General features: G+C 55.5%; 6 protein-coding genes across 20 annotated transcripts; 4 read left to right on the forward strand and 2 right to left on the reverse strand.

The window, feature by feature from the left end:
• The first annotated feature begins 2,706 nt into the window (after window positions 1–2,706).
• ANO7 (anoctamin 7) lies at window positions 2,707–19,153 on the forward strand. Its single transcript, XM_070362584.1, is given in 34 exon segments — window positions 2,707–2,769; window positions 3,088–3,168; window positions 3,413–3,536; window positions 4,050–4,162; window positions 5,153–5,305; window positions 5,746–5,880; window positions 5,980–6,056; window positions 6,695–6,759; window positions 6,762–6,857; window positions 8,078–8,168; window positions 8,633–8,664; window positions 8,667–8,709; window positions 8,823–9,039; window positions 9,888–10,133; window positions 10,206–10,280; window positions 10,282–10,349; window positions 10,923–11,010; window positions 11,093–11,315; window positions 12,496–12,695; window positions 12,821–12,952; window positions 13,087–13,163; window positions 13,165–13,191; window positions 13,666–13,720; window positions 15,236–15,328; window positions 16,314–16,374; window positions 16,377–16,466; window positions 17,878–18,036; window positions 18,039–18,070; window positions 18,158–18,299; window positions 18,380–18,613; window positions 18,616–18,650; window positions 19,036–19,054; window positions 19,057–19,098; window positions 19,101–19,153. Coding segments are annotated over 34 exon segments (3,441 nt in total).
• Window positions 19,154–21,485: 2,332 nt separating this feature from the next.
• HDLBP (high density lipoprotein binding protein) lies at window positions 21,486–81,260 on the reverse strand. The gene is given in 29 exon segments (XM_070368659.1): window positions 21,486–23,271; window positions 23,361–23,489; window positions 23,591–23,707; window positions 23,996–24,181; window positions 24,746–24,889; window positions 25,780–25,914; window positions 26,083–26,187; window positions 26,860–27,014; window positions 27,934–28,072; window positions 28,379–28,420; window positions 28,422–28,598; window positions 28,681–28,902; window positions 30,799–31,017; window positions 33,011–33,142; window positions 33,301–33,387; window positions 34,112–34,225; window positions 34,347–34,451; window positions 35,097–35,236; window positions 36,515–36,593; window positions 36,868–36,972; window positions 37,667–37,774; window positions 37,897–38,103; window positions 38,520–38,735; window positions 38,981–39,187; window positions 43,963–44,178; window positions 44,909–45,066; window positions 46,897–47,009; window positions 48,069–48,130; window positions 81,110–81,260. Coding segments are annotated over 27 exon segments (3,807 nt in total). The 5' UTR covers window positions 46,973–47,009; window positions 48,069–48,130; window positions 81,110–81,260; the 3' UTR covers window positions 21,486–23,184.
• A 104-nt stretch (window positions 81,261–81,364) lies between these two features.
• Window positions 81,365–109,391, forward strand: SEPTIN2 (septin 2). 2 transcript variants are annotated; one of them, XM_070368661.1, is made up of 13 exons: window positions 81,365–81,490; window positions 88,233–88,262; window positions 89,542–89,662; window positions 97,458–97,544; window positions 98,705–98,828; window positions 99,739–99,873; window positions 100,008–100,125; window positions 102,147–102,248; window positions 102,803–102,948; window positions 103,424–103,507; window positions 104,330–104,387; window positions 105,180–105,282; window positions 107,599–109,391. In XM_070368661.1, the coding sequence occupies exons 2-12, from the start codon at window positions 88,254–88,256 to the stop codon at window positions 105,279–105,281; spliced, it is 1,086 nt and encodes a 361-aa protein (XP_070224762.1). In that variant the 5' UTR covers window positions 81,365–81,490; window positions 88,233–88,253; the 3' UTR covers window position 105,282; window positions 107,599–109,391. The 2 variants fall into 2 exon arrangements, with proteins under 2 accessions (XP_070224762.1, XP_070224761.1); XM_070368660.1 differs by lacking the exon at window positions 81,365–81,490 and adding an exon at window positions 82,547–82,568.
• A 1,357-nt stretch (window positions 109,392–110,748) lies between these two features.
• FARP2 (FERM, ARH/RhoGEF and pleckstrin domain protein 2) lies at window positions 110,749–209,380 on the forward strand. 9 transcript variants are annotated; one of them, XR_011463784.1, is made up of 29 exons: window positions 110,749–110,883; window positions 123,880–124,093; window positions 154,472–154,576; window positions 156,089–156,131; window positions 157,255–157,333; window positions 159,486–159,583; window positions 161,470–161,584; window positions 168,158–168,305; window positions 177,409–177,504; window positions 179,188–179,351; window positions 179,664–179,732; window positions 180,292–180,349; window positions 181,895–182,129; window positions 189,553–189,716; window positions 192,046–192,135; window positions 192,702–192,835; window positions 197,615–197,696; window positions 198,622–198,871; window positions 199,642–199,772; window positions 202,711–202,779; window positions 203,274–203,363; window positions 206,218–206,238; window positions 206,425–206,507; window positions 207,167–207,279; window positions 207,478–207,641; window positions 208,323–208,430; window positions 208,534–208,685; window positions 208,895–209,051; window positions 209,210–209,380. XR_011463784.1 is itself a non-coding variant. In XM_070368663.1 (28 exons), exons 2-28 carry the CDS (start codon window positions 123,905–123,907, stop codon window positions 208,962–208,964), a joined length of 3,120 nt encoding a protein of 1,039 aa, XP_070224764.1. In that variant the 5' UTR covers window positions 110,749–110,883; window positions 123,880–123,904; the 3' UTR covers window positions 208,965–209,380. The 9 variants fall into 9 exon arrangements, 7 of the variants coding, with proteins under 7 accessions (XP_070224764.1, XP_070224766.1, XP_070224767.1 ...); XM_070368663.1 differs by having other exon boundaries at window positions 208,895–209,380; XM_070368664.1 differs by lacking the exon at window positions 110,749–110,883 and adding an exon at window positions 111,080–111,099 and having other exon boundaries at window positions 208,895–209,380.
• A 106-nt stretch (window positions 209,381–209,486) lies between these two features.
• Window positions 209,487–219,304, reverse strand: STK25 (serine/threonine kinase 25). 6 transcript variants are annotated; one of them, XM_070368671.1, is made up of 12 exons: window positions 219,168–219,304; window positions 218,598–218,721; window positions 214,688–214,918; window positions 214,091–214,147; window positions 213,392–213,500; window positions 212,743–212,900; window positions 212,458–212,643; window positions 211,860–212,005; window positions 211,612–211,726; window positions 211,367–211,438; window positions 210,128–210,264; window positions 209,487–210,000 (listed from the first exon to the last, which is right to left on the reverse strand). In XM_070368671.1, the coding sequence occupies exons 2-12, from the start codon at window positions 218,625–218,627 to the stop codon at window positions 209,961–209,963; spliced, it is 1,281 nt and encodes a 426-aa protein (XP_070224772.1). In that variant the 5' UTR covers window positions 218,628–218,721; window positions 219,168–219,304; the 3' UTR covers window positions 209,487–209,960. The 6 variants fall into 6 exon arrangements, with proteins under 6 accessions (XP_070224772.1, XP_070224774.1, XP_070224771.1 ...); XM_070368673.1 differs by having other exon boundaries at window positions 219,185–219,295; XM_070368670.1 differs by having other exon boundaries at window positions 219,106–219,245.
• Window positions 219,305–244,144: 24,840 nt separating this feature from the next.
• Window positions 244,145–256,505, forward strand: BOK (BCL2 family apoptosis regulator BOK). The gene is made up of 5 exons (XM_070368683.1): window positions 244,145–244,412; window positions 244,921–245,172; window positions 247,701–247,829; window positions 254,917–255,080; window positions 255,819–256,505. The coding sequence occupies exons 2-5, from the start codon at window positions 244,950–244,952 to the stop codon at window positions 255,942–255,944; spliced, it is 642 nt and encodes a 213-aa protein (XP_070224784.1). The 5' UTR covers window positions 244,145–244,412; window positions 244,921–244,949; the 3' UTR covers window positions 255,945–256,505.
• The last annotated feature ends 6,609 nt before the right edge of the window (window positions 256,506–263,114 follow it).

Below are 263,114 nucleotides of genomic sequence, written 5' to 3' on the forward strand. Positions count from 1 at the left end.
TCCACCCTTCCGTCTTTGTGGTCTTTCAGCTCCACGGCTGGCGTGCTGTCACCGCGCTCTGCCAGCCCCACCGTGCGGCCCGTCTGAGTCCGTCACCTTTCCTACAGCGTTGAGTTTTCTTTGGGCAGGAGGTGCCCTGGATCTGCCCGAGCGCGGTGTCAGGCGTCAGCTCAGGCCCACTGCGGTTCTGCACTCCTCACCAAGGGGCGCTTCTCACCCTCGCCGTGAGGTCCTTACTCCCACGGTGTTGCCCAGCGGCCTCAGCTGGGAGGCCGGGAGGCCCACCGATCACCCCCTCCCTGGAGGAGCTGCCGCTCTGAGCTCCTCCTGAGGTTCTGTCAGCCCCGGGCCTCTGGCAGCTGCCTCTGGGCGTGACCAGCTCAGGAGGTCCGAGCACCCAGGGGTCCCCTCAAGCCCGAGGCCCCTCAGCAGCCCCGAAGTCTGACCTCCATTCCCCACCCAGCAAGCCCTCTGCTCCCTCGGGCTCTGCTGCCCTGCCCCGCAATTTGGAAAGTGCCCTTTGGGAGAGAGCAGAAGTGAACACAGGGCTCACTTCACAAGGGTCCCTCCTCTCGAAGGCCTGGGCTCCCCAGCCAGGGATTGAACCCAGGCCCCCAGAAGTGGACGAGCAGAGTGCTAACCATGGGACTGCTTTGTTCAGCCTTTCCAGTTTCCAGGGAGGGAGCTAAGGCTGGAATGTCTCACACACGGAGCGTTTGAGGGGCTGGCAGACTCCAGAAGGGCGGGGGCTACGCCTGCAGGGGTGGGAGCCACAGGGGCTGCTGAGAGCGACCCCAGCCCCTCCGCAGGCCTCCCTGTCCCCCTCGGCAGCTGCAGGGCTGTTCCAGAAGCTCCCCTCGAGCCCTCCTGCCCCGAGTGGAGGCTGAAAAGGAAACCGAGGAGGAGCCCAGCGCTCAGGAGCCAGGGAGGATTCCTCCCTGGGCTGGCGTCCCCCAGACGGCCCATCCCTGCCTCCGTACCTGTGGGTTCCAGCACACTCTGTCCTCATTTGGGAGGAGGACCTGAAGCAGGGTCGGCCGCTGGACGCCACCCACGACAAGACCGGCACACACGGGGCCTGGAGGGACAGACAGCTTCCTGGGCAGCCTTCGTGCAGCCGGACTACACGTGGTCCCAGTGCCAGGGGGGTGGCTGTGGAGCCCAGGCTCAGCCTTCATTCCGTGACCTCCGACCTCACCCCACAGGCCTGCGGGCACGGTGCCCAGAGCCACGGGTCAGATCAAGCCTCAGCGCCTCACTGGAGGCCCGGCCCTCAGTGAGCCCCGGTGGCTGCGGAACCACTGACCACAGGCAGGTGTAATCAACCCCTACCTGTTGCAGGAGGCCAAGTTCCTCGAGGAAGCCAGAGCCCGTGGTCCCTGGAAACTCAGGAGCCACCCTGCGTTCACCCACTCCACCTCCAGTGTTAAAGTTTTGGTGTAGACGCAACATGTCACCCTGACTCTCTCTGTTCACAGACACTCGTTCCCGTGCAGTCTGTCGGCTGTAACAGTCGGTGTCACTTGGATGCTCCAGCCGGGTGGAGGCAGCGCCCTCCCCTCACGTCCTCTGCCCCGACCCCCTGGGCCGCCCCCCGGTCCTCTGCCCTCCTTTCCGACCACCGGCCTCCGGTCCCTGGGGCAGGCTCTGCCGTCAGGGTCACTGGGCCTGAGGTCAGTCACATCCGTTTCTCGGGCGTCTCTGCACACATTTCACGCCACCAAACAACACAGCCAGCTTTGTCTGCTTGAGCCTGACGGAAGGACTTGGGGCCATGCCTCCTGACACGGTGGCCGCGAGGCCACGCGCGTCGCTGGAGTGGCTGCGCTCGCCCGCGGCCCTGGGTGAGGCGCCTCCGTCTCCCTCTGTCCTCGTGTGCGGGGACGTCCGACCTCCTCCCGGCGGGGCTGCTGTGAGTGCCCACGTGTGTGCAGGGCACGCTCCGCCGTCAACGGGAACCCCTGTGGACACTTGGTGGCCTCAGTCTCCACAGTCTGCCGAGGGAACGGAGGTGCGGTCCGTATCCGCGTCGCCCCGATTCCTAAAGACGCGCGATGTTTCTGCACACGCGCGGGCTCTGCGTGTCCCCAGGCGTGAACAGCCTTCTTGTCTCATCTGTACCTGTGCTGCTGGGCTATCCACCTTGTCCTCATCAACGCTGGATGCTGGTGTCCTGGGCGCTTCCGGCCTGGCCGTCCTGGGCACCAGCATCGCAGCGTCCTGGCTGATGGACCGCGTGGGTCCCCTCCGCCTCGGGTTCCATTTCCCGCCCTGTGGAACAGGAAGGGTGCGCCCACTGCCGCCGCCCCCTGCCCCCTGCCCCCGGCTGGCCGCGCTCCCTTCCAGAGCCACGTAGAAGCCAGCAGACACGCACGGGGGACTGGGGCCAGGACTCCCCCTGGTGATCGGGACCCTCTCGACAGTCCAATGAAGAGAGGGCATGAAAAGCCGCCCTGTGTCATGGAAACAGGTGGCGCACACTTTGCCGGACCTCCCTCCAGACCTGTCGCCCCAAGTGGGCGCGGGGCACCCCGCGGGGGCAGCACGAGTGGCTTCCGCCACCCACTGCCCAGCGCCCTCAGCCCTCAGAGCAGATGGGGCCTTGGCTCTCGGCACGCGTCTCAGCCAGCGGGCACGAGTGTGCCCACCTCCAGGCGCCTGGCCCGGGCGGGGCCTCAGCCTCAGCACACGTCTCAGCCAGCGGGGATGCGTGTGCCCACCTCTGGGCGCCTGGCCGGGCTGGGCCTCAGCCTCGACCTCGCGGGAGCTGTGAGGGCTGTGACGGGAGCTGCAGCTGAGACTCACTGAGGGGGCCGTGTGGGACAGCCGGGGTGCTCAGAAGGGATGTGGGGCCCTGGGGTGGAAGGTGCCCAGCTCAGGGCTCCAGGAGCGCCTGGGACCCCTCTGCGCGCGGCCATGGCCACACCCTCCCGTTCGCACACAGCCCATGTGCGCACTTCTGTTGCATGTGCGTGATGTCAACAGATGCCCCGTGGCTTGTCGAAGGCACAGCCGTGCGGTCATTACCCACGGAAGCTGTTCTTGCCCATGAGCTCAGGAGCACTACTGGCCCCGCTGGCCTTGCAGGGACCGTCACAGTTCCGCAGCTCCCAGAGGCAGGTCCACAGGTCCCGCTGCTATTTACCACGTACGTTTGAAACGGCGCTGGTGAGTTTCTACCTCAGCTGCAGAAATACCTCTTTGCTCAGTGTGAATGGATACACACATACGCCCATGCACACACACAGCGCACCCACACAACAGGCATGCACACGTGTGCACTCACACACGCAAAGACGCCCGCACGTGCCACAGGCACACACACCTGTGCACACACGTGTGCACCCCAGGCTCTCATGGAGCCCGTGGTCCGCGCCGCCTGACGTCCAGGACGAGGATTGCGTGCCCCCAGGCCGTGCTCTGCTACCATGCGGAGGACCTGCGTCGGAAGCTGCCCTTGCGGGTACGGGACGCCTGTGACTGTGCCCCACGCTGCTGTTCACAAGCCTGGGGGCTCCCGCTCCGTGTCCTTGAGAGTGCCTGTGACCCCCCCGCTCCACGGTGCTCCCAGAAGCCCTGCTGCCAAGTCGGGGGAGGGGCGGTCCCCCCCGAGGCAGGACTCGGGAGGGGTGGGCAGTATGTGCAGCAGCCAAGGCCACCTGGACCCCCGGACCGGAGCCCCCAGGCCTCCCGCTGAGGGCTGGCCCGGCCAGCGGGGCTCCGGGAGGGGCGCAGCTCCTGGCCAGCCTCGGGAGGGCAGGCCTGGGGCTGCTGTGCGGCCCAGGCTGTGGGCGGCCCTGGACCGTCGTGATGTGGGGGTGGACAAGGGGAGGCCACCGCTCTCTTGCCCCTTCCTGCCGAGATGGCTCTGGGCCTCAAAGGGACTGAAGAGCAGCCCTGGAGCCCAGGGCCCGGAGAGGGAGGGGCCTCACCTGGTCTACACAGGGTCCACAGCCGGGCCACGGCGGGCGGGAGCAAACCCACACACCCCCACAGCGCTGGCGTCCACGTCCCCTCAGGGTTGGGGGGCAAGTGACCATCCCTTCCAGGAGATGCCAACCGGGCCTCCAACCGGCTGGCTGGCCTGCTGCAGCGGCTGGGCATCCAACAGCCTGCTGAGGCCGTGCCCAACGTGCCCTGGAGTCACACTCCTGCCGGTTCAGTGAGCCAACTGTCCAGTAAGGGGGCTCCTCCGGCCCCCAACAGCCTCAGGCGGGCCCGGGGAAGGTGAGAGAATCACCAAGCAGGAGAACAAAACCTGCCGTTCTCCCTGAACTCTCCCCTCAGACCGGGGGCGAGTCTCGGGCGGGCGGGCTTCCGCCCATGTCATCTGCATCAGTCAAACAGGGAAACTGTGCTGGGGGCTCATCTCCGACCCCGGGGCCTGGATGTTAGGCCCACGCCCACCCAGCTCCATGATAGCGGTGGGTGGGCAGGTGCCCCGGGGCTCTCACACACAAAATGCAAGAAGCCAGTCCACACTGTTCCTGGAGTCCTTCCCTTGGCACGTGACTCCCCAAAGCCGGTCACAGCCTCACCCAGCATGCAGGTTACGGCGGCACCCAGGCCTGGGTTAGCACAGAGACCCCCGCGCTGAGGACACCTCCCTTCTGGGCTGGGGGGCAGAATCATGCCCCCTCCACAGGGCTTCTCGAGATTTTGGGTCCAGGGCAGGCCCTGCGGTCAGCCACTGGCCAGACACCGCCCAGAGAGAGGCCTTGGGTGCCGCGCTCAGAGCCCCCGGGCATGCAGACTGCCGTGGACTCATCTGCCCAAGCACTGCCACTACCCTGCCCTGGGGTTATCTGTGCCACCCAAGCACTTGCCGTGACCTCAGGAGAGGAAGAGCCCCACGTGGGAGCCGCCCGTGTCGCTGGGGGCAAGGCCGCCCTGCAGGCCTGACGGAGGCCCAGGGAGCTCTTCACACCTGCAGGTCCGTAGCGGGGACAGCCAGGCCCCCTTCTTCCCCAGCGCCACGGGCAACAGATGGTGAGTGGGGGTCCCAACCTGGCTCAGAGCCTGTGGCTCAGACCCAGGGCCCCCAGCGGGCAGCAGAGGCCTCTGTGGACACAGGAAGGCTGGCCTGTGCTGTCCAGAGCAGCGAGGCCCCGTGGCTGGGAACCTGTCTCCACCTCGTGCTTGGGGCCCGCAGGCCCGCAGGGCCCCAGTGGATGTCACTTTCAAGGACTGGCAGGACTTGCCAAGGCCATGGGGCCTGGGCAGGTATGGGTCCAGTGGGTCAGTGAGGACAGAGGCCAAGGCCCACGGCGGCAGCATCCCTGAGAACCGCAGGCAGGGCCGGCCGGTGTGGGGGGAGGGCTGGGACGGGTCTGCCCAGGAGAACTGGCCCCTGCAGACCAAAGAGCAGGGCCACGTGGACTTCCCAGCAGGGCCTGGGCCCCCCTCCCGACACAGGCCTCCTGTTGGGGGAACGGCTGCCCAGACCAAGGGGCCAGCACAGGGGCTGTGCTTGGCAGGGGTGTGAGGTCAAACCCAGGCCAAACGCCACGAGCCCAGCGTCCCAGCCAAGGCCAAGGCCTGCCAAGTGTGAGAACACCATCTCCGGGGCCGGTGCCCGGGGAGCAGGGCAGGAGTGGGGAGGCCGGTGCCCGGGGAGCCGGGTGGGGCTTGTCCTCACCGCTATCACCGGGCCCCAGGAGGCTGTCGTGGGCTCAGCCCGGAGGATCTGCGAGTCCCTGCTGCACGGTCACACGACCTGTGACAGGCCTCCCACTCCACTCCCAGCTGCTCGAGATCCTGGCCAAGGCCTCTCTGGGCCACAAGAGGAAAAGCCTGTTTGGGATCGACTGGCTGCCGGGGGCAGGGGTCTTCAGCGCAGCCTCCCCTGAACGATGTGAGTCCTGGGGGCTGGAGGCAGAAGTAGGGGGCAGGAGCTAGAGGGGGAGCTTCCAGGCGAGGAGGACCCCAGGTCCTGCCCTGGGGACATGGGGCAGCTGTGACACCCCTATGATGGGACAGTCTGGCTCCTTGGGCAGCTTCCCCTTCGGGAGGCTGCCCGCGCCCCTCACAAAGCCAGGTCACCGGGGCATTGCCGAGTAGGGGGCGCTCACCACACCAGCTGCCGCTGGACAAGACTCAACCACCTTATCACCAGCCCTGACAAAGAGTCCACTGCCTGGTCAGGAGGTGGGCGGGGGTCTGCCCCCCTCCGTGTGACCTGGGGGTCTGCCCCCCTCCGTGTGACCTGGGGGGGTCTGCCCCCCTGCTGTGTGACCTGGGGGTCTGTCCCCCTCCGTGTGACCTGGGGGCCTGCCACCTGCCGTGTGACCTGGGGGTCTGCCCACTGTGCTGGGGAGCACCTCTCCTGCTTCTGGCCGGTCTGCACACTTGGGCGGCAGGACCCCCGCCCAGAGACAGGGAGCCTGCTCAGATCGCAGTCACTGGCTCCCCGGGGCCGCCACTCCAGGTACCTCCTCCGCCCGTTACTGGACCCCGGCAGCCCCAGGACAGAGGCCCTCCTCAGAGAGGCCCTGCTGGACGGCTCACCCCAAAGGGCCTCCTGCCCTGGAGCAGCGATCCTGCTCCCTGCGGTGTCTGCCCTCTGTCCACCACGGCAGGGGGGCCTGTGGGGCTCACCCAGCCCTGAAGCCCCCGCACCTAGACCCCTGCCTGGTGCGGGGAGGGCGCCTCCACCTGCCTGCAGTCTCCCCACCTGACAGCTCCTCGTCCCCAGCGCCCTGGCGACGCCCCTGCAGGACCCGCAGGCCCGGGGCCTCAGCCAGCGGCAGGTTCTGCTCCGGACTGGGCCCGCCGGGGCAGGCGGGGCAAGCAGCAGCCCGTGGGCCGCGTGCGCAGGGCTTCTGGCGAGAAGGTGGCCTTCCACTTCGCCTGGCTCGGTGAGTCCCGTGCCCACGCCCTCAGGGCCTCCTGGGCCCGACTTGGCCTTCAGGGTGACATCTGCTAATCGGTGCCCCCAGGGACGAGCCATGCCTGGGGGTTCAGCCAGCAGCCAGGCTGACTCCTCCAAGGCCAGTGCGCCCTGGCCGAGCTCCGCCCTGCCCAGCCGCTTCCCTGCACCATAAACCGTGCATTGGTAAACCCTCACCATGGGTGTTCTGGGGGGCCCCCCTTTCGACTCCCAATGCCCCAGCCCACCAGGCATGTCTCGAGAAGCCTGGGGCCACCCCAGGAACTCCCGCCCCGGAGGAGGTCACCCCTGCCCGGGGCCCGGGGAGAGCAGCCCCCTTGCCTCCTGCAGACAGGCTGGCACCCTGGGGTTGGCTGTCTGCCCCGGGCACCCGGGCTCCTCCTTCTGCTTACGACTCTACCCTGCCCCGCACAGCCATGCTCCCACCGTCCCAGCTGCTGAAGCCCTTTCTTGCCTCAAGGACAGCAAGTGTGTGAGCCATGCTGGGGAGCTGTGCCTGCCTTGTACACTGACTGGGGGACACAGAGGAGAGGCCACCCACGGTCACAGTGGACCCGGGCAGGGGACAGGGCATTGGGCAGGTAGGGTCCCAGGAGGGCAAGGGCCCTGGGGCACAATGGGTAGGGCCTCCTCTGGGTTCTCAACAGACTTGCATCTCAGAGGTCACTCTGGCCAACGCAGGGAAGGCCAGACGCCAGGCCGGGGCGGGCCTGGGGGTGACCTGTGGGAGGCGGACGGGGTGCTCGTAAAGGACCTGGCTGCGGCGGGCTGGGTGCAGAGCCGGAGGCGTCAAGAACGACCCCAGCCTCCAGGACTGGAGTCTGCTCAGCAGGGTGCCTCTCCAGGAGGGGCCCCATCCCTGGTGTGTAGATGGGAAGTGACTGAGGCTCAGGAAAGGGGGTTCCAGGAGGCGCGGGAGCCTGGGGGTCAGCAGCCAAGGTCAACAGGGGGAAAGGTCCAGAGTCGGGGGGCGAGGGCACGGGGACGGAGCTGCCCAGAGCTGCCAGGAGAGCTGCCTGGGGGCCATCCCCTTGCGGCCTCCTCCCGGAAGGCCCTGCAACACCCCCACCCCACCCCTGCGGGGCTCCCTGCAGGTCGTGCAGCTGTGCAGACCTCTCCAGGGCTCAGCCCAGCCGTGGAGACCAGGCCCACCCAGACCACCCAGAGGCGACGCCAGTATCCCCTGAGGGTTCTACGCAGGTTGGCTCCTGCCAGCGGCGGTGGTGGGCACACGGATGTCCCTGGTGGGCTGCATCATGGTGTCCTCAGACACACCCACGTAAGCGTCCTCTGCCCTCCGCTCGCAGGCTGGCCCCGTGTCTCCTGAGGTGGGTGTGTGGTTGGAGGGGCTCCCAGGTGCCAGGCCCAGGGCAGAGCTGGGGGTAGAGGTGAGCATGGAGCCCCACCCCCCCAGCCCCCAGGGGTCACGGAGGGCCCCGGGACTGGGCTGGAAGACTGGCAGGTAGATATGTGTGCTCCCGGGCAGACACAAGTGGGCAGGTGTGTCCTTCCGTCAATTGTATTGGCACGTGCCCTCGTTTCTCACAATAGTGTCAACGTTTCTTATCGTGAGCAAGTGACAGAGGCTAGCTTTTATCTTAATATACAGTTGAAATGTCAAAAAGTTATCTCAAGAATTATCGTTGCATACACTTTTTAAAAGAAATGCTGGGCCTGGCAAAGACAGCAGGGAGACAGAGGGCAGGGCTGGGGTGAAGGCAGGCACGTGAGTGGTGGAGACAGCTTGGAGCTGTGCCCCCTCTGCCCGGTCTGCCCCTCTGGCTGCTCTCCCTCACCTGTGCCCTGGTCCAGAGAGGAGGGTGGGCAGGCGAGGGTGGAGGGCAGTCCCCTGCTCCCTGGTCCGGCCACACCCCTCTGGGGAGCCCCGCTCGGCACCATGCAAGGTTGAGCACCCTGTGCGTTACTCACCCAGGAGGCAGTGTCCCCACCGGCTGAGGCCGGCTGGCCCCCGGCCCGCAGTGCTCAGCGGAGCAGCTGGGCGGGAGACGCCGTGGGAGCTCCTCCTGTTCCTCCTGCTATTAGGAATGGCAGCCAGGAAGGTCAAGCGCAGGACCCCGAGCACACAGACCTTGCCGCCCTCAGGCACAGAGTCCTCAGGCTGCGGGTTCCTCAGCCTTTACACTTCCAGGGTGGGTCAGCTCTTCCCTGAGCGCAGCTGCGAGGCCCGCACCCACACTCCTTGGGCCGGAGCTTCGGAGCCCAGGATGGACCCACAGACAGACACGACTTCAGCACCCTGCTGGGAACCTGTCTCTGCCAGTGTCCTAGGTCTGCCCTAACAAATGACCACAAATGGGCGTTAAAACAACAAGCTGCAAAAAAAAAAAAAAAAACAAGCTGCTTTTCTCACGGTTCTGCAGGCAGGATCCAGTACTGCCGGTGTGGCAGCTGGTTCCTTCTGGAGAAGGTGCGGGGCGCCCGCCCCATGTCCAGTGGCTCTGGGGCTCTGACGCCGCTGGCTTGTGGCCGCGCCGCTCCCATCTCCCCCGTCTTCACGTGGCCTCTCCCTCTGTGCAGGCCACGTCTGTCTCTCCTCCTCCTACAAGGGCTTGTCGCTGGTGCTCTCATCGGGGGCTCCTTATCCTAATCACACATGCAAAGGCCTTTCTTCCAAGGAAGGCTGTATTCTGATGGCCTTCCCATCAGAACGTGTGTACAGGAGGATATGTCTTCTCAGGAGCACAGTTCAAGCCACTACAGTCCACCCTCTGGCCCCCATGAGCAAAACACAGTCACCCCCAACCCCGTGCCCCAAAGTGTCACCCACTGCAGCGTCAACCCGAGTCCCCCCAACCCAGTGCCGCAAAGTGTCACCCACTGCAGCGTCAACCCGAGTCCCCCCAACCCAGTGCCGCAAAGTGTCACCCACTGCAGCGTCAACCCAAGTCCCCAGGCTCATCTCATCCTGAGTCGGGGGTGGGGGAGGTTCTGCGGCAACACCGCTGCCTCCTGCGCACCAGACGGTCACCGCCTCCAGGGTACAACGGTGGGCAGGCGAGGGACGGGGCTGGGGGGCATTCCTCGAGGGCGCGGCAGGAGGGAGAAAAGGGCCCAGTCCCAAGCCCGGGGGGCCCCGCTGCCCCGTCGAGGCCGGCGGCTCCCTGGCCACGGAGGCGCGGTCTTCTTGAGTCTGTTCACGGCGCTGTGGGCCGTGCAGCTCCTGGAAGCGGATGAGCGCCCGCTGGCCTACAGCCGAGGCTGCTGGAACTCCGGGGACCTCGAGGTGGGCGGTGCCCCGACGAGGCCCCGCCCCCAGCACGCACCCCGCTGAGCACTCCCCCTCCCCCGCTGGGAGCGGCCGCGGCCCCAGTTTTCCGCCTCAGCTCCCACAATACTGAATCCCACCACCGCTGAGGACGAGCCCTACTTGCCCTGAGAGGAGCTGCCTGCGCCAGGTGCTGGCCAACTCCGTGGTGGTCCTGACAATGGTGAGGATCCCCGCTGCCGGGCGCTGCCCATCAGGCCGCTGTCCTCAGTGAGCAGTAGCCCCCACTCCCCGCTGTGGGGCAGGGCGTGATATTGTCTCTGGGACCCAGGAGGCCCTCGCTGTCCTCAGAAAGGCCACGGTGTTCCTGGGCTCCAGGGAGGGGCTGAGCTAGGAATCTGGGCCATAAGAGGCAGGTGCGTGTGGGGCAGGGGCCTGGGCCATCCTTCAAGCACAGGTCCCCTCACCCTGTCTTGCCCTCTAGTCAGAGGGACTTCCTAACTGACCCCCTTCGGAGATCTCAAGAATTCCCAGTTTCAGCTAGTGAGATGGGGGTTGGCTGACAACAAGACACAGAGGCCCCTGTGCTGCCCAGAGGTCGCTGAGTCGCCCACCTCTAACTCTAAGGAACTGCCCACCCCTCATCTCCCTGCCGGCCACCACTCGCTGCCCAGCAACCCGCCAGGAGAGGCCGGGCGCACAGCCTGGTCTGGGAGTGGGACAGCATGCGGCTGTGCCCTGAGGGTGCTGGGGTGTCAGGCTGCAGCCGCAAGGCTCATGCACCCGCTGCCCCGCATGTGGCCATGGTGCTCTGTGCCTGGTGCCCATCACTGTGTACCGGGCCCTCACGGCCATCCTGGTGTCCGGGCCAGACAACAGCATCCTCGCAGCCTGGGTGAGCTTCCATCCTTGCTCCTGCTGGCTGGCTGGGTGGTGGGCTCTGGTTCCCTCCTCCATCACCCTGCCGTCCCCCATAGGCTTCGCGCATCACCAGCCTCACGGGGTCCGTGGTGCACCTCGTCTTCATCCTCATGCTCTCCAAGATCTACGTGGCCCGGGCGCACGTCCTGACGAGACGGGGTGAGTGCCGAGAGCACTGGGCGCTGGCCAGTGAGGCGCCGCTGGGACGTGTCCCGTCCTCCCGCAAGCCCCTTAAACGGCAGTGGGGGGGTGCCGGGGTCCAGCCCCGGCTGATCCAGGGTATTCGAAGGAGAGACGACGTTGGCGACCTATTCATTTAAATATTTATCAAAGATATGAAGAGTAATAGAATGAGGATAGCTCAGTGAGGAAATTCAGTGGAGAAAAGAGGCTGAGTAGCTTGGTTTACGCGGGAGACCAATAAAACTTCAAGACAAGAAGTTTGCACCACTTACGTAGGCCGCAGGCGTCCTTCCGTTCTCCCGAAGGAGAGGAGACACTGAGGCCTCCTCAGTCGGATCTTAGAACATAATTAGTAAGCATGGCGGGTTCCGCACTCCAGATGGAGACTCAGCCAGAATTTGAGAGAGAGAGCGACATGGGGAGACCAAGTTTCAGTGAACAAGGCCCGCACTTTATTTTCCAAAGTAGTTTTTATACCTTAAGTTGTGCATAGAGGATAATGGGGGAAGGGATGGTGTCATGCAAGGACAGCAGTTCCTGATCCTAATCAAAGCCAGGCTTTCAAACTTATCACATGCAAGAGTTCAGGTGAATTACATCATCTTCTGGCCAGGAGGCCTGTTAACATTTTAAGAAACTTATTTTTCTCTAAAGGCGATTATTCTAAAGTCAGGCGCCAGCCTCCAAAAAGCATTGGACAAAGCTGCGTTCCTATAGGGCAAAGGTGAGGTGGGCTCAATCAAGAAAAGAATTAACTCAAGGGTCCAAGGTTACAAACATTGAGGCTTCTACTTACATTTCTATACACCCATTAAATCAATCAATACACTGCCAAGGACACAGTAGGTAAGGGGTATGGAGACTTAGCAGCAAACATTGGCCCAATAAGTGAAAAACCCTTCACCGATACAATTTCTAATCAATCTTTTAACTGCTCAAAGGACTCTGTATTTAGACAGTTTAGAACATCTCATACCTCTCACAGTCGGGAGGCTCTGAGCAATCACATGTGGCCGGAAAAACCTATTCAGGCAGGCTAGAGGATTTCCAAAGGAGTTTGTAGGTTGAAACACTATCACACGCAGGAACTTTATTAACTGGAGGTATAAGTTAACTCCTTTTTCAGAGAGAGGTAGTGGGGGACAGCCCCCCGTAAAGTCAGAGGTGTAGGTGAGAGCACAAAGCAGAAAGTAGGCAGACTCTGGTTTGGGGGGCAGATGCTCGAGAATTTCCAGGGGGACTCCTGAGGCTCGATCCCACCTTTGCGTATGCCCAGCCTCCTTCCTCATGACCTTTGCCAGGGGCGGAGCTCCTAATCCCGGCAGGCGGGGCCTCGGCGGGGGGCGGGGCGCCCCCTCTTCTGTGACCCACTTCCGTTTCCTAAGGACAAATACATCCGTCCACGAGCTGCACGAATTGCAGCCCTGGTCTCGGGACGGGACAGAGCCCAGCGCACACCGGGGAGACTGGGGCAGAGTGCGGGGCAGACAGCGTGCGGGAGGCCAGGGACAGAGCCCTGGGGAACCGCCCACAGTGTCCCTGCAACGGCGGGGCCTGGGAGTGTCCTCCAGCCGGCCTCTTGGGGCCCGCCTCCGTCTCAGCGCCTCCTTACCAGGCACCTCCGGCGCCCAGCGCCCCAGACCCGTGCCCAGCCCGCTTTCCGGAGCCACAACGTATTAATTCTTACCGGCACTTGCCTGGCTCCTCCTCTACCCGCGGAGCGCTTCCAGAAGGTCCTGAAGTCGGAGCTTCGGAAACGCGCCCTCCCTTCTTTCCTGAACGGATCTCTTTGAACGCCCGGGGGCAGGCCCTTTCCTCACTCCCTGCGCCGGGGAGGTGTCTGACGCAGGCACTCGCTGTGCCCTAGAGGGGCGCCCAGGTCGAGTCCGAGGGCGCTTTCACCCGCAGGGTGTCCATCTTACAGTTCCTCAGTTTCTACTCGCCGCTTCTACACCGCTTTCTGCAAGAGCCGGTTAGCGCCTGCGCCGGCCACACCTGCCCGCCCCGCCCATGCCCCGCCCATCCGGGCCCGCTACGCCCACGTCCCCTCCCAGGTCACGCCCACGCCAAGTTAGCCCCGCCCCTCAGCCCGCCACGCCCACTGGGGGCCGCCCTGGTCACGCCCCCGTTCCGCCTCAGCCCGCCCCACCCAAGCCCCGCCTACTCCCTACTGGCCCGCCCCTCCTCAGCCTGTCCCGGCCCCGCCCGCTCCCAAACTGGCCCCCGCCCCTCCTTAGCCCTGGCCCCGCCCTACCACGCGTGGCCCGGCCACGCCTCACACGGCGGTCACGCCCGCGCCCCGCCCCCTGTGGCCCTGACACCGCCCAGACGCTCGGGCGAGGTGGGCTGGCACAGGGGTCGCTCCCCGATGCCCGCCGTGCCCACCTTGTGGTTCCGCCAGCTGGGCGGCGGGCGGCCGGGGGAACGGAGGCTTGGCTCTCCCCAGGTTCGGCGGCTACCCCGGCAACTGCTACACCTTGCTCGGGGTCCGCAACGAGGAGGTGAGCGCGGAGAGCCGGCGGTGGCCCTCCCTGGGCCCGACTCAGACAGCTGTCCTCAGAAGCTCACAATCCGCCTGTCCCCGTTGGCACCCGATTCGCACCCGAACCCAGCCCCAGTCACTGGCATGGGCCGTGAGCCGCCGTCGCTGCCGCAAGCTCGGTCAGCAAGCTGGAGGTGCAGAGGCTGACGGCCCCCCACGGGGCTTCTCCCCAAGGCGCCCCCGCCCCCACGTCAGCACAAGCGGGCTCACCTGCAGCTTTGAGAGACAGGGAACTGTTTTCTGGATAGCGGATGCTGGTTTCCTGCAGGATGAAGCCTTGCTGTTGTGCGGGGTCCCCAAGAGCAGACCCCAAGGAAAGGCCCAGGATCAGTTCACGGGTGCGGATGTCACCCTGGGAAGCACACAGGGGACAAGGGCTGTGCAGAAGGAGGTGCTCCTAGGAGCACTCCAGAGGGGGTCACCACCTGTGAGCTTGTGGGCTTGTGGGCTTGTGAGCTCAACCCTGCCCCAACCCGCCTGAGACATTGTAGAAAAACCCTCAAGATGACCATCTGGTCCCTTCCTGGCTGAGGGCCAAGGAGGCACAGGTAGGGGTCCAGGAGTTGCCGTGGAACACCTCCCCTGAAAGCCCCTCTGCTCCCATTTGTTGGAGGAGGAGGGAGAACAGCAACTTTCCATGGGTCAGAGCTGCGACCCAGTCTGACAGTTCCCTGCGAAGGGGCTGTCCCTAAGGAGCCCTCTCCAGGCTCACATGTTGGGGAGACAGGGCAGATGGGCTGAGACTCAGGGCAGGACTGCGCATGGCACACTGCAGGCAAGCAGCCTGCAGTTACCAACAGGAAAAGTTCCCAACTCAAAATGGTTCCAGCAAAAAAATGCAGTTTCGTGGGCTCCTCTATTGAAAACACAGGAGGCTCTGTGAGCTCAGGGCTGACTGGAACCAGGTGTTTGAACAATTTTGCACTGCTTTCCCAGCACTGGCTGTGTTTTCAGGCAGATTCTTCAGGCAGATTCTCCTCTCCTGGTAGGGAAGACATCTTGCAGTGTGGGCTGACGTCCCAAGAGCCCAAGACAACATCCTCTAGCTTAATACCCAGCACAAGGCATGTTGTCCCACAGGTTCCCCCTAAGAGCCCCGGACCCGCCTCTCACTGGCGTCATCAGGTCCCCGCTTGGTGAGGCCTGCCTGCATCCTGGGTCTGCCTCGGATCCACAGGCTAGGGTCAACCCCATGTGACTCCACGTGGTTCCCCAAAGAGCCCAGGGTGCCACACGGCCATGCCTCTGATGTCCCATAACATCTGCCCGCTAGACCTGGGGAAGACTGCGGAGGCTTGAATGAGGTCAGGATGGGGAAGGAAGGGAAGGAGGGTCTCTGTAGGCCTCAAGGTGCCCCTGGCCTGTCTGAAAGGAACGTGAGGGCGTGGCAGGGGCCACCTTGGAGGCCCGGAAGTGTACAGGTGCCTTGAGGCTGGTCCCTCCCACAAGCTAACCTGAAGGGCGGGCGCCATAGTGTGCAGCTGGGGGCTGCCTTGCCGAGCTGGCCCAGGATCTCCTGGTCATCCTGGTGGACAAACAGGTCATCAACACCATCCATGAGATTCCTGTACCTCTGCTCCCCGGGGTGAGTCTCCCACCCCACCCCATCTGCCTGGAAATCATCCAGGGACCGTGGGACCCAGGAGTGGCTGGGGTAGCCAGCCCCGCTGGGAGAAGAGGTTGTGGGGAAGGCAAGTCCAGCCCACCTGGACCCCAGCGACTCGGGCACGTGCAGGGGAGGCTCCACCCAGCTACTGGCCCATAGGCTCTCCGATGCCCCGACCCTGTGTTGCTGCTGCAGGCTCTTACTGGGGTCTCTTGCCCCGGAACTGCCTCTGGAGGGCAGGAGGCCTGGGTTCCTGGGTGCTGCCCCAACCACTGGTCCATCCTGTGTGTAGCCCACTGGGGCTGGGCCAGGCATTCTTCGGGGAGGGAGGAGCAAGGGGAGGCCCCAGGATTCCGGTGCCCTAATGGGGACACTGGAGTCCCATCCCCCGGTTCCACCCACTGGCACTACTGTGGCCGCAATCAAGGCACCTGGGACCGCAGCCCTGCCCAGGCCAGAGCCCTTGCACTGACCGCCCAGGGATGCCTCACATCCGGCCCAAGGCTGGACCCAAGCTGGACCCTCACCATCCCCTGCACACCTCATCTCCCTGGAGACTCCTGGGCACCACAAACCACGCTGTCAGACCTTAGCCCAGCCACGTGCCCTCTGTGGTGTGGCCCTGACTCTCAGGGCAGGCGGTGCTGGGAAGCTGAATTCAAGATTACAGCAGACAGGGTGTAGCTGGACGAGTGCAAGTGTGGGCAGCGAAGTGCCCACACACTCACATCCTGGGGTCCTCCCTCATCCGCTCCCTCCTGACGTAGCTCCTGCCGCCTCCTCTGAGCAGCGCTGACTTGCCTCAGGGAGATTAGGGGGAGGCTGGCACGCTGCCCCACCAGGGGGACACGGGTGCCGAAGGCCTGCCCCTCGCTCTGCCCACCATGGGCCCCAGGGGTGGGCTCAGATGCTCTCAGGGCCGTCTTCCTGGTGTTTCTGTCTCCAGGAAGCCAAAGGCTGCTGGCAAGGGTTCCGGCTCTGCTCCCAGAAGAAGAAGGCAGGGGTTTCCCTGGAGGCCGGCAGGAGCCCTGGGAGGTGGACTACCAGATTTTGCCCTTCGAGGGCCTATTTGACAGGTACCTCGAGACGGACTTCCCTGGTGGCTCAGACGGTAAAGCGTCTGTCTACAATGCGGGAGACCTGGGTTCAATCCCTGGGTCAGGAAGATCCCCTGGAGAAGGAAATGGCAACCCACTCCAGTACTACTGCTTGGAAAATCCCATGGATGGAGGAGCCTGGTAGGCTACAGTCCATGGGGTCGAAAAGAGTCGGACCCTACTGAGCAACTTCACTTCACTTCTTCGAGATAGGCAGGGGCCACGGTAGGTGCCATGACCACCAGCGACATGGGGAAGGGTAACTGCACCACCAAAGGGCCTGCCAGCCTCAGCATTCCTGTCTGCAGCTGCCTTGAAACACAATGTAAGGATGGGTATGACAGGGGGGCCCTGATGGAGTCAGGCCTGGAGAGATCAGGAAACGAATGGTAGGGGCCATGGCGGGGAGCACTCAAGAAAGGCTGGCTGAGGGCAGGAGGGGCAGCGCCCCAGGTCCAGGGACTCAGAGAGGACCTGGGGCCCCCAATGGGGCTCACTTGGAGTGGCCTTCATCTCCTCCCGCCCCTGAACACCGGGGCCAGAGCCCTGCGCAGGGCGTGAGGAGAGCAGTGAGGGTGCTCTGGCCGGGGCGAGGTTGCACGGAGGCAGCACTGGGGAACTGGGCTTCTCTGGACAGCTTTTCGATGCCCACACTCTTTGCTGGACCCTCCAGTGCCCTTGCCAGGAGGGGGCCTGTGTTCGGGGTTTATCCCCCGCATGGATGGGGTGGCTGCACTTTTTGAGGCCAAGGTCTGTGTCTCACGCAGCCCTTCTGTTTGATGACAGAGGGGAGAACCGCTGCACAGTCAAAAGTGCTGCATCTGAGCAAGGCATTGCTCTGAGCCTCCGGCGGCCAGAGCAACAGCGGTGACGCCAGTGGCTTCGTTCTGCGGAGGAAGAGGGCAGAAGGCACACAGGGAGGGACGTGCTTCTTCATAACGTGAGCGGGCGACCACTGGACGGAAGGCCGCCGGGCCCCAGGCTCTCCTTAGGAATCTTACATAAGAGCAAGGAGCCCCTTTCAAGGAGCCCCTTCCTAGAATCTTGCCACGAGTCCACAGGGCGGGCACAGCCCGGGAAGGACAGTTAAAGTTCCAGACCACAGGCGGCAGGGGGAGGCCGGGGACCAGCCAGAAACACACCCAGCTCTGTGAGAGCATTCCGGGGAGGCTTCCGGGAGAAGGGGGCCATGCCTTGGAGCCTGTGGGGTGAGTAAAAGCAGGGACTGTGGGCACAGGCAGGGGTGGTCCCACGCCTCCCTGAAGGGCGTGGTGAAGGGTTTACGGTGGGCAGTGTCTGGCCACTGGTCTCAGGTGCGCGTGGTCCTTATCACCGGATGAAACCCGGCGGGCGGAAGTCAGGGTAGCGCGCCGTGGCCACCGGAGGGCCTGACGGTGACCCTTATCCCCGCAGTCCTGCAGTTCGGCTTCGTTACCACCTTCGGGGCCGCCTGCCTGCTCGCGCCGCTCTTCGCGCTGCTCAGCAATTGGGTGGAGATCCACCTGGACGCGCGCCAGTTCATCCGCCGGGTGGCCGAGCGCGCGCTGGACATGGGCATCTGGTTCCGCATGCTGGAGGCATCCCGCACCTGGCGGGCATCAGCAACGTGAGCTCGGGGCGCGGCGGGGGCGGTCACCCGGGAGAGCGGGCCGGCCGGGGCGCGCGGCCGCGCGCTCACTCGCCGGCGGCCCGGGCGTTCCTGCTGGCCTTCTCGGCCCCCTTCCTGCCGCGCGCCCACTACCAGTGGAGCCCGGCCAGCGACCTGCGCCGCTTCGCCGGCTTCACGCTGGCGCCACCCAGCCCGCCTTCAGCGTTGCAAGCAGCCGCCCTTGCCCGTGAGGGCGCCGGGGGCGGGGCTCCCACGGGAGGGGCGGGGCGGCATCGAGAGGGGCGGGGCGACAGCCGGAGGGGCCAGGCTGGGAGGGCCTGGCGCCCCTCACTCCCGCCTCCGGAGCTGCTCTGCGGGAGGGGATCAGCCGGGGCGGGGTCGGAGCTCCCGGCGCCCGCGGGCTGAGCCCGGCGACAGGGAGCGGGTGGCAGGCTGAGAAGGGCGTTCGCACCTCAGCCTGCCCCCCACCGCCGCGTGGCTCCCGCAGGTACCAGGCCTTCGGGGAGGATGATGGACATTATTCCCGGACCTACTGGACTCTAGGGCCGTCTGTTCGGCCTTCGTCACGGTGTTCGTGGTGCCGAGGGCCGCAGGATGCTGGGCCCCGCTGCTACCCCAGGGCTCCACCCAAGGTCAGCGCGTGGTCCGCGGGGTGGGCGCGGCGGAGGCCGCGGGGCCGGCGCCCCTGCTGTACGCCCGCGGGCAGACAGCGGCCCTCTGCGTCTTCGCCTCCCGGCCTGGCCTCTGTCCAGAGGGCCCTGGGCACTGCAGGGTCCGTGGAAGCTGGGGTGGTCTGCCTTGCGGCCTCTGCCTCTTCCTGGAGTTTCCTTTCCTGCACTGAAGCTTGCTGTCCAGCTCAGCCCACGCCTGCGGAGCCCTTTCCCACCTCTGGCCCCACCCTGGGACTTGTGCCAAGGGGTGGGGGTGTGTGGCCACCCCACAACACCGCTGCTCCCACCCAGCACGTGGTGTTCTCCACTGGCGGCTCCCCGATCTCATGGAAACCGACATCCCTGAATCTGTGGCGAGCAGGTGAAGCGGGAGAACTACAGTGCCAAGCAGACGCTGGCTGAGAGCTAGGTGAGCCCCCACCCCCATCCCCGCCCGCACTCTGCCGTGGTCAGAGCCTAATCACGATGCTCCTCCTCTGCCCTTTCCTGAAAACAGGCTCTTTTTGGAACAACTGGAGCAAAAGAGAACCAAGCCTTGGGCTCAGAGATGAGTCCGGGCCCAGAGCCTAGGTTGCCAGGAGCTGGAGTCACAGCTCGCCCCACAGGAGGGCGGCTTAGGGCCCTGGAGGAGGGGTGGAGGGTGATGCTGTCAAAGGCTTCCCACCTCAGAGGCCACCGCCCCCTCCGGGCCCCTCTGCCTCCCAGGCCCTGGCATGAGTTGGCCCCATGGCCCACTGTCTCCAGCCAGGGACCTGGAGGCGGGCACGTGGTGCTTAGGGGCAGCTTTCCCTGCCATCTCCCGCCCAGCCTCACCTCCCCCCTCACCCAGGCAGGATGGCTCCAAAGCTAAGGTGCTGCCCCCCTCACATCGTGCCCCCACCCTTCACTGGCCTCTCCCGCCTTCACCTGCCCCCCTCCCCCATCCCTGGCCTTGTAGGCACAGGAGGTGGCCTCCACCGGCTTCACACGTCTGCCCCCCTCAGCCCTGAATGGGGCTCATCTCCCCTCAAGCTGATGGACTTGGGGTCTTCCGTATGGCCCTCCCTGTATCTGCTGCCTCTCAAACGGTGGTGTCCCCTCTCCCGCCAGCCCGGCTGTCTGGCCTGCCCCTCACATACCCCAGCTGGCAGCCCCAACCCAGACTGTTCTGGGCCACAGCTGAGTCTGCTCACCCCGCCCCAGGGCCCCTGCAGTCCCCTCCTCTGACAAGGCCTGCAGTTCGGGTGCCTTTCCCTTCCAGCCTGTCCATAGCCTCTGAGCAGCCCTTCCAGCGCTTCCTGTGGCAGCACCGGGCTCCCGCCAGCCTGGGGCCAGCAGCAGCCTCACGGTGGCGAGTGCCTCGATGGGGAAGGTTTGGAGGGAGACTGAACTTTATTCCTTGAAGCAATGAGAGGAAAGGACATTCACTCCCGTGTTGGTAGATCTCCTTCTCCAAGTCTTCCCGTCTGTCTGCATGGGGTCGTCTTCAGGACGGGGAGCTTCACGGCACCTGCAGCTGGACTTCACCCACCGCCTGTCTTCGTGAGCGCCCTGCGTCTGCCTCCTCTGAGCGCCGATCACACAGCACCCCCAGCCTTGCCGGCTGCTCACTGTCCTCTGCTCTCTGGCTGCAAGCCCCGCGGCACAGACGCCAGGAGACAGTGCCCACTTGCGACTCCCTCGGGAGCGCTCCTCAGGGCGCACAGCACTGTGAAAATGGACACGTGGTTTTTAAACTGCTTGGACACACTGCAGTCCGCCGAGCTCCTCCCCAGAACTGCCAGTCGACGCCTTCATAAAACCCACAGGTCCGGGCCTCAGGCAGCACCAACTATTTCCTGAGCAGGGAGGGGGTTGAGACTAGGGGCAGCTGCTTGCTCACACAGGGTCCAGAAAGCCAGCCGGCCTTCTGTGTGTGGGCGGTGGGCTGCGCACGTGTCCTTGTTACAAGACCCACAGGCGTTTTCTCCCAGGTGGTGGTTTCTGCTGTTTCAGACTTTCAAAAGTAAACTTCTGGAGACGTCTACCTCCCCGGTGGCTCAGACGGTAAAGCGTCTACAATGCGGGAGACCTGGGTTCGATCCCTGGGTTGGAAAGATCCCCTGGAGAAGGCAATGGCAATCCACTCCAGTACTATTGCCTAGAAAATCCCATGGACAGAGGAGCCTGGTAGGCTGCAGTCCACGGGGTCGCAAAGAGTCGGACACGACTGAGCGACTTCACTTTCTTTCACTTACGGAGACGTAAGAAATCTTGGGCTTGCATGAAGTGAGCACACCAGCGTAACCAGCATTCATACAAAGATACAGCCCTGGTCACTGGGGTGTGGTGCCTGGCAGGGCCTGCCCCCACCGCCTTCCTTTCCCGCCTGAAGTGGTCACACCTTGGCCTCAGGGTCGGGACCCCTAGGTGTGACCTCTTCTGGGGGGCACACCACCATGAGCCTTCCTGACAGCACTCTGCTGTGTGATGCCCCCTGAATGAAGACCACTTAGCCATCCTACCTGGCTGCCATCAAACTCTCGTCCCCACCCCCTGGTGCCCTGGAAGGTGTCGGGTCACCGTCTGCCCCCAACTGTGACGCCTCCCAGCACCCTGGCTCCTGCGAGGCCGTTGGTTCAGGACTGAGGACCCTGTGCCAGCTGGGGGGCCGCACCAAGCATCTGTGGGTGCCTAGTGACCCTCCAGAGCATGCCAGACACACCTGGTTCCCTGAGACTGAGCTCGGCAGGGCGTGATAAGACGAGTCTCAGCACACTGTATCCAGTTTGGGTTTTATTTTAGGATTTATAAAATTCCAGTGTCATCCATATTCACGAGCCTTCACACACGTTTGCATATAATCTCCAGATTTCAAAGCTAAGGCCAAGGGATGGATGGTAGCTACGGACACATGTGACACGGAAGACATTCGAAGAGGAGCTGGACACACATCAGGTGCTCGCAGCCCCGGAGGCCGCAGGGCACAGGCCGGGTCAGTCACCATGTGACCTTTGACCACCATCAGCCCAGGCACAGTGAGGGCCGGGGCTTCGCAACAAACGCACACGCGCCAAGTCTCATGGGAAGGGAGCTGACCCGGGAGAGGCCCCGAGACCCTGCGGACAGAGGAGGGGCTCCCAGGGACAGGCACCCCTGGGGAGGCGGGAGGGCACCCTTCTGCCCTCCCCGGCCATCGGCTCCGCCTCGTCTGGGGCCGCACACAGGCCCCGTCGGCCCCACTTTACGGACGGGCATGTTCAAGGCCACGTGGGCCAGCGGGGACTTGCAGTGGGGAGACTACTCTTGGTCTGTTCAGGAATTGCAGTCAGGGTGACTGAGCCTGAGTTAATAAATGAGAGAAAAACCCCCCATGGGGTGGGGGTGGGGCAGAAGGTGGGCTAAGCAGTGGTGACCCTCCTGAGGACACAGTCAGCTTCTCCAGGAGGTCGGAGACCACGGAGGACAACTCAGAGTGGCCCGTCACCTCCGGGAGACAGATGGCCCAGGGCCCAGGGCCCCACCTTCCCCTTCACCAAGCAGCCTGCCCTGCGGAGACCTGGGGCCGCCGCCTGGACCAGCCCACCAGACTCCTGAGAAGGATCCGGTCCTCCGCTGGCTAGGACAGCCTCTGCACCCCAGGGCCAGCCGCTTACCTCTCGTACATGCGTCTGAGGACGTCTGGGGGGTGGCCTGCGCACTCCCCACTCTGGACTGCAGGGGTCAGGGAGGGCGAGGCCTGGAACCCAGTGGACTGGGGGGCCGGGGGCGGGGAGGGTGGTGCAGCCGGGGGCTGGTGGGCGCGGGGAGCTGAAGGTGGTGCAGAAGAGCAAACAGGCCTGCTGCAGGGAGGGGGGCCTCAGTGGAGGGGTGGGGGTCCCAGCTCCCTCACCCCCGCCTGCGTTCCTCAGAGCCCTGCCCTGCGGCCTCGGCTCTGCCTGCGGGGCTGGGCGGTCTGGGGTGGAGGCCCGACATGGAGGCCAGGCCGTCTGAGAGCCGCCCCACCGGCCTCCTGGTCCTCGGGCGGCCCCGGGCTCTCGCTTGGGCCAGTGACACCCAGTGTGCACACGGGGCCTCCCCTCGACCCCGGGGTCTGGGTCAGCGGGCTTTCCAGCAGCTGGAAGAGGCGGGTGGTCCTCGCGGAGGACGTCTGCGGCAGGCAGGGGAGAGAGAGGTGGGAAAGGACGAGGGCAAACGTTTGGCTTTTATAAAGTCAAGGAAATTTATTTCCTGAGGTCATGACAGGAAGCAGGTGCGGCCGCAGCTGCGGGCTCTCCCGGCGGGCGGGAGCTTGGCCGCTGAGCGGGGTGACTCCGAACCACGGCCTCCTTAGTGTTCACGAGGTGCCGAGCGCAGGGCCGGGCCGGGGCTGCTGGCTTCGCTGTGAGACCTCAGGGCGGGCGGGATCGACACATACGCAGGGTCCAGCCGCTGGGTCAGAGTAAGACGGACCCTCGCAGGGCAGGTGCTGCTCCTTGGTCATTATCGCTTGGGGCCCCAAGGCAGGGTCTTGGGGGCCACCTGAGCCCCGAAGCTGGGGAACTCCTCGGAGCTGCTCATGTCGGGAGCCTGTCGGGGAGCACACGGCTTCAGGGACAGCCGCCCCACAGCAGCGCCCGGGACAGCACAAGCGCGGGACGCCGGGGCCAAGGCCTCACCTTCTCGCTGCTGCTGGCGGTCCAGGGGGCGTCGCGAACGACAAAGCCCTTGGACGGCGCCTTGGACTCCTCGTGGGCTGGGGGCTTCAGGTACAGCTGCAGCGCCTCGCTGTCCACCACGTCGGCCAGCTGGGGGCACAGGCGGCGTCAGTTTGCGGCAGGGGAGCCCGTCCCGGCCCGGGGGCCCATCACCCCGGGCCGTCGGGGCCAGCCGCCCCCGCAAGACTCACGTATTCCTCCTCCAGGTTGAGGATATGGTCGATGGCTTCCTCCACGTTCTCTGGGAGCCCCGTCACGGTCACGCAGTTGGGGTCGGGCGCCCCACTCTGCGGGAAGCGGATGTCCACCTGGAAGGAGTGCACACAGCCAGGGTGGGCGAGGCCCCGCCGTGCGTGAGCGCACGGCCCCCTTCTAGTGGAGGGCCCCCCGCTCCGGGGGCGCCTGCCATTCAGAGTTCACGCTCCTCCGGACGCAGAGCCCGCTGCTCACTGCCCACAAGTGCCAGCTGTCCCCGCTGTGACCCCACAGCACCTCACCACCTGAGCCTTGGGTCTCCGACGGTTTGGGGGTGTGCGGCCCATCTCCCCGCCTGCTCTGAGGATGAGCCGCACTCCAGGCTCAGCTTAGGGACTCACCTTGAACTCATCCATGATTTTGCGGATGGCTTTGCCACGGGCACCGATGATGCGGGCGTGAACGCGGTGGTCTAGCGGGACGTCCTCAGAAACCATCTGTTCAAGCTCACCCACGATCTTCAGGATGGCGTCCCGGGCAGCCTCTGTGTTCTTCTCGTAGCCTGTGATGGTGATTTGGTCCTGGGGCTAAGAGAGGATCTGGTCAGAAGAGGGCACCCCAGGGACACCTGACCGCGAGCACCAGGGGCATGCACCACGAGGGTGCCACGAGGAGCAGGTGCTCACGGCGGGCTGCGCCTGAAGGGAAGACCGGCGGCCGGGCAGGGTGGCAGCACCCCGCCTCCCCCGACAAGGACAGTCGCCACCACAGGCTGAGGGCGCGGGCACAGACGAGCAGATGCCGGACGGCCAGGGTGTAGGGAAGGCCCTCCACTGGAGACTGAGGCCTGGAGAGTAGGTGCAGACGCTGCGGCTGGCACCCCACCCTCAGCCAACGTGCGACGCCAGACCCGAAAACACCAGCAGGGAAAGGGAGGACTCAAAGCAGAAAGGAGGAGACAAGAAACTCCAACTTGAGGCCATGCCCCTCAGAACAGGAAAAAATACTATGACCCGGAGAAGGACACGCCACAGTGCCAAGGACCCGAGCACGACGATGAACATCTGGGCGCTAGACAGGAGCAGGAACTGAGAGCTGCCCGGGAGAGAGATGCCACCAGGCCACAGCAGGGCAGGCCCCCGGCCCCCTACCTGGCTCCCATCGTCCTTATCAGGAAACTGGATGTTCACGTCATGCTCCAGGCGGATCTGGGTGATCACCGCCCCCTTCCTCCCGATGATCTTGGGGTGATATTTGGGGTCCACAGTGACACTCAGCTTAAAGCTCCGTAAAGCCTGCCGACGAGACAAAGCTCAGTGAGGCAGGAGCACTTCCACCCCGGCCCTCACCGTCGTCGCCCCTCCATCCTCTGCCCGCGGGCATCGCATCACTCTGCACCAAGAACAAGGCTTGGCTTTGCAGCTGAGCTCTGTGGCCCGCCCCCCAGCAACCGAACCAAAGGCCCGAGGACGCCGCTACCGCGAGCACAGGCCTTCAGGCGGACCGGGCACAGTGCCCACCCGGCTCCACCTCCTGAGTTTGAGACGCAGTGAGTGTGCAAGCTGGGCTTTCAGGGTGGTGGGACGCGAGCAGGCCCCAAATCCCCAAACCAAACAAGAAGAGCAGACCCACAGAAGGGAACTAAAGTGCACAAGGACGTCCACAGCCAGAAGTTCAGGCTGCGCTCTGGGCAGAGGGGACCCCAAGGCCGGCACCGCGTCCGAGGCCGACCTGAGGTGTGTGAGCTCCCGTCACCCGCACAGTATCCGCAAGGGGCTTCGGGCTGCACAGGACCCGCCTGGCATCACGCCAGCTCCAGAGGCACAGGGGCTTCTCGCGTCCCCGTCAGCAAGGAGACGGCACCCCGGGTGCTGGCAGGGCTGCCGGGACCACAGGCACACGCTGGGGCCTCTCCTGGCACCCGGGCCTCCCCAGTTGAACCCTTCCTGGAAGGCTGGCAAAGGTCTTCATATTTATTTAACACACAGCTAACGACACGAAGTCCAACTGCTGCTGTCTTCGTAAAAGAGGGCCAGGCCCCTGTCACCACCCTCAGTGGGAGCCCCCGGCCCGCAGGACCCTGGGCTGCGACGCAGGGTCAGCCGGCACTGTCTCGGCCGCCCAAAGCCTGGCTGAGGGCCGGCCTGGGTGCGAGGGGCTCGGCCCCGGGACGCCCGGCCCTCACCCGGTCCTCCTGCTCGGCCTGCAGCTCCTTGACCCGCTCCAGCAGCCCCGCCTTGGCCCGGTCCAGGTGCGCAGCCAGGCCCGTGATGGCGATGATGTCAGACTGCAGCTCAGGCGCCGGGACGTGAATGTTCACCTGCGTGGAGACGGGGGCAGGCCTGCTGCAGAGGGCGTCCCTGGGGACACAGCTCAGCCTCGGGATGGGGAGGGTGGGGGGAAGAGCTCAACTCGGGGAGCAGGCAGGAGCACGGCACCCCCTCCCAGCACCCGGCCTCCGGGGAGACAACCTGCATAGCGGCTTTACCTCAAACTCGTCCATCATCTTGCGTATCCCACTTCCCTTCTGGCCAATGATGTAGCGGTGAAGGTCAAAGGGCACCTCCACTTCAATGGTGACCGGAACCAGCGCCTGCAGGACAGGGCTGGGGTCAGGCCTGAGGGTGGGGGTGGGGAGCTCATGGGCTCAGCAGCAGGCCTCCCAGGGGCACAGGGGAAGAGCCCTGTGGGAATGAGATGCTCTCTAGAACCTTCCATGCTGCCCCAGCTGGGCAGAGCGCCACTCTCCATGTGAAGGGACACGGGAAAGGGTGGGGGGTGCAGCAGCCCCTAGGAGAAGCAGAGCTGTGCAAGCCCAGGGCCTCGGGGTCTGGGAGCCCACAGAGGGGCTGGGGCCACACAGAGGCGCACCCTGATCCTGGCCTCAGAGACCCTAGAGAAGGTCAGAGCGACGGGACTCCGCCCGGGACCACGGCCCCCTCCTGGTGCAGCGCTTAAGACCCCTGTCATCTCTGCAGCCTGCCCGCCCTGGGAACCCGTCTGTTTCCCGCTTGTCCTCGCATCACGACAGGACCCTCAATCCCGTCCACGGCGCTGGGGCTCACTGAGTGCTGCCCCTTGGGACCCTGCACACTGCGGGGAGGGGCCAGGGGAGGGGGCCGGGGGCAGGGCGGTGCCCGAGCCCCACCAGCTCTGCTTGTCTGTGGCCCCAGGCCAGCAGCTCCGCCCCAGGTGCTCAGGTCTCAGATCTGCGCCAGCTCCCTGCTGAGGGCCGGGGGCGGGGCTGAGTGGGGTCCAAGCCCACCTCCAGGGCTTCCTTGGCCGCCTCGCACTTCTCCTTCCGGCCGGAAATGACGATGATGTCGCACCTTCTGGGGGAGCCAGGCTCAGCCTCCTTGCCCTCTCTCCCCTCTGCGGCGTCCTCGCCGTTCTCGTGGACAGCAGGCTCCACGCTGTGCCCTAGGGACATGGAGGAGCAGCTCAGGCCGCGCGTGCCCAGGGCCCAGCACCCCCAAGGTGCCTCGGGAGGACGGGATGGGGTGGGGGGCCGGGCCTCCACACCTGCCTCAGGGGCTGCAGGGGGAGGCGGAGCAGGGCCCGCTGAGAAGGGAGGAGACCACCGCCGGGCGGAGGTGGCTTGAGAACAGGACCGAATGGGGACGCGGTAACGCCTGCCCCTCACGTCAGGAGGACAGCACGCACAGTGCAAGCACGCTGGGGCTGACAGCGGCTGGCGGGGTCCAGGGGTTCCACATGGGAACCAGACGTGACCAAAACAACCAAAGGACACTCGTGGAGCAAGACAGCGTCCAGGAGACAGGAACACAGACGCAGCCGCCCAAGGCAGCAGCGACCGGGCGGGCGGAGCCCGCGAGAGGACACAGGGGCACACGGCTCTGAGCGCACGGGTCGCACGAGCCAGGCTCCCCGACGCCCCTCGAGTCCTCGTCCTCGCGAGGAAGCCGCGTGGGTGAGGGGTGGGCCTGAAGCGGACACACAGACGACTCAGAAAGAAAAAGCGTGCCGTGTGTAAGCCAGGTGGTGAGTGCAGACTCATCTCTACACCTTCCTGTGCAGCTCTTCTTTAACGTGAGGTTGTTTCAAAATTAGTGAACATTCGAGTGGAAAACGTAAACACAACAAATATGGTTGAACTTGTAGCCCAAGCTCTTCTGAGGAAGACAGGAGATTCACCTCCTCCCGCGCGGGAGGCTCTCCCGGGCCAGGTCACTAGCCGCTGGGAACCCTGAGGACGTCCGAAGGGCCCTTCATCTCCCTGCAACCACAACACCGCCTGCTCCGACAGGCCAGAGCGACCCTGAGCCTCTGGAAGCCCCCGGACAGCCGACAGCCCCCGCCTCCCCCAGCCAGGACCCACCTGGGTTCTCTTCTCTGTCTGGGAATTTAATTTGAACGTTATAGTCCCGGGTGATCTGCTGGATCTTGGAACCTTTAGGGCCCATGACCGATCGATGGAATTTCTGGGGTATGGTGCATTCTATGGTCACCTGGGCTTCCTGGGAGGAGACAGAGCAAAAAAGAGAAGTAAAGCCAAGGTCAGTTGCTCAGGGCCAATTCACGGCCACACCACTTCTGCCTCCCTCCCCCAAGGCCACTGGTCGCAGTGGCCCGGGGTAGGGCCACAGGGAGGCCCCCGCCCCACCGCACAGCCAGGGGCCCTCAGAGGCTGGGCTCTGTCTGCCCTGCTGCGCCTTTTCCCTGGGTCTGACTCCCCACCCAGGAGGGGGCAGGCAGGGGCTGGGCCTGTGAGGGCAGGGAGCAACCGCCAGTCAGGGCCTGAACCCGCCACGCTGGGGGCCCACCAGGTCCTCGATGATCTCCTGGATGCGCTTCTTGGCCGCCTCCCACGCAGTCCTTGGCGCCCTTGAGGGTGACCTTGTCGCTCTGCGTGCCGGAGCGCGGGAAGCTGACCATCACCCCGCCGTACTCCTCGGCGATCTCCCGCAGCACCTGGCCTCTCCGGATGACGAAGTGGCGGTGGTGCTTGGGGTCCACCAGCATGCAGTCTTCAACCACGTTGTCCTGGGGCGTTGGGAAGGGTGCGGCATGAGCCCCCGCCCGCCCGCCGCCCGCCTCCCGGCCCAGCCTCGCCCGCCCAGCTCACCAGGTTCTGGATGAGCGCCTCCAGCTCCCGCTGGGCCTCCCTGACAGCATCCTCCTTCCCGATGATGGTGATCAGGTCCTGCTCGCGGTCCTCGGCCGCCGGGAAGACAATGCGCGCCCCGGTGCTGTCCCGCACCTTGCGGATCTTCCCGCCCCCTTTGCCGATGAGGAACTTGTGGTACTCGGGCTTGGCGCGGATGTCAACTGTGAAGCTTTTGGTTTGCTGCACAAACCAATCCAGCTTCGTTGGCCTGGTGCCGCCTATGCGGCCCCAGGGACAGCAGGGTGGGGGAGTTCTCCTCACACTGCCACCAACGACCTTCCAAACGGGGCTGCTCAGGTCTCACTGCGGACACCCAGACCAGGCATGTGCCTTCCCTTCCCTGCATGAATGAGAACCCCAGTCCTGCCCCCAACAGCAGCCTGCGCCTCTGAAAGCTGTTCCCACCTCCCTCTGCAAGGGGACGTTGCGGGGAGGGCTGCACCCGCATAGCAGGAAGCCCACAGCCTGCCCAGAACATCTCCAGGCCTGGGCAGCCCCACACCGCCTGACCCCAGCCGACAGTGCCTCGTCCAGTGCTCACTCCCAGGGCTCCAGGTGACCCATGCACCCAGCTCAGAGACAGCCAAGCCAACCAAGGCCATATCTGACCATGGAACCAGAGCCCAGGAGAAGTCCCGGACCAGTGACCTTGCTGAGCGATCCTCTGGCAGGGGGTCTGCAGAACTCAAGAGGACACTCCCCCAGGCAGACAAGCCCACAGTGGGCACTCTTTCCTTTTTCTTGTTGTGAAACCAGCCCCCAAGCTGAACAGCAAATAACTGAGTTGTTATCTGTAAGTGCTGGTTTCACAAAACACCAGTGAAAATCTTCAACTTTTCAGACACTTAAACAGCAGCATTTAAAAAAATCTAAGAGTCAGGGAGCCCATCCCTGCAACGTGATAAAAGGGTGCATCATCCCCAAGCAGGCCCACCCTAGAAACTCCAGGGTGGTCAGACACTAAACCAGCTTGTATTTATACCAGAGAAAAAGAAACCAGGCAAGCATCTCAACAGATCCCATACCTATTCCTGATAAAGACTCTCTGCAAACCAAGCACAGAAGGGACTTCCTCAGCTGGAAGAGCTGCCAAAGACCCTGCCCGCCTCACGGCGCGGCCAGCCAGCCAGGCTGTCTGCTCGCCACGCTGCCCAACAGCACACGGGCACAAGCGGCACCATCAAAGGAGACACGCAGGCGCGTATCAGCAAGGAAGGAGTGCAACTGCCATCCACAGATGGTGTGCTTCACAGAGAAAACTCGTCAGAATCCACAAGGAAAGGCGCTGGCACTAACAAGTGGGCTGCAGACCAGAAGCACGGCCCGAATGTAGAACTCCAGTCTACGCCTGTAAGCGCCACAAACGGAAACGGGTAAAACAGCACCATTTATAATTCCACTAAAAATCAAAAAAGACAAGCCAAACACAATGAACAAGATTTTCATGCTAAGAATGACACAGCACCAGTGAAAAATCAAGCAGTGTAAACCCTGGAGGACCCAAACTGTCGGGGTGGCAGTCCTCCGGGATCTGATCTTCAGACTCAACACAGCTCCAGTCGGGATCCAAGACAGACTTGCCCAAGACACTGACAGCCTGGTTCCAACGCACACGGGAAGGCAGAGAGCCCGGAGGAGCCGGGGCAGTTTCAACAAGCACAACGCTGAGGGCCCTGAGCTACCTTGCGGCAGTCACCCCCTGGCGCGCTGTTGAGACAGCGGAGGCCAGAAACAGCCGCAGGGGTGCTGAGACAGAGGGGCAGCGCGCCCGGGTCAGCGGAGGCCGGGAGGCGGTGCCTGGCGAAGGACATTTCTGAGTGGGGGTCCCACGAACGTGGGCCATTAACCCAGAACTACACGCGGAGACTTCCTGTACGCAAATCATACTCAGGAGGGAAAAGCCCCAAATAACGAGCCCAACAGCAAGTTTTCTCCACTGAACATGCAGGCCTACGGCCTGGAGAGGCCCTTCAGGAGACACGCGCGTGTGCACAGATGTGCTCCCACCTGCCGCAGAGACAGGCTGTGCAGGCCCCCCGCGGGACGCGAGGGCAGACCGCCGCGCTCGGCGCTCACCTTCTCCTCTGCCAGGTGCAGCAGCTGCTTCCGGGCCTTGTCCACGTCCGAGGACGGGCCCCTGATGACCACGGTGTCGCTGCCTGAGCCCTCCACGGGGAAGTGGATGTGGACCCCGCCGCACTCCTCCATGATGGAGCGGATGAGGCGGCCCTTGGTGCCGATGAGCGAGTTGTGCAGTCGTGCGGGGATGGACACCTCCACCTCGGCGATGTTGGCCTGGAATCACATGCAACACGAGGGAGCCTGTGAGGCCAGAAGGGCAGGCCCATCACAGAGCCCCAGGGCCGGCCTGCCCGAGCGCCCTGTAAGCCAGGACCCTGCCCCGAGTCAAGGCGGGACTGCGCTCTCCTCCTCCGGGCACATGGCGAGATGCTGGAGGCGGAGCCAGCAGCCCACACCTGGCCCTGCTCCCGGGCAAGTCCCACACCAAGGACGCAACGCCGACTGTCCAGGGGGCCCTGCAGGCTCACGGTGGGACGCGCAGGGGGTGGGCAGCCGGAGCACTGCAGGCTCACGGCGGGATGTGCAGGGAGCCTGGCTGCGCTGGGGAAGCCACTGGCTCTCGACTCGGCACTGTGACCCCACCTGACAAGTCTAAACACCAAGCCCAAAAGGAGCAAAGTGCTGTGAAATAACAAAGCCTGAAGACGCGTTACAGGAACGCAGAAAATACCTATTATACACCAAAGTAAACTTCGTAATATCTGGCATCCCATAAAAACAAACAGAAAAACTGGGCATGAAAAGAAATGAGAAAAAACGAGCCATCACGGGGATGAACAATGGAGAACAGCCCGAAATGAGACAGAGCCAGTGGCCCAGGACACTGAACAGCTATTTCCACAACACTGCACGTGGTCCAGAAGCCAAAGGCAAGGCTGATGGTGTCAGGCATAAAAACAAAGGGTCGAAGCTGAACTTGCAGAGGGGAGGACGACACATGCAAAGTGACATAAATACTACTGACTGTTGGTTTCTTTGGTCGGGTTTTCTTTCTTGGCCATCCTGCACGGCATGTGGGATCTTATCTACATGCCCCAACCAGGGACTGGCCCTGCTCCCTTTGTACTTGCAGTGCAGTCTTAGCACCACCAGGGAAGTCCCCAAATCTTTCCGGATTTCAGGACAACTCTAAACTCACATATCCAAGAAGTCTGAGAAACTCCAAGCAAAGAAACACGAATGAAATGACACTAAGACACATGAGAACTTGCTAGAGACTGGGATCATCGTCAGACAAGCCAGCAGAGCAGAAACGGCAGGGCGACACTAGCTGTCTTATGAGCCACACGGGAGACACGCAGGCACAGGACAGGACGCTGCCCCCGGCCTGAGGCGTGGAGGCTGCCGGGGACGCCAGGAGGTGCCGCCACCGCAGAAGGCGCTTCTTACAGAAACGCGCGCTGTCACACCACACAGCCATCCTATCACCAAGTGAGAGAGGTCAACTGGAAACGGCCACACGGCATCCCAACTGTGTGACGTTCTGGGAAGGCCGACCGTGGGGCCAGCGGAGGCTCAGGGGCCGCGTGGGCTCGAGAGGGAAGTGGTGGGCGGCTGGAGCCGGAGGTACGTCTACGTGCCAAGTACGTGCGCCCGGACGTTTCGTATTATTCGACCCTTCTAAAAGATAACTGGACATTTAAACACAAAACGTAAGGAAGCGTGTGGGCTTACAGCGTGCGGACAGCACAGCGGTGGCGTGCCCACCGTTCTCAGGCCCTCACCCTGCATTCCAAACAGCACTGAGTCAGCCGAAGACGCCCCAACCCCTGGAGCAACCACTGACATCACAAAGGAAAACAGACAGGCCCAAAGAGGGAAACAGAGCCACGAAACCCCAGCCACAGGCCCAAAGCGGGGGCTGGAGCCACAAAACACCAGTCGAAAGGGGGCCGAAGGAAATGACACAGACGGCACAGAGACGGCAGACAGCAGCAGCTCCCAGCACGTGGCAGGGCGTCGCCAAAAGAACGGGGCGCGGGGGCAGGGGTGTGTGCAGAAGGACAGTGCACGCACTGGACCCCCAAGGGTGCTGTGGCGGGGACCCCTAGAAGCAGACACACGGTAAAACTCAAACTGCACTCTCTACACCGGCCTTTTCTTGCCTCTCACTCCCTCAAAAAACCCCCAAAGAGAAAGAAAGTGTGGGCTTCCTGGTGCCGGGGACAGGCGGCAGGCTGCTGGCCCGCCCGCGCCTGCCCCTTACCAGGTCCTTCTGGATGGACAGGATGCGGCTGCGGGCGGCCTCACAGTTGGCCCGCTTGCCAGTGATGACGATGGTCTCCGAGTTGCTGTTCTCTGCTGGAAGGTCGATTTTGGTGTTGCTTTCTTCCCGAATCTGCAAGGAGAGAGGCCTGTGAGGAGCTGATGCCACCTCCCCCCTGGTCCCGCATTAAAACCTAGGCCAGCTCAGGGCAGGGCTCAGGGCAGGGCTCGGGGCAGGGCTCGGGGCAGGGCGGGCAGAGGTGAGGCGCGGGCAGATGCGCCGGCGGTCACCTTTTTAATGTTTGCGCCTCCCTTCCCGATGATGTTCTTGTGGAATTGCTTGAAGATCGGAACAGAAATCGAGTAGCTGTTTTCCACCTTAAAAACCAAGGATGGCACAATAGGTCGAGTGAAGCGACCCTCCCAGGCCCGAAGGCCAGAGGACGGGCTCCTGTGACGCGGACAGGCCAGGGCCCACTCCCCTCCCTGTCCGACCCCAAGGTCTGCCAGGAGGCAACTGAGCCCACAGCTGACTGACTAACCAGTGTGCCTGTCCGGCTGCTGCAGGGCCTGGTCAGAGGCCCCCACGCCCGGGGAAGGCGCCCTCACACCCACGGCTCACAGCCTGGACAGGCCCAGAGGCCACAACTCAAGCCCAGGTGTGAGCGCGGCACACACGAAGGAGGGTCGCGGGACTTCCCGCCACCCGGCAGCGCCTCCTGAGGGGGTCAAGCTGAGCCCCAGAAAACCGCCGGGAGCCCCCGGGCACTGGCCGCCCGCCCCCTCAGCACTTTCCAAACCACTTCCTCATGGTCCAAGTTTTCAGAAAAACGACCAATCAGTAAACGATGCCTCGTGCAACTAAGCAGACCCCTCTGCTTACCGGGTATCTGAGGACCCCCCAGGAAACAAAGTAATCTGCACGGCAAGGTGGTCCCCCACTGACCCCCACCGGACACGGAGGTCACAACCCTTTCTGCCCGTCTGAACGCTGAGGGCGGGCCGCCCCAGCACCCAAGCATGCTCCCTGAAGCGGGTGCGGGGACCCCGGCCCCACACCACCCGAGACGCTGTTCCGACAAAAGATGGAAGTGCCCCTTACCAGGTCTGCCACCATCTTCTGCATGTATTTTGTGCATTTCTCCACCTCGTTCTTGGGCCCTCTGAGTTGAACAATATCGCTTTTTTGTGCTGGGTCTGGAAAGTTGATGATAACCTAGAACAAATGATCGGGAGGTCAAGTTCGATAATCAGCAAGGACTGGACCCCACAATACGGAGCCCCTTTTCCAACTGCCGATTAGACGGCGGTGAAGGGCGCCGCTGGGGACACTTTACCTCCGGGAATTTGTCCCGAATTTCACGGATCCGTTCACCCTTCTGCCCGATGATTGTGCGATGAAATCTCTGCTCGATGATTAGGTCCTTGGTACGCTCGTTCTCCTAAACACACGAGAGAGCACACTGAGGGGCCCAGGTGCAGCCCCGGGTGTCGCTCCGGGCAGAGCGCCCCACAGGGCCCCCGTGGTCTCCACCAGCGGCTGCAGCGCACGCTCTTGCAGGAGCCAGGCACAGCACAAAGCTGAGCGGGGCCCTCTACCCAGCAGCGAGCCCGCAGCACTCAGCCAGCGCATCTGCCTGCGGTTGGGAGCCGGGCCTCCTGCAGAGAGTGGCTCAGACGTTCCCCTGCATGGACAAGCACGGGAGAGGCTGCAAGCCCCGCGGCCCACAGCCTCCTCTAGGGGCTGGCTCCCCCGTCAGGGGAAACACTGCACAGAGGAGCGAGCAGAGCTGGGACGTGGGGACACGCCACCAGCCAAGCAGCCCCTGTCCACAACACCGGGGTTCCGGATCAGACATGTAGAGCAGGGAGACACCTGTCTGCTCCTGCGTGGAGGCTGCAGCTTGGTCTGGGGGAGGGGAGAGACATTCCCCCCTGCCCGCTGTGCAGACAACGCAGGCCGTAAGCCTCAACAGCAGCTGCACGTGGGAACCAGTGGGGTGCCAGCACGCCCCTGCCGCTGGGCGCTGCATCAGGGAAGGCCACGGACCTGCCGCAGGGGCGCAGCGCGGGCTAGCCGGGCTTACCATGCGGGAGGCGAGCTCCAGCAGCTCCCGCTTGGCCTGCCGCACGCCCTGCGGGTCGCCCTCGATGCGGATCAGGCTGCTCTTCTCGCTGTCGGGAGGGATGCGCACGGACACCTTGCACTGGTCCTTGATCCTGTTTACTGGGGACACGGCAGACACCACTGGGCGCAGAGCCACCCTGCCCCGACCCAAGCCACTATCCACAGGCACAAGGGCAGGAGGCCTTCCCATGCCCCACGAGGAGCCCTGACTGGCCACCACCCAGAGGGACCACACGCTGCTGCCTCCCTGAGAGCGTTCCACGCCCAGGGCGAGGGCCGCCCAGCACCCAAGCATGCTGGGCTGGGCGTGGCTGGGGCGTCACTAACGTGGACAGAGACCACTGTGGCAGCTCATACTCCACAGCTTAGAAAAAATTACTCTCAAAAAGACACAGTAAAAAACAAGCCATGAAACCCAGAGGAGTCCACAGTACCTGAAGATAAGAGCACCCTCATTGATCCCCATGGAGCCACATGGGGGCCACGCTGTCTAGACAGACTTCAGCCCTCACTGTCTGCAAAACCAGTGGATTGTTCAGCCCTCCTGTCACCCCGTCAACAGAGGCCCAAGCTCGCCCACCAGGAAACGGGGTCAGCGTTCTGCACGCTGGATAGTCAAGGGAAACCAAGCTCCTCAAAGGGGCGCCAAGCAGGGGCTGTGCACACGCAGACACCCCCGGGAGCTGCCCGCTCGGGGCGGTCTCTGTGGGGCGGGGCTGCTCTAGGCTGGTCCTCGAAGGACAAGAACCAAGGACACAGCAGACAAGCAGCAGAGTTTACATGAAATAAAATCAAGGTGAGCAAGTGAACCAGGAGAAAGCAGGGCAGACACCGCAGTGGCCTGTCCTTCCGGGAAGAGAAACCAGGAGTCAGTGTCAGGACCTGCCCCCACCTTCTGTGAAGGTGAGCGCATGGGCCGGGCAGCAGCGACTCGCCCCTGCGGACTCTGAGCAAGCCAGGACCGTACAAGGCAGAGTTCAGGAGGGCAGGTTCACGGGGTGCCCCCTCTCCACCTGCAGCAGGGGTCACAGCCAGGGGCAGGCTGCTCAGGGCTGGAGAACACCGTGGGGCCGCGCAGTCACACTGAGGGGAGGCGTGGGTTTTGAACCGTGCCCAACACCCGTGGACGCGGGCAGACCGCTCTCTCGGCAGCTGCCCGCTGGCCCACTCAGGGCTCGGTCCTCAGCTGAGGCTGTCCGCCCAGCAGGTGTGTGGTCAAGTGGCGCCTGCGAGGGCCCTGGCGGGCAGAGCCCAGCCCTGCAGGTCTGGCTCAACGTGACGACACGGCCCCAGGCACCTTCAGCGCTAGCCTCGGGGGGCCCTGTCCAAGGCTCTGCACGGGACCCCCCAGGCAACCTGGAGCGCCCCCTCACTCACTGTTGGCTCCGCTCTTCCCAATGAGATGTCTGTGGAACTTGTGGTCAATGTTGATCTCCACGTAATCCATCCGGTTAATCTGCAGGGGGCACACAGAGCAAGGCTGTGGAGACTGAGTCCATGACACGCGCCCAGATCTCCCCACAGATAGGCAGGCCGCCATGACCGAAGTCTGGAGGCCAGCGGCTGCCACTGCCCTGCTCCCTCAACTGCAGGGCCCCCAACACATCCTCCTTCTGGGCGCGGGCCCTCTCCCTGGGCCGTCCTGAACTCCGGGCCCTCCCCGGCCCTCCGAGGCCTTGATGGCTGTGCCTGCTCGGCCGGCGCTCGGGGTGCGGCTGGGGACCCCTTACCAGGTCCTTGACCATGGCCTCGATCTGCTCCTGGGCCACGCTGACATCCTCCGTGGGGCCTTCCAGTGTGATCCTGTCCTCGCCCTCCGTGAACTCGATGTGGACCTGCCGCACCAACACGCGTCCAGCTGTGAGGACAGCACGGCGCAGAAGCCCCTCCGGAGCCCAGGCTGCCCTCGGGGTCCGTGGCCCACCCACAGGCTCCAGAACAGGTTGGGGGAGGGGGTGTGGGGACTACTGTGGCTTTGGCAGGAACCACCCTGTGCCAACAGCAAGGCCCCTGCGTGTCACCAGAACCACTGCAGAAGCACCCCAACACCACACTGCTCAAGCCACCCACCCACGCCCCCTGGCCCGTGGGGACCAGGACTCTGAGCAAGACAGGAGCGAGACGCCACGCACAGGGCCCCTGCCAGGGCCACTAGATCTACTGCAGCCCCCGGAGCACTGGGACTGGAGCACCGAGGGGCTTCCCTGGGCACTGGGAAAGGAGGGGCCTCCTCCGCCCCCTCCAAAGCCCAAGCACCCGCTCTGCGCCATAGGCTTCTCAGACGTAACTACTCACTATCACGACACTGTCACAGCTAAACGAGGTGCTTCTTGAGACACTCTCCCAAAGGAACATGGACATTTGAAAAAAAATGTGTTGTGCTCTCCCTGGTGACCGTGGGCCAGCTGACAATCACACAACAGCTCCTCTCTAAAACCCGCCAGTGGTCTTCAGAGGCACCCAGGACAAAGCGAGTGACAGAGAGGGGACGACCCCACCCACCTGGCACGGAAGAGACCGGCCCCTCACCTTTGGCATCTGCTGAGTGATTTTGGCCAGGTTCTGCCCTTTCTTGCCGATGATGAAACGGTGGAGCCAGGAGGGAGCAGAGACGGAGGAGACGGTGAAACTGTTGGCCTAGGGAACCAGGAAACAAAGCCATGAGTCTGCGGAGTCTGCTCCCATGCGCACCAGGCTGGGGGGCTTGCCAGGGTGAGCGCCCCCTTCTCGCCCTGGTCCTCTGACCCCCGAGAGGTCACCTTGGCGTAGACTTCAGTCAGTGCCTGCCCCAGCTTCTCGGGCTCGCCTCGCAGTATCACCGTCTCGGAGGCGCTGTCCGAGGGTGGGATCTCCACGGAGACCCCGGTTCTCTCCAGGATCTCCTGCAGGGAGTTGCCCTTTGGACCGATGACGTACTTGTGCTGGGACTTCTTCACCTCCACTGCGATGGTCGTGGTCTTCTTTTTCTGAGGAGGAGCAGTGTGCACAAGGGTGTCAGCGCAGTGGACAGGACACAGGGCCCCGAGTGCAGCGACTGAGCCCTGTGCGAGGGTGGCGCCAGCCCAGCCCCGGGAGCTGCTTGTCACTGCCCGGGTCCTCGCCTCGGCAAGGTGGCTGCAGAGTTTACATCAAGCTGACTAACCACAGCAACCAGGCAGAGACCAATAGGCCACGTCCTCTTTCCAAAGCAAGGAGCCAGTTTCAGACCCCAGAGCCCACCGTCCCAGGCTCCCTGCTCCCTCAGAGGCCCGGTCAGCTGGGGGCAGGGTGTCCGCCGCAGGCAGGGCAGGGGAGCACAGGCGGAGCTGACCCCTGGGAAGCGGGTCATCTCGAAAAGGCCATGGACAGGGCGGGGCTGGTCTCTCCCTGCCCGGCAGGCTACCTTCTCCTCGTAAATCTTCTTGACGCGAGCCACGGCCTGAGCCAGCTGCTCCTTCTCGCCCGTGAAGACGATCTCGGTGCGGCTGACGCTGGGCGGCGGGATGTTGATGCGTGTCCCCGTCTCCTGCATGATCTCGCTCACCAGCCGGTTGTAAGGCCCTGCGATGAAGGGGTGGAAGGCCTTCTCCACCTCGAGCCGCTCCACAGCACGCTTGTCCTGGGTGGGAGGGGCAGACATGAGGGCCCGCCTGGGAGTGGGGGGGGTGGGGTCTCTCTCTAACACGCACAGGCGGGAAGGGCAGGCGTGAACACCCAGCTAGGGGTCGCTGGGATCATGCCCACACCGTGATACACGCGCTGCTCACACACAGGTGGGAAGGGCAGGCGTGAGCGCCTGGCGAGGGCTCGCTGGGATCTCACCCACACTGATGCGCGCACAGCACACGAACAGGCCGGCCTCACCTGCTCTGCAGAGATGAGCAGCACCTCGTGGCGTGCCTTCTCGATGCCCTCCTTGGTGCCCGTGATCCTGATCTGATTGCTGGCGTCATCCGGGCGTGGGATCTGGATCTTGGTTGCAGTTTTTAGCTCCAAGTCTTGCAGTTTCTCTCCATTTTTGCCGATTACAAAGCGATGGTGCTCTTTGGGAATGGCAACGGTTGCTGAAGCCTACGGCAGGAAAAGGACCAAAGAAAAAAAACACTTGGAGGCTCCAGAAAAGCGGCTTTTCCACAGCACTCTCCCGTGTAGGGATGCCCGTCCCACCGCCTCCCGCCTCCCCGGCCTCAGGCCCTGCTTGAGAACAGGCTCAGCTGAAGTGTCACCTCTGGGCAGCGGGCCCCAGGGAGTGTGAACACAACCGGCCTCCCAGCTTCAGCTGTTGATTCTCTACCCGGCCCAGCCCCGAGCCTGTTTCCATCACGGTGGCGCCACACGCCAGGCAGGACGTGGCCAGAGAGCAGGGACATGCTGACTAACCAGGTTAGCTGCTGTTTCTGCAGCAGGACGCTCTTTCTGTCAGACATGAGCCCTGCATGTAGTTATACACTCTTCCTCCCTCTCTCTCACAACCGGTTAAAACAGACAACTCATGTGGGGAAAGAAAACAAAAATAATCGAAATCCTCAAACTGCCAGAAGTTCAGCAGCTTTCTGAGGTCAAGGGACACTCTGGGAGGAGACAGAGGTGGCCACCCTTTCCCTATCTATACCGAAAGCAGTCATCAATCAAGAGGACTGTGAAAAAGAAAGAAGGAAAAGCACAGTGTAGGGTTCCCGACACTGGAGCAGCAGGAAACCCCAGAGCAGCCAGCCTTCTGCTCCTCCAGGGACTGCATCTCAGAGCAGAGTGTGCAGCACTCGCAAAAGGAGCGTTGGACTCTATCACAGGCAATAACAAGATCCTCACTTCGAAAATGGCACAGAAGGTGGTGAGCAAATGAGGTTTATTCTAAAAATGGCTCAATATTAGGAAATCAGTTTATATAATTCATTGTGTTTCTAGATCTAAGAAGAGAAAAACCAATCAAGTCTATAAAATTTAAATCCTTCCGTGACAAAAATTTGCATAAAAACAGAAACCAAAGAATATCTATTTTTAACACAAAGCACACACGCACGCTCAACCCTGAAGCTGTGCTTGGGGGAGACGTGTGTGTCAAGGCCTGCATGCCCACCCCCTGCCCAGTGTTTCCCTCGAGAGGAGACATGAGAAAGCAGAGCAGATGCAGGCTGGACAGGAAGAGGCGCAAGACTGCGCACGAGGGAAGGCGGAAGGAACCACGACCTCACCTGACTGGCTGGGACAGGAAGAAAAATTAGCTCTAACTCACACTGACAACACGTGGTTAGAAGACGCGACAGGAAGACCACCCGTCTCAGCGGTCGGGCACAGAACAGAGGCGGCAGGATGTGTGCCCCCCAGGTCAGGGCACAGCCCTGGGGAGTCTACCACCGCTTGGAGCAGAGAGCCGATGAGCATGCTCGCAGGGCAGAACAGAAGGGGACAGAAAGGACAGGACATCCTGGAAGCACCCAGTAGCTGCCCCCAACGCTGCCGTCTACAACCACGGCCACTGATGTAAACACCACCAGTGCACGGAGAGACGGGCCAGCGCAAGATCCAGGGACAGGCCCAGGGCGGCACGGAAGCGCAGGGCGCAATGAGACCTGCCACTGTGGGAGAGCTGTTCATCCACACAAATTCCACACAGATCAGGAAGGGAAACATAGCAACGTCTTTATAGTCATCTAAAAAATAAGGATAAACTTCCTTACAACCCTCAAGTAAAAGGAAACCTCCCTGCTGCCGCTGCTGAGTCGCTTCAGTCGCGTCCGACTCTGTGCGACCCCACAGACGGCAGCCCACCAGGCTCCCCCGTCCCTGGGATTCTCCAGGCAAGAGCACTGGAGTGGGGTGCCATTTCCTTCTGCGATGCACGAAAGTGAAAAGTGAAAGTGAAGTCGCTCAGTCGTGTCCGACTCTTCGCGACCCCGTGGACTGCAGCCCACCAGGCTCCTCCATCCATGGGATTTTCCAGGCAAGAGTCCTGGAGTGGGTGCCACTGCCTTCTCCGGGAAACCTTCCTAGCAACAACTAAAAAAAAAAAAACTTAATGAATTTGACCACATAAGAATGAAACTCACACAGCAAAACATACCAAGATCAAAACACAGACGGCAAACAGGACACCGCTGGTAACATACATTTCTGATGAAGGGCTTCCGGAGCACGCCCGGCCAGACGGACAACTCGAACTTGACGGCAGGGGGAGGAGGACAGATCGAGCACAGAGAAAAGGGGAACTAAGAGCACTCGCAGCCTTCCTTCAGCGCCCGAAGCCAGAGCACCGGGCGGCCCCAGCAAGGCTGTGGGCAGGCCAACGGAGGACACGCACACAGCGCCGAGGAGAGGGGCGTCTGGCTGCTTCAGCAAAACTCCAGACGAAGGTACCCTCTGGGCCGGCCTCTCACTGCTGGGAAAGCTCCCCCGAGACACGGTGGGCAAAACAGCAAACCGCACGTGCACGCACTGCTTGACTGGGACCCAGCGCCACGCGCCCGCGCGCACCCCGGCACACCCGGGCCCACGCGCCCACGCGCACCCCGGCACGCCCGGGCCCACGTGCCCGCGTGTACCCCGGCATACCCAGGCCCGGCAGCGGTCTGGCGGCAGGAGCCACGGCCCGCCGCTGTGAGCGCCACGGGACCCGCTGCACCGGGAAGCAGCCTCCTGCCTCAGAGGAAGGACACACCCACAAAGACCCAGCATGGCCACCCAGCAGGGTGAACAGGGCCAGGGGGCCTTATACGGTGCTGACTTGGCAATCACAGGTTTAAGTACTTTAGAAAAAACTGAAAGCTTCCCAGGTGGCTCAATGGGTAAATAAAAAAACAATCTGCCCGCCAATGCAGAAGACCCAGGACGCGTGAATTCAATCCTTGGGTTGGGCAATCCCCTGGAGTAGCAAACAGCAGCCCACTCCAGTATTCTTGCCTGGAGAATCCCATGGACAGAGGAGCCTGGCTGGCTACAATCCATGAGGTCAGAGAGTCAGGCACAACTGAGCATACACGCTTAAAAAATGAAAATAAACTAAAAACAAATGAACCTAACTATGTATCCAGATAAAAGCACAACCTATGTATCAAGATGATAGCATAACCTTGATAGAGAATTACTCCAGTGATCTCAAGGCCCAAACATCTTCCATCTTAAATAGACACTTGAGTTTGAACTCCTGCAGCTTCCCACTGTGAAGCTCCAGGGCTCTGGGATATTCAGGCCTGTGGGAGCGGCAGTGAAGATCGGGTCACACATCTCTGGGTTAGAAATAAGGAAGTGGTTCAGATGAATGGATACGTCAGAAAGCGGCAGGGTGCCCACTGAAGGAGTTCCCACAGGTCAGAGACGAGGCAAGTCCTGCAGAAAACACAACTAATCAACACACCAGAAGTTCACCAAAAAGATGCACAGGCCAGAAGACACCAAAAAGATGCACAGGCCACCGGTGCAGACGCCGGAGCGCCACGGTGGTCTACTTTTAGCAAGGGAAGAGGACCAACGGCAGACCGTGCCTGCCCCACCTCAAAGGCCTGTCCCAGCGACGTGGGAGCCAAGGTCTCTGAGCCGCGTGAAGCTGGGTAGCAACGAGCAAGGCTGGCAGAACGACTAGACGAGAGGATGCCAGGCCATCTGAGGACTGGCAGGGGCACCACAGAGGCACCACCCATGTGCTTTCTCGCCGTACAGGGTGCACATGGAAGCAGCCAAGCCCCCAGATCTGCCCCCACTGCACAGGAAAAACGGGGGGCAGTGGAACAACATCTGTGCGGCCCCCAAAACAAACCAGCAGCACGAAGAAGAGGTGAGGAGGCCTGCTGAGGTATGAGCACGCGGGCAGCCTCAGCTGGACACGGAGGAAAAACCCAGCGGGGAAGGAGCATCTGAGATGAAGCGGGCAGCGCTCGCACCACCGGGGCTGACGTGGGGACATCAGGAAACTACCATCGACTTTTAGACGTGAGTTAATGACGTGTTATATTCAGTGAAACACAAGAAGAGAGGGAGCCCACACAGAAGTATTTGCAGGAGAATGTGTCTGGGATCTGCTGTAAAGTAAAAGTGGGGGGCAGGAGGGAGCAGGGCGGGAGGAACGCCTCAGATGCTCAATCAAAACCCACCTCAACACTCACCAGCCGGCAGAGCCGCCGGCACCAGCCACAACGTGCAGCAACGCAGACACATTTTCCACTCCCTACACCAAACAGGTGACAGACTCCCTGAAGGTGCCTTTCAGCTTTGAGTGTGAGAGCCCGGGGTTCCACAGCACAGCGCCCCCACTAAGCCCCCCATGCATCAGCCTCCCATCTCTGAACCCCTACACCGAGACCAGCTCCCCCAAAGCTCAAGAGACTTAGCAACAGGTAGGAAGAACCCTCATTTCTAACTGAGCCCACCCAAAGCTCCGCCATACACTGTAATACACATTCTCTGCATTCACCTCAGTTAAGGGAAAAACTCATCAATCGCTGATTTACTTCTTTATGACAATAGTTCTCCAATCAATTCCAAGTTCTGGTATCAGATGGCTGAGGACTACAGCACTGGTGATCTCCCAAGCCCGGGGTGGGGAGTGTGTGTTTAAGCAGCAGACACATTTGCTGGCCCTCAGAGCCAGAACTGGCTCAGCTGGCTCATCTACACATGCGTGTCCTCAGCCCACTGTCTGGGCCTTTAGCTGTTAGCTCCTGCACCTGCAGAGCAGAGCCGGTGGTGTCCTGGGCCCGAGTGGGCCACTGGGTTTCCACTAGCAGAGTCAGGAGGCTCCGAATGCTGCTGTCCTACCCCAGCCCCTCCAGCCCTGCCCAGCGGGGGAGAGTGCGATGGGCCGGAGCCGTACGCACAGGCCGGACGCCGTCCTGGGAGGCCTGCCGGGAGCGCACCTGAGTCTGCAGTCGGGCCACGATGTCCTTCCGGGCTTTCATGACGGCGTCCAGCTTCCCTGAGACCATGATGGACAGGCCCTGGTCTTTGGCGAGAGACAGCTCCAGGTGAGCGCCGGTTCTCTGCATGATCTCAAGGCAGATTTTTGCTTGTTCACCTTCTCCAAACTGGTTCATGTCCTTGTATTTCCTCTCCTCCAGTGGTACATGGAACACCTGCTCAGAAAAGGTCAAAGAGGGAAGGTTAAGAGGGGACAGAAAAAGTGTCTAGGAACCGAGTATACGGAGTAAAGAACACGGGTCTGTTTAGTCACTGTAACCCCTCCTTACTGCTCCAAGGTCTAGGAGGAAAGTCAAGAGACCAACAGGAAGTGCCCAAAGGCGGGGGGCTGCTGTCTCAGTGAAGTGGAAACCCCCCACCCCAAGTACAAATAAAGACAGGGGACATCACGAAGCAGGGGGCAAGGTCAGCGGAGGCAGTGAACTGGGAGGTGGGCAGGCTAGGAGCGTGGGCGACAGGGAGGGCCTGGCCGGCCACGTCGGGGGGCGCCAAATGGAGGAGGGGCGTGTGCAGTGGGGGAGCAGCGGGGACAGCGGGCGCGGGCCCCTGCCCACCCTGGGGTAGGACGAGAAGACGGCGCAGGCTCCACAGGAGGACGTGTTCTGACCCACGTCCTGGGCTGGGCGCAGGGTTGGGGGAGACTGACTGAACCCAGAGGCCCCTTTTCACACCCAAAGCAATCTCATTTGATGTTCAAGAACCCTCTTGGGATCTCTCTGGTGGTCCAGCGGTCAGGCTTCTCTGCTTTCACTGCCAAAAGGCCCGGGTTCAACCCTGGTCAGGGAATGAGGAAGCTGCAAGCCTCTTGGCCAAAACCAAAACCAACCAAACTGCTGCTACGGCTTCCTACTTGGAGCGGCAGGTGAAGTGGGATAGAGCATCTACCTGAGTGATGACGGAAGCCTTGATGGGCCGGATCTTGTTACTCCAGGCGCCAGCAGGCTCCTGGGCATTTTCCAGGCAGGCTGCTTTCTCGGGCAGTGGGGGGAAGGCATCCTTGTAGGTTGGAGGGTCGCTCTCCTCTTCGGAAGTTAAAGTGGCAACTGGACCAGCCAACACAGATCAAGAGTATTAGACGGAGAAAACACCAGGAGCGCTTTAATGCCAAAAAGAGACAGCACTAGCGGCTGACAACGACCCCTCACTCAGCCACAGGGCAGGCGCCCAAGGCTGGCAGGCTCAGCACCCTCAAGGTCAGCGTGTGCACTGGCCGGGCCACTCTGAACCTGAGGGCACCCCTGCCCCTGCACAGCCTCCCCGGGAGTCTCAGCTCAGACCCTGGGCCCCACAACTCCCTGTGGGGTGAGCTCCTGGAAGGCAGGCCTTGGCACAGATTTTTCATCCCTCAAGACTGTTCTAATCTTGTATTCTTAAAAACAAATCCCATCCCCCCCAACACCTGGCACATGGCCAGCTCTTAAACCTGCAGGAGAAAACAAGTCTGCGGCTCCGACTGCCCGCAAGGACCCCGAGGCAGACTCCAGCCAGCGCCCAGCGCCATAGGCGATGTTGGAAGGGCTCTCGCAGGAACAGCTATCTCTGCGCCCCCGCCATCCACAGGGAATACCCGGGGGCGGAATCAGGGCCCCTGCACCACCCGCTCCACCCACAGGCCCTCCCGTCCACATGCTGACCCACCAACACCTCCACGCCAGCGGGAATGTGCCTGTATGGGTGACGCCCGGAGGTCCCGGGCTGGGTGGTGTCTAGCAACGGCAGGGGCCAACAGCAGAGGGATGACCTCTGGGGTCAGGCAGGCCTGTGTCTGACTCTGAGGTCACCACTCCCAGCCATGTGGCCAGGCTGCCCTGGGGGCCAGGAAAGGCTCCATGTGAACAGCTGCTGGAGCCCGGCAGGGCCTGCTCCCTCCCCGGGCAGATTCGGACCCCACAGGGTCTTTGATCACACGGCAGACCCAGCCTGCAGGCACCGAGGACCAAGCAAGCGGCCGGTTCTGGCCTCCACTGCCTGGAGACGAGCGGCTCGAAATGCAGTTGCTGTGACTGACGAAATACATCTTTACTTTTATTAAACTTTAGAACTGATACTCAATCCCATTACTGGAAAACTTTTAAGGAGTGTTAGGAACAACAACGGAGAAGGCAATGGCACCCCACTCCAGGACTCTTGCCTGGAAAATCCCATGGACGGGGGAGCCTGGTGGGCTGCAGTCCATGGGGTCGCTAAGAGTCGGACACGACTGAGCGACTTCACTTTCACTTTTCACTTTCGTGCGTTGAAGAAGGAAAGGGCAACCCACTCCAGTGTTCTTGCCTGGAGAATCCCAGGGACGGGGGAGCCTGGTGGGCTGCCGTCTATGGGGTCGCACAGAGTCAGACACGACTGAAGCGACTTAGCAGCAGCAGCAGGAACAACAAAGAGTAGAACAAACTACTCTTTCAACTGAAAATTTTATAAAAACTAAGTCCAGATGAAGGGCTTTGAATGAACACGGAGCCCTCAAATCAAGTTGTCCTGCAGCCATAAATACGCATCAGATTCTGAAGGGACAGAAAAGACTGTCAGGCAGGCGTTTGCGCGGCTACACTAGAGACACTGAGACCCATGGCCCGTGTGTCCCGCCCGCATCTCCTGACAGCCTGGCGTCCATCTCTGCCGCCGCCCCGGGCCCAGCTCAACACGAGGGCGAGAAGAATGCTGAAAGAGCACGAAGGGCAGACCCCTGGCTGCCACACTGGCCACGTTTGGAATCTGCCGTCGATCGGTCCGCCACCCATGGCCATCTCACTCTGCAGACAAGGGCAGTGCAAACAGCCCACAGCACTGCTGGGCCCAGGCCTGCCCACAGCACAGGGCGCAAAACACCTCTGCAGAGGCCCCACGGTTACCAGCAGAGTGAGGAGGCGCCTCACCTTTGATTTGTTGCGGAACCAGTCCACTGCGGTGTTCAGCAAAGCTCTCCTGGGTCAGAACTGCAACGGAGCTCATGGTTGGTCTCAGGCCGCCACTTGATCCGGGTGAGCCACTGCGGGGGGAGGGGGGTCAGAGGCAGGCCTGGGGTGTCCACCCAGGGGCGTGCGCAGCCAAGGACAGCATCGCTTCACCGGCAGGGGACACCCAGCTTCCTGAGCCAGCAAGGCCAACCTGAGGGGCTCCCAGACTACGACCGGGGGACAGAATGGAGAACTGGCTCCCTGCCTAGAGCAGACGCAGGCTCTGGCTGACAGGTTCAGCACAGGCCCCCGTGGGCCGCAGAGACCCCGTCTGAACCCCTGCCCCACATGGCCCCCCCCTGGCCCCAGCCCCAGATCCACCCCAGGGGCTCTGGTAACAGCAGTCTCAGTTACTTGGTTAATCTGCTGTCGCCACACCTCCTGATGCTTATGAAATGCACGGTAGGACAGGAGCTACAAGGAGCCTCGAGAGCGCAGCCTGCCTGCTCTGGGGACAAGTGTGGCAGCGCGGACACCTCCCAGCGGTGGGGGGACTCAGGCGGCGGCGGAGAGGCCAGCCAAGAGCACACAGCTCTGCCGTCGGGCAGGAGCCCCGCAGTCGGCCTCCAGACCCCACCTGGAGCGGCCCCGGGACCTGGGCACACGGCTCTCAGAGCCACAGCGCCTGTGCAGAAAAGGGGCTCAGTGGCGTGGGGGAGCCCCTCCCCAACTCCACCTGCGCCCCCAACACTAATGCACAGAGAGGAGCACCCTTGCTCACAAATCGCGCCCCCAGGGTTTCTGCGCCACTGAGGCAAAACATGTAACAGGGTCAAGTCATTTTTAGTGAGTTTTTTCCCATCCTTTTTACAATTCAGTAAGACCCCTCCCCAAATTAAAAAAAAATTAAGCTCTGGAAGCAAGGTCCAAAATCAGATACTCTCAGCAAACCCAAAAGGAGAAAAGATTGAAAGTCGATGGAAACCAGATGGCCCATCCACCAGAAGGGCACAAGTGTACGCTCCGCTCTACACGGGGAGGTGAGCAACAGGGCTCCTCTCTGAAGAAGGCTGGAAGCTTCAGGACGATACACAGTGAAAGGGCACTCTCACAGCCCAGGGCCAGGAGGCCTGGAGGCCGGACACACTCACCAGCAAAACGGTCGGTAGCCAGGAGGTCCGTCCTGAGGTCGCCTCTGTCAGCCTGCCAGCTTCTGCCGGTGTGGGGCAGGAAGGGGGAGACGGCAAGGAGAAAACCAGAGGCAAGTTACTGATCTGCATCCGACAACCCAGATCCTTTCCTCTCAACCAGAATAGGTCGAGGTGTTATTTCTTTGCACTTTGGCTACTAACTAACACTAGGAAAATTTCTTGGGGCAAAAAAAAAAAAAAAAAACGAAGAAGCCCTTCCACTAGGCCATGCGCTTCAGACAGACACGGGCGTGAAGCCTGAGCTAGAGCTGCAGAGGTGACTTCCCAGGACCCAGAGAGTGATCCCTTTAGCACCTCAACTTTTACATGGAACCATTTCGAAGTAAAACTCTCAAAAAACTGCCGTTTGTTCCCCTGAGGGTGAACATTTTCTCCTGTCCTCCTCTTGCTCGGCTCCGCTGAGCCAGAAGGGAAAGGATCTGCAACACCGTCCTGACGGAGTGAGCTCGCCGGGCCGCAGCGCTCCACGGGGAGACCGAGGGCTACTATCTAAGGGCGCAGGTGTCTTTGGTGGTTACTTTGTTCTTGCTGTTACCCTGTAAAAGTCCTTGAGTCCCTTATAATCCACTGGGGATTTAGAAACCAGGCCATAAAACAGCAGGGCTAGAAAGAACCTTTAAAGGCCATCCTGGGAGGACCCAAAACTGCCCAGTGAGGAAGGAGGGTGTGGGTCACCTTGCCGCGGGGGACTTCAGGATGGCGAGGCTGCCAGGTAGGTGGCTGGCCGCTCTGCGCAGGCCGCATTCACTTTATGGCGTGGCCTTTATGGCGTGGGTGGGCACGGTCCAGAACGGGGGTGTTAACAGCAGTGACAAGAGTGCCTGCCGAGCTGGAGAGGAGCACCTCCAAACTCACTCATAACACAGGTGTGCTCAGGGGCTGGGAAGCCGGTGCACAGCCGCTGGGGTTGCGCCAGTGACTCTGGATTTAAAAGGTCTCAATGTCCCAGCTGGGGACACAGACCTGTGGTATTTCAGGATTTAAAAACTACAAAAACCAAAAATCCTTTAAACGTAAGGACTTGAGTCACATGGGGGAAGTTCTGTGAGCCAGAGGCCAGCCCCTCTCTGCAGGCCCAGTCCCATCAGACACACACGACACGTGGCCCTCAAGGGGGGAGGGTGGATACAAAATGACCGAGGCCATTTTATTTACAGACAAATTCTAACCGGCAGGTCTCAATGACTAAGGCAAGGAAGAAAGAAAACCTTTCCATTAAATCACACTGACAGAGACACTCACCTACACCGGCCTCTGGCAGAGGTGAAAGGTGAGCTGCCCTGGGCCCCCCGGCCCTGTCAGCCCACCCAGACCAGGACTCGGGTGCTCTGGGAAGCGCCACTGACACCGGGACCCGGGGCCCACCCACTCTCCAGGCAGCCCTGAGCTTCCTGACTTTCCACCTGAAGAGCCTCCCACACCCGGCGCCGACAGCGTCTCAAAACCCACTCACACCTGCCCTCTGAGAGGCGGGTTCGCCCTCGAGGCCGCCCCGATGCCAGGCCAGCCTCCTGGCCTGCCGCCGACCAGCCCCTGCCTTCCCGGACAGGGCAGGCTGCGCAGCGGGGTGGCCACCGCCACGTCCGCTCGAGCCACAGGGCAGCGCCAGCCCCACCCCACACCTGGAGTCACACACCAGGCCACTCCTGCGGCTCGCTGTGGAGGCCGCTCGTGCTCGTCCCAGCCAGCTGCCCTACTGACCCTCAGTCCACGAGGCTCAAGGAGGGACAGCCTATCAGAGCCCCTAATGGCCTCACATGTGCACAGGCCCTCGGGCAGTCAAGCGCACAGAGTGGACCCACAGAAAACTCCAAGCTGGTTTGACAGGATACACTGGTCTCTAGTCTGTGCATTTCCAGCGGTGGTTGTTACAGCTGGTGGTGAATGGACCACAGTGAGCCTCAGGTGAACATCAGGTCTGATCTCAACAAAGCAGGCTGTTGTTTTTCTTATAAACGTCTCAAGATCTCGTCTTTAAAGAATTCACCTTAGAGCTGACCTGACGAACCGTGTGCAGACCTCAGCCCTGAGGCGCTGGGCCATCACCAGCCCTCCTGCTATGCCCCCTCCCAAGAAACTGTCCCCTGCAAAACGATGCCCATCCCCGGAGGTCTTTCAACCCCCTCTGAGCCTTCCTGGCGGGTGACGCCTCTACCTGGGTGCCCTCACTGGCCATCCCAAGTCCCAGAAGACCTTAATGAGGCGCAGAAGCCAAACATAGCTGTTGCAGCTCCTCACTGGGCTGCATGCTGCCACTCCAATCAGGACTGAAAGGGACCCTCGTATCTGAGCAATGCTGGGGGCGGCTGGGCCGCTGTGCTCCCCTTGGAGCTGTCAGAACACTGCGTCTGCTTCTTCCCCCAGAGAACAGGCCCACCTTCCCCACCAGACTCCTTCAGGCACGGGAAGCCAGTTCATTCCCCAGCTATGACTCCATTCATCACTGGGGTGCTCTCAACGCCTCCAAAACGCCCCGTCCCTCCATCACTGTGGGTGCTCTCAATGAGTTTCCCCACGGGAAGCATTCAGGACCACCCAATGCAGATCTCAAACCACCCTTAGCCTGGACTTTAGTCTTGTTTCTCAGAGTATAAATACCCACAGCAAAAAGCCACATTTCAAAATGGAACTTTGTAAGAAGCAGAACTAGAGCCAAATAAAGAAGGCTAGACAGAAGCAGATTGCTCTCTCTGCTACCCCCTGCCCAGAGTGGGCTAGCACTCCCACAGGATGGATGGGCAGGCACCCACCTCCCCACGGGAAGTCATGGCATATGTGAAGATGTCACATAGGTTTGGTCCTAATGAAGGTACAACAGACAAATCTTTAAGAGAAAGAATTTTTTTGCTTGTAACCAATAAAATATAAGCTGATCCCCTTGTATATTTTCAATTACACATTCAAAAGAAAGTCTTCTGCAAAGGGAACTCAGGAGCGGTAGTCCAGAAAGAACTTTTTCTCAGCCAGCGAATGCGACCTCAGCGCTTCCTGTACCTCCTGGGCAGGACTGAGAGCGGAGGCACCAGGAAACCCGGGACACCCAGGACTTCGGTCCTCCTCCTGCAAAGTTACGATTCTTTGCTCTGATCCCCACAGCAAGCTTGTAAGGACGAGGCTTTTCAGAGCGCTTTCAGGAGACAGAGCAAACTTGAGAGGAAGCAGCCCGGCTCGCACGGCCGCGGGAGGGACTCGCAAATGCCACCTCAGCACGGCCCTCCCACCGGCCACGCGGGCCCGCGGGCGGGGACAGGCTTAAAGGGGCAGCGCGCCGGCCGCCCTGAATCCCGCCCGGGTTCGGTACTTTTCCGTGCGGTCCTTCTCGTCCGCGGGCCCCGGGGCGCGTCCGAGCGGCGCTCCGGCCGCCAGGGGAGCGGCGCGCCCGGCCGAGCAGGCCGGCGGCCGCAGGTGGAGGTGAGGCGGCGCGTCCCGGCCCCGGCCCGCCGCCCCCGCCGCCGCCGGGCTGGGGGAGGGGCGCGCCGGCGCGAGCGGCGGGGGAGGGGGCGGCGGGCCGCCCACGTCACCGGCCTGGCGCAGGTCGGGGCGCCCCGCGGCTCCCGGGCCGGGACGCAGGGACCAGACCCGACCACACGCGCGGGGGGTGGGCGGCGGGCGGGGGGCAGCGGGCTGGCGCCGCGGGACTCGGGAAACTTTCTTGCTCGGCCGGTGCCAGCGCCGCGGCCCATGCGCACTGGTGACACGTAGCCGCCCCTCCCCGGCCGGCAGGGGGGCGCCCCGCGGGGCCCGGGGCCGAGCCGGGCGTGGGGGGGGCGCCCACTGTGCGGCCGCTGCCAGGGTCCCCCGCCTCCCCCGCCCGGTGCTCCACGTCGGCACCCGGGCGTCCCAACGTCCCCGTGCAGCCCCGGCCCCACGCCCGGCCTGCTCACCCTGCGCGGCGCCTGCCCGTCCGTCCGTCCGTGCGTCCGTCTGCTCGCCTCGGGAGAGGCCGGGACCCCCGCTCGCTCGCCGCTCCCGCAGGCAGGCTCCTCCGGCCGGCGCCCGGGCCCCCACGGCTATATAGGGCGGCGGCTCCAATCCCGCCCGGACACGTCAGACCGCGGCCGCCCCGCCCGCCGCCGGCCAGCGCCGCCCCGCCCGCCGCGCTCCGCGCCCGCAGGCTGCCCTGCTCCGGAGGGGCGTCGGGGTCGGGCACGGCCGCCACCTGCGCAAAGCGCGGGCAGGGGCAGCCGCTTCTGGCAGCGGGGCGCCCAACACCGCCCCCACACCCAAGAAAGAAACAGGACACCTCGAGGGACAACACAAAGGGAATGAGCCGCCGGCCGCAGCCATTCACAACTTCCGAAGGTGGAGCGCGGGCGAGCCTGACCAACTCCCGAGAACAGCCCACTGCCCTGAAGTCTGGAGCCCAAACACTCTTCGTCTGTCCTGCACTTGTATAAAATATCCCTCCTCAGTTCCTTGGCTACTCATTTAATTCCCTACAGAAATGCAGACCATCTTTCCTTTAAGGACTCTACCCCCAGGTATCTCTGCCCGTCTCACAGGTAAGAAGGGGCCTGCCTGCGAGGCGCCCAGCCTTAAACAACAAACAGGAGAACAGAGTCCCTCCCTTCGGGGGCTTCCACTCAGGGGATGAGGGAGCAGCCAGGTCTGCACTCCTCTGTAATATGCCTCCACAACGGCTTCTTTTAGTCAAGGCTCTGGCTTCCCTTGTGGCTCAGATGGTAAAGAATCTGCCTGCAACGCAGAAGACCTGGGTTGGGAAGATCCCCTGGAGAAGGAGAGGCTACCCACTCCAGGATTTTGGCCTGGAGAATTCCATGGACTCTATAATCCATGGGGTCGCAAAGAGCTGGACAGGATCGAGCCACTTTCACTCCAGGCCTAGAGGGAGGGACATGCAAGGAGATCAAGCAAAATCCTCCTGGAGATGAGGGAAGGCACCACCAGCACCGGGGCAGGTCAGGGCCCTCCTCAGCAGGCAAGACACAGGTGCTGCTCAGGAAGAGGGAAGCCTGTGGCAGAGGAGGGGCAGGCAGGCCCAGAGGTACTTTTTCCCGTGGAACTCTGTCAGTATATACAGAATGGGCGGGGGGGGGGGTCCTCACAGCAGTTATTCATTCAGTCTAAAGGTGACTACGGCTTTCCATTATCACTGGCAATGGAGAATGCACTGAGCGGACAGATTCGGACAGTAGCACCAGAAATTCCCTATTAACTGGAAAAGGCCATCAACAGAAGTCAAGAAAGGCAGGGAGGCTCTTGGGTGCACTCACTGAGATGGAGAGCCTGAATGTCTACACTGGTAAGGGGAACTGTGATGCAAAAACTTGGATACAATGTCTGACATGCCCACTGGAGGGCCAAGTGGGGACCTAAGTAGGCAACTGCATATGCAAGGCGAAGGCCAGGGAGAAAGCCAGCACGGCTGACAGCACCCTTTGGCACTGCGGGACATCAGAGGGGAAGAGCCACAGAGCTGAGGGCATGGTCCCTGGAGCTGCACCCTGAGTCACCGGGATAGCACCTGGGCAGCGGGTAGAAGACTGCAAGTTAAAAAAAAAATCAAGAGATGGAACAAATCAAAGAGGTTAAGAACTTCAGATAAGAGGATGAGGAAGTCCAACACATGTCTAATACGCACTCCACAAGAGGAAAATACAAAGGACAAAGAAATATTGGAAAAATACTGGGAAAAAATCTAGAATGTAAAAGTATTATATTTCCCTTCCCTCCTTGAAAGAGAACAGGGGGCCAGCAGTGTTTTGGTATAGAACAGTGAAACCTCAAAAACGCCCAAGACAAGAGTAGATTTTAAAAGCAACCAGTGAGAAATATCAATAACCCCAGACACGCAGATGACACCACCCTTACGGCAGAGAGCGAAGAACTAAAGAGCCTCTTGATGAACGTGAAAGAGGAGAGTGAAAAACTTGGCTTAAAACTCAACATTCAAAAAACTCAGATCATGGCGTCCAGTCCCATCACTGCATGGCAAATAGATGGGGAAACAGTGAGAGACTTTATTTTTGGGGGGCTCCAAAATCACTGCAGATGGTGACTGCAGCCATGAAATTAAAAGATGCTTACCCCTTGGAAGAAAAGCTATGACCAACCTGCTGCTGCTGCTGCTAAGTCACTTCAGTCGTGTCCGACTCTGTGCGACCCCATGGACTGCAGCCTACCAGGCTTCTCCATCCATGGGATTCTCCAGGCAAGAAGACTGGAGTGGGTTGCCATTTCCTTCTCCAATGCATGAAAGTGGAAAGTGAAAGTGAAGTCGCTCAGTTGTGTCTGACTCTTAGTGACACCATGGACTGCAGCCTACCAGGCTCCTCCATCCATGGGATTTTCCGGGCAACAGTACTGGAGTGGGGTGCCATTGCCTTCTCCTAGATAGCATATTAAAAAGCAGAGACATTACTTTGCCAAAGGTCCATCTAGTCAAAGCTGTGGTTTTTCCAGTAGTCATGTATGGATATGAGAGTTGGACTATAAAGAAAGCTGCTGCTGCTGCTGCTAAGTAGCTTCAGTTGTGTCTGACTCTTTATGGCCCCATGGACTGTAGCCTGCCAGGCTCCTCTATCCATGGAATTCTTCTGGCAAGAGTACTGGCTGCTGGTGCTGCTGCTGCTGCTAAGTCGCTTCAGTCATGTCCGACTCTGTGCGACCCCGAAGACGGCAGCCCACCAGGCTCCCACGTCCCTGGGATTCTCCAGGCAAGAACACTGGAGTGGGTTGCCATTTCCTTCTCCAATGCATGGAGGGGTTGCAATTTCCTACACCAGGGAATCATCCCGACCCAAGGATTGAACCTGCATCTCCTGCATTGTAGGCAGATTCTTCACCATCTGAGGCACCAGGAAGTCATTGGCAATGTTCTAGAACTTGTATCAGACTGTAGGTTCAGAAATAGTCGTATGTTATTATTTACTGGTTGTTATTTTGTATTACTAATTACCAAGTAAAAGAGAAAAAACACAACACTGGGAAGCAAGAGAAGTAAAAAAAAGAAGCAATTTAAAAGCAAGATAAATAAAGCACAAAATACAGTGGAAGAAATGAATCCAGATGTGGAAATAATCTGATGTTAGTATATACTAACTACCCAGTTACAAAGTCCAGCTATATGCTATTTAAGAACCCCAAGCTACAAGGACACAGACACTTAACGTGAAAAGATGGAAGTGGAAGAAGTGCCCAGGCAACTACTGACACACTGAAGCTGGGCAACCTGTGTCGTCTTCAGATACAACAGACTGTAGGATGAGCAGTACTGACAACAAAGACGCTCAAGAATAAAGTCAGCTCTGATTCTGTATGTATCCAGTTGTAGCTACAAAGTATATTAAGTAAAAGCTGAAGCTTATTATAAATTGATACAGCCAAGATTATAAAGGAAGACTGACAACTCTTGGTAACAGATTATGGAGATTAAAAATGCACAGAAAGTTAAAACAATGCAGTTAAAACCTACTTTATTGGACTTATATAATCCTTTGCCCAATGATTAGAAAGCACATTCTTTCCAAGAATACATTTAACTTTTACAAAATTGACCAGGAGCTAAGGCCAACTTTTTTTTTTTTTTCAACAAATGGCCAAAAAATTAGATATTCTGTGACCACAACACAATTAATTAGAAGTTAAAATGTTTGAAAGCCTAGAAGTTTTAAAACTTGCTCCTAAATAACTCATGGATCCAAGAAGATCTGAAAATAGTATCTTAGCCATCATACTAGTGAAGAGGAAAATGTAAAAACTAGCTAGTTAACCTCTTCTAATATTAGAAAAACAATAAACCTAAAGGAAATAGAAATAAAGAAATCAATGAAGTTAAGGACACACAGCACAGAGAATAGACTGAGCTAAATGTAAAAGAACTCGTTGGATCTCCAGCAAAAACAATCAGTGAAAAAAACAGAATAGGCAAGAATAGGCGATACTAAGAATTCAAAGAATTCAGTTTGCTAGATTATTTTAGCAAATAAAAACGAAAGAGACTCTTGATGAAAGTGAAAGAGGAGAATGAAAAAGTTGGCTTAAAACTCAACATTCAGAAAACTCAGATCATGGTGTCTGGTCCCATCACTTCATGGCAAATAGATAGGCAAACAGTGGAAACGGTGAGAGACTGTTTTTTTGGGGTTCCAGAATCACTGCAGATGGTGATTGCAACCATGAAATTAAAAGACGTATGACCAACCTAGGCAGCATATTAAAAAGCAGAGATTACATTGCCAACAAAGGCCCATCTAGTCAAAGCTATGGTTTTTCCAGTATTCATGTATGGATGTGAAACTTGGACTATATAGAAAGCTGAGTGCCAAACAATTGATACTTTTGAACTGTGGTGTTGGAGAAGACTCGAGAGTTCCTTAGACTGCAAGCAGATCCAGGCAGTCCATCCTAAAGGAGATCAGTCCTGGGTGTTCATTGGAAGGACTGATGCTGAAGCTGAAACTCCAATACTTTGGCCACCTGATGCGAAGAGCTGACTTGCTGGAAAAGACCCTGGTGCTGGGAAAGATTGAGGGCAGGAAGAGAAGGGGACGACAGAAGATGAGATGGTTGGATGGCATCACCGACTCAATGGACTTGAGTCTGAGTAAATTCCGGGAGGTGGTGATGGACAGGGAGGCCTGGGGTGCTGCAGTCCATGGGGCCACAGAGTCAGACACCACTGAGCGACTGAGTGAACTGAAGTGACTGAAGAATTCAAAGTGAAGTCGCTCAGTCGTGTCCGACTCTTTGCGGCCCTATGGGCTGTAGCCTACCAGGCTTCTCTGTCCATGGGATTTTCCAGGCAAGAATACTGGAGTGGGTTGCCATTTCCTTCTCCAGGGGATTGTCCCAACTCAGGGACTGAACCTGGATCTCCCACATTGCAGGCAGACGCTTTACCATCTGAGCCACCAGGGAAGCTGGTGGAAGAATTCAAAGGGAGAGGGGGGTGGCAAAAGCTGCAACTACAATAGAGACTCTGAAATATCAAAAACTTACATTAAATGGGTAATTTTTAGGAAAATAAGTTACCCAAACTGAATCTGTAAGGAAAAGAAAGTTTAAATAACACGCTCCAATATTTGAAGAAACAAACATAAAAGTCACAACAAAAAGGCAGACCCAGGTGCTTCCGTAAGGAGGCCCCAAGAAATTGTCTTCCCAACTTACTCACGAAGCCAGGGGGCTTCAGTACCTCCCAGGTGAGGAGAGAGAATGTGTGAATTTCATTAGGTACTTAAAAACAAAAGCCTAAAATAATCTAGCCAACGGATTCAAAGATGTAAAAACAAATGTGTAATATATAATGATAAAGTCAAGTTTAATCCAATTATGTAAGGTGCTAAGTATCAGGAAAATAGATTAAAATAATTCACCACATTATTAGCACTGAAGCAGGAATGATTTGATCATCTCAAACCATTCAAATAAAGAATGTGGTTTACTTGAGGATAAAGAATAAAGAGACAGTCTGCCCGCTCCTGATACCAACTAGAAATGCAAGGACCCATTCCCCAACTCAGCGATGGGCACCTCAGCAGAGGCGCTCGTCCTGGGGTCACGAGGAGACAGGGACCCATTCCCCAATTCAGTGATGGGCACCTCAGCAGAGGTGCTCGTCCCGGGGTCACGAGGAGACAGGGACCCATTCCCTAACTCAGTGATGGGCACCTCAGCAGAGGCGCTCGTCTTGGGGTCACGAGGAAACAGGCTGTTGAGCTTTTTCTATTCAAGCCTGCAGAGGGAATCTAACCAGGGCAGTACGGCAGGAAGATAGCAGGCATGACTGGACATAAGGCTGCCAGTGCCAGACAGTACAGTTGTAAGTACAAGATCCAGGAAGGTCTGTATGAACACACTGTTAGAATTAAACCAGGAACTCAGTAAGTTTTCTGGAAACAAGATCAGCACACAAAATCAATCATGTTCTAAAATGTCACCAACAGACTGTTAGGAATAAATCTAGTAAGAAAGTAGGTTTTATGGAGAATACTGTAAAAACCTTTGTCAAAATACAGAAAAAAAACAAAATAAATGGAGAAATGACCTACTCATCTATACAGTAAAGCTAAATTAAACATACAAACTGCAATTCTCTAGTTAGGGAGAATAACTAGAAAAATAATTTCTTTTTTTTTGCATAGAAATTCAGTGCAAACACTACTTAAATCCCAAGCGGGCCATGTATGTGCATGTGTGTATAATTCTGTAATCAGAGTTTATATAATTTTCATTTATACAGTATTTCTATATATATGTACATAAATATTTTATAACTACCATAAAATATGTACATATATACAATTTTGCAAAGTCTAAAATACAGTTTTTGGAGGCAGTACAATAAACACAGTGTAAAACATCTTATCAATGACTTTATGTTGATCACATATGGAAATGGTAGTGTTTTGCATTAGGTTAAACAACACATTATCAAACTTAAATTTCACTTGCTTCTTTTTACATTTTTAGAGTGGGTACTAGAAAATTTTAAATTATGTCTGTAGCTCTTCCTCAACAGCAGTGCTGCACAGTGGGTTTTCCAAACCAAGCCAGAAAGAAACGTAACCTGACAAAGTATTCTTCTTATTAATAAACTTCATAACTTCATTTGTCTCAGTCACGAAAATCTCTCCTCTCCCACAAGCACCTGAGGGCAGAGGACATGGTCTCAAAGACCTTAGAGAGAAGTGACCACGTGGTGTACAGTCTTTCTTCCACTCTAATAAACCCATTAAAAAACAAAGGCAAGATACAAAGATCTTTCACAGACATGCAGGAAACATTTCATTTGTAATTTAAAAAAAGGTTTGAAGGTAGGATGAGAGTCTATATTTCACCTCTCAAATTGGCAAGGAAAAAAAAACCTTGAGGACAGCAATGGTGTGAGCGTGCTGCTGTGGCTGGGAGGAGGACTGAGTGGCCTCTCTGAGGACCAGTATGATTATACACTGTACTTTAGGTACAATTTCCCTTCTTCTTAGAGCTTCCATATATATACTCATTCAGTTCAGTTCAGTTGCTGAGTCGTGTCCGACTCTTTGCAACCCCATGAATTGCAGCACGCCAAGCCTCCGTGTTCATCACCAACTCCCGGAGTTCATCCAAACTCATGTCCATTGAGTCAGTGATGCCATCCAGCCATCTCATCCTCTGTCGTCCCCTTCTCCTTCTGCCCCCAATCCCTCCCAGCATCAGGGTCTCTTCTAATGAGTCAACTCTTTGCATGAGGTGGCCAAAGTACTGGAGTTTCAGCTTTAGCATCAATTCTTCCAAAGAACACCCAGGACTGATCTCCTTTAGAATGGACTGGTTGGATCTCCTTGCAGTCCAAGGGAGTCTCAAGAGTCTTTTCCAACACCACAGTTCAAAAGCATCAATTCTTCTGTGCTCAGCTTTCTTTAGAGTTCAACTCTCACATCCATACATGACTACTGGAAAAACCATAGCCTTGACTAGACGGGCCTTTGTTGGCAAAATAACGTCTCTGCTTTTGAATATGCTATCTAGGTTGGTCATAGCTTTTCTTCCAAGGAGCAAGCGTCTTTTAATTTCATGGCTGCAATCACTATCTGCAGGGATTTTGGAGCCCCCAAAATAAAGTCTGACACTGTTTCCCCATCTATTTGCCATGAAGTGATGGGACCAGATGCCACGATCTTAGTTTTCTGAATGTTGAGCTGTAAGCCAACTTTTTGACTCTTCTCTTTCACTTTCATCAAGAGGCTTTTTATTTCCTCTTCACTTTCTGCCATAAGGGTGGTGTCATCTGCATATCTGAGGTTATTGATGTTTCTCCTGGCAATCTTGATTCCAGCTTGTGCTTCTTCCAGCCCAGCGTTTCTCATTATGTACTCTGCATAGAAGTTAAATAAGCAGGGTGACTATATACAGCCTTGACGTACTCCTTTTCTTATTTGGAACCAGTCTGTTGTTCCATGTCCAGTTCTGTTGCTTCCTGACCTACATATAGGTTTCTCAAGAGGCAGGTCAGGTGGTCTGGTATTCCCATCTCTTTCAGAATTTTCAACATACCCAAAGATACAGGTACTGTTTGCATTCTCATAGGAGCGAAAGGGTGGCCGCCTGTGTTGTTCTTAGCAGGAAGAGAACTGTACCCTCTTGACCGACGTCCACACACGTCCAAGTCTCCTTTCTCCCAGCAACTATGCCTGACGCCACTGTGCCCACGGACGCCTGACCCCAGCCCCGCCTGCGACACTGCACGCAAGCCCCGCCACCGCCCCCCACCCCCAACCACGCTCACGCAAGGCTTGCTTCTCATTTAATCACGTAACGTAAAAATAACACCAAACAAGGAAATAAAAGCAAAGAGAAACGGACGATGCGTCGGGAGTCTGGTTCGTGTAGGACGGGGTTATGCAGCAGAGGCCTGGTCAGCGTCCGCGCGGCAGAGGGGCCGCTCTCCACTGTGCTGATGCTACGTGCCCACTTGTGTCAGAGGCACGTCTGTCCGCATGAAGCACCTCTAGGGCACCTGGGCCAGGGAGACCAGGCCCGGCGCACGGTCGGACACCGAGCGGTGGCAGCGTCCGAGCGACGGAGGAGCGCTCTCACTGACGTGAAGGGACAGCAGGTTTACGGCTCTGGGAGCGGAGCGCACAGAAAAGCGCGCAGTCTACACGCCTCTTACAGATTGGTGGCCGGGCCGGGCTGAGCACGCAGGCGAGACCACTGCGCGCCTCTCTCCAGCGCAGACCCCCGCCTGGAGGAGACGGAGGGGCTCTTCGTCTGAAGCCGGTCGGCTACGACGAGCAGAAGCCAGGGTCACAGGCCTTTCTCATGTGGTCTTAGACCACGTTTACACCAACAAGCCTTCTCCGCGGTGGTGTCTGAGTGACGGGCTAGAGAGGACACGGCTCTCCCCTAACCGCGTGAAGCCTCGGGATCCAGACGCACCGGCGCACAGTCTCTCGGCGTCTGGAAGACGCAGAGGCCGAGCCCTGCCAGCAGCACAATCGGGGAGCACAGACTCCCTCCGCCTCGGGCCACGCCTTCGGGGCCTCGCGCCTGGAAACCCGGGCAGAGCCCTTCCCACCGGAGACCGGGAAGCCTCCCCGCGCCTCACTGGGCGGCTGTCTCCATCAGAGGACTCCTCCGCGCTCTGTCTTTGATTGTGTCATTAGAGAAAGCAACACCTGCTTCCAGGTGCAGGCCACGCTTCAGAGCAGCCCTCCACACACAGGCTTGGGGACTGTCTGGAAAAGCAGGACGAGGAAGGCGGCGTCAGGAGGGCTCGGGCAGGCTCCCCCGGAGTCCTGCGATTAACCCACAAGAAACAAAATAACCCCAAATCTGACCTAGGGCAATATACTTGGAGATGTTTTTCTTCCTGCAATTTACATAGAAAAGTTCCACGAGTTAGAATGAGCTTAGCTCAAGTTTATAAGAAACTTTGCTATGAATATAGAGCTAGGTAAACCTACACTTGAATATTTAAGAATTAGAACCAGTCCTGTCCAAACAGAAACGGAATGCTCTTCTACAGCGGAAGGAGCAGAAACACCTGGTCTTCAGATTTTCTTCTCTCCAGCAGGAGCCTCGGTGGGCTCTTGTCTGCTTGGCGACCCTGGGCTCACCCACCTCTTCAAAGGCCATGTTTCCTCTGTCAGGAGGAGATGGAGAATTCTGTCAAACCTGAAATAAATGGAAATCTGAAGGTGCAATGTCTGGTGGATACGTGGATGAATCAGAACTTCCCAGTCAGGCTGAAACAGTTACTGCCTGGTCATCAAAGGAGCGTGCAGTCTTGGTTATCCTGACAGAAGATTTATGCTGGACGCGTCTCATCAGGTGGTGCTTTCAGCTGGTTTACTTTGAGCAGGACTTGTTGGAATTAATCGTTTGGTTTTCCAGAAGCAGCTCATAATAGAGGCTCCTTCCAATCCCTAGGAGCAGGCGATGGCACCCACTCCAGTACTGTGGCCTGGAAAATCCCATGGACGCTGCAGTAGGCTGCAGTCCATGGGGTCGCACAGAGTCGGACATGACTGAGCGACTTGGCAGCTTCCAATCCCACCACACACACACCACCTTCACTGGACGAGGGTTGGCCTGTGGCGTGGCTGGTGGTCCTTCTCACTTGCCCGCGAGCTCTTCCGTTCCACATTATTGTACCATATCCACTTTTCACTGCCCTTCAAAGTGTGTTTCAAAAATGGAGAATTTTTGTTACATTTAAGTAGAGAACTGCCTGCAGCAATATGATGAAAAAGGTGTTTTTTTTTCCCCCATTTATAGCGAACCCAAAACATCAAATGGTGCAAATGATTTTCAATGCTTGATTTGGATGTTTAAGTATGTCAGCCATCTCCAGTGTGGTATAACATTGACTGTTTTCAATTAATGTCTTGATTTGACTGCTGTCAACTTCAACTGGTTTACTCGACCATGGAGCATCGTCCAGAGAGACTCTCCAGCACAAAATTTCAAAAACCACTTTGATACATTTCATTCGTGACAGCACCTTCTCCATACACTGCACAAATCTTTTTTGTGTGTTTCAGTTGTGTTTTTACCATTTCTTTAAATAATAAAGCACAATATGGCAAAAATATTGTTTTTCTTCCATCTTCAATATTAAAACGACTACACAAATTCACCAATTTTGGTTTTTTAAATGCACGTTGAAAGGACAGCTGTCCCAGTAGAACCTGACAGTTGTTCCAAATGAAGCTGAAGACAACTACGCGCTGCTAGAGTCATCACACGGGAACAGCGAGCTGACTGTTTGGCCAACCCAGCTCCATGGTTCCCTTTGCCTCTGCTGTTGTTCAGCAGCTCAGTCGTGTCCGACCCCTTGCAGCCCCACGGACTGCGCACACCAGGCTTCCCTGTCTTTCACTATCTCCCAGAGTCTGCTCAAATTCATGTCCACTGACTTGGTGATGCCATCCAACCATCTCATTCTCTGTCATCCCTCTTCTCTTCTTGCCCTCAATCTTTCCCAGCATCAGGGTTCTTTCCAGAGTCAGCTCTTCATACCAGGTGGCCAAAGCACTGGAGCTTCAGCTTCAGCATCAGTCCTTCCAATGACTATTCAGGACTGATTTCCTTTAGGATGGACTGGTTTGATTCCCTTGCTGTCCAAGGGACTCTCAAGAGCCTTCTCCAGCACCACAGTTTGAAAGCATCAGTTCTTTGGCGCTCAGCCTCCTTACGGTCCGGCTCTCACACCCGTACATGGCCAGTGGGAGAACCACAGCCTTGACTGTATGGACCCTTTGCCTCTAGAACCATATACATCAGAGAAAAATAAACTCTAAAAACAGTTAAGTCCCGCTTCTTTATCTTGATGCTGGTTACATGGGAGGCTCAGTTACTGTTTATGGCTCAATCTTCACTAAAGATTTGCATAGTTCTCTATATGTTTACTATACCTCATTAACAGTTTTAGTAAAAAAATTGGAAAGCAACCTAAATAAAAATGTCACAACATGGCATAAGCATCAGAGAAAACACTTTAAAACACAGTAACTTGACGGTGTATTCCAAGTGGGATAAACCTAGAAACATTAGTTACTGTCATTCTAAAACTATTCCACGTTGTTGGATCAGGTTATCATCCTTAAAAACCAATTTTCAGCATAAGTAAAAACCATGCAGATAGTTACCTGAATTGGAAACACCTATATTCATAGCCATGAAATTAAAAGACGCTTACTCCTTGGAAGGAAAGTTATGACTAACCTAGAGAGCATATTCAAAAGCAGAGACATTACTTTGCCAACAAAGGTTCGTCTAGTCAAGGCTATGGTTTTTCCTGTGGTCATGTATGGATGTGAGAGTTGGACAGTGAAGAAGGCTGAGTGCCAAAGAATTGATGCTTTTGAACTGTGGTGTTGGAGAAGACTCTTGAGAGTCCCTTGGACTGCAAGGAGATCCAACCAGTCCATTCTGAAGGAGATCAGCCCTGGGATTTCTTTGGAAGGAAAGATGGTAAAGCTGAAACTCCAGTATTTTGGCCACCTCATGCGAAGAGTTGACTCATTGGAAAAGACTCTGATGCTGGGAGGGATTGGGGGCAGGAGGAGAAGGGGACGACAGAGGATAAGATGGCTGGATGGCATCGCTGACTCGATGGACGTGAGTCTGAGTGAACTCCGGGAGTTGGTGATAGACAGGGAGGCCTGGCATGCTGCGATTCATGGGGTCGCAAAGAGTTGGACATGACTGAGTGACTGATCTGATCTGATCTGATATTCATGGCTGCTTCCCAGGCCTATCTGCTAGGAAAGCAATGTGTTGTCTGAGCACACAGACCGTGGCCGTGGACACCATTCCCCACCGTGAGAGGAGACCGCTGCACCCTGGCCACTCCCCACCATGAGAGAAGACGGCTGCACCCTGGCCACAAGATGGGATGTCGTGTTGCAGCAGGGAGCAAGGATGCAGTCACAGGCAAAAGGGGTCACCTCCAAAGAATGCAGAAGTCAACTTGCAGGAACAATCTGGACATCAAAAGAACTGTTTCAGGTCTTCGCTGGTAGTACAGTGGGAAATGCAGGGGACACGGGTTTAATCCCTGGTCTGGCAAGATCCCAGGAGAAGGAAATGGCAACCCACTCCAGTATTCTTGCTTGGAAAATCCTGCGGCCAGAGGAGCCTGGAGGGCTGCTGTCCATAGGGGCGTACAGTCGGACACAACTGAAGCGACTTAGCATGCATGCATGCATGCACTGGAGAAGAAAACGGCAGCCCACTCCAGTCCTCTTGCCTGGAAAATCCCATGGACGGAGGAGCCCAGTAGGCTGCAGTCCATGGGGTCGCTACAAGTCGGACACGACTGAGCGACTTCACTTTCACTTTTCACTTTCATGCATTGGAGAAGGAAATGGCAACCCACTCCAGTGTCCTTGCCTGCAGAATCCCAGGGACAGAGAAGCCTGGTGGGCTGCCGTCTACGGGGTCGCACAGAGTCAGACATGACTGAAGCAACTTAGCAGCAGGAGCAGCCAGCAAGATCCCATATGTGCAAAGCAACTAAGCCTGTGTGCCACACCAGAGAAAACCCCTGGAGTACACCGAGGACCTAGCACAATGAAAGATAATTCCAGAAAAAACTGCTTCAGGGGGTTGAAAGACACCTATATATATTATACATATATATCTATCTATCTACAAGTTCAGTAGTACTGGGGGAGTAACAAAAATGCATTGTTGCTTCAGAAGTTGCTAGTCCAAATATACTCTAAACATGAATAAATGAAAAGAAATAATTTCTCTTTTCTCTCCAATAGGAACTGTATTTCAAAGTAATCAGAATTAGTAAGAGAAACCTTCATACAAAAATGCCAATAAGTAAATGTACAAACAAAACTAGAGAAGTCCTCATTTTGCAACTGTCTACTGTAGGCTAAATCATGGCCCCAAAGGCATCCGTGTGCGCAGCCCTGGAGCCTGTGAGCGTGAACCGTGAACCAGGTCAGACCACGAGATGGGAGACTATGTAAGAGGGGCACTCACGCTCACAGGGGGTGCAAGAAGCTGTGAAAAGCAAGAACTGGATTCTTTCCAGAACCCCTGAAGGGAGTCTTGCTGACACCTCAACCTGACCCCATGGAGGCTGACTTCAGCCAAGTTCCTGGTGACTCGTTACATCAGCAACAGGAAACTAATACACCAACCACACAGGGGAAACAAGCAAAAGGCCTGCTGAGCCCACGAGATAATGGGCGATGCAAAACTTTATAAGGGGCAGAGGCAGCCTGCTGACACTACATTCACTGATCGATTGTAACATAGCCAACTGCAAGACAGCCAGACACCGCGCCTCCTGGCAGAATGCACATGCCCGACCCAGCACAATCTAGGCCGTGTTCTTGACACCCTCCCTACTCCTTCTTGGCAAAAACAAACAAAACCCCCAAACCCGAAACACCCCTCCCCAACGAACTAAGCATCCAGATGTAGCTACCAGTTTACAGGAAATAATGAGGATCAGTGGACACGCCACCATCACAAACAACTGACCCAGTCCAGACCATGGAGACTTGTAAAAACATATCCTCTGACATTTGGAGAAAATGGAACACAGAACAGATACTGGGTGATAGTAACAAAATGTAGCTAATTTTGTTAGGTATAATTTCTTTAAAGCCCTCACCTACTGAAGATACATGCTAAAGTATTCACAAGTGACATGAAGTGGGCTTTGCCTTAAAATACTCAACGTTCAAACTATGACCAGTGTGGAACAAGCAGGGAAGATGAATAAAAATGGCAAAACTCTGACCACTGTTGGAGCTGTGTGACAGGTGTATGAAGTATCCATATCCTCTCCTATCTGGCTATGTTTGAAGGTTTTTCTAACAATAAGGGGTTCAGAGAAGGAAAAGATCAAAGAGCACTGCTTAGCAGGGTGTACAAAGCTATCCTCGGAGGATGAATCAAACTTGCAAATTTTATAAATTTTACAAGGAGAAATGAAGATAAACGAGCCAATAAGCATTTAAGACGGACAACAGAAAAATCAAAGAAAGTACATGGAATAAATAAAGAATTGGTGAAATAGAAAACAAAAACAACCAAAATACAGCTGATTTGGTAAATCAAAACCAAAATCAGAAAAAAAATAACTAAAATCAATTTCTCTGAAAAAAGCAATTAACTCTTTCAAGCCTGTCAGACAAGGGAAGAGCACATGGAAAACACAAGCGCACAGGGATGGGGCTCTGGGCACCTGGTGCCGAAGGTAAGAACGGGGTGATAAATGGCAGTAATTTATCTTCTGGTAGCTCCCAAAGATGTAAGAGCTTCTTTGCCCCATGAGAGCTCCAGGGATTATTTTGAGTCTCACTGGCACTGGTTGGGTTCTGAGCCCGTCAGGGGCCAAGGGGATGGAGTATGTCTGTTAGCCACAGTTAATCAGGGTGCTCCCACAAGCTGGGCCGCTTCATCCCCAACACACGGCCTGCACATGGTGGCAAGGGTGGCTCCCCAAACAATGCGAGGGAGCTGCAGAGAAAAGACGATCAACTACAAACTAGTTTACAAACTTAAAACACCAGCCCAATAAATCCACTCTGAACTCAGAGAACAAGGCACCATGAGTAAGCAGGTCTGTGCGAGGGACGCAGTGAGGACTCGTTATTAGGTAATGTAATCTCACACACAGAGCCCAGAGAAGGTGCACAAACATATATGCAGAACTGAAAGACGCCATTTAAAAAAGCCCATCTGGCTGATGAAACTCAGCACCTATTCCTTACTTCCTATGGAATATAATTTCAGGAACAGAAGGAAATGGCCACATGAAGAACATTTCCCAGAAGAAAAACATACCACATTTAGTGAAAAGCCAAAATTATCCTATTAAGTAACAAACCAGCAAAGATGTCTATTGATACCATGGTCAAAGTCTGTCAAACATGCAACTTAAGGAGAAATAATGAAGCTAAGAGACAAACGCCAGTACCTGTGGATGGCCCTCTGTTTAGAAAACCCCTCTGTTACAGTGAAGAGTTAGGAAGCTGAAGGGAGGCTCGGTGTTGCCAAAACAAAGCCCATGCGAGATGCCTGAGTCGCAGAGCAGCGCCACTCTCGGGGAGACTGACCTCCGAGATGTCTGTCTTCCCCTAAGTCCACCTACACCCTCAGAGAAATGCCGAATGACATCTGTGGTCAGCAGAGCTACAGCCACCCAAAGATACCAGGTCCTGCTATTTGGAATTTAAACATTACTCTACCTGGAAAAAAAAGTCTTTCCAGAAGTGAGTGAAGACTACCCTGAATTATCTGAGTGGGTCCTTCTGAAAGAGAGGAAGAGACCACACAGAGGTCAGGGTATCACGAAGATGGAGGCAGAGGCGGGACACAGGGGCAGCCACGAGAGGCTGGAGGCAGGAGCGCCAGAGGAAGAGCAGACGGCCAGGTGTCAGATTCCAGCTCCAGAACTGAGAGAAGAAATTTCTGTTGTTTTAAGCTATTATATTTGTCATAATTTATTTTGGCAGCCATAGGAAACGTAACACAAGGTCCCAGTAGGTTTTTAAAAAAAATATATATGTACTGTTAAAAAAAAAGGGGGGGGTGGTTTTCCTAGATTCACCTAAAAATAAAACTGTCCTAGGTTATTTGAAAAAAAGAAAAAAGTGGGGGATTCAACCTAAAATTAGCAAAGCACACCATAAAGCAAGTCATTAGTACTTGGGGTTTCGGCTAAGGAAGAGGAAAATGGATAAATGAAGCAAACTCAGGTGTATCCGTGAGTTTAGCATTTGAAACAAACGCCACTTCAAGTCAGCAAGGAAGGCGGGTCTAGACAATCAACAGAGCTGGACCCACTTGCAAGCCGTTTTGAAAAACATAAAGACTGATCCCCACCTCACAACAGAAACCAAAGTACATTTCAGCTGGGTTAGAAACCTGAGGGTGAAGAGACAGGAAGACTGGGGAGGACAGCCAACTGATGATCCAGACTAGAGGCCACCAAGGAAGATACAGACGCACTCGAGTCACGAGAGCTTCAGTTTCACACTGAAGGCGACCTAACGCAGAAGTCAGGGTACATGGAGCTCTCCTCTGGCTGGAAAGCATCTCAACACATAGTTCACAGGAAAGTAACACACACTGCATAAACACAGGACTCCGTGTGTCCACCCTCATTTAGTGCTCACACTACGAGGCCAACAAAGGCGAGCAGAAGTCATGCGACCAGTTCTGAAACGGTGCGGGAAACAGGCTCCTGATCACTGAGGATGTGTAACATTAGAAGCAATTTAAAACATATAACAAACAACAAACACACACAATCCAATTCAGTGGTAACATCCAAAGAAGCTGCTCACCAGAAGCAGCAGCACTGCACACAGGTGTAAGGAGGCTCAGAGGAGCGCCGTGACACGCCGAGAACGGGAAAGACACGTGTGCACCAGAGGGAAGGTGGTCACGGACTGCACAGCGACGCGCCGACACCATACGGCAGGCGTCACCGCCCATGAAGTGGGCTCCGGAGCAGCCTCAGGAGGGCGCACAGAGAGCACAGAAGGCTGCCTTCAAAGCGGGGACCGGGTCCACGTGACGGCGTGCAGGGCTGACCATACAGCAGGGGCTGCACGCGAGCGGTGGGGACTCCCCCGAGCCAGGACACAGGACGGGCCTTAAGGGGCTTCCAGTGGCCAAACCCAGGACCATAGGAACACCAAAATAAATAACAATAAAAAATGACAACCAGCTGAATAAAATGGGAAACTCTTAGCCTAGAGTGACTGAGAAGACCTGAAGCAACAGATACTTAGTTTCAAAACCACCTCCCCCCACACAGTCGTTAACCACAAAGACTTCACAGCTGCCAAGTGTGCAGACTCTACCTTCAAGTGACCCATCCCAGAGCAGACAAACTGAAACTGTGTCCCGGGGGGACCCAAGGCCAAGAAGGCCCAGCACACCTGTGCCATTCCAGCCGAAGGCGCGAAACCTGATCTAACCCAAAGAAAACCCACAAGCCCACTCAGAGACACTAGCGAAAGCACTGCTTGTGACCATTAAGCGTCACAGCCAGGAAAGCCACGGTAAGGCGGAGCCAATGCGAACCGGCCTGCAGGTGCTAAGGATGTACGGTGGTGGCTGCGCCGAGTGTCCCGTCTGCAGGACACACACCGGCACCGCCAGGGCTTCACGGCCCCAGCCACCTGCCGGTGGTGCAGAAACATCTGCCCTGCACCATGGCTGCAACTGCTCGGAAAGTACGTGCTAGAATTTTTTTTCTTAAATATCTAAATGGAGAATAGCACTACCTTTGTGATTAGAAAAAATAAACAGCTTAATTTGGAAACAAACACACTGATGTAGGACAGGGCTGCACATGACACTGACAATTCAACTCAGAGTCAAAACCCAATTCTAATCACATCTGGTGAACTCTGCGTTCACTCCACCAACAAAGGTCCATCTAGGCAAGGCTGTGGTTTTTCCAGTGGTCATGTACGGATGTGAGGGTTGACACATAAAGAAGGCTGAGCGCCGAACAATTGATGCTTTCAGACTGGGGTGCTGGAGGAGACTCTTGAGAGTCCCTTGGACTGCAAGGAGATCCAACCAGTCCATTCTGAAGGAGATCAGCCCTGGGATTTCTTTGGAAGGAATGATGCTAAAGCTGAAACTGCAATACCTTGGCAACCTGATGCGAAGAGCTGACTCACTGGAAAAGACCTTGATGCTGGGAAAGACTGAGGGCAGGAGGAGAAGGGGGCAACAGAGGTCGAGATGGTTGGATAGCATCACTGACTCGATGGACGTGAGTTTGAGCAAGGTCCGGGAGACAGTGGAGGACAGAGGAGCCCGGCGAGCTACAGTCCATGGTGTGGCAGAGAGTCGGACACCACAGTGACTGAACGACAACGGAGTTCACTATTTAGATCAGCGCACTTTTCACCCACAGTCTATGTCGCCTGACAACGTTTCTAGCTGAACGTGATACACCGTGACAATGCTAGAGCCTGTTACACGCTATCTGCTCAGAGCTCCCGAAAGCCGACTTTTAAACCATCAGACCGCGCCAGGGAAGCTGCTCACAGTGCATGTCCAGGTGCTGAGCAGCACACCTCAGACAGCGCCAGGGTCCCCACGGGGGCTCCCGGGGCGCCCCAGAGGCGGCAGGAGGCCTGACGGAGTCCAGAGGCACTCTCAGAGCTTTTCAGACACCACGTCCGGGAAGGATGCGCCCTCGGAGCCAGCCACGACAGGCTGCTCTCTGACCAAGAAGCAGAACTGAGCAGGCAGTACTGGGCCAGCCACGCTGCATGAAGCGGACACCACCCAGGGAGAGCGCGGCGACATTCAGGCTGGGCTAGGAGGCCGCCCACCCCATCAGCAGCGGCTAAAAGAGAGGAGACACACGGCACCACCACTGCAGGACTGGGGTGAGGAGACGGGCAGACAAGAAAAGAGACACTGGAATGAAAAGCACCCTGTAAGAAGCCTCCTAATGCACATGAGTAAGTTCCTAATAGGCTGAAACAAAAACCATACACCTTTAGCGAAGCCACAGACTAACTGATAACAGTAACCTAGTAACTATGCACGTGAGACTGGACAGGAAGCCCTCTCACGCCACGTCTCCCTCGGAGGTCCAGTCCCACACGACGCACACACAGTGTGGAGCCGTCCAGAGGAGTCAGGGCTGCGGCTCGCACCCAGGCCCTCCAGCCCACGGCGCGCCGGCAGGCGGCACACCTGAAGCCCCGCCGCTCCAGGAGCGACGCGTCTCCCGGGCCGGGGAGCCGAGTGTGCCTTCAAAGACCACAGAAGGCTGCCTCTCCCAGTAGCACCGTCCTATCGCCTCTGCCCCATCTTTCAGAAAGAGCCGCGCGCACCAATCGCAAGGGAACACGACGCTCACCTCCAGCACCTGTGAAATGACGGGACGGCCCCCAGCAGCAGCAAGTCTGAGGTCCCTCTGCCTGCAGTGGGATCCGGCCTGGACGCTGCAGCAACTGCCAGGCTGAGTGTGGGTCACAGGCAGCCTGGCAGCTCTGCTGAGCTCACTGCTGCGGTGACAAAGCCAACACAGAACTTTGGTCTCAGGGGCGGGAGAGTCAGCTCCAAGCAAAAGCAAACGTGTCAAAATAGAAGCCTTGTTTCTAAAGGAAAAAAACTATTCTTCAAGTTGATCTCACACACACTGATTCAAGCCAGGGCGACAGGACCACCTAACTAATCTCATACTCAGGAGAAAAAGTCAAAACTGCCAATATACTTCAGCAATTCCATCTGAAAGTATTTATAAATGAGCTAAGTACTAATGAAATGAGAAAGCTACCACGTAACAGTGAAATGAATAGCTGCGGTTGAGTCACTAAGTTGTGTCTGACTCTCTGCAACCGCATGGCCTGTAGCCCTCCAGGCTCCTCCGTCCAAGGGGCTCTTCCGGCAAGAATACTGGAGTGGGTTGCCATTTCCTTCTCCAGGGGATCTTCTCAGACCATGGATCAAACCTGCATCTTCTGTACTGGCAGGCAGATTCTCTACCACTGAGCCACCAGGGAAGCAGTAACACATACACAATAAAACTGATTAGGGTAACGCACTGATTTTGCTCACAGTGGCCAGCAAAAGCTGGGGGTCCACCCCAAACTGGCATCACCTCACACCTTACGTCCAAGGCTCAGGGCGCCACCTGACAGTGGTGAAGAGTGAGTTTACAGTCCCAACAAAGTCCACGGCCTCCTGTTCATAAGCGACAGGACACCACAGAGGGAAGCACGGCTCCTAACTGTCAGAAGAGCACATCAAAAAGGCAGGAAGAGCAGAGCACCTTATCCTCCTCTATTCTTCCTTAATTTAGAGAGAGAGAGTTAAAGCAAGGACGATGCGTTCTCAAGGCATCAGAACCCACACCCCGTCTGCTAAGAAGGGAGCCCTGAGGGGCAGAACCGCTTCTCAGACATCACTCACCTCAACCAGAGTCTCAAGAGCAGCAGAAACTGCCAACGCACACCACCTTTTCAAAACTGGTTTCTAACTCTACACTTGCACGGCTGGCTCTCCCGCTCTGGCCTCTCCTGGCGCTGAGGGGCCGGGCCCTTCTGGGGGCAGCAAGTGCTGCGCTGGGCCATCTCCCCCAAGCCGTCTGCTGTGGCAACCCTGACAGCAGCGCTCTCCAGGGGCCCGGGGGGCCTCCCGAGGGGCGGGGAGGTTGCCAGGCAGGCGGTGCTCCCCAGGTGCCTGCAAGCTGTCTGCTCGCCCCAGGAGCACACGCCCAGGGTCTGCAGGACAGACGCAGCGGGCCGGGGCAGAGCCCTCCCTCCCAGGCCCCTTCTCTAACCCCAGCCGCCCAGGCCACACGGTACCCGGGGGGCGGGAGGGGCGCACCTCCGCGTCTGTGCAACGGAACTTCCCCAGGGCACACACCGGTTTATGCAGCAGAGCCAACGCTGCACGCAGACAGCTTCTGACCAAAGTCGTTTCCTCCCTCCACAAAGAAACCAGAAGTAGCCTGGGCCAGTCCGTCCTGTCCAGAAGCTGTGAGCAGGGGTGCTGAGCTGAGGTGAGTAGACAGTGCACCCTGCCCGCCGAGAGAGCGGCCGCCGCTGAGACACAGGGCCCTCCCTGACCATTTGGGCTGAGGCTACTGCCCCACCTCGGGAGCTTGGTCCCCACGCTCAGCCCCACCCAAATCAGCCGCCAGAAACGGAGAGAAAGATAAAGGTGGGAAGCACAGAAATCAGGCTGCAGGACACTTGGCTTCCCGGGCTCCAGCGGCCCGGGCGTGAGCTGACTTGCCACACAGAAGGCCGAGGAGGCTGCTCCGAACCCTTCTGTGCAGGCAGAGCCCATGCCAGCGCCACCAGGGGCGGCGGTGCCTGCAAGCCTAGAAAGCTGCCACGGCTGCAGCAGGCCCTGCAGCTCAGCAAAATGAGTCACGGACACGGCACAGAAGCCACACTGTCCTCCATCAGGTCCCCTCCGAGCACACAGGCCCCAGCCACCGCCAGGGCCACAACGAGCACAAGCCTAGCAGCGGCTTCTCCTGCAGCCCAGATGAGGCTGGGGGCGGGGAAAACCAAGAGGAGGCCACCCCGGAGCCTGTGGGGTCCTAAGGTGACGCTGCAGGGCAGCCACGAGTGGTGGAGCCGGGCGGCAGCCACGGGTGGTGGGAAGACGAGTCCAGCAGAGAGAGAGCTGACCAGACGGGACTGCGTGTCACTGCAGGCGCAGGCCCCGTGCGCTCAGCGGCTTCAGCCCTGGGCACCCTGATTTGTTCACTTCCTCCCAGAAAATCTACTGACGGGTATGCACTTTGTGAAAAATAAATGCCTGATGATGGACTCGATGATAATGAAAGCTCTAAAGGGCACAGGACAATTTCCCAGTGTCTCCTTCGAGGCAGAACGGCTACCTCGCTGCAGAGGCCTGGCTGGCCCCAGCCCTGAACGCTCTATCACCTCTGGAGACCCTGAGAGGAGACACCAGGGAAGTTGTCAAGGGTGAATCTTTAAGCGTGCAAACTTCTGAGAGTGAAGACCAAGGCAGACCCCAAATCCCTGCGGTGTGACCATCCCTGGCCTGCACAGGGACTGGAACCAGTACCCGCCTCTGGTGTCACTGCGAGCATGACGGGCGCTCACGCGTGAAACGCTTAACCCAGCCTGGCAGAGCAAGCTGGTGGATTTTCTGTTACCAGGGCCTCCTTGCTGGCGGTGACAGCAGGACTCCGGCCGAGCACACGGCGTGGCCTTAACTCAGCCATGCTTCCGTCTTCTTTTTTCTAATTTCTTTTTATTTATTTTGTTAATCTTTTTTTTTTTTTAATTCAGTCACTCTTGCCAGGGGCTTCAACCCCCAGGCTCCTCTTTCGACTGAAAAACCTGACAGCACGTTAAAAAGCAGAGACATCACTTTGCCAACAAAGGTTCCTACAGTCAAGGCTGAGGTTTTCCTGTGGTCATGTACGGATGTGAGAGTTGGACCATAAAGAAGGCTGAACACTGAAGAATGGATGCTTTTGAACTGTGGTGTTGGAGAAGGCTCTGGAGAGTCCCTTGGACTGCAAGGAGATCCAACCAGTCCATTCTGAAGGAGATCAGCCCTGGGTGTTCATTGGAAGGACTGATGCTGAAGCTGAAACTCCAATACTTTGGCCACCTGATGTGAAGAACTGACTCCCTGGAAAAGACCCTGATGCTGGGAAAGACTGAAGGAGGGAGGAGAAGGGGACAACAGAGGATGAAATGGTTGGATGGCATCACCGACTCGATGAACATGGGTTTGAGCAAGCTCCGGGAGTTGGTGATGGACAGGGAGGCCTGGCATGCTGCAGTCCATGGGGTCGCAAAGAGTCAGACACAACTGAGCGACTGAACTGAACCGAGCTACTGAAACACCCCACGACATCTGGGCGTACCTGTACCCCTCACCCTCATCAACTAAAATGTCCACGTTTATTTTCCCCATCCGTAGGGGAAATACGATTTTAACGTCATCTTCAATCGTGAGCAACTGAACTCTTGCTCTGCACTTTGCCACGTGAACTTCTTGACTGTGAAGACTGACCTATTCACAACCTCCATCCACTTCCTACCAGGGTGCCTGAGCACACGTTTAAGACAAAGTAAAATGCAAGCTGGGCTACAAACAATGGAGCAAACAGAAGAATAAGGAATATAAACAAAACTCAGGTTGTAAGCTAAAATCACGTTGCTAAAGTGTGCCCAGACAAAAGTAGTAAGAAAACACGATCAAAAAAGACCGTTTTTTGTTTTGTTTTGCCTGTCGGGCCTCTTGGCCGAAGGCAGTGGTTTTTTCCCCCTCTGGAAAAGAGAACCTGAAGTCCTGCCCTGGGGACGCCAGTACCAGCAGAGTGTCGGTAAGCCACTCTGCAGGCAGCGGAACGTAGTTCCTGCACAGCCACTGCTAAGGTCCTGGCCTTCTCCTCTCACTGGAGGCCCCTCAAAGACAGGAAGCCAGGCAAGAGTCTGGGAGGCATTCTTCTGGAGAATCCAAAGAGACCCAAAGAAGCCAAAAGGGTGCTGTACAGAATGGCCCAGCGAGGCACCTCCACAGCGAGAGTCACAGTGGGCAGGGCCCAGCCAACCACGAGGCCAGGGTCCCTCTAACATGTAAGCAGGCAAGCAAACTTCACTGGAGAGCCTGGAAAAGGCTCTGAGCCCCTGAAAGCCAGAACCCCAGCACAAAAAGCAAGCAGAAGCAAGCGGCGACTTCAGGGAAAACTCTCCAACGTCCTCAGAGAGATCAGAGGAGACAGTACATCCAGGAAGCAAACACAGGAGGGGCTATGAGACACAGAAAGATGGAGAGAAGCGTTAAGAAATAAAGCGAGAAGAGCTCAACAGGAGGGCTACAAGAATGTTTCCAGAAAGAAGTGGGAAGCCTAAAGAAATCACACTGCCAATCCAGAAGGTCCAATAGTTGAATTCTAGAAAGAGGAGAGAGAACGGAAAGAAATCAAATACATCAAGAAAAACACCCCGCACCGAAGATCAGAAGTTTCCAAAATAAAGGAGCCCAAAGGGCCGGCAAGACATTGGATGAAAACAGACTCCAAGGGATATCACTGCACTGGGTATTTTGCATTTCACACAAAATCCTGCGAGCCTCAAAGAAGAAAACACAGTCAGACATAAAGGCTCAAGAATCAGAACTGCTGACATGTCAAGGATAACACTGAGAAACGGAAAATGGGGGAACCGATGTTCAACCTCTCCCTTGAGTACAAGGGCTGAACAGTGCACTGCAGATATCCAGGCTCTCAAAATTTTGTTTGCCAGGCAATTCCTTGAGGAAGTGCTCCATCAAAATGAAAGGGGGGAAAAAAATCAAGAATGAGAAAGACAGGGGTTCCAGGAAACCCAAAGCAGTGAGGTTCCAGAAGGTAGGAGGCCTGGGCCAACAGAGCCTGATCAGATCACAGATGGAGTCTCTTGAAGAAGATTTAGACAACTGGTGAACTAGGGATTGAATTTTAGCAGCAAATACATAGAAAACTAAGAAAACAACCAAAACCACTCATATGAACTTTAGGGAAAACAAAAACTCCAGAAGTCCCATCACACCATCTGGCACAGCTGCTAACAGCATACCAGCAGTCACAAATACTAATGGCCAACAAGCAAATTAAAGGCGCACCTCCTGTGGGCATTTGTGCAGCAAAGGCAGAGGGGTGAGTGGGAACAAGAAATGCTGCATCTCCTGTCAAGTGAAGACGATGTGTGGGACAGGGAGGGAAGAGGAGTGAGCGAGCAAGTCAGGCACGGATATGAGATGGCATCAAAGACAGATGTCCTGGAATATGAGGCAGGTGAAATGAGGTAGATGAATCTAGAGCCTGTTATACACAGTAACATCAAGTCAGAAAGACAAAAACATATATTTTATATTTACACACACATATATAGAATCTAGGAAAACGGTTCTAATGAGCCTATTTGCAGGGCAGGAACAGACACACAGAGGTAGAGAATAGGCTTGTGGGCACTGGGGGTGGGGAGGAGTGGGCAGGGCAGAGAGGAGCGCTGAGATATACACTATATGTTAGACAGCTAGTTTGTCAACATTAATTTGCCAACAGACGTCCGTATAGTCAAAGCTATGGTTTTTCCATTAGTCATGTATGGATGTAAGAGTTGGACCATAAAGAAAGCTGATGAATTGATGCTTCGAACTGTGGTGTTGGAGAAGACTCTTGAGAGTCCATTGGACTGCAAGGAGATCAAACAAGTCAATCCTAAAGAAAAGAAACCTGAATATTTACGGAAAGGACTGATGCTAAAGCTGAAGTTCCAATACTTTGGCCACCTGATGTGAAGAGCCGACTCATTAGAAAAGACCCTGATGCCAGGAAGGATTGTAGGTAGGAGGAGAAGGGGACGACAGAGGATGAGATGGTTGGATGGCATCACCGATTCCATGGACATGAGTTTGAGGAAGCTCCGGGAGATGGTGAAGGACAGGGAAGCCGGGCGTGCTGCAGTCCATGAAGTTCGCTAAGAGATGGACGTGCGACTGAACAACAAAAATAGCTCGTGGGAAGTTGCTGTGTGACACAGGGAGCTCAACCCTGTGCTTTGTGACAACCTGGAGGGGTGCATGAGGGCAGGGGAGGCAGGCTCAAGAGGCAGGGGTTACAGGTATACTCACTTATGACTGACTCACGCTGCTGCTATTGTACGGCAGAAACCAACAACACTGTAAAGCAATTATCCTCCAAATAAAAGTAAATTAAAACAATGAAAAGACATGTGTTCTGCAGGGAGGACACGTGACCAGAGGAACAAAAATGATAGTTTTTCTTTCTTTCAAGTCTTTCCAGGTTTATTTGATCTTTTAAAAGGTGCATGAAGATATAATCCTGGTTTGAAGTAAAATTAATTTTTAACTTTAAACACCATGAGTGCCAATAAACAGCATTAAGGGAGAGCATGAAAGGCCAGTGCGTTACTGTCAAACTAGCAGCAGGCATCAACAAGACGACTAACACGACAGTATGCCCAGACGAGTCTGGCTCGTCCAGTGCTATCAAGGAACGTTACCTCGCCTGGTACACGGCAGCTGACAAGAAGTATCATACCTAAAATATCTCTGATATTAAAATACAAAAAGGTAAAAAGAAATCGAAACAACTTATATAATCAAGTTTTTAAATGGCATATACATAAAAGTTTAGTTCTTTTCTTGGTCTTCAAATGTTGGATGTTGTGGCACTTTTATAATTCAAGAGAAAAGATACATTAAGGTTCTTTCTATACTTAATCAAAAAGTTGTACAACATGTACCTTGGACTTTTTGCTACCAAGTCAGCAACTGGACTTGAGCTGTGTGCTCTGCTTCTTCCAGGAGCCAGGTTATTTCTTCATAGGAAGAGGAAGAACCTTTCTCTGATCGTTAGCCCTGTGAGATGAATGTGTGCTGAATGGGCCACACCAAATATATAAGGGCTATAAAGGGTTCTCGGTCGCTAACAGTGAATCTATGTGATCCGCTTGTGACTAAACATCACCAGGTCATCTTGGTGGACACTAATCAGCTGAAATCCTGTCCAAGTCAGAGTGTTCACCAACCCTGTGACACCAAGTCAGAGTGTTAAAACCAGCAGTATACCAAATTCTCAACCTCTTGAGAGTATGCCACCTCTAATACCAGTTGCTTGTCCCCTTTGCATAAGCTAATCCCTTCTAGCATAGTCCACCTGGAAAAACTCCTATTCATCTTCTAAACCCCAGTTTCAGGACAAGGTTCTTTGTGAAGATTTTCCAACAGGCAATCCCTGCCCCCTTTTCCTACTCCACAAAAGTGAAAGTGCTTGTTGCTCCGTTGTGTCCAACTCTTTATGACCCTATATGGACTGCACTGTCCATGGAATTCTCCAGGCAAGAATACTGGAGTGGGTTGCCATGCCTTCCTCCAGGGGATCTTCCTGACCCAGGGATAGAACCCGGCTCTCCTGCATTGCAGGCAGATTCTTTACTGTCTGAGCCAGCAGGGAAGCCCCTTTCCTATTCCATACCTTGTACATACTTGCATTGCTGCACTTAGAACACTGGAACCTACTCCTTTACAAGGCAATCTCCCCTATTAGACCGCAAACTGCCTGAGGAAAGAAAAAAACAAAATGTCTATGTCCTCCTTACCTACGCATCCTCAGAAACCTTAAGAGTATGGCACAGTGCCATTTCCAGTAAGTTTTCTTAAAATATTTTCTACCCTTTAAGTAGTCATGAGGTGAAAGTCAGACCACCAGAAACCCCAAACAACAAAACCCAAGGAGAAACAAAATACTTGATGATTCAAGAAGAAATTCTCCCATCAAGACACTGAGAGGTCAGCCTGGCCCCTTGGAGGGCACGCTGTGACATGGATCCAGCGGGGTCTCGAGTGCCCAGGAATGAGGGCCAGCGACATCTTAGGAGCGCTTTCCTTCATTGAGGTGACCTCAGCCTGATTAGAGAGGAGATAAGCCCCGAAAGGGAGAAGGAAATGGCAACCCACTCCAGTGTTCTTGCATGGAGAATCCCAGGGATGGCGGAGCCTGGTGGGCTGCCGTCTATGGGGTCGCACAGAGTCGGACACGACTGAAGCGACTTAGCAGCAGCAGCAAGCCCCGAAAGGGCGTGACACAGAGTGGAACTAACAGCAGTTACATGCAAGTTTCATCTTCAGTGTTTCCAATGGCTTTCAAATGTCCTTCAAGACTTGACGGGGTACGCTCAGTTTTCTCCAAACCTAAAACTCTCGTGATAAGCGGGTGGTTGATGTCTCAGATCCGGAGAACTGGGAGTTCAAACAACGGAAGTCATTCTGAACCAAATACCTTCTCAACTACTTTAGAACTCTAATATAAACCGTACTTCTTGAGCTTAGCGTGGGGGTGCTTCGTGCTCAGAGGCATCAAACACCACCTTGAGCACTAGACTTCGTCCAACGTCTCATTAGCCCAGGTTGTTCCCAGAAACCCACATGGAGCTTGTTCTGCAGAAGAGCACTACCTGCTGCCTCAGACAAAATCCTAACTGTGACGCACCCCGTCGTAACAGGGCCTCAGAAACCACCTGCAGAGGAAGCGCCCGTCCCGTCGTGTCCTGCTGCGGACACCGCCGCGGGTGCAGGCGATCCTGAGGGCAGCCGAGGACACGAACCGAGGACCTCAAGGGTAAACCACCCTGTTCCTGAGGATTCCGCTAGGACTCATCTACATTCCGTCGGACGGTGCTTAGTAAGACACAGAGGCCGGCTTTCCACCGGCTTTACGTGGCGCCAGGACGCCACGCAGGGGCTGCCCTTCCCGTCCCCTGGGTGGACCGGGAGGGGACGCCCGGCCCTGAGCTCTTCACTTTCCAAAGACGCCTCGTCAGGACGCCCTTCGGGCACAAGCACCTTCCGGCTCCCCGCACCGCGCGGGCGCCTAGTGGAAACTCCAGAGTCGTGTTTACTGACAGTCGAGGCATTCGCGCCCAGCCTCCCGGCCAGGTGCCGGGCCTGCAGGTCGCGGGAGCCGGGGCAAACCGGCCAGACACGGCCGGCCCCCGCCGGGCACGTGGCCCTCCCGCCCCGAGCCGCGCAGCCGCAGTGGGCTTGGAGAAGCCCCCAGGCCTCACCTAGCGAAAGACGGGGGCCGCCCACCCACGTTCCCTCCCGTCAGGAGCCGGCCCCAGCCCTGGGCTCAAAAAGGCCACGTCCCCGGGGACTGGCGCCCAACTCTATGGTCGGCGTAGGAGCCGCAGGCCCACGTGACCCGCGGCAGCCAATGGAGACGAGGGCCCGACCACCGAGACGACGGCGGCCTGGGGATAGAGCAGCCCCGCCGGGCCGCTCGCCGTCCCTCCCCGGCCCAGCTCCGGCATTCCCTGCTCGGTGCTGCCGCCATCTTCCTGGAGGAGAGACTCAGATGCGAAATGTCCCCCCTCCCCGTGGTCGTTCCGAACTCTTACTGCCACCTGCCCTCCCCCCGTCCGCCTCTCTCCTCCTCCCTGGTCATTAAGCTCCATCTAAAGAAACTCTCTTCCCCTCATTCTAGTTATCCACAAGGCAAAGTGTTACATTACCTGTTCCTCTCTTATCAGTGTAAGGAAATCAAGCTCATAAGGTAGGAACTGTGGCGAAACAGGGACGAGCCGCCATCTTGGTAAAGGAGAAGAGGCTACGCTTGACCTCCCCCCCACCCCCCAGCCTCTATATGGCCAACCGCCGTGGGAGGGGCACGGCGCCTGCGCAGAGGCGGAAACGGGGGCGCGCCGAGGCTGCGCCTGCGCACTTGGGAGCTGGCGGGGAGGGGCGGGGAGGAAAGCGTTGGCAAGGAGGCGGGGCGGCGTGATGACTCAATCCGCCCGCGCGCACGGCGGGGCGGGGCGGGCCGCGAGCGCGCGGCTGGCGCTGGGCGGGTCGGCAGGGCGGTCGGTTGGTCTCAGTTCTTCGGCAAGTCGGCGGTAAGTACGTCCCCGTTGGGCCCGGCTGCCTTGGAGGCGCGAGCTGGGGGCAGACGGCGCTGGGCCGGCGCCCGCTCCGGACCGTGGTCGCTCCGGGAGACACGCGGGCCGAGGAGGGGCGGCGGCCTGGGCTCCTGGGCCCTCTCGACCCCCCGGCCTCCACCCACCTCCCCGGGCCTTCCCGGATCTCCCCCCGCTTCCTGGATCCCCCTGGGCCTCCCGCCGCTCCCCGGATCTCCCTGCGCTCCCCGGATCTCCCCAGGCCTTCCCCACTCTTGGGTCTTCCCCCCTCCCCGGCCCTCTCCCGCTCCCCGGGCCTCCCCGCTCACCTCTCCCCTAGCCGGTGCGAGTCCCCGGCCCTTCCCGCCCCCGGGGCCCTGGCGCGGGTGGAGGCGGCGGGGTGTGTCCGCGGGCAAGCCGAGTGGCTCTGGCTAACCCCGGGGGAATTGTGCGGGGCGTGGTCAGCAGTGGGGCCGGGGCGCCGGGCGCTCGCAGGCGGACGTGGTCCGGAAGGGACGGTGCGGGTCGGGCCGACGTGGGCGCTTCCCCCTCCTACCCGCCCGGACCGAGAGGAAGCGCGCGGGGCCCCGGCCGCCCCTCCGCTCGGCGGTGGGCAGCACTCGGGGGTGGGGGGAGGAGGCCCGTGCAGCGCGGACTCCGGGGGCGGGTGGGAGCGCCGGCGGGGGAGGGGGGGTGCGGGTGTCCGTTCTCCTGCAGGCCCGAGGTGGGGCCGACCTGTGTCTCCGTAAGGCCCAAGGACCGCCGGTTGGCTTTCTGCCCAGTTTTCGCCTCCCCCACCTTGTCTGGGTCCCCCAGACGTGGACACGGGCCCCTCCACGCTGAGTTATTAGTTCCAGCTGCGGTGGTCCTTGTCTGCCCTGGTCCAGGGCTTGCCTCGAGTCTGGGGCCGCTTGTCTCCAGCGTTCGCTGCCTGGTACTGGCTTTGTTGCCCCGGACTCGGCCCGGATTAGACTTTCCCCGAAGGAGGTGTTGGCCCGATGTCAGCCTCTGCTGCTCCGTGTGTCGCCGTCCTGCGAGGGGCAGGGGCGCGGACCTGCCCAGCATTACTCGTTGCCTGGTATGGTGACCCACATGTAGCCGACTTTCGGAGCTCTTTCGAACTACTCAGATCCTCACGATACCTCCAGACCAAGTCAGGGCCCAAAGTAGCCCCCGCCGCCCCCCGTCCTCAGGAGAGATGATAGCGATGGTGTGGGGTCGTGCAGGCCCTCTCCTCCTGTTTGTAGTCTGAGGTTCTGTTCTTTCCGGGTTTGGTAGCTCCCACTCAGGCTTTCTTTGCATCATGCAGCCTCCTAACTGTCCATGAACCTTGGCAGTGATCTTCTCCACATTAACTTTATCCTAATTTTTATTATATTTTTTTCATTTTTCTGTCCAGTTTGCATTCTGACAGTTCTTAAACTAGCAGAGTGACCTACGGAAATGGGATAGGACCCAGAAGCACGAACCTCTCTGTGTGGTCTTTAATAAATGTGATTCAGGCCCTTTTTGTACCCAACTCGAAAACCAAAAACTGCTGGAAAAGAAAAAGTTGGTTGTTTTTTTTTTTCCCCAGAGAGAAAAGAATGTGAAAAGTCATTTGGAGGCAGAATTGGGATGAAGCCGTTTTTATAGTCTTAGTTGTCTGGTTTTGTGCTGATAGTCACTGTCACTAGAGAAAGGGCATTTGATGGTGGGGTGCTGCCGTTCTGCTGTGAGGAGCGTTTGTGGTGTCCTGTCAGACCCAAAGGCTGAATGCTAAGTGTTCCAGGGGCTCTGCGTGAGGGATCACAGACCCTGAGGTCCTACACTACAGGATTGTTTGTACGTTAGGATACTGTATGGAACTTCAAGGATGACATGTCAGTGAAGGGAGGTTTGCGGTGGTCCATGGACACACATAAATGCCACTAAGCAAAGCAAGTTTATGTTGCCAAGAATCGAGTTTTAGCCATCTGTTCTCTGTCTCCATTTGCTTTAGAAGAGTTGACTTCTTCTGTGTTTTGGCGTGCTATTGCTGTCTGGAAGAAGGAAGCCGTTGGTCCAGGAGAGAACTACTTTAAGAAATTTGTGTTATTTAGAATGAGTACAACCTGAGTGCATAAAGTTTTCCTTTAACTGAATTTCTGAGATTTGGGGATCTGATTGATCTTCTTCCAAGGTTTAAACTAATCACAGTGCTTGGCATTTTTTTGTGTTACTGGATTGAGACTTTCTGACTGATAAGCAGGTAGTTAAGTTCAACAGAAGAATGTTGAATTTCTTTCATCTTAGAGTAATCAGTTAATAACTTAAACTGTTGGAAAATCATAGTGCATCCAAATTATATTTCAGGGGAAAAAAATTCTTAGTATTGTATGAAAGAAATGCATTGTGATAAGATAAACTTGGTAGGATTAAAAATTAGACAAGTGTTTTTCAATAATTCACATCCTGTTCCAGATAGTGGTCGTCTCGTTTTCCCCATGTGTGTCCATCAAGATGGGTCTTAGTGGGAGGTAGCTGGTAGGGGTGATGGTCCCCTTCTTGCCTGTGGGCAGCCCCAGTCCTGGGCGCACGTGTGCTCCAGGTCCATTGTTATCAGGGTGCTCCCTTGAAGCTGGTCAGAGCACAGGCAGGGGCCCCGAATTCAGTGAGGGCGAGCATGCAGAAGCTCCAGAGAGACTGGGCACTGTCCTCGGCCACTCCAGGCTGGCTTGAAGCAGACGTCTGTGACAGCTGGCCTTCCTATCTGTCTTCGCGTTTATTCTTCAGGTGAACTTGAAAGTCATTTTATCCAGTCCTTAAAGGAAAAAAACATCATTAGGAAGTCCGTCTGGGGTTAGACCACGTTTACGTACTAATTTAGAAAAATAGAAATGAATTAATTTTGTGAGGCCTGTTTTCTCCCTAAAGTTGTCCCTACATTTCTTTTGATTGTACTCGATTATAAATGGCATTCCCCTCCCCCTGCCATTTCCATTTCCTGGTATTCCTCGCTAGTACAGAATAGAACTTTTTAGAACTATCTAGTATTCATAATCAAGGGTGGGAACAGTGGCTGAGGGGATATTTGAGGGTGTTATGTGGGGTTTTGTTCTATTTTTGTATATGTTTGGAATTTTTTTATAAGTGTTTTAAGATAACTATGGTGGTAACCGCCATCCCTTCCTAATTAGTGGTTGTAATTTAAATAATTTAGCATCTGTTGTTTAGAGAATAACATTTGCCATTGGTTTCTGAAAGGTGTTTAAGTAGCTTCCTCACTTAGTGTTTTTATTAGAGTTGGTTGCTGAGTCTTCAGCACGTATTCACACATGGTTTTCTCTAATTTGTTGTAACAGCTTGCACCGATAGCTGCTTTGGGTCCATTTCTGGGTTATAATTGCTAGCAAGTATTCCATGGAGGATTTGCATTCATATTCTTGAGTGAGATTGACCGGCAGCCAGCCCGCTTGCTCACCGTTTCTTCATCTGGGTCTGTTACTGGAGTTGTGCTGTCTTCATAAATAAGCTGGAACGCTTCCTCTTCTTCCATGGTGGCTTGGGTCTAGGTCACGCAGGCGCTTATCTGCTCGGGTGTGGATGACACTGAGCCAGTTCTGTCCAGGCGTGGCCCTCTTTCACTGGTAGTCTTTATTCTGCTGTTCAGTGATATTTGTCTCGTCAGGTTTTCAGTCCTTGGTTCAGTTTCGGTCATTCACAGTGTCTAAGAAATCATGCATTTCTTTGGATTTTCAAGTTTGTGGCCATCTTCATACCTGTGGTCCCTGTGACTGTGATTATACCTTCTTTGCAGTAATTTTTTTTCCTTAATGGAACTTGTGAGGAATTTGTTTCAGAGAACCAACTTTGGATTTGTTTACTGTTCTGTTGGGTTATTTTCCAGTTCTTTATTTTCATTGTTCTTCAATAATGAAAATACATAAAACCCGAATCTCATCTGAGCCTGTGAGAGCCTGTGCTGTGTCCCGTTCCTTTTGCATTTATCTTCTTTCCATGGCTTTCTAGATGACTTAGGGCTTTGCTTTTGTTACCCTCTTTGACCCAAGGGTTATCCAGGAATGTTCTGAATAACTAGGAGTCCCTTTTGTCCCTGTTTTAGCAGAGGGTGACCTGTGAACACTGACCAAAAGGAACAGTCCTTGCCTTGCTTGCACTGTGTTTCTAGAGTCTGTCCAAGTCTGAGGGAAGGTGCTAAAGCCTTCCACCTGAACTGTACTTCCATTCAGTTCGCATAGTATTTTTCCTAGCCTTTGTTCTGTGTATTTATCTGATGTAAGTGTTCATGGGTACAGGTTTATGAATGTTTTATTTTTATAAACTGTTCCTGTTATAAATGCCACACTTGCCTTTAAATCCCACCCTGGTTAATACTAACAGTATCTCTCCGTGTTCTTTGTGTTTGCACTAGCTTCGTATCTCTTTCTTTGTTTTCAACATTTTTTTTTTAAGCTACTTTTTTTGAAGCGTGTTTCTTCCATGTAATGTACCCTGGTTTTCTGGTGTCCCTCCCCGCCACCCCACCTCAACCTGTCCCCTCTTTTAAGGAGAGAATTCACATTTAAACTGATGACTGATACTCTTGAATTTTTCTGTTTCTTTTCCATATTTTTACTGGTTTGATCAAGTTGCTCTTTCATATTTTTCTCTTAATTTGGAAGTAAGTTTTTTTTAATGGCTGCCTTCCCTTTTCTTTCATTGTCAGATGCTTATCTCTTTATTATCTAAAGCAAGGTGTCCGCTGCTTCTTCTGCCAGGACCATCTGAATTCCATCTGACTGCTCCCTTCTCCCCCTTAAAGATTTCAGCTCTCTGGTCTTACTTCTGCCCCCAACTCTTAGGTTTTGCTGCAGAAGTTTCATATTTAAAATTCTGGACTATGAACAGTATTCCCCTAGGACGCCCCTTTTATTCAAGAGATCTTAATTCACTCCCGTGTTACACAACTCCAGGTAGACCCTGGGCTTGCTCTTCTTGGGAAGCTTTTCTTCTGTTCCTACTGTTTTCTTCTCCTCCATTGGTCCCTTTTAGTCACAGGAGGAAGTCTTGCTGCTAACAAGTACATTTCCTTGCTGTTTCCTCTGAGGCTGTCCTCTACCCACGATCTCTCTCTCTCTCTCTCTCTCTCTCATTTGCCTTGTGCACTAAGGTGTCTTATACCTGATCTTCCGTGTCACGTTTCAAGTCTCTACTGTGACCTTTCATCAGTTCAGCTACCACAGTTTGAGTTTGAAAATCATGGATTTTAGGTCCAGAAAGTGTTATTTGGAATACTGTAATTTGAAGCTCCAAAACTTTGGCCAGCAGATGAAGGAGCCGATTCAGTGGAAAAGACACTGATACTGGGGAAGACTGAAGAGACTGAGGGCGGGAGGAGAAATGGGCAACAGGATGAGGTGGTTGGATGGCATCCCCGACTCAATGGACAGGAGTTGGAGCAGGCTCCGGGAGACGGAGGAGCCTGGCGTGCTGCAGTCCACAGGGAGGCAGAGTCGGATATAACGCAGTGACTGAACAGCAACTTGCATCTTCATCACAGTGCTGTGGCTTTCTCGGTTCAGATCGTTCTCCTCCCTGTTAAGCTCATCCTGGAGGCCGGGAAAGGGGGCACACTTACGGGGGCCCCGTCTTCTTACCCTGGAGTCCTCACAGCCACGATCTGTTCCCAGGCTCTTCGACGATTCCTTTCTGGTTCTTGATTCCAAGGAGCCCTTCATCTCCTGCTTCTCTGGTTGCCCAGCATTCCTGCTGTCTTGTAGGTTCCGTTAGTTGTGCTGCCTTGGCTGACGCGTTTTGGGCAGCCTGGATGGAGCTTTACCTGTCTCCTTGGTCAGTAGTGGTCCTTCCTGTGCTCGGTTCACCCAGCACTCCCCCCACTCTCAGTGATGATCTGCCCCAGGAAGAAGCACCTTCCAGCCCCCTCCTCCCCTCTGGTTGACTTTTCAAGGCACCTGGAAGGGAGAAGCCAGGCTCTGCCCTTGTCTTCTATGACATCGTGCCAGGGAATTAGAGTTACAAATTCTAACGGCCTTAACCTCACTTAACCATTTTTTGGGGGCTGGTTAGGACTATTTCCATTCAAAAAGGAAACTTTGTGTGGTATTCAGGAATGAATGTATCCATCTGGGGGATATGGAGAGTCAGGAAAGTGAAAGGAGTTTTCTAAGTGCCGGAAAGAATCAGATGTGAAGGCATTCACATCTCTGACTTTTTACCAAGGCTGGCCAGCACACTCCATGTCTCCCAGGGTTCAAACCCTCAGGCACCTTCGGTCCTTTCTCCTTTTCTTATAAGCTTAGCTGCTGGCTCTGTGTGCCCCAGGGTCAGAGTCTAGTCTGCGGAGCTCAGGAACCCTCCCCAGCAGGCAGCAGACAGACAGGCTCTTACAGGAGTCTCTTCCGTGTGCAGAGTTTTCAGAGAGAGAAAGGAAATTACACAATTCCAGAGGTTGTGGGAATTTGTCTTTTTTTCCTACTGCATGTCTAGTGCCTGATGTATAAGCAGTACTAAAAAAGGTATTGTTGGGAATGTGGGATATATACGTATTTATGTATACGTGCGTGTGAGTGGTCACTTTCGTTAGCTTAGTTTTTATACCTAATTTATAGTGAGAGGTGAAAATCTCATCATTTCTGGGGAAGTATTTGATGTTATAAGAAGCTGAGTGAAACAAGCTGTTGGCGCCTCACGTGTAATTGCATATCAGTTCATACTGTATTAAATATGTGTGTGTATGTATGAATGTTTTTTTTTTTAACAGATTGGCGAAACTTCACTAAAGATGTCTAAGGTAAGAGATCATACTTCATTACGTATCCACAGCATAAGGAGAAACTGCTTTGTTTTCAAACCTTTTATAGTCATTGTATAACTAATATTTGATTCATAGTTTAACTGTCATCCTAAAAAGCTTGAGGTTTCTTTCTTCAGATTTTCAATTTGTTTCTAACAGCATTAATGATGATCTGTTTAGCCTCCTTAGATTATCCCTAGCAGACCATTAAAATAATCATTTTAAAATTGCAATAATTTATCATGATGGAATTGATTGGGTTCTCAAACTTGATAAATTGGCTTATTCAGCTCTTACAAATTAGCCCAGAGCCCTGAAAGAAGTGGATTCTAAAAGACACGCTGAGAAAAGCAGAGTTTGTGGTTAAAGTTGCGAGATTATTGTTTCTCTTTGCCTTTTATTTTTAAGTCTTCGGGTGTTTGTTACTGCGATACAGGAACATCATAGTAATTTTAATTTTTTATATAGGCATCAGTGTGGGTCTTTGATAAGCGAAAAAGAAAATAAAAATTAGCCATAATTCCTTTATTCAGAATAACCACTTGTAACATTTGTGAATATTGTTTTTATATCTGTGTGCATGCACATGTGAATATGTTAATATATCTCAAAGGAAATACCATTCTAAATCTTGCCTTCTACGTTTAATAAGTCTCTATTGCTGTGTCTTGATTTCGTGTCACGTTCGGTAAGCCAGAGCCTAGACTCCTCAGCGTTAGCGCCCTCGCGGTGTGGCATCCCCTCGAGTCAGGCTGTCGAGGGGCTCTCGGTCTTCTTTCTCTCCATCTGGGAGGTGGGATTCCCAGCATGGCGCCCCTTGGCGGCCTGCCTCACCCAGGGCTCCGCTCTGGGGAGCTGGGCCACCGCAGGAGGCAGGGCTGTTTGCTGCTTCTCCTGAAGCTGCTCTTTAGCTGAGTTTGATGGATTAAACCACTTTCAGTTGGGCCTTACTTTGTAAGTTTGACTGACTTTGCTTTCACTCTATAGACAGTTTCTCACATCAAGATTGAAATTGTACTGAGATGAGTTAATGTATCTTCGGTGTGTTGCTTAATTGCTTAACAGAAATGTTATTTTAGGTCGGCGTGTAGGCATGGAATGACATTGGATTGGTTTTTTAAATGGTTTTAAGCTTTCTGACAGCAGTGACTGTTTGGAAGTATTGATTTATGTGTATACTTTTTTGATTTGTGAAAACTAATGATATCTATGTTTGTCACAGGTTTAATAATATGTTAAAAGCAACTAATAAGGTGTTTAATTGTTCTTTTTTTAGCAACAACAAACTCAGTTTATAAATCCAGAAACTCCTGGATATGTTGGATTTGCAAATCTTCCCAATCAAGTTCACCGAAAATCAGTGAAAAAAGGTTTTGAATTCACACTGATGGTGGTTGGTAAGAGACTCACTTGTGCCCTCGGGTTGTTGAATCTGTGGGTGCCTCCCTTTGCCACCCTTGGATGTGACCGTGTGGGCTCCGGAGCCACGGGATTCCTCCGTGGACAGAGTCAAACACCTCGCGAATTTGGGGAAATTCTCTAGAGGATTCTCCTGGAGTACAACAGGAAAGCTGACCTGTCATTTCCTTGTTTGTGCAATGAGAGGGTGAGCTCACTGTGACAGCCTCTGAGGTGCCCCCACCCCATCCTTGCTGCCTGGTGCCCAAGGCGTTTCTGGTCCCTCCCCCACGGGGCAGGGCTTCCCCGGGCAGCCAATGGGTCGTTGCCAGATGAAGACACGTGACCTAGAGAGACTGTGGCCTGTGCCTCGCTTTCTCTGAAGCAGTCCTTGGGGGGACAGTCAGTACCTTATGGAGAAGTCCACAGGCAAGGCACTGAGGCCCCCATCTCAGAAACGTCCTCGCCACAGTTAGGCCTGCTGGTGACCGCCATTCCTGGCTGACATCACTGTGACCACAGAGAGACCCTCAAGCCATAAGGGCCCACCTTAGGTACACCCGAACCTCCAACCCAGAGAGTCCGTGAGACGATGAGTGTCTGTGGTTGGTGTAGGCTTCTGAATTTTACAGTAATTTGTTGTACGTTAAGGGTAACATGTATTTAACTAGAAGTGTGTTTATTTAATACTCATAAAAATAACTCTTCAGTTTTTTGTAGATATATTTTGAACAAGGGACAATCCTTACTGCACACGTATTTTTAAATGAGTGCTTATAGTCCTTTGAAATCGAGCGCTTCCCTGAAATGTCTTCCTGTTATGTCAGACGCATTTTATCATGGTTATGGCATGTGTATCGGGTTAGTGTGTCCATAACAAAGTTAAGTTGATGAAGTTAATTCTCCTTACTGTATCACATTTTATTACAATCTCGATAGCTGCAGAATTCTCCCCAAATGCTAAGATGCCACTGGAAGAGCTTGATGGGGTGGTCACGCGTGAATGGGGCCAGCAGTTGTTTCCTGGGTTAAATAGTTCACAAATCTGAGATGGAAAAAGAAGTGTGGGACCCTGGGCCAGAGCAGTGGCTAGTGCCACGTTTGAGGAGCGTAATTGCCTGATGATGACGATTGTGCAGACTCGGGTCTCTAGCAGGAAGAGAGATGCAGTGCGGCCTGCGACACGGTTCCTTTGCTTCAAGTCAGACCGTTACTTGTATTTCCGGCCCTGATGGAATAACTCAGGGGTTGACAGACTTTCTGCAAAGGGTCAGATAGTGAGTATTTAAGGCACTGTGAGCCTTACAGCTTTTGGTGAAGCTGTTTTGTTTTTGAGCTAGTGGGCTGGATTTGTTGGAGCACTGTAGTTTGCTGAACCCTGAAATGACTATACCAGACCAGTCCTCCTGGTGTGAATAACCAGATGGCTGGGCAAGATGTATCAAACAGCCCTTGTAAGACTTTGAACAGAAATGCAGGACTTGGATCTTTGAGAGAAGGAAAGAATTATATGAAGTGTAAAGTTACCCCAACTTGCTGCCAGCCACCTGCCCTTCCCAGGGGAGTGAACCTAGCAGAGCAAGTGGTCTCAGTGGAGGAAGAGCACCGTTCAGGGGCTGAGGCCCCGGCAGAGTTCCGAGGCAAGACCGCCTCCCTCCGCATGTCTGCGCGGGGCTCCCTCTTGCCTGGGGCTGCACGGTGGTCCGCGTGCGGGTAGAGGGTGGGGAGCTTCCAGGAAGTCCAGCAGAACAGAGCCGCCAGGAGGGAGCAGAGCAGAGCTGGAGGCTGCCTGGAGGGGCATTTGGAGGCAGTGGAATTCAGCCAGCTGGGGCGAGAGCGCCTGCGACGCTGAGGAGAGTCCTGGCAGGGGCGAGGGTGCCCGTGACAGTGAGGAGAGCCCTGGCAGGGGCGAGGGCGCCCGCGACAGTGAGGAGAGTCCTTGCGTGGGAGCAGGGGTAAACTCATGTAAAGGCTGGTCTACACCCTCCCTATCAAAACTTCTAAATGAACCTTAAAAGGATAAAGTTTATTTACAAATGATTTAACTACTTGTTAGGACAAAGCCTATGACTTATTAAAGAAGGACGTCGATGTCTAGACATCTGCAGTATAACTCACAGTGCTGAGCATCCTGCAAAAAGTTGTTGGATCTGCAGAGAAGGGAGAAGAAAGTAGCCCGTAACCAGGAGAGAGATCAAGCAGTGGAAATAGATCCAGAAAAGAAGAAAATGGAACTTGTAAAGATTAAAATATATACAGCACCTGAGATGAAAAATTTTTTGATGGGCTTAACCGATGGGCAGAAGAAAGGGGGTAATGGAAAGCATCCAAAGAACCCAGCAGAATAAATACAAAAGTGCACCAGGACCCAGGATCAGAAGGTGAGAACCACTGATAGATGGGACAGTCTCACAGTTAGCCAGAAAAAAGAAAACCAGCACACACAGAGGACCAGAGGTAAGGGAGGCCACTGACGGCTCGTCGGGAGTGATGTAAGCCCTGCAGGAGGGCGGCTTAAAGTTCCTAAAACAGCCGAGAGTTCTGTGTTCATCAAAAATCACCCTTAAAAGTGGAAGCTGGAAAGAGAAGATAAAGACGTTTTCTTGTAAACTAGTGGAAGGAGTTGATGAGTGTCAGACCACATCATAAGAAAGATGATGTAGTTTCCGGTTGGTGGAGGAAGGGGAGCGCTGGGAATGACAGCTGGGGTTGGTAAGTAGAGGACTATGTGCTTTTTGTTTCTTTCAGAGATAATCGATAGTGTGAAACGTGCACGGGTCAGATGAGCAGGATCACACAGCGGGCAGGGAGTGGATAAAAGCATGCGCCTGTGAGCTTCCACGATGGGTGAGGTGACAGAAAGTGCTCAAAAGGGAGACTCTGAGTTAACCGTGCATGCTGTGAACGTCAGAGCAGCCACTGGAAAAATGAAGATCTGGCTGGCAGCCAGTAGGTTTGTTAAAACAGAATGTAAACAAGTATTTAGTCCAAAAGAGAGTGGAGAAGGATGAACGCTAGATGAGACGAAGCAGGGCGGCATGTGCACGTGGACGGCGAGTGAGAGGCAGGGCCGCAGGCGGAGTCCCGCGGCCCGGGAAGGCCCTTGTGTGCAGAAACGAGCAAGACATAAAGGAACGGGGCCTTACCACTCACGCCCCAATCGCAAGAAAGCTGACGTGCCTGCGTTCCTGTCGGACAAAGCAGACTCTAAGTCTGCCCCCGAGTAATCCCAGACGTGAGGAACGTCATATCCTAATGAGAAAGGGGTCTGTTCAGAACGGCACCATCTTAAATAAGCCTGATGCAGGATCTGATGAGAGAGATACCAACAAGAGTTTCCAACACTCCTCACAGTAACTGAGGAAGCAAATAGAAAGTCTATCATGTAGAATGTTTAAATTGTACATCAAACTGTGGCGCAGCTGCCAGGAGTGCTGAACAGCTGCAGGGCAGACATTCTTTGAATGCACATGGAACGTTCCGCAGAGACGCTCTCGTGGTGAGAGCGTCAGGCCAAGCGCTGCCCCATTACAGATAACTAGAGAAGTAGACTGACTCCCTCAGGAGTGTGGACTTGACACCTTACTGAGGTGGTCGCAGGTCCTGCGGTATGGAATGGCTTATTGCAGTCAGTTCAGTGTGATGTGGCATATGCGTCTTCTTCAGCGGTCACGCTGTGCAGCCACGCAGCTTGTGGGGAAGCGGGCCCACCCAGAGCCTTCCTCTACTGCGCAGTAGAACAATAGCGAGAACCACCTGCGTTTACGCGTGAAGTGGCTAAGACGGCAAAAGCACCACACCAGACAGCGCCTGAGCCCGAGGTGGGAAGTTGGCCTCGGCCGGGTACAGCTCGCGTGTTGCTGTGAGGAGGGGTGTTGCCTGTGGCCCCGGGAAGCGGCTGGGCTGGGGCCGTGGGAGCGCTCCTCAGGCTGGTTCTGCTGGCTGGACTTGGTTTCTCATCACCCGTAAGAAATTGTAAGGTTTGTATTGTGTCGAAATTGTTCCCTAATATATCTGTTGTGTTGGAACAGATTGTCAGTTTCAAAGCAAATGTCATATAGCAAGACTGACTGTACTTCCTAAACAAAGGGGCTTTATCGCGGGAATGCGTGGTTTAACATGGGAAGGTAGGTGCTGGTTCTGAAGGGGAAATACCTGTAGTTAGCAGCACTCTTACTGATAAAAAACTGAGAGAAGGAAGTAAACTCTCCTCAATTACAAATGACGTATTTGTGTATATTAAAATCATAAGAAAACTACATAGTTACTAGATCAAAATAGTTTAGCAAGGTTGCAGGTTCCCAGTGAGTATACAAAAATCAGCTTTATTTCTGTATGTTACCAACAAGTAGTTTAACAACAAACTTAAAAACATAATATCAAAGATAATTACATTAAAAAATATTTTTAAAAGACAGTACCATTTACAGTAACAAAAGAGGTACATGCTGCTGCTGCTAAGTCGCTTCAGTTGTGTCCAACCTGTGCGACCCCATAGACGGCAGCCCACCAGGCTCCCCCGTCCCTGGGATTCTCCAGGCAAGAACACTGGAGTGGGCTGCCACTTCCTTCTCCAACACGCTGCTTAGGGATGATTTAACAGAGCGTGTGAAGAGCTACACTGACAGTGTGAAAGCGCTGCTGGGAGGAACTGGGGAGGCTGAGGAGGTGTGGACCCTCAGCCCTGCCCTGCTGTGCTGGGCTCTGCGGGTGTCCACCCTCCCCAGATGCATCCGTAGTCAGTACAGTCCCAGCCAAATTTGCAGCAACTTTTGACAACAGGAATGAGCCATTTGACTCTGAAATGCAATTGTAAATGAAAGGGCCCAGAGCATGACAGAGACCATCTGGCTTCCAGCAGCATCCGCACAGCGTGCAGGGCAGGCTCAGGTGCTCAGCTCCCAGTGGACACAGCGCCAGGGTCATTTGGCGTGGGGACAGGTTAATCTTTTTCACAAATAGTGCTGTAACAACTGCATGATTGGGAGAAAATGAACTCCAACCTCTCCTTCATACTGAACATCACCTATTCAGTCAAAACGAGTTGTTGACCTAGTTGGAAAGGTATAAAAAGTCTAGACGAAAACAAGTCTAAAAACAAAGTCTAAAGAAAACAGCTTTAAAAAGGTTTATGACTTTGGAGTAGCAGATTGCTGAGGACATGAGGAACACTATCACAAAAGGAGCTGATACATTGTGCTTCATTCAAGATTTGCTTTCCTCAAAGGGCACGGATAAGAAAGTGGGTCATAGACCGAGAAAGCGCTGGTAGCATACGTGACACAGGACTCGTATCTGGAATATAAAAGACTCCCGCAGGCTCAGCAAGAAGGAAGACAAGTGGCCCCGTTGCAGAGTCAAACGTGTGAACAGACGCTTCACGGGGAATAAGCAGATGGCCAGCGAACGCACGAGGGTGTCGTCTTCTTGGGTCTTTAGGGAAGCGCCCCTAAAACCACAATTGGCTGGTCCCGCGCGCCCATCAGACAGCCTGGCTGCTGCGCTGGGCGGACGGTGGAGCAGCTGGAGCTGCCTCACTGCGGGCGCCGTGCTCAAGCGTGGGCTTTGTTCACAGCCGCGCACTCACAGGTGTGTGCCCGAGAGGACTGATGGCACATTGCAGACTGGGTGAATGCTTGTGTCCGCTTCTCTGGACACACGCAGGCGTCTCTCCACACCACGCGGGTTGTATCCACTCGTGGAACATTGCTTGACAGTGCAGAGAAATGGGCTGCTAGTAGAGGTGGCGGCAACAAGCAGCCTCCAGAGCCAAGCGTGTGCTGTGCGCAAGCCGGACAGCGCAGTGCGTCCTGTGCTTTGCGTTCAGGTGTGTGGGTGGCAATGGATTCATGCTGGCCCACACCTCGTGTGTGTGTCTGGTCTGCCCATCACCAGGTACCTATTACAGAAGCTTCCAGCAGAGGTGGAGATGCTAGTGAGCGCAGAGCAGAGCAGGGCTGGGTGTGCTCAGAAATCAGCCCTGGGCGGCCTCGTCTGCTGAGCTAATGAGCAGGTTGTGGATGTCACCCAAAAACGATTCCAAGTGAAACAGTCACTTACACCCTAAAAGCTGAGACTCATGATTTAGAATCGGCCGTCTCCGCTCAGACGCCTTTGCTGAGTTGTCTTCTGGCCTGGGTCCCCTTTCAGCTGGATTACTCAGAGCCGTCGCCACTCACGTGGTAACAGGGTGGCTTTGTTTGTCCGTCACCTCCCCCGCTGGACTGCAGAGCCACATGGGGCCAGGGACTCGCCGTTGTTTCCCCACATGCACCTGTGCAGGCGCTTGGAGAGGGCTTGGTGCATACTGGTCAAGGCCTTTGCACCTGTAGTGAATGGGCGTCGCTGGACACTTTATTAAAAGGGTAACTTACCACGAGAGCATGTATTTAGTCATATTCTTACTCTCTCATATTGGGAAAGGTTCAATATGTGATTCTGGTTTTGCCCCTTTAATGTTACTTCGCATCTATGAAAACTGCAGTCTAGTTAAAGTACAGTCCGAATTACATGTCTGCCAATTTCAGATTCAATTTTTTGTTCTTGATATTCCCAGAGGTAATTTTCAAATCAGATGTGTGCTCCTTCCTTGACTGTGCAGGACATAAGAGAGAGGTGGTGGAGCTGAGGTGCCCAGGGGCAGTCAGACCAGCACATGCCCAAGCAGGCCTTAGGTGACGACCTCCAGCAAGGCGATGGCGTCTGTCTGTTCTTCTTTGGAACATACATTTCAGTTTTTTGGTATCCTACATCTTCTTTGAAGTTTCATATATTCAGAATACGTAGTTAGTGGTTGAAGAGGAATTTTTTTAATGTTTTTTTATTAAATTTATTTATTTTAATTGGAGGCTACTTTACAGTATTGAAGAGCAGTTTCTAACTCGCTAACTGCTTGAGGGAACATGTGCTACCTGCTGTGGGGTGTGACACTGCAGAGGAGCGGGAGGCTGCCTGCCCTGCCTGTGGAGGCCGCCAGCGTGGGGTTGGGGCGGGAGGGCGGGGTGTGGGGCTGTGAGGGAAACAGGAAGGGGGAGGGGGCCTGCTCCCGCCTTGCTGGCCGGCCGGTCACGTGACTCGTCACGTGACGGGAGTCTTGGGTGTCCCTGCATCCCCGCCCCACCCCCACAGCTCGGGAAGCTGGGTGCCTTTGACACTGTTGTGTCTGTTCAGCTTTCTGAAATGTGGTAAGTCTAAAAGTTAGCAGAGCCCATACCTAAAAATCTACAGTGCATTCTGTTTATCAAAAAATAAGGAGCCACCTCAAGTCCATTCCACACATTTGGCAAAAGGTCAGATGGAGTTGGGTTTCCCTTGTAGGTCAGTCAGTAAAGAATCTGCCTGCAATGCAGGAGACTCTGGTTTGATTCCTGCATCGGGAAGATCCCCTAGAGAAGGAAATGGCAACCCACCCCAGTATTCTTCTTGTCTGGAAAATCTCATGGACAGAGGAGCCTGGAAGACTACAGTCCGTGGGGGTCACAGGGGTCGGACACGACTTAGCGAGTAAACCACCACATATGGAATTATGGTCTTATGATTTCTCCAGATTTCTCTGGATTCCAACTGAGGCCTTGTTCTGGACAGCAGCCCGAGCATGCAGGCTAGTGACCTCAGAGCCCCTGTTCCCATCAGTGGGACCAGGGGGCTTGTGCCAAATCCATTGTGGTCACACGGGATGCAGAGAAGGATGCTTGTGAGGTGCTTAGTCCAGGGCCAGGCCTCACGTCAGCACTCAGCAGACTTGACTGTGCTGCGCAGGTAACGCTGTGACATCACATTCCTTTTCATTTCAAGGTGAATCGGGGCTCGGAAAATCGACGCTCATCAACAGCCTCTTCTTGACCGACCTCTACCCAGAAAGAGTCATCCCTGGAGCTGCAGGTACGAAGTTCCCACACTGCAGTGACAGCTCAGTGTGGCCGGCACTGCAGCGCGCAGTCAGGATCTTGTGCCTCAGCCAAGCTGTTTGTTTCGTGTGACTCTGGACACAGGACACAGCTGTCGAGTAGGGAGAGGGGTGCTGTACCTGGTGCTTGGACGGCCCGTGGCCCGTCTCCCCCAGCTTGATTGCTTGATTATCTACAGGGTGTAATAGTTCCTGCCTGTGTTATATGTTTGATGAGGATCAGTGAAAATGTTTGCTCATGAAAAAACCTGCATACGGAGAAAGTTACTGTGGGCATAGGTATCATCTGACCCCTTTCCCTGGGGTGTGTGTCCAGCACTGACACTGGGCTTCATGAGGCCGCTGAGTGGGCTGTGAATCCATCAGCGTGGGCCCTCAGTCAATCAGTTCAGTCGCTCAGTCGTGTCCAACTCTTTGCGACCCCATGAATTGCAGCATGCCAGGCCTCCCTGTCCATCACCAACTCCCAACGGAGTTCACTCAGTCTCACATCCATTGAGTCGGTGATGCCATCCAGCCATCTCATCTCTGTCGTCCTCTTCTCCTCCTGCCCCCAATCCGTCCCAGCATCAGAGTCTTTTCCAATGAGTCAACTCTTCGCATGAGGTGGCCAAAGTATTGGAGTTTCAGCTTTAGCATCATTCCTTCCAAAGAATACCCAGGGCTAATGTCCTTCAGAATGGACTGGTTGGATCTCCTTGCAGTCCAAGGGACTCTCAAGAGTCTTCTCCAACACCACAGTTCAAAAGCATCAATTCTGTGCTCAGCCTCCTTCACAGTCCAACTCTCACATCCATACATGACCACAGGAAAAACCATAGCCTTGACTAGATGGACCTTTGTTGGCAAAGTGAAGTCTAGGCCCGCACAATAGGGCTGCAGTCCCTGGATAGTCTTTAAATGATTCATTCAGTGTTCTTCCTGTCCCAGGAAGAGAAGTTGCAATTTTCAATATTGACTTTTTTTTACCTGGAAACAGCCCTTTAATCTCAGCTACAGTGTTTCTTTTACTGACCCTGGGATCATTTTTACACAATCTTCATGTTACCTTCTGAGAACTGTCCTTAAAGAGAAATAGCTACTTCTGAGTCACTTATTTAATAAGAAGAAAGTAACAAGGTTGCTTCTGTTTCAGAGAAAATTGAAAGAACCGTCCAGATTGAGGCTTCCACTGTTGAGATTGAAGAGCGCGGGGTGAAGCTGCGTCTGACGGTGGTGGACACCCCGGGCTATGGGGACGCCATCAACTGCAGGGACTGGTACGTCCCCAGGGCCCTCGGTGGTGAGGCTGTGCCCCTGCCAAGCGTGTCTCTGTGTGTTTCAGTCCGTCATGGTCACTCACGATTGCTGGGTTTGGGGTAGCTGTGTGTGACAGAATGATAAGACAATTTAAATCATTCTCACTATAGCATTTTTAATGAGGAATTTCACAAGGAATGAGTATTTTAAGAGCACTCTAGTGAGATCTAATATCACAAAGCCAACGAAACAGCAAATGCTAACATAAATAAAGCACCTTGATTTGAACCGTGGCTAGTGAACAAGATACCACGGTAGTCTTCCTCCTTTGCATATTCAAGAAGATGAGGTCTCTGAAGAGACTTGCTCCAGACCGAGTGTCTGTCGTTGGCTGCTTATTGGTGACTCTGCAAAGTGAGGAAGCGAGGAGGTGGACTGTGAGTGCAGTCTGGCCCGTGCCACCGGGAGAGAGCACCACGTCACCGTACAGCCTTTCTGGGTTCTAATCCCACAAACCCAAGGCAGCAGCTTTCCAGCACTCACGGGGAGAGGGCGGAGGGGCAGAGGGCTTCCCTTGTCTTTCTCCTTCTCCTGGGCTCCCTCCCTCCTGCAGCCACCGCTGCAGCTCACTTGTGGGAGTCCTGCTCCACTCCCCGCCCCCGCTCCTGTCTGTCTCCTGGCAGTCCGCTCAGGCTCTTTGTAACCTATTGCATCCGGGCTTTCGACCTTCAATACTTAGAGGAAATGATTCTCAGCAGTTTCCAAAAGCCACCATGTTGCCAAACCTAGGAGTCGGTTTTCCGTTTCCATCCTGCAGTTGGGTTGTTAAATCACATCTGCTAGAGGGGCAGGGGCTAGAGAAACCCGTTTGTCTTTGTAGTCAGGGGTGCTGCCTCTTGTATCCCGTGATGATTGGTATTTGTCTCTCAGCTTTAAAACCATCATCTGCTACATCGACGAGCAGTTCGAGCGGTACCTGCACGATGAGAGCGGCCTGAACAGGCGGCACATCATCGACAACAGGGTGCACTGCTGCTTCTACTTCATCTCCCCCTTCGGGCACGGGTGAGCGCCTGCGCCCCGGGCACGCGTGCGAGGGCGGCCGCTGCGCCTGCGCCTTACAGTCCCCCACGTGCATGATTCGCTGTGAGAGCTGAAGTGATTGAGAGAAAAATTTTTCCCTTAAACACAACTTTTAGACTGAAGCCACTGGATGTTGCGTTCATGAAGGCGATCCACAACAAGGTGAATATCGTGCCTGTCATCGCGAAAGCCGACACGCTCACCCTGAAGGAGCGGGAGCGCCTGAAGAAAAGGGTGCGTGCTAGGCTCCTGGGGGGCGGGCATGGGAGGGGAGGGGAGGGGCCTCCCAGCAGGCCTCCCTGGTGCTGGTGCTGCCAGCATCAGCACATATCTGTGTCTCACCGTCGTGTAAGCTTAGGAGGAAATCGATGTGCACTGTACTTTGAAAGAGCCTGTGTTTTCCTCAAACACAGTTGGTAACTGTCTGACTCTCTGGAGCCTGGGTGTGGGCCTCCCCCCGCCTGGGCCGGCTCTGGACCCTTGCCGTGTTTAGGGTAGCTGTCTTCTGAGGCGTGGGGCACGGCGTCCCGTCTCAGGCTGTCTTCGCCCAGTCGCTGGTCCGATTCTCTTCCAGGCACTTGAACCCCGTTGCTGTATTTTTCCGGGTTTTAGAGCCTTGCTGCTCGACTGCGTTTTTACCTACTCGTAGATACTGCTGTATTTTTAGACGCTGATTACCGTGTTGTAAAAGATTTCACCTGCTGTGACCTTTGTGGTTTTGTGTTTCTCCTGATGTCTTCTGTCAGCCTTCTCCTTTATTGTCATAAATGCTGCCAGTTTTTTAAAAAACATGCAGGCCCTTGGAAGAGCACCTGAGAACTCGGGCACTTTTGTCCCTGACAGGAAACAGTTGAGCAGCTCATACTTACGGGGACTTCACCTTAATAGGGGTACATTTCAGACATGCAGTGGAGAGAGCTGTCAGGGTTAGAATGCTCTGTATCCATCTCTGATTACGTATACAGAGCTCATAGGTCTTGATCTCAGAGTCTGAAATGAAATGAAATCTTGGGCCTTTCCTCTTATCTGGCTTCTCTCCTGTGCCTGTCCACATGCTCCTTTCCTCATCTAAGAACGTCTGTCCCCAGACCTCTGTCCGCCCCTCCCTCCCTCTCAGAACGATCCCGTGGTTCTTGTCGTACCCAGACTGAGCACGCGCGGTTAGTGTTGATCTGTCGCTTTCTTACTCCTCTCTTCCAGTTCTGGGTGGCCTAGTTACTAGCTTTGCTCTGTCCTCATCCCCAGCGTAAGCCTTGTCTTGCGGGGCAGGGGACAGAGCAGCTTCCTGCTCCCTGCTCAGCTTCTCCATCTCAGCAGGGAGGGAGTGAGCAGTCCTGAGCAGACCAAGGTCAGCTTGCCAGGGCCAGGATGCAGGGAGGGCTTTTTCTTAGATCGTGACATAGTGTGGACAGTGAATTCATCCGAGATCTTTGACCACGCGAGACCCTAGTCACATTAAGGAGGAGCAAGTTTGGGAGCAGGTTTGAAGCAGAGCTGCTTCCTGCTGCCTTGGCCTGTCTTTTCTCTTCCGTTGAGGGCCCAGATTCTAGCGTGCGGGTAAGCAGAGGGCCAGCCTGCCCCAGACCTGGTGGAGTGCCCAGCACGTGTAGGGGCTTGGGGGCTGGGTTTCTGGTAGACTGACGGGTGAATGCATGCTAGCTTCCACTCCAGCCCAGTTTTTTCCCGTCTAGGCAACTCTGCCACTTGGTTCAGCACTCTTGGCCTATTAGATGAAATCGAGACCCTCGATCCCTTCCTGACATTGGGGAGCTGTCCACTTGTCAGCCCCAGTCACGCTCGGCCCTGCCTCCCAGCCCTCCTGGATTCCTTGTTGCCCTCCGGCCACTGGCAGGTGTCCCCCTGGCCCCTCCTGGCCCTGCCGAGCGGCCCCTTGCTGGCCTGCTTGTGTGCAGTGCCCTCTGCGGCTGCTCGGGGACAGCCGTTGGTCCGTGGCCTCGGCAGGGCCGGGGGGGTGCATTCCTGTTGTTATTCTGGCTGGAGGACCCCTTGGAGTGCACGCCAGCCTTTTGAGTGGTTTGTAAGATCATTTGAAAATGGTTTTAATTTGGGAGAATGGCATTGAAACACGTAAAATATCATGTATGAAACGAAAGAAAAAAAATGGTTTTAATCAGTAGGATTCCTTATTGAGACTTGGATAGTTCTGGTGTGTTTCTAATATGACGGGTCACACTTGACTGAAACAGTCAGCACACAGTTTGCTACAGTTGCTCCTGGCGTGGTCATTCTTTCAGATTCTGGATGAAATTGAGGAACATAACATCAAAATCTATCACTTACCTGACGCAGAGTCCGATGAAGATGAAGATTTTAAAGAGCAGACTCGACTTCTCAAGGTGGGTGCCGTGCCCGCGGACGCACAGGGTTGGTCACTCCGCCTTCCTGTGGCTGTTGCTATTTAGTCACTAAGTTGGGTCCAGCTCTTTGTGACCCCTTGGACTGTAGCCCACCAGACTCCTCTGTCCTTGGGATTTCCCAGACAAGATACTGGAGTGGGTGGCCGCTTCCTCCTCCAGGGGATCTTCCCGACCCCGGGGTTGAACCCGGGTCTGCTGCATTGACGGGCAGATTCTTTACTGCTGGTGCCACCCGGGAAGCCCCGCTTCTTGCAGTCAGTGTATTTAACTTGGAAAGAGCTGGTGAGGGCCAGGTGTCTAGAGGCTTGGCCTCTGGGGTTGCCCGGCAGGTGCAGTTACGCTGGTGCTGTTGCTTCCGGCACGTTTTGGCGCAGCTGTCTCCTGCCGCCACCTGCGAGTGGGATGTGCGCCTACGCTTTTGCAGTGAGCCCTGCGGTCGGCGGCAGTGTGCACATTCTCTGCTCATGCCCTGTTTGCAGTGAAAGTTGGGGTTCCCCATGTAGAGCCAGTCTACCCCGTGTGTCTCCTTCTAGGCCAGCATCCCTTTCTCTGTGGTTGGATCCAATCAGCTGATTGAAGCCAAAGGCAAGAAGGTCAGAGGCCGCCTCTACCCTTGGGGCGTCGTGGAGGTGGAGAACCCGGAGCACAACGACTTCCTGAAGCTGAGGACGATGCTCATGTGAGTCCCGTCTCCCTGCGGTGGCGCCCGGCCGGGAAAGCGGGGCTTCCCAGCGGGGCTTCCTGCACCCCTGCAGCGGGCGGTCCAGCTCCGTGCAGAGGCCCGCCCGCTTCTGACTGCCGCAGACTGGTCTCTCCCGCTGGGGCCTGTGCTCCTCCTCAGGCTCGGACACCCTGATGGTTTTCTCTGCAGGTGACAGTGACAGGCTCCCTCTGGTATAAAGGTTAAGCTTGCAGAGTCACGAACGTCTGAACTGCGTGTTCTCATAAGTCCCTTCAGAGGAGCGTGTTCTGGTTTAGGTGGCGCTCACCTTGGTGGCTCTCCTAGTGGCTCTTCCTCTGACCATGGGCGGTGGTCTCCTGTGGGAGGTGCCCCGGGTCTCGTTCCTGGCGTGTGCTGCGTGTGCATGACCAGGTGCCCCCCCACGAGTGGCAGGTGCATGTCGCCCAACCCCGGTGCGTCTCTTGTCTTGCAGCACTCACATGCAGGATCTCCAGGAGGTGACCCAGGACCTGCACTATGAGAACTTCCGGTCCGAGAGGCTCAAGAGAGGCGGCAGGTCATTGCCCAAGCCGTGCCATCCCCTCTGCTCCTGTGCCCAGCTCAGCTGGCCACCAGCATCAGCGTTCGGTGTCCTGCCTAGAGCTATCTCCACACACTTGTTGCTAGTTTAATCGCTCGTGGGGCCGGGTGTGTTTTTGATCCGTTTTGCCTGTTGAAAGGCGTCTCTAATCGTTTATATCAAGAACAGTTGTAGTAGAAAGGCCGCAGACTTGTGTTGGGTCCTTTTTCGATACAAGGTCCTTTGTACCCACGTATGAGGTGCACTTTGGAGATCACTTTAGGTGTTGTTAATTTGGGGACCAGAGGTTAAGAAGGGATTTAGAGGCAGCAAGACCATGCTGTCCGAGGACCGTCAGGCTGTGGTGCCATGCAGCAGCCATGTCAAGCTGCGTCTGTGGGCTCAGAGGCCTCCACGCCCGCTTCTCTGCCTGGACATTTACAACGTGTTCCTTTTACAATATGATGGCTATAGTCTTTGTTCAGAACTTATCTTAGAAACCTACTCTTCAGATAAAATCTGCCATTTTTTGAGTAAAGTTGGAAGTGTTACACCCACCCACACCCCCAGCTTAGAGTAAGAAAAATATCTCGAATTTTCCATTTTGTGTTTTCTTTTTGATCGTTTTTTCTTTTCTTATTCATTCATGTTGTTAGTCCGAAAAATAGTAAGTTTATGTGATTTCCAATAGATTTTTCTCAGAAATTGTATTTCTGAGAAGTTGTAAAGTGAAATTTTACTACTTTGGGTATCTCTCATCAGAAATGACCAGCCGTAATTTGTCGTAATGTTATACTTGTAATTTCTTTCAACTCTTAGGAAAGTAGAAAATGAGGACATGAATAAAGACCAGATACTGCTGGAGAAGGAAGCTGAGGTAAGTAGAAAAGTATTGTAGTTTTTAATCTTCAATAGCAAGTTAATGGGAAAAGTTGGAAATAGAGTTTAGTGACATGGCTGATTTGTATAAGGTTTAAAAATCAGTAGTTTTCATATACACAGACAATGAAAATATAACGACAGAAATTGTCAATCACTGTCATTAAGAGAAATTTAAGGAATACGTATGACTTACACAGGGGATGAAACTAGAGAAAGCTGCCCTGAGAAGTGCGTTCAGAGTTTGAACCGACAGGAAGCTCTAGGAGGCAGGGTGCAGGCGAGGACCTCGGTCTCTAGCGCAGCGCACTCCCTGCAGAGCCTGTCTGCCGAGTCCCCTGAGAGCCCGTGACGGGGCGACTGCCGTCCTGGAGACCGGCCGGGTGTGGAGGCGCAGGGCGCTTGTGAGGGGACGGGGACGGTCACTGCGGGAGCAGCTGGGCCTCGAGCCCCTCGGGGACGGTCACCTCGGGATTCAGGCCCCTCAGGGACAGTCACCGCTCGAGCGCCCAGGCCTCGGGCCCCTCGAGGGCAGCCCCCACGGCAGGGCAGCAGCTGTTTCCCGCCTCTCTAGGTCAGACTCTCTCATGCTGTCTTTCCTTTCTTATTTCTTCTGTTTCTTGGTCATTTTATTTTTCATTTGAATGGCCTTTTCTTATTGTGTGCTCGGTGTTCTGTTGAGACCTTGGTCCTTTCACTGGCTGGTCAGAGTCGGCGAGAGTCAGCTCGTGGGGCCGCAGTCACGGCCCCGTGAGGGCCCCGGGCTCATATGCCCCTCTCGTGTCTGCAGCTCCGCCGCATGCAGGAGATGATTGCGCGGATGCAGGCACAGATGCAGCTGCAGCTGCAGGGCGGCGACGGCGACAGCGGAGTCCACGGGCAGCACGTGTGAGGTGAGACCCGGCCTGGGGAGCGTCCACGGGCCCCGAGGGGAGGGCGGCTCCCGGGAGACCGCGGCTTCCCACCCCCGTCCAGCGAAGGGCGGCCGTGTTCTCGCAGCTTCCCAGCCTGGAAGCTGGTCCGCAGCTGGAGTGGGAAGCTGAGCTGGTCCTTCCTGTGTAGGGAAGAAGGCCGCTCTTCCCTCCTGTGTCTCCTCCCACCTGGGACACCTCACTCCTGCTCCCAGATGCATGCAGGTCCCCACGCCTGCCACCTGGAGCTCACGTCCGACCCTGCAGGATGGGGCTCAGTCCCAGACTGGGCACCAGTCTGCCCCCACTTCAGATGCCAGTCACAAGTTGAGGTTGTCAACTGCACTCTGACGGACTGGCAGAGGTTAGAGGTTCCCATGCCACCCACACCCCTACAGGAAAACGTCCGACTTCCTAGATCACATTTATTGAGAGTAAAATACAGTACACAGACGACGAGCCCTACAGGGTGAGGCCCGAAACGAGTGCAGAACTTCTGTCCCCGAGGAGCTGGGTCTGTCACCTTCCTGGTGGGGTGGATTCACCCCCGAAAACTCTCTAGACTCCTACTTTAGAGATTTAATATCTCGACAATGGAAGAAAAATTGTATATTAAAGTAGCTTTTGTTGGTTATACAATTTGAAATTTATTAAGGCTCAAAGTATCTTTACAGAGAGAATTTTTTCCAATAAAAGCTTTCCTGTGTTTCTCGCTGAGCCGCGTGGACCGCTAATGAGAAAACAGGAAGCTCCAGGAGCCAAGCACCCGCCTCCCATGAGCTGCTGAGCGGCAGTGACACTCTCACTGCCGGGTTGGGTGGCATGACCGCGTGCAGCGTGCAGCTCCCGTGTGAGGCCCTAACGGACCCAGCTTGGCTCTCCTCCAGGGTCTGTTCTCAGAGGTGCACCCGAGTTTATTAGCAGTTTTCACTCGAATCCGTTGAGGAATGGGACAACTCTGCTCTTGTTTCTTGGCCAGGAATCTCTTGATCCGAAAAGTTTTAGGAGAAGACATGGTGAGGAGCAAATTCAATCACACGTAGGATGGTGGAGGAAAGAGCCAAAGGGAGCTTAATGTAATTGGAACGGCTCAGGCAGAGCAGAAGTAGAGGTGGGCTGAGGGGTCCCCTAGAGGGAGACTGCTGGTCTGGCCCCTCGGCGCAGCTCCGCCCTGACTGCTCATCCTTGGTGGGTCCGGGGGTCGGGCCAGGCTGTGCTGCCTCCCCGAAGTGCCCTCTCCCTGCCCCTTGGACAGGGGACGCTCAGAGCTGTCCAGGCAGTGGCTAACTAGCTCCAAGCAGAGGGAGCGGAAGGTAAAGTCAGAGCCCAGAGGAGGAGGAGAACGTGGGGTCAGGGTGGAGGCTGGCCTGCTCCCCGGAGGAGCTGCCCGGGGCCAGGCAGTGCCCGCCCGCCCAGCTCTAGGGAGAAGCCGGGATCTGGGCACGGGGTCTCCAGTGTGGTTAGGGGCCTGGGACTGTAGAGGCGTCACTCACATGCTGTGACGACGTGAGCAGCTGCGGGCTGAGCTGCCACATTGCTGGAGCAGTGAGACAGAAGGCAAGGGGCCCTGAGGCTGGGCACCTGTCAGAGGTCTCCACGACACACAGCTGACGAAGGACCTGGGCGGGGCCAGGCTGGGGGCGCTGGTCACCGAATAAAGCCCTTGCCCTTGGTGGCTGATTGGGAGAGGTTTTAGTTGTGAAATCGCTGGAGAGAAAGACACAAGTAGGTAGGAAGGTACGAGCACTCACTTTTAGAGGGAGCGTCCAGGGAGCCTACCTGGGTCAGGTGTGACTGCTTCTCCTTGGTCGTCGTGTCACAAGGTCCCGGGGGCCTTTCTGAGTGAGTGTGGAGGTCCCACTTCAGCAGTGAGGACGCTGGCCCTTGTCAGCTGGTGGGCCTTCTGACGCCAGGGCAGCACTGCCCAGGCAGGTTTGCGCCTGCTGGGAAGCGGTGGGAGGGAGAGGGGCCGAGGAGCGCCAGGGCTCCCCTGGGGCGGGAGGGAGCCATGGGTGTTGGCTCACTTCTCTGTTCTGCTGCTCCTCTTTCTGAAGCTTTACAGAATTATGAAAATTCCACTTTGGGTATAAAACCAGTACATTTCTGCGTACTTTTCATCCCGGTTTCCAAGAACTTTGTAAGTGAGGTTTTGCCTTTAGTAGACACTGTGGTCCTCGGGGCCCACCGTCTGCTCAACCTTTGCCCTTTGTTATTACACAGAAAAATCCTGCTGGTAGTGGTCTGAGCGGTGGGCAGGGCAGGACTCCCACATAATCGTCTTGTGTTTTGTTTTTCCAGGAAACACTTTGCAAGATGAATATTCCTATGAGTAACACAGCTGCGTGTTTTCAAGACTGTTGGAGGGGTGCTTGTCCACATTTCACAGTACCTGTGCCTAAGAATTTAATTTTTTAAAAACTTTCAATGTGCTATTTTGTATGAAGTACCTTAACCTTTGCATTTCATTGTTATGTTATACTTATATTCTGTGAGGTGAACGGTCCATTTTCCTTCTTCTTCCACTTCAAGTAACCACTAAGGCTAGAGCTGATTCCCAGGGACCAGTCAGCACGTATAGTCAATAGTGGAATTCCATTTGACTGGCCTAACCGACTAATCGTGATTTACTTCTAGAACGTTCGGATTTCCGAGAACGTTCCTGAGCAGTAGAGACCTGAGCGCAGAAGGACGAGCTGCCCGGGTACCAGGCCGTTCTCACCAAGCCATGGCACCTGCTTCCCTGCCTTGCTTTTGTTTGACCATAGCATCCAAAACCAGTTTTGCTGCTATAACTCCATACTGTTAATTCATCTGCACATTATCTGTTTACCAAATGAAAAGATATCTAATTAGATACATGTTTATACTTAAATAGCTTTTTTACAAACAGGCTGTTAGGGGTGAGTTTTTAAACAAGTCTTTGAATTGTGAGGTCATTTTTTTAGCCACTATGCAGAGAACTCAGCACAAACCACGTTCTATAGAGTTTGCCACGAAAACCCATGAGCTGCAATTTCCATGTCACAGCTAAGATTCTTACCTATGTGGCGAGAGTCAGTAAACTGTTTGTACTCAACTAGATTTATAGCATAACTTTTTAAGGGAAATTAACAGTTGATCTGTGCAGAAGTCTGCCTTTTTATACTGCACTTGGCGTGTTTTCTGTGACTGCAGTGCGGAAATGTATCTGGGCAGTGCCATCACGGTTCCCAGCGCAGTTCTGGTTTGGCTTCACTTGGACTGATCCCGTTCTCAATGGTTTTCAGGCAGATAGCAGTGTGTGGCCTGTCCCGTCCATTTTTAGCCGCCATGGTTTCCTTCCTTACATGTTACACAGACTTGTCCACAGGTGGCTTGAAAGTGGAGGCTCTTTCAGACTTGCTCTGTGGGCTGGCTGACGGTGCCAGCGTGGGTGCCACACTGGCTGGTTTCCTTGCCCTGCGGTTGATGGGTCCCCAGAACTGACACGTGGAAGGAGACTGGAGGGAGTGGGTGCTGGCTCAGCGTTCGCATCCCACTGGAGCACCGGGGGGGCGGACGTGGAGAAGCGCTGAGCTCCAGGGCTGAGGCCACCCCAGAAGGAAGGGAGATGACAGCGTCAGCCGGGTGCGCGGCAGAAGGCCGCCCGGTGTTCTCCTGACTGCCCTTCACTGCTGCCTGATGGCAAGCAGTCAAGAGCTGTAGGTTTAGGTGCCTTGTACAGTTTTTACCAAGAAGTGTTCCATTTTGGCATTTATCAACTATGCTAGTAAAAGCTGTTTTTTAAAAGGGGGTGGGGTGGCAGTACTTGAAAGCGTACTAAGCTTTCTAGTAATTCGTCTAGTATTCTAGACGTAATAAGCCCAGTATGGTCTACTTAGTGCCAGCTGCCACCTAAAGGCTGCATGGGTGTGGCTGGGCCTACACTTCCAGATCCCCTTTTGTTTTGCTGCCCCAATCTAAATACTTCTGCTAATAGATAATTGCTCTTTAGTTACTAAGAGATAAAACTTTACCTATAAAAATGTATTTTGAAAACTTACTTTACACAGCAATTTTGTATCCACTGAAACTAACCTTTTACCAATAAAGCACTATTGTTTAGATATTAAGTGAGTAGTTCTCATTATTGGCTCTTTACAAGGTAAAGGTGTAAGATCTCGGAAAGATTCAGAGAAAGTTCTGTATTTCCTGTGTATAAGAAATGGGGAGGAATTATTCGCATGAACATCAGTACATAATAGCTCTGTACTGGCCATCCCGTCTGGAAAGAGGGAGCCACGAAGCCTGGGAAGAAAGGATTTACAGGGGAACTGATAAAAAGGAGCTCTAATGGGAGCTCGATGATGTCTGCCCACCGGGTATAAGACGTGAGAGAAGCAAGGTCTCATTCACAGTAGGGACAACGACTGACTGATCAGGAGGAATGCTGGAAACCTGACCTGGGGGTGGCAGCCAGTCCCCTGGCCCCTCCACCCAGGACCGCCTGGGCCCCTTTCCTTCTGTAGTTCTCCCCAGGCCCGTCCCTCCCTCGGGTGTTCCTTCCAGCTTACTCTCCGCAGCCTCTACTGGGTCCCCCGCCGCTCTGACCAGGGTCTCCCTGCGTAATCTCCCTGGCAGTGTGTACTTGTCGGGGGTTTTGTGCCTCGGTGGGGAGGGGTGCGGGGTTCTGCGCTGGGGGCCGGTAAGAGAAAAAACCCGGCGGGAACGACGGGGGCAAGAGTGCCCTTCTGAGGCAGCCCCGCGGAAAGCAGATATCCCTCCTCGTGTGAGACGTGCCCGGAGGCCAACCAACCAGGCTTTTCCAGGATGGTTCGGGACTTATTCCCTAGATAGCCGCGCGGGGGCGCTCCTGGCCTGCTCACGGGGGCCGCGGCGGGGGCAGGACCGGGGCAAGCTGAGCCGGGTGTCCAAGAATGCATAGGAGCTCACTCAACTGTTCGAAGAAGGGGCGTGTGCTCCTGCAAATCGTGGGCCTGGGGGCTCCGGAGATGGTGCCACGTTTCCATTCCCCGGTGGGGAGCCGCGAAGGCTAGGGGGCCGCTGGGCTCCCAGCACGGCCCATTTCCTCTGCAGCACACCTTCGCCTGGCCCTCGGCGCCCCTAAGCCGACCCCGGTAGCCCCAGGAGAAGAGGATCTAGTAACAAACGCAGGCGGCCACGGTCCAGGGCAGCACGAGACTGCAGACGGATCTGGGCCGGAGTCGCGCCCCGCCCCCCGAGCCGACGCCCCGCCCCCCGAGCCGACGCCCCGCCCCTCCCCGAGCCGTAACCACGCCCCGAGCACTGATCTGACGCCCCGCCCACAACCGCCCGCGGCCCTGCGAGCCGAGCTGGCCGAATTACATCCGACTCTGCGCGTGCCTTCTCGCCCTACAAATCCACCAATCAGAGTTCTGTGCCGCGCTTCCAGGCTACGGCCGCGGAGCCCCCGCCCCAGGGGCCGTCAGACCAATCGGCGGCGCATCCGCGGGGCGAGGGCGGGACCCTGGGGGGGCGGGGAAGGGGCGCGGGGCGCGGGGGCGGCCCGCGGGCAGTAGGGAGCGGGCGGAGCCGGCGCGGACTCGGAGGCCGCTGCGGGCGACAGCTCGGGCTGGGCAGCCGGTGAGGGTGCGGGGCCGCGCGGCAGCGGGCGAGCGGGGGCCAGGCTACGCCTCGGGGGCGGGCGGCGGAGGCCGCGGGCCGAAGCCCGAGGCAGGGCGGGCGCCTCCGGAGAGTGAGCGGCCAGAGGAGTCGGCTCCCGGCCTGGGAAGGCCTTCAGGCGGCGGGCCGCGTGTGAGGAGGGCGCTGTATGGGGAGCCTGCCCGCTGGGGGCCCTGGGTGCGCGTGAGGACCCCGCGTGGGATCCCGGGTGGGCGTGAGGGCTCCGCGTAGGGGCCCCGGGATGGGCAGGGAGGGCCCCGCGTGAGGCCTGGGCAGAACCGCAAGTGGAAGCTTGGGCGGCTTGTGGCCATACGCTTTTTGGCCTTTCTTTAAATGATCTTGAGGCTGGTATTAGGTGTTAATGCTTTTACTCCGGGAAACCTGGAAGGGCTCCTCAGGCAATGAGAGCCTTCCAAAGGCCGCCCTGATAGCTGGGACCCGGCCATGCCCAGTGATCGCTCAGGCCGGGGTCCACACCCACCCTGGTGGCCACGGCCTCCGGAGGCCTTCCACATGCTGGTCGGTCGTAATTGCCGTGAAAACAGAAATTCCCAGGAGGGCACTGAAGGAAACAGCCTGAGCCCATAGTGAAAGGAAAGATTTACATCTCGGGCTGGCTTTTCCCTGCGCCTTTGCTGTTTCTGTGCGGGAGCTTTGGGCCGAGCACTCTGGAGAGCTTGATGGCCGTCAGGGGCACAGCGCCAGAGGGCTGGTGGTGTGGAGGGGCGGCGGCGCACCTGGCAGCTGGGCAGGCCTGGAGTGGCCTTGGCCTGCAGGCAAATCTAATGCTCATCTGTATGGGCTGCTCTTTGACAGTTCTGTGAGCTCCTTACACCACGGGACTTAACTCTCTGAGGGTTAGGGAGCGCTTCACACCTGGTGTTCGTATTTTGTTTTGTTGTTGTTCAGCCTCTAAGACTAAGTCATGTCTCTTTGCAACCCCATGGACCGTGGCACACCAGGCTCCTCTGTCCTCCACTGTCTCCTGGAGTTTGCTCAAACTTATGTCCATTGAGGGACTGTTGTCATCCAACCGTCTCTTCCTCTCGCGCCCTTCTCCTCTCCCTCAATCTTTCCAATGAATCGGTTCTTTGCATCAGGTGGCCAAAGTATTGGAGCTTCAGCATCAGTCCTTCCAATGAATATTCAGGGTTGATTTCCTTTAGGGTTGACTGGTTTGATCTCCTTTCAGCCTAAGGGGCTCTCAAGAATCTTCTCCAGCACCACAGTTTGAAGCATCAATTCTTCAGGGCTCAGCCTTCTTTATGGTCCATCTCTCACATCCATACATGACTACTGGAAAAACCATAGCTTTGATTTTGCAGACCTTTGTCAGCAAAGTGATGTCTCTGCTTTTTAATATGCTGTCTAGGTTTGTCATAGCTTTCTTTCTAAGGAGTAAGCGTCATAATTTCATGACTGCAGTCAAGTTGTCTCAAAATCTGCAGAGATGACGTGGCCAGGCCCTGGCCCCAGTAGGAAGCAGAGTGGGTGGCCGGTGCTGGATCACGCCTGGACCCGCTTCCTGGGGCGGGACTCCTGCTTTGTTGCCGAGCCTCAGTGAGCACTGAGCTATCTGGACCAGAAGCTGCAAGAGCTGCAGAAGTTTGCTGGCTCATTACCTGCTTGGACCTCCCCTCCTGGTAGGCTTCCTGCTTCCATCTATACTAATTCCTTTCCCAAAAGGGGAGTTTATATGATACATTCACGTATCTCTCCTCGAGTTCCTTATCAACAAATGAGGTTGCAGTTTACCTGCCTCATAGACTTGTTGTGAGGATCAGGCGTCAGTAGCTAGATGCCTGGAACCCACTAAGTGCTTAATCAGTGTTAGCCATCATGTTATCTGGTAGAAGAGCAGTCTGAGCACACAGTCCAGAGAAAAGAAGGCAGTATTTAAGCAGAGTTGTCCTGTTTGGGAGAAGGGCGTGTGCCCTGCATTGACAAAGCAAAGATGGAGGCATGGATAGTTCTGTGCATGTGCTTTTAAATCCATCAGGCCCCTCCTCTCCTCTCCAAACACCTTGCCTCTCAGCACAGCAGTGCGTCCTCTGTCCTGAGAAGGTAGCGGATGGCTGTTCCTGCCGCTGTTCCTCTCAGGTCTGTTCCCGCTTTTCCTTCACCCACTCTCTTGTAAGCCCGCCACCTCCCCTTTTGCTCAATGGGTCACAAGTTTCCTGCACGCGGCTCTGCGTTCTGTGCAGGAAGAGCCCTGTAAAGCTGAGTGCGGAGCCGCGGTCGCCCCGTCCCGCTCTCTGAGACCCCGTGTGTGGAGCATCCTTGGGCTGCAGCATATTTGTCAGCTCTAGGCTTCACCTTGGCAACAGGGTGTCAAAGGTGAGGGCTCCACAGAGCTTAAGGATACAGAGGCCAGAATGTGATGGATTTCTGGTGATTCTGTAAATTGGTCTAATCTTTATGGAGAGCAGCTAGCAATAAGTGATAAAAGGTTTTGATTTTGGAATCCCGGTTTTGAAAACAAACTCGGGTACACACCGCGTGTAAGAGTGGTGGAGCACTCCGCAGCCCACAGACGCGCTCCGGCAGTCCCCTTCTCACCCTTCCCGCCCAACAGAATTGGAACCATTGTGATCCCTGGAAATACGTTCAAAAAGACATCTTAACCAAAAAAGCGAAGCAGTTTGTACACAGCAATTACACTGATTTAAAAATATTCGAGGATGTGGACAAGGATCGGAGGAGAAGATGGAGTGATGAAAGTAGTTTTATTTTAGGGTCACAGGACTGTTCTCCAGTTTACAGTCGTTTTAAAATCCAAGAGCAGAAAGGCCCGCTGACGCTGCCAGACGCAGTGATGAGCCTGTCTTCACCCATCTCTCCTAGCTGCAGAGTACCAGGTGGTACTCTGCAGCTAGGAGAAATCCCACCCAGGCCTCCGAGGTGGGCTCTGAGGACCCCCACCGCCCGGCCGTGGGCGCCCTCAGGGCCCTGCTGGTGTGCACTGTTCTGCCCAGCCAGCCCTCCATTGCCCAGTGGGCCCAGCTCCACTCTGTGCTGGAGAACCGCCTGGCAAGGCCAGCCACGGCCCCTCCTCAGTGCTCCCCAAGTGTGGTCCGGGCCACTTTCACAGGCGTCTCCCCTTCTGGCTCATCCCACACTCGGCACGTGGGGTCCCTTAAGCCCAAGAGGGGATGGCACACCCTGAGGTCGGGGGTGGGGAAAGGCTGAGGTCACTAACCTTTCTGAGCCTGGATTCCTTGTTTTGTGTGGCAAGGGTTTTGAGCCAGGGGCGGGCCTGGCGGCCACTCAGGACTCTTGGGGGGTCTGACGCAGACACGTGCCTTTCGCTGAGGCCTCCTCCCTCCCTCTCCACCCACCAGATCCCTAGCGGCTTCTGGCTTCTGGCTTAACTCCTCGCGGCTCTTACCAGCACTTAGGAGACTGGCTCCTGTGTCTTCCCCGCTGTGATGGCGGGGGGGGGGGGGGGAGGCAGTGTTTCTCTTCTCAGAGGCTCCTGTGCTTTTAGGAACTTGGACTTGCTCTGTTCAGAAGCAAGGTGCTCGCTGAACATTTGGACGAGTCAGGTTTCATTGGGGCAGAGTGGATGGCAGTTTTTATGGGACCTGAGATTTACCCAGTGTGGGGGAGGAGACCTCTTTAAGAAACACAGTGTTAGAAATAAAAATTAACTTGGACTGCAAATATTTATTTAGAATGAGAAAAAGTAAATACGTTACAGAGTTGAGAAAGCTGACCATTAATGTAACAGTCAGAACAATCCAGAAAAATAGTGTATTTGCTAATTGCCTGACACACCTCTGTTTCCCAGCGGCTCAGCGGTAAAGAACCCGCCTGCCACGCAGGAGACCCAGGTTCAATCCCTGGGCCAGGAAGGTCCCCTGGAGAAGGAAATGGCAACCCACTCCAGAAGTTTTGCGTGGAAAATTCCATGAACAGAGGAGCCTGGTGGGCTACAGTCCATGGGGTCACAAAGAATCGGACACAAGTGAGCAAGTTAACAGCAGCGGCAGCAGATAAGAGTTGGGTGTCATCGTCTTGAGCCCTCGACACAGCTCTGTACCACTTTTCATTTGGCCATGTACTTTTTAATTAGTGTGACAGAGAATAGAATGAGTGCAGCGACTCCTCTAGCATGGTTGATCAGAAACCTTTATTGTTGACTGTTAGGAGATATAAAACGGTTTCACGCTTGCTGTTTCTAGCACAGCTACAGATTGTGTTTTGGAACAGCAGGAGTCCTGATAAATTCTGTTTTGCAGAATTCCATTCAAAAAAGTTGTGAATCTATGGTGTATTTATAAGTATACTGCTGCAGTGTAAATTCTTTTTTCTGACGGCGGGCAGTGCGGTTTTGGCCGCTGAGTGCCGAGCTCTGCTTGCCTTTTCACTTGCCTGGGGATGACTCTCCGGTGTCTGGCCCCCTGCACTGCCAGCCTTGCTCCTTCCCAGGCCCACACACCCCCTGCCCCTGGCGCTGTTGGGGCTGTTGGTGTTGCCACGGGGTCCGGCCTGCACTTGGTTCCCCAGCCCCGGGCCAAAGCACCCTGGGCGGCAGCGACGCTCCCGGAGCCAGGCCTGCGGCATGATGGCTGGTGGTAAGCTTGGTGTGAAAACTGAAACGTGTCCCGTTAAACCTGAACTCAGCATGTCTCCTGCTCCTTGTGCAGGCAGCTGGGTCCTGTCTTGAGCCACATGACCTGGGGAAGGAGAATGCAGGCAGGGTCAGGGTGGAAGGGGCAGCAGGCTCAGTCAATTGCCACTGGAATATGTGTGCGAACTTTCTAGATGGCTTCGCCAAGGGCCCCTCCTTAGGACCTTGGAAGGGGCCATGCCAGCGAGGAGCCCAGAAACAAGGCAGATGGGCGTCAGAGTCACAAGGCCAGACAAGGGCAGGGCATGGTCAGCACCTTGAGGGCGCCTGGGACACAGGCGGTAAGGGTGCTCGGCGCCGCCTCTGCCAGCTGCTGGGCGTGTTTAAGGAGGAAGCAGCTCTGGGTCGTCTTACAAATCACTGGAGTTCTTCTGTCTCCTGCGGCCTTCAGATCCTGGCTGCATTGGTGACAGTTAAGGAGATGCACATTGGGGGAACAAGTCTCACTCTCTGAACAAGAAACCCATTCCAGACACTGTTTAAAAATGATCATTTTTACTTTAACTGAACTGTTTGAGGAGGACACACAGGTAGGTTCCCTTCTTTCTCCTTGAAGGTGAGCTGTGCTCCACTGTAGGACCCCCGCTGTCCTCCACCCAGAAGCCAACTGATTTCAGATGTAACACGTGTTCATCCCTGGAGGCAACTCCAAACGACAGACCCTCGGAAGGGAGGAAATAGAAATTAACTGTCTTCCCAAAGAGCACCATGCAGACACGCTCTAGATGCCTGGAGGTTGAGTTCTGTTTCTGGGAAGAGACATAAGCCCCCTCTGCCCCAGCTCGCCCACCACCCTGGCTGCAGGGCTGCACAGCTGCGCGGAGCAGCCGTGAGGAAACGGCAGCCAGCACGGCCACACGAGCAGTGAGGCTCCTGTTCCTCCTCCACCTCCCCCAGCCTCCCCAGACTGCTCCCAGTGCAGCCAGAACCCAGAGATGGGCTCCAGGTGCAAACCAGGAGGGCTGCAGGAGGAGCTGCCCAGTTTGGGTTCCAGAGAAACGGGGAGACAGCCACCGTACCCCCCTCCCTCTCCCTGTCCTCCAGCCAGGCCTGTGGCAGCAGGGCACTCTACTCTCTCCTGCAGCTGGGGAAGCCCCCAGCGAGCAGGGCGTCAGCTGCAGGCTTCTGGCTGGAGAACTGAGGAGTAAGCCAGGGAGCTGTGGACAGGGGGCCGAGGGGGTGATGCCCATGGAGAGGGGGTGACCCTAGTGGAGAGGGGCAGAGGGGGTGATGCCTGTGGAAAGGGGGTGAGCCTAATGGAGGGGGCCCTGAGGGGGTGACCCCTGTGGAGAGGGGGTGAGCCTAGTGGAGGGGGCCCTGAGGGGGTGACCCCTGTGGAGAGGGGGCAAGGGGGTGATGCCCGTGGAGAGGGGATGAGCCTAGTAGAGGGGGGCAAGGGGGTAATGCCTGTGGAGAAGGGGCCTGAGGGGGTGACCCCAGAGTTGCTGATGAATTTGTGGGCCCAGCGCTGAGCTGTGTCTACACGGGGCTGACTCTGCACCGCTTGCCTGCAGGAACTCGGCTAAGGGGGTGCCCACAGCCCGGCGGGTGCCGGGGATGGTGCCCAGGGAGGGTGGAGCCTCTGCAGGTGGGGCTGATGCTGAGGCCTCCACCCGGCCCTGGCAAGGCCAGTGCAGCTAAACAGAGATGACCCGTTCTCGTGGGATTTAAGTGATGCCAGAGGCTCGCAGCACTGTGTTTGGTGTATTGTATTTATTTGTGTTGATACTGGCTCTTCGTTGCTGCTCAGGGTCTCTGGTTTGGGTGAACAGGGGCTGTTGTTCGTCATGGTGTGTGGTTTTCTCGCTGCAGGGGCTTCTCTTGTTGCAGAGCACAGGCTGCAGATGCTCAGGTTTCAGACCTTGCAGCCTGTGGGTCCCGGAGTGTGCAGGCTCAGTAGTAATGGCTCATGGGCTTAATTGCTCTGTGGCATGTAGAATCTTCCTGGACCAGGGATCAAACCCAGGTGCCCTGCACTGGCAGGTGGATTCTTACCCACTGCATCACCAGGTAAGTCCAACACAGTATTTTAACTCCAGGATACAATCCAAAATTACCTGACATGCATCACGTCAGATCAGATCAGTCGCTCAGTCGTGTCCGACTGTTTGTGACCCCATGAATCGCAGCACGCCAGGCCTCCCTGTCCATCACCAACTCCCGGAGTTCACTGAGACTCATATCCATTGAGTCAGTGATGCCATCCAGCCATCTCATCCTCTGTCATCCCCTTCTCCTCTTGCCCCCAATCCCTCCCAGCATCAGAGGCTTTTTCCAATGAGTCAACTCTTCCCATGAGGTGGCCAAAGTACTGGAGCTTCAGTTTTAGCATCATTCCTTCCAAAGAAATCCCAGGGCTGATCTCCTTCAGAATGGACTGGTTGGATCTCCTTGCAGTCCAAGGGACTCTCAAGAGTCTTCCCCAACACCACAGTTCAAAAGCATCAATTCTTCGGCACTCAGCCTTCTTCACAGTCCAACTCTCACATCCATACATGACCACTGGAAAAACCATAGCCTTGACTAGACGAACCTTTTTTGGCAAAGTAATGTCTCTGCTTTTGAATATGCTATCTAGGTTAGTCATAACTTTCCTTCCAAGGAGTAAGCGTCTTTTAATTTCATGGCTGCAATCACCATCTGCAGTGATTTTGGAGCCCAGAAAAATAAAGTCTGACACTGTTTCCACTGTTTCCCTATCTATTTCCCATGAAGTGATGGGACCAGATGCCATGATCTTTGTTTTCTGAATGTTGAGCTTTAAGCCAACTTTTTCACTCTCCACCTTCACTTTCATCAAGATGCTTTTTAGTTCCTCTTCACTTTCTGCCATAAGGGTGGTGTCATCTGCATATCTGAGGTTATTGATATTTCTCCCAGCAATCTTGATTCCAGCTTGTGTTTCTTCCAGTCCAGTGTTTCTCATGATGTACTCTGCATATAAGTCAAATAAACAGGGTGACAATATACAGCCTTGACGAATTTGGAACCAGTCTGTTGTTCCATGTCCAGTTCTAACTGTTGCTTCCTGACCTGCATACAGATTTCTCAAGAGGCAGGTCAGGTGGTCTGGTATTCCCATCTCTTTCAGAATTTTCCACAGTTTATTGTGATCCACACAGTCAAAGGCTTTGGCATAGTCAATAAAGCAGAAATAGATGCTTTTCTGGAACTCTCTTGCTTTTTCCATGATCCAGCAGATGTTGGCAATTTGATCTCTGGTTCCTCTGCTTTTTCTAAAACCAGCTTGAACATCAGGAGGTTCACGGTTCACATTGCTGAAGCCTGGCTTGGAGAATTTTGAGCATTACTTTACTAGTGTGTGAGATGAGTGCAATTGTGCGGTAGTCTGAGCATTCTTTGGCATTGCCTTTCTTTGGGATTGGATTGAAAACTGACCTTTTCCAGTCCTGTGGCCACTGCTGAGTTTTCCAAATGTGCTGGCATATTGAGTGCATCACTTTCACAGCATCATCTTTCATGATTTGGAATAGCTCAACTGGAATTCTATCACCTCCACTAGCTTTGTTCGTAGTGATGCTTTCTAAGGCCCACTTGACTTCACGTTCCAGGATATCTGGCTCTAGCTCAGTGGTCACACCATCGTGATTATCTGGGCCGTGAAGATCTTTTTTGTACAGTTGTTCTGTGTATTCTTGCCATGACATGCATAGAACCAGGGAAATACCAGCTCACAGGAGAGAAGACAGGCTACAGCTCAGATGATGCAGATATTGGAATTACTGGACAAAGACCTTGTGGTCGGCAGAACTTTGTCCCCTCAGGCCATCACCCCCAGTGTTACTTCTGAGAACAGGTTATGTTATGTGGCAAAAGTGCTTTGCAAATGTGAGACCATTGACGAGGTTCCCTAGTTGACCTGAGACATGAGCACTGCAGATTCCAGAAACAGCTGCCCTCGCAGCACTAGCGCCTGCCAGAGGCGGTTGTTTGGGTAATTTATCCTCCAGCGTGCTTGTTTGAACGGAAGCAAATGCGTGTGTTCATGGTCCTCCTCTTCACCAGAACTCATGTGCCACGCACCCGCTTTGCACCTGGCTTGTATCCACCTTCACATCAGAGAAGCCCATAGAGACCTTCTTCTCATGATAGAAATTTCAGCAGCATCCTGTGCTGTGGACAGAGGGCTGTGCTTGCTACTGAGCCACGTGCTCATTTTCCAGCCAAGGGGGAGGCAACTGGGGAGCAGACCTTTTTTTTTTAATTACATGGACTTTTTTAGAGCAATTTGAAGTTCACAGAAACTCCAGTGGAAGTTCCACAGATTTCTCATATGCCCCCCACTCCAGACAGGCACAGCCTTCTCCATCGTCACTGCCCCGCCCCAGTGGTTCCTCTGTTACAAACCTGAGTTGACACGTCATCACCCAGAGCTTCGGCAGACTCTTGAGCTGAATTGTTCCAACTTTAGAATGGAAATTACACATCACAAGGTGGTTTTGAAGGTTTTTTTTATTAAATGAGAATATATAGGAGCCAAGTTCGTAACACTAGACGTCAGTGGTGGAAATTGTATCCGGCCACCAGAAATAGTTTTAGGAATAAGACTGCAGAACATTTTGTTCAATTAGAGGATGAAGGGAAAGTGAACCGGAGTCCTTCATCAGTCCCTGGATTTTGATTGATTCCCTCCAGGTCTCTGGAGACGGTCCCCCTGAGGAGGTTCCCCTGATCCCTCTGGAGGGGGTCCCCCTGGAATGGTCTCCCTGGAGAGGGTCTCTGGAGAGGGTCTCCGGAGAGGTCTCCCTAGAGAGGGTCTCTGGAGAGGTCTCCGGCAGCATAGGAGCTGCTCTCTGCCCTTTAGAGCCCGCAGGACTGGGAAGCGCTTGCTGTGTGTCTCATCTAGTTTGCATACTCTTGCCTTTTTAATGTTTATTTATAAGCACACAGAGCAAAACAAAGTAATTTCTGTTAGGCTGTAATTTATGTAAAGCAGATTCAGTGCATACATTTTTCCTTTCTTCCTGTGGTCAGGCTAGAGGAAGCAGTCGGGCTGAGGCGAGACTGTTGAACAAGCAACTTCCTGTTCCTGCAGGGGGGGTTGTGTCACTGCTACTCACTCCAGAGTGAGACCAAGGTCGACTGCTGTTTACAACTCAGCGGTTCCAGCTGATTTTCTGAGTTCGTTCCTTCCTGAACTTTCTTAAGCTAAAAGATGAGTAGTCATTAAATAGGAGGTATGTGCGCATTGCCGATGTGTGATAGCAAGCAGAGCTCTCCTGGAGCATCCTCAGGAGGGTGCCCGTGGGCTCGGGTCCTCTCAGGAGAGTCGTCCTCCCCAGATGAGCCTCCAGGTGTGAGGGTGTATTCTGGTCCTCCGTCTCGGCTTCAGCCGGGTGGGTGTCTTCCTTTGACCAGGTGGCAATGACTGGGACAGAAGCTTGCTGCTCAGAAGACATAAACGTGCAGAGGCCATGTTTTAGAATTCCTTGATCCAGGAAAAGTGTTTTTCCATTTATCTAACGTGTGTTTTGTTAGGAGAGATAAACAGCGGTTGATTAACAGTGTGCTGTTAAAACTGCATGAATCAAATGCACAGCTGGATGAGCTGAGTGGACAGTGTCCAGTCGGGCCGTGGAGCTGTGCTGGCCACACCTGCAGCCCCTCCGCTGTGCCCACCCCAGGGCAGCCCCCCAAGGGGACCCCAGCCCCGACTCTTCTGGGATAGCCTCCCTACATGTTCTTCTTGCTGTTTCTCACCTGAATGAGTACAGTAGCTTAGTCTTGCTTGATTTGGGTTTTTTTTTTTTTTTTTTTTTGAGAAGTAGGTGTTTGGACATGACTTTCTTGTAATAAGTCAAAGGGAAGAACCTGAAATTTTTTCCATGCAATGGCACCCCACTCCAGTACTTTTGCCTAGAAAATCCCATGGACAGAGGAGCCTGGTAGGCTGCAGTCCAGGGGGTCGCTAGAGTCGGACACGACTGAGCGACTTCACTTTCACTTTTCACTTTCCTGCATTGGAGGAGGAAATGGCAACCCACTCCAGTGTTCTTGCCTGGAGAATCCCAGGGACGGGAAGCCTGGTGGGCTGCCATCTATGGGGTCACACAGAGTCGGACTCGACTGAAGCGACGCAGCAGCAGCAAACTTTGATATGAACAAATATAAATGAGGATCGTACAATGGAATACACAACAAATATAAATGAGGATCGTACAATGGAACACACAGCAGAAGTGATTCAAACAACACCTTGGTTGTGCCTATTGCTTCAGAGCTGCAGCTTCACTTAAAAGGGAAAGGATCGCTTGGTACCCGCCACTTGTTTCAAAAGGGCCTCTTCTGGCGGTGGGTGAGCTCTGTGAGCCCACCGCGTCTCCCTCTCACCTGTCTGCACACCTGGGCAGCTGGCAAGTGGGCTCATCTCCCTCCACACCCTTGCTTCCGCAGTAGCCTCTCACGTTTGTGAAGCTGGAATGAAAGCGCTCGCATTTATGGTTCTCAGCACCTCATGGATCTCACACTCAGTGATGTGGAAGCAGGTTTCTGCCACGTTGATCGAGCCCGTGGCCTATGCAGTGCCTCGTGTCCTGACGCAGTGCATGTTCTTTGACGTGGCGTTAACCACAGTAAGAATTACTTCTCCCAGGGCCATGCAGCCTGGAGGGCGAGCTCTGAAGACAGCTGGTGACTGCCAGCCTGAACCGCCCTTGCAGCTCAGCTGGGTCCGAACACAGGGTCAGCCGTTGGCTTGTGTTGGAGGCCGGCTGGGAGCTGCGTCCTGCAGGGTGACCAGCTGCCTCGTCGCTCTGCTCGTGCAGTGCACGTCTCACTTTCCCAGCGGTCTTGGCTCATTTTCTGTTTGCTTGTTGATAAACCAGACATGCAAGTCAGTTCTCAGCCAGACGGTTGGGAAGGCCTTAGCTGAGTAGGGCTTAAGCAGGAGGCAGCAGGCCACTGAGAAGCTTTTCGATCTTAATTCAAGACATAAAAAGTTCGTGAGTTAGTTTGTCTTGATAACAAAATTAGCTTGAAAGAAAGAAGGCCAGGGAACTCAGCAGGGAAGTTGGCATGAAACGGAGTGGACCAGGAATCTAGTGAGGTTAATTCTCCAAAATATTTACTGCAAGCTAGTCGAAGACTTTTCGAAGATGATTAAGCAAACTAAAATAATTTTTGTGGCATCTGCATTCTTTCTTGATTAACATCTGGCATTTGTTTTTGTCTTACCATGTTTAACCATTAAGTGTATTGCTTTAAGTTGACTTATACACAAATAGGCATACTTAAAAAGGGAATTTGCCATAAGTAGAAGGTAACTTTATTAATAAGGGTGAATGAAAGCAAGCCTGTATTACTGGATTCCAGCAGACACTTAGCCTATTCTTTCATTGTTAAACACAATGATGAGATGGGCTCTTTTAAACTTAATAGCTTAGAGCTGGAGACCTTTCCCCACACAGCAGGGAGGGTTGGAAGGGTACAGGCACCTCCCGGGGCACCTCTGACCCTCTCAGACCCTCAGCGTCATCGGTGAGGAGGGCTCGGGGGACGGAGATGACAATGAGGTTATTGCGGGGGTGGGGCAGGGCAGTGTAGGCAACAGCAGAGGCGGGGGCTCCCCACGGCATGTGCCACGCTGCCGTCTGGGGCAGGGGCTCCCCGTGCATATGCCACGCTGCCGTCCGGGGCGGGGGCTCCCTGTGCATATGCCACACTGCCATCTGGGGCAGGGGCTCCCCGTGCATATGCCACGCTGCCGTCTGGGGCAGGGGCTCCCCACGGCATGTGCCACGCTGCTGTCTGGCGCCGGGTCTAGAGTCTCCTCTGAACCCCCAGTGACGCCTCTGCAGCCTGGAGATGCAGCTGAGAGACCAGGGCTTGCAGGGCCGGCAAAGGCAGCCCCAGCATCTCCATCCACCTTCCTTGCACTGTCCCCTCCGTGTCGGTGGGGTGGGGACCCATGACCCAAGTCGTGTGCACCCACCTACCTTTGCTAGAAGGCCCTGGGCCGTGCACACAGCGTGTGGGCAGCACCTGAACCTCTGGGCCGGGGGCGGGAGGAGGTGGCTGGGAAGGAGAGGCAGGTGGCTGTGGGCCGCCCCACCCCAGGGGGCCCCTTTGGATGGCCTGCGGGTCAGCTGGCACTGCCCGGCCTGCACACCCAGGAGACATTGGTCCCAGGGCTGCCGCTGGCTGGCGTCTGTGCTGCACCTGCCTGTGTATGAGGAGAAGATAATCCTCCTCACTGACTCCCAGAGGTGCAAAATGAGTGCCGGCAATTCCGGTCTACCCAGTGATCTTCTTACGTTGTTTCAATTGAATAACTGAAGATAATTGGGGCTTTCTGTTTGTTTTAGCACACTCCTTCTCAGCTGCTGAGGAATGGGGGAGCTGGAAGGAACATACAGAGTCCTGCAGACCCCGGGGGCACGCCTGGGCACTGCGACCCCCGTGGGCGTCAGCACCCTGGAGCCCGGTCAGGGCCCCCCGGCACGGGCGGCACGGCCAGCGGCCCGGACGCACATCCGCGTGCAGCTGCTGGACGACTCCGTCGAGGTGTTTGACATCGAGGTAAGAAGCCCGGGGGCCTATGCCTCATGCTTGCTGAAAGTCAGGGGCCGAGTTCCACGTTGCTGGTAGACTTTGCCTGTTTATCACGTTGCCTCGAGTAGCTGGGTAACAAAATGCTTGGAAACAGTGAGCCTGGAGAGTGACTTCTCCTGACTTTCCTTTAAGCTTCTGACGCAATGTGGGCGTTCGGGAGGCTGGCTGAGTGCTGTGTGGTGCGGGCGGGAACCAGCTTGCCCGCTCCCGAGTCTTGGTGGCCGAGCGGCTGGCTGAGAGGCGCCCCTCAGCATCGCCCTGTGTCCACTTCCTTGTCCGCATGTGGGGGTAACTCCAGGCCCTGCTTCTCGGGGTGGCTGGGTGAGGGCTGAGCCCTTGCATATGAAGAGCCTGACACAGACCTCATTTTTCTGGGTCAGCAATAAGAACACTTTTACTTTGAAAATTCCCTGTAGTAGCTTGCACTGATAATATTGGCAAAAACAACTGAATATAGCAAACGTTTGAAAACATTTTTTTCTGATTTTCTAAATAGCATTAGAATGAATGGTCTTTTAAAAAATTTCTCATTTTCATAAGTGTGTGTGTGCTTAGTCGCTCAGTTGTCTGACTCTTTGCAACCCCATAGACTGTAGCCTGCCAGGCTCCTCTGTCCGTGGGATTCTCCAGGCAAGAATACTGGAGGGGGTTTCCATGCCCTCCTCCAGGGGATCTTCCCGACCCAGGGATCAAACCCAGGTCTCCCACATTGCAGGCGGACTCTTTACTGTCTGGGTCACCAGGGAAGGCCATGAATACTGGAGTAGGTAGCCTATCCCTTTCCCAGGGGATCTTCTAAGAATCAAACTGGGGTCTCCTGCATTGCAGGTAGATTCCCAGCTGAGCTACCACGGAATGCAGAAATAAATTATTTTTTCTAATATTTTTTATTAGTTTAAGGTAATACTTTTGACTGCGTTCCCCTGCTCTTAATGTGACAAACTAGAGCGAGAATGAACTCTACTTTGAGCAAAGGCTGGCTTGTGCTTGGGGGGAGGTCAGGGGCCGCACAGAAGGCGGGCGGGCGTGAGGGGCTAGAGGAAGCTGGAGCCTGCCTGCAGAAAGTGCTGTGAGAGCAGAGGTGAGGAAGGAGCTGAGCACGGGGAGGAGGCAGGCGCCCCCACCCCAGCTCGGAGCCCCGGCCTCTCTTGCTCGCATGTTCTGTGGCAGGAATCCGGTGCCTGGGTCCCTAGTGTCTGGACTCAAGGACCGTGCAGGTTCTTGGGTCTCACCTGAGGAAGAAAGCAAGTATCACTTAATCAGGCAGGTAACTGAAACTGGCAGGACCTGCCCGTCCGCCTTCAGCGACACTCCTGTGTTGCAAGAGGCCGCCTTTGCAGGACAGGGAGTCTGGAGCAGGCACCTTTGCGCCCCGGGGAGCGGGCGGCTCTGTTCCCTCTCACCTTCTCACCATCCTCCGATGAGTCACCTGGAGGAACTGGTTAAAGTGTGGGAATTAGTTGGGCTCCCAGGTCTCTTCCAGCCCAATGTTTGGAAGAATCTCCACCATGAAGCTGCCGTGTGGTGAACACACTTGCTGTGGTCCAGGCTTCAGACGGGGCTCCCAGGTGCTTAGTGGTGCGAAGCCCGCCCGCCAGTGCTGGAGACGCAGGTTGGATCCTTGGGTCAGGAAGGTGCCCTGGAGGAGGGCATGGCTACCCACTCCAGTATTCTTGCTGGAGAATCCCGTAGATGGAGGAGCCCGGTGAGCAACAGTCTATAAGGGCACAAAGAGTAGGACATGACTGAAGCTACTTAGCATGCACGCAGGCTTAGAAGAGCTTTAGATTTCTTGAAAGAAAGGAAAGAAGGAAGGAAGAAGAGAAAGGAAGAGAATTTTGCATTATTTAGGGTTTACTTTGGAGCATCTTTTTTGGTCCTGGTTAATAGAATGGTCTTTATCAACTAAACCTAAGCTCAAAAAAGGAGGAAAGCAGACATTTATTGCTGAGTCACAAATAAGATGTAATTCTTCTCTGGGAAATTCACTTGTAAATCAGAGACACCGTTGTATAAAGGTTCAGAATATATTGAACTTGTCAAAGTTTCGATAAATTGAAATTGCTGTTTCCTTTAGTCAGATAGAACCATCATGCTTGGTATTTTGAGATACTTGGCGGAGTCCAGAAATTAAAAGAGTCAAGTTGACGTTGCGTATCATGAATTGGATAGGGTACTTTTTAAGTTGTGCATGTGATCACTCAAATCTGCCTTTCAGGAGAAGCTAAAACTCAACATATATTTTTGTAAATTAGTTGTATCCTTAGTGCCCTATCCTTCACAACTGTGTCAGTTAGCTTTGCTGAGTAACAAACCACCCCCAGACTTGATAACCCGAGTGAAGCTTTCATGCTTCCTGCAGTCTGAGCATTGGCTTGGAGGGTCTTCTGGCTTGGCCTGGCCAAGGAGTAGTGCGACCTCGCTCCTGAGTCTGGGCCCAGCCAGAAGCTGTCTGCATGTGGCCCTCGCCCTCCAGCGAGCTGGTGTGGCTGTGTTGGCGTGGGGATGGGCGTGTGCTCGGGGTGGGAGCTGGGAAGTCCCAGCTGGGGTTCACCCCTGCGGCTTCCGCTGTGTCCCCCTGCTCAAGCAGGCCACCAGCCAGCCGTGATCCGGGGCGGGGAGATGGGGAGGTGTGCAGGGCGGGGAGGTGTGCGGGGTGGGGAGCACGCGTGAGGCTTTCCCAGCAGTTGTTGCTAGCGGTCAGGACTGCGGTCTCTGTGAAGAAAGTGTCCCGGAGCTCTGGTGTTGGTGTCTTGGCTGCTGACACACCTCTTGGGCTGCTCGGGAAGGGCTGCAGAGAAGGTGTGCCCACCTGCCCCCTCCCCCCGTGGGTCCAGGACCCAGGGTAGAGGCTGGCTTCCGCCCGGGCCCCCTCCCTGCCCCCCATCACCGCCCCTGTGCCCCCGCTGGCACCACCCCCCCCGCCCAGCAGGCTGGCCCTGAGAGGCCCACTGTGGCCCTCTGATTGTTCCGCGCTGGGGGCTGGTGTGGACGTGGGTGCCTGGCGGGAGGTCCCTGGCCACTGGCCTCTCTTGGTAGCTCAGAGGAGGTCTCGTGGGCCTGGAGCCAGGCTCTGCTGCTGAAGGCAGGTCAGGGCAGCGAGGCTGCGTCCACATGTGGCCCAGTGTGGCCCAGGGCCAGGCGGGGCACAGACGAGCTGGGCAGGGAGTGTGCTCTCTCCCGGGGGGTCTTTGTTTCTCACCCTGCGCAGCGTCCTCTGGCCTTAGGGACTCACCTTCGGTCTGTGGGGGGCGCTCTCTGGCCGCCCACGCCTCCCGCGTGTGCTCATTTGGTTTACTTCCCACTGAGTGTCCCACGGACGTGTCTGTGGGCCCGCAGGGCTGATGTGCTGACCTTCCCTCCTGGTGCAGACGGCGGAGCAGAGGGGCAAGACCCACAGGGACGCTGAAGGTTCCGTCTCAGGGGCCAAGGATGCAGTTGGCAGTGTGGTTACTTTTGAAGTGTTGTCTCTGCCTCTGTGAGAAGCCCCCCGGGCCGAGTCTCACGGGCAGCCCCTGCCCCGCCCCCTGCCCCCCCAGCCCCAGCTCGTCCCATCCCCCTGGAGCCCCGGCTCCGCCCACCACCCACGGGCCCCTTCGTATCCCCAGACCCCACACTGCCGCTCGGGCGCCCCACAGTCAGCCTCTCCGAAGCTGGGCCCGCTTTTTCCAGAGCAGCGTTGCACACGCCGAGCAGCTTTACTGAGGTGTGACGCACGTGGCCACGTGGCCACCCATGTGGAGCGTAGCGGCGGCGGCGGCTCTGTCGTGGTCACAGACGTGCACAGCCGTCACTGCAGTCAGCTCCCCGATGTCCCATCCTCACGGGGACCCCCACGCCCTTCAGCTGTCGCCCCCCACCCCGCCAGTGTGCTCCACCCTCGCCCCTGCCTCTGAGTGTCTGGGACCTGCGTCCTGTCCCCCCAGTCGTGAGCACCGTGGGCTTCCCTCTGAGGGACTGTGCAAGGTCCTCTGTGGCTGGCTTCCCCCAAAGCGTGGTGTGTTAGGGTTTCCTCTGTGGGGCACAGTGGGCAGTACCGTTTCCCTTTTGCTGGTGGAATCACACTCCGTGGTGCCTGTGGGGAGAGAGAAAATCAGCCAAATGGCAACGGTCAGGCCCTCTGGCCGCACAGCGTCTTGCTCCCGCCTGCCGTTTGTAAAGCCACGGTTATGTGACAGCTGAGCCCGCTGCCCCTGTGTGTGCGTGTCACCGCCTCCTCGCTTGGCCACGGGTCATGTTTGCTCTGTAAACACGTGTAAGCCCTGCCTGAGGAGCCCTGCGTTGCCTTGCAGCCGTGTCCGCTGCTCAGCCACGAGAGCATGCAGAGTGTCTGCCTTCCCTGTGGCCCCTCGACTTTTCTTCCCGTTTCCCCACTCGCGCCTTGCCTACCATGGCTTCAGTGAACCATGTGAACAGTGGGACGGTACCAACACACCCGTTTTCTCCTCCACCATCAGCTGGGGCCGTTCCCCCAGGGCTGCGGCGGACACTGCTGCTGTGAACGGCCCTGTGCACGTCTTGGGGGCACGCGTGTCCGTGTGTCTGGGCCGACACCCGTGTGTGAGCGCTCGGGGGCCCACTGCCTTCCAGAGGGGCTCCCTGTCTCCCTCCCACCAGCTAGGCCTCCAGTTTCTCCATGTTCTCACCTGCATTGACTATTACCTGACTTTTTGAGTCTAGCTGTCCTGGTGGGTTTGAAGTGGTGTCTCATTGTGGTTTCAGCTAAAATTTTTAAAATTCTTAATCGCTTAAGAAAGGAAGGTTTTGAGCCCCAAATCTGAGAATTGTACCATTAAAAAGTCCCCTTTGGGGGTGGTTCCTTGGATTGATGGTGAGTCATTGTGAAGCTCAGCGTCTTGCTGAGCCCATGACCTCACGTGGAGTGAGCGGCTCTACACCCCAGAGTGGTGAGGACCGCGGGGGAAGCAGGCCAGAGACAGGGCCTGCAGGCCTGGGCGCTGAGGCTGGCAGACAGCGGGGCCGCTTTGGGTGATCTCTGAAAACACTGAAGTTCCATTCAGCGTGGTCGTGCACGTTTATAGAAGTAGGACCGTTTACTGACACTGTATTTTCAGCTCATGCGTCTTATTATGAGTAATAGCTGCCAGTATCTGTGAGTAGCTTCACACATGACGCTCATTTGTGCAGCAAACTTAAGCTTATTACGGTCAGGTAAGATGATGGAGGAGAAGGCAATGGCACCCCACTCCAGTACTCTTGCCCGGAAAATCCCATGAACGGAGGAGCCTGGTAGGCTGCAGTCCATGAGGTCCCTAGGAGTCGGACACGACTGAGTGACTTCACTTTCACTTTTCACTTTTATGCATTGGAGAAGGAAATGGCAACCCACTCCAGTGTTCTTGCCTGCAGAATCCCAGGGACGGGGGAGCCTGGTGGGCTGCCGTCTATGGGGTCGCACAGAGTCGGACGCGACTGAAGCGACTTAGCAGCAGCAGCAGCAAGATGATGGAGCAAGATGTACTTTATGGTTCTTACTGGTCACTAGTTCAAACACCTCTGTTTTGTGTGGAAGGGTGGGCAGAGGAGGCAGAAGTCTGTCTGATGGATGCAGGGTGGAGCTTCAGCTGTGACTTATTTTAAGTGATGTCAGGCATTTATCAATAGCATTCTTAGCTCCCTGGCCGGTCAGCAGCCGGGTTTTTGATCTAGCAAAGCCATTATTTGTTTTCAGCTAATTAAATGAATTTCATGGTTTTTAAATTAGAGATCTGGCCTCAGCTCCCGAAAGTCTTTGCTCTGATCCGTGAGAGAAGCCGTCTGGAGGCTGTGCCAGCCCCCTGGCCCTGCGCACAGAGGCGGGCAGTGGACAGTGTCCAGCTCCCTGCCCTGTCGGTGGGCGCCCCACGGGGTTGTGCCAGGCCTGTGCCCCCGAGGGGCCTCCCCTGGGCCGAGAGCGCAGCGTCAGGGAGGGGGCACAGAGCAGGTCCTTTGCTGGCTGGTCAGGGACTGCAGTCAGCTGTCACTTCCCTGTTACCTGGTCTGTGGACAGAGTGCTACTTGGTGACTGAAAGAACCGTCTGGGGTGTGGCTGGGCAGGGGGACCTCTTCCCGGAGTGAGTGCCCGCCTTTGCTGCCAGGTGGGGGTGGGGGCCCAGTGAACACGAAGCTTGCGCATGTTCCCTGTTTCCTAACACACTCAGAAATTCCAGAATGGGCTTCCTTTTCTTTTCTGTGAATTGCAAAAGCTTTGGCTTGAATATGGGACAAGTAGGAGGACAGACGCTGGTCGTGAAGTCCCATTCTGCGAGACTTGAAGTTGCTGTTCCAGTAAAAACTTAATGTTTTCTTTCTGGCCAGGAAGACATAGCCAGAATTCCAGAAAGTATCATAGCCAGATGTCTGTCACTGGTCCCACACGAACACCCTAAATATGGCAGAGAAACCGCCTCAGAACTTATTTTGGTCTGATCTTAGGAGAAGCCAGTAATTCAGCTTCTGAGGTGGGGATAGTGCAGGCTTCACTCAGAGCCCTGCGTCTCCAGCCCACGCAGCCTCCGCGTGGTCCTGCCAGCTCTGGAAACCTGTCATCTGGTTTTAGAAAGTTGCTCTCCATTTTTGACCCTGAAGCCCAGGAATGTGGCAGGATGAGATGGGCCAGGGTGTGGATGTTTCCCCAGCTGTGGCATCGAAGCGTCAGCACACACGCACATACACGCCTGCACACGCGCACGCCTGTGGGTTGGCATGTGCATTCTGTTGGATGAGCCAGCGAGGACGACCGATGACAAAGGGAAGAGAATCAGGAAATGGCACCCAGGGAAACCCGTCCCCGCGCGGTGGAGGACAGCCGCTGTCTCGGGGTCTCAGCAGAGGGTCCTAGGAAGGACACGTGCTGACAGGTGGTCTGCACCTGGGAGCCATCCCTGAGAACCTGAGACACCCGGTGGGCCCGTGTCCCTGGCCGCCCTGGCAGGAGATGGGCAGCAGAGGTGGAGTGGGCCGTCGGCGGCGCGTCTGGCCCGTGAGCCCCACCCCGGCTCTGCACACTGCCCCCAGAACCCTCGCTCTCCCCACGTGGCATTCTCACTTCTGACCAGGAAGAGTCCGATGCCCTCTGTTCGGGGGAGCCCAGGACAGCTGAGCTGACACGGTTCCAGATTGCTCTCCGAGTTGCCGCCCTGTTCAGCCTCCACCCTGCCCTCCCCAGCTGCCTGTGTGGAGGCCCTGCCCGCGTGGCGGGGGTGCCCCGGCCACCCGGGCCTCCGCGGGGTCACCTGGCCTGCAGCTTGCCCCCCCGCAGTTCCCTTTCCCTAAGGGGGGCGAGCTGCCTTCTCTCTCCCTAAGGACGCTGGGTCGGGCAGCTTGGGATCAAGTGGTAGGTCTCAGCCTGGGTGGCTCAAGGCAGCGTGTGTTCCGAGTGTGGGCGCAGCTCTGCTCAGGGCCCGTCCTGACATGTGGGCGCCTGTCTGCTCCTGTGGGGGCCACACGGACGGGCTGGGGCAGGAAAGCCCGGGGTCTCCCCGCAGGCCTCTGCTCAACCGCCCAGCACCCTCTCCTGCCCCCGTCTGAGCTAGAGCCTGCTCTGCTCATGGTGAACAGTCTGGATGTTAGAAGCAGGGCTGCTGCAGAAATTCTTGTGTGTGTTGCACACACGTGCGCAGGTGTCCCCAGCGTGGCCCCTGTGGCTGAGGGGCATGCCCGTCTCCGCCCTGCCCAGGTCCGTAAATGCTCTGGGAGTGGGCTAGCCTGTTCCCCTTGCCGCCGGCTACGCAGGCGCTGCCCAACCGTCCTCTGGGTCTCTGGCTGTCCTGCTGCTGCACGCACGGGGCTGCTGCCAATGCAGGCTGCTGGTGGGGCGGGCCGTCTCCCGCCTGCTCGTCCTGCTTCTGCCCCCGGCCAGGCCATCTCTGCTGAGAGCTCTGCCACGCTCCTGCTCCCCCACCCAGCCTCCAGTGGGCCCTACTCACCTCTGGCACATCCAGGTCACCAAGGGCACCTTTAAAACCTGCTATGTTGCTGAGGAGTCCTCAGGTGACTCTGGGCAGGATGAGCGGCCAGCGGCTTGGAGAAGAGCCCCAGGTTCTGGAATGTGCGCCCTCCCGAGTGGGCACCCTCTGCGGATCCATCCTTCCTGACCTGCCTTCCTCCCTGTGCCCATTCATTCAGTCCCTGAACAAAACAAGCACAGCCTCCTTCCCCATTCCCTGTCCTCCCTTTCTGTAGTCATGTAAGGATGTGAGGGTTGGACTATAAAGAAAGCTGAGCGCCAAAGAATTGATGCTTTTGAACTGCGGTGTTGGAAAAGACTCTTGAGAGTCCCTTGGACTGCAAGGAGATCCAACCAGTCCATTCTAAAGGACATCAGTCCTAAATGTTCATTAGAGAGACTGATGCTGAAGCTGAAACTCCAATTCTTTGGCCACCTGATGCAAAGAACTGACTCGTTGGAAAAGACCCTGATACTGGGAAAGATTGAAGGTGGGAGGAGAAGGGGACGACAGAGGATGAGATGCTTGGATGGCATCACCGACTCAATGCACGTGGGTTTGGGTGGACTCTGGGAATTGGTGATGGACAGGGAGGCCTGGCATGCTGCGGTTCATGGTGTCACAGAGTCAGACACCACTGAGCGACTGAACAACCACCACCACCCCTCCCCCTCCCCAGGAAGGTGCAGTGTTCCTCAAGCTCTGCTTCTTGGATTTTCTAGGTCATAGTGGGCCCATGATTCGTGTTCTGTCTTAAGGAACCTAACTGAGTCACTGCCCCCTTTCAGTTGAAGGACGTCACCGAGGCTCTCCAGAAAGCTGAGTGCAGGCGGCAGCTGTCCGTGCCCTCTCACAGAGGGCACGCTGGCTCTCCGCTCGTACCGTGCTCACAGCCTGTGGTTTTCCAGTTCATCTCACTGTTTCCCTACCAGCGTGTCCCCCAGGATTAACCTTGAACCCCAGCCTCGGCCCAGTGAAGCGCTTATAGCTGGCACCTCGGAGACCAGCCAGGGTGGCACGCGGGGTTCCTGACGCTGCCTGTTTGGGTCACAGCCGACACCAAGTTCATGCAAGTCATATGTGTTCATCGTAGAACAATAAAGGATGTTGACAGGCCCACGGCCAAGGGTCGCCCCGGTCCCACGTGTCCGCCAGCCTCTTCCCATGCCTTAGCTCCGCACGCCTGGCATCGGACCACAACACACTACAGGCGTGTTTCTGTGTAACTTCTCCTGAAGGTTAATGCCTTTGGAGCTTTCTGGCTTTCAGTGTCTTTAATGAATCTTCATGCACACTCCGCGCTTTCCCTTTAGATAGGTGTCTGGAGTGGGGGTTCTGCGTCAGCCGGGGGTGTGTGGCCCCTCACACGGCCCTGCCCAGCGGCGGGTGCCCACGACGGTTTTCATACCATCTCCAGTTTAACAGGCAGAAGTTAGGTTTGTAGACACAGTTATATCAGGCTTAGCCATTTGGGTTTTTGTTTTGAGGGATTTTGTGTGTGTGGGTGTGTGTGGTCAACACTGTTTTTTCGGTGAAATGCATATACATCAGAGACGCAGCACGCCCGCCATTCTTCAGCGCACAGCGTGGTGGGCCAGGGCTGCGCACACCACTGTCGCCCCCATCACGCTTCCTCCTGTGACGCTGAAGTTCTGTCCCCAGGAAACACTCACACACCCCGACTCCCCCATCGGTGACTCTTCTCCTCTGAGCACCTCGGAGCGGGTGGAATCACACGTTTGTTCTCAAGCATGTGGGGTCAAGGTTCGCTCCTTTCCGGGCTGATGGTGTCCCGCAGTGTGGACGAACCACACTTTGCTGAGCCGGTCAGATGCTGAGGGACAGTTGGGCGGCTTCCATGTTTTATCCGCTCTGATCTCCTCGAGACGCTGCTTCTGTTTCATTTGAGGGTTTCCCTCATATTGGGAGTGCTGGATCGTGTGGTTCTATTGTAATCATTGGAAAGTGAAAGTGAAAGTTGCTCAGTCCACTCTTTGTGAACCCAGAGACTATACAGTCCATGGAATTCTCCAGCCAGAATACTGTAGTGGGTAGCCTTTCCCTTCTCCAGGGGATCTTCCCAACGCAGGGATCAAACCCAGGTCTCCCGCATTGCAGGTGGGTTCTTTACCAGCTGAGCCATGAGGGAAGCCCAAGAACACTGGAGTGGGTAGCCTTTCCCTTCTCCAGGGGATCTTCCTGACCCAGGAATTGAACCGGGGTCTCCTGCATTGCAGGCAGATGCTTTACCCAGTGAACTATAGGGAAGCGTCGGCGGGGCCTCTATACTGGCCTCCACAGTGGCTGCACCGTCTGCTGTCTCAGCCGCAGCGCAGAGGGTTTCTCAGTGCTGCACGCCTGTGCCAACATTTGTTCTTTTCTTTCAAATTCTTCCTTTCATTCTTTCTCTCCTCCTTCCTTCCTTTCTTGATAGCAGCCATCCTGACAGATCGGGGACAGCATCGCACTGTGGTTTTGGTTTGCATTTCCTGATGATCAGAGATGCTGAACATCTTTTCATGGGCTTATTGGCCATTTGTCTGTGTGTAGATATTATTTGTGTGTGTATATATTATTTGTGTGTGTGTATATATTATATTATTTGGAGAAATATCTATTCAAGTCCTTTGCCCATTTTTTAATTGAGTTGTTTGGTTTTTTGTTGTTGAGTTTAAAGGTTCTCTATATATCCTGGATCTTAACCCCTTATCAAATAAGCGATTTGCAAATTTTTCTACATCATATCAGAAGTTAAAAAAAAAAAACCAGGAATTTGAGGGTTGGGGAAATACTAACTATATTGTATTTGACGTAAAAAGAACAAGTCAGGGGATGCTGGAGACACAGCAGCTGACAGCTTACAGTGAAGAAGCAGGAGTGAAGGACAGGACACACACGGCATGTCCACACCAGGACCGGACGCCTGCACGGCCGTCAGCGCAGCTCTGAGCCACGGGAGGGGACGCTGTGGAGCCCGAGCGCAGGCTCTCAGTGGACGGTGAGCCAGGCTTGCTGCTTGTGGTGCAGCAGCAGCTCAAAGACACACCAGGGAGGCTGAGCCCTCTGCTCAGGAGACAGACGGTGCAGATGGGGCAGGAGTACGGGTCCCCCTTAGACAGGAAGGCCTGGGGGCAGACGAGCACTGTGCGGCACGGGGTGTGCACGGGCGCTGGAGGGGCGGTCCCTGGGGAGGCCCTGGCCCGCCCGTGCTGGCAGCCCCGGCTCCGCGCAGGCTCCGCACAGGCAAGCACGTTGGGCAGGTGTCTGGGCTGTGGGCCACGGAGGCCGCTTTAAACCCCGCTGCTCCTTGACTCCTGGGTTGCAGTAATTCTGGGCTTTTATTTTGGGCGAGATTTTGACTAGTCATTAAAGAGAGACATAAAGAACATCCGTAGGCGCCTCCACACTGTTGTTGTTGGACTGCCTTGGGGTGTTCTTTGCACACGTGTTGTGGTTTTGTGCGTGTAATTGTGTAGTTTATGTAACTCGACTTGATTTTCCCACCGTGGCCGTGAGGATCCAGCCAGCCCACGAGGGCTTTTTTCTGGTGAAAATCGAACTGACATTTTCTTGCTCAACCCTCGGTCCCAAACCCCCTCCTGGGTTGAGCTCTCTTCAAAAGCCTCTGTGTAGACTTCCGTCCCAGTTTCACTGTCCAGCCTAAGATATCTTTCTTTAAAATAACTCTAACATTCCTAATTATGAAAAATACATCCTTTCTTACTGTTCTAATTTTAGATATTTATAGTGTTTTCTCATAATGATATTTTTTGCATATGTTTAATCCACTAATATGTGACCTTGTGCTTTTTGGCATATTTTGATATTTGAATCTGATGAAGTTAGATTTTTGTAGCAGCAGAAAAGCCTATTTTTTTTTCCCTGTTGAAGTAATTTTCAGTAAGTTCAGTTCAGTTGCTCAGTTTTATCCAATTCTTTGCGACCCCATTGACTGAAGCACTCCAGGCCTCGTCCATCACCACCTCCCGGAGTTCACTCAGACTCACGTCCATTGAGTCGGTGATGCCATCCAGCCATCTCATCCTCTGTTGTCCCCTTCTCCTCCTGCCTTCAGTCTTTCTCAGCATCAGGGTCTTTTCCAATGAGTCAGCTCTTTGCATCAGGTGGCCAAAGTATTGGAATTTCAGCTTCAACATCAGTCCTTACAATGAACACCCAGGGCTGATGTCCTTCAGAATGGACTGGTTGGATCTCCTTGCAGTCCAAGGGACTCACAAGAATCTTCTCCAACACCACAGTTCAAAAGCATCAATTCTTTGGTGCTCAGCTTTCTTTATAGTCCAACTCTCACATCCATACATGACCACTGGAAACAGCATAGCCTTGACTAGACGGACCTTTGTTGGCAAAGTAATGTCTCGGCTTTTTAATATGCTGTCTAGGTTAGTCATAACTTTCCTGCCAAGGAGCAAGCATCTTTTCATTTCATGGCTGCAGTCATTTTCAGTGAAGACAGCTTAAAATGACTTTAAGGCTCTAGATGTTGCTTTCCTTCTGAAAAATATGTTGGAACATGGGCCCCTTTAAAATCAAGCATATTAAATCAAGGAGAGTCAGCTTTACAGCTGTTTGCTCCTGGCTTAGATTTACATCAATCGTACATCTATCCTAAAACTGTATAAAAAATTAGAAACATATCCTAAATGTAGCAAAGAATCCAAATTGTATTATGAAATGAAACTATAAATTATATATAAGTACTGAGATAAAGTTAGACTTGTTAGCATAGTAACATAAAGAGTAAAAAAGACATCTCGAGAGACTTTGGTACTCTTGCTGAGAACACAGGTTCAGCAAATGGGCTTCAGTTTTTCCTTATTTCATGGAATCAGATTGGAAGAGACCTCGGAGTGCTGGAGGAGGGCAAACTTGTTTCAGAAAAAAACAAACTTTACCGCTGTGAATGTTTACAGTTTAGAATTAATGCTCTTATTTTTTAATTATGCAGGTCAACTGAATTTATAAAGTAATAGTGTTTCATATTGGCTTTTTTTATTTTTGCATTTTCCACTGCAGAAAGTTTTTTATATATATTTTTTCAAATTATAAAATGAATACAAGCTCACTGTAAAAAATTCAGTCAGTTCAGTACAGAGGGAAAAAAGTTAAATGTATTTTTCTCCTACAACCAAGAAATAATGTCTTTGACACTTTGGCCTGTTGCGCATTTCCCCTTCCAGGTGGTCAGCTGTGTGTGTGCGCGTGTGCAGGCTCACCGTGACGTCACGCGCCGGCCACCAGCATCTCCCGTGTTCACATGTTTATGTCTCTTCCTCCTCTCACCTCCTGAGGTTTCTGTGTTACGAATATTGATGGGCATAGCGCTGTTTTCCTCTTATAAAATGTACACTTATTTTTGGTCTCAGTCGCCATTTTGGCCTGAATTCAACCATGTATTCTGTAAAGTTCCCGTTCCCGTCCTTTTTGTTGTTATTTGCCATATTCCTGGTGCAACCATATCATTCTTTAACTTTGACCCTTTCTGTATCATTTGCTTTTGCTGTTTTTCTTATGCACAATCTGATGGCCAACACTGAGTGTTCACCACCTCTGAGCGTGTTCTAAAGCACTCTGCATGGATTATTCGATTTCCTGCTTGACCGTTCCGTTCAGTTACGTCACTCAGTCGTGTCTGACTCTTTGTGACCCCATGAATCGCAGCACGCCAGGCCTCCCTGTCCATCACCAACTCCCGGAGTTCACCCAAACTCATGTCCATCAAGTCAGTGATGCCATCCAGCCATCTCATCCTCTGTTGTCCCCTTCTCCTCCTGCCCCCAATCCCTCCCAGCATCAGGCTCTTTTCCAGTGAGTCAGCTCTTCACATCAGGTGGCCAAAGTATTGGAGGTTCAGCTTTAGCATCAGTCCTTCCAATGAACACCCAGGACTGATCTCCTTCAGAATGGACTGGTTGGATCTCCTTGCAGTCCAAGGGACTCTCAAGAGTCTTCTCCAACACCACAGTTCAAAAGCATCAATTCTTCGGCGCTCAGCCTTCTTCACAGTCCAACTCTCACATCCATACATGACCACAGGAAAAACCATAGCCTTGACTAGAAGGACCTTTTTTGGCAAAGTAATGTCTCTGCTTTTTAATATGCTATCTAAGTTTGCCATAACTTTCCTTCCAAGGAGTAAGCGTCTTTTAATTTCATGGCTGCAGTCACCATCTGCAGTGATTTTGGAGCCCAGAAAAATAAAGTCTGACACTGTTTCCACTGTTTCCCCATCAATTTCCCATGAAGTGATGGGACCAGATGCCACGATCTTCGTTTTCTGAATGTTGAGCTTTAAGCCAACTTTTTCACTCTCCACCTTCACTTTCATCAAGATGCTTTTTAGTTCCTCTTCACTTTCTGCCATAAGGGTGGTGTCATCTGCATATCTGAGGTTATTGATATTTTTCCTGGCAATCTTGATTCCAGCTTGTGCTTCTTCCAGCCCAGCGTTTCTCATAATGTACTCTGCATATAAGTTAAATAAGCAGGGTGACAATATATAGCCTTGACGTACTCCTTCCCGATTTGGAACCAGTCTGTTGTTCCATGTCCAGTTCTAACTGTTGCTTCCTGACCTGCATATAGGTTTCTCAAGAGGCAGGTCAGGTGGTCTGGTATTCCCATCTCTTTGAGAATTTTCCACAGTTTATTGTAATCCACACAGTCAAAGGCTTTGGCATAGTCAATAAAGCAGAAATAGATGTTTTTCTGGAACTGTCTTGCTCTTTCAATGATCCAGCGGATGTTGGCAATTTGATCTCTGGTTCCTCTGCCTTTTCTAAAACCAGCTTGAACATCTGGAAGTTCACGCTTAACCATTAGCAGGATTATTATTAGTTTTTGTTTTATAATTGAGGAAATTGAGATACAGGGAATTTTTAAGTTACTCAGTACTGGGAGTTCCAGCCAGGACAATTAAAACAAGGGAAAGAGTACGAAAAAATGAAGTGAGGGAATCCATATTGGAAAGGAAGTGAAACCATCTCGTGTTTACAGATGACATTATCTTTAATGTGGAAAATTCTAAGGAATCTACCAAAAAACTATTAGAACTATTTGTTGTTGTTTGTTCAGCTGCTCAGTCATGTCCAACTGTGACCCCACGGACTGCAGCACGCCAGGCTTCCCTGTCCTTCACCATCTCCCAGAGTTTGCTCAAATTCATGTCTATTGAGTCGGTGTTGCCATCCAACCATCTCGTCCTCTGTCATCCCCTTCTCCTCCTGTCCTCAGTCTTTCCCAGCATCAGGGTGTTTTCTAAGGAGTCAGTACTTCTCATCAGGTGGCCAGAGTATTGGAACTTCAGCTTAAGCATCAGTCCCTCCAATGAATATTCAGGATTGATTTCCTTTAGGATTGTCTGGCTGGATCTCTTTGCAATCCAAGGGACTCTCAAGAGTCTTCACCAATACCACAGTTCAAAAGCATCAATTCATCCATGCTAAGCCTTCTTTATGTTCCAGCTCACACATCCATACACGACTACTGGAAAAACCATAGCTTTGACTATGTGGACCTTTGTCAGCAAAATAATGTCTCTGCTTTTTAATATGCTGTCTAGGTTTGTCATAGCTTTTCTTCCAAGGAGCAAACATCTTTAAATTTCATGGCTGCAGTCACCCTCCACAGTGATTTTGGAGCCCAGGAAAATAAAGTTTGTCACAGTTTCCATTGTTTCCCCATTTATTTGCCATGAAGTGATGGGACCACTGCCATGATGTTAGTTTTCTGCCAGCTTTTTCACTCTCTTTATTTAAAACTGCTAAACAAATTCATTAAGGCTGAAGGATACAAGGTCAATATATAGAGATCAATTATATTTCAACACATTAGCAATGAACAATCCCAAAATAAAATTAAAACAGTTGAATTTACAATGGTATCAAAAAAGAATAAAATTCTTGGGGAAAAATTAAAAGAATCTCAAAACTTATGTGCTCCTTGATGGTCAACTACTAATTTCTTAAAGGGGAAATCTGTAGTTTTAACCCACAAAATAAAAGTTGTGAAAAGCCAGTGAGGGGCTGGTGGACCCTGGTGGCCCAGCGGTTAAGAATCTGCCTGCCAATGCAGGGGACACAGGCTTGACCCCTGGTCTGGATTCCACATGCTGCAAGGCAGCGAAGCTCAGTCACCACAGCCCCTGAGCCCATGCTCTGGCGCCTGGAGCTGCAAGTGCTGGCGTCTGAGCATTCTAGAAGACTGTGCTCGGCAACGAGAGCAGCCACCACAGTGAGAAGCCTGAACACCGGAGGTAGAGAATAGCCCTTGCTTGCCATGACTGGAGGAAGCCCAGGAGCAGCAACAAAGACCAGATGTGGCAAAAAAGTTTTTAAATAAATTTAAAAAAAAATTGCAAATTCTCAAGCACAATAGGTTTTTTTTTTTTTTTTTTTTCACAATAGGTTTCTAATTAAATTACCGTCCAGTGATTTTTTTTTTAATTTATATGGTCAAATTATCCTCACTTTTGTATTATCTATCCATTTTCCTTTATTTTAAAACTTAAATCACAGTGGCATTTATGTTGAACCCAGCTATAAAAATAGTCATCATTTTTAACATTGCATTTTTTTCCTAAAAGCTAAACACAATAATATGTGTAACGTCCTAAAACATTTGACTCTGTCCATTTGCATTTGTGTTTGTCTACTAGAAGTACTGATTTGTGACAGAACGAGAGTGAAGTTTTCTCTGAAAAGCTCTATTAATTGTGGGGCGGGAAACGCCTGCATGCAACTACAAACAAATTCAATGAATCCAGTCTGTGTCTCTGAAAAACATGATCTTTAAAGATGAATTTTAAATGCCGGAATCAAATGTCAGGAGGAACTGAGCTGGGTTTTCTTTTTCCCTTCAATGAATGGCTAAAGATTCAAATTAAAGATTTGGTTTAGAGAACATATTCACTGGCATTGTATTAATAGGATGGTGTTTATTACAATGTCTTGTAACTGCTTATTTGCAAGTGCTTCTAGCCGAAGGCAGTGAAAGGGAGCTTGCAGCTCAGCTGTGGGAGCCCAGGTCCTGCCGTGTGTCTCACCCCCCGTTACCCATCCCTCTTTGGGGTGACCCGATCCTGACGATCACCAAGGCCAGCTCAGCTCAGTCCCAAATGCATTGGAGCCGCAGTGAAACTGGTAGTTAAAAACGAAACAAAGCCTTGGGCACTGACAACTGTAAGGCCACTGAAAGAAATGAGACACCCGAACAAACCAGTGGGAAGAGGCTCCATCTTCGTGGATCAGCTGACTTACTTCTGTTACCAGGGCAGTACCCACCGATGGCCTGCAGGTTGAACGTGACCCTGTGAAACCCCCGCTCTTTCACAGAATTTGACAAGCTGGTCTTAAAACATATGTGGGAATTCAGAGATCTAGAACACCAACAAAACCTCGAAAAAGAAGAGTTGGAGATCTCACACGAGTGGCTGGGCTGTGACAGCAATCCAGGCCACGCTCTGTGTCTGCAGATTCACCCAACCACAGGCAAACCATGGACGCATAATCTGCAGACCCGGAGGGCCCCTCAGGGCCTTGAGCATCTGCGGATCCACAGGGTCCGTGGATACCAGGGACGACGGCATAGTCAGTGGGATAGAATTGAGAGCCCAGAAATAAATCATTCCGTGAAGTCAGACCTCTGCCTCACCACACACAAGAAATCCTCAAAATGGCTCAGTGACCTCAGAGTTACTAATAAAACTGTAAAACTCTTGGGAGAAGACCTAGAAGTAAATTTTCACAGCCTCAGGTTAGACAGTCGTTTCTCAGACATGTCACCAAAATCACAGGTGACAAAAGGAAAACAGATAAATTGGACTTCGTTTTCTTCAAAAAATTGCGCTCGGAATACTACTACTGTGGCAGTGAAAGGACGTTTCTTTCTTGATTTTCAGCAATTCCAGCAAGAGGCTGAGGAAATGCGTCTGCTCTGCCGTCCTCAGGAGAGGGTTTCCCACTTTCCCCTCCTGGACGTGGCCCTGAATCTGAGCTGTATTCCAGCTCGGCAGGAGTGCCTGTCTATCGTCCACCTGATGCCCACGCGGGCCTCAGCCACTCAGTTCAGGCTGCCTGCTGATCTCTAATTCCTGGAGGGAGCTTTCATTTTCCCTTTTATTCTTTAGTTGTTTTTCTTTTCTTCGAAATCTCATTTTATAAATACATTGACTTCTTCCGTTGACCTTTTGGAGGATCTTCATTTTTTCTTTATGTGAAGTTGTTCTGGGTTTGGTTGCCACCTCCGCTCTGTTCATCCGGGATTCGTCTCCCTGCTTCCTCGGTCCACACCTGTTTCAGGAGTTTGGCGTTAAGCATCTGCTCATTCCTGGTTGTCCGTGCGTAAGTTCCAGTGACGTTTTTAAAGCCCGCAGTTGGGTATTGCAAGCAGGCCTCTGCTCTGCGGGGCTGTCGGGGTGAGCAGGGGAGCAGGCCAGCTCCCCAAGTGCACTCACGTCAGGACAGGCACACCAGCTGGACCTCCCGTGGATGCGGAAGAAAGAGGAGGAGCACCCAAGGGGCTCGCTGCGCAGGAAGATCCACGGCTGAGCTAAGTACACCCTCCGTCTTATTTTCCCTGCTGCCGAGTTAAAGACAAGGAATAAAAACATAGCGGGTGGATCGCCCCGCGACTGAAACCCATCAGAGAGACAGCAGGTTGCTTCCTTGGCTGCCGCCAGTGATATAACCGTGTGAAGACGTGGGGAAGCACGGGCCTCGTTCACCGCCCCCCACTGTGTGCTGAGCCTCTGCGCTGCTGGGGGAGCGGGACGGGCCTTCCCGCCTCCTGCGGGGAGAGGGGCTCCCCTCTTGCTCTTCCCTGCCCCCACCGCAGCCCCCAGCCCTCGGGGACCGGTCAGGACACTCAGCCCCACCCCTGGTCCTGGAGCTGCTGGGAGGTGGCTGGGCCGGAGTAGGGACCCGCGGAGCAGACGTCTGAGCGGGCTAGGTTTAATTAAGCCTCGCCTGGGCCAGCAGCATCGTGCTGACGCCTGCACTTGGACTTAGGCGCTTGCTGTGGATCTGGCTTCCCCCAGTTTAAGCGCTCCGCTCTAGGCTGTGCTGTCCGGGCGCCGTCCACTGTTTGAACTGGGAGACGTGAGATGATTCACTGGCACCAGAGACTAACTGGGAAGGGGGAGGGCGCAAGGCAGAGCCCGGGGCAGACGGCGGCCCCGCCCCGCACACGTGGCCCCAGCTGCGGGCTGGCCGGCTCTTCCCGTGAGGCCCCCGGCGGGTCAGAGGGCAGGGCCTGCAGGTCCATCCGGGTCACAGCGCAGGCTGCGGCTGCGGGGGCAGGCTGGGAGCTATCGGGAGGCCGGGACAGAACTGACGGACGGGCAGCACGTTCGGGGCTGGGGTCTCAGGCCCTCTTGCTGAGTGGCTGGAGGAGCTGCCGGAGGAGGAGCCGGGGCACCGGCGGGCCCTCTCGGACGTGAGAGCTCGAGAGCTCTCGGGGTGGTCTCCAAGGACACGCGTTCCCGGCCTCAGAGACACACTCCCTCCCTGAGGAGCAGGCGGAGCTGCCCTGTCCTTGCGCTCCAGCGGGGCTCCAGGCCTGCAGCTGTCAGCGCAGGGGGCAGGGGCCCTGCTCACAGGCGCCCGAGGAACCTGGAGACCCTCCGGCTCGAACGTGCTCCCTGGCAGAAGCGCTGCTGGCCTTTCAGAGGGTCTGCAGAGCGAGGGGCTCCAGTTGCCTCTGGGTCACGAAGTCACTGTGGCTGTGCCCTGTGATTCACAAGCAGAAGTCTGGGACTGATCTAATTATTAGACGGAAAAACCATGCGTCCTGGGGCTCACCGTGGAGACGTGGGTTTGGTAACAGGAGCAGAGATGGAGGTCCTGTCATTCGGCAAACGAGCTGCAAAGGGCATGAGGGACAAACAAGCGCAAGGACGGAGTCAAGCGCTTCCTAGAAGCATTTTCCCACACTGCGCATTCAAAGAATAAAGAAGTTCTTTGTTAGTGAAGCTTCTGTAGCCCGTTTCCATCCAGACAGAATCTTTAATGGTACTTTTGTTGATGTAAATTTTTAACAATATGCTTATGTCTAAGCTTGCAGATGAGCTCTGCTGTGGAGACCAACTGGAAAAACGGAAACTGCACCACACACTAGTAACCGGTATTTTCTATATTATGTTGTTAGCGCCGTGTCTCTCCAGCTTGGCGTTCGCATCCCAGTCCTGGTTCAGGCTGTGAAGTCAGTCTCTGTGGTGTCTGTTGGGGCGCAGGTTCTCAGGGCGCCTCCACATGGTCTGACAGCCCTGTTCCTCTGACCGCCCCTGTGGGCACAGACCCTGGGGACCACAGTCCGACTGATGGTCAGTGTCTGCATTTTTAGGAACAGAAGGTGAACCCTGAGTGTGGCAGCCGTGAGAGGGCACTGCTGCGTCGGGGGCTGGCTGCTCCTTCGGAGCTGGTCCGGCAGCACACCAGTTATTTTTCCTTTCATTGTCTTGACCGTCGATGCCAGGACGGAAGGCCCTCGGGCGTCCGGGAGCGGCCTGGACGCCGGGAGTCTGCCTCCTGCCTCCCTTTCCCGATCTGTGTTGGGCCTTCGTGGTCCCTCACACGTTTCTTGTCCTCTTGTTTGTGGTGGATCGCTCCATCTTTTAACAATTGACATTGGATTGGATGTCAGTATTTATGGTTAAAACTGAAGGTTCTCAACGCAAGAATATGGAAGTGGTTGGCCATTCCTTCTCCAGTGGACCACGTTTTGTCAGAACTCTCCACCATGACTTGTCCGTCTCGGGTGGGCCTACAAGCCTTGTCTAATAGTTTCATTGAGTTAGACAAAGCTGTGGTCCATGTGATCAGTTTGATTACTTTTCTGTGATTGTGTTTTTCATTCTGTCTGCCCTCTGATGGATAAGGATAAGAGGCTTATGGAAGCTTCCTGATCCCCCTGAACAGTATGAAAAGGCAAAAAGATAGGACACTGAAAGATGAACTTCCCAGGTTAGTAGGTGCCCAATATGCTACTGGAGAAGAGTGGAGAAATAACTCCAGAAAGAATAAAGAGACAGAGCCAAAGTGAAAACAACACCCAGTTGTGGATGTGACTGGTAACGAAAGTACAGTCCAATGCTATAAAGAGCAATATTGCATAGGAACCTGGAATGTTAGGTCCATGAATCAGGGTAAATTAGAAGTGGTCAAACAGAAGATGGCAAGAGTAAACATCAACATTTTAGGAGTCAGTGAACTAAAATGGACTGGAATGGGTGAATTTAATTCAGATGACCATTATATCTTATGGGCAAGAATCCCTTAGAAGAAATGGAGTAGCCCTCATAGTCAACAAAAGAGTCTGAAATGCAGTACTTGAGTACAATATCAAAATGACAGAATGATCTCTGTTCGTTTCCAAGGCAAGCCATTCAGTTTCACAGTAATCCAAGTGTATGCCCCAAGCAGTAAAGCTGAAGAAGCTGAAGTTGAATGGTTCTATGAAGACCTATAAGACCTTCTAGAACTAACACCCAAAAAAGATGTCCTTTTCATCATAGGGGACTGGAATGCAAAAGTAGGAAGTCAAGAGATTCCTGGAGTAATGGGCAAATTTGGCCTTGGACTACAGAATGAAGCAGGGCAAAGGCTAACAGAGTTTTGCCAAGAGAACATACTGGTCATAGCAAATACCCTCTTCCAACAACACGAGATGACTCTACATAGGGACATCACCAGATGGTCAGTACTGAAATCAGATTGATTATATTCTTTGCAGCTGAAGATGGAGAAGCTATATGCAGTCAGCAAAAACAAGACCAGGAGCTGACTGTGGCTCAGAGCTCGTCTCATCGAACTCCTTATTGCCAAATTCAGACTTAAAGAAAGTAGGGAAAACCACTAGACCATTCAGGTATGACGTAAACCAAATCCCTTATGATTATACAGTGGACGTGAGAGATAGATTCAGGGGATTAGATCTGGTAGACAGAGTGCCTGAAGAACAATGGACAGAGGTTCATAACATTGTACAGGAGGCCGTGTTCAAGACCATCCTCAAGAAAAAGAAATGCAAAAAGGCAAAATGGCTGTCTGAGGAGGTCTTACAAATAGCTGAGAAAAGAAGAGAAGTGAAAAGCAAAGGAGAAAAGGAAAGATATACCTATTTGAATACAGAGTTCCAAAGAATAGCAAGAAGAGATAAGAAAGCCTTCCTCGCAATCAATGCAAAGAAATAGAAGAAAACAACAGAATGGGAAAGACTAGAGATCTCTTCAAGAAAATTAGAGATACCAAGGGAACATTTCATGCAAAGACGGGCTCGATAAAGGACAGAAATGCTATGGACCTAACAGAAGCAGAAGATATTAAGAAGAGGTGGCAAGAATACACAGAACAGTACAAAAAAGATCTTGATGACCCAGATAACCACGATGGTGTGATCACTCACCTAGAGCCAGACATTCTGGAATATGAAGTCAAGTGGGCCTTAGGAAGCATCATTACGAACAAAGCTAGTGGAGGTGATGGAATTCCTGTTGAGCTATTTCACATCCTGAAAGACAATGCTGTGAAAGTGTGCACTCAGTATGCCAGCAAATTTGGAAAACTCAACAGTGGCCACAGGACTGGAAAAGGTTGGTTTTCATCCCAATCCCAAAAAAAGGCAATGCCAAAGAATATTCAAACTACTGCACAATTGCACTCATCTCACATGCTAACCAAGTAATGCTCAAAATTCTCCAGGCCAGGCTTCAAGTACATAAACTATGAACTTCCAGATGAGTCAAGCTGGATTTAGAAAAGGCAGAGGAACCAGAGATCAAATTGCCAACATCCGCTGGATCGTTGAAAAAGCAAGAGAATTCCAGAAAAACATCTACTTCTGCTTTATTTATTATGCCAAAGCCTTTGACTGTGTAGATCACAATAAGCTGTGGAAAATTCTGAAAGAGAAGGGAATACCAGACCACCTTACTTTACCTGCCTTCTAGAAATCTGTATGCAGGTCAAGAAGCAACAGTTAGAACTGGACAAGGAACAACAGACTGGTTCCAAATAGGAAAAGGAGGACGTCAAGGCTGTATATTGTCACCCTTCTTATTTAACTTCTATGCAGAGTACATCATGTGAAATGCCAGGCTGGAAGAAGCACAAGCTGGAATCAGTATCGCCGGGAGAAATATCAATAACCTCAGATACGCAGATGACAGCACTCTTATGGCAGAAAGTGAAGAGGAACTAAAGAGCCTATTGATGAAAGTGAAAGAAGAGAGTAAAAAAGTTGGCTTAAAGCTCAACATTCAGAGAACTAAGATCATGGCATCTGGTCCCATCACTTCATGGGAAATAGATGGGGAAACAGTGTAAACAGTGAGAAACTTTATTTTTCTGGGCTCCAGAATCACTGCAGATGGTGATTGCAGCCATAAAAGACGCTTACTCCTTGGAAGGAAAGCTATGACCAACCTAGATAGCATATTAAAAAGCAGAGATATTACTTTGCCAACAAAGGTCCATCTAGTCAAAGCTATGGTTTTTCCAGTGATCATGTATGGATGTGAGAGTTGGACCGTGAAGAAAGCTGAGCAAAGAAGAATTGATGCTTTTGAACTGTGGTGTTGGAGAAGACTCTTGAGAGTCCCTTGGACTGCAAGGAGATGAAACCAGTCAATCCTAAAGGAAATCGGTCCTGAATATTCATTGGAGGGACTGATACTGAAGCTGAAGCTCCAATACTTTGGCCACCTGATGCAAAGAACTGACTCACTGGAAAAGACCCTGGTGCTGGGAAAGATTGAAGGCAGGAGGAGAAGGGGACAACAGAGGATTAGATGGTTGGATGGCATCACCGACTCAATTGACATGAGTTTGAGTATGCAGGTCAGGAAGCAACAGTTAGAACTGGACATGGAACAACAGACTGGTTCCAAATAGGAAAAGGAGTACGTCAAGGCTGTATATTCTCACCCTGCTTATTTAACTCATATGCAGAGTACATCATGAGAAATGCTGGGCTGGAGGAAGCACAAGCTGGAATCAAGATTGTTGGGAGAAATATCAATAACAGGTATGCAGATAACACCACCCTTATGGCAGAAAGTGAAGAAGAACTAAAGAGCCTCTTGATGAAAGTGAAAGTGGAGAGTGAAAAAGTTGGCTTAAAGCTCAACATTCAGAAAACTAGGATCATGGCATCCAGTCCCATCACTTCATGGCAAAGAGATGGGGAAACAGTGGAAACAGTGGCTGATTTTTTTTGTGGGGGTGTGGGGCTCCAAAATCACTGCAGATGGTGACTGCAGCTATGAAATTGAAAGACGCTTACTCCTTGGAAGGAAAGTTATGACCAACCTGGACAGCATATTAAAAAGCAGAGATATTACTTTGTCAAAAAAGGTCCATCTAGTCAAGGCTATGGTTTTTCCAGTGGTCATGTATGGATGTGAGAGTTGGACTATAAAGAAAACTGAGCAAAGAAGAATTGATGCTTTTGAAGTGTGGTGTTGAAGAATACTCTTTAAAGTTCCTTGGACTGCAAGGAGATCCAACCAGTTCATCCTAAAGGAAATCACTCCTTGGTGTTCATTGGTAGGACCGATGTTGAAGCTGAATTCCCAATATTTTGGCCACCTGATGTGAAGAGTTGACTCATTGGAAAAGACCCTGATGCTGGGAAAGAATGAAGGAGGAGGAGAAGGGGTGAGAGAGGATGAGACGGTTGGGTGGCGTCACCGAGTCAATGGACATGAGTTTGGATAAACTCCGGGAGTTGGTGATGGACAGGGAGGCCTGGCGTGCTGCGGTCCGAGGTGCTGCAGTCAGACACGACTGAGTGACTGAACTGAACCGAAGCTGTTTTCCCAGTTGTTATGTGATTTATTCATTTACAGACATCTGAGTTCCTGTCATGTAAATAAGTCTGCACAGAGAACCCCCTGGCGATGCTTTTATAAATTAAGTGTCAGGAACCACCCACCCAGCATTTGTCCCCAAAGAGAGCCTGTTGTGTTGAAAGTCTGCGTGTGTGGTGAGTTGTTACTGAGCACGATTCTGGGTGCGGTTTCCGCTCTCTGCGAGCCTGTGGTCTAAGGAACCTCTGTCCCTCATGAGTCCTTGGTGCATTGGTGGTTGCAGACTGCAGGGGACCAGCGTGTGCCTGGGCGTTGTCCTGCCCCCAGAGCCCCGTGTGTGCTCAGGCCACAGCCTCCGGGCAGTCTGTTCTAGGTGGAGCACCACGCTGGACCTGGGCTTCTCAGGTGTGCTATGTTCTGGGTCACCTTTCTGAAAGGGCCCTTGACTGGAGGAGATTGATCAGGGCAAGGTTTGCTGCTGCTGCTGGTGCTGCTGCTAAGTCGCTTCAGTCGTGTCCGACTCTGTGCGACCCCACAGACGGCAGCCCACCAGGCTCCCCCGTCCCTGGGATTCTCCAGGCAAGAACACTGGAGTGGGTTGCCATTTCCTTCTCCAATGCATGAAAGGGAAAAGGGAAAGTGAAGTCACTCAGTCGTGTCCGACTCTTAGCAACCCCATGAACTGCAGCCCACCAGGCTCCTCTGCCCGTGGGATTTTCCAGGCAAGAGTACTGGAGTGGGGTGCCGTTGCCTTCTCCAAGGGCAAGGTTTAGGGAAAGGTATTTGGGCCCAGGGCTGGAAGTCGTTCCAGCCAGTGTCCAGCAGTGGAGCCGGTGCCTCAGGCGCCGTGCGTCCTGAAGCCATCAGGCAGGAGTGGTGCCTCAGGCGCCGTGCGTCCTGATGCCATCAGGCAGGAGTGGTGCCTCAGGCGCCGTGCGTCCTGATGCCATCAGGCAGGAGTGGTGCCTCAGGCGCCGTGCGTCCTGAAGCCATCAGGCAGGAGTGGTGCCTCAGGCGCCGTGCGTCCTGAAGCCATCAGGCAGGAGTGGTGCCTCAGGCGCCGTGCGTCCTGATGCCATCAGGCAGGAGTGGTGCCTCAGCGCGCGTCTGGAGGCATTAGTGTAAAAGGTGAAAGGCCGCTTCCCCTGACTCCTGGAGCTGTTTACACCTGCTTTCCCTGTGGCGACCTTTGCACTGAGGAGTCACCTACACAGCTGGGCACACGGCCCTTGGAGTGCAGCCTGGTGGCCCGACACGTGTGCACGTGCCCCCCTCCCCAGGGAGCCAGCCAGAGGCCCCGTTGTGCCCTTACAGCCACTGCAGAGCCACTGCTTTGGTCTTCAGACCATACAGCGGTTTTGCAGATCCTCAGTTTGCGGCAAGTGTGATCGTGCAGCGTGGGCACTGGCGTGTTCAGTAGTCAGCTGCACGAAGCAGCGATTTCCTGTCGTTTCATCACTGGGTCATATTTCATTGTGTCAACAAAACCACATATTTATCCACCCTGTCTGATGTCTCCATTTTTGCTGTAAATAAAGCTGCTGTGGACATCCGTGCTCACGTCTTCTGTTTGCACTGACAGACGGTTCTGTGGCGTGTGTGCCCGGGGCTGACCGTGCAGTCACAGGCGTGTGTGGGGCTTCAGTGGAGCCTGGCAGTCACTTTCCCCAAGAGACCCGCAGCCTCGCATCTTCACCCATGTGTCCATGCATCCTCGCTGGTCCCGGCGCCACCGGGCCTCTTGCTTTCAGGGTCCTGGGGGCTCTGGTGTAGCGTGGGCTACCCTGGGGTCACGCAGTGCAGCTCTTCTCTTCGTTGACGTTGTTTAGTGCTCAGTCGTGTCCAACGCCTTGCGACCCCATGGACTGTAGCCCACCAAGCTCCTCTGTCCATGGGATTCTCTAGGCAAGAATACTGGAGGGGGTTGCCATGCCCTCCTCCAGGAGGTCTTCCCGACCCAGGGATCGCACCCGCATCTCCTGCGTTGGCAGGCAGGCTCTTTACCACTGAGCCACCTGGGAAGCCCCCTTCTTACTGTGCATTGGCCATTAAATATGTCCTTTGAAAGTGCCTGTTCAAATGTCTTGCCCGCTTCTCTTTAGGTGGACTGTCCGCCTTTCCCTTATGATTTGTGGACCTTTGTGGGCCTTCTGTGTTGCAGACATCTTCTAGTTTATTACTTGCCATTTTCATGCTTTGCCAGTGTCCTCTGATGTACGGAAGTCTGGCTTTCAGGTGGTCCGTTTATCCAGCCGTTCTTCTGTGGTTTAAGTGTCTTTTGTGTCACGTGGTTCAATTCTGCAGAACAGTGGTCATTCTCAGTCCCCTGTGCCCCTCCGGAGGACAGTCTGCGTTCCCCTGCAGTCCGCACGTATCTACACATTGTATCTGGGCTGTGTCTCCTTGCAGTGGCTCGCATGCGCCGTTCTACAGCTGGCTGTGTCTCCTCACAGTTCACCTTGGTCCTCTCACTTCCGTGCAGAGAGCGGTGTAGCAGCCTGGCCTGTGCTGCAGTTTCGGATGCATTAATCGTCTGCTATGAGAAGCGCTGTGGTGACGACAGTGCTCTACGTGCGTAGCTCAGCAAGTGAAATACTTATTTTGGGGCCGCTCCGTGTACCTTGCGGGATCTTAGTCCCCTCCACGGAGAAGGCAATGGCAGTCTACTCCAGTACTCTAGCCTGGAAAATCCCATGGATGGAGGAGCCTGGTGGGCTGCAGTCCATGGGGTCGAGAAGAGTCAGACACGACTGAGCAACTTCACTTTCACTTTTCACTTTCATGCACTGGAGAAGGAAATGGCAACCCACTCCAGTGCTCTTGCCTGGAGAATCCCAGGGACGGGGGAGCCTGGTGGGCTGCCGTCTGTGGGGTCGCACAGAGTCGGACACGACTGAAGTGACGCAGCAGCAGCAGCAGCAGCAGCCCTTTGTGATGTGAGCTCTGAGAGTTTCTTGTCTGTCTTTGAAGAAGTCTTCTGACTTTACAGCGTTTCCTTGTGTGCAGATGTTTCTATGTTAGTGTTCAGCCTCTCGGTCCCTCTGTGACGGCTGTGGGCTGCCGCAGTGGTCTTCTCCCACGCGGAGTGCCAAACAGATTCATCTCACTGCAGGCCTTCCGTGGGTAGGTGCTTATGTGTTTAGATATTTTATTCATCTTGGAATTAGTATGTGACATAAGGATACACCTAGCTTGCTCCAGATGGATACCCAATAACATTTATTGGATCGTCTGTTTCCTCCCACTCGTTGACCTGAAATGTCACTGTTACCAGACATTCGCCTGTTTCATGTATTTGGGTTTATTTCTTCACCTCTCGCTCTGTTCCTCGGCTTCATCTGTGTGGATGTGCACCAGATGTTTTCATTACTATGGTTTCTCAACAATTTGACTATCTGCTAAGCCTCATCCTCTCTTGTCTTTTTCAGAATTTTCTTGACCATTCTTGCATTCTAAAAAAAGTAATATATCAGCTGTGGAATGAGCCGATCCTTTCCTTGAAGAACCCTCTTGGTCCTTTTCTTAGGGCTGCCAGGAGTCTGGGGCTGCGGAAGGAGAACCGACATCCTTGCAGGCATCTCTCCAGGAAGGTGGACACTGTCCACCTCTGCCCCGATTCCATCCCCTAAAAATGTTTTTAAGCTTTTCTCCATAAGGGTGTCTTTTATTGGAAGTTTATTCCAAGATGTTTCAGCTTTTTCATCGCTCTTCCAAACGCGGTTGTCTCTTCGCCTCTGTCCTGAAAAGGCTGCTGATATCTGTACAGTGATTGCCTCATCTCCTACGCGAATCCCGTCTCTTGTGCAGCCTTTCTAGTCGATGTTGAGCCGTGAAGCTCGTAGGGCTGACGTCGCAGGACCTTGGCCCGGAAGGCCTGCGTCTGTGTTCTCTGTGAACTGTATCTTCAGGAAGATCATTTTGAGTTCACCTTTCTGTCCTGACAAAGTACTCGTTCCGTGGTTCTCCGTGAGCATCCCTGCTAGGATGAAGGACAGGTTTTTATTCCTTCAAATAACAGTTCTCATTTTATAAGCCTCAGCACCACACAAGAACACAGGGAAAAAATCTGGTGGTTAAACGTGGATGTGTCCCTCTCACCCCACTTATATGTATTATATCTTAACTACACAAATGACATGCCTGCTGATGGGAAATTTAGACCCGAACATCTAGGACTAGTTAATAACTGAGGTGAGCCTGGAAGGCATGCCCAATCCCCCTCTTCCGCTCAGCGCCTGGAAGATGCAGCACACAGCCTTCTCGGCTCGTCCCTGGGGTGCGTTCGTGGGGTGCGCTCTCTCTGTGGTGCGTTCGTGGGGTGCGCTCTCTCTGTGGTGCGTTCGTGGGGTGAGCTCTCTCTGTGGTGCGTTGGGGTGCACTCTCTGTGGTGTGTCCGTGGGGTGAGCTCTCTCTGTGGTGTGTCCGTGGGGTGAGCTCTCTCTCTGTGGTGTGTCCGTGGGGTGCGCTGTCTCTCTGGTGTGTTGGTAGCATGTGTTGTCTCTGTTGTGTGTTAGTAGCGTGTGTTTTATGAAAGGGAGTCACAGTGTATAGAGACAGAAACTCCTTTTCTTGACTGAACTGTTGTCTTGCCTCTGTTCCATGATGGTCCACACAGTTCCGTGTTCTTTCGCGGGATGTGTAGCTTGTTATGGATGCGTCCATCAGGGCTCTGCTTCCAGTTCTTTGCCCATCTGTCCTTGCCTGTTAGCTCTGCAGCTGTTCTGGGTGACCTGCCGAAGGAAGCTGAAGTGAAGTTGCTGGGGCAAAGGTGTGTATGAGGTGTTTTCACGTCGTCCGGGCAGTGATGTGGTCTCCCCGCAGCCACGCCACTCGCTGCCAGCATCATCATAACCTGTTTGATGGTTGCAAAGGGATCCCTTGCTGTTTTCGTTTCTTTATCACCACAGGGCTTGAGTTCCTTTGTGTGCCTGAAGCCATGCGTGTTTCTTCACACAGGTCGTCAGAGCAGCATGAGACACGAGTTTTTCAGCGTGGTTCAGGATTGTAACTTTGCTCAGCGTCTGTCTTTTCAGAAAATGTTTATTTTTGTTTCATCGAATCTGTCTCTCCTCTGTGCTCTGCTTAGGGGCCTCTCCTCGCCTGGAGGCCACAGACCAGCCTCCTCTGTGTTCCTCCAGCCTTTGATCCGCTGGAGCTCATCTTTGTGGGCAGAGTGGGGGCTGCCCTCTGGCCATGTGAGGGGCGGCCAGACACTGCGTTGCCGCTGGGGTCCCCTGCAGACGTGGACTCGAGACTCATTTTTAGTAAATGTCAGGATCCTTTGATGAAGTGTTTACTGAGGCTAAAAATGGTTCCTCCAACCTTAAAGTTACGAAAGACTGTAACTCAGCACACTCAGAATCCAAACGGAGGCCTTTCAGCTGCACTGGGCGGCAGTCTCTGGGAAGGCAGAGCCCGTGTCATTTGTTAGCCCTGCGGCAGTTTGTGAACCTCAGCAGAAGCGAGAGGGAAGCAAGAATTTAGCGCAACGAAGTTTTGCCTGTGGGGTAAACCTGTGTTGTTGAAGGTCCTGTGGTTGATCCTCCTCCTGTCTTCTCTGTCTCATCACAGCCGAAGTGCGATGGCCAGACGTTGCTGACGCAGGTGTGGGAGCGCTTGAACCTGATAGAGTGTGACTACTTCGGCCTGGAGTCCCAGAACGCACAGTCCTGCTGGGTACGTGTCACGGTGTGGTTTTGGAAAGCAGCTCTGCATGAGCTGCGGGATGCAGCCGGTGGTGCTCCTGGGCCAGTGCCCCAGGACCTGCTGGCACGGTGCGGCAGGGCGCGCTGTGACCCTCAGACGGCGCCGTTAAAACGTCCTCTGTACAGCCACAAGGGAGCCCCTCCTGCACAAGTCACCAAAGCAAGTGGCACACATCTTCTGTGATACTCGTTTCAAGAGCTGTTCAGTCGCTCAGTCGTGTCTGACTCTTTGCAACCCCGTGGACTGCAGCACGCCAGGCCTCCCTGTCCTTCACCATCTCCCAGAGCTTGCTCAAACTCATGTCCATTGAGTCGGCGATGCCATCCAACCCTCTCATCCTCTGTCGTCCCCTTCCCCTCCTGCCTTTAGTCTTTCCCAGCATCAGGGTCTTTTCCATTTAGTCATTTCGAGGGTGGATTTGAGCAAACTGCTTTACTAAACTGGTTATGCTCATTTTACTTAATAGATGAACCGTCAAAGTGTGGAGCTTTAGTGTTTATAGGAAACCAAATGACCTGTTAGTTCAGAAGCACATCAGCATCATGGAGCCATGGCCACCCCACCGCACAGTAGTCCTCTCGCCAGCTTGCTGTTTACAGAGGCAGCGGGTGCCTGACATGTGTTTGGACTTAGCAGATACTCACTACATACACAAACACCACATCACACCACACACGCCACACGCCATGCACACATACCACACTCACACCACACATCACACACACACTCACACCACACACACACACCACATAGACAGCACACACACACCACACACCACACACATCACACCCACACACACCACACGCCATGCACACACACCACACTCACACCACACACACACATCACACACCACACACATCACACACCATACACCATGCACACATACCACACTCACACCACACATCACACACACACACCACACACACACCACACACCACACACACACATCACACCCACACACAGCACATGCCATGCACACATACCACATTTGCACCACACATCACACACACTCCACACACACACACACACACCATACTCACACCACACACACACACCACACACCACACATAGACACACACACCACACGCCATACAAACACACACACCACACAGACATCACACACACATACCACATTACACACACACCACACTCACACCACACATCACACACACATACACACACCACACTCACATCATGCACATACACACACCACATGCCATACACACTCACGCACACACCCCTCCGTGCACACACACACGCAGAGCTCTGGGTCCCCTCGGCCCCGTGGCAGTGCGCCCCGGCCGGTGGGACACGCAGCCCTCCCTGTGGGACTTGGTATCTGTTGTATCAAGATTCAACATGGGGGGGATGTTCCTCCTTTAAATATTTGTCTTAAATATAAATATTTTTGTGTTTTGTAATATACTGATTAAATAGAGTAGTAAGTTAATGATTTGACATCTTTTCTTAAATTCTCTTTAGATCTGGCTTGAACCTATGAAACCCATCATTAGACAAGTACGAAGTAAGTCGTTTTTTTAACTCTTTAAAGTTCTGTTCACCTAAGATGCTTTTCCTTGACTGTTCGGATTCAAGGCGCAGACAATCCTGGTCGTCACCTCGGGGTGGCACTGAAGCGCCTCCCGCGGCAGCTGCAGCTGGAGGCTGCTCTGCCAGTTAGCTTCAAGCATGGGGCGTGGAGGGTGGGCCATCAGTTAACTCAGATAGTTCTTGGTTACCTGCCTCACCTGTGGGAGAAATAGGATATGCTGGTCAATATTGCTTCCAGTTTTGGCCAATATGCAAAATAAGTGTGTAGCTTCTAATTATGAAAGGACATTCAGGGTGACATCTCCAGTCATTTGAACTCACCTGTAACATTTTTAGAACTAAATTGAGGGGGAGAGGATTATGGAAGGAACTTCTGTTCACTTAGAAGCCAAGACCATTTCAATTGCCATAGCATTTTAGCAAAGCAGTTCCTCTTTTCTGTTGGTGAAAGTTACATGATTGGGTTATTATAAAACTTCAGTAAAGCTTAAATACTCAGATGAGCTAATATCTTATGCTTTTCCTTTATAGTAATCAGGTTGTCCTCGTTTCATATATTGAATGATAACACTTTTCTTTCGCTAAAGTATATAAGGATTTAAAGAATAATGGCCTTTTAATTTTTTATTTATTTTTGCTTTTTGGCTTTGCCACTCTGCTCATGGGATCTCTTTTCCCTGACCAGGAGTTGAACTCAGGCCCTGGCAGTGAAAGCCCAGAATCATAGCCACTAGGCCGCCTGGGAGCTTGCAGGCTTTTAAAATTATTGCTACTACTATTAGTATAAACACATTTTTTACTCCTAAAATAAAAAGAATATATTTTAAGATTTTAATGTGCAGTCCTTTTTTTAGGGTTTCAAACTTTCAGTAACCTCTGCTTTATACAAAAGTTTTCATTTTTTTTCTTTGCTATGTGTGACTGGTACTTAGGACTAATAACTCCATGCACCGGAAGTGTCTTAATATCCTCTTACTTGAAAAGACTTGCTCCAACAGTCCATTTGAAAGCACCAGCTCAGTTATGCCAGAACATGCAGAGAGACAGCAAATACAGAGAGTGACTTATTTGTGGACCGTAAATCTTTCTTTCTATAGGACCAAAGAATGCAGTGCTCCGCCTGGCGGTGAAGTTCTTCCCACCGGATCCCGGTCAGCTGCAAGAAGAATATACACGGTAAAGAGCCTGACTGACAGGAGCCACCGCGAACGGGTCCCGCTCACCCTCTGCAGCACCTGCGCGTCCCCTGGGCGCCTGGTCAGGGTCCTTCACACAGAGAACCAGCCCAGTGTCCGTGTCCAAGTTGGGACCAGAATGTCACAGCTAAAAGAAGCATTGTTGGAGTTAACTCCTCACAGACCCAAATGCAAATAGGATTTAGAAGAAAGTTTGTGGTACAAATTTGAGGATTAAAAGTGGGATGTTAGGGTACTGCTGAACAGATATTCTCCAGATGAGCCTAGATTTGTGTGTATGCACAAAGTTTGGAGAAGGACATGGCAACCCACTCCAGTATTCTTGCCTGGAGAATCCCATGGACAGAGGAGCTTGGTGGGCTGCAGTCCATAGGGTCTCACAGAGTCAGACACGACTGAAGCAACTTAGCATGCTTGCACGAAGTTTGTAAGAGTTTTGCCCATTCCTTTACTATTTTATCAACAAAATGACTTTAACTGGGAGAAGGACCAAGTGTGAATGTCTTTAGGAGTATACGGAGCAGAAACTCTTCAGGGGATCTCTTTTTGCTGCTTTTTTAAATTCACGATTGATTCTTTGCAGAAATGATTGAAAGTGTTTGCAGTTGTTTCACCTGGGTATTAAGATTATGGAAGTGGTTTTTTCCCTTGTCTTTTATGTACTAACTTTATCATGAGGAATAAAGCAAAAAATCTAAAAATCAAGTGAAAACCCAGAGTTGGATACAAGTGAAGAGAAGACCACAGTGACGATGCAGTAGTAACAGAATAGCTCCCTGACCCAACATGGATTTGTACCCGGATCCTCTGGGTCTTGGACCCTCTGCCTGGGTCTCTGCCGACTGTTCCACTGTCACAGAGCCACAGGCTGGGCTTCAGGGAAGCTTAGACCATGTGGCTGCAGCCTCAAGTCTTCACAGGAGGGAGGCCGACCCCAGGGACAGCAGAAAATATGAGTGAGCTTATCTTAATGGTGCATTAAATGCCTGACATTTACCATGAAGTCCCTTTTCAGGAACCACTTTTAAATATATATGCCTTGACAACTGTGAGCAACAGGAAGTGTCAGCCTAATTCTGTCCGGGGGCCAAGCCGAGTTTATGCAGAAGGTCTTTGTTTAATTTATTTAAAAACGACATATCTGTGGTAAAAGAAAAAAAGCTTTAAAATAAAGTTACGTGGAGTAAAAAGTCGGCACACCTCTTCACTGCGTGCCACCCTGGTCCCTGAAGGACTGCCACGGGGGCGTGTCCTCCAGGTGGAGTCCCCGCGCCGGCAGACCGGGGCCTTAAATGAGTGTCTTAGAAAGCAGAGTCAGACTGCGCACACAGAGCCGTGGGAGGGTCTCCTTCTCTTCCCTGCGTGCCCGCTGCTGCCCTGGGCGTCCTTCATGTCGGTGTGCGTGGCTGCCTCCGGCTCTGGTGAACCAGCCTCATGTGGGGTGAGTCTGGGTTGTGTCTGGCTGTTCTCTGCTGTAGAGCTGCAGCTAAGTGTCCTTCTGCGCACATCTTCGTGAGCTCTGGAAACATTTCTGTAGAGAAGTTCACGGGGTGGGATTGCTTGAGGGGAACGCACATTTCTGGTGTGAGCCCAGTAGGCCTGGTGCTGACACTGGTGTGGGAGCCCCGAGAAGGACGGGGCGGCTCTGCTGCTCCCCTGCTCTCCTGCGCCTGGAGCACCCGTGTGCTCGGGGCTGCTCACTGCTGGAGTGAGTGAATGTGTAAGTCGTGTCAACCCACCCCCTGCTACACTCTCACCCCTTAATTCAGCGTGCCTGTGTCTCAGCTTCCAGCCAAGACCGGGTATTATCTGTCTCTTTGAGACTCACAGCCACACTTGACGTTCTGTCCTTGTTGGCTGTTTCTGCTACTTCCCACAAAACCGTGCGTGCGGTTCTGTCTGTGTGACACGAGGAGCGCGAGTTTGTGAGCTGCCCCCTGGAAAGTGCAGCTCCGGGCGGTCTGGTGCCCAGCGTGTGGTGTGCCGGCCGCCATGTGGATGCTGAGCTCTGTGGGGCCAGGCCGCCTGGCACCGTCTGCTCAGTGCGGCAGGGCTGTGTGTCTTCCTGCGACATGGGGGGCATGTGTCCCAGGAGCCTTGGGCCTGATTTGTGTGCTTCTGTCTCCTCCTAGATACTTGTTTGCCCTGCAGCTTAAGAGAGACCTTCTGGAGGAACGTCTGACCTGCACGGACACCACGGCTGCCCTCCTGGCGTCCCACCTCCTACAGGGTGAGTGTCCCCACGCGGCCCACACTCACGGGACCCGCTGTGCCCAGGTTTTTCTGAGGGGCTAAAAGTTAGCTTCCTGCCTGGGAGGGAGACAGGCCATGTGAGACCCCAACGGTCTCCCTTGGCCTCAGACCTCCAGTTTGGGCTCCAGGCTGTACCCCGACTCTGGGGTGACATCACAGCCCCCATGCAAGGCAGGCATCAGTCCCTGAAGGACAGAGGAGACCCTCCAGCATCTCAGCGGGTGATGCTTCAGAGCACGGTGCATTATGGACTTCAGACTTGAGCTGGGAGGAGCACGAGGGGAGGCTGTGGGGAGCAGGTGTGTGCTGCCCGGTGCAGGACAGAAAGGAGGAGGCCCGGAAGGCTCCTGGGCTGGACCACGTCTTCTGTGCAGAACGGATGCTCTGGAGTGAGGGTGCAGGACCACGTCTTCTGTGTAGAATGGACGCTCTGGAGTGAGGGCGCTGGACCACGTCTTCTGTGTAGAGTGGACGCTCTGGAGTGTGGGTGCAGGAAGCAGGGCAGAGACAGGGCCCAGCATGTTAGGACCGTAGGGTATGTGCCTTCCTTGGTCCGTCCCTGACACACCATCTCCAAACGGCAAGTGTTCCCAGAGGTTTGCCGTCCTGCCAGGTGGGTCTTGTTCATGGTTGGCAACACAAGTGTTGAAGCATCTTTATTGTTGTTCAGTTGTTAAGTTGTGTCTGCCTCTTTGTGACCCCATGGACTGCAGCACACCAGGCTTCCCTATCCTTCACTGTCTCCCAGAGTTTGCTCAAACATGTCCATTGAGTCGGTGATGCCATCCAGCCGTCTGATCCCCTGTCATCCCCTTCTTCTCCTGCCTTCAGTTTTTCTCAGCATCGGGGTCTTTTCCAATGAGTTTGCTCTTCTCACCGGATGGCTCAAGTATTGGAGAACAGCTTCAGCATCAGTCCTTCCAATGAGTATTAAGGACTGATTACCTTTAGGATTGACTGGTTGGATCTGCTTGCAGTCCAAGGGACTCTCGGGACTCTTTCAGTTCTTGTTTGTCCAGGTCGTGTCAGATGGAAGGTGGCTCTTCAGTGCACAGCACCATTTGGCGGTGCCTCTTGCTTGAGGGCTGTGCATGCAGCTCAGGTGTCCCTCAGTGACGTGTCCACCTCAGGCCTGTGCTGCAGAGACTGGAGGCCGGTGAAAATGCACACGGCTAGATGTGCTGTAGGGTTCTACCTGGTCCTTGGCTGCAGAGACATGTCAGGCAGCTGCCAAGACACCCATGCAGCAGCTAGGACGCAGCAGCAGGTGGTCCTGATCTGGGCGGTGGGTGCAGGGTCGGGGGGCAGGTCCTGTTGTTACACACTTGTGCCAAGGTGTGACCCTGTGCCTGCGGGCCTTCTGTGAGGGTGAAATGTCTCCAAACAGAGTGTATTGCTTAAAAGTGCTGGGCTTTAACCGCTGTTTTTCAAATGAGTATAGCCTTAAAATACATGAAACTGGAGACTGTCATTGTTTTTTGAGAATTTGAGAAGTACTGAAGGAAAAAACAATTTAAAATGCATTATCCCGAAACAAAACACAGGACCTTATCCTGGGTGCAGTGGTCCTGAGATAGCTGACAGAGAAAGCGTGGATGAAAATGTAGCCAACCACAGCTCGGGATTTGCCGCCCAAGTTGCTCACCAGCATCTTTCCTGTTCAGGACTCAGGAGAAATTCCCTTCACCTGTGTGTTTGCCTCTAATAGCATAAGATATTTGGGAAAATCTAGTACAGAATTTTGTTTGAGGGGTATATTCTCATACTACAGAATTAGAATCTTTTTGCTTTTAGTTCATGCATTTACATGCTTGTATTTTTACGTAAGCACTAAGATTGCCTACTGTTCCTCTCTCACCTCAGCGGAAGTCGGGGACTACGATGAGGCGCTGGACAGGGAGCACTTGCGTGCCCACGAGTATGTGCCACGGCAGGAGCATGCCCTGCACAGGATCCTGGCGTTTCACCGCGAGCTCGCGTGAGTTGGGCATCGTCAGGCTCGGGCGAGACGCTCGCCCCTGCCCCTCCCTGGGGCAGACCAGGTCCTGTGGTGGCCACGCCAGGTCGGGGGTCCAGGGTGGGGTCACCTGTGCCACAGCCCTGTTGTCTAGCTCCCTGAGACGCGGCCCTGGGGTGAGGTGAGGGTGACCAAAGAGGAACTAAGAGATGGAGAGGCCGGGCCAGGCTGGGGAGCCACTTGCGGGGAGGGTCCTGGAGGCCTGGCCCCGGGGAGGGAGCCTGCAGACGCACCGACGCCCTGTCGGTGAGGCTCTGCTGCAGGCCCTGCTTTGGGCTTGGGGTGAGGGCGGGTTTGAGTGACACAGACCCAGGTCAGACCACTGAAGGTCCCCTCCCCTTCCTGAAGGACTGTGCTTGTCCACGTGTTCTGCTCGCAGCCACAGGGGCCTTCTGCGTGTCTGGTCGGGCAGCACTGGCTTCCAGACCTGTCAGTTGTGACCTATGGGCTGGAGTGACGGGCGGAGCCCACTCTGCGAGGACTGCAAGAATGAACCGCAAGGATGAACCGCAAAGATGAGCCACGAGTATGAATGACGAGAATGAACTGCAAAGATGAGCTGCAAGGATGAACCGCAAAGATGAACCACAAAGTTGAGCCACGACAATGAACCACAAAGATGAACCACGAGTATGAATGAGACAGGAATGAACTGCAAAGATGAGCCACAAGGATGAACTGCAAGGATGCGCCCGAGCCAGCAGTCTGGGGCCGTACAGGCGGCCAGCACCCAAGGCTCTAGTCCTGGTTTAAGCTATGGAGCCAGAAAAAGCCTTGTAGAACCTGAAACCATGAAACTCCTGGAAGAAAACAGACGGTATGTTCTTGGACATGGACTTTAGCAGTACAGTAGACCCCTTAACAACACAGGCTCGACCTGGGCAAGTCCACTCACACACGGGCTGTTTTCAGTAGCAGATGCTACATGGGGTGGTCCGAGGCGGGTTGAATTCTCAGATGTAGAACCATGGATACCGAGGGCCGACGGCGGGTGTGTGCAGAGGGTTGGGGCCCCTAACCCCCGATTTGTTCAAGGGTCAACTGGATGTGTCTCCTCAGGCAAGGGGATCAAGCAGAAATTAACAAATGGGACCTAATAAAACCAAAAGGCTTTTGCACGGCAAAGGAGACTTATCAACAAAACAAAGGCTACCTACTGAATAGGAGAAAATATGTCTGGTTAAAGAGTCAGCATCCAAAATACACACAGAAGTCATACAAGTCAACATGAAAAAACAACCAACCTGATTGAAAACTGAGCGGAGGACCTGAAGAGACATCTTTCTAAAGAAACACAGACACGTGAAAAGATGTTCAGCGCCGCCAGTCAGCAGGGAGACGCACATCAAAACCACGGTGAGACGCCGTCTCACACCTGCCAGAGGCTGCGACAGAGGACGAGAAACAGATCAACAGAGCAGTGGACAAAGAAGATGCGGGCGTGCGTGCGTGCGTGTGTGTGCATGTATATACACATACACAATGGAATACTGCTCAGCCACAGGAAGAAAGAAACCCTGTTACTTGCAACATTATGGATGGGCCTGGAGGCTATTGTGCCAAGTGAAATAACTCAGACAGAGAAGAACAAATTCTACATGATTTCACTTACATATGGAATCTTAGAAATGCAGCAAACTAGTGGATAGAACAAGACAGAAACAGACACGTGATATAGACGTGTGATATAGGGGATACCGGGGGAGAGGGCTGGGGAAGAGGGGACAGGGCAGAGGAGTAAGAGCTGCAGCTGCTGTGTATACACCAGGCTAGCTGCCGGCTGTGCTGTCACAGGGGATGCAGCCGGTTGTGGAGCTGCTCAGTCGCGTCTGACTCTTGGCGACCCCGTGGATGGCAGGCTTCCCTGTCCTTCACCACCTTCTGGAGCTTGTTCAAACTCATGTCCATCAAGTCAGTGATGCCAGGCAACCATCTCGTCTTCTCCTTCTCCTCCTGCCTTCAGTCTTTCCCAACGTCAGAGTCTTTTTCTAATGAGTTGACTCTTCACATCAGGTGGCCAAAGTATTAGTATTGGAGCTTCAGATTCAGCATCAGTCCTCCCAATGAACACCCAGGACTGATCTCCTTCAGGATGGACTGGTTGGATCTCCTTGCAATTCAAGAGACTCTCAAGAGTCTTCTCCAACACCACAGTTCAAAAGCATCAATTCTTCAGTGCTCAGCTTTCTTTATAGTCCAACTCTCACATCCATACATGACCACTGCAAGAGCCATAGTTTGACTAGATGAACCTTTGTCAGCAAAGTAACGTCTCTGCTTTAAAAACACATTAATAATGTGCTCCCTAGGGTGGTCGTAGCTTTTCTTCCAAGGAGCAAGCATCTTTTAATTTCATGGCTGCAGTCACCATCTGCGGTGATTTTGGAGCCCAGGAAAATAAAGTCTGACACGGTTTCCATCGTTTTCCCGTCTGTTTGTCATGAAGTGATGGGATGAGATGCCATGATCTTAGTTTTTTGAATGTTGATTTTTAAGCCTGCTTCTTCACTCTCCTCTTTCACTTTCATCAAGAGGCTGTTGAGTTCTGCTTCACTTTCTCCCAGTGGGGTGGTGTCATCTGTGTATCTGAGGTTATTGATATTTCTCCCAGCAGTCTTGATTCCAGCTTGTGCTTCACCCAGCCCGACATTTCGCATGATGTACTCTGCAAGGAGATCCAACCAGTCCATCCTAAGGAAATCAGTCCTGAATGTTCATTGGAAAGACTGATGCTGAAGCTGAAGCTCCAAGACTTTGGCCACCTGATGCAAAGAGTCACCTCATTAGAAAAGACCTTGATGATGACAAAGATTGAAGGCAGGAGGAGAAGGAGAAGACAGAGGATGAGATGCTTGGATGGCATCACTGACTCAATGGACATAAGTTTGAGCAAGCTGTGGGAGTTGGTGATGGACGGGGAGGCCTGGCGTGCTGCAGTCCATGATGTTGCAGAGTCAGACACGACTGAGCAAGTGAACTGAACTGAACTCTGCATATAAGTTATATAAGCAGGGTGACAGTATACAGCCTGGATATACTCCTTTCCCAATTTTGAACCAGTCCATTGTTCCGTGTCTGGTTCTAACTGTTGCTTCTTGACCTACATACAGATTTCTCAGGAGGCAGGTAAGGTGGTCTGATATTTCCATCTGTTGAAGAATTTTCCACAGTTTGCTCTGATCCACACAGTCAAAAGCTTTAGTTTAGTCAATGCAGCAGATGTTTTTCTGGAATTCTCTTGCTTTTTCTATGATCCAGCAGATGTTGGCAATTTGATCTCTGGTTCCTCTGCCTTTTCTAAATCCAGCTTGACTCATCTGGAAGTTCTTGGTTCACGTTTGCAGCCTGGCATGGAGAACTCTGAGCGTTACTTTACTAGCGTGTGAAATGAGTGCAATTGTGCAGTAGTTTGAGCATTCTTTGGCATTGCCCTTCTTTGGGATTGGAATGAAAACGGACCTTTTTCAGTCCTGTGGCCACTGCTGAGTTTTCCAAATTTGCTAGCATATTGAGTTCAGTACTTTCACAACATCATCTTTTAGGATTTGAAAAACCTCAGCTGGAATTCCATCACCTCCACTAGCTTTGTTCATAGTGATACTTCCTAAGGCCCACTTGATTTTGCACTGAGGATGTCTAGCTCTAGGTGAGTGATCATACCATCATGGCTATCTGGGTCATGAAGATCTGTTTTATATAGTTCTTTGTATTCTTGTCACCTCTTCTTACTATCTTCTGCTTCTGTTAGGTGCATACCATTTCTGTCCTTTATTGAGCCCATCTTTGCATGAAATGTTCCCTTGGTATCTCTAACTTTCTTGAAGAATCTCTGCTGCTATGCTGCTGCTAAGTCGCGTCAGTCGTGTCTGACTCTGTGCAACCCCACAGACGGCAGCCCAACAGGCTCCTCTGTCCCTGGGATTCTCCAGGCAAGAGCACTGGAGTGGGTTGCCATTGCCTTCTCCGGAAGAATCTCTAGTCTTTCCCATTCTATTATTTTCCTCTATTTCTTTGCACTGATCACTGAGGAAGGCTTTCTTACCTCTCCTTGCTATTCTTTGGAACTCTGCATTCAAATGGGTATATCTTTCCTTTTCTCCTTTGCTTTTCACTTCTCTTTTTTTCAAAGCTATTTGTAAGGCCTCCTCAGACAGCCATTTTGCTTTTCTGCATTTCTTTTTCTTGGGGATGGTCTTGATCCCTGTCTCCTGTACAATGTCATGAACCTCTGTCCATAGTTCATCAGGCACTCTGTCTATCAGATCTAGTCCCTTGAATCTATTTGTCACTTTCACTGTATAATTGTAAGGGATTTGATCTAGGTCATACCTGAATGGCCTAGTGGTTTTCCCTGCTTTCTTCAATTTAAGTCTGAATTTGGCAATAAGGAGTTCATGATCTGAGTCACAGTCAGCTCCTGGTCTTGTTTTTGCTGACTGTATAGAACTTCTCCATCTTTGGCTGCAAAGAATATAATCAATCTGATTTCAGTATTGGCCATCTGGTGATATCCATGTGTAGAGTCGTCTTTTGTGTTGTTGGAAGAGGGTATTTGCTATGACCAATGCATTCTCTTGGCAAAACCGTTAGCCTTTGCCCTGCTTCATTCTGTATTCCAAGGCCAAATTTGCCTGTTATTCCAGGTATCTCTTGACTTCCCACTTTTGCATTCCAGTCCCCTATGATGAAAAGGACATGATTTTTTGGTGTTAGTTCTAGAAGGTCTTGTAGGTCTTTATAGGACCGTTCAATTTCAGCTTCTTGGGCATTAGTGGTTGGGGCATAGACGTGGATTACTGTGATATTGAATGTTTACCTTGGAAACAAACAGAGATCATTCTGTCACTTTTGAGATCGTACCCAAATACTGCATTTCGGACTCTTGTTGACTATGAGGGCTACTCCATTTCTTCTGGAGGGTTCTTGCCCACTGTAGTAGATATAATGGTCATCTGAATTAAATTCACCCATTCTGGTTCATTTTAGTTCACTGATTTCTAAATATATAGCTGGTATTTATAACAACTATAAATGGAGTATGTAACCTTTGAAACTTATGAATCCTGTTTCACACCTATAGCTTATATAATATTGTACCTCAGCTGTGTGTCCTTTTTTAAAAAGACAGGAGATGAGTGTTGGTGAGGATGCGGAGAGGAGGGGGCCCTTGTGCGTTGTTGTGGGAACGTACATCGGTGCAGCGGCTGTGGAAAACAAAGTGGAGGTTCCTGTGATGGCCTACATGGGAGAAGAATCTAGAAAAGAGTAGATGTGTGTATGTATCAGATCCACTGTGCTCTACACCAAAAACTAGCACCACACTGTGAATCAACTCCAATTAAAAATCTAAAATTAAATAAAAAATTCCACTCCTGGGTGTTTATGGAAAGAGAACAGAAACCCTGACGAGAAAAGATGCACGCACCCCTGTGCTCACAGCTGCGTTCCTTACGATGGCCAGAACACAGTGTCCGTCGGGAGATGAGCATGTGAAGGAGACATGTGCATGCAGCAGGGTCATCGCCTTGCTGATGGCTTATTAGAGTGTCAGTTGACAAACGTCTAGTCAGCTTCAAAGGATGGACATTTTCATCAAAGAATGGAAATTCCAAGAATGGCGTAAGCCAAGCAGTTGTGTTATTCCTAAAAGATGCAAAAACTGAGGCTTTCAGAAGCAAGAAGAAAAAGAGCTGTTGATGGAAGTTGCTCGTGGAGGCTTTGGGCTGTCCTGAGCGCCCTGCCCTGGAGCTGCTCGCTGTCTGCGGACCGTGTGCCAGGCGAGGATAACGCCAGTTGTTTTGGTGATTCTATTTTTGTTCATTTGCATAATTTAATTTTTATAAAGGTATATTCTAATGGTTAGCATTGTACCTTTTAAAGTTTTGAAGTGGGTTTAATGAAAGTGAAGTCGCTCAGTCGTGTCTGACTCTTTCCGACCCCATGGACTGTAGCCTACCAGGCTCCTCTGTCCATGGGATTTTCCAGGCAATAGTTAACCGTCTGAGCCACCAGGGAAGTCCATTAGATACCATTCAGTTCAGTTCAGATCAGTCACTCAGTCGTGTCCGACTCTTTGCGACCCCATGAATTGCAGCACACCAGGCCTCCCTGTCCATCACCAACTCCTAGAGTTCACTCAGACTCACATCCATCGAGTCAGTGATGCCGTCCATCTCGAGTCAGAGATACCATTAAATACCATTAAATACGTGGTGTGTCCCGTCTTTAGTATTCGTCTCTGCCTGTAATGTTTGCACGTCATTTTGTCTGTATTAAGATAAAATTATAAGGCTGAGCATCTCAGGAGTGCAAAGAACATATCCGCCCCTCTGGGGAGTACAGGCCGGAAGGAAGGGGACAGTTGCTGTGGCCTGTGTGCCGTGTCCTTTGTTGTGGGTAAATATCTGTGGGGAGGGGCCGGCCCCCGGGAGACCGGAGCCCCTGAGCTGCTTGCGTGTCCATTCTGGTTTCCCGGTCTCTCTGTCCGAGTTTCTGCTCTCAGGAGCGCTGTGAACTTGCTGTCTTTCATTGCAGGGGCCAGACGCCTGCTGAGTCAGACTTCCAGGTGCTGGAAATTGCCCGGAAGCTGGACATGTACGGCATCAGGTTTCACTCAGCTTCTGACCGGGAGGGGGCCAAGATCAAGCTGGCCGTTTCCCACACGGGGGTCCTGGTGTTCCAGGTAGGTGTGCAGGGTGCCCTCCTCACTGCGCTGGGAAGTCTGTCGCTGAGTCGCCTCAGACGGGGAGGCAGACGTTTGGACTGTGCGGTCCAGCCTGTCCCCCTTAGAGAGGCCATTTCCTAGTCCTGGACTCTGTCCCGGAGCCCACTCTTCCTTCTAATGCTGTTTGGAAGGTCGTCCCCCGGAACCTCACCCAGGGGCTCAGAGCACCCTGCAGGGCGGCGTCTCCCCCGGGGATTGGGGGCTGCTGCCCGTGGGGTCTCCGCCACGAGCCACAGTCCCACTGACTGCAGGAGCCCGAGCCACCTGGAGAGCCTCTGGGGCGTTGCCCGTGGTCCTGGGGCCGTCTGCACCCACTGGATGTGAGCAGGGGAGGAGACACATGAAGGGCCCCGAGCTGTGTTTCTGGTGACGTGTCTGCATGCTGGGCCGGCTGGTGTGAAGCGCCCGGAAGCAGCTGCGGACGCCCGCCCGGGCTCCAGGGCCCGTGGGCCCTGCCCGGGACCTCAGCACCTCCCTCCCCTCTCTCCATAGCGGGCTTCACGCAGCCCCCAACACAGCCGGTCTGAGCCCGGCCTCCCCAACCAAGAACACTTAGTTTCGCCTTCTCTTCCTTTCTCTTTTAAAATCAGGCATCAGATTTCAGTTTCCTGTCAGAAAGAATGCCAGGCTTGCACTTACAGCGTCGGTGTGTGGCCTCCTCCGGAGTGCCCAGGCCTTGCCGTGCCCAGGCCCCACTCGCGCGCCCTCTGCCGGCGGCTCCTGCCCGGCACACAGAGCAAGCGCAGCCCTAAATTGAGGCTGTTACTCTTCCAGAAAAGGACAGGTCATCTATGACCAGAAGAAATTGCAAAAGCAAAGGATTAGAGACTTCGGGTTAAAGGCGGCAGATTGAATCCATTTCCACTCCCTCAGAATCCCCCCTGGAATAACAGTGAAGGAATTTTTTAAACTTGACATCAGTAAGAACCAAGAATGGAAAGGAGACCACAGAGAGCAAGGGCTGTCAGCGGAATTGGGAGCTCGGAAGGCGAGTGGGATGGGCGCAGGGGCGGGGCCGAGACCGGCAGGCCAGGCAGGACAGTTAGTTAGCCACCCCCGGGAGAGGGCCTCCCCTTGGAGGTGGAGGGCAGTGCCTGCGAGTGGGCCTCTGACCCCGGGGTCCCCACTCCAGCCCTGGGAGCTGCCGGCCAGCCTCTTCAAAGACTCATCGCAGATGATCTGAAAGCACTGAGAATCAGAAGAGCACGCAGAGTCCCACGTGCTCGTCACACGGGTTCCCCCCGGCCTGTGTTCTCACTCCCTGCCCCTCCACACACACACACACACAGATCACATGTGCAAATAGCAGCACACAGACACAAACATACAGAACACACATACACACACTGACACATAAATATACACACAGACCACATCCACACACAGAGACACATATACACAGAGACCACATATACACACACACATATACACACACAGAGACACATATACACATAGACCACATATACACGCACACACAGAGACACATATACACAGAGACCACATATACACACACACATACACACACAGAGACACATATACACAGAGACCACATATACACACACACATATACACACAGAGACACATATACACAGAGACCACATATACACACACACACATACACAGAGACACATATACACAGAAACCACATATACATACACACACAGAGACACACATACACATAGACCACATATACACACACACACACATCCACACACAGAGACCACATATACACACACACACATACACACAGAGAGAGACATATATACACAGAGACCACATATACACACACACACACATCCACACACAGAGACACATATACACATACACCACATATACACATACACATATACACACACAGAGACACATATACACAGAGACCACATACACACACACACACACATACACATAGACCACATATACACACACACACACACATCCACACACAGAGACACATATACACAGAGACCACATATACACATACACACACAGAGACCACATATACACACACACACACACACAGACACATATACACAGAGACCACATACACACACACACACAGAGACACACATACACATAGACCACATATACACACACACATCCACACACAGACACATATATACACACACACACACAGAGACACATATACACAGAGACCACATATATGCACACACACATACACACAGAGACACATATACACATAGACCACATATACACATCCACACACAGAGACACATATACACAGAGACCACATATACACATCCACACACAGAGAGACACATATACACAGAGACCACATATACACACACACACACACACACAGAGACACATATACACAGAGACCACATATATACACACACAGAGACACACATACACATAGACCACATATACACACACACATCCACACACACACATATACACACACACACACATACACACAGAGACACATATACACAGAGACCACATATACACACACACACACACAGAGACACATATACACAGAGACCACATATACACACACACACATTCACACACACAGACACACATACACATAGACCACATATACACACACACACATACACACACAGAGACACATATACATACATCAGTTCAGTTCAGTCGCTCAGTCGTGTCCGACTCTTTGCGACCCCATGAACTGCAGCATGCCAGGCCTCCCTGTCCATCACCAACTCCCTGAGTTCACCCAGACACACATCCATCGAGTCAGTGATGCCATCCAGCCATCTCATTCTGGAGTTATTTCTCCACTGATGTCCAGTAGCATATTGGACACCTACTGACCTGTGGAGTTCCTCTTTCAGTATCCTATCATTTTGCCTTTTCATACTGTTCGTGGGGTTCTCAAGGCAAGAATACTGAAGTGGTTTGCCATTCCCTTCTCCAGTGGACCACATTCTGTCAGACCTCTCCACCATGCCCGCCCGTCACACAAACAAAGAGATACATAGATGCACAGACATATCTACAGATACACAGACAGACACATAAACACACAGACATACAAACCACATATACACACGTACATACTGATACACATAAACACACATACATACTGATACACATATACACACAGGTATACACACAGTCCACACATACACAGAGACACACACGTGTACAGGGATACCTATGCACAGAAACACACACACACACACAGAGACACATGCACAATGACACACTGGACAGACCACATATATACACAGACACACAAGAGAGACGTATACACACAGAGACACATGCCAAACACAGATGCACACACACGTGCACATATACGTATGTGCACGTGTGCTAAGTCACTGCCGTCATGTCTGACTCCTCACAACCCCATGGATGGTAGCCCACCAGGCTCCTCTGTCCATTGGATTCTCCAGGTAAGAATGCTGGAGTGGGTTGCCCTGCCCTCCTCCAGGGGGTCTTCCCAACCCAGGACTAAAGCCCACATCTCTTAGGTCTTCTGCATTGGCAGGCAGGTTCTTTACCACTAACACTACCTGGGAAGCTGTACACGCACAGACACATATATAAACACAGACACACGCATATACACACACAGAGACGTGTGCACACATATACACAGAGAGACACGTGTATACACAGAGACACACACATACACACAGAGAGACACACAGAGAGACGTGTGCACACATATATACACAGAGACACATGTATACACAGAGACACACACATATACACACAGAGGATGTGTACACACATGTACACAGACACATGTATAGACACAGACACACACACAGAGAGACGTGTGTACATATATACAGAGAGACACATATATACAGAGACACACACGTACACACACAGGCCACATATGTATACACAGACACACACGCACGTTTCTCCGAAGCCTTGAAGGTGCGCTGCCCTCGCAGGGCCCTTTCCCCGAGAGCGTCTGTGTGCTCCCCGGGAAGAGGCCACACCCTGTTGGGACTGCTGTGCAGCTGTCACTGAGGCCCCTGATTCTTGACTCTACGGGCCTGTCCCCAATGTCACCTAGCCAGTCGTGTCCATGCAGCTCTTGTTTTCCTGCAGGCCAGGATCCAGTCTAGAAGCAGCCATAACATTCAGCTGTCATGCTGCAGCCGCCTGCGATCAGGAACACTGGACCAATCTGGGGGCCGTTCTCCTCTGGCTAGAGTCGGGACGGTGCCCAGCTGGGCCGCATGCTGGGGACACGTGCCCCTCGGGGATGACCTGGGGCACCGCCTGTCCTCCCTGGCGATGCGAAAGCTGACCCCGCGCTTTCCGGCTCTTCCCCTGCATCATTATTGGTCTTTCTCTTTCAACTGATAAGCGTCCTTGGAGAGACGCTGGGCCTTGTCCAGTGCCCGTAGACTAGTGTCCCATCGGTGCCTGGCCAGGGTTTACCAGATGGTCCCTGACTCAGGCACACCTGGGGCCTCCTGCTCAACTTAGATGGTGACAGGGAGAACCAGGAACTTGAGGAAAGCCTTCTTTCCGAGGAAGATGGTATTTGCAGGGCAGGTGCCAAACTTGTGGGAAGAAGAGACTCAGAAAAGCAGAAACTCGGGGCTGGAGGAGGTGCAAAAGCAGGAGAGCCTCTTTACCCCATCCCTCATCCCCAAGGAACAGGGCACAGCTTCAGCATGAGCGTAAACTCTCTCTTGTGAGTTTTGATTCTGGCCTGGTTTGTCATAGTAAAATATTGGTAATTAACTGTTAGAAGGCTGGTTATGCAAACGGTGCTGCACTCATGTTACGGGGTGACTGGCCACCTCTGCAGAGGATGCAGACGCTGTCCTAATAAACGAGACGGTCTTTGAGATGTGCTGCTACACGGAGAGAGTACTCAGAGCTGTGTGTGTGACTTGCTGCCTCCTGTGGGGAAAAGAGAGGAAATCACAAGACACAATTTATTCCCTGCGGAAAAGCTGGCATTGGCCACCCCTCAGATGGTGACTAGAGTCAGCAGGCTTTCAGAAGAGGGGAGAAAGAAAGTGAAAGTGAAGTCGCTCAGTCATGTCCGACTCTTTGTGACCCCATGGACCATAGCCCACCAGGTTCCTCCATCCATGGGATTCTCCAGGCAAGAATACCGGAGTGGGTTGCCATTTCCTTCTCCAGGAGATCTTCCCGACCCAGGGATTGAACCTGGGTCTCCCGCACTGTAGGCAGAGGCTTTACCATCTGAGCCACCAAGGAGACGAAGAGGGGAGAGGGGAATGCTAAATCTGGACTCATGTTGGTGCCTTGTTAGTATATTACTGTATTGCATGTTCTTTCTTTTTTTAATTTAAAAGTACATTATTGCTAAAAGTGTTAACCATTATCTGAGCCTTCAGAGAGTCATAATCCCTTTGCAGTAGTAATGTCAAAGATCACTGATGACAAATACCTTAGCAAATATAATAATGAAGAGGTCTGAAATATTGTGAGAATTCCCAAAATGTGGTACAGAGAAGTGAGTGAACGCTGTTGGGAAAACGGTGCCCATAGACTTGCTCAGAGCAGGGTTGCCACCAACCTCCAGTGTGTATGTAAGACCTTCTCGAAGAAGCCTCAGAAGTAGGAGAAAAGCCCACACCTTGAAGCAAAAGCCGGGCAGGCACAGGGACACAGGGACCCAGAGAGGCGCAGGCTGGCGGCAGCAGGCCTGGGAGACGTGGCTGAGAGCTCCGCAAAGAAGAGAGAGAGAGACAAGGGTGAGAGACGGGAGAGAAGCAGAGGGAACTCCAGCAGCGCCCAGGTGGCCCAGCATCCCAGGATTCTAGAGCCTGGACCCAAATGGCAGCGGAGGAATTGCTACAGACGTTACAGGAGGAGAAACGTCCAATCCTCCAGGCACCGGTTTCCAGATGGAAGGTGCCCACAGGCTTTATTCCTAGTGAATGGAGATCCGTCAGGACTTGTCCTTCTGAGACGTCAGAACACAAAAGATCAGAGGGCTTCCTGGGGAGAGGCGCGGAGGCATGAAATGCGCTGGACACTGGGGGATGGAGGTTCTAAATGTGAAAAGAAGTCATTTCCAGCCCAGAGTTCCATGTCTGTGCAGCCAGATTGCTACGCGTAAGAAAGTAAAAGCATTTCAGACATGCTGCTTTTCAGAAAACTCAGTCCCCGCGCAGCCTTCTGAAGGCCGAAGGTGCGGGAGAGGACCAAGGTGGGAGCCGAGAACACAGGGCAGTGTGTTGGGAAGTGTTGGGGGGTGGCCGTGCTTGCATGTGAAGAACCTGTGTTAGCAGAAGGACATAGGGGCTCCAGGGAAGACTGCCAGGAAAGAAACAGACCTGACCGGAGAGTCCCCTGGGGCTCCAGTGGTTAGGACTCAGGCCTTTGCTGCTGTGGGGGTGTGTGTGTGTGTGTGTGTGCGCGCGCGACGCTCAGTTGTGTCCAACTCTTTGTGTCCGCATGGACTGTAGCCCGCCAGGCTCCTCTGTCCATGGGATTTTCCAGGCAAAAATACTGGAGTGGGTTGGCATTTGCTCCTCCAGGGGATCTTCCCTTCCAGGGATTGAACCCACGTCTCCTGTTCGACCCCTGGGTCCCAGGTTCATTCCCTGGTTGGGGAACTGAGATCCTGCAAGCCCTGTGGCACAACCAAAAAAGAAAGCCAGTCAGTGATGTCATGGTGAGATCACACTGGAGAGTTTTAAGGGTCTGCAGGGAAGTTTTGAGCTGAACCAGTGATGGGTGCATAGAAAATGATGGAAAGAGGCAGTTAGTAACTCTGGGAGAATTACAGATAAAGGAGGAAAATACAGTTGCGATCCACCCCTGCCCAGTTTGCAAGCAGCACTCACATGATCAACAGCACAGGTCAGATTTGGGGGGCCCGTGGGGTGCAGTCCAGGCAGACAGCAGCCTGAGCCAGCTGTGTGGACACACAGTCGTTGTCGGACAGGCCCTCTTCCCGACTCCCTTGAGCCCCTGCGTCCAGGGCCAGGAGCTGAGGTGCGGCCTTTTCTTCTGTTGATGTTTTAAGGTTTGCTGGTTTTGAGGATGGAGTTGAGAAGCCTCCAGTGCCTCATTCTGAGCCGCAGGTGGAGTGACGGTGTGTCGGCCGCACGGGGAGGTGGGGGCTGACGTTTGAGTCGGGATCTCAGGGACATCTCTTAACTCAGGAATGCAAAGAATTGAGACGGAATTCACAGAACGTGAAGTCCACCCTTCAGAAGTATAAGTCAGCGTTTTCAGTATTAATATACTCGCAGAATCGTGCAGCTGGTGCCCCGATTCCAGAAAACATCAACGCCGCCCTCCCGGGCCCTGGGCCCGCCCTGCCCAGCTTCGCTGACCCTACGCCTCTGTCCGCGAACACCCCTCCTCTGCCCCTCCCCGGGACCGGCCGCGGCATCTCTGCTTCCCCTCGTTTCAGAGCATGTCCGTGCTGTGCGTGTTTCCAAGCCCCCTTCCTCCTTACGGCTAAAGTGCTGGGCTTGGCTTTAGTATCTTGAATGGAAAGCATTCTTGATCTTGCTGTTCCCCCATCCTGAGTTTGTGGAAAAGAGTAAATGGTCATGAAGACCAAGGACAGAAAAGAAAATGCCAGAGAGTGTTTCCATACATTCAGAGTTTTTATTCTGAAAAGTTTTCAAGTTCAGAGAAGTACAAGAGCGTGCCGTGAGCCCCTTCACCGGGGACCCCTACCCGGGTTCCCCAGGCGCGCCCACCTCATGATTTCAGATGCTCCCACCCAAGCTGAGCTGCTCTGCCCGGCCAGGGTCTGCCCAGGATCCTCAGCGGGAAGTGTCTCACTTCTCTCCTTGTCCTCACGGCCACGGTGCCCCGGAAGCTCTGGGCCGGTCATTTGTGACATGGGCCTGCCCGGCCCGGCTGCTGCTGAGACTAAGCTGCCTGGGCAGCAAGTCACGGGCGCGAGGCTGTGCCCGGCGCAGCCCTGCGGAGCCATCTGTCCCTGCCGGGGTGCGGCATCCGGCACCTGCTCGGAAGGCACTGACAGGCCTCTGACTTTTCACAAGCGGTGTCTTTGCTTGCTGGCTGCGCGGGGTCTCTGTCGCTGCGCTTCTCTGGCTGTGGTGAGCAGGGCTCCTCTCCACTGTGCCCAGGCTCGGGAGTGCTGGTGCGCGCTTAGTTACCCGGGGGCATATGCGACCCTCCCACACCAGGGGTGGAACCCACGGCCCTGCGCTGGCAGGGGGGTTCTTACCCACTCCACCACCAGGGAAGCCCGCAAGGAGACTTTTGTCCTCTGTAATTAGTATTTGTGGAGAGATACTTTAAGACTGAATTTCCCTCAGGGTGGCCAAAAGGCCGCTCTTTAAACTCCGTTATTCAGGCTGCTGGAGGGGCTTTCTCACCTGTTTCACTCCCTCTCTGTGGACACCCGGCTTGTCTCCTGCTCTTACCGTCACTGAGCTGTAATTCGGGCTGTGATCTGAGGTTTGGTCTGCTGCCATAGTTTCTTTAGATCTTTAAATCGCCTCTCAGGTGCTCTGTGCCTCTCGGCACCTCCCTGTCCCTTCTGAGCATACCTGTCCCTTACTTTCTCACACAATAACAGGGTCCGGTCCCTTTGTTCCCTGCCTGCCCCACCCTGGGAGAGCAGCCAGTCCCAGTCTTCGAGGTGAAGAGTGTTTAGAAGCCGGTCCGGGCCCCAGCGCTCGCTCTGTCTGGGGAGTCCAGAGTTCAGCCCTGGCTCCGGCCGTCCAGCACCACTGGGATCGCTCTATCCTCCTCTCTTTCCTTCGCTGAGAAACAGCTCTGCTCCATCCCTGCCCAGCCACCCTCAAGCCCCTCCCAAGCGCTGTCCTTGCTGGGGTGGCTGCCAAATGTTCACTGTTAACACTGACAAAAAAAAAAGTTTGTATCAAAGCTGTATCAGAGCAGCAAAGTGCTCTTCCTAAAACAGATTAGTATGTTTAGTATTGACATTTTAATTGAGTCGTTCTGAATGTAACATCTGTATAATGAGTTCTAAATATAATTTGCTTCTGAGTATAACGCTGCACTTTCTAGCAAGGCTGTAACTCAAACCTCTGTTTCATGAGAAAGGGTGTGTGCGTGTCTGGATTACACGTGTGTCGTTACTCAGCGTCTGTCTCTTGGATTTTAGAGCAGCACCAGAATCAACACTTTCAACTGGTCCAGGCTCCGAAAGCTCAGCTTCAAGAGGAAAAGGTTCCTCATCAAACTCCACCCGGAGGTCCATGTGAGTGTTATCACGAGAGCTCCCGAAGTTAGGGGCGTGCCCTCTGCTCAGTTGTTAATTACTGGTATATCGTTTCAGCACAATGCACACAACAATGTAAGAGCGGTAATACAATTATGTAAAGTTTAAAAATAAAATAAAATAAAATAAAAAAAAAGAAACAAAAACACCAAAAAAAAAAAAAGAATGTAAGAGCGGGATGGCTGGCTGGGGATGGGCTCTGGGGGGACCTGCCCAGGGGGCCCGCCTCAGGGTGTGCTGGCGGCCCGGGGTGGCCGAGTGGCCTGAGAGCGTCCACGGCTGACGGGCTCTCGGGCTGCTGAGGACCGTAGCTTCACTGCAGCCGCTCTTTTGGGTGACAAAGCTGAAGCACAGAGTGTTTAGCTGTGGTCCGGAGCCCCGCAACCAATCGGTGCTGGGGCTTCTGTCCAGCGGGAACGGAGGGTGTTGCCAGTATTCTGTGTCTTTGACTCAGAAATTGACCCTTCTATGGTTCTGAGGAAGCCTTGACTTTCAGAAAATAAATGTTCCTTTCTTTTGTGAGTCCATAAGTTAATAATTAAATATAAATTTACTGAAATTAGTAAAAAGGGACAAACATAAATGTCTGTACAGTCTGATGGGAGGAAAAATCCAATACTTGAGACGATTCTAAGATGTTCACGGTGTTACTCGTCCACTGTGCCAGGGAGCTGGCAGACGGATCAGCCAGCTGCCGTGGGAGGGGGCCTGGGGGCCGCAGATCAGCCTCACGCCGCCGAGCCGGGAGCCAGGGCCAGTCCCGGGAGGGGCCGCCCCTAAGCTTCTCAGAGGCGCTGGATTAGCAGGGCCTTTGTCCAGCCAGGGTCACCCGACCTGCAAGTTGTTTATTTTGTGCGGAAAGTGTGGACAGATGGCTTAATTGTTTGTTATTCAAATATTTCTTCTAAGAATGAAAGAGAAGTGTAAAGAATGCCAAGAACACATATAAAATGCAAGTAAAAGGCTAGTTTTTTTCCTCTACAAGTTAAACGTTTTTGGCAGTTATTCCACAGAGACAGGGAAGTAAGAGAATCAGTGCAAATCCTGAACTGTGTCTGTTTCTGCACCTGGCGAGGTTATGTTTTATGTCGATTCCTAAGCACTTAAGATTTTTAGGGTTAAACAGAGGAGTTCAAGTGTTGATATTATACTCTTCTGGAAGGTAATCTGGTGATGAACATCACAACGTCCAAAAGTGTGCATTGTTTTTGAGTTCAGTGTGACATTCCTAGGAATCTATCCTAAGCAGTAACCCTGAGAGGCGGCAGGAGCTTCTTCATGGTGATGTCTGTGAGCCTGGAAACCTCTGTGTCCTGCTCATCCAGACGCCCTCAGAAAACCCACAGGGAAGTGAGTGGGCGAGGACAGGTGAGCGTGTCAGCAGCACAAAAAGACGCCTTGGCTCCCTCTAACGTGGGAAAAGGTTTCAAAGAGAAACTTGAAAATGTTAGCCCTTGTGATGTAGATGACTGCACTTCTCTGATATTTCTACAAAAGAAATATACCACTGTATTTTTCTCCTCTCAACTATAAATGGAACCAGAAGTTTATATACAACTTTCAGAAAGAAAAGCTCCCTGGTTTTAACTTCGGAGTAGCCTGCGGCCTTCCTAAATTTTCTTCCTGCTGTGGCCACTCAAGCCCTTGCCTTTTCACTCGTAGGGGCCCTACCAGGACACCCTGGAGTTCGTGTTGGGTAGCAGAGATGAATGTAAGAACTTCTGGAAGATCTGTGTGGAGCATCACACCTTCTTCAGACTCTTAGATCAGCCGAAGCCGAAAGCTAAAGCTGTCCTCTTCAGCAGAGGCTCGTCCTTCAGATACAGGTGAGTGGCCGCACCGGGCAGCTCTTGGCCTTGTGGCGCTGAGAACCCAAACGTCCAGTCAGGGTGAGGGTGGTTCAGGCTGCAGCCACAGAACCACTGGAGAAGCTCAGCAAATAGAGCAGTGGGGAAAGAGGCCTGCTAACGACGGTTTGGAACATTGGTTATGCTTATTAATGCAAAGCATACTTTTTAAATGCATGTGTAAACTTAAGACAGAGGCTGGGCAAGTCTTACTTTTCCTTTGCTTCGTGAAAAATTCGTGCTGTGTATTACCGTTTATTCTTTCCTGTAAAATCTGAATTTTATTCGCAGTGGGAGAACTCAGAAACAACTTGCTGATTATGTCAAAGACGGTGGGATGAAGAGGGTTCCGTATGAAAGGTAAATTCTCTCACCTTCATGATGCAGAGTGTGGGCATTTAAATCAGCATTTGAAGTGTCTCAGCCTTGGCCTGAATAAAAGGCACTGCGGCTATGTAAATGTCTTCTGTCTCACTTAATGGTGAAGGTCTGCGTTTTACTGTCATCTGAGTTGTTCAGATGCAGATGCCACTTCTTGCTCCCAGTTTGCCTCGCTCCACTTAGACACGGTGTTCTACAGAGCATGGGTTTCCTAGTATTAAACTTTGGATCTGAAACTGTTTCTGTGAGTGAAACTCTTCCTTAATGCCACCTCTTCTGGCGTGTATTTTTGTTTGCCGTCTTGTTTTCTGTCATCCTGCCGTTTCTAGTTAGATGCCTCCAGGCATGTTACAAAAACCCTTGGCCACGTTTTTATGTGAGTCCTTCCTTACGAAACGGGGTCGGCACCCTGATGCTCTGTGCTCCAGGAGCTCCTCTGATGATGGGATTCTTATCAAAATGCACTGAAGATGAAATAAAAAAGCAGTGGGGTCATGCAAGCAGGGCGTGGGGCTCACGGCCTGTCCTCTGCTCGCAGGAGACACAGCAGGACCCAGATGTCTCTCCGCGCCCTCAAGGTGGACTTGCCACGGCAGGTGAGTGCTTCTGCGTAAACGTGCCGACGTAGTCTCCGGTCCCCTTTAGGGAATAGCCTGGCGTGGTTGCAGCAGGAGTCCTAAAGTTAGTCTCATCATTTACGTGGCAATTCCAGTCCTGGGACCCTGTTTGCAGAAAGGAGTCCTGAGTGAAGAGGAAGCTCTGTGGGCAGCCACATGTCACGGTGCTGCTTGTGATCCTGGAGGCCCCGGCGACTGCCGTCCGGGCTGGTCTGGGTGTGGCTACCTGTCGGGTGACTCAAGAGCCACTAAGAGTCTCGTTTCAGAAGAGTGGAGCCCGAGCAGGACACGCTCAGGAAGCGTTAGCAGTGACACTGGCCGGTGGAGAGCCCTCTTCCTCACGGGACTGAACCTCACAGCTGCGAGCGCTGTCCCCGGCAGCCGGGCCCCGGGCAGTGTTCATCTTCTCGTGCTTCTCATTTGACTTGGTTTTCGCAGTGGGCATGGTGCTTTTTGTTGTCAGGAAAACAGCTGAGAAATACAACTTTTATAGCAGTGAGAAGTGATGATAATGCCAGCGGTGGGGGGTGGGGGGGCGATGTGCTCCGTGAAGCTGTGTTCATGCCGTGGACGTTTTGCTATAACGTTAAAGGTAAAAGGCAAGGAGCAGATGCGTGCACCAAGTGTGGCGTGACCACGGCCGCTACCCCAGGCACACGCAGGCCCCACACGCGCCGCACAGGAGACCTGTGGCCACACTGCCAGACGCGGGCCGGGAGCCGCCGGCGCCGTGTGTCGGTCAGCTTCGTGGGCGTCTCTCCCTGCCTTCACGTCTGCGTGTTGAGTGCCACATGCGAGCCTGTTTTTATGTAGGCTCCTGCTCTTTTCATGTGATATTATTTCATAATTCTGTGTGCAGCTGTATAGTTTGATATTTATAATTTTTTATTGCTGCACAGTGTTCATTTTTGTTGCAAATTTATCATTTATACTCTAATAGTATTTACAGAGCTACAGTTGTACCTCATATAGTAACACTTCTGTGTCCCAAATTTTTTTTAATTGGGTTTTTAAATAAAAGCATTCTTTAACTCTTCTGAGTATGTTTTCTATTTAGGAATTCCTTCTTAAATCTTGGAAATTAAAAGAACTTACCTTTGGATGCACCCACGCATCTCATCCCCCAGCAGCCCTGGTGGGTCGGGGGCACCTTGCTAGCTGAGGGGTGGCTCAGCCCATCTGCAGCCACCCAGCCCCAGGGGACGCCAGTGTCCAGAGACGCCCCAGGGGACTTCAGGGTGACCCGGGTGCCAAGGAGGCCCGGGACTTTAGTGACAGAAGTGGCGTGGTGCCGAGCACGTAGAGAACAGTGGGGTCACAGGGGCCGCGAACAGGCAGTCCTGAGCCAACTTCGGCCCGCACCTGCGTTCATAGAGCTGCGGTTCCGTTATTCATAGAAGAACGTCACTGCTGTAGGAGCCGTGAAAGGAGCACGTGGTGCGCTCGTCTGAGCCCGGCCAGCTGTGCAACTCTCCAACGTGACCTGCCGTCTCACACTCCTTCTTTCTTCTCATTCTGCCCCAGAGCATCGCATTCTCCGAGGGTGTGAGGACTCCTGTGACGCCATCGCCCACAACTGCCTCCTTCTGCTCGGCCCCCGCGTCCCCTCCAGTTCCTCCGGGCTCACGCGATTTCCAGGTCGGCAGCGGCAGCTCCGAGACGGGGCCCCCCGCGCCCGGCGCCTGGCGCCCAGCTGCAGAGAGGAGCTCCATGGCCACGGCCCAGCCCCTCCGGCTGCCTGCTCTCCAGCCTCACCAAGGTGCCGGCTTCGGTTGGGGCGCAAAGAGCTGTGGCCCCCGGAGTCCTGAGGGGCGGAGCTGCCCCACCTCAGGCCCAGATTCAGGGGGCGCGGGCAGGGGGCACCCGGCTGCGGGGCGTGGTGACCACAGCGAGGGACCCCTGACCGGGGGCTCCTCCTCCAGGGGGGGGCACCTGTGCAGCCCACCGGGCCATGGAGGGGGCCCGGTTTTCACATTGACAAGCGCCCAGCTGCAGGTGTCTGAGGAATTCATAGACGACGATCCTGCAGACATCTCCTTCTTTGCCGGGGGCTCGGAGGCTTTCTCCTTCCCCTATGGCGGCCTCAGCCCAGGCTCTGGCCCATCCAGCCCCGAAGGGTCTTCCCCGGAGGTGGCCCCCGGGGACGGGGGGTGCGACTTTGAGTTTGAGGAGGGCAGCCTCGGTGACGCGCACCCCTTGGACACCTCAGAGCTGCTGGAGGTGAAGGCGCAGGCCAGCCTGATGCAGCGCCTACTGAGCCCGTCCGACACCAGCTCGCTCCGGAACAACCAGTCCGAGGCCAGCTCACTGAGCAACGCGCCCCTGCCCAGCAGCCTGTCCGCACACATGCCCGGCTCTGCCCCGCCGTCCGGGGGCAGCTCCATGGCCAACTTCCCCGCCTGCTCCGTGCGCTCCGAGGCCAGCTCGGCCTTCCAGTTCTCAGACATCGTGGACCAGTTAGAGCAGCTGAGCTACCCGCCCACAGCGGCTGAGGACTCGAGCAGCTCGGACACAGACTCGTGGGGCTCCGAGGCCGCGGTCCCCCTAGACGTGAGCCTGTTCTTCAGTAGCCCCTTTGCGCAGGCCAGGGCAGACAGAGTCATTTTTGACTTGCAGAATAACGTGAAGAATTTGATTCCCGGAGAGCGAATTGATGAGAACCTGCCCTGAGCGCTCCCGGACTCCCTTCCGGGGCGACCCCTGCCCGCTCCGGGGGCGAAGGCTCAGGTGGTCGGCTTTGGCATAGGAAGTGATTTTGTGGTCACGGCTGGGTATTCTTCATCCCCCCGGTTCTCTGTTCTGTTTTAAACGCCAAGAAATTATAAGACGCGCTTGTTACGGTGCTGAGGGCTGTGCAGCAGAGGTGGGACGGACGTGTGTCCGCAGCCAGCCCTGGGGACCAGCCCGTCTTCGCAGCCTTTGCTCTCATGCGGCCCAACCGTGCGTTTCGGGTGGTGCTGGTTCGGGTTCGCGTTGGCCTTTAGTGGACACGTGCCTTATGCCTGTCGCTGCTTTGTAAGTTGAGACGCTGCCCAGGACTAATTAGGCCGTGGTTTCGTCTGATCTGACTGTGCGAGACCCTGAGGGAGCCCCCTGAGACCCAGGTCCTGGGGCAGGGGTGCCGCAGCCTTAGGACCCGGGTGCCTGGTGCCCGGGGAGTCACCTTCGTGACTCTGACCCCGGGGCCGCTCTGCCTGGGGGAGGCGGTGGGTTAGCCTGTGATGGAGATGGGGCCGTGTCCTCTCCGCCTGTCTTGGGGGCGCTCTGTGATCCATTCAGGGAAGGCAGAACCAGGCGCAGCAGCCAAGGCTGACGGGCACCTGCTCCCTGTGGAGACCCGGCACCCAGGGCCTCGCTGAGCCGTGGGGGCTCCACCTTTTGTACAAACGCCAGCTCCTCCCTCGGGCCAGGCGCGTGCTGGACACAGCTGCTCCGGTTCTGACCGAGCCCACCCCCGACGCGGTCCTGAGGCCCGGCCGGGCGTGTGTGTGGACAGGTGAGGTGGCCACGTCCCCGACCCTGAGGACGTGGCTGAGATCTGTGCTCCTTTCCGGCTGCACCTGGTGGAACAGCTGTGTTTACAGGCCAGCTTTCTTCTGAAAGTCGAGTCTGCGCCGTGGGCAGGGGCCTGTTGGCGGTGCTGTGAGGAGCTGCCCAGGCGTCTCTGCAGGTGTGGGCACCGTCCGGCAGCCTCTGCTGCCGTGTCGGTGCTTTGCCTGCGCACTCCTGCCGGGAGCGCGGCCCTGCCTCGGCTTCCGGGGACGCTCCCTTCCCTCAGTTCTCATGCTGGCCAGGCCGGCCGCGCAGACGCAGGTGCCGTGCGTCCCTGTGCCTTCTCGTGTCACGAGGATCCCCGCAGCCCTTCTCCCAGGTAACCCGTGTTTCTAAGGCTCTGGTTGGTAATGATCGAGGTGTGAGCAGTAAAAGCCGTGCGGACAGACTGCTGTGAAAGCCCTTCGCTGTCCCCATGGTCATCTTGGCCAAGTCGCGGCAGTTTCCAGCACAGACATGTCTCCCAACACCGCGCGGGACCGCGCAGGTGGCTGAGCGCCCGGTGGGCGGCAGTTGATCCTCTGGGCATGCAGGCCGTGACCCAGCGGTGTGTGATGCGGACACCAGGTCTGCATCTGCAGGGCCCACCTGGTTCACAGAGTCACCAAACCCACCTTAGAACGGGAGGGACACGGCCAAGCCCCGGCGGCGCCCGACATGGGCATTCTCACATCTGTTCTTAAGGCTGTGGAGGCGCGCGAGGCCGTGCCAGCCTCACCCCAGGCCAGAGCTCGTGCCTGCCGGCCTCATCCCCTGGTGCCGCCTTTTGCATGAACGCGTCCACGTCCCCAGGAGTGAGGAGGAAAGGGCTGGTGTTTTCCTGTGAATCTGAACTTGCTTATTCTTTAAAGACATGTTGACGTTTCCTGGCTTGTGGTTCTTGAAAGTATGTTTCCCACTGAAATTGCCATTTATGCATTTGCAGATATGTACTGACTCAGAAATCTTTTGTTTACTCAATAAAATAAGGGAGCGTTTGCTACAGCTTTTAGTGCCTTTTAGCTTCCTGTTCTCTGCTCGCCTGTGGTTTTTGATTTACATGCACTGAAGGTCGTCTCGTGTGCCGAGCCCACCCCTGAGACAGCCCGTGCGGCCTCTGGTCCCACCGATGTCTGTCCGTCTGTGACTGCAGGCAGCCGGCCCCACGCTGGCCTCGGACTGTCTCACTGTGGCCGTGAGGGACGATTCCCCACAGGAGGCCAACGGGGAGCCTCTTGCCTTCCTGAGCAGCCCCGCTCAGGCCTGCTGTGGCCCTGTGGTCAGCACGTAATGGGGGGTGCAGGGAGCCTAAGGTCTGCCCCTCTGGGCCCGCACGAGCCCCCACCGTGGGGAGGAACCACGTGGTCCTTGGGCATAGAACACATGCTGTTGGTGTCTTCTGAAAATGAGGCCGTTATTGCCTCCCCACAGTCAGCTAGACGCACCCCCACCCAATACAATCCTTGGGCCGAAGTGAGGCAGCTGCTCAGATTCTGGGCCCCCCTTGGCCGCCAAGAGCTCTCTGCGCTTCTCCAGCCCCCGCATCCCGGGAAGCTGCTCCCGGGGGCCGGCTGAGGAGAGTGCCCGGCAGCGCAGGCCTTGGGGGGGCGCCTCCTCTGCGGGGTCTGGGGACACCTGGCACCCAGTGTGGTGGGGGTGGTGGGGCGCCTGGCAGCCCTGGACCGGCCCCCGTTGGCCCACACTCCCCGGGAGCCTGCGGCGGGCAGTCACGGTCCTCAGAGGAGAGGACAGTGGGTCACGGGGGCGTGGGTCCCTCCTGTGACTCCAGCCCTGTCCCTGACTGGTGCCTCCGTGCCAGCGCCCCCAGGGGTTAGCCTGGTCGGTCCCCAGCGTGAGTGGTCAGGAGCGTAAAAGCCCTGTGGCCTCACTCTCCAGGAGCGTCCACTTGGGCCGCACCTTCCTCCCAACGACGTCCCTGCAGACCGCCTACTGTATGGGACCTTGCGTCCGGTGCTCCAGTGGTCCAGAGGATCATTAAGTCACAGCTTCTCAAGCTTTAGACAGAAGGTGTCATTTATTAGAGCCTGCTGCCTGGGCCGGCAGGAGTGTCCCACAGAGAAGACCCCACACCTAGCGGGCGTTGGCCGGACAGCCGGCCCAGAGTGGGACTGAGCTGTAGGTTGGGGTGCTTGCTTCCCTGAACAAGGAAAGAGTCATATTTACTTAGAAGGAAACTCAGGGAGACGCCCCTGGACACGCCGTGCACGTAGACGTCACCCCTGAGTATCGGGGCCGTGGGCGGACTGCGGTGTCAGCCTCGGGAGAAGGATGGACTCAGAGCAGGAGGAAGGGGAGTGGCGCTTGGACCCCTCAGAGCAGCTTTTACTTCATGAGCCGCATTTTGTATGAAAGTGACTCAGAAAACCCTGGGCCAGACGTGGAGCCCGGCCTGGCTTCTGCCAGCGCCAGGGCCGTTTCGCTGGACCGTCGGGACATGGGCGCTCCCCTGCTCTTCGGGACGAGTGGTCACCCTTCTAGCCACCGAGGCGCTGCTGCGGCTTGGACCCTGCAGCATCTTAACCTTCAGACTCGACCTTGACTTTTCCAAACCGGAGCCGACTCTTGTTCCACTATTAGGCACAAGGTTTCCAGATAATTTTATTACTGGGTTTTGAAGGAGAGCATTTAAAGGTATGAAATGAAAGTAGCCGAGCTTCCCGTCTAAACGTGAGGTCTCTCTTTTGTCACCCTGTCAGGCGGTCGGGACAAGGCCGCGGGGGAAGACGACTGCGCTTCTCCAGACGGCGTCGACACTGCGAGAGGATTCTTAGGAACAATTGGAAATAGAGCCCACAGAGAAAACTCTCTTCCAGAGCGGCTCCCTACTGACTGTTTCACATGAAAGTTTTACATTTTCAGTGGTTTTTCTGAAGACACTCAGGCCTTGGCCCTGCAGCTTGGAGAGCACAGCCTGCCATGACCTCTGGGTGGACAGCAGCTGTCCGCCCGCTCCAATCATTTGCTTTTGGACCCTGTCACAACACGCCATTTGCAGACGTGGCCCGTCTGCAGGACCTGGAGGTCCCTGAGGCCGCAGGGGACAGGAGCGCACCCCATGTGTGAGCGTTGGTCCTGGAGCAGGACTCCTGCCACCCAGTTGCGCTGCCCCGGCCAGCAGACGACCTTGCACACGGGTCGGTGTTAACAGGCGTGTGAGGTTCTTTACCACACCAGGTAGGGCCACACACCCTCTGTGGAACCTAAAACGCGACGTTTGGCGCCTTAAAAATGCTTGAGCCGCCCGCCTGCCTGTTAGCCTGTGTACTAATGCAGGTCGTCTGTGTGGACAGGACTTTCTACGGTCAGTGCCTGTCACGTCATCACACGGGTCCAGAGCAGTACTCACACATGCCAGGCCCTCCTGGAAGTGGCTGGCAGAGCCACGGCCCCACACGGAGACTCCACGACAGGGACGGTGGCCTGCACGCTCCAGAGCTTCGAGTGTGGGTGGTTACACGCTTCCTGCCACGTGCCTGAGGGCAGCGCCCCACAGATGCATCCGCCCCATCTCCTGGCATCTGAGTTGACAAAACAGATGTGGGTGTGACTGCAGCGTCTCACTGTGGCCGACAGATTGAGTGAGAATAAATGCCCAACGCCAGGTTGCGGTGCCCGTTAGTCTGGTCACTAGAGGACACGTGGGTGGTGTTTGCAAAATGGCAAGCACAGCCGTCGCCCGGCAGTCACACGGCTGGCTCCAGGGCCCGAGAGAGCACGCCCCCCGCAGGAAGGGCCCTTCCGAGAAACGGCGTGGCGCCCGCCCCCGGCGCACCCGGACAGGGAAGCCTCTCTCCGTGGGCATGGCCCCCGCTGCGCCGGCAGTGCTCTGAACAGGCGTAACAGTGTACATTCACATGCTGCTTTCCGGGGCTTTCTGGAACGTTTTCCCCTGAATAAATTCAGTCCTCGCCGATTGAACCCTCAGATGTGGAGCCCACAGATAGAAGGGCAGCTGTGCCCACAGTGACAATACCAGATGGTGGCTCTAACCACCCCCAGAAGCCAAACAGTGGATTCCAAACGAGCAGCCCACCCCGAGCTAGCGTTGCCCGCCCGTCGGCGCCCCTGCCGAGCCCACCCCTGCCCACCCTGGCCTGCTTGTAGGAGGCATCAGTGCCACCACCAGCTCCTCACCTGTCACCTTCTGCTTTTAAAGCCTTTGTGCAAGACCTTCTGGTAAACTGCACTACGAGCTTCCTGGGGGTGACCTCGTGGAGGAGGCTGTGTGGGGCGGGAGGGTGCTGGGTCGCCCCGTGGACCTGCTCTCAGGACCAGTGAGCGTGAGCGCCGGCCCTCAGTCCGGGAACGCAGGCCTGGGGAACCAGCACACACCTTGTGAGCAGACTGCACACATTTTCTTTCCTTTTGATTGAAGAGCGGCTGCTTCACGGCGTCTTGTTGGTTTCTGCCGAATGAGGACGTGAATCAGCCGTCAGCGTTCATGCACCCCCTCCTTCTCGAGCCTCCGCTTGCATGCTCTTTTCTGAATTTTCAGTGGGTCACGGTGTCTCATCATGCTGCTCCAGACTAAGGAGGGACAGAAGGGACTCTGGCATGTGATCCTCACAGCTTGTCTGGGGAGCGAGCCTCTTCTCCGGTCGAAGCAGCCGTGTTTGGGCAGACATGACCTCGTGGGCTTGGTGTGGCGGGAGGGGACGTGGGGAAGTCACATTATTTTAAGGTGGCTTAGCCGATTTTAAACGTGTAATGAAAGCAGATTTTAATAAACCGGTTCTAGCTGTTTCTGTTCTACGTTGTCTGGTAGGTTTTCCGATGTCAGTGAACATTTGTCCGTGTCTGAATCGATGTGGTGTGAGCAGCCCAGAGGTCAGCTCTACCATCCGGCCTGGGGAGCCTGTCCCGGGAAGCCCTGGGTGAGGTCCCGGCTCCGGCTCCCCAGGGCTCTGAGCTTGTCAATGTGAAACCGGGCCGCTGGGAGGAGGGCCGGGCTGCGGGGCTGCAGGGCTGTGGGGCTGTGGGGCTGCGGTGTGGGAGCTCTCTACACCCACCTCCTGCACACTGCACTTTTTAAGATATCTTAAGTTGCTCTTAATCTCCAGTCAAATATCTTTTCTGAAATTCTGCTTTAAGGTAATTGTCAAATTTGGCATTTAATAGTTACTAATTTCTCATAGAAAAACATTATAAATAAACCTTTGAGGATTTTTTTAAATAGGTAAGATAATTTTGTATTACAAAATGTTGGATGAAATAGAACGAGGTGAAAACTTGGCCTCAGTGTAATCAAGAGCAAACAGTACTTGAAGAAGGGAAAGAAACTGCTTTTGTGATATAATTCTAGAACGCCAGATTAAAGGCCTTATTAATGAACAATTCAGGGATGTAGAAACCGTGCGGGTAACTCCGAGTGACCCAGCTTTCTGGTGTAGGGTCAGTGAATCGGCCTCAGCACACCTGTCCTCCTCGCCCACCTGCAGTCCCCTCCCTGCTCCGTGGCGGCCGATCTCCCGGGACCCCGAGCCCCAGGCCAGGCTGCCCTGGAGGCTCCCTGGGGAAGCGGGGTCACACTGAGCCGTGCCTGCCGCCGCAGTCCCCAGAAGGGCCTGGTGGCGGTGCTGCCCCTCAGGTCCACCCTTCCTCATCGCCCCCCATCACCCGTTCACTTCCAGGCCTTTCCGTGGAGAGTCCTCAGCCTTCTCCTTCCACCCAGAGGAGCCCACCGGGCCTGAGCCCCCAGGGCCCAGCTGTGCAGGGCCCCAACCCCCTCCTGGGCCCCGTCCTCAGTGACGCTGCTGGAGCCGGGATGGACGACCGGGAGGAGCCGAAACGCAAGGTGGGCGCCCCCGGGGGCCTTGCTGCTGGGAAGTGGAGGGGGGCGAGGGGGGGTGCCCCAGTCTTGAGACCCTCCCCTCGCCTCCGGGGGCTTCGGCACCATGATGGGCCTCCCCGCTGCTCTCATGGTTCCTGGCATCCGTCGGTTCTGAGTGTGGGGCTGGATCCCGGAGACCTCAGCCTGCTGCTCCCCGAACCACTGGCTTCAGTTTAACAGTGGAGGGGCTAGAAGGAGGCCCGGGGGTCAGGGGAGCAGGGGCTGGTGGCTGAGGTAGTCCTGGAGGGGAGTTCCGGGGCTGGGCCTGTGGCGGAAGGTGAGTCCCCCACCTGCAGGTTAAGTGTCGGGCAGGCACGAGGTTGGCAGGCAGAGCCGGGGATCGAGGTGAGATGCCACTCGCAAGCGAGGCCGTGGCCTGAAGCAGGGGCACCCTGGCCTCGGGGCCCCCAGCTTTAGGCAGGGAGCCCCAGTTTCCCTGATGACCCCTTGGCAGGGCTGGGGCCGCCTCCGTGTTCCTAGCCCCGCGGTGGAACGCAGGGTCTGGGAGCCTTGGTGTCCACCGGCCCGGCCTTGGGCTCTGGCATCAGCGTCTGGCTGCCCAGCTCGCGGGTTGGGGTGGGGGTGGGGAGCTGCCCAGTCCTCCTCCGGAGCCCAGTGCCAGCTTGCTGCCTGAAACCCCTTCCCTACCAGCGTCTCCCACTAACTGCGGAAACTGGTGAGGCGCCACAGTGCTGGGACGGCCTGAAACGGAGCTGGCGCACCCTTTCTAACGGGTGCTCCTCTGCCTGTTGGTGGGCTCCCCTCGGGCTCTGTGGGAACAAAGCTCGGCTCCTCCCTCTGCCCTGACCTGGGCCCTGACCTTGGGGTATGGCTGGCAGAGGAGCCGACGTTTTGCTTTCTCCTTCTCCCCGCTGAGTTTCCTAGAAGCTGGTCTTTGATCTGGAAATCCGGGGCTGGCCCTGGCTACCCAGGCTGGTGTCCATGAGCCACTGCTGACCCCTGCTGCTGGCAGCCCCTGTCACTAACTGGTGACACCTGCCGTGCGGCTGTGATCTCGGCAGTGATGCTGCCGTGGTTGTTTCTGGGCACCTCCACCTCCCAGCAATGCTCCCTCCTAGACAGGTCAGTTCCCTGCAGGCTTTCTTGTCCTGACTCGCTGCCCGCAGTGGAGCTGGTCTCAGGCCCCAGGGAGAAGCCCCTGCCCCAGCCTCCCTTTCCCAGCACGCCTCAGACCCCACCACACTTCATCCCCAAGCTGATCGCCTGCAGCCTTGGACTCTCACCCTTCCCGCACTCTTTCACTTCCTCCACCTGCCCGGGCCCGGACCTTCAGAATGCGTGGGCCCCCCCTCACCCTGGCTCACCTCCCGAGCAGCCCCAGCCCCCAGACTCACCTTGGGGCCAGCACACCATCATGTGCTCAGATAGGCCCCAAAGACCCTGCCTTCCTGCTGATGACCACTTCTCTCACCCTGTACCCGCCCCCACCCTTGACCTCTGAGCTGGTCCGGACCGCCCACCCTGCACCCCACCTGCTCCCCGTCCTGTGCACTCTGCTGCCCGGACGGGCCACTTCCTCAGTAGCTAGAGTTGCTTCCTACCTGTTTCCTCCGGGAGGCTGTGCACTCAAGGGCAGGAGCCTCTGCACTCGGCACACCCCAGGTGCCTGTGGCCACGCTTGCCACAGGAGGGACAGCCCCAAGTCCTCCACCTGGTGGAGGAGCAGAGGGTGAGCATGCAGAGACGGAGTGGGCTGGGCGAGCGCCAGGGGGGAAGCGTGGAGGGGGGCCGCCACGCAGACCTTGGCTTGCTCGGGGCGGCCTGGGGCCCTGCAGGGTCGAGACAGCCCCCGGCCCAGGCGGGCACGAGGCCTGGGCCACTCTGGGGTGCAGCCCTGCCCTCCCCACTCGGGAGGGTTCGTCGCCGTGGACTTGTCCCCGCACATTTATTTGATCCACTTTGCTGTAACGTTTGCCGCATTGTGGCGGTCTGGAACCCAACCCACAGTTTCTCTGAGGTTTGCCTATATTTGTGTGTTAATCAGCTGCAGTCCTGGCAGTGATATCGGAACAATAATCTCATCACAAAATGAATAATTAGTTTCAGGGTATGCCACTGTTTAAGCAGCAATTATTTTCTCAAAAAGAATAACATAATATGAGAAAAACATCTGAGGGAGATAAAACTGGGCTTATATTTTTACTCAGAAGTGACTCGGGAATTACATGTGAAGATCACACAACAGTGTTAATGTCAGCAGAAGAGACGGTGTGTTAGGACCGTCGGTGACATGGCCGCAGATGCTCACTCACACTCTCTGCGCCTTTTGCAGTGCGTGCCCACGGACGAGGCATATTTCATAGCAAAGGAGATTCTCGCTACGGAACGAACATACCTGAAGGATTTAGAAGTTATTACCGTGGTATGAAACCTAAATCCTTTGTTACTTTGATTTTCTGACTACTTCTTAAATCTAGGTCAGAGACAGAATCCCTCCTGATAAACTGCTCTTGGCCGTCATGAAATCTGTGTATGCATGTCTATGTGTGTGAAGTGTGCCAAGTGTGAAAGTCGCTCAGTCATATCCAACTCTTTGCGGCCCCATGGACTATTCAGTCCATGGAATTCTCCAGGCCAGGATACTGGCCTGTTCCCTTCTCCAAGGGATCTTCCCAACCGAGGGATCGAACCCAGGTCTCCGCATTGCAAGTGGATTCTTTACCAGCTGAGCCATATATGTTCTGTTAAATATATTTGCCTTAAAACATCTCTAGTCAGGTCAGTACTGGGTCCAATCTTTGTAAACCTGGCAACATATTCCTTGGAAGCTTTTCATCCAGAACTGTTTTCTTATATTGTGAAAACTGGGGTGATCAGCCGAGAGGTTGGCTATAGCACTGATTTGAGCTGTCCTCATGGGGCCTCTGCAGTCAGTGCCGCATGTCCTAAGGTGTGAGGTTCCTGGGTCACCCTGAGCTCTTCTGGCAGTGGTTCCGGAGCGCGGTGGTCAAGGCGGACGCCATGCCTGCAGACCTGATGACCTTGCTCTTCTCCAACATTGACCCCATCTACGAGTTCCACAGAGGCTTCCTTCGTGAGGTGGAGCAGAGGCTGGCACTCTGGTAATGCCCTGCACACCCCCCGCCCCCCCTTCCCCTGGCACCTCCCATCATCACTGCTCTCAGGAGCTTTCCAGCTCCGGGAAGTATTTCACAGGAGTCATTATTTCATTGAAACAGATGTTAGTAAATACATAAGTTGCCTTCATTTATCCCATTCCAGAAGAGAGAATTTTGTTATTCAGTCACTCAGTCGTGTCCAACTCTTTACAACCCATGGACTGCAGCATACTGTCCTTCACCGTCACCCAGAGTTTGCTCAAACTCACAGTCCATCGAGTCGGTGATGTTATCAATCATCTCATCATATGTCACCCCCTTCTCCTCATGACCTTAATCTTTCCCAGCATCAGGATCTCTTCCAGTGAGTCAGCTATTCACATCAGGAGGTCAAAGTATTGGAGCTTCAGCTTCAGCATCAGTCTTTCCAGTGACTATTCAGGGTTGATTTCCTTCAGAATTGAATGGTTTGATCTTCTTGCTGTCCAAAGGACTTCAAGAGACTTCTCCAGCACCATAGTTTGAAATCATCAATTCTTCAGTGCTCAGCCTTCTTTATGGTCCAACTCTCACACCCATACATGACTACTGGAAAAACCATAGCTTCGACTATACAGACCAAAATGATATCCTTTTCATCATAAGGGACTGGAATGCAAAAGTAGGAAGTCAAGAGATACCTGGAGTAACAGGCAAGTTTGGCCTTGGAGTACAAAATGCAGCAGGGCAAAGGCTAACAGAGTTTTGCACAGAGAACGCACTGATCATAGCAAACACTGTCTTCCAACAAGAGACGATGCTACGCCTGGACATCACCACATGGACATCACCACATGGCCATCACCACATGGACATCACCAAATCACATCGATTACATCACCACACGGCCAACACCAAATCACATCGATTACATTCTTTGCAGCCAAAGATGAAGAAGCTCTATATGTCAGCAAAAACAAGACCGGGAGCTGACTGTGGCTCAGATCATGAACTCCTTACTGCAAAATTCAGACTTAAATTGAAGAAAGGAGGGAAAACCACTTGACCATTCAGATGTGACCTAAATTAAATCCCTTACGATTATACAATGGAAGTGACAAATAGATTCAAGGGATTAGATCTGATAGAGTGCCTGAAGAACTATGGACAGAGGTTCATGACATTGTACAGGAGGCAGTGATCAAGACCATCCCCAAGAAAAAGAAATGCAAAAAGGCAAGATGGCAGTCTGAGGAGGCCTTATAAATAGCTGAGAAAAGAAGAGAAGTAAAAGGCAAAGGAGAAAAGGAAAGATATATCCATCTGAATGCAGAGTTCCAAAGAATAGCAAGGAGAGATGAGAAAGCCTTCCTCAGTGATCAATGCAAAGAAATAGAGGAAAACAGTTGAATGGGAAAGACTAGAGATCTCAAAAACTTAGAGATACCAAGGGAACATTTCATGCAAAGATGGGCACAATAAAGGACAGATATGGTATGGACCTAACAGAAGCAGAAGATATTAAGAAGAGGTAGCAAGAATACACAGAAGAACTATACAAAACAGATCTTCATGACCCAGATAACCACGATGGTGTGATCACTCACCTAGAGCCAGACATCCTATAGTGTAAAATCAAAGGGGCCTTGAAGCATCACTACAAACAAAGCTAATGGAGGTGATGGAATTCCACCTGAGCTATTTCAAATCCTAAAAGATGATGCTGTTAAAGTGTTGCACTCAACATGCCAGCAAATTTGGAAAACTCAGCAGTGGCCACAGGACTGGAAAAGGTCAGTTTTCGTTCCAATCCTAAAGAAAGGCATGCCAAAGAATGTTCAAACTACCGCACAATTGCACTCATCTCACATGCTAGCAAAGTAATGTTCAAAATTCTCCAAGCCAGGCTTCAACAATATGTGAACGGAGAACTTCCAGATGTACATGGTGGATTTAGAAAAAGCAGAGGCACCAGAGATCAAATTGCCAACATTGATTGGATCACAGGAAAAGCAAGAGAAGTCCAGGGAAACATCTACTTCTGCTTCATTGACTATGCTAAAGTCTTTAGCTGTGTGGATCACAACAAACTGTGGAAAATTCTTAAAGAGATGTGAATACCAGACCGCCTTACCTGCCTCCTGAGAAATCTGTATGCAGGTCAGGAAGCAACAGCTAGAACCTGGACATGCATCAATGGACTAGCTCCAAATTGGGAAAGGAGTACTCAAGGCTGTGTTGTATATTGTCACCCTGCTTATTTAACTTTTATCCAGAGTACATCATGTGAAATGCTGGGCTGGATGAAGCACAAGCTTCAATCAAGATTGCTGGGAGAAATATCAATAACCTCAGATATGCAGGTAACACCACCCTAGTGGCAGAAAATGAAAAGGAACTAAAGAGCCTCTTGAAAGTAAAAGAGGAGAGTGAAAAAGCTGGCTTAAAACTCAACATTCAAAAAATGAAGATCATGGCATCTGGTCTCATCACTTCATGGCAAATAGATGGGGAAACAATAGAAATTTTTATTTTCTTAGGTTCCAAAATCACTACAGATGGTGACTGAAGCCATGAAATTAAAAGATGCTTGCTCCTTGGAAAAAAAGCTATGACCAACCTAGACAGCATATTAAAAAGCAGAGACATTACTTTGCTGGCAAAGTTTTATCTAGTCAAAGCTATGGTTTTTCCAGTAGTCATGTATGGATGTGAGAGTTGGACCATGAAGAAAGCTGAGCACAAAAGAACTGGTGCTTTTGGACTGTGGTGTTGGAGAAAACTCCTGAGAGTCCCTTGGACTGCAAGGAGATCCAACCAGTTCGTCCTAAAGGAAATCAGTCCTGGATGTTCATTGGAGGGACTGATGCTGAAGCTGAAGCTCCAATACTTTGGCCACCTGATGCAAAGAACTGACTCATTGGAAAAGACCCTGATGCTGAGAATGATTGAAGCTGGGAGGAAAAGGGGAAGACAGAGGATGAGTTGCTGGGTGGCATCACCAACTCGACAGACATGTTTGAGCAAGCTCTGGGAGTTGGTAATGGACAGGGAGGCCTGGCATGCTACAGTCCATGGGGTTGCAGAATCAGACACGACCCAGGGACTAAACTGATACAGACCTTGTTGACAACGTGATGTCTCAGCTTTTTAATATGCTGTCTAGGTTTATTATAGCTTTTTTTCAAGGAGAAAGCGTCTTTTAATTTCATGGTGGCAGTCCACCATCCACAGTGATTTTGGAGCCCAAGAAAATAGTCTGTCAGTGTTTCCATTTTTCCTCCATCTCTTTGCCATGAAGTGATGGGACCAGAAGCCATGATCTTAGTTTTTTAATGTTGAGTTTTAAGCCAGCTTTTTCACTCCCCTCTTTTACCCTCATTAAGAGGCTCTTTAGTTCCTCTTCACTTTCTGCTATTAGGGTGGTATCACCTGCATATCTGAGGTTATTGATATGTCTCCTAGCAATCTTGATTGAAGCTTGTGTTTCATCTAGCCCAGCATTTCACATAATGTACTCTACATAGAAGTTAAATAAGCAGGGTGACAATATACAACACAGCCTTGACATACTCCTTTCCCAATTCTGAACCAGTCTATAGTTTTAAGTCCAGTTCTAAATGCTGCTTCTTGACCTGCATACAGGAAGCAGGTAGGGTCTCTGGTATTCATATCTCTTTAAGAATTTTCCACAGTTGTTGTGATCCACACAGTCAAAGGCTTTAGCACAGTCAGTGAAGCATTTGTTTTTCTGGAATTGTCTTTCTTTTTCTATGATCCAACTATACATTTTATAGTATACTATATGCTTTGGTGCATACTCAGTCATGTCTGACTCTTTGCGACCCTGTGGACTGTAGGCCGCCAGGCTCCTCTGGCCATGGAATTTTCCAGACAAGAATACTGGAGTGGGTTACCATTTCCTTCTCCAGGGGATCTTCCTGACCCACAGCTCTGTGTCTCCTGCATTGGCAGGCAGATTCTTTACCACTGCACAACTTGCGAAGCCCTATGATTCAATGGATGTTGGCAATTTGATCTCTGGTTCCTCTGCCTTTTCTAAATCCAGCTTGTGTATCTGGAAGTTCTCAGTTCATGTACTATTGAAGCCTAGCTTGAAGGATTTTGAGCATTACTTTGCTAGGATGTAAAATGAGCACAATTGTGTAGTAGTTTGAACATTTTTTGGCATTCCCCTTCTTAGGGATTGGAATGAAAACTGAGCTTTTCCTGTCCTGTGGCCACTGCTGAGTTTTCCAAATTTGCTGGCATGTTGAGTGCAATGCTTTCACAGCATCATTTTTTAGGACTTGAAATAGCTCAGCTGGAATTCCATCACCTACACTAGCTTTGTTTGTAGTGACGCTTCCTAAGGCTCACTTCACTTCACACTCTAGGATGTCTGGGTCTAAGTGAGTGATCACACCATTGTGGTTATCTGGGTCATGAAGACCTTTTTTGCATAGTTCTGTGTATTCTTGCCACCTCTTCTTAATAGCTTCTGCTTCTGTTAGGTCCATACCATTTCTGTCCTTTATTGTGCCCATCTTTGCATGAAATGTTCCCTTGGTGTTTCTCATTTTCTTGAAGAGATCTCCAGTCTCAGGAGATGATCCTTTTTTGCCTGGTCACTACCATTTCAAATATGATCGAGATATGATAACAGTCTCTGTTAAGCATGGCCTCCCCCTCAGAGCCTCTGGGTGCTGTTCTGAGCCGGGGACTCACCATCACACTAGCAGCGAGAGGAGCATTTCTCACAAGCGGTCCAAGGTTTTGACCTCATTTGTCCCTCTGCTCCAGGGAGGAATCTTCTAGCACCCAGGCCACAGGCAGTCACCAGCGCATCGGGGACATCCTGCTCAGGAACATGCTTCAGTTAAAGGTAGCATGGGCTTGTGAGAAGCTCTGGGCCTAGCAGCTGGTGGCGAGGACACCAGATTCCTCCTCAGGACAGTGTTCTCCTTAGAACGACAAAAGGCAGGACAGACTTCCCCTCAGGTCAGGACAGGAGCCCTTCTGAGCCGCGTTCCTCTCGGTCAGGACACGAGCCCTCTGAGCCGTGTTCCTCTCCGGAGGAGCGCTATTTCCACCAGAATGGGCTTTCCTCAGGTCAGTGCCCCCACAGAACAGAGCTCCCTTCAGGCCAGGTCCTCTCGGAGCTGCCTCCTCCACCCCAAAGGCATTCTCTTCAGGACACAGGCCCCTCAGGATCAACAGCGCCCCACAGGGCTGCCTCCTGCCCGGCCAGGGTTCCTCAGCCGCGCCCCTCAGAGCCGTGGGGCCGGTGCAGCTGCTTCCGCTGCGCTCGCGCCCCTATGCAGGGAGCCCGAGGCACCAGCTTTACCTCCGGCCGCGCCGCCCGCACTCCGGGCGCTGGGAGTCTGGTTCTCGCGGGACTCGCTAAGTGCCCCTCCTCCAGGCTTCCTGCCCCGCCCCTGAGGCTCCGCCCCGCCCTGAGGCTCCGCCCGGCCCAGAGGCTCCTCCGGGCCCGCCGGGTTCCGCCCCGCCCCTGAGGCCCCGCCCCGCAGTGGCCCAGGCGCCCCTTTTAGGCTTAAGGTGAGCGCGTCTCCCCCGGACGCGCCTCCCGGGTTTCGGTTCTCAGGGCGGGCTGTGAGCGCGTCCGGAGGCGGCGTGAGCTTAGGCCCACACGCGCGCGCACCGTTTGGTGGCGCTTACCTGGCCCGGCGGCCGCCTGTGCGGTCCCCTGAGACGCCGGTTCAGGGGCAACCCCCACGGGGACGCGGCTCCGAGGGGCTGACCGGGTGGAGCCGGGGCGCGCGCTGCCGCTCAGCCCATCCCGCCCGCAGGCGCTCACCGGCCACTTCCAGCGGCTGCACGAGGTCCTGACGGAGCTGGAGGCGGCCAGCCGGCGCCTGCGGAGGCTGGAGGCGCTGCGCCGCGACTTCGAGCTGCAGAAGGTCTGCTACCTGCCGCTCAACGCCTTCCTGCTGAAGCCGCTGCAGCGCCTGCGCCACTACCGCCTGCTGCTGCGCCGCCTGTGCGCCCCGGTGCCCGGGCACCCCGACCCGCACGGCCAGGACCACGCCGACCTCCGCGGTGAGTGCCGCCTGACGCCCCGGCCCTCGCCGGCGGGGCCCTTCTCGAGCCTGCCGGGGCAGGGGAGGGCAGGGCGGCTGCTTTTAAACCACAAACTCGGGGAACATGCTCCTGACCGAAGCATCTGACTCCGTTGACTCTGCCGTTTCTCACTTGTTAAAAGGACCAAAGAATAAACCCTGATGCTTGTGACCTCCAAATAGGACTCGCAGTTGCAGGGTAAACTTAGAGCAGGAAATCCCTGCCTCTCAGGTCAAGTCACCACTGTCACCAGACATGCTGGAGAGAGCTCGGCAGCCCGTCCTTCCTCGGGTCTCCCACGTCCTGAGGACAGAACAGATGCTTTCTGATGTACAAGGCACAAAACGGACCCTAGGGTGCCGACAGTGCCCTTCCTCTCCTTCCTGAGAGCAAGTGTTGTTTTTGCTAAAAAGGAGAGGACACACTTTTCCTATGGCTCTAAGCATCTTAAGGGAACCGTGAAAGAAGAGCCCATGTCAGATGAGGACCCACAGCATTAAAGAGCTATTTCCAGAGACTGTCCTGTCTCTTCACCGAGCCTGGGTGTTGGCCCGGAGCAGTTTGGGCTGCATGAGTCCAGGTTTCAGGACCCACACTTGCTCTCCCTGGCAGTCCTGTGAGGAGTTTGAGCGCAGTGTTCCTGGAATTAAAACCACCTTTAAAATGTCACAAGCTGGTCGGGGGAGGGTTTTGTCCCCGCCACCCCAGCCCACTTGCCCCTGCTTGTACTGAGGGACCTCTCCACGCAGATGCCCTCCAGGCCATCACGGAAGTGACCTCCATGCTCCAGCACAGCCTGGTCCAGCTGGAGAACCTGCAGAAGCTGACGGAGCTGCAGCGGGACTTGGTGGGCATAGAGAGTCTCGTTGCTCCCGGCAGGGTGAGTGGCTTCGTTTAAGAACGTTTTTTGAGCTGGTTACTTCACTGTTTTTGACTGAGACATAATTCAGAGTGTATGATTCCCTGGTTTTTTGTGTATTCATGAGGTTGTGCCACATCGCCACAAATTCCAGGACATTTTCATTCCCCGAAAGAAACCCCATCCCTGGTCCGGCAGCTAACCGGCTTCCTTTCTCTGGATCTCCCCCCTCAGGAGCCTCACAGTGTGTGGCCTTTCGTCTCACTTCTCTCTCAGCACAGTGTCTTCACGCTCATTCGTGTTGGGGGTGGTGGCCTCATTCTTCTTGTGGCTGAGGAGCAGAGCTCTGTCTCTGGAGATGGCGCGGCTTGTTTCTCTGTCATCTGCTAATGGACACCTCGGTTGTTTCCACTTTTTGGCCGTTGTGGTTCTGTGAACACCGTGTGCAAGTCCTGCGTGAACGTGTGTTTTCAGTTCTCCTGGGCACACATATATATACCTAGGAGTGTAAGTGCCAAGTCACATGGTCATGAACACTCTGTGTTTAACATTTTGAGAAATTGCCGAAGTTGTCCCCAGAGGCTGCAGCATTTTACACCCCCACCAGGAGCACGTGAAGGTTCTGATTCTTCCGTATCTTGTCTTTCTGAGTTAGCCGTATGGTTCTGACAGTACGCAGTGGCATCTCCCCGTGGTTCGATCTGCATTCCCCTGATGGCTAACACAAGCATCTTTCCTCATGTTCACTCGCCATTTCTGTGCCTCCTTCGGAGAAGTGCCTGTCCAGGTCCTTTGCCCACCGTTTAATTGGGTTGTCTCTTTACTGTTGTGAGGTTCCCTCTCATCTCTGAATGACAGATCTTTACCAGAATATGACTTGCCAAATATGTTCTCCCATTTTGTGGGTTATCTTTTCACTTTCTTGATGGCATCACTTACAACATGGAAGTTTTTTATTTAGCTGATATCTAATTTCTCTGTTTTTTCTTTGGTTGCTTGTGCTTTAGGTGTCATAGCTAAGAAACTATTGCCTAATCCAAGGTATGAAGATTTACCTGTTTTTCCTAACAGTTGCCTATGTTCTAGCTCTTGCATGTAGACGTGACCCATTTTGAGTTCACTTGTGTATGTGGTGTGAGATAGGGGTCCCCCTTCACCCCTCCCAGGCGGGAGTGCAGGTGTCCCAGCGCTCTCCACACCTTAGTCAAAAATCAATGGGCCGTGGAATGACTTTATTTTTGAACTTTCTGTTTAATTCTATGGGTCTCTATGTCTACTGGGCTGCTTACTTTTTGTCATTAATAGCTTTTGCTTTGGAAAGAACTTGCCTGCAATGCAGGAGATCCCAGTTCGATTCCTGGGTCAGGAAGATCCGCTGGAGAAGGGATAGGCTGCCCACTCCAGTATTCTTGGGCTTCCCTCATGCCTCAGCTGGTAAAGAATCTGCCTGCAACGTGGGAGACCTAGGTTTGACTCCTGGGTTGGGACTATCCCCTGGAGAATGGGACAGTTACCACTTTAGTATTCTGGCCTGGAGAATTCCATGGACTGTATAATCCATGGGGTTGCAAAGAGTCGGACATGATTTTCACCTTCACAGTAGTGTTCAAGGGTTGCATGGGGGTGTTTTCTGCCTCCACACACACGTGAGAGCATGGGTGTATAAGTCCTGTTTTCTGTTAGCCTCGGTAGAAGGTCCTGAGAATGTGGGACCGTGAACCTAAGGACCTAAGGAACCTAAGGACCGAGGCTGAAAGGGAAGGTCCTGCTCTCCTGGAGCCGGGCTGTGACTGCAGCCAGGACGCTGTTCCCTCCCACACACACACACAGGCCACCCGGCTCCCCGGGGCTGCTCACAGGGCTGGGGCTCTTGTTCCTGGGGCTTCTTTGCATGCCCCCAGGAAACTGACTAGACGGACACATGAACAGGAACAGCCCACAGGGCAGGGGCGAAGGCGGGCTCCCTGCTGCTGTGACAGAGACCTGCTCTCCTCACACTGGGGTGCCTGGCCTCCCCGATAGACAGCACATCGCTTATCTGAGAAGCAAGGCTGTGGGCTGGATGTGGCTGATGAGGTCCCAGGGTGCGCAAAGTGCCAGGGCGCAGGACTGCGGCGGGCCCGCCCGCCAGCGCCAGGACACAGGCTGCTGGGCCCTCAGGGGCGACGGGGCTGCTCTGCAGGCAGGAGGGCGGGCCTGCTGGGGGCCCCTCCTCCTCCATGGGGCTGGCCTCTGGCTGGGGCCAGGGTTTCTGGGTCAAGGGCTCCTTCCTGCACTCTTGCTCAGTGCATCTGAGTGCTGCTGAGGCCGGAGTCCTCGGGATGTTCTCAGGTCATAGCCCACACTGCCCCCAGAAACAGTCCACAGCGACCGTCCAGGGTCCCCAGGCCGACCCTCCAGCCATGGTGCAGGCAGTCAGGGATGTCTGATGCCTGTGCCCCCGAGGCAGGTGTGGGCCTGGCCTGGTGGTGAGGGGCCCAAGTCCTGGGGGAGTGGGCTGCGGGACCACTGGAAGGTCTTGCCCTAGCCACGGTGCCTTCATGGAGGAATCCTCTGGTCAGGCCCCAGGGCGACCGTTCACGAGTCCCGTGATCTTTGGTGGGAACCAGGTGGCCCGTGCTCCTCCCTGCCATTCTCTAGCTGCCCCGCCCAGCTTTCCCCAAAGCTGAATTCGGGTCATCTCCATGGCAGAACCTTCCAGAAGCACAGCAGTGCCAGCCCTCAGCACAGCCACCTGCGGCAGCTCAGGCATGGGACACTGGGTTGGCCGGCAGCAGACAGGACGCAGGGGACCCTGGGGAGCAGACAGGAGGAAGAAGGCTGGAGCGGCAGGCGGGCTCCCGGGCAGGAGGGCACCATGGAAGGGCCGGCGGGGCCGCGAGGGGTTCGGGGAGCGTGGAGGGTGAGCAGCCATCTGCTAGGTGCCCTGGGCCAGCACTCAGGACCCCCTGTCTTCCAGGAGCTCATCCGTGAGGGATGCCTCCACAAGCTCTCCAGGAAGGGCCTGCAGCAGAGGATGTTCTTCCTGGTAGGTCGGCAGGCACCGTCCGGGCGGGGCCGAGCCATCAGGGGCCATGAGGGACGCGGGGACGCCCTGGGCCAGCCCCCCTCCTGGTTCTGGGCACTGGGCACCTGTGTGCAGGCTGAGCAAAAGCAGGAAGGTAGAGAAACCCACACAGCCGCAGGGCCTGAGGCCTCCGGGAGTCCCTGCCAACGGGTCCCGCTGACTAGCGCCTCTCTCTTGCCTGATCGGTGGATTCGCCCTCTCCTGCGGGAGGGCCTCTCAGGACCACCAACCCACTCCTCCGTTGGCACAGCAGGTGCTGGCCCAAGAGGCCTGCTGTTCACGTGGCTACTGGTCACCTCTGGTCAAAATGACAATGGAGTGGAACAAAAAAAAATCCCTTCTTAGAAAAAATCTCCAGCAAACTGAATAACCACACACGAGCCCTCAGAGTGAAGCTGGTCTGACTATGGACGCTTGTTTTTAGAACTTGCTCACCTAAAGCTCTGGCCCCTCAGTTCTCAGACATGCTGCTGTACACGAGCAGAGACGCCGGGGGGAGCAGCCACTTCCGGATCCGGGGCCTCCTCCCGCTGCACGGCATGCTGGTGAGTGCGTGGCGCTGGGCGGGCCTGGCTCACAGCCGCTCCTCTCGGTCCCCTCACCCCGCTGTGGCTGCTGTCCTCGGGGCATCCATGGCCGCACCCCATCACGCCCACCAGCACCCGCAGGACCAGGCCTGGTCCTCCAGCACTCCACCTGCCAATCCCAAGGAGTCCTGCCCTTTGGCCGGAAAGCCCATGGAAAGCCTGGGCCGGGCGCTGGGGCCACAGCGGCTGGAGGGATGGGGCTGACACCGCGTCTAAGGGAGAAAGCTAAACCTCTCATCCCTAAGATGCTGCATGCTTTACTTCCTTGATTTTATTCATAAATCTTTTCTCTCAAACGGACCATTTTGGTTCCTTGTGGCGCCATAACTTGCTATTTCACAGACACAATGTTAAGGTGGTGACACAGATGCCACCACCTGGATGGGTGGAAAGGGGGGGCCGAGGCCAGCACTGGGCTCGGGGCCGCTCCGAGTGGCCGCCCACGAGTCCTGCACGCGGCCAGGTGACGAGGCACAGGCCCCACGCCCAGTGCTGTCACGGGCCTGGGCTGCACCACGTGCTGCGTCCACGCCGCATGCCCGCCGTCACAGGGCAGCATGGGGCGTGGACGCTGTCTGACGAGCAAGGTGCCTCGTCCTGGCATGACGCAGTCTGTCCTCTCCGCGATCACTGGTTTTTGTGGTGAGAAACCCCCGCAGACACTGACTCCCTACCGTGTGAACCTCCCTCCAACCTGGAACCCACCCTGGGACCAGCAAACGTGGGCAGCCGAGTTCAGGCTTCTGCCGTGAGAACGTGCTGTCGGGCAGCGAGCCCCTCTCGCTGCAGCCCCGCCAGGCCCCATCCGCTGTGGGAGGTGGGTGGGCTCCTGTGTCGGTCCAGGTCCCCAGGTGTGTGCTCTGTCCTCCACCATGCTCTCCCTCATGGCATCTGGCCCTTCTTGCCACCCTCTGCGTGCCAGGCACACACCTCCTTCCAGACAGTGCTAGAACCTCTGACATTTGTTCAGCTTTTCCAATTCTCAGCATGAAGGGGTCAGTTCCAATGACCTCACCCGCCATCCCTAGAAGCACAGCCCCTCTTCTGAAGTATAAAAGTGAAATATAAAAGTATAAAACGTCTTCATTATAGAAAAAAGTTGAAACTGCTGAGTGGAAGTCACTGCTTGCTGGGCTACCCGGCAGGGAGTTCTGTGGGCCTCTGGCCGTCACCTGGGAGTGTGCGCCGCAGGCTGTGACTGGTGCTGGCTCTGCTCCGCAGCTCATCTCAACAGCCTCTGCTTTCACCACTGGCTCCGGAGTCCTGAGCACTGACCAGGGAGCCAGGACCCAGCTCATTTAACAAGTTCCCTGCACTGGACACCTTGCAATGTCTAGATTTTCAGGATGAGAAACAGCACCACCGTTTCTGTCTTTCTACAGATCCTTAGTTACATCCTCGAGATAAATTGTGTGAGCCAGGGCCACTCTTGACCGTTAATGCTCCGCGGCTGCAGAAGCAGCTGGCTGGGTAACCTTCCTACCAGGTGCCTCTGCCCCAGCCCTGGGCATCGCCCCACCTTCCAAGTGTGGAGCGTTTCTAAACCCTTCCAGGCCTCGGGTGCTCGCCAGGTCAGTCATTCCTTTCACTCTGTCTTCAGTTTGGTTTTACCTCAGAGAATTTAAACTCCATCCAGAGAGATCGTGTTTGTCTTGTTCCTGGAACCGCACGTGGCACGGAGGCCCTACTTGTTGAAGGAGTGAAGGTCGCTGTTTGCAGTCAGGCTGTCTGTCCATCTTTTCCTCTGGGGTTTCTGTCCTTGCCACGGGCTCAGAGTCTTTCCCACACCAAGATTGTGTTGCCAGCTTCTTTCCTGGTACACTGAAGTGTTTTATTTTTCTAACTAATCTGCCTAAAATTTGTTGTTTTAGATTGAGAAGTAACATTTTCTTTTTGTAGTCAGCTTTCCCATTATTTGTTGAGTCCTTCATTTTTTCACTGACCCCAAGGCTGCCTTGATCATATAAAACATTGCTGTCTTTATACTTGGGTTCTTTCTGGAGGTTCTGCTCCATTTCTCTCTGTCCTCGCATCTGTCTACACTCTTCTCATTACTGGTTAGTCACCGCATCGGCAAGTTCCTTCTTGTATCTGTCCTTTTAAAAAGCTCTTTGCTAGTCTCAAGCGTCTAATTCTTCTAAGCCAACTTTGGAATCATTTGGATGAATTCCTTCAAGGAACACAACTGAGGTTTCTGTTGAACTGTATTAACCATATTTAACTGAGAGGAGATGCCATCCTGATAAACGCTGTCCTGCTGCCTGCCGCTGCTCGTGTTAGGTTCTGACCTGCAAATCCCGCGTGGGGCACCCTGGTTGGCGTCCCGTGTGTGTGGGGGTGGGGGGCGGTCACCTGTAACCAGCTAGTCCTGGGGACAGACACCGCGCTCACGCCTGACTGGAGGGAAGGCTGGCGGCCTGGCCGGTGGAGTCTCTCCCTGTCGGCACAGCGCCCTCTGCTGGTCTCCGCGAGGTCCCATCAGCCGCGCAGGGCTTGGGCAGAGGCTCCAGCACTGGGGACAGCCACTCTTCCCCGTCTCTGTGACACAGTGGATTCTCAGTCAGCTTCCTGCGTCAAACCGTCCTGCATTTCTGGAAGCACCTGGCTTGGTATAGAATGATGTCTTGTCTCTGCCTTTAGGTCCAATTAGGGAATACTTTTTTCTGGAGTTATTTAATCCCTTATCATCACGGTTAGTCTGTGTGGTTTTTCTTTGAGTCTTTGTTAGGTTTTGGTACCACTTTGTATCATGAATTGTCCGACTCTCTTTTCAACAAAACGCTCACCGTCTCTTCCTGTGCTTGATTTTCAGCTGATAGTGCTGGACCCACCGGTGAGTAGTCGGGTGCCTGTGGCCCTCAGGTCGTCCACCTGGGTGGCAGGGCCCCACCGTGGGCATCCCGGTGCCCCCTGTAGCCTCTGGTAGAGTCAGCGGGGGCCTGGTGCACACCCGTGTCCAGCTGCAAGCTCGGGTCCCGCCAGCCCCGCTCCTGGTCCAGACCCCCCTCTCCGCCCGCAGGTGGAGGATCAGGAGAGTGAGTGGTCTGTGCCACACTGTTTCACCATCTACGCGGCTCAGAAGACCATCGTGGTGGCGGCCAGGTGAGGGCCGTCCTTCCCGTCTGCTTGTGGGTCCCTGTGCCCTGCATGTCACAGTCACCAGGACACACGGCCCGGTGAACACTGCTTTAGGGGAGCAGCTTCACCCTCAGTGGGAGCGTGTGGCTGCTGAGACCATCCCCAGGACTGCCTGGCACCACAGGCTGGGCAGCAAGAGGCCACCTGGGCCACAGCGCAGGACCAGTGGACGTTTCCCTGCCCCAGGTCACATCCCCAGGAAGGAGACCCAGGCTCCCGATGGCCTGTGCGGGCCCTCCATGGGGATCGGCACTGAGCTGTGCCCAGCCCCACGTATCCCAGAGGAGGGCCTGGGTCCTGCCGCACCCTGTGGGGTCCTGGCTGGCGTCCGAAGACGGGGCACTCGCCTCCCACCAGGAGACCTTGGCGGCTTAACTGTGACCCAGGCTCCAGGCACCCATTTCCGCACCACAGTACCAGAGCCTTAAAATCTCGTGATTCAAGAACATACCACAATGTGGGCCAGCCCCAGCCAGCACGGTGGGTCAGGCTGGGCCGTCAGCAGCCCTGCCAGCCCTCAGGGCCCGCAGCACAGGATGCCTGGGTGGGGCAGGCGCCCCGACTCCCTGCCCCACCGCGGGAGGGGGCCCTGCCCAGCGGCTGAGCCTGAGACCTGCCCACAGCACCCGGCTGGAGAAGGCCAAGTGGCTGCACGACCTGAACGCGGCCATCGACGCGGCCAAGACTGGCAGCGCCCTGGTGCCCCCGGCCCGCGTGCTGTGCCCCCTGCCCCGCGGTGAGTGCTAGCCGAACCCCTGGACACCGAGGAGGCTTTCTGGGGGTGGGGCTGGGGGTCGCCTGGCCAGCCCACCCACTACGCCCGCACGCCCTCCTTCCATGGGGCACGTTTGGGGGGTGGCGGGCGTGGGCGACCTGGCAGGGCAGCGCATGGCAAGGGTTCCCGTGTCCTCAGCCAGGGCTGGCCTCTCCCCAGGGTCCCCCAACGAGGCCTCCCTGGAGCCAGAGTCCGAGGACGAGGCTGGCGGGGCCCGGGGCTCCGTGGCGGGAACGGGCCGGCACCGCGCCAGCACCGCCGCGCACGTGTGCTGGTGCCGCCAGAGCAGCGTGTCCAGGGCCGACCACAGCGCAGCTGTCGAGGTGCGGCTGAGCGCGGGCGCCCCTCCTCTAATCCCTCCCTGCGGCAGCACCCAGCTGGCTGCTGCGCCCCTCAGCATGCAGCCTGGCTTGCCAGGCCCGTGGGCGCACCCCCAGAACAGACGGGGGCCAGGCTGGGGAGTGAGCACGCAGCGGGCCAGCTCGCGGGGACCCACTGGACAGGAGGGGACCTGGGTGCCCCTCTGCCATCTGTGCCAGCCCCAGGGTCAGAGGTGCAGGGCCCCGGCCTGAGGAGCTGCCTGTGCCATCCATGGGCTCAGGCCTGGGGGCCATGCTCGCAATGCCCAGAGAGGGATGGGGCGCCAGCAGGCAGCGCGAGGGGCACCGCAGAAGGGCACGCAGGCCCCACGCCCCCAGCCTGCCGGGCAGACACCACTGTGGGCCTGTCCCGTGGAGCCTCAGCCCTCATCCGGAAGCCTCGGCCGATCCCCGCGTCTGTCACGGGACACTGGGGACAAGGAGCGCCGCACTCGTCCACCCTCTCCCCGCCCGCTGGACACTTATGACAGTGGCAGGGCCACCGGAGGCGCTGGGACCATTAAAGCCCTGACCACCCCGCAGAGCACAGGGAAGCCTGGGGGCAACCCTGCGGGACGGAACCAGGAGGGCGGCCCTCTGGGGCCGGTGGTCCTGGGACACACGTCCACAGACATTTCTTTTCAGAACCAGCTTTCTGGATATCTGCTGAGAAAGTTCAAGAACAGCAGTGGCTGGCAGAAGCTCTGGGTGGTCTTCACCAATTTCTGCTTGTTCTTCTACAAAACTCATCAGGTAGGCGGGGGCTCCGCCTGTGGGCGCTGTGGCCTCACAGAACCCGCCTCTGGGTGGGCGGGGCTGGGCGCCTGCTGACTGAGCACGCCCTGCCACCTTCCAGGACGACCACCCCCTGGCCAGCCTCCCGCTGCTGGGCTACAGTGTGAGCCTGCCCAGGGACACGGACGGCATCCATAAGGAGCACGTCTTCAAGCTCCAGTTCAAGTCCCACGTCTACTTCTTCCGGGCTGAGAGCAAGTACATGTTCCGGAGGTAACTGCAGAGGCGCCGGCCGCGCGTTCCCTGGGTCTGCAGGGGCTGCCGAGCGCTGCTGCTGGGGCTTAAGGCGCCCTTCCCTCTTGACTTGGGGTCGTTCTTAGGAAGGTGTTGGGGCACAAGCCTGCCAATCTGAGGGCTGGAGCACACCCTGCCTCCCAGGTGAGCAGTTGGTGGGGTGCTCTGACCTCTGCACCTCCTCTCAGGTGGATGGAGGTGATAGAGAGAGCCAGCGCCTCAGCTGGGAGGGCCGGGACCCCTGAAGAGGAGGCCTGAGGCCCACCCTGCCCAGATGCAGACAGCCGAGCAAGCAAGGCCAGCACGCACCCCACAACTGCTCGTCCCCCAGGAGACTGGTGGCAGGTGGGCCTCCAGCGACACCCGGCAGAGTGCTGCCCTGGGACACAGCCCGTACCTGGGCTCTGCGGGGCGCCGGGAGAGCGTGCAGGGAAAGCAGGCCCACTCTGCGCGGGCAAGGCTGGCGCTGCCCCGCCCTCACCCACCTGCCCTCCTCCTCCCAGGCCGGACCTCCCGTCAGGCTGGGTGATGTGGGCGGTCCAGGCACAGAAGCCTCTCTGGTGCCCCCCAGCCCACACTTCTGCAAAGTGGACAGCAAGCCCCACTAATTTATCATCCCAAGGAGTGTATGGTGCTGACGTACCGAGTGGCTGAGAATAAAGGGTTTCCCCTGGTCCCATGTGCTGCCTCCCCCCGCCCGCTCTCCAGCCAGCGGCCACACGCGCTCACCTTGGGTGAGGAGGACACGGGAGCCTGAGCACCCCGCCCACCACCAGCACGTCTCAGTTCAGGTCTTTATTGAAAGTGGCAGGAGCCTCTCAAGATGCTATGAAAACTAACACCTTAACCTCAGAATACCTAGGGAAGCAAGGAAGTTTCATTTTCTTAAAAAAACAACAATCTGGCTGACACGAGTACTTATGAGAAGACACAGTACCTGCTCCAACAGCACAGGGCGAATCTATGGCCTCCAAGGGCGGGCGGGCCAGGCGGGAGGCGGAAGGTCTGCCCTGCGCGTGTCCCTGCCCCTCCTCTGGCAGCGAGCGGAGCCCCAGGGGCCAGCCCAGCCTCAAGGAGACCAAGCCTGCCACCTCTGCGGCCTCGGCCCAGCCGGGAGGGGACATGGGAGGGGACAGCCCTCTGCGGGGCGGAGGCGCGGCCCGCGGGGCGAGGCCAGGATGGCACAGGGCCCTGGTCAGCACAGTCCCAACCACACGGCTCCAGACGGAGACCCTCCTCCCGGGTGAGACGGCTTCAGCGGGTCGAGGTCAGGTGGTTTCTGCTGTGGGAAAACCTGCAGACCAGAGGCCGGGTCACTGCCCCACCCTGGGTGCGGGCCAGGCCGGGGGCTCAGGACCTGCAGAGCCGAGCCCCACCCAGCGAGGAGGACCCACAGCAGCCCGCCGCCCCCAGGCCCTCACCTCTGCACCCGCTCCACCAGGTGGGCCATCAGCTTGTCCGAGATGCCGGGGCAGGACTCCTCAGCCAGGCTGAAGGCGTTCTCCAGCTCCTCCAGCGCCCCCACGCCCCCGCCGCTCTGCTTGTGCTTCTCTTTGAGCTGCACAGACACCCCCAGGCGCCTGACTGGAGCCAAGGGGGCGCCTCCCCACCCCACCCGACCTGGGACTCGCAGCAGGAGGCAGCGCTGCCCCAGGCCCCCCCTCCCAGTGCCGAACAGGGGCTCCCAGGACTGGCGGGGGCCTCCCAGCTGGCCCTGCCCCCCGGGCCCCGCTCCTCCAACCACAAGCCTTCTCCCGACCCCGGTCCCGGAAGCCCACAGCCCAGATGCGCGTGAGCGGCCTGGCCAGTCCTGCCAGCCTGGCCGCTGGGACTAGGGGCCCACTCGCACCCCTTGGCTGTGGAGGCCCCAGGAGGAGACAGCCTGGCCGCGGGGCTGGAGACGGGTCAGCCTGCTCGCCCAGCACACAGAACAAAGGGGCGAGGGGCACATACCTCCCTGGACACCCACCCAGCAGCCTGACAGGCCAGCCCACAGAACTGGAACCCAAAGGGGGCCCAGCCAGCCAGGGTGTGGCCACGCCTGCCACCCACCTCACACCCCAAAAGTGCCAGCCCCAGGACCCCACATGCCCATGGACAGCCCACCCCTGCCAACTCCCCCACCCCAACCGGTCCCCTTCCCCGCCCGGGCACTGCGCGCCCAGGGTGGGAGCCTGCCCACCCCCACCTCCCTTGGCGTGGCTCCGCTGCCTCCTCTCAACATCCACCCCTGCTCCCGGGCTCCAGAGCCAGCGTCACCCTGGGTGTGAACCCGGCCACAGCCCACTGCTGGTGACTCACTCCTGGGGATGCTACCGACTGCCCTTGAGCAAGTGACACAGACGCTGGGTCACGTGACCACTGGGGAGTGGCCCTTAAGGGCTCCCTGTCCAGGGCCTGATGCCCAGACAAAAATCTCCCAGGCTCTCTCTAGACTGAGGATCACCCCGTGTCTGTGGGTCAAGGTAAAAAGTCCCAGGACAGCAGCTCATATTCAAAGCCCCCCTGGGGCCCCAGATCTCGAGGGTCTGGCTCACGATCTCGAGGGTCATGAGATCCCAGCCATCTCGTCCTTCCGCTCAAAACGCTGGGTCCAAGGGGCGAACCTCACGAGCCCTGAGGGACCCAGACACCCTGTGCTGTGCCAGCTAGGCCCTCACCTCTCCAAAGACGGGCCGGACCAGCGTGGACAGGCACTGCGACCTCGGCTGCCTCTTGACAGGCTCTGCCGACTACAAACGCAGAGAGTGCGGAGGTGAGCAGGGCAGAGGCAGTGGGGCACGGGCAGCTGCGAGCCCCCGCCTGCCCAGTTCTGGTCTCCTGAAGAGCCACCCTAGGGGACCGGGCATGCCCAGGAGGTGCCCCCACAGCCCGCTCCCTGCAGCGCGCCCGGGGCCAGGCCAACCTTCTGGGGGCCGTGCAGGGCCGTCCCCTTGTGCAGCTTGCCGTGCGGGCTCGGCCGGATGGTTGGGGGGAACGTCCAGATGGGCCCCTGCTCTCCATCCTCGGGGTCTCCATCTCTGAAGGGGACGGTGGGAAGTCACACGGGGCCTGGGGGTCAGGAAGGCCCCGAGGTTCACTGGTTCATGGCCCCAGAGGCCGACCCCTGCCCCGGAGAGCCCGCCTCAGCCCCGTGGGAAGAGCAGGCCCTACATGTCGGAGTCCTCGGAGCTGGACTCCTCGCCGTGGCCCTCGGACCTCCAGCGCTTGTAGCGGTCGATGAGCTCGGTGAGGAAGGAGGTCTTCTTGGTGTAGCGCGTGATGAACTTGTGCTTCAGGAGCTCCTTGGCGGTGGGCCGCTGCCGGGGACGACACGGGTCACCAGGCGCCGGCAGCCGAGCGCTGCCTGGGGAACCCCTGGCGCTCGGAGCAAGGAGGCCTGGGCTGAGCCGGGCCTCAGCATCGCTGCCCTCGCTGGGAGCCTGGTCAGGGAACCCCAGGTAGCAGGGGCGCCCAGGAGGCTGGGTGGCTGCACACTGTCCTCCCCAGCGGAAGGGCCTCCCTCCAGACCCTCCTGGCCTGGGCCGGGGTCACAGAGGAGCCTGCCCTGGCACAGCGGAGGGGCCTCCAGCCCTGTCACCTCTGAGCTCCCACTACAGACAGACAGCATGCCCCTCCATGCACGCATGTGTGCACACACACGCACACACACATACACCCCTGCTGTCCTCTGGGGCCCAGTTCCAGGGGCCCCAGCTACACTCAGCCACGCAGGCCTCCTCACCACTCGTGAGCTGGGGCAGGTGCTTACAAATCGGGGGTCCTTGTTGAGGCAGGCCTCCACAAACTCCTTGAAGGGCTTGCTGTGGTGGCCCTCAAGCGTGGGCGGGCTGTTCTTGGGGATCAGGAACAGGACGCGCATGGGGTGCAGGTCGGAGTTGGGGGGCTCGCCCTTGGCCAGCTCGATGGCTGTGATCCCCAGCGACCAGATATCAGCCTGGACAGAGAGCCACGGAGCTGCTGCAGCGCAGGCCGCCCGAGCCCCACGGCCCCCGCGCCCGCATGGCACCCGCATGCCACCCCCCACCCGGCCCACCTTGAAGTCATAGGCCGACTGCTTGATGACCTCGGGCGCCATCCAGAAGGGGGTGCCCACGAAAGTGTTCCTCTTGATCTGCGTGTCTGTCAGCTGCCCTGCCACCCCGAAGTCTGCCAGCTTCACATCGCCCTGCTCCGAGAGCAGCACGTTGGCGGCTGCGACACAGGACCGCGGGCGTCACCCTCTGCGCCGCCCGAGGAAGTGCCCCCCAGCCTCCAGCCAGTCTCCCAGGGAGGTCCGCCCTCAGCCCCAAGGCCATGCACACTGCTGGCGGGTGCCCGTGGGCCCCACGCACACGCGCCCTCAGCCGGCCCCAGCGCCCCCAGCAGCCACCACCACTGAAGACCCTGCGCACAGGAACCACTCTCCCCACCAGGTCGCTCAACAGGCAGGGGGACCTTGACTTCCCTTGCTCTGCCAGTCACGCCCCTGCAGGCTGGCCTGGCCACTCACGTCCACCAGCACGGCCGCTCTCACCCCTCACGTTCACAGGCTAAGCAGGGGCCCCCCACCCTACGTGCAGAGTCGGCTCTGCCGTGTACAAGGACACTGCGCTGGGAACAGCGGGACTGCCAGGTCTCTGGGGCTGCGGTAAGCACTGGGCACAGCTGGCCCCACGCCCAGGCCACCACGTGCCCTGAGGCACCTTTGATGTCCCGGTGGATCTTGCGCTCCGAGTGCAGGTAATCCAGGCCCTTCAGGATCTCCCGCAGGATGGTGGCAATGTAGGTCTCCTCCAGGGGGCCCGGCTTCAGCTACAGACAAGGGGCCAGCAGGGCCTCAGGCCTCCCCACGAAGCCAAACGCCCCCTCCCCACCACCCCAGACCCAGCACTGACCCTGAGCACGCCCGCCTCGGCGCCGGGGGCCCCCTGGACGTGGGAGCCTCCTATTTCTTCACCCACTGTGCTTTGACTGCACAGGTCTCGGTTACACCATGTGAACTCTTGGTTGCAACACGTGGGATCTAGTTCCCGGACCAGGGGTTGAACCCAGGCCACTAGAAGCGTGGAGTCTTAGCCACTGGACCACCAGGGAAGCCCTCTTCACCCACTTTTGAAATTAAAGTTTCAGATGGCTGTGGGGGAGCTGGCCATACTCCGGAGCCTCCTGCTGGGGGCCTAACCTCCTCCCCACAGGCCAGCAGAGGACCCGGACCCCTCAGCACCAGCTGGGTCCTGAGGAACAACCAATCACCAAGATAGGGAAGGAAGGGAGGCCACAGGAACCCAGGGTTCAAGGCAACCCCCAGACAACTTCTTCAGTCTGGCCCTGCCCACCGGGTTGCCCAGCCCCCTGGGCCCCCCAGCCCTCAGGGTCCCCAGCTCACCGGGGCCCCAGCTCACCAGGTCCAAGGCAGAGCCGCCACCCAGGTACTCCATGATGATCCACAGCTTCGTGCTCTGGGGCAGAGAAGCATGTCAGCACGTGGCAGCAGGCAGCGTAGGGCCCCAACACGCGCCCAGCTGCACTGACTCAGCTAGGATGCCCACTGGGAGCAGTGGCGGCAGCACGCCTGGCTCCCCCCTCCCCCGCCACACCCCTGCACAGACCCTGCAGACAGGCCGAGCCCACTGTCCAAAGCCCCTGGGAAGGGCTCTGGCTCCAGGGGGCCCACCCTGCCCCAGTAGGGGCACAGACGGGCCACTCCAGAGCCGGCCGCTGCCTGCTCATGCCCTGCCACCCCGGGGGCTCCCCTCAGGACAAGGCCGGGCCCTTGGCCCTGGGCACGGTCGACCCCTGGGGGCCTAGTCCATGGGTCCTCCTGTGGGGACCCCTGCCCTGCAGACCAGGCCCATGGAGGGCAGACTCAGCCAGGTCTCCTGAGCAGACAGGGCCCGCCAGCCCCGTCCCCACTCTGGCCACAGGGGGCTTCACAGCCCCCTCTGTGAGGGCGGGGTGCCCGTCTCGGGGGGGCCAGAGCCCCCGCCCGGCCGCGGCACCTTCAGGTAGGAGCCGAAGTAGCGCGTGATGTAGGGGCTGTCGCACTGGCTGAGCACGGTGATCTCCTGCTGGATGTCCTCGATCTCGTCCTCCGCCTCCTCGAGGTCTATGATCTTGATGGCCACCACCTCCTTAGTGCGGTTGTCGATGCCCTTGTACACCTCCCCGAAGGAGCCCTTGCCGATGCGGTCCAGCTTGGTGAAAAGCTCCTCGGGGTCCACTCGCGAGTGCTGGGGATGTGGGCGAGCAGCCTGGTCAGGGACGGATGGCCAGGGAGCCCCCCTGATCCTTTCCACGCTTCTTATGTCCCTTTTTATTCAGAAAACCTAAAGTTACCTCCACACAGGGGCAAACGTCCCCAGAGAGAACTGAGAGGCCGAGGCTCTTGCCAAGAAACCAGGGCCACAAGGAAGGCAGATGGGCCATGCAGCTCACCCCTCCAAGCCCACAGCCCAGGCGTGGGGAGGACCCGGGGAGGCAAGTCATGCGTCAGGAGGAACAAGGAGTTGGAGCACGGGGATCTGGGAGTTGGACAAGGAGTTGGACAACGGCGCTGGGCGACGCTGTGAGCACACGGGGCCAGCCTCGCAGGCCGCTGGCTTCGTGGGCAACAGCCTGACCATGCTGGGCCAGCAGTCATAACCAACTCCAGGGAAGGCTTGCGGGGTGCAAAGAGCTCTCTCACTCAGCTTTCTAAACCAAAAACTGCTCTAAAAAGTGAAGCCTATTCATCAAAAGAAAAACATAACAGGTATTGAGTTCTCCCTGCGCACCTGGAAGCCACACCCCTTTCAGAGAGTCCTCAAGACAGTGACGCCCTCACCCCAGCACGGAGCTGGAAACCCACGCTCTCCTGGACGTTCAAATGGACAGAAAACCACCCTCCCGACCTGGGCCTCAGACTGGAGCACAGACCCACCCGACAAGGTGCGGAGCCTCAGACAGGTTCAGTGCCAGGACACGGCAGCACAGGGGCGTCCACGGAGCAATCTGGCTTTCGACCTTGACCCTCAGTGTCCAGGCCTGAGACAGCTCAGCGTGGGGCTGCGTGGAGGACAGTGGAGCATCCCTCACCCCTACCTGCGTGGCCCCCTGGGTGCCGAGGTCACCTTGCACCCCTACTGCAGGCGCTAGAGACCCAGGACCCCAGTGGTGCTGGTAGGCTGGCGGGGAGCCTGGCATCTGGTCCACACAGGGGCAGAGAGGGTCTCCCAAGCGCACTGGGCCCCAAGTCCAACAGACACAGCTCCCTCCAGACCGCAGCACCGCCCTGAGGGCACCTGGGCACCCCAATGGCACCATACCCACCCGTCCATGTGAGTGCCCTGGCGCTGAGGGGGCCAGACCAGGGCGGCCGCTCACAGGCTCTGAGCAGAGTCCAGGGGCACAGGCCTCCCCCAGGGCAGGGCACAATTCGGGGCCCACTGGCTCCAGACCGAGAAGACATGTCAACCTGAAACGGCCAAGAGCTGCCTTCCCAGGGCTGTCACCAGCAGGGAAGAGCTCACCCAACCTCAGAGTGCCAGGCGAGCGGGAGAGGGCACAGGCAGCAGCCTCCAGAGAGACCCGGGCCAGGGAGCCCAGGAAGCTACCCCCTGTCGCCCTCGTCCTCCTGTGCCCCCTCGGCGCTGCCCGAGCCCACGCTGTCTCAGCCGCGAGCACACCTCCGGTCCAGCCTGTGCTCCAAAGATAGGCTCCTCTCCCTCCGAGGTGGCCTCAGGGCAGACGCGGGGCGGGCAGGCCTGTCAGCACTAAAGGGCACTGTTGTCTCCCCCGGCGCTCCCTCGGCCTTCCCTTCCCACCCTCGGGCCTCTGCCAGTGACACCCCCTGCCCCCAGGCTGGGCCAGAGTCGGTCCGGTCCCTCAGTGTCCTGACCAGAAACGCCCCAGGGGGGGCGCCCAGCTCTCCACAGCCTCGAAGTGGGGCACAGGGCAGACCCCTAACCAGAGGCCAGGCCCGGCAGGGGAGCAGGGAGCCTGGCCCAGCTCTCGGTCTCTTCAGGTCCCCATGGCTGCAGGCCGGGCACCTGAATGGACAGAAGCCACCACGGCGCATCCCGGGACAGCCTGCTTGCAGCCCCGCTGGGAGCGGAGAGACAGGGCCCAGGGCCGGGTTGTGGCGGCCCTTCCAAGACCCCGAGTCTGGACAGCCACTTGGGCTGCTCGCTCAGCCCAGACCGCCGTGCTCTGAACCTGCCCTGGGGCGGCTGGGTCTGCGGTCACCGCTCACCCGCCTGCACATCCACTTAGCAACACGCCCGCCGCTAGCATCAAGCCCCCAAGTGAGGGCTGGCCAGCGGCCCCCATGCACCCCACGACAGGTGGCAGTCACCTGCATAGGGTGCTTCCACAGCCGCACAGGCCTGGGCAGGAGTCACAGCCCGGCGGGGGCCCAACGCCCAAGGCTCCCCCGCGGGGAGCAGGCCACCGCCCCATGCACACAGGGACCGCCTCGCAGGGCCACGGTGACAACCATCTCAAGGAAAACAACGTCCTGTCAGGCTTCCTGTCACTGACAAAGACCAAGTGTCTCCACCCCTGAAAGGACAAAAGGGGCTTCCTTCCTCTGGGGTCCCTTCCTCAGCTCCTCTGAGCCCCGCTCCATCCCCGGCCAAGACGCAGCCACCCAGGCCCCGCTGCGAGCACTACCAGCACCCAGGTGAGGGGCCGCTCACAGCTCCACGTCCGCACACGGGAGCCATTCCTACAGCCCTTGACTTCGAGCCAGACTTCTCTCCCAGCATCTTAGTCGAGGGACTTGGAAGACGCAGGTGTCCAAGGGGAGCGTGAGCCCAGCGGCCTGGGCAGCGGCCCACGTGCAGCATGGGCGCGGCGCCCTGGGGTTCTCCGAAGAGCCCAGGCGTCTAGAGCCGACTGGTCTCCAGCTCCTCCTCCCCCGCGAGGACACACACTTCCTGTTCCTCCCAGGCTCCCAGTCCTCCCAAACTGGGCTGACGGGAGCGAGCCTTGGGGCTCAATTCTCTTCGAGAGGCACTCCCACCACCTCACAGCCCTCAGCCTAAACCGCACCAGAGCTGACCAGTTAAGAAGAGCAAAACCCAACAGCTAAGACAAAGGACCTCCGCACCAGCTGGGGCGTTTGCTTCCCAGCAGCTTCCACTCACACCTGCCTTGCAGTAACAGAAAGGGGGGGGCAGTGTGGCCCCCAAGCCCTGATGGCGGCTGCCCTGACCCTCCTAACTGCAGCCATCAGCCCCAGGGCATGCTGCGGAGGGTCCCCTGGACTCAGGCAGTTACTGCACAGAGCCAGACCCCTCAAAGTGCTGTGGGGTTGGTAATTTCGAGAACCAACCAGCCAAAAAACAGTGGGCGTCTCCCAGGCAGGCCCCCGACAGCCCAGTGGCAGCCCTGTGCACCCAGCAAGAGAAATGCACAGGCGTGTCCTCTGCCTTCCCTGCACACGGACACGCCCAGCCGCCTCGTCCCCCTCAGGCCTGGCCAGGGCTGACGAGGCCCCTGTCCCGCCAGGCGAGGTGCTTGTGTACCCTGACCTTCCGCGGCCCTCCAGGTGCACAGACCCAGTTCCCGCGGCCCAGCCCTGTGCCAGCATCGGTCTCTGCACACCTCCGGCTGACCCTGCACTGAGGCTACGCTTTGACAGGCTGGGGGACTCCTGCCCCACAGGACGCTGCCAGCGGGCGGACCCCAGTCAGCCCTGCACCCACCGAGTCTGAGCACCTGGCGACTGCTCCCGCTTTGCCCAGGGCTGCGGATCAGGGGCCTCCACCCCTCCTCCACACGCGCCCTAAGAGGTGCTGCTCTTCTGAGACCCCCGGACCACTTTTCAAAAGACAGTCCTTGGTGAAACGGCCTTTCTCGAACTCTGCAGCCGGCGCTCCGTCCCAGGCAGCGGGCACACCCGCGCACCGCCCAGACGCCCACCCTTACCTGGTTGGCAAATCCCCTGAGGTGAGCCATGTCTGCACGGCCCTCAGACCATCCGCCGCGCCCCCGGGAGGCCCCGAGATCCTGCCTGGAGGCTCTGGAACCCGCTTCAGGCCGCTTCAGTCAACTGGAGGGAGAGCAGACCTGCTCGGGGCCCTGTTCCGGGTACGCGGGGCTCCCCGTCCCCCGGGGCCCGGCGGCAGCCCCCTCCTCCAACCATCTGGGGACCAGCTGGAGTCAGAAGGGTCCCCCGAAGGGCTTCCGCCGCGCACCCTCCGCGCCCGACCCTGCCTCAGGCCTCCCCGGGGAGCCCCCCGACACCCGGCTCCCCGACGCCGCGCACACCTCCCCGGCCCCCACCCGTCCTCAGACCCCGGACCCCGGCCAGGGCCGCCCCTACCCGCCCCCCGGGCGCCTCGCCCCGCCTCACCCCCGGCCCCGCCCCACGGCCGCGCCGCCCGGCCCCCTCCCCAACCGGCCCAGGCGCGGGCCAGCCCGGCGGCGCGCCCACCTCCGGGGGGCTCCATCCCGGCCTCCCCCGGCCCGCTCCGCGGTGCCCGCGAGGGCTCCCACCCGCAGCCTCCACTCGCCCGTGGACGCCTAGGCCCTCAGCTCGCGAAGCAGCGGCAGTGGCGGTGGCGGCCGGAGAAAGCCCGGCGGCGGCGGCGGCGAGGGCACGCGGCGTCGCGGCCCAGCACGGGGCTTTCTGGGACAGCGAGTCCCTCGCTCGCCCCGCGCCGGGGCGCTCGCGGGCGGCGGACTGCAAATCCCGGCAGGCCACGGGCTGGAGCGCAGTGGAGGCCCGCAAGCGCGCCGCGGGGCGCGCTGGGACTCGGAGTCCGGCTTCCTGAGAGGCGCGGGCCTACGTCTCCCGGCAGGCCACGGGGCAGGGCGGGGCCAGGCGGCGCCGGGGCGGGGCGGCCGCGGGTGGAGCCGCTTCGCCCTCCCGCCGCCCGTCCGCACCTGGGCGGACCTGGCCCCGGGTTCCCGCCCGGTCCTGCAGGCCTCACTCCCGCGGCGTCCGGGCCTGGAAGTGTCTTGGAATGTTACTAAGTCTGAAAAAGGAAGGCGCTTTTGACACAGGTCGGCCTGGGTGGACCTTGACGACGTGGCACTGCGTGACAGAAGGCAGACCCAGAGGGACAAACGCGGTTTGATTCCACTTGTATGAGGTCCCCAGAGTGGCCAGATTCATCGACAGAAAGGCGAAGCATGAGTGTAGGGGGAAAGGGTGTTTAAAGGCGACGGAGCTTCAGTCTGGGAAGATGAAAAGACATCTGGAGATGGGCTGCATAACCATGAGAATGTATTTCACGCTGCTGAAATGTACAGTTAGGATGGTAAATTTTATGTGATCTGTTCCGTTCAGTTCAGTCGCTCAGTTGTGTCCGACTCTGCGACCCCATGGACTCCAGCACACCAGGCCTCCCTGTCTATCGCCAACTCCCGGAGTTTATCCAAACTCATGTCCGTTGAGTTCGTGATGCCATCTAACCATCTCGTCCTCTGTCGTCCCCTTCTCCTCCTGCCTTCAATCTTTCCCAGGATCGGGGTCTTTTCCAATGAGTTAGTTCTTCACATCAGATGGCCAAGTATTGAAGTTTTAGCTTCAACATCAGTCCTTCCAATGAACACCCAAGACTGATCTCCTGGTTAGACTCCTTTGGATCTCCTTGTAGTGCAAGGGATTCTCAAGAGTCTTCTCCAACACCACAATTCAAAAGGAACAATCCAACTTTCTTTATATTTCAACTCTCACATCCATACATGACTCTGGAAAAACCATAGCCTTGACTAGACAGACCTTTGTTGGTAAAGTAATGTCTCTGCTTTTTAATATGCTGTCTAGGTTGTTCATAACTTTTCTTCCACGGAGCAAGCGTCTTTTAATTTCATGGCTACAGTCACCATCTGCAGTGATTTTGGAGCCCCAAAAATAAAGTCTGTCACTTTTTCCACTGTTTCCCCTTCTATTTGCCATGAAGTGATGGGACCAGATGCCATGATCTTAGTTTTCTGAATGCTGAGTTTTAAGCCAATTTTTTCACCCTCCTCTCATCAAGAGGCTTTTCAGTTCCTCTTCACTTTCTGCCATAAGTGTGGTGTCATCTGCATATCTGAGGTTATTGATATTTCTCCCAGCAATCTTGATTCCAGCTGTGCTTCATCCAGCCTGGCATTTCGTGTGATGTACTCTGCACATAAGTTAAATACGCAGGTTGACGATATACAGCACTGATGTACTCCTTTCCCAATTTGGAACCAGTCTGTTGTTCCATGTCCAGTTCTAACTTGCTCCTTGAACTGTGTACAGATTTCTCAGGAGGTATTTGATCTGCATTTTACCACAGCTAAAAATGAAAGACAAATTAAGTTCTAACATACGCTACAACATGGATGAACCTTGAAAATGTCATGCTAAAGGAAACAAGCCCATTACAAAGGGACAAGTGCCACATGGCTCCGTTCAGGCGTGTGCCCCCGGTTGTCCCCGACTCTTTTGCAATCCCGTGGGTCGTATCCCACCAGCCTCCTCTATCCATGGGATTATTCCGGCAGGAATACTGGAATGTGTTGCCATTTCCTAATCCATCCACTTAGGTGAGGTATCGAGAACAGACCAAGATACAGAAAGTGGAGTTGAGTTTCCAGGGGCTGGGGGATGCAGAAGTGGGGAGATACTGCCCAGTGGGTACGGAGTTTCTGTTTGGAGTGATGACGCAATTCTGGAAATAGATAATGATCATGGTTACACAACACAGTGAATTTACTTAATGTCAGTGAATTGTGCACTTAAAAACGGTTAAAGCAACAAATTTTTTGTCATCTATATTTTACCACAAATTTTGAAAAAGCAATGATGAGTTGGATTTCATCAAAAACTTAAATTTTCCTTTCAGAAAAACATTTTAAGAGAATGTAAAGGCAAGCTATAGAGTGAGAGAAAATTTGCAAATCAAATCCGACTATATGTACTGAAAATATATAAAGAGCTCTCAAAAATCAACAGTTAAAAAAACCATGGGACTTCCCTCACGGTCCAGTGGTTAATAATCCAGTGTGCAGTGCAGGGGAAAGGGTTTGATCCCTGGTCAGGGAACTAAGACTCCACATGCTGCGGAGCACCCAAGCCCGTGCCGCTCAGCTCCTGAGCCTGCACGCCACAGCTAGCGAGAGGCCGTGCCCCCGCGACATTCCACGTGCCGAAGCTAGGACCCAAGGCAGCCAAGTCAGTACACACGTTTTTAAACCCAGTAAGAAAAAATTGAGAGTAGTCGAGCAGACACTTCACCAGGGAGATACATGGATGGCAAATAGCACATGAACAGATGCTCAAATCACAGCTCTCAGGGAGATGCCAGTTAAGTCCATAATGAGATAGCTCCTCCGTCAATGGGATTTTCCAGGCAAGAGTACTGGAGTAGGATGCCATTGCCTTCTCCAACTCACATATTAGAAGGGGTAAAATAAAAATCAATCTGATTTCAGTACTGACCATCTGGTGATGTCCATGTGTAGAGTCATCTCTTGTGTTGTTGGAAGAGGGTGTTTGCTATGACCAGTGTGTTCTCTTGGCAAAACTCTATCAGCCTTTGCCCTGCTTCATTTTGTACTCCAACACCAAACTTGCCTGTTATTCCAGGTAACTCTTGGCCTTCAACTTTTGCATCCCAATCCATTATGATGAAAAGCACATATTTTTTGTTGTTATTGCCAGTTCTAGAAGTTGTTGTAAGTCTTCATAGAACTGTTCAGCTTCAGGTTATTCAACATTAATGGTTGGGGCATAAACTTGGAGTATTGTGATGTTGAATGATTAGCCTTGCAAATCATTTGCCGAGTTCATTCTGTCATTTTAGAGGTTGCATCCAAGTACTGCATTTTGGACCCTTTAGTTGACTATGAGGGGTACTCCATTTCTTAAGGGATTCTTGCCCACAGTAGTAAATATAGTGGTCATCTGAGTTACACTCGTCCATTCCCATCCATTTTAGCTCACTGATTCCTAAGATGCTGATGTTCACTCGCCATCTCCTACTTGGCCACGTCCAATTTACCTTCATTCGTGGACCTAATCAGGGCTTCCCAGGTGGCACTAGTGGTAAAGAGCCTGCCTGCCAGTTCAGGGGATGCAAGAGACGCAGGAAGATCCCCCAGAGTAGGAAATGGCAACCCACTCCAGTGTCCTTATCTGGAGCATCCCATGGACAGAGGAGCCTGGTGGGCTACAACCCACGGGGCTGCAGAGTCTGACACGACTGGGCACGCATGCATACGCGTAAGCACGGACCTAACATTCCAGGTTCCTATGCAATATTGTTCTTAACAGACCTGGAACTGACTATGGCTCAGATCATGAGCTCCTTATTGAAAAATGCAGGCTTAAATTGAAAAAAGTAGGGGAAACTATTAGCCATTCAGGTACGACCTAAATCAAATGCCTTACGACTACAGTGGTGGTAGTCAGTCACCCAGTCGTGTGCGACTCTGTGCGACCCCAGTGGACTGTGGCCCACCAGGCTCCTCTGTCCGTGGGATTCTCCAGGCAAGAATACTGGAGTGGATTGCATTCCCTTCTCCAGAGGATCTTCCCGACCCAGGGACTGAACCTGGGTCTCCTGCATTGCAGGCGGATTCTTTACCATCTTAGCTATAGGGATTATCCAGCGGAGGTGACAAATAGATTCAAGGGATTAGATCTGGTAGACAGAGTGCCTGAAGAACTATGTGTGGAGGATTATAACATTGTCCAGGAAGCAATGACCAAAATCATTCCAAAGAAGGAGAAATGCAAGAAGGTTAGGTGGTTGTCTGAGGAAGCTTTACAAATAGCTGAGGAAAGAAGAGAAGTGAAAGGCAAGGAGAAAGGAAAAGATATACCCAACTGAATGCAGAATTCCAGAGACTAGCAAGGAGAGATAAGAAGACCTTCTTAAATGAATAAAGCAAAGAGAGAAAACAATATAATGGAAAAGACTAGAGATCTCTTCAAAAAAAAATTAGAGCTATCAAGGGAACATTTCATGCAAGGATGAGCATGCTAAAGGACAGAAATGGTAAGGACTCAACAGAAGCAGAAGAGAAAGAAGAGGTGGCAAGAATGCACAGAAGAACTGTTTAAAAAAAAAGGTCTTAATGACCCAAATAACTATGACAGTATGGTCATTCACCTAGAACCAGATGTCCTAGAATAAGAAGTCAAGTGGGCCTTAAGAAGCGTTACTATGAGCAAAGCTAGTGGAGGTGATAGAATTCCAGCTGAGGTGTTTAAAATCCTAAAAGATGATGCTATTAAAGTGCTGCACACAATAGGTCAGCAAATTTGGAAAACTCAGTACTGGCCACAAGACTGCAGAAGATCAGTTTTCATTCTAATCCCCAAGAAGGGAAATGCCAAAGAATGTTCAAGCCACCATTTGAACAGTTTTGCTCGTTTCACATGCTAGTAAGGTAATGCTCAAAATCCTTCAAATACTAGGCTTCAGCAGTACGTGAACTGAGAACTGCCAGATGTACAAGCTGGATTCAGAAAAGGCAGAGGAACCAGAGATCAAATTGTCAACATTCATTGAATCGTAGAAAAAGCAAGGGAATTCCACAAAAGCATCTTCTTCTGTTTCATTGACTACACTAAAGTCTTTCACTGTGTGGATCACAACATACTGTGGAAAATCCTTAAAGAGATGGGAACACCAAACCACCTTACCTGCCTCCTGAGAAAGCTGTATGCAGGTCAAGAACCAACGTGACAAGAAACAATGAACGGTTCAAAACTGAGAAAGGAGTAGGCAAGGCTGTATGTTGTCCCTCGGCTTATTCAACTTATATGCAAAGTACATCATGCGAAATGCAAGGCTGGATGAAGCACAAGCTTCAGTCAAGATTGCTGGGATTAAAAAAAAAAAAAGATTGCAGGGAGAAATATCAACAACCTTGGATATGCAGATGATACCACTTCAGTGGCAGAAAGTGAAGAGGAACTAAAGAGCCTCTTGATGAGGGTGAAAGAGAAGAGTGAAAAAGCTGCTTTAAAACTCAACATTCAAAAAACTAAGATTGTGGCGTCCTGTCCCATCACCTCATGGCAAATAGAAGCGGGGAAATGGAAACACTGACAGACTTTATTTTCCTGGGCTCCAAAATCACTCTGGATGGTGACTGCAGCCACAAAACGAAAAGACGCTTGCTCCTTGGAAGGAAAAGTATGACAAACCTAGACAGCATATTAAAAAGCAGAGACATCACTCTGCTGACAAAGGTCCATGTAGTCAAAGCTACGGTTTTTCCAGTGGTCATATATGGATGTGAGAACCGGACCATAAAGAAGGCTGAGCACTGAAGAATTGATGCTTTTGAACGGTGGTGCTGGAGAAGATTCTTGAGAGTCCCTTGGACTGCAAAGAGATCCAACCAGTGCATCCTAAAGGAGATCAGCCCTGAGCAGTCATTGGAAGGACTGTATTGAAGCTGAAAATGAAAGTGAAGTCTCTCAGTTGTGTCGGACTCTTTGCGACCCCATGGACTGGGGCCTACCAGGATCCTCCATCCATGGGATTTTCCAGGCAAGCGTATTGGAGCGGGTTGCCATTTCCTTCTCCAGGGGATCTTCCTGACCCAGGGGTTGAACTCAGGTCTCCCGCATTGTAGGCAGATGCTTTACCATCTGAGCCACCAGGGAAGTCCCAAAAGAACTGAAGCTGAAGCGCCAATAATTTGGCCACCTGATTCAAAGAGCCGACTCATTTGAAAAGGCCCTGATGAAGGGAAAGGGAAAGACTGAAGGCAAAAGGAAAAGGGGGTGACAGAGGATGAGATGGTTGGATGGCATCAGCGACTCAATGGACATGAGTTTGAGTGAACTCCGAGAGATGGTGAAGGACAGGGAAGCCTGGCGTGCTGCAGTCCATGGGGTCGCAAAGAGTCGGACATGACTTACTGACTGAACAACAACAGCAACAACAAAATAAAAATCACTGAGAATACCAAGTGCTCACAAAGATAGGGTGGCCAACCACCTTGGTTTCCCAGTTCCAGTACTGAAAGTCCCCTGTCCCGGGAAACTCCTAGGTCCTGGGCAGGCAGGGTGGTCGGTCACTCAGGCCGTCGATGCTGAGAATGCAAAATGGTGCGGCCACCCCAAAGAGCATGTGGCAATTCTTAAAAAGTCAAGCAGAGATTCTGCATATGATCCAGATTGCCACTCCTGGGTATTTATCTTGGAGAAATGAAAGCTTATTTCCACGCAAAAACTTGTATGTAAATGTCTACAGCATGTCTGTTCATAATCAGCCCAAACTGGAAACAACCCAGATGGATCAATGGCGTGAGTGCGTTGACCGGGGTCCATCCCCGCCGTGGAGCATCCAGGCAAGAAGCAGGAACGAAGTCCTGGTACTTCAGCACCGTGGGGAGCGATGGGCATCCTGGGGGGGAAGGGGACCGGCAGCGAAAGGCCGCAGGCCCGGTGAGGGCTAGGATTAGGGTTAGGGTTAGTGTTAGGCGCAGGGCTCCTTTGGGCAGCGCAGCATCAAGTGGCGGGTCCGGGCCACGGGCTGCTCGGCGTCCTGCCTGTGCTGGAGGGGACCCAGACCCACACTCATGTCCGTAAGAGAAGCTCAGAGAACGGAGAACTCTACATTAGAAAGACCGCGCTAGTGTGTTTTCCCCGATAAATGTTTTACACTGACTCCTTAATATCAAATATAGAGTCCATGTTCAAATGTCACAGACATGTGTGTGACCATATGATGTGGTTTCATGTATGTGACCACACGCAGTTTGTTCAGATCAAGCTCCAGGGAGGCCCCTGCCTTATGCCCTGTCTCTGGTCTCCCTTTCCCTTCACCGTTCCGGGGCCCCTTGTTCTATGGAGGCCCCCAGGCTGCACTTTGCTGATTGCCCCCCGACGTTGCCTGCCACTGTCCCCTCCTGGGACCTCACGGGGGACTCCAGGCCCCTGGTTTCCGTGAGCAGGTGCGAGTCACCCTTATCAGATGGCACACCCACCCCCCCCCCCGCAAAGTGGAGGGGACCCAGCATGTCCCTCTGGGAAGTCCTGGAGCCTGGGGTGCTGAGGAGCCCCCCAGATGCCCAGCCCTGCCACACCGCCCACGCCAGCCCCACCACAGCCACGTGGCAGTACCCCAAGGGGTGCAGAAGTGTGGCTGGGGAGGCTGTACCCCCGGGGCCTCCTCGTGTGGGACCCTGAGAGACTAGAGGAGAAGATGATATGGAGACAGAGGAAGCAAGGCTGCCCCAAAGCCAGGGTGCAGGGCCCTGGACCCTGGACGACCCTCCCACCTGCGCCCAGACCTCAGGTCAGCAGAGCCACAGCTCAGGGCAGACCGGCGGCCTCCTGGGCCTGCTCACTTGGCTCTGAGGCAACCAGCCTCCCGATGGACCTTTGTCCAGGGCCAGACCTCAGGGCAGGCAGCGTGATGCTCGCGAGCTCAGAGATCAGGACCCCAGGCTGGGGAAGGCCAGACCTCGGGAGCCGCCCGGTCCTACCTGGTCCTTCAGCCTGCACTTCTGTCCAAGGAGCAGACTCACACATAAACCATAAACAGTGCATGCCCAGAACGGGAGAGGGGCTGGCCCCGGGCGTGGTCCAGGGCCCATGCCATCCCTGCAGCGCCGACCCTGTGCCTCACTTCTCTGCAGTCACACGGAGGGAGGTGGAGAAGGTGCTAGAAGACCCCCAGGGCGAGAGCTCGGGGGACGGTGGGGGAGGGTGGAGGAGGTGCGTCCCAAGGCTGGGGATCCAGCCTCCAGGGGAAGCTGGGAAATACCGAGGAGCTCCCAAGAGCTTGTCCTTCAATTTTCAGGAGTTTTGAGCCGAGCATTACATGCGGTCGTTACGAAAAACTAAGCAAACACTCAGAATGAGTACATCAAGAACGCATCTCCACTTTCCTGTTGTCTGTGTCCTGAGCGCGTCAGCACGGGGCTGTCACACTGGCCCCCGGGGGCGACATTTTGGAGGGGCGGACCTGAAGCTTGGAGCCCAGCCGGCCCTCCTGGGGGTCGGGCTTCAGCCTCTGGTTTGGGGCACACGGCACGCTTGGGTGACCGTGACGCGGAAACGGAGAGTCCAGGCTCACAGGACAGACCCACAGCCCGGGTGGCTCAGAGGGTGGACGGGTATGTCCCACAGCTGGCGGCTAGGCGGCCAGGTCAAGGCCCAGGCTGGGAGGACGTTTCCCGGGAGAGCCCTCTTCTCAGGGTGAAGGCGGCTCCGTCTCTGCTGTGTTCTCGCGATGGACAGGCGCACAGATGGAGCTGGGGCCCTCTGGGGTCTCTGCTTACAAGGTTGCCAATCCCATCTCGGGGACATCACTAACCCTCATTACCTCCACGGGCCCAGCTCCAAACACCGCCACGTTGGGGTTCAACATATGAACTTGGGGGGCACAATTTCATCTACAGGATTCTAGAGGAATGGCGGGCAGGCGGGCGTGGAGGGCAGGGGAGGGGCAGGGGCGCCTCCCGTGGGGACGGCCTGAGCCCGCGGCGAGGTCACTCAGGGAAAGTGCTGTGGGGTCTCCTCCCCGCCGTCTAGACTGCCAGGCCCCACGATGGGGAACTGGTAGGGATCCACTGGCTGAAACCCGAAACCACCTGCTTCAGCCAGCCCTGCTGGCCTGAGTCATCTCTCAACAGGAAGACCCGTGAGGACTCACCAGGAGAATCTGGGAGGGGCCAGAGAGGGAGGGGACCACCAAGCTCCCATGATCCTCCCCTGGACTCCCGTCTGGCTGATGCTTGCGCCACCAGGAGGACCCTGAGTCAGAATGATTGCTGTTGTTCTTCAGTAGCTTATTCCTGTCCGACTCTTTGCAGCCCCATGGACTGCAGCACGCCAGGCCTCCCTGTCCATCACCAACTCCCAGAGTTTACTCAAATTCATGTCAATTGAGTCAGGATGCCATCTAACCATCTCATCCTCTATCGTCCCCTTCTCCTCCCACTTTCAACCTTTCCCAGTATCAGGGTCTTTTCCAATGAGTCAGCTCTTCACATCAAGTGGCCAAAGTATTGGAGTTTCAGCTTCAGCATCAGTCCTTCCAGTGAATATTCAGGGTTGATTTCCTTTAGGATTCACTGGTTTGACCTTCTTGCAGTCCAAGGGACTCTCAAGAGTCTCCTCCAACACCACAGTTTGAAAGCATCAATTCTTCGGCACTCAGCCTCCTTTAAAGTCCAATTCTCGTACCTGTATGTGAGTACTGGAAAAACCACAGCCTTGACTACATGGGAATCTTTATCGGCAAAGTGACGTCTCTGCTTTTTAATGTGCTGCCTAGGTTGGCCATAGCTTCCCTTCCAAGAAGCAAGCGTCTTTTCATTTCATGGCTGCAGTCACCAACCACAGTGATTTTGGAGCCCAAGAAAATAAAGTCTGTCACTGTTTTCATTTTTTCCACATCTATTTGCCATGAAGTGATGGGACTGGATGCCAAGATCTTAGTTTTTTCAATGTTCGCTTTTAAGTCAGCTTTTTCACTCTCCTCTTTCACCCTCATCAAGAGGCTCTTTAGTTCCTCTTCACTTTCTGTCATTAAGGTGGTGTCATCTGCATATCTAACTTTGTCGATATTTCTCCCAGCAATCTTGATTCCAGCTTGTGCTTCTTCCAGCCCAGCGTTTCTCATGATGTACTCTGCATAGAAGTTAAATAAGCAGGGTGACAATAAACAGCCTTGACGAACTCCTTTTCCTATTTGGAAACAGTCTGTTGTTCCATGTCCGGTTCTAACTGTTGCTTCTTGACCTGCATACAGAGTTCTCAGGAGGCAGGTCCGGTGGTCTGGTATTCCCGCCTCTTGAAGGATTCTCCAGTTTGCTGTGATCCACACTGTGAGAGGCTGTAGCGTAGTCAGTGACACAGAAGGAGGTATTTTTCTGGAATTCTCTTGCTTTTACTCAATGAATGCTGGCAATTTAATCTCTGGCTCCTCTGCCTTTTCTAAATCCAGCTTGTGCATCTGGAAGTTAGCAGCTTCCGAACTTGTGCGTGGGAAAATGCTGCTGAGTCTTCCTGAACTCCACGGAAGGCTGAGACAGCACCCGGGCCTCCGCACAAGGCTACACTCATCAGGGAGGGGTCCCAGGGCAGATGCCAGTGCTGGCCCTCTTGGCGGGGGCTTCTCTGCCACCAGACCTCATGTTGTCCTTGGCGAGGCCCAGCCTGGAGGTGCCCGGGAGGCCCCGTACTTCCTGTTCCTGCCGCCCCTTCCTGGGCTGTCTGGGCTGCTGTGGCCTGCGTGACTCCAACGGCCAGGTGAGCCTGGTGCTGGCGTCAGAATTCTGCAGGGACCCTGGGTCTGGGGCCTCGGGTGGGGTCGGTGCCCTGCCTCTGATCCACAGGGTGGCCTCTTCCAGACACACTGGGGTCTGCCCGGCTCACCCCGGGGTGTCGGAGCAATGCATCCTGAGTGGGGACAGTTGCCCAGTGGGGCCTCCCAGACCCAGGAGCGGGTCCCTGAGGGGAACCGCCAGGCCTAGGGCTGAGCCTGGAGGTGGGCCCTGTGGAGAAGGGGCAGCGAGGCTGCAGAGGCCGTGCTGGGCGGGCAGTGGCGGGGCTGGCCTGGCCTCCTCTCCCGGGCTGAACCCACCCCTCTGGCCTGGGAGGGGAGTGCAGAGGGCTGGGCCACGCCCGGGGTCCGCCCAGCACCACCCGTGGATGCAGGGATGCAGGAGTGGGTGCTGCAGGAGCAGAGCACAGCGTGAGTGGGGAGCGGTGGCGCCGATGGCCGGCGCCACAGGGTCCACAGGGCTGTCCACCCTGGGGTGGCACCGGGTGGGCGCAGGGTGGAGCCAGGCAGCGGGCACCTTGGGGCAGAGGGCTTCTGGGACCCCAGCCGGCCAGCACGCAGGCCCGCAGGCACTGCGGGCCCTGGGGTCGCTGCCCACCTGCAGACTCTGACCCTGCTGCCCACACACGCCCATGCTGAGCCTCAGCTTCCCCTCGCTCCAGCCGGGACGGTGAGCGGGCCCCTGGCCAAGAGAAGAGGTCTCCCAGCCACACACACACCCCGGTGGGTCCCCGGGACCAGAAAGCTCTCTTTGGAGCCCAAGTGCCCCGTCCCTGCAGCAGGTTCAAGTCTAGAGCCCGGGCAGACCTGGCCTTGCCAAGTGTGATATGCCCCCCCACCAACTCCCAGAGCTGGGTGAGGCAGGAGCCTCTGGTTATGGGACGGGAAGCCCACAGCCTCCAGGCACTAAAGGGGTGCCAGGGGAGCTGGCCCTCGGAGGGCAAAGCATGGTTTCAGAGCCATTGGCGAGCCTGTGTGCTGCTTGGAAGTGAGGGCGGGCCGAAATCAGTCCTGGTCTCTGACAGCAGCATAAAGCGAAACTTTTCTTTCTCTGCACTTTCCTCGTTTTCCAAGTGTACTTACTGACCAGGATTCACTGTTACAGTCAGAAAAGTATGTTGTCTTTGGCTGCTGGCCGTGACTTTGAAATCTCAGAACAATGCAGAGAGCTTCAAAATAGCATATTTGTGCATAAAGAGGGCCTCCAGACCTCAGGAAGGGGGAGAAAACGGAAGAAAAAGAACTTCTGTCGGGAAAAGGGATTGTCCCGAGAGGAGGAAGAGGGCCCAGTGGTTGTCTGACCCTCGACGCCTGCCCCTGTCGCCGGGGCCGCCCGAGGACCCTGCTGCTTTCTGCGCCGCGTGGGCTGCGGGCCGGGGGCCCCTGGCTGCCCCTGGGCCCACGGGGGTGGGCTTCTCATGCGGGCTACCCCCAACCCGTCCACCCTGCTGGCGCCCGGCGGGCAGGTCCACACCTGTGGTTAATTTGTTTATCGCAGACAAGAGGAAAATCATCCACAGTTTATGGCCTTGGTGGAGCGGGTGTGAGGCTGGCTGCAGGGTCAAGGTCAGGGTGGGGGAGGGGGGCGCCCTGGTCTCCAGCTCCACAAGGAGGTTGGGCAGCAGGAGGGGGGCCCCAGCATGCCCTGCTGCCCCTGGAGCCGGGGGTGGGGGGGTCAGGGCCCCCTCTTCACTGGATCCTCCCAAGTGTGGAAACTTTGAAAGGGAGAGAGGCAGCCTCTGTCCCTGCCCCCTGCAGAGCCCTGCCCCAGGGGCCTGCCTGCCCACCCCTGGGCCCCCTCCCACTCTGCAGGTGCCCCACTTCCTCCCACCTCTGACCCTCCCTGAGGAGGTGCAGAGGTCACCAGATGCCCCCTGCCCACCTCCCAGAGCCCTTCCTCACCCTAGCCAGTCCCTGGGCAGGTGGGCAGAGTTGGGACCTGACCCTTCGGACACCCCTGAGGGCTGCCAGCCCATTTCTCTCTCTGGAGCTCAGCCTGGGCCCAGCCTCGCAGCAGCCTGGAGTCCTCGTTCTGAGACTGGGGCCGGGCGGGGTCCCAGGGGCAGGTCTTCCCTCCCCCACCTGCCTCAGCTGGCCTCTCCTAGGAGCCGTTCAACCAAGTGTCCACTGGCCAAAGGTCAGCCAGGCCGTGTGGGAGCTCAGCACCCAGCCTGCAGGGCCCAGGGTGGCCCTGAGTGGACACCCAGAACAAGCTGGATGATGGATGGGGTGCAGGGGGACAACCTGGCCTCCTGGCGACCAGGACTGAGCCTCGCTCCTTTCTGCTCACGTGGGCGCTGTGTCTGGAGCGCTGAGGGTGCGCAGTGTCTCCTGAGTCTGCACCCCAGGGAGTCCTGCCCCGGGCAGGCGGCCTGCAGACCTGTCAGGACGAGTGGCCAGGACAGCCAAGGGGCAAGCGGCGCCGACAGCCATTTCCACAGGTGTCCCCGGGGCCTGGCCCGCCTTCTCCAGCCTCAGGCGGCCAGCTTCACCTTCCAACGCTGAAGAATGTTGTTGTTCAGTCGCTAAGTCGTGTCTGACTCTCTGCGGCCCCTTCCCTGTCCTTCATCATCTCCCAGAGTTTGCTCAGATTCATGTCTATTAAGGCGGTGACACCATCCAACCATCTCATCCTCTGTCGCCCCCTTCTCCTCCTGCCCTCAATCTTTCGCAACATCAGGGTCTTTTCCAGTGAGTCGGCTCTTCGCATCAGGTGGCCAAATCATTGAAGGATATTTGGACATGGTCAAACTCAGTTTGGTGAAGCGGTGCCTCCTGACTGGCACCAGCCTCTGCCTCCTGAACGCTGCCAGCACTGTCTCTCTGGAGAGAGATGGTCCGGCTCCAGCCCGAGGGCCCACTGTCCCGCCCGCTGGACAGAGCCCCACCTGCTGGCCCTGTTTGGGTTCAGATCCTGGTACAGACCTCCCAGGGGGTCCCACAGCATGGCCCAGAGGCGGAGCTTTCAAATTGCCCCTTCCTGCTGGTGCAGGGATGCTGGGCATCAAGGCCAAGAAAATGACCAGAGACGCACAATTTAGCTCAACCGTGAAAACATGCGAACTTCAAAACCCAGTGAAGTGACTAAGGGAGTAAAAGGCTCATCCAGCGGAACACGGTGCGGAAGCCAAGCTGCTGCTGGGAGGGTGCAGAGAGGCTCAGGCTGAGTGCCTGTGGGGGCAACAGACAGAACCCCTCCCCGCAGGTCTCTCCCCTCCCCCGCCCCCCCCCTCCCCTCCCTCCAGGCCTCTCCCCTCCCCTTAGGCCCTCTCCCCTCCCCTTAGGCCCTCTCCCCTCCCCCCAGGCCCTCTCCCCTCCCCCCAGGCCTCTCCCCTCCCCTTAGGCCCTCTCCCCTCCCCCTGGCCCCTCTCCCCTCCCTGCAGGCCTCTCCCCTCCCCCTCCCGTGGCTGCCCTTGAGCCAGAGCATGAGTCTTCAGTGCAAAGTTTTAACATTTTTTCTATATTTTCCAGAATGTATCAAATGAACCAGTGTGAGTTTTATGACTAAGCTCCTGGGGTCGGAGGCTGCAGTGCAGGGCTCTAAGCCCCCTCCCCCAGCAGGCTGAGGAACCGGCAGAGCGGCAGCATCTAAACACCAAGATGAAACCACAGGCGCGTGTTTCCTGCACGTCCTGGGGCTGCAAATCACCACAAACAGCTCCAGACCAAGACAAGCCAGGCTTATCAGACAGCCTTCCACGGCGGGGGGCGGTGGGGGGGCCCTGGGGGCTTTAAAACTGTCAGCAGGGTCAGTCCTCCTGGAGACTCGGGGAGAGACTGCTCACTGCCTCTTCCAGCTTCTGGAAGTGCCAGCGTGCCCTGGTTTGCGCCCCCCCCGCCTGTGACAGGGTCTCTGTCACCCATCCTCCCGCCCTCTGAGCCGACCCCTCCTCCCTGTCACAGGAGCCTCCCGACGGCCCTGGGCCCACCTGAACATCAGGATGCTCTCCCACTCCAGACCTTCATTCAACCCCGCCTGCTCGGGGCCGTGGGGGGAGGTGTTGCGTCTCAGGAACTGGCACAAGTCCACCCTCAGGGTGTCATTCTGCCCTGGAGTGAGGCCAGGATGGCAGAAAACACCAGCTCCCCAAGCCTGGGAAACACGACTGAGGAGCAGCCAGGGGAGACCCTGGGAGGTGGAGAGCCCAGCGGAAGGGACTGTGGCTCTGCAGTGAGCACACCGGGCTGCAGGAGGCAGAGCCCAGAGAAGCCCAGTCAGGGGCTGCGGAGGGGAGGCGCCTGTCCTTCCAGGAGGAGGCCAGGGGCAAGGACGGGGCGGGGAAGCACCCCAGCACACTGGGGGAAGCTGCCCCAAAACTGAAGGAAATGTGGGCCTTCAGGTTAGAAACTCTTGACCTGACGTGCAATAGAAAAATGTCACAACTCCAAAGATACAGACAAATCTCAAAACGGAGGAGGGGGCTTCCCTGGAGGCCCAGGGGTCGGGACTCTGCCCTTCCAGTACAGCGGCACGACTTGGATCTGGGGTCAGAGAACTAAGATCCCACGCGCCAGGCGGCTGGGCCGAAACGCTTTACAAAGTGGAGATGGGTGCTGTGGATTGGAGGCTGTACCCCCGACAAGGAAGCTGCAGCCCTAGCCCCCCCTCACCAGTGGGCCTGACTTCATTCAGAAGTGGAGACTTTGTGGATGTGACCGAGTTAGGATGGGGTCGCCCTGATGTCCTAAATACAGTGACCGGCGTGCTCATGAGGAGGACGCCAAGGGGCCACGGGATGAGCCAGGCAGACAGGGCAGTGATTTGGTGCCAGGACGCGGCAGCGGGCACAGCACACCCCCGCCCCACCGCCCATAGGGGCACGGCCCTGGCCTGCCTGGCTATTCGGACGTCTGGTCTCCAGACCTGGGGGAGGACAGGTGTGTGCTGTTCTCGCCCAGCAGGGTCAGCTCTGTGAAGCTGAGGAAGGGGTGAAGGGCAGGGCGGGGCGGGGGTGGGCATGACGGGGAGGGCACAAAAGTCAGGCTGGCGGGCACACCTGGAGTGTGAAGCCAGCGGAGGGCGCTCCGGAGTCCTCTCTAACCACAAGCTTTTGAGCTGCCCAGGAAGAGGACCCCCTTTCAGGGACCCCAAGGAAGAGGCCACCAGTCGCCAGGCTCTGCTCAGACCCCACGGGGACCTGCTGCACCCTCTTGTTCTCGTGGAAACACAGCCAAGGATGCCACCCCTGCCCCCAAAGGGAGGGACCAAATCACACAGAAGAGCTGAAGAAACGGGGACCAAGCAGGAGACCTGGACACCAGCTGCGCCAAGCCCCTGGAGCCACAGTCCCCGGAGTCCCCCAAAGGGAGCCCAGGGTCCTCTGCTGAGGCAGCAATCAAGGAGTAGGAGGAGGTGTCAGAGGCCAGGGGACCGGCGGGGAGGTGCGAGGGGAGGCCTCCAGGAGGCGACGCTGCCCGACCATCTGGAAAAGCGGCTGAGATGTTTCTGCAGGGCCGTGATGTGCCTGATGCAGGGGGAGACAGCGACTATACCCCTTCAGCGTCTAATCCGCTCAGCAGCGAACAGTACAGACACGGCTGCAGCCAAGGCTCACGGGGACGTGGTCACTCTGGGAGGACAGGGGACGTGGGGTGGGTGGGGAGACTCCATCCTCGCCCACTGTGGGGGCTGTCACCTTCAGATCAGTCACTCAGTCGGGTCCAACTCTTTGCGACCCCATGAATCGCAGCACGCCGGGCCTCCCTGTCCATCACCAACTCCTGGAGTTTACTCAGACTCGTGTCCATCGAGTCCGTGATGCCATCCAACCATCTCATCCTGTGTCGTCCCTTCTCCTCCAGCCTTCAGTCTTTCCCAGCATCCGGGTCTTTTCCAATGAGTCAGTTCTTCGCATCAGGTGGCCAAAGTATTGGAGATTCAGTTTCAGCATCAGTCCTTCCAATGAATATTCAGGACTGATCTCCTTTAGGATGGACTGGTTGGATCCCTTGCAGTCCCAGGAACACCTTCAGTCTGAATAATTAAAGAGCACCATTGCACACGCTTGCTCCGTGTTTCCCTGTCTTTCATCGGACAGAATAAGGGGCTTCCCTGGTGGTCCAGTGGTTAAGCATTTGCCTTCCAAGTCGGGCTTACCAGTCTGATCCCTGCTCCAGGAGGACCCCACAGGCCTGTGCTCTAGGCCCAGAAGCCCCGTGCTCCACTGGAGAATCCCCTGCAACGAGAAGCCTCCTCAGGACAAGGAAGAGCAGCCCTCCCCTCCCCACAGAGAGACAAAGCCTGTGCATCAGGTAAGACCCACCACAGCCAAGAAATTCACACATAAATAAATCTTAGGGGAAAAAGCACGATGGGGTAACAGCAGCCTACAACACTGTGGTCCTGAGGGAGTCCTGGGAGAGTGAGGGGGCCGTGGGATGAAGGCCCATGAACGCTGGGTGTTGTCATCTGTGGGGGGAGCACCTGAGTCCTGGGAAGCCTGGGTGCTCGGATGCACCTGTGGGGACTGTGGGGTGCGTGGAAGGCCCCTAGAAAATTAGAACTGTGAGCATGACTCCAAATCTATTACACAGAGCAGAACCCTCCAGCAGCCTACTGGAAAGAAGAACCTGGAGATTTTAAAAAGAAAGAGAGAGCAACCAGAAATAAACCCACACACCTACAGACAACTAGTCTTTCTCAAACAGGCAAGAATATACAAGAGGAAAAAGACCTTCTCTTCAGCAAGTGGTGCTGGGAAAGCTGGACAGCTGCATGTGAACGAGTGATTCCCTCCCACCATACACAAAAATAAACTCAAAATGGGTTAAAGGCTTAAATATAAGACAGGACACCATAAAACTCTAGAGGAAAGAAAGAAACTGAAGTCGCTTAGCCGTGTCTGACTCTTTGCGACCCCACCAGGCTCCTCCGTCCATGGGATTTTCTAGGCAAGAGTACTGGAGTTGGAGAAGGCAATGGCAACCCACTCCAGTACTCTTGCCTGGAAAATCCCATGGACAGAGGAGCCTGGTAGGCTGCAGTCCATGGGGTTGAGAAGAGTCGGACATGACTGAGGGACTTCACTTTCACTTTTCACTTTCATGCATTGGAGAAGGAAATGGCAACCCACTCCAGTGTTCTTGCCTGGAGAATCCCAGGGACAGCGGAGCCTGGTGGGCTGGCGTCTGTGGGGTCGCACAGAGTCGGACACGACTGAAGCGACTTAGTAGTAGTAGTAGTAGTACTGGAGTGGGTTGCCATTTCCTTCTCCAGGGAACTTCCCGACCCAGGGATCGAACCCAGGTCTCTCACATTGTAGACAGACGCTTTACCGTCTGAGCCACCAGGGAAATCCCTTAAATATAAGACACCATAAAACTCTAGAGGAGATCACAGGCAAAACATGCTCTGACACAAATCTACCAAATGCTGAAATCCGTCTGAGTTGAGCGCCCAAGGCAGCAGAGATAAAAGCGAAAGTAAACAGGCAGCAAACAAACAACTGAGAGTAATCAGCCTCACAGGCTTCTGCACAAGAAAGATCAGTCGCTCAGTCGTGTCCGACTCTTCACGCCCCCATGAATCGCAGCACGCCAGGCCTCCCTGTCCATCACCAACTCCCGGAGTTCACTCAGACTCACGTCCATCGAGTCAGTGGTGCCATCCAGCCATCTCATCCTCTGTCGTCCCCTTCTCCTCCTGCCCCAAATCCCTCCCAGCATCAGAGTCTTTTCCAATGAGTCAACTCTTCGCATGAGGTGGCCAAAGTACCGGAGTTTCAGCTTTAGCATCATTCCCTCCAAAGAAATCCCAGGGCTGATCTCCTTCAGAATGGACTGGTTGGATCTCCTTGCAGTCCAAGGGACTCCCAAGAGTCTTCTCCAACACCACAGTTCAAAAGCATCAATTCTTTGGTACTCAGTCTTCTTCACAGTCCAACTCTCACATCCATACATGAACACTGGAAAAACCATAGCCTTGACTAGATGGACCTTTGTTGGCAAAGTAATGTCTCTGCTTTTGAATATGCTATCTAGGTTGGTCATAACTTTCCTTCCAAGGAGTAAGCGTCTTTTAATTTCATGGCTGCAGTCACCATCTGCAGTGATTTTGGAGCCCAGAAAAATAAAGTCTGACACTGTTTCCACTGTTTCCCCATCTATTTCTCATGAAGTGATGGGACCAGATGCCATGATCTTCATTTTCTGAATGTTGAGCTTTAAGCCAACTTTTTCACTCTCCACTTTCACTTTCATCAAGATGCTTTTTAGTTCCTCTTCACTTTCTGCCATAAGGGTGGTGTCATCTGCATATCTGAGGTTATTGATATTTCTCCCGGCAATCTTGATTCCAGCTTGTGCTTCTTCCAGTCCAGAGTTTCTCATGATGTACTCTGCATATAAGTTAAATAAACAGGGTGACAGTATACAGCCTTGACGAACTCCCTTTTCCTATTTGGAACCAGTCTGTTGTTCCATGTCCAGTTCTAACTGTTGCTTCCTGACCTGCATACAAATTTCTCAAGAGGCAGGTCAGGTGGTCTGGTATTCCTATCTCTTTCAGAATTTTCCACAGTTTATTGTGATCCACACAGTCAAAGGCTTTGGCACAGTCAATAAAGCAGAAATAAATCTTTTTCTGGAACTCTCTTCCTTTTTCCATGATCCAGCGGATGTTGGCAATTTGATCTCTAGTTCCTCTGCCTTTTCTGCACAAGGAAAGGAAACCATAAACAAAAGAAAGGGAGAGCCTACAGACTGGGAGAAAATGACTGCAAAGGATGTGACCAACAAAGGCTTAATTTCCAAAATATACAAATAGCGCATGTGACTCAGTGACAGAAAAACAAACAACCCAATTGAAAAATGGGCAGAAGACCTGACCAGAATTTCTCCAAAGAAGGGATCCAGGTGGCCAACAGGATGCCAATGAAAAGATGCTCAACATTGGTAATGATTAAAGAAATCCAAATCAAAACTGCAATGAGCTACCCCCTCACACTGGTCAGAATGGCCATCATTAAAAAGTCTATAAACAGTAAAAGCTGGAGAGGGTGTGGAGAATAGGGAATCACTGTTGGTGGGAATATAAACTGGGACATCCACTATGGAGCACAGTTCCTCAAAAAAACTCAAACTAGAGTTTCCATATGATCTAGCAGCTCCACTCCGGGGCGTGTTGGTTGTTTGTTAGTCACTGCATCGTGTCCAGCTCTTTGTGACCCCAGGGAGTGCAGCCCGCCAGGCTCCTCTGTACATGGAATCCTGCAGGCAAGAATACTGGAGTGGGTTGCCATTTTCTTCTTCAGAGGATCTTCCTGACCCAGGGATCAAACCCGGGTCTTCTGCACTGGAGGCATATTCTTTACACTGAACCACCAGGAAAGCCTGGCATGTATCTGGACAAAACTATAATTCAAAAGGAAACATACATCCCAGTGTTCACAGCAGCAGTATTTATAACAGCCAAGACAAAGGTGCAACTTAAACGTCCATCGACAGATGGGTGGATAAACAAGATGCGGTTTGTATGTATGTATGTATGTATATAAAATGGAATATTACTAATCCATTCAAAAAGCGTAAAAGCAATGCCATCTGTAGCCGCAAGCTAAGTGAAGTAAGTCAAAGAAAGAAATACCCTACGCTACCACGCACATGAGGACTCTAAAATATGACACAAAAGGTCTCCCCTGCGAAGCAGACACACTCACAGGCACAGAGAAAAACTGCTGTTGGCAGGGGTGGGAGGGTGGAGTGGGAGTGTGGGACCCGCAGGTGCCAACTATCACGTGGCGAACGGAGAAGCGCGTCCCACCGTAAAGCACAGGGAGCGATGCGGCTGCGCTGTGCTGCACCTCGATGGGAGAGAGTGCAGACGAGAACACTGCACGTCCGCTCTACGCCAATGTTCTTAAAACCTATTTCTTCGTCTATTTGGCTGCAATGGGTCTTAGTTGTGGCCCGTGGGGTCTAGTTCCCAGGGATTCAGCCCAGGGCCCCTGCACGGGGAGCATGGAGTCGTAGCCACTGGACCACCAGGGAACTCAAGCTAGGGGCCAGGAAGTAGGAGTGTGGCTGGGGGAGCTAGTTCCTTCGCCACCCTGCACCCCGCCCCGAAGGCGCCCACTGAGGAATGACAGTGGAAGCAGAGGCACTCGGGAGGTGCCTGGATGAGCCCTGATTTGCAAAGTGCTCGCCTGGGAGGTGGTCTCCAGACACCTGCTGGTCGTGGAAAATCACCCCCAACCACTGGATTCTTTCGATTATGGACACAAGAAATGCACACAGAAATGCCTGGAGTTGAAATCCCTGTGCCAGATGTCGATTCACACGATAAATAATAGGAAGGGTGGCGGCCTGAAGCCGGGTAGGTCTGGGACACAGACCGCTTCAGCTCAGGGGTTAAGTCCTGGAAAAGCACAGGCGTCTCCAGCAGGAAACGCAAGACCAACTGCCAGCCTGATTTGGGGAAGAAAAAGAAAAAGCGTCTTTTTAACAGTCACAAAAATGGATTTTTAAAAAGCACAGCAGAAGGCCAGGAACAAAGCCTGGCTGGCTGGCTTAGGAGCCCTGGAGGCGGGGTGGGGGTGGGGGACACTTGCAGGCAAGAGATTAACACCCAGAAAATAAAAGACAGGGCCCAGCCAACTAGAGAAAGTGGTCAGGCTGGAGAAACCGAGAAAAACCCCTCCTGGGAGCAGTCCTGAGACTCAGAAGGGCAATGGAGGGGAAGGTGCTGGGCCCCACCGGCTGCTGGGGGCCTGCAAGCACATCACAGAACAGGACGCCCGTCACACTGCAGACAAGCGGCTTCACCTTACAACTACCCCAGGGTGCTGCCGAACGGGGCAGGCACGGCGTGGCTGGTTCAGGGGGCCCGGGGCAGGAGTCCACACCGCCCTGGAGCCCACCCTGCCAGCGCCCCCTGCGCACGGCGGGGGGCACTGGGAAGCCGGGCACATGGACCCCTCCCTTGGCCATTCTGCCCTGTATGCTGCAGGCTCCCACGCTGTTTATCTCGCTCTCCTCCAAGTTTATACAAAACCCTCTGGCCTGGGCGCTGATTCCCAGTGAAGAGTGAGCTTCCGGCAGAAAACAGACAGGGTGGGGCTGGCCCTGGATGGTTCTGAGCCGATGGTGCTGATGCCCCCAGGAACCCCTGCCCCCGAGCCCAAAGCCTAGAGGGGCTGCCTGTGCCCCAGCCCCAAGGGGCAGCCCCATCGCTGTCAGCCCTTCCAATCCCTCAGAGAGCGGGACTGACGCCCCCCAGGCAGCGTCCTCAGGAGCAGGGCCCGCTCCGTGCCCACACAGCTCTGAGGAGGGGACAGTGGGGGTTCCGGTCCCCCAGCATCAGCAGCGGGACCCCCAGCACACTAGGAGCCGCATGGGAGCCAGGCTGCAGCTCCCACCTTTTAGTCCCTGGGGTGGGTGGGGGCCGCAGAGGCACGAGAGGAGACCCCTGAGAGTCAGCCCACTCTGACCCGCAACCCTGCATGTCCCCTGCAAGGCTCTCAGAGGCCTCCCGGGTGAGGGCTGGATCTGCGGGGCAGTGGGGTGGGGGTGACCCTGTCAGAGGCCGGGGGGACTGACGCCTCCCACTTCTGTGATTGATTAAGTCTCAGGGTTCGAGGATGCATGAACAGGCTCAGGGTCGGGCTTCTCCATCCCCGGGCATGTGGCCCCGTCCTGAAGGGGCCGTGCTGCACAGGCATGCCCATGGCTCCCGGGTCAGGGCCCGAGTCCCTCCTCAGGATCCCATTTCTGGCAGGAGGAAACGGCTTCGAGCAGAGCAGGAAGCTGCCCGAGGCCACATGCTGGGGGAGGCACTGGTTCCTCCCAGTCAAAGGTCCAGTCCATCGGCCCGGGGATCACGGTCCGGCTACGCTCAGTCCTGCACTGGTGCCTTGGCAAGTCCCCTTCCTGCTCTGAGCTTCCGTATTTTCATCTATAAAATACAGGTAATCCCAAATATCACTATGTACTCAGTCACTCAGTCATGTCCGACTCTTTGACCCCATGGACTTCAGCACACCAGGCTTCCCTGTCTTCCACTATCTCCCGGAGCTTACTCAAACTCATGTCCATTGAGTCAGTAATGCCATCCAGCCATCTCATCCTCTGTCGTCCCCTTCTCCTCCTGTCTTCAGTAGTTCCCAGCATCGGGGTCTTTTCAAATGAGTCAGCTCGGCAGCCAAAGGATTGGAGCTTCAGCTTCAGCACAGTCCTTCCCATGCATATTCAGGGCTGCTTTCCTGAGCCGTCACTATATGACAAGTTCTTTCCTACGTGGATTAACTGACTCCATCCACACAATGTAGGTATTATTATTTTCTCTACTCTACAGATGGGGAGGCCAAGGCAGACAGAAGTTCAGTGCCTTCCAAGCAAGTGTCAGTATCAATGGCCTCACAAAATGAGATGGGAAAGGTTCTCTCGTTTTCTGTTATTTATATAGGTTTGCACAAGGTCAGTGATATTTCTTCAACTGTAGAGAAATTCCTCAATGAAACCATCTGAGCCTAGAAGTTACTTTGTGGGGAGTTTTAAATTGTGAATTAAATTTATTTAATTGTTATAGGACTATCCAGAATTTTCTATTGCTTCTAGTGTCAGTTTTGGTAAATTATTTCATTTACATTTCAAATTATTTTCATAAAGTTGCTCACACTATCGTCTCATTCCCTTTGAAAAATGATTTCGCTGTGCCGGGTCTTGGTTGCAGCATGTGGGATCCAGTTTCTTGACCAGCGATCGAGCTGCGGCACCTCGCATTGGGAGCACAGAGTTTCAACCAGCCGATCCTCAGGGAAGCCTCTTACCTTTTTAATGTTTGCTATATCTGTGGCTATGTCCTCTTTTTCATTCCTGACATTGGAATTTGCGTTCCTTTTTTAATCCAGTATTTCCAGGGGTTTATCCATTGCATTCTCTTCAAAGTACCAACTTTTGGCTTGATTGATTTTCCCTGAGTTTTGCTTTTTTCCCACCAATTTCTGCTTTTATTTTTATTTCCTCTCGCTTTTGAGTTTAATTTGTTGTTCTTTTTCTAGCTTCTTGAGTTGCAGCTTAGAGCATTAACTTTCCGACTTTTTTCTAAAACTATACGTTTTCCTCAAAGGACTGCTTTATCTGCCTTCCACAGCATTTAATGTGCCATATTTTCACTACTGCTCATTTTAAATTATTCTACAACTTTTCCTGTGATTTACTATTTGGCTCATTGATGATTTAGAAGTGTGATATTCAATTCCAACTCCTTGGAGGCTTTCTGGTAGTTTTCCTGTTTTTGAGTTTTCATTTATCTCAGAGAGGACACACTTGTATAATTTCAATCCTTTGAAATTTGTTGAGACTTCCTGCCCCAGGACATGATCTATTTCGTTTAACATCCTATGCTCACAGGGAAAGAATAGGCGTTCCCAGATACGGGTGCAGTGCTGTATACACGTGGATTCAGGCAGGTGGGAGCACCCTGTTTGTTGTTTGACTGTGGGATGCTGACTTAAGGACAGAGAAACAGGGCTGTCCCTGGCTGCCCACTGGCTAAAACCACTCTTCCACAGTGTGGGTTCGATCCCTGACCTGGGAAATAAGAACCCACATACCAAGAGAGAGAGAAATGGAACAGTGGGACAGAAGAGCACCCAGAACAGAGCCTCACATATGCGGTCGCTTGGCTTATAATGCGGACTGTTCTCCAGATCAGTGGGAAGAGCATGGTCTTTGCAGTAAACAATGATGGTCCACTGGACACCCATATGCAAAAGACGAGCTCTGACCCCATCACAATATTCACAAGAATTAACCTGCAATCCCTCACAGAAGTAAATGTGAACGCTGAAACAATTAAGCTTCTAAAACAGGGGAGAATGTCCTAATGGAAAATCACTGAAGGTGAGAAAAGTGATAAATGGGATGTCATGGAGAAAACTGTTCAACACAGCAACGCCAAAGATAGCAGAAGATAATGGCGACAACTTCAGTACAAAGCACACACAAATATGCATCTATCGATACAATGTCCAGCCATGTGTAAGGCCAGGGACACAGCACCCAGAACATACAGAGAACCTCTAGAAATCAATAAGCTGATGAAGCCGGGTGTGAGCCCACGCGGCTGGGGCCCGCGCTAGGTCCTGCTCACCGGGCCAGGCAGGGACAGCTCCCGCCCCCAGGCCCTCCCAGAGCGCGCCTGGGAACTAGCCCGGTCCTCCTTAAGCGGGGAGGCGGCGGGGAAGCTCCGGCCGGGGCTCCGCCCCGGGGTTGCCTTTCCCTTAGAAGGCAAAGCCCCAAGCCTCGCCTCCAGCCGGCGGAGAGTCGCGCAGTGCTGCCCGAGCTCCCCTCGCCCCCGACGACGCCGCCAGAGCCCCGGGAGGGCCCGAGGCCCCGCGCACTCGGCGCTCCAGCCGGCTCGGCGTAGACTGGGCGGGCACCGGGGCGGGGCGCGCGGCCTCGCCGGTTTGAATGGAAGGATCTCGAGCGGCGGGGGCGGCGGCCCGCAGGTCCTGAAGCCCGCAGTAGTCCCCGGCCCCCGCGCCCGAGACATGCGGCGGGAGAGGTGAGCGGGCGGGCGGAGCCTTGGGGACGGCGAGGCCGGGGACAGGCACCGAGGATCGCGAGGCGCGGAGGCGGGCGGCCCAGGACGCGGGGCCGGGCCGGGGTCCCGGCGGCCGCCGGCAGGACGCAGATCGGGCCCTGCCCACGCCTCCGTCGCCCCGCGCACTAGTCTGCGCGCGCGGGTGCGGCGGCCCCGGAGCAAATCGCCATTTCGCCGCGGTCCCTCCTACCCTCGGCGGCCGCGAGGATCCTTGTGGTTGAGCTTGGCATCTGAAAGAATGTGACTCCGCGCTTTTAAAGATCTGGAGCACCAACCGGAGCGCTCACCCGCAGCCGGCCGGCCGGAGCCCTGCCCCGGAGCCCAGCCCCGCCCGGCCTGCCGGTGCGCCCCGGCGCGCGCCGCGCCCCCTCCCCGCGCCCCGCTGCCCGCCCTCCGCGCGGCCGGCCTTCCCCTTCGCAGCCCGGCCGGGGCGACAGGGCGGGCCCGTCTGAGCGCCGTCTGCCCGCAGGTGCGGCGCCCCCCGCCCTCGTCCCCGCCATGGAGGTGCTGCGGCGCTCCTCGGTCTTCGCCGCCGAGATCATGGACGCCTTTGACCGCTCGCCCACCGACAAGGAGCTGGTGGCCCAGGCCAAGGCTCTCGGCCGCGAGTTCGTGCACGCGCGACTGCTGCGCGCTGGCCTCTCCTGGAGCGCGCCCGAGCGCGCCGCGCCGGTCCCCGGCGGCCGCCTGGCGGAGGTGTGCGCCGTGCTGCTGCGCCTGGGTGAGTGCGGGCTCCGGCCGGCCGGCCGGCGGGGTCCCCAGGCTGCCCCTTCCAGCCGGTCGGGCGGACACGCAGCGGCTCGGGTACAGCTGTCCTTGCACTGGCAGCCCACCGGGTAGCCGGGCTTCTGTCTTCCCTCCGGGGCAGGGAGGGGACTGGTCCTGGTGCCCTGAGGGATCTATCGCGCAAGGCGGGCGGGGTTCCCTCCAGCACCCACCTCTCCTAGCTCCCCCGTCAGCTGGCCTGTGCACCCGCCAGACCTACTGTCTGCCTGCTGAGCCCAGATTGCACACATCCTGGCCATAAAGAATAGAAAACTCCAGGAGGAATGATGTTTTCGTGGCTAAATTTCCAGAGTGACCCTTGTACTCAGCTGGGCACAAAAATCCTTTGTCGGACCACGTGTCCTGATGTTTGTTTTGGAAAATAGGTCCTCACAGTTACTGGCTGCAGTCCTGTGTGGGCTGCTCTTTTCTCTGGGTTTGGAGGCCTCCCCGGGCTCCTGCGGAAATTAGTGCCCAGGAGACCAGAAACTGTGTGAGGCTGGGTAGCCGCGAACCCCGCCTGCACAGCTTGCTGTGTAGACGTTGGTGGGGGGTTGATTCCAGGGTCATCGGGCTTAACTGTCTCCATCTTCTCCAAGGACCGCAGAGAGGGAGGGACCCTCTCAGCTGACTCATTCAACCCATCTCGCCATGGGGACGAAGGTTGCCCAGTTCTACACCGCCCGGCGTGACCTTCCACGTGGGGAGTGTGCACTCAGGGGGGCGTGGGGGCACACGCCCCCAATGGGTGGCTCTCCAGACAGAGTGGGTTGAGAGACTGGCCCAGGACCCTGGGTTGGAGGGAGCACCCCGTGGAAGGGGATGCCCGCCTCTTCTCAGGCTGGCCCTCGTGTTCTGTGGACCCTGGGGGCAAGGCTGTGTAGACCTGGTCTGCCCAGGAGTGTTGGCGTGGTGTGCAGCTGAGAGCTGCAGGAGGGTGGTGTCCCACCTGGGCCTTGGGGGAGGGGAGCATGTGGGATTTGAGGTTTCAGCCAAAGGTCCAGAGTGCCTGTGCTCCCCTGAGGCCAGGGCTCAAACCGTTTCTTCCAGCTGGGCTGTAGGGACAAGCCTGGGCTGAACGTTCCAGAGGGCCCTGGAGAATTCGGTATCTCGGGCTGCTGAGAGGCCCCTGGAATGGCCAGGAGGAAGTCCTTCCTTTGTCCTGGCCTGCCCTGTGGCCCTGCTGGCCCCCAGCTCCCCAGCCTTGCCTGGAACAGGGCCTCAGGCCAGGGTCCCTGTTGTTTGAACTTGTCTGGAAAGCCCTGCTGTGGGCTCCGCTAATCACTGTCCTTCCCGAACTGTGACCTCGGATCCAGGGAGCCTGGGATGCTTCCGGCCTGGACTGGGGGAGCAGAGTCCAGCCAAGTGCCCCACGCTGGCCCTCCGCAGGCCCAGGCCTCGGGGCCCTCCCCAGGCTGCTTTCACGGCCAGTCCCTGGGCTCAGCGTCTGCCAGGTGGCTGAGGGGACCCTGGAGGGAGGTAGCTTGGACCCCCAGTGTGCGGCCCTTGTGAGCTGCTCTACGTGAGCCCCCTGCCTCTTGTCACGGCCTGGAGCCGTCCCCATCCCCAGCACCCGCAGCCCCTCCCCGGCACAGACGCCCAGCTCTGGGAGCAGCAGCAAACAGGAAGAGGCGGGGGGCGCGCCCCCACAGCTGGTCTCTTGGGGCCAGTCCCCAGTCGCCCCCCGGGTCTGTGCGTGGGAATGGCTGGCCAGGCCCGCCCTGGGAGTTTCCATGCCACCGCCCCCATGGCTCCACCAGCCTCAGTCCCGCTCTGGCTTCAGATCTTCCTGAACTGGACGGAGTGCAGCTGGCCCCAGGGCCGACGCGTTGCCCTTATCACCGGGCCCTCCAATGGGAAGCATTTCCCTGTTTGCTCTGGCTGGAGAAGCGGCCGGGCTGGGGGACACCTAGTGCGTGGGCCGTGAGGGGCTCCGGCGCGCCCCTGCGGACATGGTGTAGACGGGGCCCTGTGAGGGCGTTCCTCCACTGATGGGCATCCCCGCCGGGCACCAGGAGCCCAGGCCTGCCGCCTCCGGGCAGCGGCTTGGTCTCTGGTTTCCTGAATGACGCTGGGCCTGGTGAGGCTGCCCCTCCCCGAGGCAGCCGCGGGCTCCCCACCTGTGTGGGGTCGCTGGCCCCCACCCTGCCCACGTTGGGGCTGGCCGCCTGCCCGGGCAGCTTGCTGTGTGCTGTGAGTCACCGAGCAGGCACGCCCGGGATTCCCGCCGCACCGGCCCAGCCGGCTCTGCCCTGGGGAGGGGGGGCGTGGCTGACTTCTCAGAGGGGCAGCCCACAGGCAGGTCTGGGGTGACTACCGCACCTCCCTGGCCTTGTCCCTGGGGACCCTGGGGGTGGTGTCAAGTGGGTGGGCATGGGACAGGTCGGAGGTCAGGGATCAGGCTGGGGTCAGGGCCCCCTCTGCGGCTGTGGGCTGGCCCCCTGGCCCGTGGGACCCCTCTGACCCACCCCTGGTCCCGCGCAGCGGACGAGCTGGAGCTGATCCGGCCCAGTGTCTACCGCAACGTGGCCCGCCAGCTGAACCTCTCCCTGCAGTCGGAGACCGTGGTGACCGACGCCTTCCTGGCTGTGGCGACCCAGATCTTTTCTGCAGGTGAGGCTTCGTGTCTAGGCCGGGGACCCACGGTGCCAGCGGGGCCTGGGGCCTGGGAGTTGTCAGGGCCGGGGCTGCAGCACAGGTGGGCTTGTCCGGGAACCTCCCTGGGTCCGAGGGCATGGGCCCCTCGTGGGGTTCTGGGGCTGCCCTGGCCGGAAGTCCTGGCTGGTGGTGTGTGTCAGGCTACCAGCTGGCGCTGCTGCTCGCTTGGGCTTCTCGCAGTGCGGTGCCCACTCCCTGGCAGCTGGAGTGGGCGCTGCCAGGCTCCTGGAACCTGAAAAGTTGCGGGGTTGCTGCACTGGAGTCTGCTGGGCAGAGGCATGTTGCCAGCCGGCCCCCCACGGGAGCGGTGCTCTGCAGTGGGGGTGCCTCACCTGGCATTTGCTGGCCCACAGCCCATGGGTTCCTAGAGCCCCTCTGGGCCCCGGCGACGGGCAGTGTGTATCCCTGTCACCTCCTTCCCTCACTTCCTCACCTGAGGGCACCTCCTGCTGCTCCTGTCCACACACCTGCCTCCAGGCTCACAGGAGACCCCCGGACTCGTCCCCAGGCCCCTCCCGTCCCCACGTCCCCTCCTGGGGAGCCCGTGGGCTCCCTGTGGCCCACCTGTGAGCGGGTGCCCAGCTCAGTGCACCCGCCTCGGTCCTGGGTTCTGGTATGGGGCAGGCGCCAGGCGTTGCTGGGCGTCCTGGAGCAGAGCCCCTCCCAGGGACAGCACCTTCTCCTTGGCCGACCCGGCATGCCCCCCGGCGCCCGGAGCTGCATTGGCCGGGGACCCTGAGGCATGGATGGTGGTCCCGGCCTCGGGGAGGGGTCCACGCGGGCCCACAGCTGAGTGCTCGGGGCTGCATCCCAGCTGGAGGACAGGTGTGAGTGGCCAGGCAGCATTGGGAGTGGGGAGGGCCCCCTTCCCCCTGGGGCTTTGGGGGCACAACCTGATGCAGAGGAGGGCCCCAGGCAGCCCGGAGGCCTCGAGCCCTTGGCTGACTGGTGCTGTGACCTGGTGCTCGCCCCGCCTTTGCTCAGCCGAGGCGTGCTTAGCACTGGAGGGCTTCGGGGCAGAGGAGCCTGGACCACCATCCCTGCCCCGAGGGGGACCCTCCACTCACCCACTGAAGACAGAGGGCCAGATGGAGGGGCTGCAGGCCCGTCAGAGGCCCCGTCTGCTGACCCCACCCTCGGGGTGTTGCCTCCTTGTGTCCCCCTCTGAGGAGGCCTCCCGACCCCTGGCAGGCAGGCCGGCATTGAAGGTGCAGGACACGGGACCGCCAGCTGCGGGCCAGCCTCCACAGGGTCAGCGCGGCTCTCCGTGCAGCGGTCACCAAGGGCAGGACCCCGAGGGGTGGGGAGAGATCAGGGTGCCCTGGAGGGCCTGACAGCCCTCCCCCGGGTGGGGCTCGGGGGCATCCAGGCTGGCCTGGTGGAGAAGGCAGTTAGAGGGGCCAGGCAGGAAGGGGCACGGTGGGCACCCGGAGCTGTCTGCCACGCTGGGCTCCCCCACCACCCCCCGGGCCGTCCCGGCCTGACGCCGGCGTGTGGGTGGCCGCCTGTGTGTGTCTCCGAGCTGTCGGGCGGGCAGCTGGTTTATGAGCCGAGGCCTGGCTTTAAAAGGAAGGGTCATTTCTGGGAATGCGGCCTGGCGGGCGGGGGCCGGGGCCCAGGGCGGTGGCGGGAGGGTGGGGGGCCGGCCGGAGCGTCCAGCCCTGCCTGCCCAGCCCGCTTAGGGCTGGCGACCAGAGATGGGCCCAGAAGGGCTGTGGGTTCCAGGAGGGCCCCGGAGGCCGGGAGGGAGGTGTGTCCTGGGGATGGAGTGCGTGGAGCTCAGTCTGAAACCGCTGGGGCTGTACCCCACCGACCTGGGCCCAAGTTCCCCGGCTGCCGGCCCACCCTCCCCGGGCCGGGCTCCGCCCCCAGCCGGCTCCGCCCCCTCCTCGCGGCAGCCCCCATGCCCGCCTGCCCCCTCGTCGCTGTGTGCAGGCCGTTTCTCGACCTCTCTGGACCGCAGAACTCCTACGGCCTGTCCCCGCATAGGGGCCTGGCCCGCTGACCCCGGGGCTGGACCCGCGTCCCCTTCACCCTCCTGGGCAGCCCCTCTTCTCTGTGGCTGTGGCCGGTGGGGTGGGCGGCTCCAGGACTGCAGGGTAGGGCTTGGGTGCCCGCCACGTGCCGACACCCTGATGCTGCCGAGCCCCCCACACGCAGCGGCGGGGTGACGCTCACGCTGCGTCTTGGCTGAAGGGGCTTCTCTGTTCCCTTTTGTGGGAAAACATGAAGTTGGCAAGTATTTTCATTTTTTTACTTCTCATTACAAGAAGAAAGTATTTTACCATGAAAAGATAAAAAACATGAGATAAAGTACTCTCAGAAATCTGTGCTAAAAAGGCAGCCTCCTTTAAACATGAGCAAAGGAATCTAAATAGTCGTCTCTTCCGAGATGTCTGTGAGAAGTCGCTGACCTTCATCAGTCACCAGGGAAATGCACGCCCAGCCACGAGACTCCAGCTCGCACCCCCTGGGGGTGGAGGCAGGCCTTCGGAACCCAGCTCGGGAGGCCTCGAGGCGCGAGCCGCCACGGTGGACCTCGTGTCTGTGTCTTCAGTGGGGTGACCCTGATGGCGTCCCCCACCTGAGCCCGCAGCTCCATGCCCCGGGGTTCGCCCCTGAGAAGGGAAGCCACATGTCCACACGAGGGCTTGTCTGTGAGCCTTCAGACCCTCCGCCAGCAGCGGAGGGACCCCACCCAGGTTCTCCTGACTGGTGGTCGGCCCACGCGATGGAGCCTTGCTCCAACGTGACAAGGAACGCGGTGGTGATGCGCAGGATGATGCGAGGAACCTGGAAAACGTTTTGCTCCCTGAGGAGTCGGAAACAAGAGGGGACCTACTGTGTGATTTGATTCACGTGAAATGTCCAGAGCATCCACAGAGACGAGGAGAGGAGAGGCTGCCAGGAGCTGGGGTGACGGGGACGCCGTTCTCATGGGGACAGGGACTTGGAGTGAACACGCCCGGAAGTCAGCAGTGGAGGTGGTTGTGAACACTGTCAACACGCCAAGAACACTGGATCTCTCTTTTTTTTTTATTTTTGAGCTGAAAGTGCAGTCTGACCATTGGAGCACCAAGGAAGTCCCATCTGGGTCTTCTTTTTAAAATTTTTGGATCTCACACTTCAAAAGGATGGACTGATGGCAGTGAGACTGCTGTGTGCTCAGTTGCTCGGTCGTGTCCAACTCTTTTCGACCCGGTGGACTGCAGCCCGCCAGGCTCCTCTGTCCATGGGGTTGTTTAGGCAAGAATGCTGGAGGCAGTTGCCATGCCCTCCTCCAGGGGATCTTCCCGACCCAGGGATCCAACCCAGGTCTCCCACGTGGCTGGCTGGTTCTTTACCACCTGAGCCACCAGGGAAGCCCGGTAGTGAGATCGTATCTCCATAAAAAATAACGCTAAGAGCTCAGAGAAAATAGGGCATACGCAAGACCCACGCGGGAGACCAGCCTGCTGGCAGCTCCCAGACCAGAGCTTTTCTCTCCAGGTCCAACGTGGCAGTCACGTGGAGCCCACGTGTCCACCTGGGGCGCCGAGTCCAGGGGGCCCGCCAGGGCCGGTGCGCTGTGAGCAGCTGGTGAACGGGGAGCACGGTGTGGTGGCGCCATCCCCAGGACATGGCGCCCTCGTGGCCTGGGTGCCCCTTGGAGAGGGCCCGTGAGCAGAGCCCTGAGGGTGGGCAGTCTCGTGGGTGGCGCTGAGCCTGGCGGAGTGGGCCCAAGGCCAGCGGCAGGAGGGGGTCCCGGGGGCCAGGGCCGGCTCGGGGGCTTCAGACGTGGGCCTGCTTTGAAGGGGTGGGAGTCAAAGCACCAGGTGGGCCTGGTTCATGGGGTTTTTACATTTGCGTTTAACTGAGGTGAAATTCACGTGGTATCTGATTAACCATTTGATTCGTTGCTGTCACCTTGGGGTGCGTGTGGTCGGGCTCCCCGACACCTGGGCCCGCGCTGGGAGCTCGGCGTCTGGGTCACGGAACCCTGAGGGAGGCCCCGGTTAAGCGTCTAGAGTGCGATTCGGCGCATCTGTCCACCCGCAGGGCTACGCAGCCCTCGACACCCAGCGGCTGCCTCGATATCCGGCAGCTGCCACTGCCGGCCCCGGGGCCCACCGCTCTGCCTCCGTCTCCACGGCCCCGCTGGCCCTGCCGCGTCAGGAATGCACTCCCACTCGAGTCTGCGTTTCAGCAGGCGTGGTCCTGGCCCCGTCAGAGCTCCTGCCTTGGGAGGCCAGATGACCTTCTGTTGTGCAGATGGCCCACTTCGCGCCCTCCCACTCCCGAATCTTCCTGTCTTGCCATTTCCACCTCCTGGTGACTGTGAACAAGCATCCATTTGCCTTGTCTTGTGCTCCTGTGACCTACCGTCCCCGGGAATGGGGGTCCGGGGCCTGCGTTCCCCACCTGTGCTATTCCTGCCAGACCAGGGCCCGGCCCCCAGGGGGTGTCCTCTCACCGGTGATGCCAGGTGCCCTCAGATGCCTTTCCCGTCACAGGGACCAGGCTGCACAGTTACCTGGATCCACACATTGCCACTTTGAATTTTCAACCTCATAGACTATCCTTTACATCTTGTTTTAATTGACGCTTCTTTGACTATCAGGGAGGGTAAGCATTTTTCACATGTCTAGTGTATTCAGTTCAGTTCAGTCGCTCAGTTGTGTCCAGCTCTCTGCCACCCCGTGGACTGCAGCACGCCAGGCCTTCCAGTCCATCACCAACTCCCGGAGCCTGCTCAAACTCATGTCCATTAAGCCGGTGATGCCATCCAACCATCTCATCCTCTGTCGTCTCCTTCTCCCACCTTCAGTCTTTCCCAGGATCAGGGTCTTTTCCAATAAGTCAGCTCTTTCCATTAGGTTGCCAAAGTATTGGAGCTTCAGCTTCAGCATCAGTCCCTCCAATGAATATTCAGGACTGATTTCCTTTAGGATTGACTGGTTTGATCTCCCTGCAGTTCAAGGGACTCTCAAGAGTCTTCTCCAACACCACAGTTCAAAAGCATCAATTCTTTGGCAGTCAGCTTTCTTTATAGTCCACCTTTCACATCCATACATGACTGCTGGAAAAACCATAGCTTTGACTGGATGGACCTTAGTTGGCAAAGTAATGTCTCTGCTTTTTAATATGCTCTCTAGGCTGGTCATAGCTTTTCTTCCAAGGAGCAAGCATCTTTTAATTTCATGGCTGCAGTCACCGTCCGCGGTGATTTTGGAGCCCCCCCCCAAAAAATAAAGTCTCTCACTGTTGCCACTGTTTCCCCATCTCTTTGCCATGAAGTGATGGGACCAGATGCCATGATCTTAGTTTTCTGAAAGCTGAATTTTAAGCCAACTTTTTCACTTTCCTCTTTCACTTTCATCAAGAAGTCGCTTTAGCTCTTTGCTTTCTGCTGTAAGGGTGGTGTCAACTGCATAGCTGAGGTTATTGATATTTCTCCCAGCAATCTTGTTCTTCATCCACCCTGGCATTTCACATGATGTACTCTGCATGTAAGTTAAATAAGCAAGGTGACAATGTGCAGCCTTGATGTACTTCTTTCCCAATTTGGAACCAGTCTGTTGTTCCATGTACAGTTCTAACTGTTGCTTCTTGACCTGCCTGCAGATTTCTCAGTGGCCACAGGACTGGAAAAGGTCAGTTTTCATTCCAGTCCCAAAGAAAGGCAATGCCAAAGGATGTTCAAACTACCGAACAATTACACTCATCTCACACGCTAGCAAAGTAATGCTCAAAATTCTTCAAGCCAGGCTTCAACAGTATGTGAACCGTGAACTTCCAGATGTTCAAGCTGGATTTAGAAAAGGCAGAGGAACCAGAGATCAAATTGCCAACATCTATTGGATCATCGAAAAAGCAAGAGAGTTTCAGAAAAACATCTGCTACTGCTAAATCACTTCAGTCGTGTCCGACTCTGTGTGACCCCATAGACGGCAGCCCACCAGGCTCCCCCGTCCCTGGGATGCTCCAGGCAAGAACACTGGAGTGGGTTGCCCTTTCCTTCTTCAATGCATGAAAGTGAAAAGTGAAAGTGAAGTCACTCATCACTCAGTCACGTCTGACCCTCAGCAACCCCATGGACTGTAGCCTTCCAGGCTCCTCAATCCATGGGATTTTCCAGGCAAGAGTACTGGAGTGGGGTGCCATTGTCTTCTCCGTCTGCTTTATTGAGTACGTCTATTGTATTATTAGTATTTTTTACTTTGTGAATCCACTATTCATTTGTGTTCCCATTTCTTCAGAAACTGTTGAAAGTGAAAGTATTAGCTGCTCCGTTGTGTCTGACTCTGTGGGACCCATGGACTGTAGACCGCCAGCCCCCTCTGCTCGGATTTCCCAGACAAGAATCCTGGAGCGGGCAGCCATTCCCGCCTCCAGGGGGTCCTTTTCTTCCCTTGTCGTACAGAATCTCTTTATGTGTTAAGGAGCTTTTTATGACTGACAGGCATTCGTCCCCAGGTTGTCACACGTCTGTCCTTCCCCCAGGGAGGCTCTGTCTTAGTTCTGCCCTCAGCAGCTTGGTGCCTGGGGATGGCCCTTCCTGCCGGGCCTCAGCTTCTTTCCATGGCGAGCGCCCCGCTCTGTTCCGGGGACAGCCAGGCTGGGGCAGGTTCACCTTGAAGCTGCTTGCTGTTCAGTGCCTCCAGCGCCAGGTCCCTGAGCCCCCTTGACCCGCTCAGGTCCCTCTTTGCCAAACTGCTTTTCTACTCCATCGCTTTCTCCAGCAGAGGTGGGCTGGGTCGTCGCCGGGCTCTGGCCCTGGTGTGCAGGTGCAGAACAGAAGCTTAGGACATCTAAGAATGGCCCACGGGGCTGGCGGAGCTGACTTGAGCAGATGGTGGCCGGGAGTTGCACGCCGACCAGGTGACCTAGCTCCCTGTCTGACTGGGAGCTGGTGGTCAAGGCTGGCCCTGGGTGCTGACCCGGTCACCTTCGGGGTGGTGGGCGCGTGGCTCCAGGAGGCTCAGCCCTGTCGTGACGCTGCGGGCTGGCCTTGAGCGGGGCCTTGGTGGCCCTTGGTGACCAGCACCCTCTCTCCCTGCAGGTATCACGTGGGGCAAAGTTGTGTCCCTGTACTCCGTGGCCGCGGGGCTGGCCGTGGACTGTGTGCGGCAGGCCCAGCCCGCCCTGGTGCACGCCCTCGTCGACTGTCTCGGGGAGTTTGTGCGGAAGACGCTGGCAACCTGGCTGCGGAGGCGTGGTGGATGGGTGAGGGCGCCCGCGGGGTAGCGGGGTGACGGGCTGGAGGGGAGGCGGTTGTGGCTGGGGCTGCATCCCTGCCCCAAGGCTGACCCGGGGCATGCCCGCCCCCCAGAGCTAAGCCTGCTGCCCTGCCCACTGGGGGGTCAGAGCCACGTTCCACCTCTGTCTCTGGGTCCCCCATCATCTGCCCAGCGCTGGCCCGGCCCGGGGCTGCTGGAAGCGGTGCCTTCTTTGTAGAGTGGGTGGCGGCAGAGGTGTGTGCAGCCCACCGGCTGTGGGGACAGCAGTCAGTCCTGGGCTGGGGTTGGAGCCACGGTGGAGGCGGAGCGGCGCGGGCAGGAAAGGTCTGACTGCCAGGGTGACTCATGGCAGGCGGGACATGGGCAGCTCTGTCCCCTGCCCGTCCTGTCCTTGGGCCCGGCGGGGCTGGGCACCGGGGCAGCCAGGATGCTGACTGCCAGTGCGGCCAGAGGTCAGGCTCCGGGGCTGCGCTCCTTAGCAGGACTAGGGAGAAACAGGGAAGTGAGGAGTGGCTGCCCGCTGGGCTCCTGTTCTAAGGGGTTGTCCCCCACGGCGTCTGCAAGGGGACATGGAAGTGCCCTGCTCAGGAGAGTCCTGCCTCTTCACGGCCGACCTCGGGCCTTTGTCCAGCTGGACCGCAGGCACCCCGTCAAGCGGCACAGCCGCCTTGGGTGGGGCGGGACTGCGTCTCCCGCGCCCTGACAGTGCCCTCTCCCCTCCCAGACGGACGTGCTCAAGTGCGTGGTCAGCACCGACCCGGGCCTGCGCTCGCACTGGCTGGTGGCCGCGCTCTGCAGCTTTGGCCGCTTCCTGAAGGCAGCCTTCTTCATGCTGTTGCCGGAGAGATGAGATGCCGGCTCAGGCAGGAGCCCAGGGGGCCCTCCGCCCCACCCGAGCTGGGAAGACCCTCGGAGCTGCCCCCGAGTGGACGCTGGAGACCCTGCCCTGAGCCCCTCCTCCAAAGCCCAGGCCCTCTGGATGGAGGCGTGAGGGTCTCCCCCAGGCCTGGAGCTGGGCTTCAGTGCCAACCCTTCTGCCCTGGAAGCCCTGCCCGCCCCCTTCTTCCTGGGCCAGAAGGCTGCGCCGCGTCCTGGCCCTAAAGCAGGAAGCGGGAGCCCCGTCCATGTCGGGACCGCATCAGGACTGGAGCTGGTCTCGGTCCTCGAGGGAGGGGCCGTGCACGTTCAGCCTGAAGGCGCCTCTGGCTTGGCTGAAGCTGGAGGCGCCGTGGGGCTGGCTGACCCTGCATACCGAGTGTGAGGCTGCTGTGGTGGCTCCTGATCTACTTCTGGGGGAATGTGTGCCCCATGCGTGTGTCGGGTTCCCCATGTGGCAGGGAGCCCTGGGCGCGAGAGCCCGTGGATGAGGACGATGGTGTGTGTCTGACCCCAATAAAGTGCAGTGGCCGTGGAGGGTGCCCATCTGCTGCCTGCACCCCCTCCCGCGACGGACGGTGGCAGCCCCACCATGATGGATCAGCATGCCGCCCTGGGGCCCCTCAGGGAGGCCGCCTCACTGCCCTGTACCTTGCCAGGCCCACGCGCACACGCGCATGCACACACTGGCCCTCATGTGCACACACTGGCCCTCGCGTGCACGCAGCCCTGCCCTTCACGGTGGCCAGCCTCCCCCCGTCCACGCCTCCCCACGACCTCCCACCGCAGTGCCCCTGGCCCTGATGGGGGCGGCCCGGCCACAGGCACACAGCTGGATGTGGCCTCTCTGCCCTGGCTCCCTTTCCGTACCAGGCAGGGGGCCGCAGACGGCCACACCAGCCGCCTGGCCCGCCTCCCGTGGGAAGAGCCAGAGGCCAGCTCCTATGCACACGGGCAGTCCTGCGCCCCCCTCAGGGCCCACCTCCCGGCCCCAGGCCCCCCAGGACCACTCTCCTCAGCTCCTTTCCTGGGGAGCGGGCAGGGGGCCAGCACCACCTCCCAGCTCTGCCTGCTCTATCCGCGGGGAGAGAGCATCTCTTGGGCGCCCGAGGCGGGAAGTCTGGGTGGTGGGGTGGGGGAGAGGAAGGGTCCCCTGGCACCCTGCTTCCCGTCACTGGGATCAGAAAAGCAGGTTTCTGATCAGGCCCCGCGGGGAGACTGGCTGTGGGGGGAGTGCTGGGCAGAAGATACGGGGGGACACGCCCTTTCTGGCAGCACAGAAGGTGACTTTGCGAGGGAAAGATGGAGAAGAAATGTGAACCCATGTGAGGCAAACTCTGAAGCTTCCTCAAGGACACCTTAGACTTGGTCAGACAGAGGAAACCCCTTGTTCTAGAAGAAAACAGTCTTGTAAAGCCATTTCTCTACAAGTAAGTAAGTTTATAAATTTAACATAATCATTATGAAACTACTTGTTCGCTCAGACGGTAAGGACTCTGCCTGCAAAGCGGGAGCCGCGGGCTGGATCCCTGGGTCGGGAAGATCCCCTGGAGAACGAAATGGCAACCACTCCAGTATCCTTGCCTGGAGAATCCATGGACAGGGGAGCCCGGTGGGCTAAAGTTCATGTGGTCACAAAAGAGTGAGACGTGATTGAGCAAAGCATCTTCCTCTTAAGAAAGTACTAGAGTATGTTTCCCCATCTGGATCTAAAGCTAATTATAAAGGTCACACGAGGAGGGGAAGGACAAACAGCTAGGAAGACCTTTCCAAGAAGAGAAAGGAGGAAGGTCTGGACCTCCCTGCCTCTGGGTCTGCCCCTGAACCCCCAGGCCCGGCCACATGCAGACACGTGTGCACAGGGACACGGGGCCTGCAGAGACAGACCCTGGAGCCTGGATAACCAAGTCCACGATGAGGTGAAGGAGACGAGGTCGTCAGCAAGCGACGTGACGAGCAGTCAGCACACGGAAAAAGACCAGTTCAAACCTGGTAACACACCAGGCAAGACAAGTCACAAACGGGTCCAAGAGCCAAGTGTGAAAAATGAAGCAAGTGCTGGGAGCAGTGTGTGAATTTCTGTGTAACTGGGGAGTGGGCAAAACCTTCCTAAGTGTGATTTAAAATCCGAGAACAAGCGGCTGTCCCTGGTGGTAACAGCGGGTGAGAATCTGCCTGCCAGTGCAGGGGACAGGGGTTTGATCCCGTCTGGGAGGATGCCACACGCCGCGGTGGGGCAGCTGCTGAGCGCAGGCTCCGCGACAAGAAGCTGCTGTAACGAGAAGCCCGGCCCCTGCAGGGAAGAGCAGCCCCCGCTCACCGTAGAGGAGAGAGTCTCCGCAACAAGGAGACGAAGGGCCGCCGTGAGACAGTACACGAGAGTTTAAGAAACAACAAAACATAAAATCCAGGAACAAGAAAAGACGATACACTTGATGGGAAAAGTATTTATGACGTTTAACATTTTCAAAAGCTGTTGCAGCCTGAAGCAGGAAGCAGAGGGTGGTGTGTGGGGAGGGGGAGTGACTGGAGGCCATGGGGCTTCTTCCCGGGTGACAGGCTGTCCTGGAAGCAGACAGAGGTGGCAGCTGCACGCACGCGAGTGTACAAAGTGCTGCTCAGCTGCACACTCGTGTGGACGCTGTGGAACAGTGAACTTTGTGTTGTAACCGTGCATTTCACCTCCATGAAAAGCTGTAGTTGAAAATCAGGAAGATTATTTATAATTCAAAAGAACTTACTCAGCCTCAAAAGTCAAGAAGGAAAGACAGCTGAAATGCAGACCCAAATTGTCCCAGGACCCCAGGACCCCAGTCCTCACCTACCAGGTCGGCTGAGTCCAGATCTGACCACAGACTTGCTGGGGGCAGGGCACCTCGCACTTGCCGGGGGAGGCGAAACCGCGCAGTGCCCGTCGGGAAAGGCAACACCTGGACCAGCCCTGCGCGCGCTCGCCCTCGCACTGCTAATCCTACTCGGAGACATCTGTCCTGAAGACACACTGGCAGAGGCCCAAAATGACACATACATTGTGACAATACCTGATTAGCAAAAGACTGAAACAGCCCAGAGGCCCAGCGTCAGGGCGTCTGCTGATAGAGCGTGGCAGGCTGGCCTTGGGGGCTCTGCGCCCACATGAAGTGAGACGAACCTGGATTTACAGGGTCTCTGTTCCTACTTCTCTGTCTGGCTGCGCTGGGCCCTCGCGGTGGCTGCGCTTTGATCCTCCTTGTGGCGTGTGGGATCTTTAGTCCCAACATTCAGATTCTCACTCGCAGCATGTGAGGTCTAGTTCCCTGACCAGGGACGGAACCCAGGCCCTCCGCGCCGGGAGCGCAGAGTCCCAGCCCCTTGGCCACCCGGGAAGTCCCTGTTTCACACGATTGACAACAGGGTCACGTCCGTGTTTTGCATAAGCAAAGCTAACTTCAGAGAAACAGTTTTAGAAATAAATGAGTTTGTATGCTGATTTGGTGACATAAGCAGCCAGAGAAATTAGTTATTCCAACTATAATATTTTTTAACATTATATACTCAGTGTGAAAGCTGTAAAAACAATAGCAAAAAATTGACTTCAATTAGTAGTCTTATTGACAATATTACTATTCTGAATTAATCATATGTGTCCCGCGGTGGTTTAGTCGCTCAGTCCTGTCCGACTCTGTGACCCACGCACTGCAGCCCCAGGCTCTAGTCCTTGGCAGTAGTCGCTCAGTCGTGTCTGACTCTTTGCAACATTATGGAGTATAGCCTGCCAGGCTCTTCTGTCCATAGAATTTTTGAAGCAAAAATACTGGAGCTGGTTGCCTTCTCTTTCTGTGGGGGATCTTTCCAACTCGGCATTTAACCTGGATCTCCTGTGTCTCCTGCATTGGCTGGTGGATTCTTGACCACTGAGCCATCAGGAAGTCCTAAGTATCCTGTAGGAGAAAGCAAATAATGATAAAGAAGATTTTTTCTTAAAAGAGGTGAGAGAAGAATTTAAGTAAGAAATTGTATAATCTAAGAATCAGAATGGGAAATATCAGTGCGGATGCACAGTTTTTTTTTTTCTTAAAGAATACACGTATCCCATGCTGAAGCGCTAGGGAGTGAAGGGCAGTGTGATGGCAAATAGTTCAGTGGAAATGCCTGAGAAAACTTTGTAAAGGGAGTCGATCCTGCCCAGGCCTCTCACTCCCACCCCTGCTGGAGAGAAGGGAGGTGCTGGGGCAGGAAGTGGGCACAGAGGCCATCAGGGTCTCCGTCCGGCTAACTGTAGGGTCACGTGGGCCCCTCCGTCTGCCACAGAAAGACTGGACTTGACGAGATCGCAGCAAACATACCAGGAGTGCTGGGTTTGTAGCAGAAGCAGGAGGGGTGGAGGGAGGCGTGGCGTGAGGAGGCTGGTCCCGGGCCGGCCCTGGTGTCCCTGCACGCTTGCTCTAACACTGGACATCAGAGGAAAGACTGGCTCTGGCGTGAACTGTTTCAGAGGAACTGAACCTGAGCCTAACTGGATGGAGGGAAGATTTTTCTAAGAGGATTCTGCCACGGAACGTAGGTGTGACAGGCTTAGGAGACGGCCCCTGGGCAGCTCTGCTGGGGGGCTGGTCCACGCGGGCAGGGTGAGAGAAACAGGATGAAGCGGGCAGGCTGCCACGTCTGTGCTGTAGCATCAACCCTGAGGCGGGCGGACACTGCATGGGCAAACCGCCGGGCAAACCCTTGGGAAGGGTGATCCACTCTCAGGCTGCAGGAAGCAGGGCAGAGGAGTGAGGGGGCTGGGAATGCCCTCCAGTTCCCCAGCCTACCAGCGGCACGGGTCGGGTGCGGAGAGAAAGGCAACCAGAGGGCTGTGCACGCTATCTGCCTGTCTCTTATGCCCCACCTTGTCTGCTCTGCTCTGGGGCTGCCCACCCCTCCCGCACCCAGCCGTGAGAAGGGAGAAGCCTGCAGTGTAGGAGGGAGGGAGTGGGCTTCTTCAGTGCTCCCAGGTCCTCTTGGCATCATTCTAGCCACAGAGATGGCTCTGGCCTTAGCCTCCAGGCTGAGCTTCGTCTGTCCTTGGAGCTGTGGTCTGAATGTCTGTCTTCCCGAATTCATATGTTGAGGTCCTAACCTCAACATCATGGGAGGAGAAGGGGGGACCTAGGGGACTAGGTCCTAAAGTCACCTTGTGACTGAGACGAGTACCTGCCTGGGTGACCCCCAGAGAGCCAGCCCAGCCCTTCTGCACATGCGGTCCAGTGGGCAGCCACCCAGGAGAAAAGTCCTTTGTCAGCCGGTCACCAGCACCGTGGTCCTGGGCCTCTAGGACGCTGACAAGTAAATTCCTGTTGCTTAAAATCCAGCCAGTCTGAACGGACCAAGTCAGAAAGTTGTTACTGAGATGTAACAAGTATCTAAACATGTGGAGGCGGCTTTGGAACTTAAGAGGTTGGAAGAGTTTGAAGGTGGACGCTAGAAAGCGCCCAGTGCTGTGAATGGACGGTTGGGGCGATGCCGGGGACCCACGAAGAGGGGAGAGCTGTGCATGAAGCCTCAGTCTTCTTAGAGAGTACCCGAGCGGCCTGAGCAGAACGTGGGGAGAAACGTGGATGTGATGACCTGAAACAAGAAAACAGCCAACTTTTTACCAACAAAATGGGTTTATTCAGGAACGGCACAGCATTGTGTTTCAGGTCAGAAACTGTGGTGAAGCAAAGAGGAGAGGAAGCTCGTTCACAGGAGACGCAGGTCGGAGGGGCTGCTGCAAACAGTCCCCGGGAGGCACCGGGCCTGAAGCGTGGAGGCTTCTCATTGGCTGGGCTGTTGCCGGGCAGGGAGAAACTCTTCCCGCTGCGGGTGGTGACCGGCTTCTGGCTGGAGGCCAGGTGGTCCCCCTTGTGGCGACATCCAGGGGGCTGGCTGACGCCCCCTGGGGGCCTGCCCATTGGACATTTTTTTAATTAACAGTGTTTTGGCCATGCTGTGCACCGTGTGGGATTTTCGTTTCCTGCCCAGGGATCGGCCCCAGAACCCGGGCAGTGACAGCGGAGTCCTAACCGTTGGACCATTAGGGAATTCCCTCCCGGCTCCACTTTAGCAAGGCTTCCGTTTACTAACTTGGACCGGTGTAAAGGCCAGTCTGATGAGATCTCAGATGGAAACAGGGACTTCTATCAAGAGCTTGGCTGCAGTGTGTGCTAGGCTGCGGGAAGGAAGAGCCTGTGGACAGTGGCCCGGGTGTCCGGCTGGGCATTTCCAAGCAAAGCGCTCGTGCCTTGCTTCCCTCGGACCGTTAGAGCCAAGAAGATGTGAAGACAGAGCTGTCAGCCAAGAAGAACCAGACCTGAAATGTGGAAAACCCTCAGCCTACTGGCACTGAGAGTAGGAAGAAAGCTCATTCAGACAGATCACAGTGTGGCCCAACTTGATAAGGAGGTTGGTACTGGTCAGCGACAGGCACGTCCCCCAAACGGCAGGGTGACAGCCACCTAAACCAAAGTCAGGGCTTGACGTCCAGACCATGGAGAACTGGTTCCCAAGGCATGTCAGAGTGTGTGGTGGGGCGTCCGTCCACGGGGCCCAGAGGATCAGGCTGTGCCTGCCCCCAGTCCTGTGGACGGCAGAGGTGGCTGCCCCCTGGAGGTGTCTGTCTCCGCCAGCCTGCAGGATGCAACAGCCCTGGGGCCTTGCTGTCTGACTCTGTTGTGTCTGACTCTGCGACCCCACGGGCGGCCTGGCTACCTTCCCTGGACTCTGAAGGATGGGGCCTCCTGGAGCCTCAGATTCATGACCTCGGCAGAGCCCCATCGATGGGGGGGCTCGGGGAGGACAGGACTCCGCGAAGGGAGGGGGAGCTGCTCTGGCCCAGCCATGGGGCAGGACCAGTGCGGGGCCTGGAGGACAGGCCTGGGCCACGGAGGTCCCCCTGCAGCCTGGAGTTCCTGGACTGGCCCGGGGGGTGCTGGCCAGGCCCTCACTCAGGCGGCCCCTCCTCGCACTCCAGGCACTGGCAGCCCCAGCCCCCGCGACGCCTGTGCCCTGGGTGTGTGACAGCCATGTGGCTGCAGCGCGGACCCCTGCCCTCGGCACAGCTGCCCTTGCCCCGTGTCTACTTAGTTCCTGGTGAGACCAGCTGTGCTAGCTGTGCCCCCGTCCCCTCCAAGAGGGCGAAACA

Source organism: Bos mutus, chromosome 3 (assembly GCF_027580195.1).
Source record: "Bos mutus isolate GX-2022 chromosome 3, NWIPB_WYAK_1.1, whole genome shotgun sequence".
Lineage (NCBI taxonomy): Eukaryota > Metazoa > Chordata > Mammalia > Artiodactyla > Bovidae > Bos > Bos mutus.

What these genes read in the sequence shown, in the direction of transcription:
- BOK (XM_070368683.1), top strand. Translation starts at nt 244,950, where the DNA reads ATGGAGGTGCTGCGGCGCTCCTCGGTCTTCGCCGCCGAGATCATGGAC. An exon ending in CGCCGTGCTGCTGCGCCTGG is followed by an intron (nt 245,173 to 247,700) that starts GTGAGTGCGGGC and finishes GGTCCCGCGCAG; the next exon opens with CGGACGAGCTGGAGCTGATC. An exon ending in GACCCAGATCTTTTCTGCAG is followed by an intron (nt 247,830 to 254,916) that starts GTGAGGCTTCGT and finishes CTCTCCCTGCAG; the next exon opens with GTATCACGTGGGGCAAAGTT.
- SEPTIN2 (XM_070368661.1), top strand. An exon ending in AGTCATCCCTGGAGCTGCAG is followed by an intron (nt 97,545 to 98,704) that starts GTACGAAGTTCC and finishes CTTCTGTTTCAG; the next exon opens with AGAAAATTGAAAGAACCGTC. An exon ending in AAGCTGAGGACGATGCTCAT is followed by an intron (nt 102,949 to 103,423) that starts GTGAGTCCCGTC and finishes CTTGTCTTGCAG; the next exon opens with CACTCACATGCAGGATCTCC.
- STK25 (XM_070368671.1), bottom strand. Translation starts at nt 218,627, where the DNA reads ATGGCTCACCTCAGGGGATTTGCCAACCAG. An exon ending in TCAGGGGATTTGCCAACCAG is followed by an intron (nt 214,919 to 218,597) that starts GTAAGGGTGGGC and finishes CCACATCCCCAG; the next exon opens with CACTCGCGAGTGGACCCCGA. An exon ending in AGCTCCGAGGACTCCGACAT is followed by an intron (nt 211,727 to 211,859) that starts GTAGGGCCTGCT and finishes CGTCCCCTTCAG; the next exon opens with AGATGGAGACCCCGAGGATG.
- FARP2 (XM_070368663.1), top strand. Translation starts at nt 123,905, where the DNA reads ATGGGGGAGCTGGAAGGAACATACAGAGTCCTGCAGACCCCGGGGGCA. An exon ending in GAGCAGAGGCTGGCACTCTG is followed by an intron (nt 192,836 to 197,614) that starts GTAATGCCCTGC and finishes CCTCTGCTCCAG; the next exon opens with GGAGGAATCTTCTAGCACCC. An exon ending in GCTGTGCCCCCTGCCCCGCG is followed by an intron (nt 207,280 to 207,477) that starts GTGAGTGCTAGC and finishes GCCTCTCCCCAG; the next exon opens with GGTCCCCCAACGAGGCCTCC.